Consider the following 288,358-nt stretch of genomic DNA (forward strand, 5'->3'; position numbering starts at 1 on the left):
AGTATATTCAAAGAAATCTGGCTTCTATCCCTTGATCATCCTGTTTCCTCCCTTTCCCATAGGAATCCTTTTTATAGTTTATAGTTTTTTAAAATTTATTTAAAAAATATACGTATTTTCCAAGCCCTTCCTTAGATAAGCAGAAGAATAGTATATTCAGTTTTCTCTGTCTTGCTTTTTTCTTTTCATAATCTGCCCTGGAGTTAATTCCATGATTGTATATAGAGATAGTCCTCATTTCTTGTTTTTTTTTTCTGAGGAAGATTAGCCCTGAGCTAACATCCACTGCCAATCCTCCTCTTTTTGCTGAGGAAGATTGACCCTGAGCTAGCATCCATGCCCATCTTCCTTTACTTTAATGTGGTACACCTGCCACAGCATGGCTTGATAAGTAGTTCATAGGTCCACACCTGGGATCCAAACCGGTAAGCCCTGGGCAATAACTTTGTGCTGTTTGTATTTTTACCAGTTTAGCATTGGAAGATTCCTAGAAGTGGGAGTGCTGGGTCAAAAGGTAAATGCATACGCAAGTTTGGAAGATATTGCCAATTTCCACTCCATTGACAAATAATGTATACCAGCAATGTATGAGAGTGCTAATAGAGAAAGCTGTCAAACATTTGGCTATTTGCCAGTCTCCTGGGTGAGAAATACATGTTAGTATACTTTCTGTTTGCTTTTCTCTAATGAGCAAGATGGAACATCTTTTCATACTGGTGGGAGGAATGGATCCAACTTTAATGATTTCTATGTGACTATCTAGGTGTAGTAACAACATTTATTAGAAAATCCATCTTTTCCCTACTTACTGAGATACTACCATTAATTGACACTACATTTCTATATAGTTTTTTCTTTCCCACTGGCCTGTCTTCTACTTATGCAACTGTATCAGACTTTTAATTAGAGAAGATTTGTATGTCTTGATGCCCAGCAAGACCAACTCCTCCTTATCACTCCTTTCCTTGACAATTTTTGTGGCTGTTTTCCCTTGTTTGTTCTTCCAGGTAAACTTTAAATAGTTCTTCTAGCTCCAATAAAATACCCAACAGTACTTTTTATTGGGATTGTGCTAAATTAATTAATTTACAGAGAACTAACATCTGTACGATGTATCTTCCTGTGCAAGAATGTGGTTTGCCTCTCCTGTTGTTCAAATCTACTTTTGTCTTTCAGAAATATTTTATGATTTTCATTTATATTGTCTATCTGGTTTTTGTATGTAAATGTGAAAGCTATTGATTTTGTATTAATTTTATAACTTACCACTTTACTAGTGTTTCTCTGTTTTTAGTAATTTTTTTCCCCAATGATTTCCATTGATTTACTATTGTTTTCCCAAATATACAACCATGCCATTTACAAATAGAGGTGTTTTCCATCTTCATTTCAGTTCTTAAACCTCAATTGCTTTCTCCTGTCCAGTTGTGTCGGTTAACACTTCCAGTCTTCAGAGAGCTTCTGGATTGGTGAACACCACAAGGTGCTGGGAGAGTGGCGCACCTGGAGAAGGTATGGAAGTTCTCCACCCCTTCCCATATACCTTGCCCTATGCACCTCTTCCATTTGGCTGTTCCTGAGTTACATCCATTATAATAAATGGGTAATGGTAAGTAAAGTGCTTTCCTGAGTTCTGTGAGCCGTTCTAGCAAATTATTGAACCTGAGGTGGGGGGGGGGGGTCGTGGGAACCCCCTATTTACAGCCAGTTAGTCAGAAGTATGACAGGCCCGGATTGAATCTGAAGTGGGGGCAGTCTTGCGTAAATAAGCTCTTAACTTGTGGGATCTGACATTAACTCCAGGTAGATAGCGTCAGAATTGAATTGAGTTGTAGGACTCCTAGCTGGTGTTAGAGAATTGGTTGGTGTAGGAAAAAAACCCCACGCATTTGCTGTCAGAAGTGAAGTATTGAGAGTAATGAGAAGAAAAAACAAAGTGTTGTAAGTAGTAGTAGAGTGGGAGGAAATGTGTATTTTTCTTCCTATTACTTAGTGTTGGCTGTTTTGGATTGATTTTCCCAGGTGTGTTTGGTGTGTGCCATTTGAATATATAGACTAAAGGTTTTTAAAAAATTTATAATTTTTAGTCTTTTCTCAATTCCATTTTTTCACCCCCTTCTTTAGTGACTCCCATTGTGTGTAGTTTTGATCTACTTTGTCTACCTTCTATAGCTATCACTTTCTTTCAAATTATTAATTTTTCATTTCCTTTTGAAGTAAGATTTCTTTTTCCTTTTCATGTCTTATTTCTCTTAAAGTATTATTGACTGTGTATATTCACTGTTGTGTTCCTTCTGGTTTAGTCTTTATTTCTGAAATGATAGGGCTTTTTTCTGTTAAATTATTTTCTAATTTTTTTCTTCTCTCTTGTCTAATCTCCAGTCTTCTCATTTGAGTTTTTCTAATTCTGGTTTAAGTTGTTCTTCAATCTTCTATCATCATCTTAATTTCTTTTAGCTTGTTTTGAAATGTGAGGTGATAATTCTCATCTGTTTGTGGACATGTCTCTCTGGCATGCTTTTATTATCTGTAGGGATGCTATTCTTATTCTGTTTTATATTTACTTTTTATAAGATCCCAGTCTTTTCTGTTGCTTTTTCTGATAAATAGATATTTTCTATTGTACTGTTTTAATTCCTTTGTCATTCCTTTTACTATATATTTTTGAGTTTTCTTCTTAGTCATTGCCCTGGAGATTACAATTAACATCATAATTTTTAACAATTTAGTTCAGATTAATACCAACTTAATTTCAATATTATACAAAACTTTTACTCCTATGCAGCTCTATTTCCCCCTCCTTTGTGCTATTATTGTCACACAAATTGAATCTTTATACATTGTGTGCTCATCAATGCAGATTTATAATTAATGTTTTATTCAATTTTTTAATCAGATAGGAGAAAAATAGAATTACAAACAAAAAATACATTTATACTGTCTTCTATATTTAACTATGTAGTTACCTTTACTAGTGCTCTTTATTGCTTTGTGTGGATTCATTTCAGCTGGAAGGATTTCTTTTAGTATTTCTTACAGGGCAAATCTCCTGGCAACAATTCCTCTCAGTTTTGGTTTATCTGGGAATGCCTTAATTTCTCCTTCGTTTTTGAAGGATAGTTTTGCTAGGTATAGAGTTTTTGGCTTATAGTTTTTTCTTCAGCAACTTGAATATGTCATCCCACTACCTTCTGGCTCCATGATTTCTTATGAGAAATCAGCTGTTAATATTATTGAGGATCCCTTTTATGTGATGAGTCCCTTCTCTGGCTGCTTTCAAGATTCGCTCTTTGTCTTCAGCTTTCAGCAGTTTGATTGTGATGTTTCCAGGTGTGGCTCTCTTTGAGTTTATCTGACTTGAATTTCATTGAGTTTCTTGGATGTGTAGATTAATGTTTTGTGCTAAATTGAGAAGGTTTGGGCCATTATTTCTTCGAATATTCTTTCTGTCCCTTTTTCTCTTTCTTCTCCTTCTGGGGCTCCCATTATGCATGTTATGGATTGAATTATGTCCCCTGCAAATTCACATGTTGGAGTTCTAACTCCCAGTACCTCAGAATGTGACCTTATTTGGAAATAGGGTTGTTGAAGATGCAATTAATTAAGGTGAGGTCACTAGCATGGGCCTTAATCCAATATGACTAGAGTCCTTATAAAAAGGGAACAGTAGGACATAGAGATAGACATAAAAGAGGGAAGACAATGAGAAGAGACACAGAGAGAACGCAGCCCTTTACAAGCCAAGCAGAGAGGCCTGGAACAGAGCTTTCTCTCACTGCCTTCAGAAGGAACAAATCCTACTTACACCTTGATCTCAGACTTCTAGCCTCCAGAACTGTAAGACAATAAATTTCTGTTGTCTAAGCCACTCAGTTTGTGGTACTTTGTTATAGCAGCAAACTAATACAACAAGGATGTTGGTATACTTAATGATGTCCCACATGTCTCTGAGGCTCAGTCCTTTTTTTTCCCAATCCTTTTTCTTTCTGTTCCTCAGGCTGGCCAATCTCAATTCACCTATTATTTTCTTTTTTTTCTTTGATTCTTTTTTCTGCCTGCTCCAATCAGCTCTTGAACCTTTCTAGTGATTTTTTCATTTCATTATTATGCTTTTCAACTTAGAATTTCTATTCAGCTCTTTTTTAGATTTCTTTCTCTTTAATGATATTGCTTATTTGGTGAGACATTGTTCTCATACTTTCCTTTAGTTTTTTAGCCATGGTTTCCTTTAATTCTTTGACCACATTTAAAATATTTATTTAAAGTCTTTATCTAATAAGTCCAACATCTGGGCTTCCTTAGGGACAGTTTCTATTGATTGCCTGTTTTTTTTTCTGTGTTAGGCCATAAAAACAGCATAACAGATCTTGGCAGGTCTCAATTTTTGTTGAAAACTAAACATTTAAATTATATAATGTGGTTCTGGAAATCAAATTCTCCCTTCTCTCCAGAGTTTGTTTTTGTTGCTGCTTGTTGTAATTGTTTCTGTTTTCTAGTGACTTTTCTAAACTAATTTTGTAAAGTCTGTATTCTTTATTTTATGTGGCCACTAAAGTGTCTGCTTGGTTAGCTTAGTGGTTAGCTAGTGATCGAAAAGAGATTTTTTGATCACCTGGAACCAATAAGCCTTCTAGTCTTTGCTGACAGGCTGTGTGAGCATATTGGGGCATACTTTCAAAACTCATCCATGTGGTGACAACTCTGCATTAGCCTTCACTTCCTGCTGCACAGAGCATCAGCTGCAGATGAAAGATTAGAACCTTTCAGGTCTTTCCTGAGCATGCACACAGCCATGAGCATGTGTACAACCTTATACATATGCATGGCTTTCTAGATTCCCAACAATATGTCAGAGCTTTTCAAAGTCTCTCTGGATGTGTCATTCCCCAGAATTTCCCTTTAAGCTTTTTGGTTAGTCTATTGTTTGCCCAACTTTTATCCACCATCTCAGGCAGTTTCAAAGTTAAACACTTGCTTGTAATTGTTTTTGACAAGCACCCTCTAATGCAAAGGCTTTTTACAGTGGGGGAGCCCTGAGTCAGGTCAAACACAGAGCCTTGCAAGTGAGGTCTTTCAGGGAACCATGGGATAGGTCAAACAATGACAATTCTTTGGAAGTAAGGCTTTGAAAGAGCTTCAATCTTATTCTGCTTCCCCTGGTTGTTGCCAGGCTGGTGGATTTCACCAGGAATGTGGGCTATTATTTCTCAGGGCTACTGCAGAGCTGGAGAGTGTGTGATGGGATTAGGGCAAGTCAAAAATGCCACAAAGCTCACTGTTCTTACTGAGATTCAGCCATTTTTCTTGAATAAATGTACCCCATGCTCCTACAAGCATTTTGCTAATCTTCAAAGTTTTAAAAAAGTTGATTCTGATTATTGTTGTCAGTTTTATCCTTGCTTTTATGGAGGAGAAAATTCCATACTCCCAGGAATAAAACTGATTCCTAACTAAAGAACTGGCAGCACATACCATATTCATAATAGTTATGGACCAGTGACTTCTGTGTGCCTCTGATTTTCCTTCTTTTAAACAGCAATGATCTTATCCCTTTTTAACTGTTGCATATTGGGTTTATGGGTGGCAGATAACTTGTCTCTTTAGTTTACAAGACTTCAGACCAAGAGGAGCTGAACTCAAGGAGTTGAACTTGAGGAATTGCATCTGAGGAACTTCATCTGTAATTGGGGCTGGTTTATATAATGAGATACTTGCCCTCAAGCCTGAGCTTATTGTCATAATTGACAAATGTTTGGGAGGGGCCTCAGAAGGAGAACAATATGATTTGCATGTGGGAGGAATGTAAATAATTTTTGGTCACAGAGTGAGCTCTAAGTTCTTTGACATTCCTCCCATCAAAAAGAGGAGTCTTGAATATGAATTGGCCTTAGTGTCTTTCTTCTAACTAACAGAATGTATTAGGAAGTGATAACAAGAGGCTAGGTTATAAGACAAGACAGCTTCTATGCTGTGCTTGCTTGCCTTTGCTTTTTCTCACTCTCTCTCTTTCCTCTCACCCTTGGAACCTTGCTGCCATATTGTGAGCAAGCCAAAGCCACATATAGAGGGCCACATGTAGGTGTTCTGGCCAACAGCTGTGGCAAAGTTTCATCCAACAGCCAAAATCAACCAATAGACATATGAGTTAACAAATCTTCACATGACCCCAACCTTCAACCTTTGAACTACTCCGTCAGACACCAAGTGGAATAGATTTGATCTATCCACACTAATCTCTACCCAAATTGCATATTTGTGAGCAAAATAAATGCTGTCATTTTAATCTGCTAAATTGGGGTGATTTTTGAAGCAACCATACCTAGCACCAAGTACCCATCACCCAATTCAACCCATAGTCAACATTGTTTCAGTACTACCCCTACCTATTTCCCTAACTAGTTTGAAGCAGATTCCAGACTTCATGCTTTTTCTTTCATTCTTATATACATATATACACAAACATTCCTTTTAAACAACATAAACACATACCTTTATCACATCTAACAATTCCTTAATATTGTTAAATATCTAGTCAATGTTCAACTCTCCCTCATTGTCTCACAAATTTTTTAATAACTTATTTGTTTGGATCAGGGTCCAGTTAAATTGCATATGTTGTAATCAGTTAATGTGTTTTTAAATTTCTCTTTTAGAATCTAAAGGCCTTCCCAAAATTTTAAAGGGCCTACTTTGTACAAGGCTTTAGGAAGTTTGTAGAGGAGATAGATAGCCTTTAATTACTTAGTAGGAAAGAGAAATGCATACACAAAGACTATGAAACAAAGTATAATATGATAAGAGTTGGATGAATAAAGTGTTGGGAGATTTGAGAAAAGAAACAGAATACTTTTATCATCTTCATGCTGTAGTGGCTGTGGTGTTCAGAGAGGTCTATGCAGAGCAGAAAACAGACAAAAATAAAGATTGGAAACATCCACCAATTTCCAAAGGACTTCACAGATGTCAAAATTAGCAAGCCAAAGGAGTAAAAATATCTGTTTTTTCATGATTTCCCTTAGAACAACTTCACTTGAGATTATTATTGATTCTTGCGGCCAATTTGAGTTTTCATTCTCACAGTCTTTAGTTCTTCATCTGCAAAAGCTCCTAAGACAATTTGCATCACAAACTCTCAGAATTACTGAGGAGTCAGTTAAAATTCAGATTATACTCTGGGGGAAGTGGATGTGAGAGCAGTTTTACCATAACAAGAGTAACCATAAATATTTTAAGTGTGATTCAGACAGAGAGGCGAAAACTTCAGCAGAAGGAATTTTTGCCCATTCAATACAGTGGTGCAGTTTGTTGGGCAATACCAGATCAGAATTAAGTTCTACTGTTCCTATTTGCAAAAATTGCAAATAATACTGTCTTGACAATCCTTTGACTCTCTCTCTAGAATATTTATAAATCTAAATGAGATGCTTTTAACTGGTTCAGAGGGCAGTTTATTCATACTGTCCTATTTTAATCCCCTAAAGACCCACTGTAAGAAATTGGGGATATTTATGACCTGTGACTAATACCCAGTAATCGTGATGGACAATGACTTTAGTCATTTAAGAGCTACTTGAGGAAGGAGAAAGACCTTCAATGATCAGTAGGGCATTTTTAAAATCTAATAAACTGCTATTACTGCTTCAGTAATAAAAATATAATGGCTTGTTAGACATAAAAATTGCATGAAATTTATTTAAAGACAATTTTGGGGTCAGAATGGGAGATTTACACATGTAATTATCCTGTTGATCAAGGTGAAAATGAATAAGTTGCTTTTAGTAAAAAATGCAAGAGGGCATGCTTACTTTATTCTTTTTATATACTATGAGCCTTGGGAAGACTTAGATATTGGTAGTGGCTGCAATTTCAGAGTAATTATTGTGTGGTGGTAGTTTTTCTTTTCATATCGCTCAAATAAGGGAGCTTTGGAGGGATTTGGAGGGGAAGAGGTGGGTGCAGAACTCTAGAAAACACTGGAATCAAATGACCATTTCTTGACAAGCCTAGGTAATAGCATGTCCAGGGGTGATTTGAATAGTCAGAACCTCTTTCTAGTATCTTTGAGGCCAAAAATGAATAGTCGCAGGATCTGGGGCAGCCCATACACTTGCTGGCTGGCACCTTAATTTCGTCTAAAGGACAGAATTTTGCTGACCCATTAATTTGTTCTCTTCACTTTTCTAATGTCATATCTACCATCCAAAAACAGTGAATTGCTAAGCTACCCCAAAGTTGCTATTTTCTTCTTCATATGTTATTCAGTATAAATAACTTTTCTATTTGTATTAGTTATTTATTGCTGCATCACAAATTACCACAAACTTACTGCCTTAAAACAATACACATTTTTTATCTCATAATTTCTGTGGGTCTGGAATCTGGGCACAGATTAGCTGGGTTCTTTGCTTCACTTTTCCTTTCCTTAATGCAACTCCTTTATGTGAGTTTGTTATCACGGTGTCAGCCAGGGCTAGGGTCTCATCTGATAGCTTGACTGGAGAAGGATCTGCTTCCAAGCTCATGGGATTGTTGGCAAGATTTAGTTCCTTGCAGCCTGTTGAACTGATGGCCTCAGTTTCTTGCTGGCTGTTGGCCAGAGAGCACTTTAAATCTTAGTTAGCTGTTGGCCAGAGATCACTTTAAATCTTAGTTAACTGTTGGCCAGAAGCCACACTCAGTTCCTTATCACATGGATCTCCATGGATCTCCCTAACATGGCTGTGTGCTTCATCAAAGTGTGCAAGGCAAGAAGGAAATAGAGAGAGTCTAGTAGCAAGACAGAAGTCACTGTTATGTAACTTAATAGTGAGTATGACAACCTTTGCCATCTTCTATTGGTTAGAAGCAAGTCACAGGTCATGTCCACATTAAATGGGAGGAAATTATACAAGACGTGAATACCAGGAGGTGAAGACAATTGGAGGCTATTTTAGAGTCTGTCTGCCGCAATATTATTTTATTAATATTAAAAGGCATGTTCTTTTAGAAAATGTAAGTGGTATGGATAAGTTTAAAAAAATCCTACGATCCCACTACCCAGAGATAAAAACCATTATTTCAGTACCTATCCTTCCAGTCTTTTTTTTTCTATTTTATATATTATTAAATTAATAAAAATGTGGTCATAACTTGATACACTCTTGTATCATCTGTCTATCTCATGTAATTCCTTAAACATTCTTGCAAGCTAGTAAATAATCTTGTATACCACTTTAAATGGCTGCATAAATTTATCCTATAATTAGACCATGCTTTATTTAACCCAGAGGTTGGCAAACTTTTTATGTAAAGGTAAAAGACAGTAAATATTTTAGGCTTTAGGGGTCATACAGTTTGTTGTAGCTACCCAACTCTGCTATTAGAGTGTGAAAGCAGCCATAGGCAATATGTCAATGAGTTTGGGTGTGTCTGTGTTCCGGTAAAACTTTATTTACGACACAAACTTGAATTTCATATAATTCTTGTGTGTCATGAAATATTATTATTCTTTTGATTTATTTCAATCATTTAAAAATATTGAAACTATTCTTAGGTTGCAGACCAGATGAAAAAAGTGGTGGGTTGGATTTGGTCTGTGGGTCATAGTTTAGTTTATCCTATTATTTCTAGATAGATATTCAGTAGTCCCATATTTTTAGTATTCTGATTAATGCTGAGATTAACATCTTGGTAACTAAGTCAATGTGGCTGTTTATGATTACTTACTAAGAGGACAAATTCTTAAAAGTAGAATTATTAGGACAAAGATTATGCACATAAAACTTAGTATATATTGGTAAATTATCCTCTGCAAAGGTGGTGTCAAGTTTATACTCAAAGGTGGTGTCAAGTTTATACTCCTACCAAAGTGTATGGGTGTGCTTATTTTTCTGTGTCCTCTCCAACAGTAGATATTATCTTTTTAGGAATCTTTGCCAATTTGATAGGTTAAAAAATGTCAAATATTTCCCTTTTCAAAAAGTTTATATTTTAAATTAACATTTTAAAAATGTGTTTCAAATCTGTGGTTTCTTGCTTTCTGACTTTGGATCTAGGTGTCCTAAGATAAGTTGCCCAGCTGAAATGACAGGCATAGTCAGGCTGAGAGCTACTTGACTATTAAGAATCAATAATATTGTGCTAATTCCTGTTACAGGAGATTATTGATTAGAAGACTGGTAAAGCCTCTGCCTATTTGAGCCATTGGCATTATATCACCAGAAAAAACAAGTTGGCAATATAGACATTTTGTAGTATTTAAGGTACAGAGTTGATTATACCCAAGAAGAAAATATGCTAATAACTTTGGGCCATTTTGAGAAATGGACAAAACGAAAATTAAAAAACTTTAATCTATTATCTATATCCATATCCATATTAATATTTATCTGTATCTATCACAATTTGATTTCTCTTTTCTTCCTAAAACTCAGATATCATCATGTCACTCCTCTTTTAAAATCTTTTCTGAAATTAGACTCCTTAGCATGGTGTTAAGATGCAATAAGATCTATCCTTAACTTATCTTATTAATCCCGTGTAATGCTGTCTTCGCATAAGACATAATAAAACGATAATAGCAAGTAGTGTTTATTAAGCCTTAAGCTATATACCAGATATGGTGGTAAGTGCTTGAGATAGATATTATTATTCTTACTGTTTTAAAGTTGGGAAAATAGGTTTAGAGAATGTAGGTAGCTTGCCCAAGATCAAACAGTAAGCAGTTCTTCCCCTTCTAGCCTCACTATCCTAAAAAATGTATTCTTTGTTAATGTGAAGTCCTCAGTTGACTGTTCTATCTGCCAGAGTCTGGCAGCATCTCAGAGGAAAGATGTTTTCTCCTCTCTGACTTGGAGGAGCTTTAAGAGTTCCAGTTGCTTCAGCTCTCTGTTTATTTCAGATAACAGTAATGGAGATGAACTTTGGAGCAACATGCTAATTCCCCTCTTCGGGACACTTGGAGCATATTGGAATGCCCAAGAAGGGAAACATAGCTCCCTATAGAATTTTCCATTGGATAATAAAATTCTTGAGCAGCTTGCTTTGAGTTGATGATCTTTGGCAGTGTATATATTTTATTTTTATATTCCATGTCAAAATATAGCAGTAATAATTCAGGGCATAAGGGATGATAATAGATTGTCAACTATTATTACCTTTAATGAAATGAAAGCCTCATTGGAAAATGATGGGGAATTAATGACTTAAGCAAGAAGCCAAAATCCCTACACCCTGCATAAAAGAAATGGCAGGAACATCTCCCTTCTCAACAACTTTTCTCCCTCTGGCTTAGAGAAAGTGATTTGGAAGCTGAAGAAATGCCCAAGTTTATTAGGGAGAATAATGTGGCTATACCAAATGCTGGGAATCCCTAGTCCCTGTGTTGTATGTGAAGTAACCGTGAGCTCCATTGAAGTGCCAGTGCAGCACAGTGTACGAGGTTGCCAGTGGCAATGCTTGGCATCTAAAGGACAATTCTATGCTCATTATTAGAAAGTCCTAACTTAAATAGCTAGTACAGCATCTCTGGTCTCTGAGTCCCCTTCCCACCAGGCAGAGGACATTCCCTTAAAAGGATCGCCAGAGGGGCCTTATCACTTTCAATCATTTTCTCACACTACATTTTACCCAGGATGTTCCTCAAGCAGCTCATATGTGAACAGTGTCTGAAATTCCACTTATGACCTAGTTCAGGAAAAGCTGGCAAAGGAACTATGATGGTGCTTATTTTTTTTCACCAACCAAACTATGCGGAAGTATATGATTCATTCATTATTCTTTGTCACTAAATGTACAGAAGCAAAAAAATATATCTCAAGTTTTGTCCTCCCTCCTCTTTTCATTCCGTTCGTTGAGAGAAGAGTACCCTTGCCAGATTGGTGAGTTTCTCAGCTCCCTCCATAGCTAAAGCTACTGGCACCTTCTAAAAAGAAAGGCACAGCAGCAGCCTTCTCACAAGCAGAGATTTTTGCAGATGTGTTCCTCTCCACTGGCCTCTAAGGACCCTGGATCTCATTTGGTTCTGTTGGCTCACTCTCAGATGCTTGGTCTTCACCCCTAGCCTCTTTGGATCATGACTCAGGTGGATGGTCTGCCTGGGTTTTGCTTTGACTCCTTCCCAAAATGCTGCCTCTCACTGTAGCCTATGGGTAAGTGACAGACCTCTCTGTGCCCAGGCTCCTGGGTTTACCCACAAGGCTCAGACCTCAGTCCCTTGGACCTCCACTTGCTTGGGAAAGAGGATACTGAGTTCAAAACAATATTGAAGGTTATTAGGGCAGGGGTGATTGAGGGGAGTTTCAAGAATTAGGAGGCAATGTTTCCTGCTCTCCAGAATTTACAGTCAGGAAAGGTAGATAAGAGGCACACTGGAAAGATAATTTATGATTCAGATAATATGATTCATAGGACATTATAGGATGGCTGTGAAGGTCATTCAATAAATATTTACTGTGCATTTACTTGCACAGTATGTTTTTCACTGACTGTATAGTACCATATAGTACCAATAAATTATTGTTGGGTATAGTTGGTCTTTTTTTTGCGAGGGGGGGGGAAGGTTAGCCCTGAGCTAACATCTGCTGCCAATCCTCCTCTTTTTGCTGAGGAAAACTGGCCCTGAGCTAACATCCATGCCCATCCTCCTCTACTTTATATGTAGGATGCCTACCACAGCATAGCTTTCCAAGTGGTGCCATGTCCACACCCGGATCCCAACCGAGAAACCCCGGGCCACTGAAGTGGAACGTGCGAACTTAACCACTCCACCACTGGGCTGGGCCCTGGGTGTAGTTGGGAGAGAATATGTTTTTTTATTCCAACATTGGGTTAGTATATGTCATAAGAGGTATATTTACATTAGTGAAATTGACTAGCATATGCTTAATTCTAAAGTTATACTTAATTTTTTATATTTAGTTTTGTAATATAATGTTTCAATATACCCTATATATACCCAGCATACCGAATAAAAAAGCTCAAATTAACCATTTGGGGTTTTTTGTTTTTTCGTTTCATTACTTAGACAATAAATTATGCAATACTGAATTTGCTTTAAACTTGAATGATTCAGAAGGCACATTGTAGGCTTGCATAGCCTCAGGGCAGATCGAATGAGGCTGTAGACACATTGGAATATGGATGCATTACCCAGATGTAAGTGGATTTGTGGTAAATATGGTATTGGACGGATAGGAAGTCAAAGTACCTGGTGACAGGGAATTGCAATGAACAGAATGCTGAGTTTATCCAAGGTTTAACTTTATGTAGGGCTGGAAAGCATATGATCCAGCACAACTAGGGAAAAATACAACTTGTATCGAATACTTGTATTCAGTACAAATGTCTTGAATGTAAGCTATATATAAAACACTTGGCCCTGCTGACAAGGTGCACAGTAGGCCCTTCAAAGGGCCTGGAGCATAGTAACTGTTCACCAAGTTTTCAATGTGCTGAAGAAATACGACAAGGACCCAAGTAGGCAGGAGAGGAAGAGGTGAAGTGTGAGGGTCGTGGGAGGATGCACCTCTTTTGGGAACTTGATAGCCTAAAGGAAGGAAAACTTCCAGAAGAAAGGGAAAAGTTGCAAATTAACTTGTTTTCTAGGATGTAATCCTATTCTGGTCCTCGTGAAGTAAACATGTCCACTTAGTGGTATAGAGGCTGAGATAGAATTATGTTCAGTGACTAAAGTGCACCATTTATTTCTCAGGTTCATAGCCGTTTTGGACAGCAGCATAGTGCTTGAGTGTTCTGGAGCCTTGTTTAAGTGTTTTGTGTAGAGTGTGGTGTGTTGAAAAGTTTGGGAACCCAAGATGAGGGGAGGAAGGTGGAAGCTTTCCATGGGTTTGTTCTTTCCTGCCCACACAGCAGGCCCAGACGTTAGAGTCAAAGGGGCCCAGATTCTCATCTTGCCTCTACCACTCACTTGCCATGGTTCCTTAGGAAGGTCATCTACTAGCTATAAACTGGTCTTAGTAAAAGCATCTGCCCAACCGCTGCTGTTTCACACCAAGGTTGCAGTTTGATTCCTACTGGATTCATGAACAGAAGCGGAAAAAGGTCATTTGATCTCCAGCAACCACATTTCTCTCCATTGTCATGGATAAGTGAGAGTTGAGTGTAGACCAAAGAACAAAGAAGACCAGTCCTGGGAGTTGATAGGTTTTCTTTCTTTGGGTGCTTTATCCAAGCTTCCATTGTTCTCCCTTGGCTCTGTCAGGAAAAGGGAAAGGGGACAGTTTCCTCATTCCATTTATTATATCATATTTGCCAACACCTAAGAGCCATTTCCCTACCCCTACCCACCTCCCAATGTAGTTAAAAGTTAACTGTGTCCAGTACCCCCACCTTACAAAAATACTGCAGCAAAAGATAGGATTTCACCTCTAATCTGTACTCTCAACAAAAGTAGCAACATTCAGGGCCACACAGCTGATCAAAACTGTCTGGATTATTCCACCAAAAATTTCAGTTTAAATATTTTGCTAGTACAACTTAACTATGTGCTAGTATTTGCTGATACCAATAAATTTCTTTTGGCTATTTTATACCTTTTTTTCCCCCAGAGTTAGTACTCTAGTATAAAATATACTGTATTTTCATGAAGAAAGTTATTTTTCCCTTGTAGAACCACTATAAAGTATTTTTAAATATAGGTATGTTGAAAGTACTTGAATGTTTTTCCCCAGAGAAATTTCTTTGTAAATGGGGTATATCTTTGTAATTTGTAAGTTGTAGCTTGCGTGTTTCTTCATAATTGGGTCTTTGTTATACATGTGTGCATCTGCTATGGAGGTAAATAGGGTACCAGGGTTGGCAAAGATCTGTGTTGGGAGAGGCAGTTTTGTACATGCAGTCTTTGGGCACCCACTTGGTTGCATAAGAAAGGACCTTGGGCTTAGAATACTTTCTCACCAAGAGATAAGGAGTCCACACAGCCTGTGCCAGCCTTCTCACCTTGTGTGGGACTTCTTTCCCTGTTTCATGCTCAAGGAATATCCTTTTGTCTCTGCTTAAAGAGTGTGCATCATATAGCACCTGGCCAACCCCACTGTTATATCTGTTCTCCATGGGGAGGGGACAGGGTCTTTTTTCTGCAGCCCAAGGGAACGTGTATAGGCAAATTTCCCTGCGTTGGCCTCTGGTAGAGACTTGCTGGCCATGGGGGACGGATGCCCACTATTGTAGCTGATCTTGTGCTGTCTCTTCTCTATGTAAGTAAAACATTGTTCTTTCCAGGACTTGAGTGCACTGTGTTTTTCTTGGCTCCTTTAATACTAAGATGAAGTGGGCGGAAGTGTTTAGAGTCCTGCTCTGGGATTGCACAGTAATCTGCTGGACAATCTGAGATTGAACTGGAAGAGCGCAGGAGATTTATCTGAGGTTAGCTTGCTGGTATGGACTGAATGTTTGTGTTGTCATCTCTCCCTCTCTCCTAACCCCCCAATTCGTATGTTGAAGTTCTAATCTCCAATGTGATGGTATTTGGAGGTTGGTACCTTAGGAGATAATTAGGTTTAGATAATGTCATAAGAGTGGGGTCCCCATGAGGAATTAGTGCCCTTATAAGAAAAGGAAGAGACCAGAGCCCTTGCTCTCTCTGCATGTGAAGATACAGCAAGGAGGCCAGGAAGAGAGTCCTCACCAAGAACTGAATCTGCTGGCACCTTGATCTTGAACTTCCCAGCCTCCAAAACTGTAAGAAATAGATGTTGTTTAAGTCACCCAGTCTATGATATTTTGTTATAGCAGCCTGAGCTGACTAAGACACACACTCTCTCTCTGTTCTGCTACCCTCTGCTCTGATGTCTGGTTATGTGTGTGGGTATATATGTAATTGACAAAAATAAAATCTTTTGTATGCCATTATTTTAAAATGATGGATTAGAGCCACTGATTTATTTAATTCAATCAGGCCTGAAGGAAAATGAGTGAGACAAAGAGACTTGAGGTTCTTCCTATGAACAAAGGAATGAAGGAATTTTCTGTGGTGTTTATAGACACCAGGTTGAATACAGTTTCCTATGATGACCAATTAGTATGTTTGAGATTAATGGTTACATTCCACAGGAGATAACATTATAGTTTTGAAGTCTTGATATCTTAAGGGGACATATTACAAATAATCTAGCAAGGACACATTTCTTTTGGTTACAAAATACTAAGTAGCATAGTTATAGATATGGAACAGGTATATAAATCTACCCCAGGGTGGTTTAGGATTCCTATCCTTGTGAATGTTCCCAGTCTTTGTCTTTCTCAAAGACGTTCTTCTAATGATTATACCACCAGAATCTTGTCTCTACACTACACAGGTAACAACTACCACTGATCTTAACAACTGTTTGTATAATGGACCAGGGATTGAACCAAGTTGCAGGAATTCAGAAAGTTCTTGTCCTCGCTATTTGTTTACATTGTTTTTGTAACCTTGAACATGTCACCTAATGCTTCATTCTTACTTGAAAAACCAGAAGTTGTGCTTCACAGGGGTTTTTCTGAAGACTTAATAATCATAAATTACTTTGAAAAATGAAGTGTTAAATGTTGAAGCACACATGTACGGATGTTTATTTTAGAACTCAATTCTATTTGGTCATTATTTCACAACATGATTTTACACTTTCCTCTGGGCCACGTCTTTCCTTTATTCTGAACAAAGCTTCATGCCAGCTTTCTACAATCCTTATTTTGCCAAATTAAAGATTTTGTAAAGAGTGTACACTAGTGTACTGTAGTTGTTTTGAAGGTTAAAAAGGTACAAATTTATTATGAGTACTGATTTAATAAGAGATAATCTTTTACTAAGTAAATGCAGGTTCTCAAATGCCCAGTTTCTCACCAAGGAAGCATTTATCTCCCAGTAATTTGTTCTTTTGCCAAAATCCTCTATAGTTCTTCAATATTGCGTCGCCAAAACATAGTAAGCTGCTGCCAGCTAAATCTGACTTTTTGCCCCAAAATATTCTTGAGCTTTTCCTGACTTATTTCTCTTCAGTTTTAACTATTCTCCAGTTGGGCTAGGCTACTCGCTCCTCTCCGTGCGTGTATGGCACCTGAGGTCACCCCATTTCCCTTCTTTGGAATGTTTCCCTGCTCTCCTCTCCTATCTGAGGGTGTCCTCTTCTGCATAGCACAACTCATGGCTGCCCTGACCTCAGTCCCTCCAGGCGGACTTGTCCTTTTGAGTCCCTTTTCTTTCCTTCATCCGTCCTCCTCCCATTTTTGTTTTTCTTAAGAATGGATTGGAGGATCCATTTGGGTGCAACTCTATTTTATAATTCTTTGCATCTCCTCAATTTCTAAATATTGTAAACCCATGTATGATTAGTTGGTGGGTGTTGTGGATAAACTACTTGATTCTATCTTCTAGTATTGGAAATAATGTTTAATATTTACCTAATGAGATGATTTCAGGCAAGTTGTATAAGAATATCAAACCATGACCAAAAGATAAGACAGATTAGCTTTTTAAATGGTTATCTCTGGTGAAATTAATGTGTGAATTTAAATTTTGAAATGCTCAATAGAAAAGAGGCCAAAAAATTGCATGTGTTTATTAGTGGCATAAATTTCTTCTTTAGTAGCATCTTTAAGCAGTTAAATGAAAAATCACTAACACAACGTAATTTTTAATGCAATTAAAAAGCAGGAATTGTAGCCCTGAAGAGGCTAGTTCTATTTTGGCAGACAATTGTAAACTTAAATATGAACTTCCCTTTAGCTGTTTGCTTATTTATGCAAGTATTTCTTCATGAATTTACCATTTCTTGAATATGTTATTTCATTCACTCAATAGTTTTGCATTCACTGAAGGCTAAAACAGATCACTAGTAAACAAATTAGTAAAATGATTATTCTACAGGAAATAAGTAGGGGACAGATATCATGAGTCAGGCAAAGAGCATTTTAGAGGAAAGGAATAGTAAGCAAAAGCCCGGAGTTAGAAGAGCTTCAGGGATGGAAAGGAGACCAGTGTGGTGGTCCACTGTGGGGGAGAGCAAGAAGGAAAAGAGGCGAAGTTGAGGTGGGGGCCAGAAGCCAGATTAAGCAAGGCCTGATAGGCTGCAAGAGGAGTTTGGGTTTTATTTTAAGGGCAATGGAAACCTTTGAAAGGTCTGAGGTGGAGTAGTAACATGATTGGATTACATTTTCAAAAGGATCCCAGTCAGCTGTGGAAAGAATGACAAGAGCAGAAGGAAAAGACCAGTCAAGAGGTTGGTGCCATGATGGCTTGGGCCAGGGTGTCGGCAGTGGAGATGGAGAGGTGTATGGTTTTGGATAAATTTGGAGGTGGGACCTACAGAAGGTGGTGATGGGTAGGATGTAGATTGTGAGGTAAGAATGAATCCCATGACTTTTCATTTATATTCACCCTTTCCCCCAAACGAAGTCTTTCAGATCTTAAAGAAACATAGCAAAAGGAATATGGACAGAAAGAATAACAAAGGAATATAGAAAAAATGCATTCGTGGCTTTAAAAAATATTGTGAAGTTTTTGTTTAGAATTCTGAACACTTGGTCTTACAGTGGCTTTTGGCCAAAGGGAACAAAATTATAACGTGCATACTGGTTGCATAAATGGCCAGATTGTGGGATCATTTGGAAAAGTATATTGAAAAATGTTTCTGTCTCTTGAACCGCTTCCGGTTGTGATATAAATTCTACCAGTCCAACTAATTTTATATGCACAGAAAGTGGTACAACTCCATGGGAAATATAAATTTTTCATTGACCAGCAGCTTGTAACTGCTTTAAGTGTAATTACACATTTTTCATTTAAGATCAATTTCACAAAATCGTTTTTATGACCTAAGGCTGCCTTCTTAATAATTGGGTGCAGCTAATTTATTAGGGTTTGCATGTGCTGGTATTGGTATCTTTCTTGCCTGGGTTTAATAGAAACAGGCTCCACATGGATCTGGAAAAGACACTCTGATTTCAAATTTATTTCCCTTGTGCCAATCCAGTGAACCTTCTTTTGTTTCTCAGCATATAGAGTTCTGTAGAAAGCCCACAATAGCCTGCTTTTAAAACAGCTCAGTAGACAAATGAGGATATTTTCCGTTTAATTCTAGGGAAGATGCCCCCTCAGAACATAATTAAATCTGATCCCTCTCACTTGAAGCAGCATGAATAATTCATTGAGTTTAGGCATAATCAGGTTCTAGGCTTTGGGAAATTTTTAGTTGATGTGCAAAGGTTAATTTTTTTTTTTTTATTAAAGGAAAAGATCCTATGGAGCTGTCTTCTATGCCAAGATGGAAGTGCGGAGATTCCAGTAAGAGAGTGCCGGGGTGGGGGTAGGGAGCCGTGTCACTTTATGCAGAAGGAAGTGTACTTGCTTACACACTTAATTCAGGGTGCTTATTTTAACCTGCATCTCTCTTATACAAATATGAGCAGGAGGCCTGACTTCACTGAGTGGGAGGAGTCTAGAATTAAGGGATGTTTCCTGAAGCTTGTGCTCTTTGCCTTGTGGACTATGAGGAGGAACTTGGCACTTGGGATCTTGTCTTCTGGCTCTGCTCTGACTCAGGAGTCCTAGAGAAGTAGCCAGCAAGGTTGCCCAAGGAAGGTCTGGGTGGCCTCCGACCACAATGTCTCTATTTCCCTTTAGTAGGGACAGCTTGGTGTTTTCAGCTTTATTTCTATGAGAAGTATAGGTCTTCCCCTTTTCTCAAGGAAGCCAATGGGACATCATTTTAGATGCTAAGTATAAAAATGGTAATAGATGGTTCCTGCATGCAAAAGGAGCTTGCAATTTAATTAAGAGATAAGACAGATACACATGAGAAGCTGACCAGCAGGACAGCAGTGTGTAATGAGTGGGACCAGTGGAAAAGCTGATGCTCCCAGCAGGAAGAGATAACTTTATATTGGTAGGAGTGTGTAGAGAAGGCCCCTTGGGAGTCATACTTTGGGTAGGTTTTAGTGATTTAGGAAATGTGGATGAATGGTGAGAAAAGAAGAGGGCATCTTAAAAGGCTCACGATGGGAATGGCTTATTAGACTTGTTAGGTAATAGTGGCAATACCAGCTTGACAAGCACAGGAGGTTTGTACCAGGGAGATGAGTTTGGGGCCAGGTTATGGAGCCTTGAGCTCTGGGCTGAAGGCAGTGGGGAGCCTTTGAAGGCTTCTAGAGAGAACACATGATCCAACTGGCATGTAGAAAGCAGGGTTAGTAGCACGGTTTGCAGTTAGTTGGGGAAGGAAGACTCCAGCTGATCTAAGATTGTAGCCACTGCACTTATCCATAGGATAAGTTAGATGACCAGCACATGTAGGGAAAGTCTTTGGTCTTCTCTCCTGAAGAATTCCAGTGATGTGCTGTGCCGCAATTCTCAACCTCTGAAATGAGGAGCCACGTACAGTAGCAGGTGGATGGTCCTTGCTGCATTTCTCCTGAGATATAACAGGCAAGTCAGCATCTGTGGCAGAAACTTGGACAATATCATTTTAGAATTGATTGTAATTGCCCTGTGGCTCTGTGCTCGTTGCTGTGGCACGATGGACCCTGCCTCCATCAATGGAGCTTGCAGTGCAGGGAGCCTTCCTCATCTTTGAGCAGCCCATGCACCCACAAGATGGCCTGGAGATCCCTAGACACTGGATATTTGGAGTTTTGTCCTGAAGCTCCCAGGGCACAAAGGAAAGCTGTGAAAACAGCACAAATGTTGAAATTTTAGGAAAGGGCTGCTAAAGAGAGGACTGTGAGCTTCCTGAGGGCATGAATTTATTCACTGTCTTCCTCCACAGTAGTGAATATTCGTCTTATACGCTCATTGGTACAGGGTCTAGCACATAGTAAGTGCTTTGAAGTGTTTGTTGAATGAATAAGTGAATGCTGTTGATTACCCTGCAGATGCTCTGGACCTCTCAGCTGCCTCACTGGATGAGATATCTATCCATCCGTATGTATGTGTGCATCTACCTGTCTATCTATCTAGAGACAGATGGCGTAGACTAACACCCAAACTCATCAGACTGTGTGCTCAAGGGAAGTCACCGGGAGCAGAGTGAGTGAATGAGGGTCCTGTCAGTCACAGCAGGGAGAGATGGTCACTTGAAGGACTGTGTGATCTAGCAGCAGCTGAGGCCAACACTGGGCTTGTTTCCTTGGTCTAGTCCACTGGGGCTTTTGGAAGATTGAATGAGAGTTGAGACCTTGAAAATGGCTTTAAACAGTCCCTTTACAACATTAGGCTCCCCCCAACGCTTTGTGGTTAGAATGCTAGCTGTGTGGCTTTGTGACCTGTCCAGGAGTCTGTATTTACCATGTTTGTGGACCAAGCAAAGAACAGTGTGACATCCATCTAGGGCAAAGGCCATACTTGAAATAATAGAGAAGAGGCTGGTGGCTTAGGTTTGAGTCTTACTGTGAAGAGCCTCGTTTGCTAAGGAGCTTGGACTGTCTCCATGGGTAACCAGGAGGGGGCTGTTGCAGAATTTTTAAGCAGGGGAACTGCAATTCTCTGGTGTATGTTTTAGAAACATTAACATGGTTGAAATGTGTGTGGAATTGGAGAAGAAAATGGAAAGCAGAGAAACCAGTAAGAATGCTGTTATCATGCCAAGTGAGCAGGGCTACCAGTGATTTTCCAGGATTTTTCTATTGTCTTATTTGTGGGGATGCAGTTTGACGGAGCTGACTATGCAAAATGGAAGATTTCCTCTGTATTTCCATCATAGTTTAGTGAGTTATAAGGTTAATTATGCCTGTTAATGAATCAACAAATTAAAATTCTGGGATTTTTGTCATCTGGCAGAATCGCATCTCTTTATATTTGGTTCTTGGCCAAAAGGCGTGTTTTTGGTTATCTTGCTTTTCTTCTTGTAGAATTTGAGTTAGGGTCACATAAGAATGTAGCAGAATGTGATTTACTGAGAAGCACTAATGAGATGGGTCCCCGGCGCCTTGAAGGAGTTGGTTTATCCATCAAAGCTCCTAACTTACCCCCAGGCAGGAAGTTAGAATTGGGCTCACCTTCATGGGGGGTGATGAACATGCAGGTTCTGGAGCTTTGGTCAGATGCAGTGTGAGAATTGTTATTTACTGAGCCTGTTAAAAAGAGATTCATTTTTCCTCCCCAGCACCTACCTCATCACAATTCCTGGGATTGCCTGGGTGTGGTCTGAGTTAGCTCAGGGCTAGGTGTGTGGGGTAGCTTCTTAAACATGAGTTTGGATGGAAGAATCTGAGAATTGTGCTCTTAGCTAAAAGGAAGGGGAAACCACTATGTCTCCCTGGTGTTTCTTTCCACTCCATGAATCTCTGGTTTCTGCGGTCCTGGAGTTACAGCTTCTGGATTAATCATGATGGAAAGGGAAAGAAATAGCCCAGTTTCAACACAAGCATGGTGATTAGGAAATGGAATTTTCTTGCTCTTGGCTGAGGGTCAGCTACCAGCCTTGGCTTACTGTTAAGTTGGAGATCCCACCTGTAAGAGAAGGCTCACATAGGGTGTTCAGCCTAGGCCAGGGGTCGGCAAACTTTTCCTGTAAGGGCCAGGTGGTAAATATTTTAGCCTTTGCAGGCCATATGGTCTCTGTCACGACTATTCAACTCTGCCGTTGTAGATAGGAAAGCAGCCACTGTCAATACTTAAACGAATTCGCATGGCTGTATACCAGTGACACTTTATTTACAAAATAGGTGGCGGCGAGATTTGGCCTGTGAGCTATATTTGCTGACTGCTGGTCTAGGCAATAACTAATATTAGAGAAGTGGCTTAAGGTGGAGAGGACTGCGTTATTAGACTATTCTACTGCATTTGTCCTCCTAGTTTTTCTTATATTTGCCTCTAGGTACCTTCCCACAAATATAACAGGAAATTATAGCACCCTCCAAACTCTGCAGCTTGTTTTATTTAAGAACTCAATGTCATGTCAAGGTGAATAAAGGAAGTGCCAAAAGTCGTTATGGGTATGCTGGCAAAAATTGTATTTCTTGATGGACTGGATCAATGCTAATCATGGGGCAGTGGCTGATCACATAAAAAGGGATATTTTACATGTATGTGAGGAATTTATATGTTTAATTCTTCTGGTTTACCCAAAAGAAGACTGGTTCTTGTCTGCATGGCTGTGAACACTTGAGTTTATCTGTTCAAGTCCATTGACTTTCCAGCTCTGGCTTTATCATGCCCAGACGTTATGATGCTGCACTGGGAACCATTAGGTGTTAGGCTCCCTTTCTATTTTTTTCCAAAGTTTAGAAAACTCATTGTATCAGACCCCTCTTATGCATTTCTTCATATTTTCTCAGTCTTGCTTGTCTCTTGCTCCAGCTCTGCAGGGCCCTGAGTAACTTCACCCAGGCACCATCTGACAGTGCCTTGCTCCCCACCTGGGGTTTTGTAGTTGAACTCTGCAGTGGACTCCCAGGCCCACTCCTTCACAACCCACGAGTAGTTCACAAGTAATAGTGAACTTTTACCAAAGGGGCATGGGAGCCAGTGGATATGTTCCTTACTTTTTTGTTCCATGTGGGATGATCCTGAAATGCTGCTTATACAACTCTCAGGGATGCAGTCCTACAAATCAAGGAATCAGACATACTTAGTGGTGGCCAGTTCAATGAGGCATCAATATATTGGCTTTTGGTCCTTCGGTGCTGCACTTGGCTTGTTGCCCGCTCTTGCTCCCTGATCATACTAATTAAATAGCCACAAGTTCTCTGGCTCAGGCTCTGCTTCCTGGGGAACCCAGGCTAGGTCTCTGCTCTAGGAAGAAATAGCTCACATGCCAAAAGAATTGTAGGACCTAAAGGAACACGTTCAGGAGGGGATCCTGTGGGTGTTTGGCTGGGGTATAATGTGCAGAATAATATAAGCCTGTGGGGAGCAACCCCTCAGCTGGATTACTTAGCAGTCTGGTGGCACTAAGGATCCTATTGTTTGTGGTAAGGGAGTTGGTGATCACTCCGGCATGCAGCAGTACTGCAACTATTTAGGCTTTCTTTCACCTGCGATTCACTGGGATGCGTGCAGGTGGAAGGTGAAGTTCCAGGTCGTGTGGTAACTATGTTGATTGAGCAGTATGGGGCATAACAGTTCCGAGGATGGTGGAGTGCTGTGGCTTCTCTTAACTGTATTCTAAGTCTTAAACACAAATGAAAAAAGGACAATAATAGGTTAGTACACTCAACTTCTAACTGATGACATGCTTTGAAAACAGAAGGCCTCTATGACAGCTCTAAAGGAGACTGTCATCTCCTGCAGCTTCAGGGGAGGCTGTGTTGAATTGTAAGGATCTGGTTGTACGGGTGGCAGAGCTGCAAATGAGGCTTAAAGAATAGCCCTGGCAAGTCTCCTGTGTCGGAGTTAAGGCCCTGATAGGAAACAAGTGGACCCCCTCAGATGGGGACATCTGAGTGGACCCTGAAGCTTGGGATGGGGGCATTTGGTGGATGTGCCAGGGAACAGTAAATTCTCCTGAAGGCCCCTGGGTAGCGGAAGCAGCCCTGGCAGACTGTGCAATGACCTCACCTGAGGCAGATCCTTGTAAGATGATGCTTATTCTCAAGAGCTGCCCTTTCCACTCCTTCTTAATTTCAAGCTGATAAAGTATGGTCTCAGCACAGCCTAAGTGGGGAAGAAATAGCTTAGATGCCAAAGATATTGCAGGGCCTGGAGGACCTGTGTAGGAGGGGAGCTTGTGGGTGCTTGATGGGGGAGAATTTCTTGACACGGGGACACTTACCTGTGACTCTGGGCTCAGTGTTCGGCAGTAGCTTCTGGAATTGGCACAGAAAGCCGGAGGGACTGCCTCTGCTTCACTTCCCTAGTGCCTGCTCCTCCCCATGTTACCGAGGATTCCACTGATGCCTGGAGGGCTGCTTTTACCGGATGGCCTCACATCTTAAGAGTTTGCCCAGAACGCAAAGTAACTGCTGGCTGATATTTGTTTTGCCTTATTTTTCTGAGTCCATAGGAGGGAAGGATGGTGTAGTCTGCCCTGCATTTTCTAACACATCCTCGTCTCAGCCTCGGCAAGGAGGCGTCCCTTCTCTGTGAACAGCCTTGGCCCGCAGCCTCGGGAGGCGTTGAGGACGTAACTCACAGCAAGCAGAATGTGGCACTGTCATGGAGGCTCAGGGTTTCCAGCTGGATGTGTGGCATCTTAGAGGTGGCAAAAATTCTGTTCCAAATCTCATCTCAGACTTGGAACCAGGTCCTAGAAATCCCTTATGACAAAGTTACAGGGTTGGTGGAAAAAATGAGGAACGTCATGGCAAAGCAGGATGCCCTCTCCTTGCTCTGGCCTAGTGCCTTAGCAGAGAGACGTGCTACCCACAGCTCACGCGTGTCCCAGCTAATGTTGGTGTAAATAATTATTACTTTTCCTCCAGTAATGGTCCTTCCAGCTCATTTACCCAGCAGTAAAGACTGATTCAGCGTCGTCTTTTTTTTTTAAACCAGCCTCTAGGATTTTTCTATTACTTTTCTTGATCGCGTTAGCTTCATGCTTCAGCTATTCATGCTTCTGTAACTGCATCTGCATTTTTGTCTCCAGTCCCAGGCTGGTTTCAAACAATACCATCAGTATTAGAACATTTGAAGATGAAAAAGAAAAGCTCCAAGTAGACCGAGTGGCAGAAAAAGAATGAGACATCTGGGCTGTCAATAGCTCCTACTGCTCAAACCTCCTGGTTCGCAAATGAATTTATGGTGTGTTTATTCACATATTTTCATTTGCCTTTGTCTCCTAGCCTCCTGCCTACTTTTGAGGTGATGATAAAAGATATTTTTCCCATCTTGGTTTTGGGATGAGCATTGCAAACATCACTGTGAGCATCCATCAAACAGCCCTCAGTTTCTTAGGACCTGTTGAAAAGGTGTGGACTTTGTTACTTTGAAACCTATTTGATGAAAACAAAGAAATTTGTGCTTAACCTCTCTTAGCAACTTTTCAGCTGCTTTCGTTCAAAGACTCAGTCCTGACATTGGCTCTCGTAGTGAGAAAATTTCACCAGAGAGGAAATACATGTGGGTCTGTTGTGCTACAAGTATACCCCAATCTCTGAGAACTATGACCACATAATTGTTTTCACCTCTATTTGGTGATAATCCCTGAGAAAAAGAAAGGATTGTGTAAGAGAAGAAGTCTATCTAAGGCATGAACAGGCCAATGCAGGGCAATGATCAAATCTTCATTCTACCGTTGTTAGCTGTGTTATACTGGGTATGTTGTTTTACCTCTCTGAGCTTCTTTCTGTCAGTTATAAAACCTTGTTGGGCTGGTGCAAGATTAAAATTAGTTAAGCAGCTCACATAAAGCACATAGCAGGTATACAGGAAATTGTTTTTATCAGGCAAGTAGACAATTTGTATAAATGTTGCTATTTGCTCACTTAGTGTCTGTTAACTTGCAGTCTTGGATTGGGTTTATCAGTCCATCAAAATGGAGTTTAAAAGACCAATAAGAATCTCATGGAGAGAAAGATTAAGCAGCAGTACCGTTTTTTACTATCAAAGAAATTTTTGGATGTGCTAAGAAGATCCCCCTCAAACAACATCATCAATTAGATGGGCAAATCTTTAGATTAGGAACTATATCGTTGGAACACAATCAACTCGTGTGCCCGTCACAGTCATTATACAATGAACGGAAGAGTAACAACTTAGTCTGTGCCAAGTGCTTACGGTCAGTCAGGCCTGTTTAACATGAAGCTCTTCCCCACCATGTCCTGATGCCTCCGTCCTCTGCACTTTACCACTGTGACCTTTCACACAAGGTGAGCACAAATGCTGCCCCAGCTGCAGCCCTATTGGGTCCCCCGCCAGCCACACTGGAGCCTGAGGCAAAAGGACAAGTGTATGCCCCTAGAAACACTGATCAAAACATCCTCCCGCATTGTGAAACAGGTGGAAAAAGTCAATAAAAAGCTCTACAATAATTTTAAAAAAAGACTATTTATAAAGCCCTGCATTCCCCAATCTGTTCTCACCCCATTCCTTGTCAATTCTCATAAACCCACAGGGTGGGAACACGATGGCCCCACTGCCTGGGAACCTTGGCTGATTGGAAAGACTATTCCCATTGCAAAATAACACAGAGTAGTAAGATAACAGCAGCCTGTCTTTATTTAAAATTTTGATATTTTGTTCATCATGGATTTTTTTTGGCATTCATTTTTTAAAAATACTGCCTTAAAATGTTAATTATCTTCATTACAGAGTTTTTGGATGCCTCTTCAAATTTTTGTGCTTGCGGTAAGAGCCCATGCACCTCACCCTAATCTTGGCCCTGCTTAGTTGGCGCTAAAATTCAAGGAGAGAATTGTCTTTGGTTTTTTGGGGTTCTTTTGGTGGGGAGGATTGGCCCTGAGCTAACATCTGTGCCAATCTTCCTCTCTTTTGTATATGGGATGCTACCACAGTATGTCTTGATGAGCGGCATGTAGGTCCATGCCTGGGATCCAAACCTGTCTTTGTTTTAAAAAATATCTGGCTGAGGTGAAGGTGAGGGAAGAAACTCTAAGGACAGGAATAACAAACAGTGACCATTAAACTGAACTGTAGGGCCAAAGAGAGGAATTTCTTTCATTTTGTTTTGTTTTCCTCTGAGAGGAAGAGGAAAAGGGAGAGAAAAGAGGAAGGATGGGGACACAGAGCCAGTGATGTTAAGAGCAGCTGGGCTGAGTGGGGAGCAGGGCCAAGAACACCCCCTGGGCTTATGACTGCAGATGGTTGCAAGAACAATGCTACTTATGGTTCCATTTGAAAAGGTGTGTATCTTTGTGGTATAAACCAAATTTGCCTCACTGAGATCTGCAGTAAATCATGTTAAAACCACACATGTTCTGAGTTGCAGAAATCCAAAAAGGGGCTGAGTTCATGCTTTGTGGGTGTGATGGGGAACAGATTGACTTCAGCAAGAGCCTGGAGGCAGAGGGCCCAGGAGAATCTGACCTGCTGGGAATTTGCAGAAATCATGAGGAAGTGTTTGGATCTCCACAGAGAGAGGAAGCGGTAGGGGGTTGAATCAGTCTTGTAGAAATCTTGAGGGCAGGAAATGCCCTAAGGCCTCAATTTTGTCCTGAAAAAATTCTGGGAGAAACTCAGTAGATAAGACTCTAGAAAGGGTTATGTCCTGAATCTAGCTGATGCTCACAGGATTTTGGATTTGCCAAATGTTTTCCTGTTTCTCTTTCTTGTCTTTAGGTCCAGGATCACTGTCTCACTCAATGCCTAACATGCATGTGGAGAATATAGTAAGTTTTCCTGCCCTTTCTGCTCCTCTTCCCTGATATTGCCTCCTCCTCACCTCGGATGTGTCCTGCGGGGGAGATAGCAATAAGAATATTGGATGCTAAAAAAAAAGAAAAAAAAAAGAATATTGGGTGTGCTGCCTTTGTGTTCACATATGACTCAAGGGTATCAGTGCCCTTTCTGTTATATCCCAAAGTGCATTCCTCCCTAACCTGGGTGAAGGGAGGCAATCAGGGGACACAGCATTCTCTAGCACCTGGCAGGGGTGCGGGGGGGGGGGGGGGGGCGCAGGGTCTTCTCTGCCTCTGGCCATTCCAGTTCGGGATCCGTGGAGAAGCAACGAAAGACTGCGCTGCAGCCTGTCTGCGGTGGAGATCTGCCGGAAGAGGGAAGTGGATGGATCCCTCCCCTTCTGGAGTCTCCCTGCTGCTGTGGGCTGTGCTCCATAAACCTCAGAGGACTGTTAGGCAGGTTTATGAAACTTTTATCGATGGGACATGGGAATCTCAGAAGAGCAGTTCCGTGAAAGCTTTATCTTACTTGAAACTGCCCAAAGTGGGGAGGCCTTTTCAGACTTAGAACTCTGCTAGGAAGGCGTTCTCCTGGTCGATCCGCCCTCCTCTCCAGTCTCCATTCATACAGGGCGCGCTCTCTTTAAGTCTCTGAGTTGGGCACACTCACAAACCACACTCTGCAGGGTTCGGACAGCAGCTTTGCCTGCAGGGGGCCTTCCTGAATTGCAACAACGACGCCGCCTCAGGCATTCTCCATAGGCTCTTCCAAGGCAGTGGGGTGGCCCCTGGTCATGTACGTGAACGTCAACATGGGTGCTCTGAATGCAGTTCTGTTTCTCTGCCCGGAAGTTTCCATGGCTGATTTTCTTACTCGGCTCCTTAAGAAGTAAGCCACCTTACCAGGGTTAAGCATTCATTTTTCTTAGAAACAACACAGTTCGGTCTTGTAGGAGGAGGAATAGTCCTCCATCCAGCATGGCTTTGGCCTGGCAGTTTTTAGAACAGTAAGTCCCATCATCACTGTGCTGAGAAACACTTGGCTTTTTCCTGCCTCCCCCGAGCCTGGCTTGTTTTAGAAAGAACTACGTCCGCTCTAAACGTTATTGTTACTGCCCGAGGTACGGCACCAATTCTAATCACACACCATTAATTCCTCTTACTCCTTTCCCAGTTTATAAAACCACACATAATTTGAGCAGCTATTGAAATTTGAAGACTATACAGCATATGAGAAAGTATCTATGCTGCTAAGAAGGAAAATCTGTAAAAGTTGAACAAATACAAGGATATTGACTATATCTTTAAATAACAAGTAAGAAATGAAATTAATAGTTAACTAGGGTGGTAAGATAATGGGAGAATCCTTCATTCTCCAAATTTTCTGTGGTCATAATGATAATAGCCCCCAGAATGTCTTGAGTATCTGCTTTTGTGCCGGGCACTGTACCAGCCACTTTGTACACATGATTCCTAATCTCCACAACAACCTACAGCAGTGCTTCTCAAGTTTCAGTGAGCATCAGAATCCTCTGGAAGGCTTGTTAAAATACAGATTGCTGGGCTTCATCTTCAGAGCTTCTGATTCAGTAGGTCTGGGGTTGGATTCAAGAACTTGCATTTCTAACAAGTTCCTAGAAATGAGGACGCTGCTGGTCCAGTGCTGTAGACCGAATGTTTGGGTTTCCCCCAAATTCATATGTTGAAATCCTGGTCCTCAATGTGATGGTATTAGGAGGTGGGGTCTTTGAGAGGTGATTAGGTTATGAGGGCAGTGCCCTCATGAATGTGATTTGTGCCCTTATAAGAGAGGCCCCGGAGAACTCCCTTGCTCCTTCTGTCTTATGAAGACACAGCAAAAAAATGGCCGTCTATGAACCAGAAGCAAATCCTCACCAGACACCAAATCTGTGGGCACCTTGATCTTGGGCTTCCCAGCCTCCAGAACTGTGAGAAATAAATTTCTGTTTGTTATAAGCCACCCAGTCTATGGTATTCTGTTATAGCAGCCTGAACAGACTAAGACATCCAGGGTCTACGCTTTTAGAAACACTGATTTCAAACATAGGCATTTCCCCCATTTTGTAAGTGAGAAAATTGAGAGTCAGAGGTTAAATAACAAAACTAGTAAGTTGTAGAGGCAGAATTTAACCACAAGTGTGTCTAACTCCAAAGTCTGTCTTTTTTGCTCTATGCTTCACTTGTCCTTTAAGTGTGATCTTATTGCTTATCCACAGTGTCTCAGTTCTCTTGTTGCAGTCATCTATACAGGGTGCTGCACAGTTGGGTGACTGATCACTAGGAAGCCTCATGAGATGGCATATGCCTGGGGGAAAAAGAACTGGCTCTTTGGGCTCCAAAATTCAGAAACTGAGATCTTGTGAGTATTCCTGAGTCGACTGGATTGAGAGGAGATTCCTCACATGAAGAAAGCTCTCGACAGGCTGACGTATAAAGTCAGGATGCCAGCTTAACAATTAACTCTGCGAAATATAATTGCCATGGGACCAGAAATTCCTGGTTGGCCTGACCAGGCATGCTCTCCCTGGAGACATGTTATGTGCATGAGAAACCAAATTATCAGAAGGCTGCTTGGTGACCATGGAAGCAAGGCTAGGGAACTTAATAAGACTCAAATATTTCATGTCATCAGCTCTTTTGGCATGCCCCAGTGCAGATGTTCACAGAAAAGAAACAACATACCAGGTAGATCGGTATTTGAATTGAACTGACCAAGTACTGCACTGGTCCCTGGCTGCTCCTCAAATGGGCCTGACACTATTGGCTGCTAGGAGTCCCCTCTCCCCTATCTTTCTAAGACCAATTTGCCTTCTTCCACTTCTTGTGTTTTAGGTGTCTAAATAGCTTCAATCTGTTGAAAATCAAGACTTGTAGGTCTGGGAGTGCTATGGTCCGACTGTTTGTGTCGTCTGCAAATTTCTACGTTGAATCCTAACCCCCAAGGTGATGGTGTTACGAGGGGGCCCTTTGGGGAAGTTAGGTCATGAGGGCAGAGCCCTCATGAGTGGAATTAGTGCCCTTATAAAAGAGATCCCAGAGAAGTCCCTTGCCCCTTCTGCCATATGCAGTCACAGTGAGAAGACAGCCGTCTATGAGGAAAAGGGCTCTTATCAGATGCTGATAAGGCTGGCACCTTGATCTTGGACTTCCCAACCTCCAGAACTGTGAGAAATAAATTTCTATTGTTTACAACCTATGTAGTTTATGATATTTTTGTTATGGCAGCCCCAAAGGACTAAGACAGGGAGCCATTTTTCTCTTTATGGTGACTTTACATATGTCTACTGTGATCTATTTTTTATTTATAATTATAGCTTAGCTCTTACAGGGCAATCTTATTTTTATCTGCAATGGCTTGATTCTTGGATTGTATGAGTAAATTCATGGAGATATTGGTTTTCTTGGCTTTATGGACGTGAGCCCCAAATTTCAGAGAAGGAGTAGAGAAAGGATGACAGTCAATATTTGGAGGCATCTGCAACACTCTGGATCTGACACAGCTGGTGAGAGTCTGAGAGAGGCCTTCTCTCGTCAGCACAGTATGGTTTAGAGTGAGAGGCATAGTGATGCTCATCAATGAAAACAGATTCAAATGAGCACATGCAATTTGTTGGCACATGTGGATGATTGCCCTCGTGGGGTTCCTAGCTGGGGCACGCCCTTCACATGTGCTTGTTGCATTCTCCAGGCCAGTGGTTCTCAAAGTTGATACTATTATGGGCTGAATTATGTCCTCCCAAAATTCATATATTGAAGTCCCGACTGCTAGTCCCCAGAATGTAACTGTATTTGGAGATAGGGTATTTAAAGAGGTAAGATTAAATGAAATCATATGGGTAGGCCCGACTCCACGGGATTGCATTTGGAGATGAGGCCTTCAAGGAGGTGATTGAATTAACCTTGGGGCCCTAGTGGGGACCTAATACAATGACTGGTATCCTTATAAGAAGAGGGAGAGATGCACGCACACAGATGTGGGAAAGGCCACGTGAGGACACAATGAGAAGGTAGCCATCTGCAAACCAGAGAGAGAGGTCTCAGGAGAAACCAAATGTGCCAACGTCTTGATCTTAAACTTACAACCTCCAGAACTGTGTGAAAAATAAATTTCTGTTGTTTAAGCCACCCAGTCTGTAGCATTCTGTTATGGCAGCCCTACCTAACCAATATGGGTCCCCCTTCAACAGCAGCACCTAGGATATTGTTAGAAACACACATTCTTGGGACCCACTCCAGTCCCACCAAATCAGAAACTCTGGGAGTGGGGCCCAGCAATTTGAGTTTTAGCAAGTCTTCCAAGTGATTCTGATTCGTGCTACAGTTTGAGAACCACTGTCCTAGGCCTTTGTGTATAAATTACTTGGAGAAGGGATTCTAATATATTCCATATGCTGACAACATGAATACTAGTGTTATATTGTCTGTATAATCCCTTATTGACAATATGTATACGAACATTTTACATTTGTAGTTGCTACGAGAGGTAACTAGAGCCTGTCCGTGATGATCATGAACAAAGAGGGTTACTGAGTTTTTCACACTTATGGAGAGTAGCATGGGCTCAAGAGCCTGAACCATGTGCATTCAAATCACTTATGAGCTGTATGACCTTAGGCAAGTTACTCTTTCTGTGCCCTGGATCTTTGTTTATGAAATAGGGACAATGAGAGTACCATCTAACAGGCTTGTTAAGAGGATTAAAGTACTTAGAGCCCTGTTTGACACATAAGAAGGACTATATAAGTGTCTATTAAACGAAATGACTAAATGACTTCATTAAGTCCAAGGAGTAATTTTGTAAATGGTTTAGAGAGTCACTGGGCAGGTTTGGGTAGGCTTTGGTGGTTTCTCTTGGAGCCAGTCCATGACGATGTTTTCATGCTTTCTACTTCATTACCTCCTAAGGCTGGCTTGCTAAGTGAGTGCTTGATAGTCAACATCTGCCTAGGAAGATGGCTTTCTCAGGTGCTCCTCGGAAGTGCCCGTGGAGGTGACAGAACCCACCAAGACCTTTGATATAAAGTTATTGCAGTGTTTCTATCAGTTGTCTCTGGTCAATGGTTAAGAGTTGCAGGCCTTCCTTCATAGAAGATAGTTTCTTAGTTAGGCGTGGATCAATGCAGGCGTCTGTCTCCAGGCTGTGTTTTTCTTTTTTCTTCTAGGAATACTTAAAAATTACCTCTTCCTTTGAGAAGACGCTGACTAGTATATATGGGACAGCTTCTCTAATGCTCTTGCAATCTGAGTTTATTTGGAAAGAAAGCTTCACCTTGTCAGCAGCTCCCACTTGGGAGAACGTTTAGAGCTTAAATTTCAGGACATTCCAGTTTAAAAGTTTCTGTAATTTGTTATGCTTCCCTTTATGCCTGGAACTGCATTTTTAGTATCTAGGCAGATGGTGTGTAAACACTCAGGAATTTTATACCCACGGTTTGTTTACTGTGCTGGTTGGGTGTTTCTTCAGAGGATAGATTTTCTTTATTCTGATTAGGGCATAATTGCAAGATTTTTGTCAAATTTGGAGGAATTTGAGTATATCCTACCTGTGTTTGCACCTCAAGCAGTAGTTTTCAGCTCTTATTTCTTACAATTATATATGTTTTTCTTTTTTTCTTTCAACCAAGTCTTGCAATATTTTCTATAGATATTTCATTACGGGGGAACAGACATTTAGGTTCTGAGCATGTGAAGAATGAACTTATGCCAAATTATGCTCAAGGTTTTTAGGTGATAATAAGTTCTGCAATGAAATAGAGGGGTTTTTTACAATAGAGCACGAGACTGCGTGGTTTTAGGTCAGGTCTTTTGGATATGAGGATTCGTCTCGGGACCTACGTCCAAACTGGTCAGCCTATCGATGAAACAGGTTAGAATTTCTGAGGTGTAGTTGTTTTTCACAAATGTGAACAGTTAACTTTGTACAATCCCTGCTCTTATTATGAATCCTTTTAAAGACAAATATTTATTAAATACTCATTATTTACCTAGCATTGTATTTGCTTCTGGGAAGGACATAAGACATGTAAAACATGGCTCTTGTCCTGAAGAAGCTTAAGGATTCAGATAAAGGTATAGAACTAATGCACATGGAAATATTTAATGTGAAACTACGTAGCTGGAGGAGAAGAAGTTTTTCCCATCTCTGGCTTTTTTTTTTTTTTTTTTTTTTGCTGAGGAAGAGTCTCCCTGAGCTAACATCTATTGCCAATCTTCCTCTTTTTTTTTTTTTTTGTTTGGGGAAGATTAGCCCTGAGCTAACATCTGTGCCAATCTCCCTCTATTTTGTATGTGGGTCACCATCACAGCATGGCTGATGAGTGGTATAGGTCCGTGCCTGGGATCTGAAGCCACAAACGCAGGTCACTGAAGTGGAGCACACCAAACTTAACCACTATGCCAAGAGGCTGGCCCCCACCTCTGGCTTTTTTAAGGAGGAATTTTCCTGAGCACAGTCCAGGCTGCTCTCTCCTTTTGGTTCACTCCACCCCCTTGGAGTAGGGCAGTGACCCATGTGATTGGTGAAACATGCGCTGGACAGTTTCATCCTTCTTCTTCCTCTTGGGAGCTAGCTTGTCAACACAGCATGGGCTCTCCTCAATTTTTCTCTTCCAAGGTGTACCTTTCACCTTGGTGTGTATCTATCCCTTGTCCTGGTCCAGGGCTGCCTGAGATTGGGTACACGTCTGCCTAAATAAATCTAGGGGTTAGTCTTAGCAAAACTACTTGGTAATAAAACTGTTATTTTGGTCTCCACATTGAGTCCTTGTTTTAATTCTCAGTATAGAATTATAGAAACCAGGTTAGGAAGAGACCTGAGCAACATATGACACTGAAGCTAGGATCCATGGTAAATCAACGTGGGCTGTGAATGGTTGGGGAAGACTTCATGAAGATTCATTGGGACTGGATCTTGAAGAAGGACCAGGACTTAGAAAATAGAAGGAAGGTAGGGAGTCTTTTTCAGCCTTATTTGCAATCTCTTTAACTTTTAGACCAGTATAGTGAGGAGAAATAGCAATGATTTTCCTATTGCAGATGACCTCAATGAGCCAGGAACAGGATGTTCATGAACATCACAATGGAAAGGAAATTGGAGAATTCCAGACTTTTGTAATTTCCCAAGTTTGTGGATAGAAGCACAATTATGTTCATGACTGGTCTAACTGCAGAATGGTCTCTGAAAAAGTGTTATTTGCCTAAACCCACTATCAAACTCGTCCAAGTTCTTGGAGAAATGGGTCAGTCTGCCAGAGGACTCCGATGCCTTCAATTCCTACTAGTGGAGACCAAGAGGAGAAAGGGGCCTCCTCCTAGAATCACTCGGCATCTTCAGTGCTCCCCACTTCTCCAGCGTCTTTAGGACAGACACTGAGAATGAGATGCCAAACATGGAGCACAGCCTTCTGAGGACATTGGAACGTGGCTCCTCTCCATGCTGTGTGATTGTAGGCAGATCAACTAAGTGCTCTGGATCTTACTCCTCATCAGTTAGACGTTGGAATAGGTGCCTGTTCTTGAAGGCCACTGCCAGCTCCCGGACAGAGCTTTTGTTAGAAAATTTATGTTAACCAACAAGTTTCTGGAGCTCTGTAAAACCTTGTGGATTTGAAGACAAACAAATGGAAAATGTCTGTTAACTCCAAATGAGCCCTCCTGCGGTGTATTCAAATAGATCTGAAATCCCCATTTGTGTGCTGTGAGGGTAAAAAGCCTCTCAAAGTTTATTTGAAGTCTGAGTTGATTGGAAAAGGATTGATTTCCAGGAAATGTGGCAAAATGACCAAGATAGATTCAGGACAGTGTCTTACACACTGTGATGGTCAATAAAAGGTCATTGACTTGAGGCGAGATGAAGGATTCCTTAGCACGTCATGAACATTCTTGTGCTTTACCGCTTCCTCCACTTTCTCCGTGCCCCGCGTCTCCCCTCATTCCATGCCCAAACAAATTACCAAAGGCTGGAAGTGGAAAGTTGGAATCCTGCTGTGTTTATTTTGCCTTATTTGTTCTGGATTTAGAGTTAAACCTTCCAGTAGATGAACTGTATCAAGGGCTTTTCATTTCATATTGTGAAATGTGTTGTTATGCACAGTTCATTCTATTAAAAAACGAAACGTATAAACCTAAATTAAAATGCATAATGTGGATCCCTCTGAGGGGGTTTCTGGAACACCCGGCCATGAAATATTGCATAGATTTCTTGTTAAGTAGAAAATTATTTTAGCAGCGACCCTTCCTGAGGCCTCAGGAAGGAGCTGGGGCATCCTGAGCCTCTGAAACTGTAAGGTAGGTGCTTGATATTATGCACATTTATCTCAGTTGCCAGGAACTCCACGTTGCCATCTGTCTCAAAGTCCGCCAGAAGCTACCTGTGGTTTAAAAGGCCGGAAAGGTCTGGACAATAAGGGGGCTTAGGGAAATAATGTGGAAATAAAATATTTGCAATTTTTTGGTTAACTCTCCTTTTGACACACTGTGTGGGGTGTTCTGCTTTCTTTCTTGGGTTTCATGCTGTGTAGACAACTTCGTGATGGTTTTTTAAAAAGACAAAACCAACTTCCTATGGCAGGCACAATCATAACATCGTGTCTAGAAATAGTTATCAGCCCTTATATTTGAGCTATTTGCTAGTCCTCTCGACTGAGAAGTGAACCTCTGGGTGAAGAGCCCTCCACAGAGGAGGCTGAAATATTTCGCTGGAACTCGGTTCCTCTACAGCCAAAGGGAATAAGAGAATTGAAAGATATCAGTAGAGGTCAGAAACATCCCCTTGTTAGGCTACATTTCCAATAATTGTCTCAATGCAGTGGTATTAATACTGACATCTGCCCGTTTTGTTTTCTGTAACTGCGTTCTAAAGAAACAGCTTCGGGAATCAGATTTAGAATTGTGGTTCCTCAATGAACTGTGGACCACTAAGGCCTTAACTAGGTATGTGAAGGGGAAATGGAAATTGCCTGGGGTAAATGAAAATGTCACAGTAAATATGTTGTGTTTTTATTTCAGCCTTAAAAATCAAAGTCTAACCCGTGCAGTATAATATGAAAAAATGAAGCAGCGAGTCTAAATGGTAATTGACCAGCAGTTCTAAAAGATCAAGTGTGGGCCAGCTACCTCATTACTTGCTCTGTGATCTTGGCCAGCTTAACTCGTATTTCCTGATTTCTAAAATGAATGATGTGGATCCTGTGACATTCCACGTGTAACTCACCAAGCCCAGTGCTTGGCACACTGGGAGGTTCAATATTTGTGCCTTTATATTTTCATCCCTTTTCCTATCCCTGTTTTATGGTGTTTTCAGTATGACAGGCTTAAACAGTAGAATCTGCAAAGGTGACATCAGAAATCATGCTTTCCTGTTTATTTAAAAACAAAAATCACAGTATTAAAGAGATTTTCCTTGAAGATACCAAGTAAATAAGTTGTCCAATTATGCAGAATCATCACTATTTTTTCTTTTTGCACAGTTGCATGATTTCAAGCTGCCCTCATCTGACCCACAGAACCTTGCCCATCCTTCTGCATTTCCTCCATGGCACTCCTTAGTAGTCTCTGCATCCGTCATAAGTAAATGCTTTAGATTATCCAGTTGGTTAGGATAGAGGTAGCTTTAGGATCTTCGGAAGAGCTGGGCACCAGGAGATGGGGAGACTAAGTCTCGGGGCTTCCTCTACCTCTGACTTGCTGTGGTTTTTTGTGAAGCCTCAAGTGAGAAAATTAGAATAAAAACATTTGTCAAGGATGAGTTCTCTTCCTCCTTTTTGCATTCTTCTTCTGGATGGAGACAATGTGAGCCTGTGTCCTTGAAGAGCGTCCAGCTTTTAGCCTGGTGATAGCAGGAGAGTAGTATTTCATGAGTCCTTGAAAGGAAGGGGTCCCAGAGCCGTCAGGGGTGGATACGTAAATGAATGAAGGTAGGAGCCCAAGAAGAGCAAGAATGGCAGGGACTGGTGAGTTGGAGAGCACAGCCCGTGTAAGCTTTGTTCTAAATTCTTCTAAACTTATTTGAATGCACACCTATAAAAATGGCATCTGCAGCTAGATTTGGCCTCAGGTTGCCAACTGACAGACTCTAGTGTGGACAATGGGATGGAAACTCAGGTGAACCTGAGACAGGTGCTCACTCGCCTCTTCTGGGTGGTGTTCTTTTTGGGAGGGGTGGACTACAGTCTGAGTTGTCATTTTTTTCCATTTCTAAAGGATTCAGCCTCATTAGAGCCTCTCATTCTGGAAAATCAGCAGAATTTTAACTGCCATAATACCCCCGAGTCAGCATGGGATGCTGACGTGCCCCAGTCACACCTTTGGTTTGTTTTGCAATTCAGAATTGGGTGTCCCCGCTGTGGCTGAGGCAGTTGGCTCTGGTTATAGTGCAATAAATTCAGATAAACATTTATGAGGGTAAGTAATCATATTTTATGCAAACAAATGATTCTTCCTTAAAAGTCACTTTTTAAAAATGCATGCTATTTCTTTTCTCACTCAGCATATCAAGCTAATCAAGATATTGTATCATCAAAATTCCCTTCATGACAGTTTATTGTTCCATTTATGTTAAATTTAGAAGGTTGTCCTCCATTTTGTTTCTCCCCTCTCCCCTCATTAAAATTTTATACTCTTACCACTGGTATAAGAAATCATGATTAGTTCATGTATTGCGTAGTTACGGCAAAAAAAAACTAGAAAAAGCTACTTCAGAGAGAGGACATTGTCCATTAAAAAGTGTATGTTGGTTAAATCCAACACAACACGTGAATTACTAGCTCACTTAAATTTAGAGTTCAATATTAAAACAAAAGCTTTGTGATGCAAAGTGTCTTCTTGGTCAAAAGATACAATACTTTTCTGGCCCATTTTAGGTATCCATTTTGCTTCCTTATCAACGAATGCCTGGTTGCTACTGAGGAATTTATGCACGATGTGATGGATGAGAGCCACCCTTAGCCACCTTCTCTCCCCAGTGAAGGAAGAACGTAATGAAACTCAGGTTTGTCACCTCAATGCACTTATATGAGCACAGGCATTTGAATGCTGGAGGTGCCTCTAGAGAAGAGAGTGTGAGATGCTTTCATTTCTCAGGGAGTCTGGAAAGGAGATGAGGAAGAGGAAATTATGGGAATGAAGGATTGGGGGAAGTGGAGTGAGTCATTGTAGGGCACAACCCTTCTGAAGTGTTTTGCTGCGAGGAACTCTAAGCAGCTAATCAGCATTTACTAAGTGTCCTCAGTGGGTGGCCCATTCTGCGATACATACAATGGTCTCTAAGGAGTGTGCAGTCTGCTGTAGGGAACATCCACAGCCATCTGAACCTGCAGGCTGAGCCAGGCTCCCCCGACATGGCAGTGGTGTAGCAGGCTCCTGCTGAGGACACTGCTCTTGGAAAGGAAACATCCTGAAACCCACATGAGTTTAGCTTGCATTCCACCTGACTGAGTATACAGTTTGGTTACTTCCTGGCGATAGGACATAACTCTCTAGACTTTGCTTCTTCTTCTCTGACAGGTTGTAAAGATGATAGCATTTGACTGGGCAAATAAGCACCTGCATGTCATCCTCCTAAACCTTGAGATGGAAGAGACAATGTACCCAGAATAAGCACCTGCATGTCATCCTCCTAAACCTTGAGATGGAAGAGACAATATCAGAATATGGAGCACATATAGACTTGTGCCAAATGATACAGGTCTCAATCCTGTTTAGCCACTTACTAGCTGTATGACCTTGGGCAGATTACTTAATCTTTCTGCACTTTGGTTTCCTCATCTACAAAACAGGGTTAATAGTGCCTACTTCTTGGGGTTATTGTGAGTATTAAATAAGAGAATGCGTATAAAATATTCATCACAGTACTTGGAATAAAATAGGTGCTCAAAAATAGTCGCTTTATTGCTTTTATTATGGTGATTTCCCATCATAGTAACTCTAACATAAAACAGTTAAAACTAATTTGCATGTACTCCTTAGATATGCAATTCACTCTGGTTATTTAAATCCATTTTTATTCCATATTTAGTTTGAAGTATAGTTCATGTCATGAATATTACTTTCAGTCTTTATGCTAGAAACACTCAGAAAATTATTGCCAGCAATGTATAATAATTATAATATTTTTGACTTCACATTTAAAAAAATAACCAGTCATACTTATAAATATCTAAGTGTAATATTTCCCTTTCTAGTGAAAGGAAAATATTTTTCATTTATTATAGCTCTGCTTCTGAAAATAAACCCAGTGTAAACACACCAGCGAGGCTGTCTTGAGCTTAAAAATCAGTGAAAATAGATTTAACTTCTTGGGAAGATAATGAATGTACATCTCAAACTCCTGTTTGAGATGATGTATGTCCATGGGGTGAATGTGCTGAAAAGCAGCTAGCCAAGATGGGATGCTGTTTCAAATTATGGCTAAAATTATTATGTCATCGTCGTCATCGTCATCATCATCATCATCAAGCTTGCTGGGCTTAATGTATCATAATTTGGCTTCCATAGAAATGAGGTTTTAGCCTGCAAAAAATGTCAGGGGCCTTCAAATTCACAAGTGGATTTTCTGGCTCAGGGAAGAGCTGCTGACTGGTTGAAAGGTGTGTTGACATCTGTAAGAAGCTGCATCCGTTGCCTGTAGGACCTACAGTTTCTGATTCTGGAAACGGGGTAAGTATCTCTTCCCTGTGCAGTTCACACCCCTTCCTGTCCAGCTGGTCTCTGTTCCTGGGGCCTTTCTTCCCTCTGTTCTTTTTGTCAACTACCTTTCCTCCTCTGTGTCAACACTGACTCCCCAGAGCTGCCCTGTTTGTGGTTGTGGTCTCATTATTCATTTTGTCTGGCTATATTCTCCCACCGTGCATGTCTATGTACTTCTTGGGCCACTGGATTCTTGCTTCTGACCCTAAAGGCCACTGCACTTGTATTCCGAGCAGCCTCTGATCTGGCCTTTGGCTTGCTCCACCTTTGGCTGAGCTTCAAGTCCCTCTGCCTTAAAGGAACTCCTTCACATGAACTGTCGCATGTGAATTGATGGTCTACCGTGAGCCTTGCCACAGTCAGGTGAGTCCATGCTGCTTATGAAACCTAGAAGGAAGTTGAGGCCATTTACCTTTTTTTCCCTCTCTCTCTTGAATTACTTCTCTGGCTCAGGAACCCACTCAGGAACCTGCTCTATGGGCCAGATGATGCCTCAGGTGGGCATGTGTCACTGTAAGATCCATCTTTCTACCATCTTTCTAGTGGGAAGAAAATTTTGTCATTTAAAATGCTGATTGCAGGGCTGGCCCAGTGATGCAGCGGTTAAGTTTGCATGTTCCACTTCGGTGGCCTGGGGTTCATCGGTTCGGATCCCGGGTGTGGACATGGCGCCGCTTGGCAAGCCATGCTGTGGCAGGTGTCCCACATATAAAGTAGAGGAAGGTGGGCATGGATGTTAGCTCACAGGCAGTCTTCCTCTGCAAAAAGAGGAGGATTGGCAGCAGATGTTAGCTCAGGGCTAGTCTTCCTCAAATAAACAAATAAATAAATAAATAAAATAAAATGCTGATTGCTTTGGGAGAGCGTTTGAACCAGTTTGAGATCCATTAGTGGGTCATGAAATGAATGTAACAGATTGTAGCCAATTAGAAGTTTTTCACTAAAAATGAAGTAGAACAAAAAAAGAAAATATCAGAGAGCATTTTAGTGAGGACATAATATCTCAACCTATCATCTATCGTGTTAATAGGTGTGTACACACTGGGTTGTGATGCAAATGTATTTCTTATTGAAGTTCTCACTCAAGAGAGTTTGAAAGCCACTGCTCTAGTAGAATTAGAGCAGAATTTCACCCAGGAAGAATATTTTTCTTTTGTTTTAAAAATTTAAATACCTCCTTGGGGTGGTTTCATAGAAATTGTCATTCCCTTGCTTACCCCTCCCCCCAACTCCATCTCAACTGCTCCATGGTCTGCTCAGGGTAGGGTGTTCAAGAGAGAAAAATGGTATGCATAATAGAGTTACCACCACCAGCACAAGAGAACCCTGAGTTTGGGGTCCTCGCAAATACACGAGAGGAATATGGGAGAGTTGCTAGAGACCAAGGTTTGGGGATTCAGAGGACAGAAGAACAGATGGATGCGACAGACAAATACATAAACAAAGCTGGTATCCTGGAGGTCGGGGAGCAAGGAGAATCCAGATAGAAACTCTCCAAGGGGTGGGAGGATGGACGAAGGTGGCGTGGGGAGGAGGTGTGAGGGCCTACTTGAGAAACTTTAGCCCGAGGATGTGCATAGTCAGTTTAAGTTGTGTGTTCTATGCTGTGTTCCAAATCCTCACGCAAATACTTATATTGCTCACAGCCTTGTGTTTGTGGTGTTCTTCAGGAAGAGGGCAAAGATGGTGGTCCCAGGACTCCTAAGGTGAAGCTGAGAGAGCCAATTAGGATCCAGAGAACGGCTAGGAAGCAGGATTGACCCAGATGTGGAAGCTAGATGAACCCCTTCCCCTCAAATACACCAAGGGAAGGTGACATTTGAAAAGGTAAGAAGGATAGATACTGGTATTTTGTGGTGTCAATGTCCTCTAGCCAAAGGCTACAGGAACACAAGTGCAGTTGAACAAGGTAAGTCTATTGCTTGTTGAACTGTGCGGCATCTCAGTGAAAGGCGTTCAGAAGGACTTACGGGATTTGGGCTTGTCTTGGTGATTTGGGGGAGGTTTTATGGAAGTGGGGCTTTGCTCTGATTGGATGCTGTCAGGAAGTAGGGCTAATTCTGTGATTAAGTATCTTAACTGGACTAGAGCAAGGCTAAAGGTAAAGAAGCAGCAGCTACACATATTACCTGGGAGCGGGGGATGTTTTGGTATTTTGTGGGTCGGACAATGTTTATATTTCATCTGTGTTCACACAGTTGGAATGGTCTTGTTTTTGTCTTGATCCATCATGGCCACAGAGTGGCCTTGTCTAATATTGATGCTCCATAAAATTATTTATGTTCGACAGAACCCCCAGGCCTAGCTGTGTGCATGTGCCAGGCCAGTTCTGGGATATCAGGGGCTGCTTTTCTCTTTCTCAATAGTATGGTTGTTTGAATCATTCTACTTGAATGTTAAGATGGGCTGTAAGATTGGGGACATCAAGGTGACAAACACATATTTGTATGCTCACATATGTGATGTATTTTTATATATGCATAAAGATTGCCTACGTATTGGTTGAATGTATGTTGACATGTATGTTAAGTACTAAGTTCCCTCCTTGAAAGGAAGGCAAATTCACATCCTCTTCATTAACTGAAGGAAATTCTACACTCTTTCTTGTGAATCCTGTTTACTACCCTCGAACTTGCAAATCAACAAATTAGGAAGACAGGCCCCTGACTTAAAATTTTCTAGCGTAATTCAAATGACAAGGTTAGACGTCTTTAATGATGGATGGAACTGATGACCTCCATAAATTATGATGGGACCTGGCAGACATGGAGTTGCAGCATGCTTTGCTAAAAGCCAGAAACCCTGTGGATGGTCTGAAACAGACAGCTTCCTCGAGGCAGCTCGCGGGGCGGGGAGTGGGGCTGGGGAATGGTGCTGGTAACATAACATGTCTGTGCGGCTAAATTCAGCTGAGCTCTAGTTGAAAGACAGCTGCCTGGGCTGCAAGGAAAACTATAATGAATCATTGCACACCAGAGTGGGTTAATACCATAATATCAGTGAGAAATCATTTGTAATGATGGTGAATTATACAGCGCAACAATATGCTGACTTTAATACCAGTGCCATATGGCTTTAGGTTTACTTTTATGCCTTTAGGGGGGTAGGATGGGATAGTTTAAGGCTTTTTGCATAGAGAAAATCGTAAAAGCATGATGTTATTTTATTAGGAGAATGAAAATCTCAGTAAAATATAGACCTAGGATAAAAAATGGAGATGGAAGGGGGTATAGCAAATGCAGAATGACTTTTATTATTTTGTAGTCAATGAGAGCTGTGGGATATTTATGGCTTCTTTTCATGGTTTCTGAGGCAGTGGGTGACTTCAGAATGCCCAGCCTCCACTGTGGCGCGGTAGCATTCAGTGCAAACTTGTCTCTAGGTAGTTGGATTAGGGGTGGCCATGGAATGCATGAGTCTGAGTCAAGAACTCTGCTGGGACAATGGCTGAATTGAGTGGTGATGATTCTAGTGATACCTACAAGTTTTAAAGTACCTATCATGTGTCGAGTACTGGGCTAAAAGTTTTCATACATAATCTGAATTAATTTTCACGACAAAGCTGTAAGGTAGATACCATTAATGCTCCCATTTTACAGGATGGGTACACTGAGGCTTTGAGAAGTTAAATCATTTGTCCAAAGTCACACAGCTAGTAAATACAGGCTTAAACTGATGTAGATAGAAGAGAAAATTAAATTATGTATTGTTCAGAATACTAAAGCGTTTCAGAAAGAGGAACGTCTGTCTAGATTTCTTAGTCCAATTAAGGCAGCAAGCGTTCATTGAGCATCCACCCTGCAGGGTGCTGGGACGGGCACTCGATCCCCACTGTTTTGTCAACAAGTCACCTCTGAGTGAGAGCACAGAGGAGCCTCGAGGAGGAGCTGAGGAGGCCCAGGACATGGAAGGACATGGGACACATGTCAGTAGTGATCATTCCCGGAAAGTGACGGGTTCCACTGGAGACACCTGTAGGCTGCATTCCATTCCTTTTGCATATGTCTAATGATTGAAAATGCTGCCTACACATCCCTGCAAAGCAGGTTATGGTCTCCCCATTTTTCAGAAAAGAACTTTGAGGTTGAGAGGCATCAACCAACTTGCTCAAAGTACACAGGACTGAAAGCTGTGCCTTCTAAGTGCCAAACTCATTTCAGGTCATGGCGGGTACAGGTCAGCTGGAACTGCACTCAGATAAGTGACTTTATCAGTTGCCCTTCTCTGCACCTCTGTTCCCCATTCTAGCCAAACACTCACCCTGGTGTTATCTGTGAACCCTGGGTCAGCCAGGTGTTGGGATTGGAGCCCCCAAATTCCTGTGATCGGAAGGACTACACGATCACTTGTGCATCAGCTGGTGCCTGGCTGGTGACTCTGTCTAGGTTCTTGGCCTGAGGTCCTGCTTCTCGCTGTCTGCCTTCCTGAGCTCTGGTCTCTGCTACCCTCTGACTTGGGACACCTGTGCATCCACTAAATCCTGGCTGCCTCCTGCCTCTGGTTCTCCATCCCGGGTACTCTGCTCATCCTGGACTTGCCCAGGTCCCCGGCCCTGTGCTTCATCTTCTCTTTTAGCTCTCCAGGTCTAAATCACACAATAATCCTTAATTTTTTTGGTAGCTTATAATATAAAATATAAGTTTTTATTTTTCAAATTTAAAGTTACGTTAAAATGTTGAATATTCTTTAGAAGAGACATGCATTTCCCTGCCACTAGAGCCTGAGACACCCCTGACATGCCGCAGATGTGCCTCTCTGAGATCTTACGTTGGCCTCATTACGATCGTCTTGCAGAGTGGTTCTGAAACCTGGCCCCCATTAGACGCCCCTGCGGAGCGTGAAAGTGTGTCTGGGTCTGACTCCAGAGACTGTGATTGCTGCTCGAAAGGGTGGGCTCAGGAAACCACCGATAATTCTAATGTGGAGCCAGGACTGGGCACTACTGAGCTGGCACCATCAGCATTTTTAACGTTAGGTGAAGCATTAGATTTGTCTTAGAAGGTAGGGTTGCCAGATTTAGCAAATAAAAATACAAGATGCCAAGTCAAATTTGAATTTCAGATAAATGACAAATGATTTTTTAGTATAAGTATGTCCCATGCAGGATTTGGGATATATTTTTACTGAAAATTATTTGTTCTTTGTCTGAACTTCAAATTTAACTGGGTATCCAGCATTTTATTTGGCAATCTTATTTTTAGGGAGAGTCCCTATGTTTTGGAGAATTTTTTTTCCTTTTCTCGGTTTAATTGGTACTCTAACTAATACTGTTCTTTGTGCTCATGTTCCACTGGAAAGGCACCTGGCATCAGGTTTGTGTGTTTAAACACTCCCGTGAATTCCTACAGAAGAAAGCCTCATATATCCAAAGTAGCAAACGTTTCAGCTAGCAATGGGTTTCTCACTGTCCAGCCCCCTCTTGTTTTTGCAGACTCTGGTTGGTGGCTTCTCAAGGCAACTTTAAAATAATATCATATGCCAGTTTCTTCTTTGAAATAAATCAGCCCATAGGTCAATCTTCTTGGCCTTGAACAAGAGAAGATTCCAAAGAACTCTTTTTGGAAGAACTATGGGAGGCCTAGGAACAAAGCGTTGCTGCTGAAGAGGAACGTGTGGTGGGATGTGGAGAAAGAATGTGCTGTGTTGGTTTTGTCAAATGGGAGCAAAGTGATTGTGAACCAAGGTTTCATCAATAATGCATTATTATTTTGAAGACATTAGAGGTAACTAAGTGTTTACAAGCTTTATGACAGTTCTGACATTTTAATGGGCCCTTAAATGAAGTGAATTATTAAAAAGCATACTTCGGATGAGGTCATGGACTCTTAAAGTTCAGGGATCAATAGAAATAGCCTGTGCATGCCAATATGGCTAAAGCTATGCCAGTAATTTGTGCTGTCAGGTTATTATATTATAATGGAACAGTGAGAACCTACCTTATTCCCCTTACTGCCTACCCCCGTCCAACAAACTTCAAGAAGACCAGACGCAGAGCAAGGATCCAATATTGAAAGCGTCATATTTTTCAGTTTCATATGAAAAATATACATAAATGTTGATCTTTCATTGTTATTATACTAAAAATGACAAGAAGGAAAAGAAACATAACAAGAAGATAGAGATAGTATCTTCTATCTTTCTTCCTGTCTTTCTCTTCATGATCTGATTGCTTATTTTGCCTGACTGCAAACATCTGGATGGCTCCAAACATCAAGAATGTTGAATAGTGTTTTGAAACTTTTTTTTAAAAAAAGCCTTATTCAAATGGAATTTTCTGTACAAGACCAATATATATGTAATATAGATACAAACAAAGCTTTTCATTTGAAGAGGGGGCCAGAACTGAGCTCTGTTTGCTGGACCCCTCCCACCTTCACCTGAGGTATGTCTATAGAACCTCTAGGGTTCCATGGAGCTCAGTTTGAAAACCAGTGGTGTAGACAAACCATCTGAATATTTGCAACCATTAAGATGGTTGTTAACAGGGCCAACCCTTGTTCTTCTGTGGCAGGATCTGTAGAACATGGCAACTTAGGGCTCATACTACCAAAATCTTATTAGCAGAGTGCTCAGTTTTCATTGTATTGTTGCAGATAAAGACGGGTCGAGAGATTTCCCTCTAATGGCAAAGGAAAATGGTGCTTGCCATTCACTGCAACTCATTCTCTTGAATTGGAGGCTGTAGGTACTTAGGGTTCTGTACTTGTAACTGAGAAAGAAGGTGAAGAGGCCTGAGCACCAAGGCATTGGGAACATGGGAGAGAAACAGTTCACAAGCTCTTGGCACAGTGAAGACTGCAGCTCCTGCCAACAGGGAGGTTCACAGAATGCCCTCTCCTAGCTGAGTGCTGGCTTTGACCTCTTTCCCAATCCAGGAATCAGCTTCTTAAACTTGTACTATCATTTCTAAATGGTATGAGAGAAATAAATGAGCAAGGGAAAATTATCAAAGAGGTTTTTAAATTTAGGATACCTTCAGCTGAAAATAACAGAAAAGATATCTGAAAGTGGCTTGAAAATAGTAATATACACTCTCTCCCAGAACATGTTCTTAGGAAGGGCAGTTCTTGAGTTGTTTAAGTCTGTGGCTTGACAACACCATCCAGGACCCAAGTCTTCCCCTTTGTCAGCTCCATCATCTCTAGTGTTTGTACTCTGACCTGTCTCTGGCCTGTCCTCACGGTTGCAAGGTGTCCCACATGTTCCAGGCATTCCATGCAGCTAGCGACTTTGATGGAAAGGTCTCTTTTTGTTCAGTGAGAAAAACCATTCCCAGAGGCCCCCGCAGATTTTCCCTCACATATCATTGGCCAACATGCTAAGACAAGCACAAGCCCAAAACAAGCACAGAAAAATGAGACATTAGGCTTGGGCCAATTACGATTCACCCCCTGGGGCTGGGGAGGCGCCCAGTCCCCCGGAAGTGCTTGTCTCTTCCGTCTTTAAGAAGAAAAAAGAAAAGAAATCTCAATCAGTAGCATCTACCACAGGTCCCAGGTTTGTCCCTCTTTGCCAGTTTTTGGGGGGACACTTCAGTGATCTCCAATGAGCCCTAGGAATATTGTAAAAATTTTAAAGCCAAGTTCCTGTGAACTATTTTTAATAAAAAATGAATAAGCTGAAGAAGAATTTTGAAAAAAAATCTGCATTTACACTACACACCAAAACAAACTCCAGATGGATTGGAGGTAAATACAAAAACAAACAAAACAAAACAAACCACTTCTTCATAAATTTTGGAGAAACCAGAAAAAAGTAGCAACTCATTTCAGAGGAAGATGTGAACTCTCTTAGTTTTGCAGGAATAGAAAGCAATAGAAGAAATAACATAAAAGTATTGATAGATTTGAATGTAAAAAATTATGGATTTTGTATAATGAGAAAGTAAACATAAAAATGGATAACTGGCTGGAAAAGCATTTTAATCAAAGATTACAAGAGTTTAATATTTCTAATCTATAATTTTAAATTTGAATTTATAAGAAAAACTAAACATTAATACTAGAATAAGCATAAAATACAGGAGGAGAAAATTCACAAGTGGGTAAAAAAATTGAAATTAAACAAGTAGAAAACCATTTAACCTAATTAGGAGTCAAAGAAATTCAAATGAAAGCAAACTTGAGATGCAATTTTGTACTTTCTAGCAAGACTTTAAAAGATTACAGTACATTTATGGTTGTAGGATAGCCGATAGACTTATTCATTGCTGCCAAATTGAATACCTTTTTGAAAGAGTAAATATGACAATGAGAGCCACATAGATGTTCATACTCTTTTTATCAGTAATTCAAATATAGAAAGTTGGCCTGACCAAATAAATCAAGAGAAGCAGGAAGCTATATATTCAAAGATATTCACTGCAGTAAAATCTCTAGAAGAAAAAACTGGAAAGCCCTGAAATGTGCAACAAGTGGAAACATTTAAAAAAATTGTGGTCAAATGTTATTCAAACATTTAAAATGTTAACTGTGAAGACGTTATAACAATAAGGGAAGTATTTATGACAAAACATGAGAAAAATGGCAGAAATCGGAATTGAATTTGCATTATGATAATGATATAAAGCATTTTCACGTTGAAGATAAACAAATATGGAAACCATATTAGGAGGGTGGGCTATTGGTGATATCTTAATTGTACAAAATATTTCTTTAATGTAGTGGTATTAGTCAATTACTCCTGTGTAATATACTATTCCCAAAATTAGTGGCTTAAAACAAACGTTTTTTCCCTCATAGTTTCCATGATCAGAAATTTGGAAGCAGCTTAGTTGGATGGCTCTGGCTCAAGGTCCCTCATGAGGCTGCAGTCATCTGAGACTTGACTGAGGCTGGAGGACCGGCTTCCAAGCTCACTTCCATGGCTGTTAGCAGGAGGCCTCAGTTCCTTGCTATGTGGGTCTCTCCATAGGGTTTCTTGAGCATCCTCATGGACACTTCTCTCACAGAGAGAGAGGAAAAAGAAGGAGGAGGAGGAGGAAGAGGAAGAGGAGAAAATTGCAGTACCTCTTATGACCTGGTCTCCTAGTCATCCACCATCATTTCCGCTGTATTCTATTTGTCAGAAGTGAGTCACTAAGTGTAGCCTGAATACAAAGGGAAGGGAATAGGCTCCATCTTTTGAAAGGAGGTGCATCAAAGCATTTGTGAACATATTTAAAATCACCACAGTGGTTAAGATTTCTTTTCATTAAAAAGATGCTGAAATGGAAAAGTGGATGACCCATTAACATGTATGAAGTATGAGTGTTGAGTGGGGGAAGTATGGAAAAAAGGAGAGGAAGTGACCTATTGTGACCAAATTAAAATGCCAAAGAAAACAGAGACTGTGCTCCCAGGCGAAAGTAGTTATTTCTGTCCCCGTGGTGGCCAGAGCAGTGCTATTGCTGGTTTGCCTCTCTTGTGAGTCCAGAGAGAGCTGGTGAAGGAATGACATCTTGCCAGCAGATGACAAGTAATTTCCTTTCTCTCTAACAGCACTGTGCAAGTTAAGCATAACATTTTCTCAGTCATCTCTGAAAAGCCTTGTCTGCTTGAAAGCTTGGTTTTCGGTGTTCTTTTTATTTGAATGAACAATTACCTCTGAGCCATCACAGTACATTTGGAACTCAATTTTTTTTTTTTTTAAATCACACAACATGAGCTATGGTCTGTAAATACTAAACACTTATGGAAAAATGAAAAGCAAATGTCAGTTAGTGCTAGAGCTACAAGTACGTAAATCAGAGCATCCTGCTTAAATTCTGCAATGTTTTCCTTAATTATATTCATCTCTCAATTTTCTTGAGGACTGGGGACTGGACACCCCATTTAACTATTTTTCAGGCTCTGTTTTCCTCCTGCTCATCTCTTGGTGACTAAATGTTTCTGGTCAGCCATTAAAGAGTGAATGAGAAATGTGATAATGGCGATGATGACGACAATAAAACTCCATGGTGTATCTGGGGGGAAATTTGGAGAGTTTTCAATGGATTTTTAAGAATGCTTTATTCCCAGGAGTCAGCAGTATATAGTGAATGGAGCATCGACTTTGGAATTGGAAAGACCTGAGCTTGATCCCTTGCTTTGTCCCTTCATTCATTCGATAAAGGCTTATTGTGCCAGACATTGTGGTAGACGCCAGGGACATAATGATGAAAAAGATGTGGCACCGCCTTCAAAGAGTTTGGTCTAGTGGAGAATACAGGCAAGAAAAAAGGCAGGTAAGTCCAAGGTGCTAATAGGAGGGCACTTACCCACTCTTGATGGTGGGAGGTGCCAAGTCAGGAAAGACATCAAAGAAGAGGAAACGTTTACATTGAGCTGAAGAGAGAAGAGAGAAGAACAGGTGCAAGGATCTGGAAATAAGAGTGAGCGCTGACATGTTGTGTATCTGAAAATAGCTCTGGATGGTTGAGTGGCAGACATTGCAGGTTAGCTAAACTGAGAGCCATTTCTGTCTTCTTTTTTCTTTTCCACTTCCATCCTAGAGCCTTCTCTTGCAACTAATGATGGCTATGTGATACATTTCTGCACAATGAAGTATTAGCATGGTTTATTGGAGGGATTCTTGGAAAATTTTTGTCTTCATGATTAAGGAGGAAAATCTGGCTGGCACAGACTTTCGCCCTTCCTCCTCCTTCTTGCTTTGAATGATGATAGTGTGCTTACAGGAGCAGCTGCCGTTTTGTGACCATGAAGTAACAACACAGCATACCAGAAGAGAGTGCAGAGGGAAAATAGAAAGAGCCTGGGTCCTTGCTGACATCATTGAGCCATGGTAGCAGCCCTGCATTTCCTTCCTACAGACTTCTTAGGTGAAAATAATTCTGTTTAAGCCACTATATACCATATTTCTAACTGATAGAGAATGCAGCATCAGATTGGAGTTTGAGCCGAGAAAGAAGATGAGGTTGGAGTTGTAAACCATATTAAGAAATTTAAGCCCTTCAAAGGCAATTGGAAATCTTTGGCAAATAATTTCTCTAAGCCTCAATTTCCTCATCTGTAAAGCAGGAATAATAATGTCTTCCCTGTGGCTTATGAAGATTAAATGAGATAATGCATGTAAAATGCCCAATAGTGTTGGCACTTAATAGGCAACTTAATAATCTACAGTTATTTTTATGATGATAACAATAATAAGGAAGAAAAAAACGTCAATGATCTGTGCAACCCTGAATTGGTAGACGTAGTATACAACTTCTCTGTTTTCTGTGGCTGCTTCGTTCATTCATTCATTCATTCATTCATCAAATATGTATTAAGCAACAATTGTGTGTCAGATACCATGTTAGGCCAGGTCAGATATGATCCATGCTCTCGTAGAATTTAACATTCTCATGGGAGGAGACAAAAACAAGCAAACTGGGAAACAAGATAATTTCAGCTCTGACCGACTTGTTCTCCAGGTTGTGTAGGAAGTTGGTGGCGGAGAGCTACTTCTTGGAAGTGGGTCTCTCATCGGCAGAGAGAAGAGTTCCTAATTAATCTAAAAATACCAAGGGAACACATGTGCTAAAGTGAATGTGCTTCCTTAGACAGCATTATTAGATAGTATGGAGTGTGGATTGGGAGAGAGGAAGGATACAGAGAGGGAAAAGGAGCAGGGACTCCCTGAGAAGCCCTGTCTTTGGACTGTTTCTCGGGCCCTTAGTGAGGATCCTTCTCCGTCCTGAACACAGACCGCAGCTCGGTGGCACCCCCCAGCCAGGGAGCCCCACTATACAGTAACCTGCAGGAATTGGCCTAGTTGTGCTCAAGCATTTTGTAGGAAAATACGGATACTTTTACTTTTCTTTTTTTTTTTGTGAGGAAGATTGGCCCTGTGCTAATTGCTGCCAGTCATCCTCTTTTTGCTGAGGAAGACTGGCCCTAAGCTAACATACGTGCCCATCTTCCTCTACTTTATATGTGGGATGCCTACCACAGCATGGCTTGCCAAGCCGTGCCACGTCTGCACCTGGGATCTGAACTGGCGAACCCTGGGCCGCCAAAGCCAAACGTGCGCACTTAACCATTGTGCCACCGGGCCGGCCCCTAGGGTACTTTTAAGGGAGCGTAGTGTGGGCTCTGGAATTAGACTGTCTGGGGTCGAACTGAACCCCACTCCTTAACAGCTGTGTGATCTTAAGGTCTTACGTTTCTTAACCTTGCTGAGTCTGAATTTCCTAACAGCACAATGAGGAACAGTAATAGTAATGACCACCTAAGGTCATTTTGAAGATTGAATGAACTAACCTATGCAAAGCGCCAATGCCTAGTAAGTATTCAATAAATACTCTTGTCAGTTTCCCCAGTGGTAGACTCTCACCTATTATCTGACCCGTTGAACTCAACCATCAGTTTTGGGGAATTCACAATCTCTCTTTCTTTTTAAAAGAATATGAATTATGTTTTAAAGAAACTTTCTATTTTAACATCAATGATTTTCTCCACTAGATCTTATGAGGAGTCTCTAAAGATTACTGGCAGTGGTTTTGATACCAAACCTGAAGTGAGTTCGCTCACCCATTGCTCAGCAAGCCAATCTCTGACACCGTGTGTGGTGGAAGGAAGCAGGAATTTTATTTTTGCGCAACGCTGAGCAAGGAGAGAGGGCAGCTAACGCTGAAATCCCAAACTCCCCAAAAGCTAAAAGGAAGGGTTTTTATTTGGGGTTCTAGGTAGGGGAGGGGAGCATATGGCCTTGCTGGTCAGGGCTTTCCCACCAGCCTGTCTTTGGCCTTGAGACACTTGCAGAGAGGAGGGAGCTCATGACCCTGCTGGTCAGCAGCTTTCCCACCAGCCCGTATCTCTTTGCGGGAGGAGATGGTCCAGGTGCTTGTCCTTGACGGTGTCTGTCTCCATGGAGGATAGAGGATTCTGGAGCCAGGAAGCCAGGGAGTAAGCAGGGAATGAGTGTTTGGGTTTTAACCCCATATATGCTGGGTTTAATGTGGGGAAACTGATATCAGGGTCGATATCAGTTCGGTGCTCTCAGAAGAAAGTTCTCTTAAGTATACTGGGATATGAGCCATTCAGCCCAGGAGACTAGGATGCACAAAGTAAGTGGGTTCCCCTTTAGTCCTCCAGTAGGGTGTTCAGAAACTAGGTCATCTCATCATGTCTGTGTGAACTGTCATTTCCACATGCTCATGTGTTTCTTCTATATGAGATAGGATGTGGCCAATGTCACTTTGCAGAAGCTAGGGGCTTTCTCTCCCTTCAAAGCTAGAAAATGTTCATTCATTGAACAGATGTTTACTGAGCACTTACTTTATGCTGGCAGTGTTTTTCAGAGCACACAGCATTTAACTCTTCTGGCACCTCTCTCAGAGAGGCCTGGAGTTTGGGTGGCTTCTTGATCGTTGTTTATGGTTGGTGCAAGACTGTGTATAACCAGATGAATAGCTTGTTTGCCTGTGAATGATCATCAGGTCCTGGGTGGTTGACCATCTTTCCTGAATTTCATCAATAGCTGAAAGACACCAGAATTTCATCTAGTTAGGCAAACTGTTCTTCCCTCTATGAAAGAATACTCCTGTATAAACTTTCCTGCTGTGATAGCATGATTTTTTTTTCTCTTGAGGAAGATTAGCTCTGAGCTAACTGGTGCCAATCCTCTTCTTTTTTGCTGAGGAAGACTGGCCTTGAGCTAACATCCATGCCCATCTTCCTCTACTTTATATGTGGGACGCCTACCACGGCATGACATGCCAAGCCGTGCCATGTCCGCACCCGGGATCTGAACCAGCGAACCCCGGGCAGCCGAAGTGGAACCTGCGAACTTAACTGCTGCACCACCGAGCCCGCCCCTGTGATACCATGATTTTAAGATCCACTTTCTCCTTATTGGCAGCTCTCTGAGTCTTCGTTTTTACTGAGAATACCTTTTTTCTTCTGTCTCTGAGCCGTCCGCCACACCATGGTGTTAACTGGCTGTGAAAACCATTTCTCTGCGTGTGGCCAGGGCAGACCAGGCAGATGAACCAACCGGATTTTCTTTGTCTTGACAAAGACAGTTTTGAGCTGTGAGGGTAAAACACTGGTGGCAGCTCTTTATGGGTTGGTCCTTCACTAGGGCAGGTTCTTGTGAACCTGACATAAATATGAACATTAACGCTGCATTATAAAGGGAATCCCAAATAAACATAAAGGCAATGTAAGCATTGGTGTTCCTCAAGAGAAACCTCCCCGTTTTGTACTCTTCTATCAAAGCAATAGAAGGTGAGTGGATATTTTGGCTCAGGAATGATTTCTACTGTGAACAACAGAAACTTGGACTGCAGGTTTATTTTTCCCACGTAACAAGCTGGCATTATTAGCTCAGTGGTTCAATGACATTAGAGCTAGTGTCTCTAAGATTCTCTTGGCCTTTTTTTTCCTGGTAGCAAAATGTTCTAAGTCCTGACACCACATCTGTGTTCAAGGCAGGAAGAAAAGGACAGTGCCAAACCTGTCTCTCTGTTTTATTAGGAAAGTTGAACTTTCCCCCAAAGTCCCTGCCTGACTTCCCTTGACAGTTCATTACCAGGACTGGGTCACATGGCTGCCCCCCAGTGCAAGAAGGACTGGGAAAGTGGGCAGTGGGTGGTCGTGATTGATTTACACCAATCAAAATTCATTCCCTGGGATAGGACATATTTTCACTCCAGTCAAAATTAAGGTTTTATTAGCAAGAAGGAGAAATAGATATGGTTTAGTCAGCTAACCATGTGTGCCGTATCGTTCATTTTCCCCATCATTTTTGCCATCAGGAGCCACATGGAACAGGCTGTTGGAAAGCACTTAAAAGGACCACTATTTTCCACTTTATTCTCAATGTGAGTCAGAGCACAGCAGGAACCAGGAACACCCACCTTGTAAGTGGGAAATGTTCTCATGTTGTAGTTCGTGTCTTTTCAGGGCCACTACCTCCTCCAATTCACTCCTACATGGAGACCAACAGGCCCACCTCATTCCCCAAGCTCCCTCTAAGCTTGGTTCCAAAACCTTTTGTTGGCTGCAGAGCAAACAGCAGAGCTCTTCTGCTGGTCACAGTCATGCATACCTTTTTGGGCTGATAATAGAGGGGAAAGTGGGATGTCGGTAATAGATGACTATTTCAGCCAACAGATGCTCTTTGTGTTTAAAATGAAAAGGAAAGCGAATCTCTAAGCCCTACACATTAGAGATCCAGAGATAATGCATGATGAAAGAATTTAAAGTTAGTATCACAGCTCTACCAGGAAAGAGGAGACACAGTTTTTATCACTGATGGCGTAAGTAGAGTGTCTACACATTGACTTTTTGTTTCAGCCTTATCTTATGTTAATGTTCTCTTGTTGTAGAATGTTTCCTCCTCTGGTAGCAATAGATTTGAATTACGACCTGTTGGTTTGTAGTCCTGTTTCTGGGGGGAGGTTGCAGGTAGTTGTGGGGAGGTGGGTGTAAGACAGACAGGGGATGTTGAAGATGCAGCTTGTCCACATGCTCTTCATCTTTACCAATACCACACTTGCATCAGTGCAGGCGAGGGCTGAGGTCTGCTGGGTGCTGCACAGTGCTGGCTGTTTGACACTTACACAAGCCTAAATTGACTTGGGGCTTGCATTACTTTCTAGAATGGAGGTTGGTCATGTAGTCTGTATGAAAAAAAGCCTTCTCGTGACCTAGAAAGGATTATTAATCTTGCCCCTTTCGTAGGTAATTTTCCACTCCTGGCTTTAGGGGCAACCATGATGGACTAAACCAAAGGAATTCTACGTAACAAGTCCTTTATTTTTCCATCTAGTGGATAAAGAATTTTACTGGCCTCTGATTAAAGTTTGCAATTATATTCCAAATGTCCAAAGTGGTCCCATTATTGATATTGTCCTGAGAGGGGGGTGGACAGTTTGGTTGTGCTGCTCTCTTAGAGTCAGTTGTGGGGCTGTTAGGGATTAGCCAGGAACAGTAGATGAAGCTGGAGCTGGACACACCTTCTCAGGACAGAAGCACATTCATCTAAATTGAAATCTAAGACGAGCTGTCAACCTTACTCTTGTTAGTCCCTACAAACATAGGTTCGCTATCTGCCACCTAAGAAGGGCCAAATAAAAACTGGAACGCCAGGCTTATGGCAGGGAAAGGGTTTTTATTTTGGATGACATCAGCTGGGAGATGAGAGTGAGCCCTCAAATTTGTCTTGTTTCATCTCGTCTTCCCAAAAGAGGGGCAGCAAGGGGTTTTAAAGGTTTGTGAGGAAAGTGGCTGCTTATGGGGGGCGGGGTGAGTCAGTGGCCTTGCTAGTCGGGGCTTTCCCTTCAGCCTGTATTTGGCCTTGCGACACTGCTTACTGAGAGGAGGAGGATAAGGGAATTTGCAGGTGAGCGACCTTGACTGTTTGTCTCCATGGCACATAGTGGATTCTGGAGCCAGGAAGCCAGGGAGTAAGCAGGGAAAGAGTGCTTTGGTTTTAACCCCATATATGCTGGGTTTAATGTAGGGGAACTGATATCAGGGCCAGCATCACACTCAATGACAAAGTCCCAGACCGTATACAGTTAAATTAGAAATGAGTGAAGGATTTGGAAGAATTCCTCAGGCAAGGGGGTCCATTCCTGTGTTTACAAGCATAGAGGAAGTTTTCTTTCAGCATTTATGCTTTAACTAACTGGCAAAGGAGTGAAAATGCAAACTCAGGATTTTTAGTAAAGAAATTCTGATTATTCTTATGTCTTTTATACATTTAATAGAAAACATTAAGAAACATGGAACTTATGCAGAGTTTTTGGCTTCTGGTGATTTTAAATGAAAAATGGAGTTGGTGCTATTTTCTTTCTTCCTTCATAATATTTTTATAGGTTTGAGAGGTTTTAACTTACTTTGAGGAAAATAATTGCAAAAAAGTGACTGAAAGGCAAAAAATCCAAAACGAAATCCTAAACAAACAAAAAGCCTAGTATCTTCTTGACTCTCGTTTCTCTCAATTTCTTCAGCTAAGTTTTCCCTTATCTGCCTTGCAGGTGAAAATCCTAGAATGGCAGAGGGAAGAAATCCTCTTTCTGTAATTCCAGAAGAAGTAAGTGTTTCTATCCTTGATGGAACTGACTTATTTCCCCCAGGAACCTTTGTGTCCCTGACTCAGCCTATACTCAGCTCCTTGTGGGGTGGGTTTATCAGCCCTGACCTGCTGCATGAACTGACGCCGGGAGTGCAGACCTGTTCAGCTTTCACAGGAAAGTCTGCCCCGAGGGCTTTGCGGGAAAGGATGTTGTGGGTGGAAATTGTCAGTTTTAACCTTTCTAGACTCGATTATCTTATTTCTATTGTATGTTATTTCCTGAAATGAGCTTTTACAAGTGTGGTTTCCAGAATCATTTTAACTTGACCTTTTCCTGGATAATCACTTTCACAGGAACCTTCTGTGAGGAAGTGCCTTCAGCTGCCATGTGGTTTTGTTGTTATGGCATCCCAGCTCACAGATGAAGAAAGTGAGGTGGTTCTTTTGGGGGGAATTTATCTACCATGAAAGGGTGAAGGTGTAGCAAGTGTGAGATGAGACTTGTGGTACATGTCTCTGGTGCTTTAGGTTGTTATCTTTACCCCTGATATGGCCACGAATAATACCATTTTCTTGGGGATCTTTTCTACCAAGCTGATTTAGGAAGAATTAAAACTTATTTTTTTCATCTTGCAAAGTAGGAACATTGCTACCATTGGGGAAATATAATTAAAAGCCAAATCTTCTCCCAACCCAGAAATCCTCTCCACAAAAGTAGTGGAGAAAAAGAGTTTTATTACTGAATAAGTGTTAAACCAGAATGAGGTGATGTCATAGGCAATCCGTTAAGAGATTGCAAAGACAGAAAGAAATCTCATTCCCTTATGTAGCAAAGCAGATACAACCCATTCCATGCGTGTTTCAAGATAAACAGTAACTAGTCCTCAAGTAAGAGGACTTGACGGAACCACTTGTCACACATAGTCCATCCTAATTTCACCTGGTAATTGGGGTGACCCTCTGTGTTGGCTTATTGGCTTTATCCAGAGGAAAACAAACGTCCTGTCTTTATGACAGGACGTAGTTTTGCAAATTGAAGCAGGGCACCCACCAAAGTTAGGCTCCTACCTTCCCACAGAAACTGGGAGGCAGGGGTGCTATCTCCCTAGATATCTACCTTTCAGAGAGATGGCTACCAGGTCCTTGGAGAAGACATTTCTGGGTCCTAGAGCTGACAAAAGGCCTAGTTAGTTTTCAAAAGGATTTATATACATCTCAGAGGAGAAAGTACTTACAATGGTAAGTTTTCTAAAGTAAATGCTCTAAGAAAAAGGAAGTGCGAGAAGTTTCTTCTATTATTTTCAACAGGGAGAATTAAGCCTCTTATTTTTAATTTTTATTTGTCCTTATACCACTACTGACTCCAGTGAAAAATGCTGGCAGGAGCTGACCACAGGAGAGCTAACCACAATAACCCCCACCTGAACCGCAGGAGAGCCTCTGAGAGGAGGGCCTGTGCCTTTAAGGCTGAGGAGGTCAGAGAGAGGACATGACCGGGGTTGGCCCTTGAGCCCTCCCCTGTTCTTGAACGTATGTTCTGCCCACAGTTCCACAGTGGGAGCCATTTTCAAGGATGCGGCCTTGAGTGAGCAATGTGTTGCTGAGACCATCTGGACTGAATATGTGAGTGAACCCAGGGAAGGCCTCTGCATAGACTGTTAAGATTCTGGCAGGCAGATGCAGAGATCCACTTGTCTTACGGCCGCCCAGGACAAGCCTCGTATGTAAGTTCCTTTGCTTGTTAAACCTGCTGCCTACCCATCTGGAGTGGCCTGCCGCTTTCTTCAGTCTCTCTTGGCTCTCTGTATACGGGGCCAGTTTCAGATCCCACCCAGGAAGCTCCCATGGTTTAGGACCAAAAGCATGGGGAAGAATTAACCAAGAAACTTGTTTCAACTGCAGAGTCCTGAACTCTAACCTATAGTCCCAACCCTAGACAGTATAATTTAGTCTGTTTGAAAAAGGACTCAGGAATCTGAACTTTTAGCAATATTCAAGGTGAATTTAACACAGGTGGCCCTCAGAACACACTGAAAAACCCTAGCAGAGTGGATTAAGCTGTGGAGTCAGGCCCAACTAGGTTCGGATCGTTACTAGCTGCGCAGTCTCAGGGAAGCTACTTCTCTGAGCAGCAATGTCCTTATGCACAAGGACATTTACTTGTCAGGACTGAGTGAGGATGACAAAAGGAACGTAAAATGCCCCAAACAGTGCCCAGAGTGTAGCATGTGCTCAATAATAGTATCTGCCATTCCTCTTATTATTGTGTAAGCCGTCAACCATAATTACATAAAGGTTTAGAAATGGGCCTCCAACTAAAGTTGAAAGGCCGCGTGAACTCGGAGGGAGGGAGCTGTATGATTTGACAGGTGAAACTGACCTCATGAGTGACCTCATGGACTTGTTTTTGCAAGTAAACATAAATGAACTTGAGCTAGTATAAACGTGACAAAGGAAAATGAAACATGTTTCTTATAAGGATACTGGGTGTTGTCAGGAATGTGTGCGTAGGGACGCAGCTGCTGAATCTTTGGGAGATCCAGGAGGCTGAGAACTTGGGCTGGAGGTGCCTCGTTTTGTCTCACTTGGTTTTGAGAAGCTGCTTCGGTCTCTCTCCTCTCTGTAGACTACCTCCCACCTTGGATGTGAACCTGAGGCCCGGGATGGGGTGGGGAGCCTGCCACTCTTGCCGGCAACCGTTAAGACAAGCATGAAGATAAAATCCAGGAAGCTAAGCATGGAAGAGGGAAAGCAGACAGAGCCAGGAGCCCTGGGGCATTGGTGAGCAGCCAGACTGCCCACGCTGGACCTCTGGTAACGTGAAGCCATTAAACCCCTCTCTGTTTAAGCCTCCCCAAAAGACGGCTCCTCTGCTACTCGTGGCTGAGTCCTCGCCTTACGGAAATGGGAGTCTGAGGGGGTAGAGTCACATAACAGTCATTCCCAAGTGACACTGGGACAGTTGCTCTGCTCTCCTTTGGCCACATGTTCTGGGGACATTGTGCCAGATTCTAAGCTGATGTACTCATAGTGTTTGACCAGAGTCTCCCCTCCCTCGGGGGACACATGCTGTCTGGGCTCTGTGACCGCGTCTCTGTGGTGGGGCAGTCTGCTCCTGAAGGGGGGCCCGCCTCTCCTCCCATCATGACGGAGAGGCAGCGGAGAATTCTGCCAACAGCAGTGTGCACTGCTTGTCCTTAAACTGTCCCCTGTCCAGGATCTCACCTCCCCCTGGGCTTCCCTGAGTCCTCTCCCACTTCTGGGTTCAGTAAAGAGCGATCCTTGCCCCGGGAACTGTCTTTGCCCTGCCCTGTTAATTTTTCTGTTTTATACTCTGGGGGCCCTCATGTCCAGCGGAGGCGACCCATACACGGTGTAGGAGGTGTACTGGGGAGACGGTACTAGGTTTAGGTACCCTGCTGTTCTATTTGTATCATTAGCTAAACAAATTATTTCCATCCCTCCTTGATGCTACAGGTGCCATTTCTTTCACAGACGTTGCATTTGCCTGCTCACTGATGTTCTTACCTCCTCCTTCCCCAGCCATCTTGTTTACACTATCACCAGGGTCCCTTTCTTAAGGGCTCTGGCAGAGGGCACTCAAATTCCCAGACATGGATTGGTCATGTCATGAATAGGTAGGACCATGGCCCGGGATATGTCTCCTCTGTCCTATGTTCTGTCCCAGGTAGTAAGCTGGGTCAGAGGCTTCCGTCCCGGTTCAGTGGTGGTCACCTTACTCTTTCTCTTCCTCTGAAGCTGTCATTATTGCTCAGGCCCTGCCTAGCTGGAAGAAGCTTGGATTTAAGCCTAAACCACGGGCTTTAGCCCAGTTTAATAAAAATCTCTGCAATGGAGTGAAGGGCACAAGTCCAGCCCATACTAATGAAATGGGTCATATTTTCCATTTTTCTTGTTTCATGGGCATTTAACTCCCTCAAGAATATCACAGGGAAGAGAATCCAAGATAGGGTTCAGGTATCCTGAGTCCTCTAGTCAAACAGCAGTTAATAATGCTCCAGAGCCCCTCAAAGCCCGATAACTCATTAGAAAAAGATATTTCATCTTGCCATCACCTTGATTCTCTCTGTCTAGAGAAGGGGTTACAAACTCAGGTTTGTACCCTTTGGAAACCAGGCAGTTAACATAAATGAACAAAGCAGTCTGGGAGTAATCATGTGCCCCTCATCATCTCTTATTTTCCCATCTATGGTAGAGATGTGGGTTCAGAGAAACATTTCTCTCTATTTCAAGGAAAACAAGGTCAAGCTCAATGATAAATGGCAGTTGACACTCGTCCTTAGTGTGGTAAATACAATAGAGAATGGTAGGGACTGTGGCAAACTGGAGAGTGAATGCCTTGTGTGAGTAAACCAGCTGCTACTCATATCCAGCTGGTTAAGTCAATGTGGGAATACAGGCCTACTGTTGCTAGAAGTTCTATATATATATATTTTTTAAAAAGCCAGATATCAGATTTTGGGGGGGTGTGTGTGTGTGGGGGGAATTCCTGAGTTTTAAATATTAGCTCAGTGTTTAAAAAAATGATCACTGTGTGGATCAATTAAAAATTTCTGGGAGCCACCAGGTTATGATCTTTGGCTCAGAAGATAAAGCTAAACCCACTTAGCTTGATGCATAAACTTCTTCATGATTCTACCTGCACTGCCTCTTGCCGCATTTCCTACTTCTCTTCGGACACTCCACGGCCACTCAATGCTACACTTTGTGGTTTTGCCTGGATCCCCCTGCCCCTTTCCTGACCCCATCCTTTAGCACATACTCTTCCTTGGAATGTCCTTCCCTGGCTGATTAATTTTGTAAATAATTCATTCTTAAAAATCGATACCAAAATCATCTCCTGTTTCAAGACTTTCACAACCTCCCTGTCATCTCCCAACCAGGCAGAGATATAGCGTCTCCTTTCTCTGGGCTTTTTTTTTTTTTTTTTTAAGATTTTATTTTTCCTTTTTCTCCCCAAAGCCCCCCGGTACATAGTTGTATATTCTTCGTTGTGGGTCCTTCTAGTTGTGGCATGTGGGATGCTGCCTCAGCATGGTCTGATGAGTAGTGCCATGTCCGCGCCCAGGATTCGAACCAATGAAACACTGGGCCGCCTGCAGCGGAGCGCGCGAACTTAACCACTCGGCCACGGGGCCAGCCCCTCTCTGGGCTTTTTGAGCAAAGTACACAGTCTTCTTACAGAACTTATCACAGTCTCTTGTAATTATCTGTTGCACGCCCATCTTCTCAGCTCGCCACTGAGGCTGTGCCTGTGCGTTCCCAGCACTCAGCCTGGTGTTTGGCCCTGGCTCAGTGCTCAGCGACCGTTGTTTGAATAGATGTATAAACAAATTCACTATGCACGATGCATATGTGAAATTTAATTTTCTTGCAAGACGGCTTCACGTTTGTTTTAATAAAATATTTGTGTAACGGTGGTATTAGTTATCACTTACGTGGTGCACATATTGAATGATCTAAAGCATAACTAACCTGTCTTAGAAGTATTTATCTGTTGCTGACCTCTCGGGTGAATACTACTCTTTTCCAACTAAAGGAGGCCATCTGAAGTGGCATCCTCACTCCTGAGCCAAAACATTAACATTTAATGCAATAGCTTCATGCTGTGTTAAGGGCTTATCTGATCAGGCAGGGATGAGAAAGGGCGGAGGGATGACATGGGGACTTGTTTTTCACACCACTCTTTTTCCAGGGCTATGGCAGGATTAACAGGGAGTTAAAACAAGGATGAATACATATGCTGTATCCATTGACAAAGTGGTAAAAAGTAGCTTGCTGTGAAATTCCATTTGCAGTTAAGTTTAGTACTCTAAGTACACTCGCATCCCCTCCCTCTAGCCACCCATGTCACTTGACATATTTCTCATCTGACTGCTTGAAGATAGGAATTTTGTAAATGTCTCTCTTGGAGTTAGTTTTCAAAGAAAAGAAAAGTATGCTAAGTGCAATGGCTAAATTATAAATTTAACCAAACCTGTAATTCAAATAGGCCCCACATAATAATAGGCTGAAAGCTTGTCTGGCTGTGTTGGGTCTGGTTTGTTGTACATGGATTATGACAATGGATCCACAAAGCACCATCCTTTAAGTGCTGCTACCCATTAGCTTCATCAAGTAATTGCAGGCTTGTAGGCATCAATAACACCTTGGGAAGGAGAAGTGAATCTTTCCCCTTACAGATCTGGCAGGAAAGAAAAGTGCCTTGATGAATGCATGGCGGGCGTGTGGATGTTCAGAGCCCAGAGAAAGGAAGGAAGATGAGTGTGCAATAGACTATCTTTGACTTGCTTAAATGAACACCTTGTTTTATTTCTACTTGATCCTCTTGGCTCATCCAGCACACAGTAGGATCTCAGTGAGCTCACTGCTGGTCATCTTCAGAAAATGCTATTTCTTGAAAATGTAAATTAAAAAAAAACTGTTAATGAGAATGGGAAAGCAAATAGCAAGAAATGTCTTCCTAACTCTAGTTTAAGCAGGAAGAAAAACCACAAAGCAGTGAGAAAGTAGAGAGAAAAACCCCATCTATATGAAACTAATTATTTTTCTCCCCAAATCAAAACTTTTGTGTTTTCGGTTGACACTCATCTTGGAAAGGGCCCAGTTTTCTCTGGTCTGAAATATTTATTAATATCTCTGGAATGAACAACATGGAAATCTTTTGCTTTAAGACAAGTTTCAGGTCAGTAAAAACAGTCAAATATATATCCAGATTAACTTTACATTAAAAAAATGTTGACTTTGAGAGATTCAATTGCCAGATACTTTTCCTCTTGGGTGAGATAATGTTGGGTGCTTTCTCAGTGTTATTAAAACATACATTTTTACTGTTAGTTCAGAATTTACTGAGGGACCCACAAGAGTTTGAGTTGTCTTAAAATTAGGTTAGGCTGGTTTGGAGGGGGCTCATTTTGGGGAAAGGAGGTCATACTTAAAGCCGTTCTTAGTAATTCTTCTTGTCTTTAGCTCCACATCTCATTCGTCAAGGTCGTGAAGGGTTATTGACATTGGATGCATATGAGAACTACCTGGGGAGCTTGAAAATGTACTGGTGCCCAGGCTTCCTCCAAATATTCAAATTTAATTTCTTGCTGTGGGGAGAATGGAAGGGGCATTTGTAGGTATGTGTGTGTGAGTGAGGGTTTCAACATTCCCCCAAATGATTCCAATGTGTGTTCAGAGTTGAGAACCACTGGAATTATGAAGAAAGGGGTGACTTGCTGTTATGGGTTGAATTATGTTCCTCAAAAAGATGTGTTGGAGTCCTAATCCCTAGTATTTGTGAATGTGATCTCATTTGGAAATAGGTTTTTGCGGATGTAATTAGTTAAGTTAAAATGAGGTCACACTGGATAATAGTGGGCCCTAAATCCAGTATAACTGGTATCCTGATAAGAAGAGGCGTGACACAGAGAGACACAGAAACAGAGGGAAGATGGCCGTGTGAAGAGAGAGGCAGAGATTGGAGTTTTGCTGCCTCGAACCAAGAAACACCAAGGATTGCTGGTCCCCATAAGAAGCTAGAAGAAACAACGAAGGATTATTGCCTAGAGCCTTCAGCAGGAACATGATCCTGCTGACACCTTGATTTTGAACTTCTGGCCTCCAGAACTCAGAGAGAATACATTTCTGTTGTTCTAAGCTACCCAGTTTGTGGTAATTTGTTACAGCAGCCCTAAGAAATGAATATACCTGCTGTTCCCCATCATTTAGAAGTAGCTATGAACTCACAGGAGAGATACTAAAAGGAAATCCCTCTTAGTAAGATTTGTTAGATCTTAGAAGAGTTTCAGGAAGAGATTTTGGACTGTTGGCTGTTAAAGTAGTGTCATCAACCATACCAGTTTCCCCAGGACTGAGGGAGTTTTGGGGATGAGCAACTTTCAGGGATTGTCCCAGGCAATCCAGGACAAATTGTTCACCCCAAACAGGATGGATGCTTGTCAAATCAGATTGTCAGAGTCCTGGATAACAGTAGCAAAACTGATGTGGTTCCCTAAATTCGTACAGAACTTAATTCAAAGCAAATAAAAACACACTGTTCTGAATTACTCTAGCTTTGGTGTTTTATTTCTAAGATTGAACTTGTATGTTCAAGGCCAGTGTGTTTTTTTTTTGAGACTTTTGAAACAAGAAGATCAGCAAGTAGCCAGATATCTTTCACCAAATGAACCTGTCAAAGGTGAGCAGTCCTTCTATTTCCAGTCTATAATGGAAATCAGGAATCAGATATGGATTCAGGAGAAGCCTGATGATCTGAGTTGCCCGGCTGAACTCCTTCCAAGAAACACAGTCATCTCAGAGAAGGCAGGATTTCTGTTTCATAAATGAGAAGTGTTGGAAGCCAGGACTCCGGGTGAGTGAGAACACCTCTCAGGAAATCATGGAGATGAGTCACTTCCTCTCAGGTCTCAGCCAAGAGTCACTTTTATGCCTTTTAGGTAAAATCGCCTTATGATGAAATCCTTAGGTCACAGGAGCCAGACCACTTTGGCTGAGCTCTAAGATCCACTCTCCCATGGTCAACTTGGTTATAGGGTGAGTCGTGCTGTACTTGAGTTTCCTAGTGTCTGTCAGTCATGACAATACTTGTACGAATGTGCTAAGTTTGAACTCTGATTCTTGAAAGAAAACAAATATCACTGAGGTTTCTGTGGAAGAAAGGATGCTACTTTCAAATAATAGGCCATTCATTCTCTTTGATGGAAGGCACAAACTTTTTTTAGTTAGAAAGTGTTTTCTAATAGCAAGTGACCTATGCGTTCAGGAAGAAATTCTAATTAAATATCTAGTCCAACTGGGTTATTGCCAAAAGGTAAAAGGTTTGCTCTCAAGGACACTCAAATTTCAAGTACTGCATTGGAGGAAATAGTGGTTCTATGTTGCATATGCAGGAGTACCTGTGGAGGCCAGAATAGGACAAAAGCCATCCTATTTTTAAAAATTTTTAATTAAAAAGATTTTTACATTAAAAAAATTTAAATATGTTTACCATATAACATTGTGTAAATTTAAGGTATATGACATGTTAATTTGATACTTTTATACATTGTAATATGATTGCCATTGTAGTGATAATTAGTGCTTCTTTCATGTTACATAATTATTCTTTCTTTTCAGTGACGGGAATTATTAAGTTCTAGTCTCTTAGCAGGTTTGATGATTATAATACAATATTGTCTGTGTTCACTGTGCATTAGATCCCTAGGTCTTATTTACTAGTTGTTGCAAGTTTGTACCCTTAAACAACATCTTTCTTGTCCCCCCCATCCCCTAGTGACCACCATTTACTTTCTGTTTTTATGAGTTTGTTTTTTTCAGATTGCACACATAAGTGATGTCATACTGTACTTGTCTCTGTCTGTCTCACTTATCTCACTTAGCATAATGTGCTCAAGGTCCATCCACATTGTCCCAATTAGCAGGATATCCTTCTTTCTCATGGCTGAGTAATATTCTATTCTCTCTCTATATATGCACCACATCTTCTTTATCCATTCATCCATTGATGGGCAATTAGATTGCTTCCAGATTTTGGCTATTGCGAATATGCTGCAACAAACACGAAAGGGCATATATTTCTTCGATATCCTGTTTTCACTTCACTTGGGCATATACCCAGAAGTAGAACTGCTGGATCAGGGGCTGGCCCGGTGGCACAGTGGTTAATTGTACGCATTCTGGTTCGGCAGCCCGGAGTTCGCTGGTGCCGATCCTGGGTGTGGACATGGCATTGCTTGGTAAGCCATGCTGTGGTGGGCATCCCACATATAAAGCAGAGGAAGATGGGCACGGATGTTAGCTCAGGGCCAGCCTTCCTTAGCAAAAAGAGGATTGGCAGCAGATGTTAGCTCAGGACTAATCTTCCTCAACAAAAACAAAAACAAAAACAAAGAATTGGTGGATCATATGGTAGTTGTATTTTTAATTTTTTGAGGAAACTCCATGTTTTCCATATTGGTTGAACTAGTTTACATTGCCATCAACAGTGCACAATGGTTCTCTTTACTCTACATCCTTGCCAACACTTGCTATCTCTTGTCTTCTTGATGATAGCCATTCTAAAGGTGTGAGGTGATATCTCATTATGATTTTGATTTGCATTTCCATGATGATTAGTGATGTTGAGCATCTTTTCGTGTACCTGTTGGCCATTTGTATGTCTTCTTTGGAAAAATGTCTACTTAGTTCCTCTGCCCATTTTTTAATCAGATTGGTTTTTACTTTTGTTATTGAATTGTTTGAATTCTTTATGTATTTTTGATATTAACCCCTTATACAATATATGGTTTGCAAAAGTTTTCTCCCATTCTGTTGGCTGCCTTTTCATTTATTAACTGCTTCTTTTGCTGTGCAGAAGTTTTTAAGTTTGATGTGGTCCCATTTATTGATTTTTACTTTTGTTGTTTGTGCTTTGGTGTTATATCCAAAAGATCATTGCCAAGACCAATGTCAAGGAGCTTTTGCCCTACCTTTTCTTCTAGGAGTTTTATGGTATCAAGTCTTATATCTAAGTCTTTGATCCATTTCTAGTTAATTTTTGTAAGTGGGTTAAGTTAGGGGTCCAATTTCATTGTTTTGTGTGTGTTTATCGAGTTTTCCCAACACCACTTGTTGAAGAGACTATCGTTTCCCCATTGGGTGTTCTTGGCTCCCTTGATGAATCTTAGTTGATGGTGTATGTGGAGGTTTAATTCCAAGCTCTCTCTGTGTCTATTTTTGTGTTAGTACCATACTGTTTTTATTACTATAGCTTTGTAGTATGGTTTGAAATCAGGAAATGTGATACCTCTGGTTTTATTCTTTTTCCTTAGGATTGCTTTAGCTATTCAAGGTCTTTTGTGGTTCCATACAAATTTTAGGAAAATCCACCCTGTTTTTAATGTTCCATATTTCTTTTTTGTTGTTGTTGTTCAGAATGGACACTCATTTGATAATATCCTATTGAAGAACTATCACAGAGCATTTCACAGACTCTGTAAAAACTCATATTTTTGACTAAAAGTACTAAATTTCTTTAGGACCGAGAGCAGGCATTCTTGAGGACCAATATTTGTCTTTATTTTCTGTGTGACTTTTCTGTACTTGGTCATCTTTCCCTTCTCAAATAGAAGAATGATAAGATTGGCTCAGCCTCTGAGGAATATTCTGAAGATTGACTAATAGCTGTAGAGCACTTTTCAATTAAAAAAACAAAAAGCATTATGAGTGCAGAATACTACTATTAACTGGCAGCATATAACTTCAAGGCACCAAGCCATAATTACCCCATTAAATAAATGAGACCACTCATCACGCCTTTGAGCTGGGCTGGAAGCTGCATTGATAGTCACAGTTTTGTCGGTTGTTCTCTTTTGTAAAATGTGAGTCCAGGTTATGAATCTCTTCCTCACATGACAGAGAAATCTCTTAGTTCTTTTTGGCCCCAGTGCTTTTGGCCACAGTGGCAAGTAGGGGTATACTGACTTCCAGCCTCAGTAGGCAGCATTCATTACTCTACACACCTTCATCAATCGTCCACTGACCTGTTTTTAAGAAAGGATAATTGATGCTATGTCAAAAGGCTACAGAATGTTCTTCAAAGCCTTTCCTTTTTCTGGGCAGGGGATGTGATGGGGATAGTATTTATATCTCTGATTTTCTGATTTCTATGTCATAGCCAGAGCTGCCAAAGTTACTGAGTTTTAGATTCTGTTTGATCTTGGCTTTGTGCAATGCAAAAATCCCCTCTATATTTAAAACCCACTGCCACAAAGTCATAAATAAGTCTGAGGCAGATAATCCTCCCCTAGCACACAACTTAATAAATAAGCCATGCAACTCTGCATACTCATACTGATTTTTCCTAAGAAATCCATTCTATTCAGTCTTTTAATTTCCCCAGTGTTCACAGCCATGCTGACATTTTCAAGAGATAAGCCCACACACTGTTTCCTTAGGAAAAAAAAAAAGGTTTGACTAAAGCAAAATGTGTTCTGTGGTAAATCACTATTTTCAAGCAGTGCCTTTTGTTTCCTTGTTTTTTAGATTATCAAAGGGATGAATCTCTATCCTGTGAAGAGCATAGCTGCTGATCATCCCAAAACTGGAGCCATCTTAATGTGAACAACAGCTTTCCTCCCCGTAATGCCCGTGCCAGCCATTGAGCCACCCAGGAGGATCTGGGGAGCCCCAAGTCTCCAAAGCAGAAACAAAAGGGAAGACTTGTCCGAGATTACCTTAGTAATAAGCAGCTAATTATAATATTAATTTGCATAATACCCTCCCTTTTAGCAGTGATTTCACTGCGAAAACCAAGTGGTATTAATGAAAAAAAAATTGTTTCCAGCTGCCTAAGCCCAGAGGCTAATCCAGGAATTGATGCCCTTGCAACAATGACCATAAGATCTCCTTGTGGGCAGAGCCTCTGAAGGCCTGTTTGGGCAGCTAACCCTTCTTTTGAGCGCTCTTTTTTACCTTCAGTGGTTGAGACTGAGGTCTTAAAACTGCTCCTGCCAATGACAACCAAAGTTACCTGCCAGAGCAGAAAGAAACAAAAGAAAAGGAAAATCTTAAATTATGCGTTCCCTTCTTTAGAATGGGCCTGTGGTTGGGGGCTGGCATATGGGCATCAGTGGATGAAACTGGAGAAGGTGGAAGTGTTCATGTGAAAAAAAATGGTTCAACAATTTCTTATAAAGTTAAACCCTATGACTCAGCAAATCTACTCCTGGGTATGTACCTATGAGAAATGAAGCATATGTTCACCAAAAGACTTGTAAAAGAATGTTTGGAGCACTTTATTTTTCATAGCCTCAAACTGAAAACAAACCGAATGTCCATTACCAGGAGGGTGGAAGAACATACTGTGGAATATTTACGTAATAAACTAATAAAATACAGACATACACAACTTGGATGAGCTTTGAAAACATTATATTGAGTGAAAGAATTCAGATGCAAAATAATTCATACTGTATGATTCCATTTGCGTGAAGCTCCAGAACGTTCAAGGCTAATCTATGGTCATAGAAATTAGAACAGTGGTTGCCTCTCGGCAGTGGTGGTAGGATTGACTGGAAGGGGCATGAGGGAAATTTCTGTGGTGCTGGAAAATTTTATATATCTTGACCAGTGTTATGGTTACATGGATATATACGTTTGTTGAAACTCAGCAAATAGACACTTAAAGCCTATGCATTTTATTGTATGTAAATTATCTCAAATTGGAAAGAGAAAAAAATTAAAATTTTTATATTGTTCATGTTCCTAACTGATTAATGTGGCAGCAGTTGGCTCATTAGCAGATTGTTGCAGTGTGGAAAAATTTTGTTCTCAACCCAATGGTTTGTTTAACTGTGCTCACTGGCAACTCTTAATCCATCAAAAGGATTTTAAGATCCTAATAATTAGTTTTAGCACTGCAAGAGGACAGACAGACACAATTCACCTTTTTGCCAGGATTGACAGATGCTATTTTGATAAGCACAGGAACCATCAGTTCAACTAACCAGCCGTTAGACCAAAGTTGAGTTTAGGTGAGTGGAACCTTCTAATTTGTTGAGAGTTGACAGGCTGACAGTAATACACAAACTTTTTCTTGACTCTTCTTCTGTACTATTTCTACATCTAAAATGATGGCAGACTTAAATGTGTCTCCACTACACTGTGTGTTTTGCTTCTGCAAGTCACGTCTGGTAGGAACTACCCAGGGCGTTTGGTCCCACCTTGAGCAGATATGGTCAGCTAGTCATCCTCTTAGAGGCATGAGAATTAAGGAAATCCAGGAATACAAAAGTAGAGGTGTCAGCAAGCTCCAGCTGTGTTTAAATTCCAGGTTTGTGAGTCTGTGAGTCTCTGGAACCTAAGAGGAGACCTGAAGATACACACTTATTCTGTGGACATGACTGTAACACGAGAGTGGTTTCTCTTTAACACTTAAAAATGTTTCCATTTCCTTATTTAATATTTGGCTACATTTGTCACAGAAATAAAGTTATATATTTGGAAACTGTATTGGGCTCTGTAAGATTTGCTAGGTTATTTTCTTTTCTGTTTATTTCATAAAACCATTCATTAGTCTGTTCAGGAGTTCCATTTGGAATTGCAGGTGTGAGTTGAAAGCCAGACATAAACTAAATTACAGCATATACAAAATGGATGCCTTACAAGTGGAAAATGCATATTTTCAGCTGACCTGCTCTTCAAGTAACAATATGTGAGAGCAAAATATTTAGTGTAGACTATGTAATAGCCATCTTCTTATTTTTATAAAGCTCCAAAATTGTAATCAAAGAGCATGGATGAGTTTGAGTAGCAGAGAAAGAGGAAAGGAAGGAAAATTTGATCTAGAAGGCAGTTCATTGAGAAATAGGTGGGAAGCTTGTGGCATCTCAGATGAGCTGTCCTTGCTGGGGTAGATGGGAGGGTGGGGAGGGAGGAAGTGAAGACATAGGAGGTGACACTAACCGGAACACACAGAAGAGCAGTGGATGGGGCGGGCAGAGGCCAGGCTGCAGCCTCAGAAACACAGCAGTGTCCTCATATTTATGAAACAGAACCATGGTGGTGATTGGGTGTGCAACCAACTCGCAATTTTGGGTCATTCAGTATTTTTAAACAATAATAACTTTAGCAGTAATTCTAGGAGACTAGAGGAATTAAAATTAGGAAAGCTATACTTTAAAACATTTGAATAAGTCACTCGTAAAATTTAAAAGCAATTGAAAACATGACATCTATACTCTAATTCACAATAGAGTTAAAAGGGAGTTTACCATTTTCCTGAGTGCAACTGGTTTGTGTTTGGTTTGCACACTGACACTTGTTTTTATTACGAGACCCGGTAAGAAATAATGAAATACCTGTTAGGAATTTTAACACTGTGAAAGCAAGGTAGATAACACAATTTAGTGAATTCAACAGATTAAAAAATGCGTAGTTTAGTTTATCAAGGTGCAAGTTGTCCAAGACTAACTCAGCATTCAACATTGTAACCAGTAGGTAGGTGGGGAATGAGTTTGAGTGTGTGTGTGTTTGTGTGTGTGTGTGTTAAACATTTTTTTAAGCATAATATTTAATGTGGTGGGAACGATTTACCAGACCTTTACAGAACAGATAGTTCCTATCTTACTAAAAAAAATTCCTTTGAAAATAAATTTAAAAAGATAATTTATACACAGGAAAATGCACTAATGTGAATTATATAGTTTGATGAACTTTTTGTATATGTAAACACTTATATATTCACCACCCCAGAGAGTTTCCTCATATACCTTTATTGTTAAAACCTCTTTCCAGTCCAGTCCAAAGTTATCACTATTTTGATTTCTATCACCGTAGGTTAATTTTGCCTTTACTTGAACTTCATAACAATGGAATCACTCAGTTTGCACCGTTTTGAGTCTGATTTTTCCTCAATTTGATGCTGTCAAGATTCACTCATTGCTGCGAGTATCAGTGATGTTCTTTTTTATTGCTGTGTGTTAATTCATTCTTTTGAAATTTATGTATCCATTCTCGTGCTGAAATGCTGGGCTGTCTTCAGTTTGGGGCTTTGAGGAATGGCGCTGTCATGAGCACAGTGGTACAAGTCTTTTGGGGACATATGCACCTGGTGCCCAGTTCTGCCCCTGGGAGGGGGATTCAGTAGTTCTTGAGCCTTTTTCCAAGCCTCCCCCACTCCTGACGCCCCCTTCCTCCTGTGCTTCTGCTTAACTTCCACCCAAGATGGCGGGTGCCAAACACAGAATACAATTCAGGAAACCAAATTATAATCCTGAAAATGAAAAGTCCGTAAAGTTTGATTCTGCTATCTGAGAAGCTTTATTTGATTTTAACGACCATTAGTGGATAGCTGTTTGGCCAGTTGTCCTGAGGTGGAATTCAGTTTGTCCTTTGCCCTGTGTTGCAGAGCCCTCCCCTGGGATCTGAAGGTTCAATCTGCTGTCAGCAGGAAGGGGGACTTTCCCTTCCTGCTGGGAATGGCAGTGCCCTGAGAGGAACACCTCGTTCGTCTTCTTCCTCATGCACGATCTCAGATGACTCTTCTGGCTGTTGTAATAGCCACTGACACCCCTTACTGAGGTAGCTATGGACTTGGGTAGCTTTTGTTCCCCTTGAGGCTGCAAACAGCTTTGTGTCATATTTATTTTCTCAAGAAGCGGCCTCCTAAGATGTCAATCCTCAAGGCCCTTGTTTCCTGTCATGTGGGTAAAACTTCAGGCTTTATCTTTGGAACCCTTCTAGGGTATTTTCTAATGCTGTGGCTCTGTGGTCACCAAAACTTCTGCCAGGCCTGGCTAGCCAGCGCTCAGCAAAGTGCAGGGCAGCCAAATGCTTGTCACCCCCAAATCAAGCCTGTTCTGTGAGGAACTCAGTGAGCACAGCACCTGGAGATACTTTCCAGTTGCCCTCACCTTTGGTAAACCCCAGATCTTTAAGTAACTTATTTATTTTCCCTCCTCAAACAACTACTTTGTGTCCCTCAGAATATATTTCATTGTCACCTGTACCTTTTGGGTTGTGGAAAACAATCGTCTGCCTCAATTAAGGAAATAAACTGAACTTTATAGGTTTTTCTAATTTTCTTTTATCTACTCCATATTCCGAGGGATTACAATTTTTCATTTTGATGAAACATTAAAATTTCTAAGATATTTTTCCTTCCAAGTACGATCTTCAAATAAATTCATGTATCCTATTTCCTCCTGTCCAGATGCACACATTCAAAACTGCAATGGCATTCCTCTTAGAGATAAAATAGAAAGTTCTCACAGGTAAAGTGGTTCTATCATATGAAGTGATCTTTTTCAATCAATTGAATCAGCCACCACAGCTTGAGGCTGGACCCTGGTAAAAATGTAAAGTGGCTGGCGTCTACTGCTTTTTGATTTAATGTGTATTTTTCCCTCTTGGAAAGGTAATTCATACCACAAAAAGATCTGATGCTTCTTAACATTAAGCTGCAAATGACTGTGAACTTTAACATACGGTCTTCATGGAGCATTTTGCATTTTAACATCTATCATACCAGAAGATCAGTAGCAGGATGTTCGTTACCAGCTAACACTTTTCTTAGGGCAATGAGAGCTCTATTCCCCAGCGTGCATAGCTATTAGAGCCGTGAGCCCTTTTGAGGTAGGCCTGCTTGGTTAGGATGCCACCGGATGTTCCAGGTGTTCTGGATTTTGAAGACTCTGAGGCAAGTATTCTATTAGTGCCCTTGGGGGAAGAGTCTATTTTGAGAGTCAGTTGTTTTCCTTGATATTCATTGTTCATCTCTTGTAGGTGACTGGAAGATGAAATATTTTTCCAGGCACAGAAGAAAATCCAGTTCTGAGCCTCTAATAGACCCCAGTACAGATAAATGAGAAGTGAGAGTGGGAGTCTTGCCAGACTTGGGTTTCAATCCTTGCTCCTTAGTAGGGGGAGCTGACAGTTGCAATGGATGGTAGCAGCACGAGGCAATATCAGAGGAGCCAATTCTGGTTTCATTTTGGGCTTCATTGCTCACCTCAATTCTGTGCTGCCAGAGTGAGGTGTCTCAATTTCCCTCCCACACGGGGATTACATTCTTTTTGTTATTTCTACAGAATCTATCCCTTCAAGGAGCTTGACGTCGCTCGTTTCATGTCTCAGATGAGTGCAATAGGAAAGTCATTAGTATCTCTAATGTGCAGATGGGGAAACCAAGATGTTCTATTTTGGGGTCCAGTATGTTTCCCTTCACTGTGTGTTCTTTCTCAAATTAGGGTACAAAATTGTTTATTATTATTGCTATTAGTGGTTAACATTGTATAGTACTTTAAACTTTCCAAATTATTTCCATATTGATTGTCTTCATTCCTCAAGACGGAGGAAGAGCAGAGTTGATATCCAGACCAACGTAACGCAGATCACATGGCAGGGTCATACTCAAGCATGGGACTCCTCTCTTGGCACCTGCCTCTGCCCTGTAGACCAGCATGTCTTATTTGTTGCAATCTAGGCCTTGTGAAAGTTCTTTGTGAGTTTGCATAAGGATCATAATATCAGAAGATGCTATCTGGGTGTTGAAGAAAATAAAACAAGGAAAGGAGAGAGAGAGAGGTTGATTGTTTCAAGAGGCAGCTGAGTATAACGAAATGAACACTGGGTTGGGGTTAAATATTAGCAATAAGAGCTGTTGTATAGTGGGTGGTTTCTGTGTGCTAGGCATAGTGTGAAGCTCGTGTAGGCTCTTTCCATTAATCTTAACAACAACCCTATGATGAAAATTTTGTCATCATCCCTGTTGTAGAGATGAGGAACTAAGGCTTAGAGAAGTTAAAGAAGTTGCCCAACGTTACACAGTTAATAAGGGCTGGAGACAGGATTAAAAGCCCAAGTTCTTTTTTTTTTATTGAGGTAGCATTGGTTTATAACAGTATATAAATTTCAGATGTACATCACTGTATTTCAACTTCTGTATAGACTACATTGTGTTCACCACCAAAAGTCTAGTTTCATCCATCACTGTACAAATGTGCCCCTTTACCCTTTTTGCCCTCCTCCATCCCCTTTCCTCTCTGATAACCACCAATCTGTTCTCTGTATCTACGTGGCTTTTTTCTACATATGAGTGAAATCATAAGGTATTTTTCTATCTCTCTTTGACTTATTTCACTTAGCATAATACCCTCAAGGTCCATCCCTGTTGTCGCAAATGGCACAATTTCATCTTTCTCATGACTGTGTAATATTCCACTGTGTGTGTATATACATCTTCTTTATCCATTCATCCGTTGATGTAAAGCCCAAGTTCTTCACCATAATGCTCTACTGCTTCTCGTTATTTGAATCCTGTAACAAAGTTGCTTGGTCTTGGTCCATGTTTACCAAGCAGAGACAAAGCTAGCTAGATTTTATGAATATAATTTCCTTGGGGCACTTATGTTTATCGTTATAAATTAATAAATTACTCTTATGATTTACTTTAAAAAATGACAGCTAGTCTTTATTGAGTGCTTACTATGTGCTGGGCTTTGTTTCAAGCATTTTGCATGCATTAGCTTATTTAATCATCACAACAATCTTTGAGAATGTTACTACTAATATCTCCATTTTACCAAGAAGGTAAAATAGCCCTGAGAGGTTCAGTACTTGGCCCAAGTTTGCACAGTCAGCAAGTGATGGAGTTGGAGTCTGAATCCAGGCAGTTTGGCCTTGGTATCTAAGCTCATAACCACTCTTCTGTACTGGCTCCAAGCGAGTGGGTCTTACGAGCCTGGGTCATGTAAGTCCTTCCTAGGAAACAGTCTATTCGTGGTGTGATGGTGCATTTGGCAGTTGAGCCTGCAAGTCTAGGAAATAAATCTTGGACCAGGAAATATTCATTAAGCTAAATGATGTTACCCTGTGAGGCTTCTGAGGAGACAGGCTGCTGGTTTTCCTGGAGATAACCCTGGGCCCACAGTTCCATGTTTTAAAACACTTCACACATGCTCCATGGAATGTAATGAGTGCAAATTGTCTGCAGATATGGTGCTACATGTCCCAGAAGGAGGTCAGTGTCAGGAAGGCTATTGATAGCTTTGCTTGGGTGGAGGTGTTTGAAGGGAAAGGGAAGAGATGAGGCATGAGCAGAAGATGAAGCAAAGGTGGGAGTGGGTGGGGGAGATGGGCGTGGAGAGAGAGGTCACCTCAAAGCAAAGATCTCTGCTTGGGGGCAGTGAGAACAGGTGAACAGGTGAGGAGAGGCTGGACCATGGAGAGATCAAAGAGTTCACAATTAAGGTTGGAGATCATAAGGCACTAATGTCCAGATGAAAGAGAAGTTCAAGGGAGATCCTTCTGGAAGGAGGGTCTTGTGGTGTGTTTTGGGAGGGCAAGTCATTTTCCTGAAGGGATGTTCAATAGAGTAAGTTTAGAAACTTGAGAATAGAAATGCATAGGTTGAAATGCTGGAACTGTCTTCATTTCATTTCATTTTCTCTTTGTCACACGGTTATGAATTTTCTGAGGTTAAGCCAGAGCAAAAGAGAAAGTCCAGAATAGAAATAGAGGTGTCCTGAAGGCCAAGACAGAGAAGAGCAACTTTGTCCACCTCCTTTTCAGAATATCACGCTGGCTCTGAGTGCCCAGTGGGTACATCAAACCTTGCATTTATATGACAAATGAGTATTCGCAGTTGTGTACTAATTTAGTTCTTATGGGCGACAGGCCCTCACTTCTAACTCTTCTGCACCGTTCCCAGGGGTGCACTGGTTGCTGCTCATATTGGAGGGTGCATTGTCTGCCTCTGAAGGGAGACCCATAGGAAGGATCTGCTCACCAACAGTTTGTACTTGTGCTGGGGAGGAGGGGACAATGTCAGAACAGACAGTGTGCTTACCTCCCCTCCTCTCAGTGTCTGTTGCTGGAATGCTGAGATAGGGAGCCAGGGCCTGCTTCTCTCTCCCACTCTTCCATGTTCCTTGGGGCTCATAGTTAGAGAATCAGAATCTTTCTGTAGAGATTGTGTAGACTCGTTAGAACAGCCATCTTCTAATGTGATGGTGTCCTTTCACCTGTCTGATTGCCCCTTTGCAGTCATTTTTTTTTTTTTTCCTGGCACCTCTAGGTCTATGCATTCTTTAAATGCTGGCATTTGTCTATTCAGGGTTCTAGCCTCAGCCGTCTCCTGCCCCACTTCCCACTCACGCTCTTAGCATGAGCTCCTTTAGAACCAGGCCTTCACGTGCCATCCATGTGTCCATGACTTCCGTGCCTGTGTTTCCAGTCCAGACTGCTCTCCCAAACCATTGAAGAGTAGGACCAGTGGTCAGGAAAGCTGGTCCCAAAGCACCACAGGGACAAGTCACCTTTCACCTTTTCAGGGACAAAGACTGCAGCCCATCTTTGCCTGAGCACTATAAAATAAATGGCTGTGATTATTGGTGAGTGGGTGGTGAGTGTTGCAGATGAGAAAATAGAGATAAATCAGTGTGAATCCATTTCCAACACTGGAAAGACAACAGTGAATTCCAGCTCTGCTGTTTGCAGAGGAGACACATTGATTGTGTTTGGGGGAACATATCTGAGAGTTGCCATCAATATGTCCCCCATAGAAAGTAGGCAGTAGGCCATCTGGCTGATTCTGCCTCCTCCTGAAGAAGGGCAACTGTGACACAGACCAACCAATCAACAAAATGTTAGCTCTAGAAATTCTTTAATAGACATTTAATCTGCTTTCTTATAGCATTTTCCAAAGCAAGCATTGTTTATAAATTATCCACACATATACATATATACATACAGATATGTATGTATGTTGTATATATTGGCTTGATGAATTTTTACCACATAAACATACCCTTGTTACCATCACTCAGGTAAAAAAATACATTACTATCACCCATAAGCTTCCCTCTTGCTCTCTCCCAGTCATTACCCTTTCCCAAAAGATAACTTGTTCTGTCCTTATGTAAGTTTTTATATCAATGGGTTCATGCAGCAAGTACCCTTCTTGTGTCTGGATTTTTTCTTTTAACTTTATGTTTTAAAGATTTATACATGTTGTTTAGAATAGCTGTAGTTAATTCATTTTCATTCTGAATATACCCCAATTAGTTATCCTGTTTGCTGTAGGCGACATTTGTACTGTTTTAAGCTTCTATTTCAAATAATGTGCCATGAACATTCTTGCAAGAGTCTGGTGCTCATAAGCATGTATTTCTGTTAGCTATATAACTCGAAGTAGAAATGCTGGGTCAGAGGATATGCATGTCTTCAGATTCCGTGGATAAGGATAAGCTGTTTTCCAAATTGGTTGCACAATTTGCATCCATACCAGCAATGTCAGAGAGTTTCTATATCCCCATCAACACTTGGTATAGTCTGTTTCGAACCAAAAAAACCCCAGCCAATCTGGTGGTGTGCAATGACATTCCATTGTGATTTTAAAGTAGATTTTCCTAATTGCTAATGATATTGAAAAGTGTTTCATAAGTTTGTCAGTTATTTGGATGTCCTCTCTTATAAATCTCTTGCCCATTCTTTAAATTTGGTTGCTGGTTTTTTTTTTTTATTGATTTTGAGTGTTTCTCGTTATATTTGCAGTATAAATCTTTTGTCGCATATATGTTATGCAGGTATCTTCTACTTTTCACTCTCCTAAAGTTATCTTTTGATAAACAGAATAACGTGGTCTTTATTTATGATTGTTTCCTCTGTGCTTAGTGCTTTCTGCGTTCTAAGACAGGTCGCAAAGACATTTTCTTATGTTATCATCCAGGTGCTTTATTGTTTAATCTTCCTCATTTGGATCTAATCTATCTGGAATTGATCTGTGTGTGTGTGTGCGTGTGTGTGTGTGTGCGTGCTATGTGATAGAGATTAAGATTCATTTAAAAAACTATGCATATTTCCTTTACTTAAAAGTCGTTTAATGTAAAGATCATCCTTTTCCCACCACACTGCCAATGTTGGTGGTCTTCAAGATGGCTGTAGCTATTGTAGGCCCCTTGAATTTTCATATCAGTTTTAGAATCACCTTGTCATTTTCTGTTAAAAAATTCCAGCAAGCACTTTTGATTGGGATTGCAGGGAACCGACAGATCAATATAGAGGCACATTGGTCTCTTTGCAGTGTGGTCTTCCATCACTCAGTTAGGAATTCTTTCTCTACGTCTGTCTTCTTTATTTTCTCTCAGAAATATCTCGTTTCTGTGTTGAGTTTCGAACATCTTTCTTTAGAATTATTTCTTCAAATTCATTTTTGAGTAAAAATATCATTTTAAGATAATGTCATAAAAAAGTTTTATTTTCAAATTCTTTTTGGCTGGTATGTAAAAACGCAATTTGTTTTTGGACCTATATTTGCTAAATTCACATTAATTCTAATAGCTCATACGCATTCTTTTAGATTTCTCTATAATTATGTCATCTGTGCATACTGACAGTTTTATTTCTTCCTTTCCACTTCTTATACAATTTCTTTCTTTTCTTGTTTTGTTTCATGGGCTAACTCAAGGTTGAATCAAAGCAGTGATGGCTGGTATTCTTGTTACATTCCAGATCTTAGGGATAAAGCTTTCAATATTTCACCCAGTGTGGTGTTTGTGGTAGATTTTAAAAATATGCCCTTCATTAAATGAAGAAACTTCCTTTCTATTCCTAATTTTGGTAATTTTTTTTTTTACTATGAATGCATGTCGAATCTTATCAGATGTTTTTGCTGCATCTATTGAGATGAAAATATGAGTTTTTTCCCTTGATTCTGTGAATGTGGTGAAATTCACAGATTAATTGAATTAATTTTCAAATGTTAATCCAATCTTAAATTTTTGAAGTAAACTCAATTTGATTGTGATGAACTACTATTTTTATATATTGCTGAACTCCATTTGTTTAGAATTTTTGTATCTATATTCATAAAAGAGATTGGCATGTGTTCTTTTCTTTTAACATCCTTCTTGGGTTTTGATATCAAGGTTATGCTGGCCATGTAAAAGGATTCAGAAGGGGGCTGGCCCCGTGGCCGAGTGGTTAAGTTCGCGCGCTCCGCTGCAGGCGGCCCAGTGTTTCGTTGGCTCGAATCCTGGGCGCGGACATGGCACTGCTCATCAGACCACGCTGAGGCAGCGTCCCACATGCCACAACTAGAAGAACCCACAACAAAGAATACACAACTATGTACCGGGGGGCTTTGGGGAGAAAAAGGAAAAAATAAAATCTTTAAAAAAAAAAAAAAAGGATTCAGAAGAATTCCCTCTCTTTCTATTCTCTATAGGAGCTTGTGTAATGTTGGCATTATTTCTTTCATAAATATTTGGAAGAATTCACCAATGAAGGTCTCTGGGCCTGGAATTTTCTTTGTGGGAAGGTTTTAAATTATGGATGCTTTTTCATAGATTTCGGTTCTCTGGTGAAATTTTCCACTTCTCAATCTATTTTCATGAACATATTTAACAATTATTTCAATATCTAGATTGCTGGTGGATCTGTTTGTATTGTATTTTCACGTTTTATGCTTATTTGGTCCTTCCTCTTGACATACGTGCTAAGTTCCCATTCAGTGCCAGACTTTGCATATCCAAATTTACATGTGATCTGGGTGATGTGCTATTCCTTGCTGGAGGAGGTCATCGGATGACGTGACCACTACTTGATCTGAGACCTGGACTGGGCACTTGGAGGCTCCTCACCCCCGCCCCTGGCCTTGGAATGTGCATTCCACTCTCCATTGCCATAGCTGGAGCCATTTCAAGGACGCAGCCTTGAGAGAGCAGTGTGTTGTAGAGACCATCTGGACTGTACACATGATGGAACCCAGTTAAGGCCTCTATATATAAACTGTTACGATTCTGGTGGGCGGATGTGGAGATCTACTCGTCCTGCGCCACTCGAGACAAGCCTGTAAGTAAGTTCCCTCGCTTATTAAAACTGCCACCTACCAATCTGGAGTGGCCTTCCTCTTTCCTCGGTCTCTCCTTGCCCTCCGTGTACAGGGGCCAATTTCAAATTTTGCTTGGGGAACCCTTGAGGTTGTGGACCAACATTCCTCCGGAGAAGATGTAATTTCCCTCAGGCAGCAGTTAGACCCCGTTAGAGTAGGGGCAGATCCCCTTGATCCAGTTAGTGAGGAGCACAATTTAAGGCTGGATTTCAGTCCTTGTGAGAGTTGGTTTATTCATCTCAGCTTGAGTATGACCTTTCATTTTACTTCAGGGATTTCAACCAAAAATCTGGGATATTTACTAAGGCCATTCATCCTTGAGGGTCCTGAACTCCAAATTCTGTCTGCTATGAGCAATCCTTGGATTTATAGTTTCTTAGCTCCAGCTTCCTGCCCTGCTTCTGAGCTTGTTGTCCTGTACAACTTAGAACTTGGCAGATGCCTCAAGGGAGAAGCTTTGCAACTTGTTGGCGGTCTTTTTGTTGTGATTTCCTTATCTCTGGTACCTTGGCTTCTCAAATCATAGCTGAAAGCTATACATTACTATCCTCTGCTCGAAGATCTACCTGCACTGAAAATTGGAAGAAGCCACAAGGGAAAAGCAGTGGAGAATGTCAGGATGTTTACCTTCTTCCAGGGATCTTGGTTTGATACGAGTAACATTGACATAGCTGGAAGTAATAGCACCCCCCTCCTCCAGTATGTTGTTTTTTCTCTCAATTAACATACTCCAATTTTATTTAAAACATTATCTGTATCTTCTTGGACTATGAACTTCCGGAAGGCAGGTGACTGCTCATTTCCTTTTTAAACAACCAGATTTATTGAGATAAATTCATTCTACAAATGCACTTATTGTAAGTGTACAGTTCAGTGGTTTTTACTGAATTTATTGACTTGGTAACCATCACCACTGTCAAGTTTTAGAACATCTTTTATCATCTCCAAAAGTTCCTTCATGCCTTTTGCAGTTAATCCCTGCTCTCATCCCCAGCTGCAGGCAGTCAATGATCTGCTTTCTATCTCTGTAAATTTACCTTTTGCCCATATTTGAGATAAATGGAATCAAACTATGTGTGACCTTTTGCATCTGGCTTCTTTGCCTTAGTATAATGTTTTCAAAGTTCATCTATGTAGTAACAGACTTTAGTTTTTATCTTTTTATGCTGAATAGTATTCCATTGCATGGCTATACTACATTTTGTTTATCCACCCACCGGCTGATTTGGATTGTTTTTAGTTTTTGGCTATTATGAATAATGCTGCCATGAACATTCACTTATGTTTTGTTTTTTTTTTAAGATTGGCACCTGAGCTAACAACTGTTGCCAATCTTTTTTTGTGTGTGTGCTTTTTCTCCCTGAATCCCCCCAGTATACAGATGTATATTTTAGTTGTAGGTCCTTCTAGTTGTGGCATGTGGGACACCGCCTCAACATGGCCTGATGAGTGGTGCCATGTCCGTGCCCAGGATCCAAACCAGCAAAACCCTGGGCCACCGAATCGGAGCGCACAAACCTAACCACTCAGGCACGGGGTCGGCCCCCACATAATGTCTTTGTGTGAACATGTTTTTCATTCCTTTTGGGTAAATTCCTGGGAGGGAAATTTTGGGTTATATGGAAGTTGATGCTTAACTTTAAAGAAAACTACCAAGTTGTTTCACAAATTGGTGACACCAGTTTACATTCCATTACCAGTGTATGAGGGTTTTGGTTTTTCCACAGTCTCACCAGCATTTGCTTTTGTCAGGGTTTTTGATTAATGCCATCCTAGTGGGTGTGAAGTAATACCTCATCGTGATTGTAATTTGAATATCTCTAATGAATAATGATGCTAGCCCTCTTTTCATGTGCTTATTGGCCATTTGTATATATTCTTTGGTGAAATGTCTATTCAAATCTTTTGTCACTTTTTCAATTGGATTGTTTATCTTATTAATCAGTTATAAGAGTTCTTTATATATTCTGGATACGAGTTCTTTATCAGATATATGATTTACAAATATTTTCTTGTAGAATTTGACTTGTCTTTCCATTTTCTTAATGGTGTCCTTTGATGTGCAGAAATTTTTAATATTGATAAAGTCCAATGTATTAGTTTTTTTTCTTTATGGATAGGTGCTTTTGGTACTATGTCTGGAACTGTTTGCTTAATTCAATGTCATGAACATTCTCTCCTGATTTCTTCTGAAAGTTTTATAGGCTTATATGATTGGTATATTTAGGTTTATAGTCCATTTTTAGTTAGTTTTTGTATATGAGTGAGGTAAGCCTCTAAGCTTATTTTTTAATTTTTTGCATGTGCATATCCAATGATCTCAGCACCATTTGTTGAGAAGACTATCCTTTCCACGTTGGATTGTGTTGGCATCTTTGTCAAAATAAAAGAGCTGATTTCTAGAATCTTTCATTCTATTCCATTGATCTGTATTTCTATCCTTATGTTAGTACCACAGTCTTGCTTACTATGGCTTTAGAGAATGTTCTGAAATTGGTGATGTAAATCAACCAACTTCGTTCTTCTTTTTCAAAATTGTTTTGGCTGTTCTAAGTCCTTTACTTTTCCATACAATTTTTGGGACCAACAACCAGCAGGACCTACAACTAGAGTGTATGACTGTGTACTGGGGGGTGCTTTGAGGAGAAGAAGAAGAAAAAGAATTTGGGGACTAGCTTGTAAATTTCTACAAAAAATTCCTGCTGGGATTTTGATAAGGATTCAATTGAATTTATAGATCAATTTGACAATGTTGAGTCTTCCAGCCATGACCATGGGAAATCTTTCCATTTATTTAGATCTTCTTTGTTTTCTTTCAGCAATTATAGATTTTTGGGGGGGCTTAATTATAGTTTAATTGTATAAGTTTTACATTTCTTTTATTAAAGTAGTTCCTAAGTATTTTATTCGTTTTTTTGATGTCCGTGTGAATAGAATTGTTTTGTTAATTTCATTTTCAGATTGTTTGAGGTCATATATAGAAATAAAATTCATTTTTATGTATCAATTTTATATCCCGTGACCTTGTTTATTAGTTCTAATAGAGGTTTGGTGGATTCCTTAGGATTTTCTACTTGTATGATCATATCATTTGCAAATAAAGACAGTTTTACTTCTCTCTTTTTAATCTAGATGCCTTTAATTTCTCTTAATTTGTCTTATTGCAGTGACTAAAATTTGTAGTACATTGTCTAAGAAAAGTGGTGAGAGTAGGCAGCCTTCCTTTTTACCAGTCTTAGGAGGAAACAATTCAGCCTTTCATCTTTAAGTATGCTGTTAGGTATGGGGTGTTTTGTAGATGCTTTTGTTGGGTTGGAAGTTCCTTTTCATTCTTAGTTTGTTAGGAGTTTTTTTTAAATCAAGACTGGTGTTGGATTTTGTCCAGTTTGTCCATGCTTTATCTGCATCTGTTGAGATGATCATGTGGATTTCTCCTTGACTCCATTGATATGGTGTATTACACTAATTGATTTTCAAATATTACACCAACTTTGCATTCCTGGTGCAAATCCAACTTGATCATGGTTTATAATCTATTTTTATATGTCACTGGATTCAGTTTGCTAATCTTTTGTTAAGGATTTTTGTATCCATGTTTCTGAGAAATGTGGTAATATATTTGTTTTCTTGTAATGTTTTGCCTGGATTTGTTCTCAGGATAATACCGCTCACATAGAAAGAGATGAGAAGGGTTCCCTCTGTCTCTATTTTGTGAGAGAATGTATAAAGGACTGCTATTTTTTCTTTGTAAAATATTTGGTAGACTCTACCAGTGAAACCATTAGGGCTTAGGCTTTTCTTTGTGAGAAGATTTTCAAATATTAACTTATTTTCTTGTTATAACTCTATTCAGATTTTCTATTTCTTATTGAGTCAGTTTTGGTAATTTGTGTCTTTCTAGGAATTTGTATGATTCATTTAAGCTTTCTAATTTTGTGGCGTAAAGTTATGTATAATATTTTCTATGTAGTGTTTTTAATTTCTGCAAGGTCAGTTGCGATGCTCACCCTTCATTCTTGATTTTGGTCGTTTGTACCTTTTTTTTCTTGGTCAGTGTATTAGTGTTCTGTGGCCCCTGTAACAAATTATCACAACCTGGATGGCTAAATAATATTTTATATTGATTGCTTGTTGAAGTGATAATTTGGGTTTGGAGAATATATCATTGAAATTTTTATTTCACTTTTTAAAGGTGGCTTCTTCAAAATTTAACATGAAATATGTGGCTCACATTATGTTTTTATTGGACAGTATTGTGTTAGAAGGTCTGTTTCTTTCCTGAAAGTCTCAGAGGAGTCTGTGACCAGATAAGGTCAAGAGCCACTATAGGTGCTGTAAGTCTGACCTTGGATCAAGCCACATTTCTAGACATCTGCATAATCGACCAAATTATCTTGTCCAGTGGAATTACTTCACTATGGGAAACTGTTGCATGTTATAATAATATTGTTGAAAATTTGTCTATTTACTTATTCATTCAATATCACCGACGTGGGGTGAGGGGAGGAGCTTTCCAGACAGCAGATCCGTGACTCCAGAGGCCCAGGAGAAGTAGGCCTGGCATGTTTGCATAACAGCAGGACAGGGCACTGCCTCTATAAAACGGCACGTGCACATTTTGTTTTAATGCTGATGCTAACTTAGAACTCAGCTTCTTCTGAGTAATTAGGATGTTTTATCCTTTCTGGTAACACAAATTTATGTGTTGCTGAGAAAAGTGAAAACTTTACTTTTCTCTTTCCTTTGACTCTTAGGATGTTTACAGGCAACTTGACAGACCCTTAGCAACCCTGCAGAATGCATTCGCATTTTTGTCTTCAGTGCGTTTTGTCTTTCTGCTTTGGTTCATATTTCCCTTGATTTTCAGGCTTTGTCCTCTTATTTATATTGTACTATGATTATTTTTTTGGTGTGTGTGTTTGTAGGAAGCCACCTCAACTGATTGATAGGAGGCAGTGAACCCTTAAGGAAGCAAGAGAGACCAGTAGCAAGGTCCACAATTTACCAGTAAGTCACCCATTCATTCAAAGCATTTAACAAATATCTACTATGTGCCACTCACTATGGAATGAAAGAAGCCACCACACGTGAAAACAAATCAACGTTTAGATAATTGTAACTTAAAAAATGTGTTCAATTGCTGACTGACTCACCTATAAATTTGTGTGTTTATATTGTAACGTTATCATGGGTCTGTGAAAGATCCTCATCTGGTTGTAAATCACGATGTGAAAATCCTCTGCAGTGTCAGTTTCCCCCTTTCTGCTTTTTGTAGGGGCAGTGTGTCAAGTTTGTAGGAGTTGCCTCCAGCTTTAGAGTTTGGGGCTGACCATCCCTTCAGATGACGATCAAATTAATACCATCCAAATTTCTCTCTCTCAAGATGTTTGGAAACCTTTCTGTAGACACTGGGGCCTCCTTATCACATACTGACACCTGAAAACTTGCCTTTGGTGGTTTTCTTTGATGAGTAGAGCAGATGGGTTACTAAGGAGTGAGGCAATTGTGACTGGGTGGATATTTTCCGTATGGACATTCTGTATCTCTTGGAGATTAATTTGTTTCTTTTACTGTTGTCATCCATGCATTCTCTTCTCCTCCTCAGTGGCTCGGCATATTTTTTTGTGGACGAAAGGAGAAAAAATAATGACAGTTTTGGCTTTGCGGAATCTCTGAGGTCACTCGTACCCAGAGAGATAAGAAAGTTTATTAAGTGTGCACCTGCTGAGGTACTAAAGAGAGGCAGAAAGTGTTTGTCCTTCATCTTTATTCATGAAGCCCTTGAGGGTGACGGGAAAGGAGGCTGGCGATTAGGAGAGCAGGCACACTCGCAGACAGTCAGCCTGTGCAGACACATTCGGGCTGGCGAGTCCCGGCTGCCTCTGTTGATGTGTGTTCAGGGCCGTGCCAAGCTGTCTACCTTGGTGTGCCCTGATTATTAATGCTTTCAGAAGGGCACTCATTTGTATGCCGGGGGGGGGGAACGCCAGGTTGGCACAGTCGCATCTCCACCGAACCCTGCCTATTCACTGCTGTGACACCAGGGCTCCCAGAATGATGCAGAATTGAGCAAGCACAGCTGGAAGACAGCAGATTGTCTGGAACTGGGAAAAACATGCATTTAGTCAATTTTAAATTAAGAGGCTTTGTTTACGTTTTCTCAGCTGCACTTAGAGAGTTAGTCAAATTTTAGATTCCCTCCAAAATTAAACAAGTGTCAGGAACAGATGGTGGGTTTATTTTACTTTATTCAACCTGTTCAAAGAGTGTGAACTCAGGGACCAATCAGTGAGACACAACTTTTCATGTTAAATTGTCAAAAGAAAGCTTGATGCATGGCTCCCTCAAAGAGAGCAATTTATATGCGTGTGAGGCAGGGGCCTGGGGTTAGACTGGTCTCCTGTCCGGAGCCGGCTGTGTCATCTTGTCCTAGGAAGCCAGGCTGGTGGGCAGACTGCTCAGTAGGGAGGTAGAAAGACAGGTCTGGGGGCTTGTATTGCTGGCTTACATTCCATCAGGTTTCATCTCGGGGTGGGGGGGTGAGTGGGGGAGATTTAGTAAATCTGAACAGCATGGCTAAGATAAAATGCTTTGAAGGTGTCAATGATCTCCGCTTTAGTGATCCCAATTTTACTTCCACTTTGAGACCAATTCAGGTCATCTTATTGCCTGAAATTTTTGTGTCTTCTCCACCCACCGTGATCTCCTTGGAGAAGGCACGAGAGGAGAGCTCCTTCAAAGGCATTTCAAACATGTCAGAGACCTTGTTTTGTTGGTTCTCATTTAAGCTTGCATTTGGGCGTGGCTGACTTTGTGGGAAAACTTAGATAATTTAGATAAAGTTTCACTTGTGACTCTATAGGCAGAGTTCTCCTCTTTTTATAGCTGTGAAAATTGTTTTTCAAATGCTTTGAAAAACAACTAGATGCAATCACATTGAAATATTTCCTTTGCTTTGGAGATTCTTGTCTCCTAAATGAGGCATTTCATTTGGAAACTAATAGTGGCTAAAAGAGAGACAATGATTTTTTAATGGATAATTTAAATCTCCGTTCCCTACTTTCCACCTTTTCCCTTAATAGCGTATCATGAGTTTTTTAATTATCCAGATAATTACTTCAGTGCTCCACTTAATATTGCATTTGTAGAAATAGCATATAATATCAGATTTTTAGGTAAATGTCGGAATACCCCAAAGCTCCCCACTTGTTTTAATCTGTTGTTAATGTGAAATAACTGCGGAAGTCAATTTCTAATTAAAAATAGAAAAACAGCCAGATCAATAGATGTTCAGCTGGTTGGTGTTCAGCTCGGACTTTTCTCACTTTCCTGTTTCTTATTGAATCTGAAATGGTTGATGTTCTTAGCTACTCTTCAAGACTTCAGTCATAATTTAATTTAATAAATTGCCAGATAATTCTTATGTGAGGTAAGCTATTGTCTAGACAGCTCAAAGCTTTTCTTAATCTCGTTAGTGTTTATAAGCCTGTGACAAGCATCAAAAATGTGATAGCCAATGTTAAGGAAATTTTTTCATTAATAATAATAAAAAGAAAATACTAACTGATGTTTTTTAAAGCATATGCCCAGGGAGATATTCTCATTGGTCATTCTTGTGGATTTGTGGGGAAATGTATGCCTGATAAAGTAAAACCATGTAAGACAAATGGCTGGTGAGGGATACTGAAATTATCTATGGAGAGACTCATCCAAAAATATTAATAGAGTAATTTGTCACAGAACGATTATGGTGGTGTGTGTTCCTGGTTACAACCAGTTGTGTATGGCTTGCCTTAAGCCTGATACTTATTAGGATGAAAAAAAGTGAATACCTGAATTCATTTAAGAAAGAAAACACAAAAAGGTTCAGAAATAATTAGTTTGTACTTAACCTTTGGGAGAGCCCAAGACATGGTCTATAGAAGGTGTAAAAGGAAGTAGACGTTCCTAATTATTGGCTTACCTAATCGTGGAGTCCATCACCATTAAATAGCTTTGTGTTCAATTCATGAAAGTAAATATACTACACCGTATATGTTTGTAATTGACATTTCATGTATTTTAAGAATTTACCCTAAACAATAGAGTTAACAATAATAGATACTGCTTTCTGAGTTACTTACTCTGCACCAGATACTACTGTTGTAAGCGTCTATTGGATCCTCATGGACACCCTAGAAATAGACATTTTATGGGTGAGGTAATCAGGGATCAGAGCAGTGAAGACCCTTGTCCCAGGTCATACTGCTGGTCAGCACATTTGAACTCAGATCTGTCTGATTCGATTACGCTGCCTTGATGGGAATCTAATCCGTGGTTGAAAACTTAAAGAGTTTTACTTTTCTTATAGCTAGAAATATTTAGAGTCTTATTTTTGAGATTTGCCTGTCCCTATTTAAATTTTTCTGAAGATATCATCCTGTTTTGTCTAAGCCACTAAAATACCCAGTGAGTCTTCTCAGTTGAGGAAGAAGCTAAAACTTCTAACAGGAGATTGAAAAAATCTAATTCATTATCTCAAATATGTAAAAATCCTTAGAAAAAGTGGCAAACTGAGTTATAAATTTAAAATATTCCAACAATGTTAATTGAAATATGAGGAATTAATAAATAGTATGTTAAAACAAAATTATTTGTATACAATTATCAGTTTAAAGTGTGACCCATTCTTCTGGCAAATTAAAATCCAAGCACTTAAAAGTGGTTTTTAAAATGGTGATTTATAAAAGCTACCTCACACATTTAAAAATCTCACCTTCCTTCTGTAGCTGGGCAGACCTCATATGACAATGTGCAAATAAGCTTAGATTTTTTTCCCTAGGGGTATTACCATACATTTGTAGCATGTTTTTTAGAGAAAGAAGAGTACAGAATATTATACAGGCAAATAACTTCACATTGTTATTGCGTAGGGATCATTTTCTTTACTTTAAAATTATCCTTCAAAGTTTTGGAAAAGTAGGAGGTGAAAGATAAATAGAGAAATTAAGCAAACATATTTAGAACTTTTGGAGGAAGTTTAGTTTTACTAAAAATAGTCATTCATCATTATTATTATTCTGTTAAAATTATGAGCAACGAGAGATATTTGTATATTCTCACTGATGAGGTCCAAAGCTGAGAGAGATGGATTGTGCCCAGCATTTCAGTGGTAGCCATGAGGAAAGCAATGATGATTTAGGCAACAGAAAAATATGTTAATTAATTCAAGGGAAATATGGGCAGTGCTTTCAACAAAGGTTAACGTAAGGAAGGAAGCAGTCACCTTCGTTTGGCTCCAGATTATGGAAGGCCCTGGAGGTCAGACTGAATTCTATTTTGGTTCTTAAAGGCTATTTGAACATCTGCCATGTGAATTGGTTTTATTTTAGGGGATATTGGGATAAAACAATAAGGATAAAGTGCAAGTTGCATCCTCAAGGATATTTTAATCCAAAAGGATATGTGGAGAGAAATGGGAAACTGGTGCATATATGCACTTTCCTCATATGCATAAAAATGAAGAACAGAAATATGTGGAAAGCCACACATACAGGCAGAGAGAAAGGGAGAAACCAAATGGCCTATCCAGACACTAGGCTTCTGTGTGGACTCTATGCCTTCAGCTCTTTTTGCAGATGGCGTCAATTGACGAAAACTGCTTCACTCAAAGTCATGTCCCTTCCAGAGGCAGCTCATGTCTAGTAACTTATTGACAAAGGGTATAAACACCTGGCTCCCTTGTTCCAACTTAGGACAATTCAGAAGGGCCCTCCTGCCTCCAGAGTTCCTCGTGGGGTGGGTGGAACCCCTCGTTGGTCTGCATTGCAGCCTAGCTCCTCCCTCTGCCCAGTCCTGTCTCCTTCCCCATGCTTCCACGGTGTTGGTCTCAAGAGCCCTCCCTATTAAACACCCTGCATGCCGGTCTCCATCTCACCATCCTCCTTCTGGGAAACTCAACCTATGATAGCTTTTCAGGTCTCTTTATGGCACGGCCCTTCTTTCCCGTGACTCTGCTTCTCTCTGACTTTCTTTCCGTCTGCCATTCTCTTTGTTTATCTGTCCTTTTCCTGTCCATTCACTCTTCTCTTTTTGTCATGCCCCTTTCTTTCACCAAAGTGTAGATCTAAAGTTTATTTTATTATACTTATTGAGTAGTGTTTCTTACACTCTATTCTCAAAGAGATTCATGTTTTCTATTTCTATTTGTTTCATATTGTGTTCTGCTTTCATTCCTTCTCATTTCTCTTAAAAAAAAATCTCTAATCTTGTAAACTCCCCCATCAAAAATAAACAAAAATTAGCCCAAACAGTTGCATTTCATTTTTGAAGTTGCCTATATGGCCCTTAATGAGAGCGATCGTATGTTTTAGTTTACATTGTTGTCTCGGTATAATTATTGATAGTGCTGCCTTTTACTCTCAAAGGTGTCTTGTTTTACATGAAATATTATTTAGTCACTTTATCCTTAATACAGTTTTGTGGGTTTCCTTTGATTTGCAATTGGAAAAATATTTTCCTCTTCTAGTTTAGGTGGATATTTATCTAATAGAAGTTTAATTTAAAAATGAAATCAAGGTTTATGTATCATCTCAAAACAAAGCAAAAAAAACTAGCTTTGGACTGATTCAGAAATAAGCCCTTTTAGAATTAAATTAAGTACACTAAGTGGTTGGGGAGAAATTTGATTTAAAACAGTAACCCAAGTAAGGACTGACAGTAGCCTTTATGAAAGTTTGCTGCCTTTTCTGAATATTCATATGTGTTAACTCACAGGGGGTTCCTCGAAGAACTGCCTCACACATTAAACCTGAGGACAAAATTCATTCGTTCAGCAAAAATTCACTGAGTGAGCACTACTTCCAGGCCCTGTGCTGGACACTGGGGGAGTATACTGGTACCCTTGCTCAAGCAAGTAAATTGACAAGAGAATTTCAGCTTATGAAGAGAACAAAGGAGAAAAGAAAATGATGTTAGAGATAACTGGTTGGTGGAAATGATAGTCAGGGAAGGCCTTACTGAGGAGGGAGTATTTGAATTGTGACCTAAATGACAAAGATCTGAGTGTAGAATGTTCTAGGGAGAGGGAACAGTGAGTGCAAAGGTCCAGGGGTAGAGATGAACTTTTGTATGGAGGAACAGAAAGGAGACCTTGGTGGTTGGAGCGCAGTGACTAGGTGGGAGAGTAGGACAGGTTGGGTGTAATGCGGGGCCTTGTAGGATTTTATTCCAAGCAGATTAGAAAGCCATTGGAGTGTTTTAAGCAGAGTGTGACATAATTTGACTTACACTTTTAGAAAATTGTTCTGGCTGTTGAGAGGAAGATGGAATGTAGTGGGGCAAGAGTGGAAGCTGAGAGACCAGTTCCATGCTGCTGGTGGAGGACATGGAGTCAACAAGACTTGCCAGTGGGTTGGAAGTAGGGGAGAAGAGAAATTGAGACTGTAGAAAGCTAGACTGTAGGTCTAGCTTGACAGCTGGTAGGTTGGATAGTAGCATCATATAATGAACTGAGAAAGACTGGAACAAGACTAGGTTTTTGGTGATAAGGGGCCAGTTAAAAAAAAAAAACTCTCTTTGGGTTGCATAAAATTTAAGATATATCTAACAAGATGTTAAATGGGACTTTTCCTGTTGTCTTGGATTTTTAGCTGAACTCAAAGCTGAGAACAATAGGTGACCATTGCCCTCATTTTCTAAAGAGATGTTAGACCCACTTTCACATGACATCTTAAGAGGTGGCCAGAACTAGGTCTGCAGCCTGCCTCTAGTACCTGACGGAGAGAAGGATGCTTTAAATGTGGTTCATGGAAGCAGAATGCTGTGGCATGCCCCTTCTTTTGTGGAGGAGAGAGGTAAGCATTTTCCACTCCACAAACTAAGAAAGGGACCCCACACCCCTCAGCGAGATTGAAGGTGCTCGCCAAAAGGGGTGAACCAGTAGGCTTCTTGATCACCAGTAAGTCAACTTTCATTGCCCAAGTCTCCTCGGCTGTAAGGATGAGAGAAGAATGTTGCTTGTGCTTGTTGTGTATTATGTTTATTTTCCTAGGTTTGTGTATATGTGCATTGTGAGAAATAGCTTCTACCAACCCTAACAGAAATTTCAGATTGCGTAGGTAAGACGGAAATTCAAATGGGTAGGTTTTCTTACATAAAATCAATATTGGAATCTTAGCACTGGTAACTGAATCCAATGTCCTCATCTTTTAAATATGCTAACTGAGGTCCCCAAAACCTTAATTGACGTACCCTAGGTTACAGTCAGCGAAAGATGTAGGGACTGGAACCCAGATCTCCGGCCTCTTGGTGATGGTTCTTGCCTTAACTACGTGTTGTCACACCAGAGGGGAGAAAACAAAGCAAATTCTCCCTATTTTGGGGGGCTATTTATATGAATTCTTTTAGAAGCTGGCCAGTAATGGGGTGTAAGAACAGATCTTTTTGTCTTCTCTCCGTTCCTCAGGGATGCCTACTCTCCACTTCTCTGAAATCTTTAAGTGTTGAAATTCTTCGAGATTTTGGTTTAAGTAGAAAAGAATAATTAAAATACTGCTGAGCACTTATTGCATCTTCTCTTTCCTCCTTATATTTCTCTTCTATGTTCTCCCCTTCTCCTCCAACCTCACTTTTTTTTTTTTTTTTTTGTCTTGCTGGCAAACTGCTGAACCTCACTGTGTTAAATGCCTTCTTCCTAAACGGTGCCTTTGCTGCCCCTTGCACGGAAAGGAGAAGGAAATAACATGTGTGTTTCACCTTCACAGTGACATATTTCCCTTGGCATTGTATTTAATTAGATTATAGTGAATGTCATGCTGTGTGGTGCTGTGTTTTCTTAAGACCAAAATGCGGTTCCATGATAAAACACGCTGTAAGTCCTGCAGTGCGGTGCAACACGAAATTTGTAGCAACACCTGTGTCTGCTACACTGTAGATGGTAAATACTAACCAAAATGTCTATGTAAGGGAGAAAAAGGCCGGAGGAGATGCTCTTATCCAAGTAAAAACACTCTCAGCTTGAAGCACGAAAGTTAAATTTATAGTAGAAAATTTCAACTTTTATAATAGAATGGAATAGTTCATTGTGGCTATAGCTTCGTGGTCTAGTGCAGGCATTGCTGTAGGGCTGAGGTCGCCAAAGGACTGAGTGCTCATGTGTTCACTTGTCTGTTTGTTCCATTAATATTTATTGCTCACCTGCCTTTACATGGCGTTGAGGGGATGCATGGCGTGGTTCCTTCCTCTGTGAGCTTGCTCTGCTGATCCACTTGTGAACCTTATTTTCCTTGTTATTGAAGTGGATCCCGGCTACAATGATACAGCTTTCAAGAGAGACTCCAGTCCAACCAATGTTTGTTGAACACTGACTGACCACCTGGAAATAATTAGACTGGGTTCTTTCTATGTTCTATTCAGAGTCTTGGCTGTTTTTTAAAATTAGTATTTGCTTTTTTCCCCTTATTTTTGCATTTTCCTGTTTTGCAAAATAAATGGACCTATTTATTTTTATTTTTTGGCCATGATTTGTGTTAAAGGATATGTGGATGTTTTCTACCTGATGTTACCTTATACTTTGGCTCTGCTTTATCTCCTTCTTCCATGGCCTAATTGGGTGCTCATATGGAAATATGCCAAGAGACAGCAAAACAGCCTGGGAAGAAGCCACATGTTGGAAATGTGTCATGCCCTAGTCCAAGGACATCCTGTTGGTTCTGCTATCCATGGAGCTTGCTCTGATCTTACGTAGCCTGTGTTTGGGCCTGGGCGGAGCCAGCCACTTACAAGCCCGATTTGTTTTGAGTCTGACGCTATTAAGAAGTCAGAGTGAATGCTGATTGTTGGTATGTATGAGTTTTTGCTTCAGGAGCCAAGCCCGGTTAATCCAGAAGACAGACTTTTCAGGAGATTTAAAAAATAGCACGGAAATGAACATAATGAAGCCACTATTTTAGGCCTTCCTCTATATTGAAACCTTGAAACACCACGAAATGGCTAGCTAGCACCTGCCCTACCATGTCCTCTGAAAAGAAAATCTTTCACGGGCTGAAGATTTTCCTAAAAGAGACAGAATCCAGTTTCCTTAAAGGGCTGTGAGTCTGCTCTCCTAGAATCTTTCTGGGAAGGCGGTTGGTAGCTCTCTTCAGTGGGAATTACAGACACTGGATGGTTATCCCAAGCCCATTTAGTGATGAAGCGCCATTGCTGGCAAACAACAGAATTTGATGTATGCAAGCGGTGAGCCCCATCGAGGTTAGCACTGGGAGCTAAAGAGTAGCAGTTCAGGTATTCATGAGAAGTTCAACCCAGAAAATGATCTATTGCTGTGAAGCGGGTACCACTAGAAAGAGGAGCTACTGACAGAATATGATAAATAACACAGCTAGATTATACATGAGAAGAGGCTTAAATCTTTCGAAAGCTAATGAATAGATGACAATGATAGCTCAGTCAATGCTGATAAATAATGACAAGTTGCCGGGCAGTGGAATACGGGACTAATTTGTGCACCATTCAGCATAGGAGATTAAAAAAAAGTCAAGGAGTCAAGTATGAGTAACATTAAATATGAATGATTGGAATGAAGATGGGATGAAGTAAAAGTCAAACCTCTATGTGCCATGAAATGTGAGCTGGCAGCACCTAAAGGCATTTTTTCACTCTTCTGGAGGATCAAGGTATCTGCTCCTTAAAGTAAATGTGTATGTATTTTTTAAATGTGAAAAAGAGTCAGTGCAAATAAAAAAACTTTAAAAATGGACGGCATATTCAGAAAGAATTGCTAATGTGACTTTTGATTCTGAACCTTTGGAACAGTGTGAGCAGGATTGATATTTGGTTCTGAGAATGAAAGGCAAAGAACCAAAGAACAGAGAACAGCCCGAGTTGGTGATGGACGAGAATGGGCTAGTGGATAATGAGGAGAGGCGTACAGTCAGACACACGGGGCCTTAGATCTCTGGGACAGCAGATGAGAAAGAGCACAGTCAGGGCAGAGAATTGGAATCACGACATCTTTGATGAAGCGTCTTCATATCCGTCCAGGTATGCTATAAAGCAGGCTGGAAGAAATAAAAAGCACCGTCCAAAGGCCCATCTTTGAGTTCCGCTAACGATGACGTGACAGAAGACAAAACATCTACATCCATATGCAGACTCTTGAAGACACTGATGAGTGAGATGTCACTGAATCTTTTCTGTGTTTATTAAATCATATGGAATAAAGAGTTTTTGTTAGAGGCAAAGATGTAAGTTTGGCTAGTTAAAAAATAGAGACAAACTAATTCATATTAATCCAGGGAAAATTAGTTGTCTGCAACTGAATGACATAGTTGGAATGAATCTTCCTATTTGGTCAAATAACCAGCATTGCTTGTGCCTGGATACCCTAGACTCCCTCCAGATGTGCAACTGCTGTCACCTAAAGACAGATTTTGATGAATTTTGTCATACAGGGGTGACCAGAGAAGACCCTCAGGATGCAAAATGTTTAAGTGTAGGGAGATGTGGTCCTGTCTCTGTGATGCTGTGACTGCTGCTGCTTAAAAGGTAAATTTAGAGGCCAGCCCTGTGGTCTAGTGGTTAATTTCACATGCTCTGCTTTGGTGGCCTGGGTTTGCTGGTTTGGATCCTAGGTGCAGGCTTATACCATTCACCAGCCATGTTATGGCAGCGACCCACATACAAAATAGAGGAAGATTGGCACAGATTTTAGCTCAGGGCAAAACTTCCTAAGCAAAAAAAAAAAAAAAAAAGAAAAGAAAAAAGGTAAAATTTTAATGGATTGCTTTGTTTCTTGGTTTATAATTAACTAAATAATTAGTTTGGAGGAATAGGATAGTTAGAAGTAATGACTATTTCTACATACAGGATACCAAAGCATCCAGCTGACAAATGAATGATTTACTCATTCTGCCTCGTTTTTCTCTTTTTCCACTTCTCACCTTCTGAGAAGGGACCTCTGAGTTCAGAATGCTGCCTTCCTCGCCCTAGTAATCTTTCAATAATTAGCATCTCCCTTTTCTCACAGGCAAAGATCTAGAATGGTGGGAAGGTGCAAGAGATCCCAGGTCAGAGCATGCTAGTGCCTCTTTCACTACTCATAACAAATCTTAACCACCTGGGCTCATTAAACAAAACAAAACCAACACAAGAACCAAATAAGCTATAGTCATCATTTGTGCAGGCAGGGGAACCTTTCTCTTTGAAGGAGTGTGATGGCTTGCATCACCGAGGTTTGCTTCCCCTGACCTCCTTGGAGAAGCTCGAAGGTTAGATTCTTAGGAATGGCAAGGATGACAAAAGGTCATCTAGTTACTGAGAGAATATATTAAAACCATCAAATTCAGAAACTTAAATTGTCCCCTCATGCATTTGTTTATTCATTCAATTATTTATTCTTTAAGGTCCTGGGACTATAGTGTTGTGCAGAAACAGATGTGACTCATGCCCTCATAGAATTCATTCTAGTTGGAGATGTAACTAGCTGTATATGTAGCTAGTCACACACATGAGGGTATATGATTACCATAATAATGAAAGTGCTCTGAAGCTGGGCGCCAAGTTCTGAAAGTATATATGACAAAGTGGCTGAACCTAGACTCGTGGGTTAGGAAAGCTTCCACTTGAGAGATGAAGGGCAAATAGAAGTTAATTAGATGAGGTGGCATCGGGGAAAATGTTCAGCAGGAGCCCCTCAGGAACACCACCTTATGGAACGAGCAAGATTTTCTGAAAATTCTCCAGATACGCAACTTAATAGACTAGGTTGTGGGGCTCCTTGGTCCGTGAAATTTTGATTCCATTTATTTACTAAGTGAACATGGGTATTTAACTTCTCTGAGTCTCAGTTCCTGAGGGGAAGATAAAAATAGCGTGGGATAAATGATAGCACCAAGATCCAAGCGTTGTTTGAATTAAATGAGCTAATGAGGTAAAGCATTTAGAACAGTGCACAGCACGTTCTAAATCATTGTCAGTTATTTTTATTAGGTGATAGCATTTAAAATTCTTAAAATATTTAGTGTCGGGAAATTGTGTGTGTGTGTAGTTTTAAATTTTATCGAAGTAATGCATACACATGGTTTGAAGAGTCCAAGTTCTGCAGGCTTGTCATGAGAAACAGCCGACTTAGCATCTCCATGCCCCTGCACTTTGCACTCCTGGAAAGCAATCGTTCTTACCTCCATATTTCTAAATAACATGCTCCTATTACTACTTCTTGAATTTTCAGTTGTAGTCGTTAGCTGTTGACTTTCTTCTAAGACAAAAATTTAACTCTTTCATACTCTGCTTCTAACCCCACCACATGTTAGAAGTAATGACTATTTCTACATACATGATATGTGGAAAGCCCCTCCTCCCATTGCATTTACAGTCTTATAGCTAAGTGAATGTGAGTATAGCTGAGCCAGGTAGTATACTATACTTAGTTTTGCTTTCCTCCACAATATTTTGTCTGTCTTAAAATTAATAATAATTGCCTTTTTTGTTTATATGTTTGCTTATTTTCCTATGTGTTGATCACTAATTCAGTCCCAAACCCTCCTCAGTTGTGCATATATTATTTCAAAACATTTAAACACTTTAGGCTATATACCAATTTTATTTTGTTGGAGAAAATCTCTCTTGGAGCTTTGGAGTCTGCTCTGATCTGTACTCCTTGCTCCTTAGGCCTGATACCCAGTTGTCATCTTGTATCTCCCTTCGCCATCATTTTAGGGCTCCTCTATGCTTCTCTATTCTCTGGATTTCCTTTTCCCTTGATTATGTTCTTTACTCATTCTTGATTTTGCCCTCTCGTTTTGGTGGAGCACATCTTCCAGTAGTTTCCTGAGAAAAGGTATGTGGGATTAAAAGTCTTTGAAATGTTGAATATCTGAACGTGTCTTTATTCCACCCTCATCCCAGATTAATAATTTGTTGGTATAGAATTTTAGGTGGAAAACCTTTTTTCCTCAGTATTTTAAAGGCATTGCTTCATTTTCTTTTAGTTTGTGGAGATGCTGTTAAGAAGTCACTGCTGTACTGGTTCTTTATCCTGTGTGTGAAAACTGCTTTTTCCCCTCCTGGAACCTTGTAGTACATTCTTTTTGTCTTCCATAATTTTCATGATGATATGTAACTGGATGTGTCATTATTTTCATCCCTTGTACTGGACACTTTAAATCTGGAAAAGCATGTCTTTTATTCATGAGGAATTTTCTTTAATTATGTTTTGATTTCCTCTCTTCTCTCCTTCTGAAATTCTTATTTTAAAGTTCAACATCCTGGATGAATGTATCAAATTTCATTTATTTTTCCTCCCATTTTCCATTTGTTTTATTTCTCTCTTTTTGTAACATTTCCTCAAAATTATTTTATGTCCTTTCTGTTGAATTTTTCATTTCTGTTGTTATACTTTTAATTTTTAAGAGCTCTTTTTTTGTTTTTTAAAAGTTCCTTTTTAAAAATAGAACACCTTTCTTGTTTTATGGATGCAATGTATTCTTTTATCTTTCTGATGAACACTAATTATAAGATTTTTGAAGTTTTCTTCTTCCACCTAGCCCCAAGTTGCCTTTTTGTTTGTTTTATTGTAGTCCCTCACTTTCCTAGAGATGCGTTCCTCAAATGTGTAGTGATTCTTGACTGTCTGAGTATATTTCAGCGTGCGGCACTACGGCAGATTGGAGCTTCCTTTGAGCTTGTCTCTGTGGTCTTCACTACAGGGAGATCTGGCTGGGATATTTCCTTGGGAAGCCTCTGACACCAGTTATCAGTGTTACTAGGTCTGGTCTCTTGGACTAGTCAGATTTCCAGAGAGGATCTTGTGTCCTTTATGTTGTGTGTGTACGTGTTTGTGTGTGTATTTAAGTTTGTGTATGTGCCTGGCTGTCAGCATTCTGGGCACCAAACAGGGGAATAAGTCTGGAAGTCTCAACATCAGTATGTATATTTACTTACTTTCCCTTACTTCAGTGCAATGGCCTTTTCCTCAACTAGGTATAGTGTCTCCCAGTCCAGGAACCCTCAAACAGAGTAAAACTTTAGTCTTCTATCAGGGCTGGTGAAGGGGAAGTTACCTGGTTGCATTGAGTGAAGGAGAGAAATCCTGGGTGTCATCTTATTGGCTCTTAAACAGATTTTTAGTCATTCATTCCGCTTTTATTCTCACCTTCACCCTTATATGCAAAGGCACTGGGCCTTCTTGGGCCTTTGGGAAGTTTGTGGTATAAATCAGGTTTATTCTTTGGTCTTTTCCTGATGACTCAGAAATTGGCTTACTTAGGGCCTGCTAAGCCAGGTAACTTGAATGTACTTACTTTTCTGACTTCCACTTTATAAAATATGTTATCTTTTTTCCCATTGTTCTTTTGAGTTTGTATCTTAAAATTATCTTTTATGGTGATTTTAGAGAGATTAAGGGAAATATAGGAGTTAAATTTATTTGTTCAGTCTACCATCTTTAGCTGAAAGTGGAGAAATTTCTTGAACCTAAATATTTTCTTATGTAGAGAGCAGTTAACACATTTGAAGTTATTTTTTTCTGCTCCTCCTCACTTTACGTATATTTTCATCTAAAAAACCCCCAAACAGTGTTTAGTATCAGTATAACTTATTTTTATTACCACCAACTCCGGTAGTATATTTTCTAATGTATGGATTCAATATGTTCAGACTTTATGCAAAGGCAAGTTCAAATCACATTCTGTATGTTCTTCCTCAATAATGATTGTTGGTTTTAATAAAGCTGTAATTATAGTTGAAAGAATGATAGTTAATTCTCTATTATTCAGGGACTCATTGCCCAGTCTGGGGATTATTTAGATTCCTTAATTTCTGTTTCCTTTCTTTAGTGCTGCTTTATTTCTGAACTTTTCAGTTCTCTTTAAGGTCTTCCTCCATTAAATTAAAAAAAAATAGGAAGTAGAATAAAGTTGTCCAATTACCATCTTTGGTTCAGTTCAACAAACATTTCTAAAATGTTTATTGTATTGTGCTGGGTGCTGGGGATATAAAAATAGAGTATCCAGCCTAGCTCTTTATTTATTAATAAGTTAGATATTGAGGAAGTTGAAACTAAAATGGACAAGAATTAGTTCTTGATTATTCGTGTATTTCATTTGATCTACCCTTCCTAGTCATTTAAAAATTTAATTGTAATTTTTTGGTTTAGTCTTTTTAAGCAATGTCCAAATGTGTGAAGAAAAAACCAATACTGCCTCCCTTCAAACACTTTCCCCTTTCAATAACGAATGACTGAAATCCATCATTAATATTCATGCCTTTCATTTAAGGGTCTGAACCCTGTTAAAACATGAAAAACACACAATCCACACCTCAGTACACTCAGATTCTTTCCTGTCAGTAGGTTTGGTAGGCTTGGACATGGAAAGAGCATGGAGCTCTTGTTCATCTATAGGAGACGGTAAGTGATGTGTTGGAGGGGATTAAGAGAGAACAGTGCACCTGAAAAGGAAGTCTGGTGGTGCCAAAGGTAGATCAGCAATTTCTCAATGTTCTTATTCATGTTGGGAGTTTTAGAAAAAATATGTGATCTATTTCGTTTTATTCTAATTCTAGGAAATTAACAATCCTGAAATGGTCTATGTAGCAATTCTCAACTACTAGCATATTTGATTGACCAGAACATCTTTGTTGCCAACTATTGTGGATCGTTGAGCTTTTGTGGTGGATCATTAGTTCCTGGAGGGAGGAGACCATGAGCGTCTCTTATTTCTCTTATATCCCTTCTCAACACCAATACCTGTCCTCTCAGGAGGAGTGGTGGGGCCTCCGTTAAGGTTGTTGATTGACTGAAGACTTTCTGCCATCCTGCTTCATTCCATCCGGCATGTTTCCTCTTGGCCTGAATGTTTTTGAGGCTGTCTTTTCCTATTGAGCTCTCAAATCTGCCCTCTTTCCCATTCTAGCATATTGGCGAGGCCCTTATTATCTCTTGCAGTTGGAATTGATCCCTAGAAGCTGAAAACAGCTTGAGTTAATGGTTCACAGATCACTGGATAATCAGGCCCTGAAACCTGCATTTACTAACATTATGGGAGCCTGGATGTCAAAGGGGCTGGGGAGGCCTCTAAGTGTCATGTTTTGGCAGGTGAAGAGGTTATAGTGCCCCTCATCTTTGCAGAGAATCAGAACACCTGGGGAGAATTTTCAGGACTTGATCCTTTAGGCTAGTTTTGTTGAGAGACGATAGAGGGCTTCAGACAAGATACCCTTTCAAATGACCGATTCTTCCACTGTTCTCTCATCCATTAAAAAAAAAATTATTGCACCAGAGTGGTTAGTGCTCAGGCTCCAGAGTCATTCTGCTCGGGTTCAAATTCAAGCTTCAATATTTGCTAACTGTGGTATTTAGCAAAGTTACTTAACCTTTCTGTATCTCAGTTTTCTCATTTGCAAAATAGGGGATAATAATAATATCAACCTCAAATGTCACTGGATGGGGATTGAATGAGTTAATGTGGGTTAAATGCTTAGCATATGTGTCCAATGATGCTAGTCATCATCATTATTATCCAGATGATCAGATCAAAGGTGTCTGGGAGAATCCGGGGGGATTTGGAGAACCCTTGACCTCCAGGTCCTTCCGAATTGCTCCCCGCTAGGAAGAAAGTAATGATCTGCTCTGTGTACACCCTCATTGTCACTGGCTCTCTAATTAGGTTTCTAACTTATCATAGCCTAGAGGGTGACAGACAAAATTGGAGTGTGGAAAAAAGGAGTTGTGCCTAAAAATAATGAGAAATTTGCTAAAATGTATCATTGCTGTGGAGGCAGCAGTGTGTGTAGAAGCAGCAATGGACGTGGTGACAGATGACCTCTGCCCCTGGGCAAACCATTTAACCTCTCTGACCCTCTGATTCCTTGTCTGTAAAATGAGAATAAGAATATCTGCCTCCAGAGCATTTTGAAGATTAATTACAGACAAACGAGTGTGCGTGTGCATGCATCAGCATGAGCGCGCACGCACACACACACACACACACACACACACCAGCTGGTACTCATTACGCAATTAGTACAGTGCCTGGCATATAATAAGCATTCAGTAAATATTAGCTGTCTTTCTTATTATGTCACCTTATGAATAGATGTATGGCTTTCTCCCTGAGTCAGCCTGGCCTAATAATCCCTTATAAGAAAGCTCAGTGTATCTGTGCTCCTGAGATCATGAGAATTCAAGGAACAAATAAGGCAAAACAACGAAAAATGCACCAGAATTGTTTGGCTGTGGCCTCTGAGGATAAGGAGGTGTGGACGGCTTGGTCTGGAATATTAACCTGGCAAGAAAGGCCCCTTTGACAAGGTAGAATCTATCTAACTATTGAGTTTAGGGCACTCCTGAGAACCTGGGCAGAGTGTGATGGAAGAAATAGTCCCTGAAGTTTTGTTTTCTAGAGATCTATTTCCTTCAGACGATTGAGTTCTCTCTAATGAACATGTTTTATGGCCCTATCTTACCCTATCAATCATTCCCTTAGTGTGAAAAAATCCTCCCCTTGCCTTTCTTGATGCCATTCTCTCCAGGATTTCTTCTGTCTCTGTGATGGCTTCTTCTGAGTCTCCTCTTTGGGTTGCTCATCCTTTGCTGATCTCTCAAATTTTGATGATTCTCAAGGATCTTTGGTCATCACTCTTCTCTTCTCAATTTATACATCTGTGGCAGAAAGAGCTAGTTGTTTACCTCCATATCCAGTCTTCCCTTTGTTCTTAGCAACAGACCCTTCATCTTAGATGGGCACATGCCCACCTGGGATAAAGACAATATTGCCCAGCCTCCCTTGCAGCTATGTGATGAAGAAAGGGTTATTTTGTGTGGAAGAGGACTTTTTTTCTCTTCTGCCTGTCATCCTTCTAACCTGCAGTGAGGATGTGATGTTGGATCTCTAGTAACTCTCTTGGACCATGAGGTGACCTTGAGGATAGAAGCCATGTTCTAGGGTGGTGGGGCAGAAAGACAAGGCCCTGTTGTGGAGCTTCCAGACCAGCCCTAGGTTGCCTACCTCTGGATTTCTTTTATATGAGAGAGCAATATTCCTATCTCTTTTAAGCTCTTGCTATTTTAGATTTTCCTGCAGTCACGGAACATGCAGGCATGGACAATGATGTGTTTGGAGGGGAGGGTGATGGACTGAAGAATAGAGGCCATATTTTGTTTTGTGGGCACCAACTAAGGTTCTGAGATTCTTGTGCAGCTGTAGGAATCTGATGTAGGATGCCCTGCTATTGACTGAGATGGAACTTTCTGCTAGATTGGAGTCTCAAAGTTAGATCCAAGTTGGCATGAAGAAATGAAATGTTTCTTGACACATAAGTCAGCAGATTAGGATTCATCTTGATACATACATAGATGATCTTTTGTATGAGACATTCTTTAACCTCCTTTTTTTCTTCATACTATATTGAAGTTACTTTCCATGTCCATAAATGCACATGTATATCAATATTTTTAATGAGCACATCATAGTCTGCTGATCAGATGTGCTGCAATATACTTAACCTATCTTCTTTCTTCTCTACCAGTACTTACCAGCTAGTATCTCAGATGATGTATTGGACTCTGGTGCTTGCTGTCACTTGTGCATGTATTGGGTGACTTGTCCCTGAAATTGGCCCCTCTTGGTGGCTTTCAGTCTAATTTGGTGACTTTTCTGTGACCCTTGACCAGCCTGTGGTAGGTGTTCTCCTGATCCTCATTTAAGCTTTGCTGGTCCCATGCTGGTACAGGTCCTCTGAAAGGGCCCTACCCTCTTTGTGGTGGAAGGTATTAATGCCCAGGCAAGTTCCCATCTTATCCATCTAAACCCCAACTCAAATACCATCAACTGGTCCAAGTCTCCTGTCCACTTTCCCAAATGGAAGTCCTCTCTCCCCATCCTAAGAGAATAGACACTTACCTGTGCTTCCTGTGTGACCTCACCAGTTCCTGTCTATCTCTTCAGGTTCCACAGCCCACCTCATCACCCACCCTCTAGGCCTTGAGTTCCTTAATGAAAGGATTGATGTTTGACTCATCTCCCAACCCCAGTGATCACAGTATTTTTTTCACAGCCAGGGCTTAGGAGATGTTTGTGGGGTGAATGGCATTTATGCTGATTTTCCTCATAATAAATTCCTGTTCTTGGTACCCTTGACTCTCAGTATCATTTAGAGGTTTGTCAATGTGGTAAAATCTCAAGCTCTCGAAGTTAATTTTTTTTCCCTGAGGAAGATTCTCCCTGAGATAACATCTGTGCCAGTCTTCCTTTATTTTGTATGTGGGTCACCACCACAGCATGCCTGACGAGTGGTATGTCTGTGCCCAGGAACTGAACCCACAAACCCTGGGCCACTGAAGCTCAGTGTGCTAACCACTACACCACAGGGCCAACCTCAAAGTTAATTTTGAGTGTCTGAAAACATACCTACCATACTGCAGAAGCAGGTGTCAGGGAATCAGAGTTTTATAAATGGCATAGATGGATTGTCCTGTGTTGTTTTGACCCCTCAAGAGTCATGATTAAGGCAGGAGGAGTGGCTTTCCCACTGCCTCAGCAGCTGGAGACTGTCTCATGTTGCTCTTGGCCTGAACCAATCTACCTATGGAAATCTTTAGTCCTAAAATATTCAATTAAAAATGTAATGTTTTTAAATAACCGAGCAGCCACACTGACCCAGGCCAAATCCTTTCAACTGACTGACATACTAGGAGTCTAGGCACTGAGTTCAGATGAGGTTCATTTCCCTGCCATGTGGGGATTCAAAGAGATAGAGGAGAAGTGGATTGCATCTTTGCTGGGTGGGGATGTCTAGGAAGCTTAACGAAGCTGGCTCTGGGCTTTGCAGCCTGCTGATGGGAGGCCTGGTGTGGCCAGCAGTTAATGTTTAAGGACAATGAACTGTCTTGCTGTGTGATCACGGCAAGATGGTCTTTTATGGTCTCATTGATGAGTCATCCTCTCTGGGCAATCAATTTTTAGCTGGCTATCCTTGCTCTGCTTTCCCTATGAATAAGTTTATTTATAATCTTCCAATCCTCTATTCCTGCGTGGTCTCTGGTTTTGAACTTTGCTCAGCACTGGCTGGGAAACTTCAGGCTGTTCAGGTTTGGGGTATGTATTTCAAAGTCAAATTGTCTAGACATCTGTTACAGAAGTTGGTGCAGCTCGCCTGAGTGTGTCACTTGGGAGATGAATTTCTTTATGGCTGGCCTGGCATCGTTAATTTTAGTAAAAAGTTTTTGCCTTGTAGTTTTATACACTAATAGTCTGGAAGTGCTGTGCATTACTAATCCCATAGGAGCAGGGGAATGAAAGCCTCTGACAGGGTCTATGACAGGAAAATATCACAAAACCTGATTACTCATTGAAGTTTCCCCTGAATCTGCCTGTGCTAAGCCATCTGCTCCACCTAGATGTTTTCCTCCCACTTAATGTGAGAATGTAAATATGCCAGTAATGCTGAAGAGCATAACAACAACAGTGATGAGGATGATAATGGTGATGGCCACCATTTATCAAGCCTCAAGTACTGACTAGGCTCTGGGCTCTGTGTATATTGGTGGTTCCTGTCCCTGATTTCATATGAGAACAGCCCGGGGAGTTAAGAAAACAGAAATATGCTGAGATCCCACCCCATATCAATTAAATCAGAATTTTCTTCTCCAATCTTATTCCCAGGGCTCTCTTTATAAACTCTTTTTATAAATTAACATTAATTTTCCATGGTTATTAAAGCAATGTATAATCCTTGTATGATATTTGGACAATAAAAAGTAAAATTAAAATCGTATATGATTCCACCACCCAGAAATCCTCTATTAACATGTTTAAACAACCTCATTGACGTATAATTGAGATGCAATAAACTGCATGTATTTGAAGCATACAAATTGAAGTTTTGACACCCTATTAACATTTTGATATATTTCCTTCTGAACTCTTCTTGCTCTCTCCCTCCCTCCCTCCCTTCCTCTTCCCACTACGCACATAATTGGTATTATACAGCATACACATTTTGTATCCTATTGTTTTTTCATTAACATTTATCATGAGCATTTTCCTGAGTTATTTTATTTTCTTCAATATATGAATTTAATAGCTCTAGTATATTCTATCATATGGTTCCCTTATAATGAATTTAGCATTCCTTTGTTATTGTATGGTTATATAATTTCTACATTTTTACTATTAGAAATAAAGCTGTAAGGAACTGTTATAAACTATCCTTGTTGGATTAGACTATTGTACTATAGGTCTTTGGTCAAGTTAAAAAAAATCTTTCTGCCTCAGTTTTCTCGTCTGTCAATGGGGCTAATGTTAATACCTACCATAGAAGGATGTTGTGAGGAGTAAATAAAATTTTGCTTCACCATAGCAATATTTAGCACAGCACTGAGCTCTTTATGTGTGTTCAGTTTATATTATCTGTTGTCATTATCATCACTGGCATTTAGATATATGTGTGTATGCCCTTTCTCTCATACTAAGTGGAGCCTCTTTGGACACTGAAAACATGTATTATGCTTCTTGTCTCCTTCGGAAGTGATCCCACAGTGGTAAGCATGCGACAAAGTCCATACACATTTTTGAATGAAGTTACTGAATTGACCCATCAGTCAATCAACCAATTCAACCTTTTAAAATGTGTTTCAACATCGTTAAGCTCTTACAGCTCCCCTCTAGCCTGAGAAATTGGCATGGGCCCTGCTCCTATTTGCTACTTGCCTCCTCTTCTGCCATGTTCATCCCCTCTTAATGCATTCTCGTTCCGGGAGACTGAGTCACAGGTGACTTGCGGTAGGAGTACTCAGGAGGATGCTGTGGCCTCTCCCAATGAGCACCTCAGGTTGTTGCCCTAGAAAGGACTGAGGGGCCTGGAGAATGGAAGAAAAAAAGAGAAGAATAGATGCTTTTGTTTGGGTAAATCTCAGGAGAGATGCAGGAAGATAAGGCAAGAGAAGAGCCAAAATGGAGGTGGGGGTCAGGTCATAGTGCACTCTGTTCTTATAGAGCGAAGTAAAGTTATCCTGGTGGTGGGGGACTAGGTTGGGGACAACTGCTGGGTGCATACGTTCTCTTCGTCATGTGGCTAATCTATGTAAGTTAAAGAAGGTTTCCCACTGGGTTTCAGGATCTACTGATGGAGAGGAGGCAGCCATGAGAAGCAGGCAGCTCCCAACATTTGCCACTGCATTTGAGGGGTGTATGACCAGACTGGGATTGGAGGTGGAGCCCAGGGTGATGGCTGTTACCTTTTGCTGCATTTGGTTTCTTCGTGTCTCGGGCAGGATAATAAATCTGACTGCTAATTAGTATTTGTTCTCTCTTTATTTTTCCTTCTTACTTTTTTAAGCAGGTTGCTAAGCCCTTACTGAGCTTTGGAATCAAGGATTCAGACATTTTTGGCTGTGTGAAAAATAGAAGCTGCTGGAAGTCAATGTCTCTTTCTCCTTTTGGAATAGCTAAACTGAAAAACAAGATTATATGTGGTGTTCTCAACAGGGAAGGGAGAGAGGAGAGAGTTTTCCAGAAATTGGGATGGTTCACCTTCATCATGAACCCACACTTGGCTTCATAACAGCACCCTAAAAAGTTATGTAGCTCAGTGTGGACAGCCATGTAACGAGCCTGGGGAGGTGGCACTCTAGGCACCAGGAGTCCCAGCCTCAGCAAAGATTCTTGGCCCCCATACGTGGCATGGAAGCAGAGGGCCACCATATGTCAAGGGGTTGCATGAACTCAATCAATGAGGATAGCATTGATAGTCATCATGGGCTAAATGTTAGGCCTTGCCACCATTTTCCTAGTACTACATACTGCCATTGACGTCTGACTGAATTTCCCTCTGGCCTGGCAAGATGGAGGTTTGGAGTTGGAGTTAAATTGATTATAACAAATTAAAGGAATGTATATTTCTTGTAAGCCCAAGTTTTCATACCCACTGAGATTTCATTCTCTCAGCATCTCAAAATTGAAGATATTTCCCCTTGTTACATGGAGGAGGTATAGTCAGGATGAAGGTGAAAGTGGAGATGATAAGAGCTGTACATTCCACGAGGGCAGGTATATATCCAGCACCTACACTATAAGTCTTCAATAGGTGTGTGTTGAATAAATGATAAGTGAATAAATCAAATATAAATGGGTATTTTTGCTTGACGGGTTCAGGAAGAAAAAACGCTGGCTGCCTTACATGAGGTGACATCACTCTCTACTTCTGTGGCTCCTCTAGTCCTAATGATTACTCTCAGCTCATACACCTGACAGAGGGCTAGCTCAGTGGACCAGAGGCCAGTGAATGTCCTCTGAGGTCCCCATAATAACAGGCTTCCCCGACACTGGATAGTCAGAGTCAGAATAGGCAGACACATTCAATTACATTTCTTTATGCTCACTGACTTGTCATTAGGCCTATTGCCTAATTTCCTTTAGGCTGCTCCACGTTCTTTCTAGGCACATGATCTGGGAGATGTACCTGTCTGATAAATATCCCCAGGTGGCAGAAAAGGTCACATCCGTGTCCCGAGCCTGTCAACAGTGACATGACTTGTCTTGGACTCAGCCCTCTGTGGTTGGCACAGAAGCAGCCTTCTTTTTCATATTGACCCCTCCCATTTTCCAAACTTCATGGTGCATAAAGCCCTGATTCAAGTCATTTTCCCCATTAGCACTGCCTGTGCATGAATGCCTCATTGCATTCCAAATGTCAAACTCTAATGGAATAATAGGCTTTAGCCTGGAGCCGACGGTGAGGCTGATCAGGTGTTAAAGAAGGATTAATAATGAAAATGAGAAAAACGGTGTATTTAAGAGAGTGTCAAATGAGGAGAACATTGGGCCAGGAGGATGGTTTCCTGCTGCTCTTGGGAGGCAGCTGCAAAGGCACAGCGTCCGCTGTCACAACAGACATGGGGACACTCTGTCTCAGGGAGTAATGAAGACCGCACCTTTCATCACAGGAGGGCAGCAAATTTCCTGAACATTAGCTCTTTGCTTCTCGCTGAGTCCCTGAGACAGATGTCACAGAGGGTAGGGAGAGACTCTGGCAGGAGGTTGCATTCTAGAACTGCCAAGAGTGTGGGGTTGGAAGGCAAAGTGGAAAGTCAGGGTGATGCAAGTTGCTTTGGAACCAGAAAAGGCCCAGACAGACAGACAACCATGAGAGCAGAGATGAGCAGAAAAAGCCCCATGAGGGCTGAAAGCAAGGATAAGTGAGTTCTGTTTATCTGCCGCAAACTTCCAGGGGATCTTTCTGGTCCTAGCCTTACAGGAGCAATACTATCTGTTCTGTCTCCCTCGGGTGGTGATTGTGACATGGTAAAACACGTGAAAGTGCTCTTAGACTGAAAAGTAGATTTTATTCAGTAAGCATTTATTTAACAATTTATTTAGCAGTTTTGCATCCGTAATGTGGGAGACACTATGTTACATGTAAAGCTGTGTAAAACACAGCTTTTGAATCTAAATGCTTACAAGGTAGGGCACACAACGATAAATCCCCAAAGTGCGATTTATTTATTTATTTTATTGAGGTCATATTGGCTTATAACATTGTGTAAATTTCAGGTGCACGTGATCATATTTCAGTTTCTCTATAGACTGCATTGTGTTCACCACTGATAGTCTGGTTTTTATCCATTACTGTACATATGGGCCCCTTTATCCCTTTTGGTCTCCCCTCGCCCCTCAAAGTACAATTTAAATTAAGAGCTATGAGACTTGAGAGGAAGAAGAGCTCATTTCTGGCTTAAGGCCTAATGAGAAGCTGCCTAAGTAAACAGGTGGCAGGAAAGCTAAGACTGAAAGCCTGGGCAGATAGGGTGGAGGTAGCATTGCGGGTTCAGGGACTAGAATGAGAAAGACATGGAATGGAAAAGGCCTAGAGGTGTTCAAGGAGGGGAAAGTAATCCGGTTGTCTGGAATGAAGGGTGCAAGGGGGCAGAATGAAAGATGAAGCTGGAATATGAAGAAGTGTGACAATAGGGGTCATGGCAGCCAGGCTGAGAAGTGGGAGGTGTACTCGTAGCTAATGAGACTCTTGTCAAAGGAGTCTTTTAAGTAAGTTGATTTGATTGGACAGTACAGTGTGGATTAGAGCAAAGAAAAATGGGAAACCTCTGTTATGAGATTCCAGAATAGTCCAGATGTGATATACTAAGGGTTAGAGTAGGATGATGACAAGGGAATGAAAAAGGAAAAACGGCAGGAAATGAGAAGAAGGAAAGATCATCAGGTGCCCATTGGATATGAGGATACAGGGAGAGAGGAAAGTTAAGAATAGGAAGGAGAGGGGATAGGAATGAGCCTGAAGGTAAGGTAGAGTGGGACTCTGAGGGGCTTTTTGGGCCCATCCTGTGGTGTTGGCTTCATTTGATACGTATGTGGAACTTGTGAACTTCCAAAGGAGGCAATTTGTCTTTTAGGAGTTTCCCTGTCTAAGCTGAGCTCAGAAAAACTGGTGGCAGAGAGAACTGTTAGAAAACTTTATAATCTATTGTCCAGATAAAAAATAGTGGGATGTGATCAAGGGCATTGGAGAGGGAGTTATTTTTGAGTTAGAATGTGGAGGAGAAGAGTGAAGAGTTGAAGATGATTCTGTTTTCTGCCTGTGGAAAATAGGTGGACAGTGACCTCTATTACTGGAACCCAGGAAGATAGGCAAGGAATGGCGTTGTGGGGACTGGTGATTAGTTCAGCTGTGGACATGCTGAGCATGAAGTGATTTTAGGACATCCAGGGGACGGTGTTCAGGAGGTACCTGGAAATAAAGACCAAGAACTCGCTGGAGACATAGGGAATGAAAATAGATGTGTGAATGAGTAGCACAGACATATAAATAGAGCAGATCTTGTAGGATGATCACAGGGCCAAGGATGGGCTCCTGGGTAACCTCAACATTTATGGGGCATTTTATAGTCTATACAGAGCTTTAATAGCCCATTATATCTTTTGATCATCTGAACCCTGTGGGGTAGATGGTGAAGGTTTCATTATAGTCTGGGAATCTTGGCAAGACAAATGTATGAAGATGAGGAGATAGAGTGGCCTGACATGATAGTGATATCCTAACATGTTTTGTGGAGGAAATTGGTCCATTTTTCTTTATCATCTCTTTATTGCTTATGGGTCTTTAGAGGAAACATTTTCCTCTCTACTTTTTGAGCTGAACTCTTTATCTGAACAGATCACTGGGAGAGAAATTTCTAATAGAAGACACAGGGCTGTGACATACATAGGCTTTATGTTGTATCAATCAGAAATGCTTTCAGCTGCAGGTAAGTAACAGAGGGTTTTCTTTTTCTTATATAATGAGAAATCTGGAGACAGGGAATGTAAGGTGTTGGTTCAGCACTTCAGCGAGGTTAGCTCGACTGTGTCTAACTCTCTGGGCTTTACCTAATGGTCGTTAGAAGCTCCAAGCATCATGTCCACCTTCAGTGCAGGAAAAAGGGAGGATGCTGTCCACATTGATTTTTTTTTTTTTTTTTAATTGGGGAAGCAGAATCCTAGCAATAAATGCCACAGAGGACTTCCTTTTACTTCTTATTGGTCAGAACTGTGTCGTATGTTCACTCCTTGTTGTCTGAATGTTTAGGAAAGTGAGTGTGTAGTTTTTCCAGCCTTTATAATGGCTCTATTCAAAGGAGAAGGGACTGGGAATGGATGTCTGGTTGACCAGCCAGCAAAATCTACCACTCATATCACCCACTCATGCCACCTTGTCACAATCAAAAAATTTCTTGTTAAAAATTGCAACCATAAAAATAATAGAGCAATGGAAGGAATCCCTGGTCATTGCACAGCATTATTTTATTTTTAAAACGTTTTTTTCACATTTACAAAAATTTGCATTCTTTCCTTACTGCAATTCTGGGGCTGATATTTTTTTTTTTTTAAAGATTTTATTTTTCCTTTTTTTCCCCAAAGGCCCCCAGAACATAGTTGTGTATTTTCAGTTGTGGGTCCTCCTAGTTGTGGCATGTGGGATGCTGCCTCAACATGGTTTGATGAGCAGTGCCATGTCCGTGCCCAGGATTCGAACTGGCGAAGTCCCCGGCTGCTGAAGCCGCTGAAGCGGCTGAAGCGGAGGGCACGAACTTAACCACTCGGCCACGGGGCGGCTCCTGGGGCTGATATTTTTTGACAGAGGGGGAAATTGAGTCTAGGAGTGGCTGAGTGACCTGCCTAAAGTCATAAAGTTGGTTGGTAGAGGAGCTGGAATGATCTGTTTCTGGTAACCTGCCCATATGACCGGGGCATAAATGAGTCATGACAAAGACCTCAAGTCTCCTGCCCCCAGCCCAGAGCACTTTCCATTGGACCACAAAGCCTTTGTCCAAATGCTACAACGGTTATCATTCCAAGTTCTGAGGGCTTCACAGTTTTACAGATGGGTTAAAATTTGTTATCTGAGGGTCAGGATATCCTTCAGGGCTTCCCACACTGTCCTTGGTCATAGATGAATGGGGACAGTAAGAGGTTGGAGAAACTCTGTGCCACCACTGAGGTCCTCATTATTATTATTATTATTATTATTTTTAAAGATTTTATTTTATCCTTTTTCCCCCTAAAGCTCCCTGGTACATAATTGTGTATTTTTAGTTGTGGGTCCTTCCAGTTGTGGCATGTGGGATGCCACCTCAGTGTGGCTTGACTAGCAGTGCCATGTCTGTGCCCAGGACTTGAAGTGGCGAAACACCGGGCCGCCGAAGCTGAGTGTGCTAACTTAACCACTCAGCCACGGGCCGGCCCCCAAAACTTGTGGGGTCAGACTCTTGACATATATGACTCAGCAAAGCCATGGCTGCGCAGTGGCTTTTTTTTTGAGGAAGATTAGCCCTGAGCTAACATCTGCTGCCAATCCTCCTCTTTTTTGCTTAGGAATACTGGCCCTGAGCTAACATCCGTGCCCATCTTCCTCTACTTTATATGTGGGATGCCTGCCACAGCATGGCTTGATAAGCAGTGCCATGTCTGCACCTGGGATCCTAACTGGTGAACCCCGGGCTGCCGGAGTGGAACACACGCACTTAACTGCTATGCCACCAGACAGGCCCCTTCCTCATTATTTTTTAATTCTCCACCCCACCTCCCCTTACAGCTGAATAGATGATGTAGACTGAGAAACTAAAACAACTTTATTGATCATAAACATGTAATAAGTCATCCAGGAAACTTGATAAATAGGAGATATTCAGCTGTAGAAAAACAACAGAACCACACATGTAACTATAGCCTAACTGCTGGTCACTTGGGTGTCCTGAGATTCACCAGGTGGCCAGGACTGCTCTGTTAATTACATTTGTCTGCAAACCCCAGACCATGAGTAGTGGGACACCCAGTGTCCCTTTTCATACCTCTTGAAATTCCTGGGGGAGGGACATATATTTTTCTAGTGACCTCTCATTCTGGTTTTTCTCCTCTTGCTTAATTATTTCAGTTTAAGATTTACTTCACCAAAATAAATATGTATGTACCAAGCAGTATGTAAGCCTATTATGAACCTTATCATTTTGTGCCGGTTACTGTTCTCACTCTTTTATTTTTTCAAAATATTGCCTGTGCGAGGCTGTGTATGTTTATTGAGCTTTATCGAGGCTTCTGTGTCCCACAGCCGGTGACCAGGGTTGGGACTGGGGAAGGCAAGTGCTCCACGACCCTGAGAGTGAGCGCCTTCTGAAATTTTGCACCCTGGGTGTCTCTCTTAGCTCACTCTAGTCTGGCTCTAGAGATGACATCCCGTAATAGAAAAGCAAACAACTTAAGACAGAATAATAATCATTCCTGGTCTTTAAATTTCCATCCGTTCTCAACCCCAGAGCGATTATTGACCACCTCCTGTCTGGGCTGTCTCTCTCTCTCAGCTCTTCTCTTTTGCGGCTCATTTCTTGTTATCCTTTAGGGTACAACCCATCTCCTCCATTCCCCTCCTCTTATTTCCCTTTAGCTCTTCTAGGCCATGCCCCCAGGGATTTCATCCTTCATTTGTGAGAGGCTATCACAGTTTTTGGCCAAACAAAGACCTTGTTCTACCTAAGAAGAGCTCTGGTGCAGTCCCATAATTGCAGATGGTCACTCTACAGATAAATGACAGATCGATGTATCTGGACCATGTCTCTGAAGAAGCTGAGTCTGGAGTCAGCTGACCATACTTTGAAGGTGACCTTCTCGCAGGGAAGCAGTATGTGAGATGGACAGAGTCCTGATTCTGTCAGGAGCTAGGTACATGCTTGCAACTGACACGTTCTGTGAATTTGAGCCAGTCTCTTAACTGTCTTGAGTTTCAGTTTACTCATCTGTAAAATGGTGTCGAGATTATACGAGGTAATATCTATGAAGTTGTTTTTTAAGCTATACAGTGCTTGAAAATGCCATTATTATTAGAACAAAAATGAAAATGGAGACGGGCTCGAGAACGTTTGTTAAAGCAAGTTTCTTATTGTCTAGGTGCAGCTCATGCGGCTGTGGTGCTAGGACCTGGTCTAAGGTGAGGGGCCCTGACATGTGGCGGGCAGGAAAAGCCTTCCTCCTGAGGGAAGGATGCCATGTTTTCTGCTGAAAGACTCACTGCGGGAAGTCGTCTCTCACGACTCCTCTCTCAGGAGTATCAATTAGGAAGGGGCTGAAGTGGCAAGTCCAATTAATGACTAATTGCCAAAAGTGCTAGAAGAATTTCAACCAGACTCCTGATGATCACTTAAGAGCCATTTGGTGCATGTATGAGACGCTGGAGCAGCCTAAATAAAACACACAAAAACCTCTTCTCTCTTGTGGGGGGTCTCTCATTCAAGGGCATTTTGAAAGCATCCCTTGATCAGGAGTCTGTTGAGACATGGCCATGGGAATAATGCTCAGGAGTGCCTCTGTCTTTGTCCCGTGTATGGATTGAATTTTCAGTATGAGCCAAAGAACAGGGTAGACTTCTCTGTAGTATTCAGTTCAAGTTTAGTACTGGGAAAATGGTTTTTACTTGGCTCTATTTTCCATTTATTTATGAGTGGATATCAATATACTTTAAAACAAATGCTCTGCCTACTGTGGTATCTCTTCTTTATGGGCTGATTGAAAACATGGAATATTCCAGTTAAAAAAATTCTCTCCCTAGTATTTCCAATCAGAAGAGCTGTATTACAGGAAATTAATCCTAATGATTAATTAAGGTTAATTAATTCTTAATGAAGCAAATACATTTGCTGGGAGTTAGGGTGGGAACACAGCTTCTTGAGTGATGGGGGCACACTCTTCAGAGCTGCACTTTCCAGGAACACTGGGAACCATCTGCATTTTCCTCTGAGATGCGCAGGAGAGTCTCAGCGAGCAGTGGCTTTTCCATTGTTCTAGTTTTATTTCAGAAGCTTCTAATTAGAAATGACCAGGTACATTGTTCCTGGAATAATAAAAAAAAAGGCACACATCTGAATTAAGAGAGTGACACAAAGTATTAACCTTCAACAATGCTTAACAGTAACAGTTAAATACTAACTTCTTTATTTTGTTTTTCTTAACGCAGAATAATTCTTTTTCTCTGTTTGGGAAAACCTATGGGCTTTTTTGCAAAGAAGAGTGCTGATGTTTGCTCTAAATATTCTGAGGTCCAAAGGCAGGAGGGAGGCATGTTCCCCTTTGTGGTTCAGGACTTAAGGAGTGGGGCAAAATTCCTTTATCATCCACGGGGAATTGAAGTGTAAATTTTTTAAATCACAGTAGCAAAAGAGTCAAATGCATTTTCCATGGTCAGCCCTGCTTTATAATTAGGATGCTATACTTCAGTTATATTACATTTTCAATAAGTGGGACTGAATCTTAGAGAATTAGTACAATCTATCAGAAGGTGCTTGAAGCTGTGATTCAGCAACATGCCTGCACGTGGAAAAATTGCAAATGCTGCTAGAACCAAGTCCTGGGGACTTGAGAATCTTGCATCATGTTTTACTCTCAATGTTGATGTCAGTGTGTTATGATGTCTGTAATTCACTTTAAATACTTCCTCATAGATTGGATAACATTAAGAATGTGTGTGAGTTAATTGAAGACACATTTCAGGGGTAACCAGTTGACTTAATCAGAAGTTCATGTTCCAGGAGTCTCCACTTAGCAATTCGTCAGAAAGGCCATACTCCAGATGGGGCTACTGGGTACTGCTGTTATAGTAGTTTTTGATTGACTCCAGAGACTTTGCTGATTAACATAATAGGTATCAGGAATGAATTTTAACAGGTGAAATTAGTGGCTTAGCATAATGGATGTTTGAAAAGGGCTCACAATGGTGAAATTAGTGTTATTCAAAAGTATGGGTCAATTATAATATTTTCAACACCCTCCACTTTTGTACAAACAAGACATAAAAGTCTAGCAAGCCCCCTAGTCTATACCTTTAGGGATGTCTCCTTGCCAGGTGTCTCTAGTATAGGGATCGGCAGTTTTTTCCGATAAGTGACCAGGTGGTAAATATTTTATGCCATATCTGTCATATGGTCTCTGTCCCAACTACTCAATTCTGCCTTTGTCCCATGAAAGCAACCATAGAAAATATGTAAAAGAATGGACATGGCTGTGTTCCAACTGAATTTTATTTACAAAACCAGGCAGGGCCAGATCTGGCCTAGAGACAGAAGTTTGCTGACCCCTGCTTTGGACTATTGTTTCATCTGCCCCAGGTGAATCTTTCAGGCCAAATTGGATCACCTAAAATGACGGAGTCCTGAGATGTCAGTGAGTGGACAAAGCAAATTATTTCATGACTACTTGCTAATAAATGTTAGTATGTGTGGTCAAATTTGGTTATAGACTTGCTTCCATATATGCTCCTAGTAGGGAATGAGATAGCCCTCATACATCTGAAAAGTGATGGCTGCACTAACCTACCAACTTAATGGTTGTGTATACAGAATTGGCCTAGGCCATGACCTTGAACACCTTGGGCAAGATCAAGATGCTTCTCTTAGATGGTGGCCCCACTACCACAGCGGTTCATGATTGTGCTGGCACATGGTAGGGGCTCAGTGCAGATTTATTGAATTAGTGAATGGATTTGTCACCAGCTAGTTGCCCTGAGGAACTCAAGGGTGGGTTTGGAAGCATTTACTGTTTTTCCATATTGTTTTTTCCTTTTTGTTATGTTAAGGAGAGGCAATCACCAACTACCCTGAAACAGACCAAGCCTCACCACCAGAGCTATGCCTGTGACCTTTGCCTTACTTTTAACAGTAAGATCTCTCCAGGAGGAGCTTAAGCCTTGTTACCATAACCTGCCGTGTATGTGGAAGCGTGTTTCCAACTGAGCCTGTGCAAGAGAACACCCACCTCTCCCTTTTGAATATTCATTCCCCATCCAAAATAAAAGGTCCCTGTTCCCCTTTGTTTGGGGATGCCATGACTTTAGAAATGATTCCTCATGGTCTATTTACTGCAAATATACCTTACTTTGTGAGACAACTACTTCTGGTAGAAAGTCTGATTTAACTTGCCAGGAGGGAACCCAGGTTGGTTTTGGTAACATGACTTTTGCTTGGCAATTTAGATTGAGGTGGGCTATTTCTTGGGGTCCTGATGTGCTTAGTATTTAACTATCAATGTGAACACAGGGATTAGGTAGACACATGGATTAAATATTGTGCAAATTTTCAGTATTGACTTTAGAGATGTTACGTCATAAATTTAGCACTGATGTCCAGTTAAAGTCCACTTCACATCAGGTTGCAGGGAGTAGGAAAATAAAACAAAAGACTATGAGCACTGTACACAAATTATTTTTATGCCCCACATTGCTTAATTTAGTCAGTGTGACTTGGAGATGAAATTTTAATTTTTGTGGTGAGCTAACCCGCATTGTAAACAACCCACTAAAGATAATTGAGACAATCAATTACTGACTGTAAGTGGGAGAATGGCAGTGACTCTCTATTTATCATTCAGCTTTCCTTCTCCTTGCCTTCCTCTATAGCCCTTCCCATTACAATGAGAGCTTTCTTGTTTTAATGTCTGTATTATCATCTGCAAATTAAGCAAATACTTTTTTTTGACTTTTTCTTGAGATTATGATAGTTTACAAACTTGTGAAATTTCAGTTGTACATTATTATTAGTCATGTTGTAGGTACACCACTTCACCCTTTGTGCCCACCCCCCACCCTGCCTTTCCCCTGGTAACCACTAATCAGTTCTCTTTGTCTACATGTTTCACTTTCATATACAAGTGGAGTCATACAGAAATTGTCTTTCTCTATCTGGCTTATTTCACTTAACATAGTACCCTCAAGGTCCGTCCATGTTGTTGTGAATGGGATGATTTTATCCTTTTTTATGGCTGAGGAGTATTCCATTATATATATACCATATCTTCTTTATCCAATCATCAGTTGATGGGCTCTTAGGTTGCTTCCACATCTTGGCTATTGTAAATAATGCTGCAATGAACACAGGGACTTTTGGAATTGCTGATTTCAAGTTCTTTGGATAAATACCCAGTAGTGGGATGGCTGAGTCATATGGTTATTCTATTTTTAATTTTTTGAGAAATCTCCACACTGTTTTTTATAGTGGTTGCACCAGTTTGCATTAAGCAAATACTTTTTAAGCCACTCTTCTGTGCATAGCACTGTGCTAGTTGCCTTGAAGGCACAGAGATGAAGAAGGCATAGTCCTTAATCTTAAGGTCAGATGGAGGAAAGAGGGAAGGCTTTTTCCTTTGGGGAAAATCATGGAACACTTCATTTGATCTGCACCTTCCAGACAGGTAGGATTTTCATGGATGGTAAGGGCTTGCTGGTAGAGAGAACTGGATGAATTGGGATGTAGAACTGGGAAAGTTCTGGATATGTTTGCATAAAGGTAAATAGTCTAAGGTCAGGTCTTGAGGGGGGTCATTTTCGTGTATGCCTTGGTGCCTGGGGGTTGTGAGGGATGATGATAAGGAAACCCTGGGGTTTGGATCGCCACAACTCCGTGATGAACTCTTTTGGAGGGTAGGGGAGAATGCCATTGTACTAAGTGAAATACTTGACAGGTGATGCAGCTTGAATTTTGACACCTGCTGGTCTGTTCTGAGAGGACAAGAGCCAGGGTTATGCATGATGCTGAGTGGTTACCAGGAGTGAAGAGAAAGCCCCTATAGGGAAGCAGAACTTCCCACCCCAAAATGTGTCTCTTTGGCTTGATTATTATTATTATTATTATTATTTTTAAAGAGTGGCACCTGAGCTAACAACTGTTGCCAATCTTCTTCTTCTTTTTTCAATTGCTTTTTCTCCCCAAAACCCCCCAGTACATAGTTGTATATTTTTTAGTTGTGGGTCCTTCTAGCTGTGGCATGTGGGATGCTGCCTCAACATGGCCTGATGAGTGGTGCCATGTCTGCCGCCAGGATCTGAACCGGCGCAACCCTGGGCCCCTGAAGTGGAGCACGCAAACTTAACCACTCGGCCATGGGGCCGGCCCCATGGCTTGATTATTTTTAAGAACAGAAGACTCAGGAAGAACTTTGACTTTCCCCCTAACTGCCTAAAAGAATTTAAGATAGAAGTCCTGACATAAAAAGATGTTCAACATCATTAATTATTAGGGAAGTGCAAATCAAAACTACAACAAGATATCAGCTTACACCCATCAGAATGGCTATAATTAACAAGACAAGAAATAACAAATGTTGGAGAGGTTGTGGAGAAAAGGGAACCCTCAAACACTACTGATAGGAGTGCAAACTGGTGCAGCCACTATGGAAAACAGTATGGAGATTTCTAAAAAAATTAAAAATAGAATTACCATGTGACAGCTATCCCACTACTGAGTATTTATCCAAAGAACATGAAATCAACAATTCAAAGAGATTTATGCACCCCTATGTTCCTTGCAACTTTATTCACAATAGCCAAGACACAAAAGCAATCCAAGTGCCCATCAATGGATGAATGTATAAAGAAGATGTAGTATATATATTGTATATATATATACACAATGGAATACTACTCAGCCACAAAGAAAGACAAAATTGTGCTATTTGTGACAATGTGGATGGACCTTGAGGGTATCATGCTAAGTGAAATAAACGAGACAGAGAAAGACAAACACCCTGTGATTTCACTCATATGTAGAAGAGAAACACACACATGGATAAGGAGAACAGATTAGTGGTTACCAGAGGGGAAGGGGTAGGGGGAGAGCAAAAGGGATAAAGGGGCACATATGTATGGTGATGGATAAAAACTAGACTATTGGTGGTGAACACGATGCAGTCTATACAGAAACTGATACAAAATAATGCACACTCGAAATTTACACAATGTTGTAAGCCAACATGACTTCAATAAAATAATTGAAATAAAAGAAAAAGATGGAAGGCCTGTTTCAGGAAGGTGATAAAGTCCTCTCCATGTCCCATTGTCTCTGCCAGGCATGGCAAACATCTGTTTACCAAACATTTGCTTTTCCATCTCCGTGTGAATTATTGCACTTCCTTTTGAAGTCCCAAATCACAACCCCCAACATCCTTTCTGTCTTTAGCTGAAGATGATATTTAAGGTGGTGGCTTTGGCCATTTTGGTGAGTTACTCAGTTTTCTTGGGTTTCTCCCATGTGCACATGTTATTAAACTTGTTAGATTTTCTCCTGTTATTATGTCTCATATCAATTTAATTCTTAGACCAGCCAGAAGAACCTCGAAGGATAGAGGAAAGTTTCTTCCTCCCCTATACCTCACCTCTAGAACTGAAGGGCTAGTGTGAGAAAGCCTTGAGAGAGAATGAGCAGAGAGGCTGGTCGATTGCTGAGACTCAGCCTCTGTTCCCCTGCCTCCTTCCTGTCCCTCATTAGCTGAGGCTGATGAGGTGTAGCCAACTGTCTTGACAGTGTTTCTTACTTGCATGAGAATCATCTAGGGTTCTTTTAAAGATGCAGACATTTCAGATCCACTCTAAATCTATTCATGCAGAGTTTGAGTGTTGGATCCAGGAATGCTCATTTAACAAATTTATCAGTTGATTCTTATGTACCCTAAAATATTAAAACCACTTCTAGGTAGAAGGAGATTTAAGGTGAAGAGTTTGTCGATATTTCCATCAGTTCCACTAAATTCACTGATGATGTTTTAGGTACTATTCTAGGAGCTGAGAATATAAAAGCAAGACTTGGCTCCCCTTTTCAAGGAGCCTGTGGTTTCATGAAGAAGGTAGATGTGTCAATATGTGATTGAAATATGGTAGTCAAGGTATATGCAAGGGAAGGAAGAACTAAGAAGGGAGAATTTAAATCTGTGTGGGAAAGTCAGGGAAGGCTTTCCAGAAGTGATGATTTCTGAACTGGGCAGGTTTTGAAGGATGAATAGGAGTTTGTCAAGAGGACCAGGGAGAAGGACACAGAAGCTTGAAACTGCATGATGCATCCAGAGAACTGATGGAGCAGAAAGCACAAGAAGTAGAATGCCAGTGTTAACTGAATGACTTTATTAAGGAGGAAGAAATTATTCTATGATTGAAGAAAAGCACAGAGATAATGATGAATGTGGTACACTAATAGACGTGAATTGACACTAATACACCACAATCTCACATGTGTTATAGATGCTCATTCGGATGTTTCCATCTGTGGTCTGCATGCGTGACTGGCCAGACCTGTGTATGCAGAGATGAAGGGAGTTTTACCGGTGCTTTTCTTCCTTTACCTTCCTCCTCCCCATCTTCTCTCTTAGCAGGAAACCTATGAATAAAACCTAAGCAGAGGATCGTGGTTTGGGTAGTTCTCATGACGTGGTCACAGTCAACTTTGGTCTCGTTGCTGCTTTTGGTGTCCATGTTCACCCCACAGTTAAATTTTCTTCTTCCAGTTTTATTCTGGTGGTAGTCACCAAGGGCTGAAAACAGACTCCGAAAATGGTAGAAGATGAGCCAGTTGAGATGAGCCGTGGTGAAGGAAGACCTTCCGTGCTATCCTGAGGAGTTTGAGTCTTAATCTGCAGGTGAAAGGGAGCCAGTGAAGAGTTCTGCTTGTGAGGTGGTGGGTGCACCGGTGGAGGGTGCAGCAGGAGCTTGGAAGTCAGACTGCTTGGCTTTGAATCTTGGCTTTACCGTTTACCATGCTGTGACCTTGGCAAGTCATTTAACTTTTCTCTGCCTTTGTAAAATAGTGATAATAATAGTACCCCTCCCTTGGGTTTGCTGTGAAGATTAAATAAGATAATACATGGAATGAGCTGGAATCTTGCCCAGCTCATGAGTGTTCAGTAAATATTAGTATCAATATACTTTATACACACATGCATATTCTTCAATGGTGTACACACACACACACACACACACACACAGCCATTTATGTACACAGTTTAATCTTTGCAATGATATCGGGGCAGGGCTATGTTGCATAACTCCAGGGGCCTCAAAATAAGTAGATGATCTGAGCAAGGGGCAAAGCCAGGCCTAGCACTAAGGCCACTTGGCTCCCAGTCCCTGGCTTTTTCAATGACCCACTGCATCCTTGGCAACAAGAAGATCTGCTCTCCTCAAAGCCAGCTCTAAAAATTTCTGAATCATAGCATGTTCTGGCATTCTTTTGGATGAATGCATAAGTAGCCTCTGGGGATTGTATCAAAGCAAAGCCTTCTTTTCAGCACGTGTGGATGGGCACTTATTCAAAATTTTCAAGAGAGAGGAGAGGGTATATATATCAAGTATTCCTGGCTCCTGTTAAAATTACATTGGGTTTTGGAAGATTATGTTCACGTTTCAAAACTCCTTTTCCTGAGGTGCTATTCTGGATGGTCAAGTGATGAGCAGGAGGTTTCAAAGAAAGAATGATATGTTTCAGGTTTGCTGTTTAATGATGTTCCAAAGAAGCTATTGTAGGTGATTGGCGTGTGAACTTGTGGGCAGAGTGCTTCCTAATTTCCATTTAAAGTGGGGAGTGAGCCCAGGGGGAGCCAGCCTGACCTCATTTAGCCAGCAAAAGGCAGGTATGTGCATAGCTAATAATGAAAGTATCGTACATTTATAAAGGATTTTATGCTTTAAAATTTCTTTGACACACTTTATTGTATTTTGCTCCTTTCAACAGTTCCAAGAGGAGGCCAGAAGTGTTATTCCCTTTTTGGATACATGGAAAATGAGACTCAGAAAAATGCACTGATGTGCCCCATGTCACCCGTAAACCCACAATCACATTGGCACGACTACAGCTCTAGAGATCACGTCTGGTGCTGTTTCTGTTACAGTGAAACCACCCACGAGATATGGTGGACCCCTCCTTTTAAAGTCCAAATTAAGTCATATTATACTAGATATGACTTCTGACTGCACAGGATTCATGGTTCAATCAGGCAAAACACTTCATCTCTCTGTTTAAAATCCTCTTTTGAAGGATCTCTAAGGAGCCTACATTTCCTCCACGTCTTAACCTTGTGTAATTCCCTTAGCTGTTTATTTTCAATGGAATGTTATACTACCTGGTTCCTTCCTCAACTTCCATGGACAGTGAAGTACGTTTTAATGTGTTTCCTAGGAATGCAATTTTGGATTTTGTAAGCATGTCTAAAAACCTTTAAGACTAGTTTCTCTTATCCCAAGGATCAAGGGACAGATATTAACTCAACCAAAGAGGTCTATCATTTCCCTTAATAACGTGAGTGAACTAAAGTATAACTATGCTACTGTGTCATTAAAAATGCTTTCAAATGGTTTGGCAGAGATGTTTGTAGGCATCAAGAAGGAAAGGAAAAATGTAAAGATGGAAGGAAGGAAGAAGAAGACAACAGACTTCTGATAGAGGTTGTAAAATGCAAAACATATGTATTAGAAAAGAAAAAGGCATCAGCAAGGTGCAGAAGCAGGGTGCATTCGAGTTGACAGGCCTTTAGAATCCATGATTCTAGCCTCCTCATTCATAGGCATAGACCCACACTCAGAGAGGTTAAATAATTTACCCAAAGTTATATGGCAGGCAATGGCAGTGCCTGGACTGGGAGAAACCAAGAGCCAAGTTTTTTTTTTTTTTGAGGAAGATCAGCCCTGAGCTAACATCTGCTGCCAATCCTCCTCTTTTTGCCGAGGAAGACTGGCCCTGAGCTAACATCATGCCCATCTTCCTCTACTTTATAGGTGGGACGCCTACCACAGCATGGCTTGCCAAATGGTGCCATGTCCACACCCAGCATCTGAACCAGTGAACCGCTGGCTGCCAAAGCGAAACTTGTGCACCCAACCGCTGCACCACCAGGCGGGCCCCAAGAGCCAAGTTTTGAATACCTATTATGTGAAGGGCTTTAAAAATGTTCTCTCCCAATGTTATGGGATGAATTATACCCCCCCCCCCCACACCGCCCATCCATATGTTGAAGCCATAACCCCAGGACCTCAGAATAAGACCTTATTTGAAGACAAGGTCTTTACAGAGGTAATCAAGGTCAAGTTAGGATTAGGCTAGGCTTTAATCCAATATGACTGATGTCCTTATAAACAGGGGGTCTCTGGACACAGGCACACATACAGAAAGAATGCCATGTGAACACAAAGATGGCCGTCTATGGGCCAGGGAGAGTGGCCTGGAACCGACCCTTCCCTCGCAGCTCTCAGAAGGAACCAACATCTGGATGTTGATCTCATACAGCTGACACCTTGATCGCAGACTTTTAGTCTCCAAAACTGTGAGACGATAAATTCTTGTCGTCTGAGGCACCCAGTTTGTGATATTTTGTCAGGACAGCCCTAGCAAACTATCACACCCAACGATCCTGTTAGGCAGGTATCGTTTTCCCTGGCCTGTAGGTGAGGGGACTGAGCGGGGTTATACTGGGGAGTTGGGATTACAAACCGGGGGGGTCAGATTCCAAGGTCCACTCCTCTTCTGCTGCATGACGTGGCTCTACACGAGGAAGAGAGCTACAGAGCAAGTGGGCCTCCCCCTTGCTCCTTTGCTCCCCAGCATTATGGCATGAAACTGCCTGTTTAAGGCCTCACAGCATCTAGTGGCCACCAGCCTTCTTCTCAATTGAATCATATAGTCTTTGTTTTTAAACAGGCGGTTTTTTCCTCAAGTGTTTTCAACTGTGAGAATAAGTAGGCCCTGGATAAAGATTGATAAGCCCTTAGCTTTAGCAGTTGGAGAATTTAAACACTTCAATGTATCAAGTGGTTTATTTCACTTTGAACCCAAATACTTACAGCTGCAACTAGAAATAGTATAATCAGTCAAGCGGCAGGTCTTGGTTGTGCAGAAGTTAAGACACAGCGTTTCTTTTCAACACCAGGAAGCCCACTGTGAATGGGGCTAAACTGTGGTTAGGAGGCCCACTGGAGTGATATTAAGCTGTGATACAAGCAGCTTCGGTGGAAAACATGTATCTATACTAGGTAGTTCCTCTTCTTTAAACAGAGTTCCAAAAAGTAGTTTCTCTCAATGGTGGTGCATAAACTCTGGTGGTTTATTTTCCAAATCAGGGTAACTACTTTGTAGAAAAATTATGTTTTGAAAAATCATATTTTGTAGAAAAAATACATTTAAGTACTCAAAAAAATTTAATTTGTGTTTGAAAATCTCTAAACTTCAACTTCCTCGCTGTGAAATGTGGTAGAATCTGCCTTATGTGTTGTTGAGAGGATGGAATGAGATGTGTTTTGGGAGCTTGTGGAAAGCAGAAAGCCCTACACCAAAGAGACGTTTTTAACCAGTCTATATGTTTACCCGTATAGTTATTAAAATAGCTCTAGAATCCATTATTTAGAAGTTATAGCCAAGGCTCCTTCTTCCTGTTTCCGAGTCTGGGGTGAGTGTATTTGTATATGGCATACCTTAACCCTGTGGGGAGAAAGGACTAAGTGAATTCATGGTCTTGATGTTGTTAACTGGTATGTTCCTCCTCCCACATTTGATAAATGACTTACAGCTACATTTAAAGGTTTTCACTCTATTTGTTTTTGTGTTTGTGGCTCTACAGAGTCAGACATGACTTGCACTGGACACAGTCCAAGGTTTGAGTTTTAAAAAAAGTTAAGAAGACAAGTAGCTGTGTCATACCCAGAGTGCCAGACCCAACCACATACCATAATCTCTCACAGTTCTCTCTTCTAGCCACCTGGATGGGTTTCTGGGAGTCAGGGGGAAAGAAAAGAGAAAAGTCTTATGAGATTTAGGGGGACTTGAAGGGAGAAGGTGGCAGAAGGTTTCTGCAAAAGTAGGGAGGGTGGGATTGAAGTAGACTTCAATGTTGGTTGGGATTGTGGTGTTGGTTGAGATTGTGGCTCTGGAGAAAGACTTCCTGGGTTTGAGTTCCAGTTCCCCTTTTATGCCTTGGTTTCCTCATCTATAAAATGGGAATGATGAGAGTGTGAAGATGAAATGAGTTACAAATGTAAGCCACTGAGGCCAGTGCCTGGCACATAGCAGTCTCACTGCTGCCATTCTTCCTCGCTTCTTGGGACGATCTGTTTGCGTGTCCTCTGCCTGTTAGATGGTGAGCTCCTGGAGGAGCCTCCAGGATGCCCTATTCATCTTTCTGTCTTCCGACATGAATACTGTTGAAGGAATGAGTCTTAAGAACTAGAGGAGCTTAGCTTCACCCTCTCCCTCAGCCCCATCTGACATTACCACCACTGAGGATAACGTGCAAGTAAGCTGGAGCGGTTTACTTTGTCAGAAATTAGTAGAGGGTATGGTGGGTAACAGTTTCCTTTGTGAAACTATTTGATTCTAGATGTAGAGAAGACATACAAATATACTGGATCACAGATAGTACCTGAGTGTCAGCAGCAACAGTTTTAAAAGCTAATCGTCAAAAGAGGTGTTGGAGGTTTGCTGCTATTTAGAATGTGTAGCAAGTGTTTGCCTAGAACAAAGCAGCTGAATATTAAATTTGCCTTGAAGGAGCAACATCAAGGGTAAAGTCATCATTTATGGACAGCGAGTGGCTCATTTGTTAGCACAGTCCTACGTTGCCTGCCTGTACCTTTCTTTCCGGCCTCAGGTGGTCCCACCTTTGCCTTCCTCCCATCTTTTCTCTCCTCCCGTGTCAGGGTTGTTGGTGTCATGCCAGTCCCTATCCTAAGGCAGGGATCATTTGCCCTTACACTTCCAAGCTGTCACTCCTTCCTTCTCCCACATTGATCAAGACAAAGTGAGCACTCAATAAATGTTGGCCGAATTTAGTTCCTCTCTCCCTTGCTTCTGCCCTCTCTTTCTCCCAAAGCCAAACAGGCCAAACCTGGATACACACAGCATTGAGGCTCATACGATTCAATACATTTTCTAGGGTCACAAATGAATTATTAGATCAGCTCACATGCTATGAGGAATAGTAAATAAGCATATAATTCAGCGGTTTTTATACCCACAGTGGATTTACATTTTCCGACCTCTCAGGTTGAAGCCTTATTGATCTGTAACAGGAAACATAAGGCTGATATCATAAATTCAGTAGAATACAAGGGTCCTACAAATAGATTCAGCGGCACGGTCTTGTACACTGTAGACACCTGCACAGTCGTGGGGGACTTGGGCTTGGACACTGAGGCTGGGCTGTCTAGTGGGACGGTCTCCTCCTCTGCTGTCACTGTTGGATCTATCAGGAGGCAGTGAAGTTCATGTTCTGTGGATTTCTGTGTCTCTCCCCTCACTCCTTGATCATATAGGAGTTTATGAAAATGGTTTATTGGAGGGTAGAGTCTGGTTGTCCTTATTACATTTTTAAAATGGCTGATTGCAAGACTTGGAGTTTTGTAGAAAAACTCATAAAATTAAAATATTAACTGGGGTGTGTGTGTGGGGGTGTGTGTGTGTTGGGTTGTGTGCCAGGGAGGGCTCAGGAAAGGTTTAGAACCAGCTGGGCCAGTTCTATGTTCAAGACAAAAAAATAAAAGAATCCTTTACCCTGGCATCCTGGAGGGGCAGGTGGGGAAACTGCATTCGACACCTTCGGCCCTTTTCGGGGGCAGGACATAGCCCGTCCTTTGGCACACCATGTCGAGTGCATTATGGTGTGGGCATTTGCTTATGGGGCCTTGTGGAAGAGATTCCTCAGAGGCAGAGCTGTGCTAAATAGTTCTTTGTCAGCTGTGGGCATTCTTGCACAAAGCAGAGGACCATGGGTGTCACCAGAGATGTGAATGGACATGACGATGATGAACAGTATAACTCCATGTAAGTCAGCAATCAGAGTTTTTAACTAAGCGGAGGGAACATTTATTATAAGATATAGAAAGTATTCATAAAGCAGTATTTCCCAATGTGAGTTCCGTGGAAGACTGATCTCCCAAAATGCTCCACAAAAAGGGAGGTTAGAGCTCTGTGGTTTATATGTTTAGGAAATGGCTGTGAATCACATGCTCCTCTTGGAAATTCATACTGTAGACTAACGTTAAAAGCTCTGAGAAGTCCCGCAGGAAAGATATCCAACCAATTTTGTTTAGTTCAGTGTTTCCCAAACATATTTTACTCTGGAATGCTTCTTTTTCATGGAATACTTTTTGTTTTTTCAATTAACATCCCGCATAACGGTGTTTCTTGTAAAATGCTTTTGAAAATGCTATGGTAGGGTACAAGCCTTTGGACTACTGGGGAGGGAATTATCTTAAATTGTACTGATTCTGGAAAAATTATTTTCTTCCTGTTGTAACCTAGAGAAGCCTACAAAATGCCTTGTACTCAGTAATGCACAGAGGGCAACATTTTATAGCAGGTTTTTTGGCAGAATGAGCATTTAGGGAAGAAATGCATCTCAGGGTTTCTGCAGTGCTGCTGAATCTGTATAGAAGCAAGTAGAACAAGAACTACTTTGAGCTGCAGAACTATCATGCAGACTGAACTCCGAGCTGCTGCATAAGCAGAATCTGAGGCTTCTCTAGAGCCACTCAACCAGTATGTACTAATTACCCACTAGCTTCTAACACCATGCCAAGCTCTGAGGGTGCAACTCTGACAAAGACACAGCCCCTGCTTTGAAGGGCAAGGGAGGGAGATCTGAAAGTACACAGCAACTTCCCCACAAGGCACGCCATGATCAGGGAAGCACAGTGCTGGGGAACCACAAAGGAGAAGCACCCGATCAAGACTTGTCGGGACAGCAAAGTTTGTCAAAAGGTGGTGGCAGCCAAGTAGAGGTGTGAAGGATGGAGGCACATTGGGAAGGATGTCCTGGGCAGAGGCAGTGGCCTGTGCAAAGCCTGGGAAAAGAGCAAGTCCGGCACTTTTGGAGAACTTAAAGTAGATGAGTGGGGCGAGAATGCTGTGTTTGGGGTGCAGGAGTAACTGGAGAGAAGGGGTGCTTTGCAGGTGGTTGCTGGATCATGAAGGGCCCTGACTGCCACATTGAAGGGTGTCTTGTATCTCTGTGATTAGCACCAGGGACTCGTACAAAAAGGTGAGTAGCCCGAAGGGGACATTCTGGCATGTGGATAGGTGAGAGACAAGGATTGAATCAGTGGATGACTTAGGACCAGATGATAAAAGAAGAGAAAGTTCTGGGTAAAAGTATCTTCTCAAGCCCACCAGTCTACGGATTTCACCAACACTCTAGTGAAGAGACATGAGCAATTAGGCCAGGAGCACCCCAGAGTCATGCTGTTGGATGATTGGTGGTTTAGGTGAGTGTACACCTCTTTATGTACATCTCTTTACGTGTCCATATTATTTGTTAGCAGACCGGGTGTTATTTATTACAGAGTTTGTAATCTGTTTGTAATCAGAGTTTGAGTCTCAGCTAATCCTTCTTGTTTATCTACTCATTTATTCTACAAGTATTTATTGAGTGTCTGGCAGTGCCAGGTGCTGAGGATATAATACATGACAAAACAATTACAGTCTGCCTACAGTCTAGAGTGGGAGACTGACATTACTCCACTAATCATACTAATAAACATAAAATTACAACTGTGATAAGTACCATGAAGGAGAAGTACATGGTGTTATGAGATCATAGTCTTGAGGGCCAGCAAAGGCTTACCTGACAAAGTGGGCTTTAGGCTGACAGCAGAAGAATGAACAAGAGTTAACTAGGTATACAGCTGGGGAGAGCAAATGACACCTACAGCTGGTGGGAGCATGGTGCATTTAAAGATCTGAAAAGAGCCAGTGTGGCTAGAGCCCATGGAAAGGGGGAGTGGTGGTGCAGAAGAGACTACGAGTTAGAAGATTCCAGACACTGGAATCTAGTTATAGTTGTGTTAAGGAATTTGCTTTTGTTCCAAGAGCAATGCAAAACCTTTGGGGAGTTTTAAATAAGAGGCTACATCATCAGATTTGTGTTTTGAAAAGATTATGTTGGTTACATTGTGGAGAATGTATTGGAGGGAACAAGAGTGGGTGCGGGTGTGTAAACCTGGCTGCTGTGGGAATCCAGGCTAAAGATGGTGGTGCCTTAGACTAGGGTGGTGCCAGTGGAGATGGAGAGAAATAAAAGAATTCAAGAGCCATTTAGGAAGTAAGCTTTATAGATATGGTGATGCGTTGTGTATGGAGCAGGGAGAGAGAAGCAGCTCTCCTAGACGCCGTGCAGCCAAGGCAGAGAATATTGGAGCAGAGTTTAGGGGCAGGATCATAGACTCAGCTTTGGTCATATAGATGTGAAGCTGCAAGAAGGCTTCTGGGCTGAGATATAATTTGGGAGCATTGCTATTTTGGAAGTTGTTGATGCTATGGGATACATGGAGAGTCTTAGGGAGAGGGTGAAGACTGAGGAAGAATCAAGCTGAGGAAAGCCTTGAGGTGCTCCATGTCTTCAGAGGAGCTTGAGAAGGAACAGCCAGAGAAGTAGGAGAAAAATCAGAAACATGAGGTGTGAAAGGCAATGGAAGAGATTATTCCAAGAGGAAAGATGTGGTCATCAGTGTTGATTTGCCATGGAAACATCAAATATGATGAGGAATGAAAATGAAAATTGGATTTAGTAACATAGAGGCGATTGTTGGCCTTAGTGAGAATTGTTTTGTTAGAGAGGAGGGGCAGGTGCCTGAAAAGAATACCTTTTACAAAGTCAGTAGTCAGGACTCCTTCAGGTACTGCAATGCAGAGGCAGGTAAACTGGACGGATTCATCAGCTGTGTGTTCAGCAGCATCACTCAGATGCTCAGAGTGAGAGACTAGGTAAACAGTATCCCACATAGAATAGTGTGGAAATAAGCCCTTTCCTGTGGGTCACATGTTACATACATACTCATGCACACCCACACACACAGACACACACTAAATGTACTGTATTTTAAGTACCCTGACAGAAGGGCCATGTCTACTTTGTGTCTACCTCATCTTTGACTACAGAGTATTCAATGAACAGTTGTTGAATTAGTATGTTTAAAAGTCTTTTAAAAATCCACTAAAAATGCTGAAAGTGCTTCATTAAAATTTTTTCATGTTGAAGTGAAATAGAATTATAGACTTTACGTTGTTAAAAAACAAAACAAAACCCCCTACTTTTACAGTCATTCCATAGAGAACCTGAAAAAGAAACAGAAGTGCCCCAATTTTTTTCCCAGAGGGCCGTAGCTGATTCGCTTTGGTGGATATTGAATGCCTTCAACGCTCCTGCTAAGGTCGAACTCCTTGAATGTAATTTATCCTTTGTTTATCCTCTTGGGCAGTAAGAATAAGAATTTGTCTCCAATTTATATTACCCCCACTTTATCGAACCACTCTGCAAAAAGTGAAGCGTGATTTACTGTAATATTTCATAACAGCCAGTATTAATAAAATGGGTAAAGGTTTTGCTGGCTCTTCAAAGACAAGGCTCTAAATTTTGGAGAAAAATGATATTATGGATTGCAATTTACAAAAGAGCTGGGTTAAATTCAGTTCTCAGACACAAAGCCTACGTGTTTGCTTATATTTCTGCCAGTTATATAAAAAAAAAAGCATTACATTCTTCATGTTTATTTAAGGGCCATTTTAGTCTTATGTGACCCTTGATAGGTTGCTTTGTAGAATGCTTTACAACTGGAGAAGTGTCTATATTGTCTCATTGTCTGGGTTAGTAGTTTTCCCAGTGTGGTCCTGGGACCGGCAGCAGCCCTATCACCTAGGAACTGTTAGGATGTAAATTCTGTGGCCACACCCAGACTCACAGAATCAGAAACTCGGGGGTCGGGGTCCAACAATCTGTGTTTCAGCAAGCCCAACAATTGGTGCTGATGCACATGAAAGTTTGAGGGTAACTGCTCTTGGGGTAGCAATGTCTTGGTGTGTGTGTGAGTAGGTGTGTGTGGATGTGCTGACACTGTAATATTGCACCCCAAAATAAACATCAAAAACTGTCTCAAAGGTACAAGCAAAATCAGAATATTTTGCCCTCTCTGTCAATGTATGCCCAGCTCACTTCTGGCTCTTCATGGCTCCAGTGGCTTGAGTTCTCCCTAAAGCACTGGCCTGGACTGTCCCTAGGATTTGTCATTCAAGGATCCCAACAACAGTGTTGTGATGATTCAGTCTTTGCTACACTAACCAGGGAACATGGAGAACACGTCTTTTAACGTTCCTTCTCAAGAACACTTACCATAAGCCAGGCACTGTGCTAAGTACTTTATATGCAGTATCTTTTTAACCCTCAAAACAAACCTGTGAGTAGGTATTTCAGTCTCCATATCACAGATGAGACACTGAAGCTCAGAGAGGCTTAAAGATGTACGTAAGGTCATTCAGAAGGTCAGCAGCAGACTTGGAATTTAATAAGCCCATGTGTTGAGCTATTCTATCCTGCCTATGGGGGATGGTCACCATCAGCAAAAGGGCTTTCCCGTTAGCTATTCCTGTCAACTCATGCCTTGGAAGCCCAGAGCTCCAGGTTTCTGTCCCCAACTGTGGTTGCTTTAGAGCTTTTGATGTGATAATTCCATGTACTCAGGGAAAGAAGCGTTAGGATACACAAAGGTGTTTTTGAGAATTTTGAAGAAGCAAAAAAGGATGAACATGAGCACGAGGAACACGTTATTAGGAACTGGAGGGCAGGAGATCCTTGCTAGTAGAGGCAGAAAGCTCAGCAGAATTGTTTCCTGCAGTTATGCGGAAAGCAGACTCTGGAAGTGATGAAATTGTACATTTAGCTGAGGAGCTTGCCAAGCAAAGTGTTGAACACGTAGCCTAGTTTCTTCTTGCTGCTTGTAGTAAAATGTGAGAGGAAAAAGATAAATTGAGGCAAGAAATTTTAAACAACAAGGAATCAGGACTTGATGATTTGGGAAATTCTCAGCCTATCTGAATTGTAAAAGATGCTAAAATTAAGAGATTAGTGGACAGAAAATTGTGTTTAGAGAAAAAGCTGAGACTGGCTGGACAGACTTTTGCTGATGTCTCAGACAGAGCCAAAGGTTGGAATATTCAGTCACATAAGTCTCTTTGAAGAGATTAAATCTCTTCAGAGAATGATCTGGACTGTCTTATTTTCCTGGGGCCACCAATTATACTTGTAAACCAGGTATGAGAAGTTTGGGTGGTTTTCTAGTGCTTTTTTTTTAAGGACCCTCCTCCATTGCGACACTGCAGTCCATTCTCTTTAATCAACAGTGCCTTTTTTCTGGTGGAGTGAGTTGGTGTGTCCGGATTGTGATTTTCTTTGTTGCTGTGAGGCCTTTCATTTCCACGTGGTACCTCAGTACGCCCCACCCCACTCCCAGAGTGGTGCCTCCTGGTCCTGTCCACACTGAAGCCCTTTCCTTTCCCTTTGCCAGATGCCAGTTTTAAACCAAGTGAGACCTGTTTTCAGTATGTTTCCACTTAGGGTGCACTTTCTCCTTCTGGGGTTTATTTTGTCTAGTACCCCACACTCGGGGACATCTCTCCCCTTCCTCCCCTCCTCTCCTCCCCCTCCCCCTCCTCTCTTCCCTTTCCTCTCTGGTATAGTCTGCCCTGGCTCTCCACTCTGGGTTTGGCCATTTATTTCCTTATTTACAAGCAATTAGAAGTTCATAGTACTTTTTTGGACTCCTATTTATGCTGTTGGTGTGGATTGTGAGCAGTTTTATTTATTTCCCTTGTTGAGTTGTATGTTTTTGTAGGAGACGGAGAGACTCATGTTTAGGTGGCTGCATTAGTTTCTGGCAGGGTTCCTCAGCCTTGGTATGCTGGCGGAGAGAGAGAACTTGAGAGAATTTTTTGTTTGGGGTGAATGCCTGTGCATTCTAGGATTTTTAGCAGTCCCTCTGGCCTCTACTCACTGAGTGACAGTAGCAGCCATCTTCCCAGCTGTGAAAACCCAACATATCTCCAGACATTGTTAAATGTCCCCTAAGAGGCAAAAGCACTCCCAATTGATCACCGCTGTCTTATAGGAACATTTTCCATCTCTTTTTGCTCTAATTCTATACTTTCTTAGAGATTTCTCAGCTTTATTTTTCATTTGTGTCATCATAATTTAATATTTGTTGTTCTCAAAGTATTCCTTTTTAAAAAAATTAACATAACATTCTATTCTTTTTCCATGAATGCAGTATCTTTTTTTCTTTTAAAAACATAATTTATTAGTCATTAATTTATTGTTCTGATTGTTGCCTCTATTGGCTTTGTTTCCTCTAAGTTCTTTTGTCTCATTGGTTTGTTTTGTCCTTCGTCTTTGTGTTAGGTGAGTTTTCCTGATGTCTGATCGACCTTGGGTAACAATTCATACATAAGAGAGAGGCACTGCAATACTGATTAGAACCTGTTTGTGTGTGCTTGAGGCATATTTGGTGGTCTTCAATGTAGAGTAATTGGACAGTGATGCCATTTCATTGGGGAATCCCTAAGATCAGTATCTATGGGTCGTTTCTCTTGGTCTGATTAGTTTCACGAGAGAGGAAATCATGAATTTTCTGCTTACCAGTTAACATTTGGGGCAGGGCTCAAGGGAAGGGGCCAGGGGTGGAGGGTGGGGCAGTAGGGTCTATGGGCTCACCTTTCTGGGTGTAGATTTGCCTTTATGTTTCTGGCTTTTTAGCAAAGCACTCCCTAAACTTTGCCAGTTTCCTCTGACACCAAATTCTTCATGGTTTAATCTCTTCAGATGGCAAACCTGCAGTCTTCTGCTGGGATATAGAAGAAGATCTGGGGCTTAGTTGCTCCTTTTAAAGAATTAGAATCAATTCTCCTATTTTCAGTCCTACCTCTTACCCTTTTCTTAAAGATATCTCATGCCTGCAGTTCTTGAGCATTGTGTACTTCTGTTTGATACTCCTGTTCCCAAATGGCACTTGGCTTTTGGCTTTCTCTGGTCTTCTAGGCAAATTGCCTCTTATCTATCTGTTTTCCAGCTCTTAAAGCTTGTTTTTAATGTGAGAGAGTGGAGATAATGCAAATACTCAGCAACATTTTGTGCAAATAAATGAATATATTCAGTCCATTGTGTTCAACTGGAACTCCAACATCTTTGTCATAGAATATTGGTTCACAAAGCATTCTTAGGCCAGCAGCATTAGCATCACCTTGAAATTCATTACAAATGCAAACACTTGAGCTTCATCTGAGACCTCAAGAATCAGAAAATCTGGAGGTGGGGCCCAGCAACTTGTTATTGCCAGCCTTCCAGGTGATTCTGATGCACACTAAAGTTTGAGAATCACATCATAGAAGAAGAAAAGAAGAACTTTCTAAAAATCAAGACATCTGTCTAAATAATCTATTACAAGATCTGGTAGTCTTTCAGTCTTTTTCTTTTTTCCCATTTCTGGAGAGAAAGTATAGTTTTTCAGACTAACTCCTATGAGCTCGTTTCTAAGATATCTGAGAATTGAAAGGGCATTTTAATTTGAAATATATTTGACTTTGCACATTTACTGTTTTTGTAATGTCTGCTTATTTTTTAAGCAAATATTTCAGTATTTTCTAAAAGACTGCTTGTATTTTTAGAATCAGTTTTTATTTCTCTGTTTTTCTTTCATAACCTATTTAACTACATTGCCCTCTATGGTGCCTTAAATTGAATTCAAATGCATTTCAATTATTTCTGTTTCAATGTTTTTTGAATACTTTTCACTTTTTAAGTTATTTCCTGAATATGTTATAGAACTCTAATTAAAATTCCTTCCTTACTCCTTCAATTCATTTTCTAATGTCAACGTTTTCAGCTTTTCTTTCCTCATTTTAAACTACCTAACAAAAGTAAATATTGAGATGATTTTTTCCTTTCTAACCTGGAAACCTTATTATTTTCAGAGTCACAGAAAATGGGATGGGATAGAGAACCTTTTCTCTTACTCACACTTAAAGCTTACCTGTTTTTGTCCTCAACTGTCAACGACTTGAGCCAGCGAGCACAAACAAATCAGGGTCTCAGGAATCCGCAACTTGCAGTGTAGCAGCTGGTGACCTCTGACTCTTAGTGATGACAGTGGCTGTATCAGTGCCTCCTGATGCCACAGCTAGCTTCAAACACAGGAGAGGGAGAGCACCAGGGAGATACTTCTCATAGTAAACTATCTTAGTGCTTACATTTGTACAGCCCTATTGGCAGTTTAAAAAAAATATTGTAATTTACCTTAACAATTCTGTGTAGGTAGGGTCAGGTGTATCCATGTCTGTTTTATAGATGAGGGAAAAAAATGAATTAGGTAACTGGGACGTGGTTATCGTGTTAGTTTGCTGGGCTGCCATAACAGTATCACAGAGTGGGGGGCTTAAACAACAGGAATTTATTTTCTTACAGTTCTGGAGGCCAGAAGCCCAAGACCAATGTGTCAGCAGATTTAGTTTCTTCTGAGGCCTCTTTTCTCGGCTTGCAGTTGGTTGCCTTCTTGCTGTATCCTTGATGGTCTTTTCTCTCTGTACAGGCATCCCTGGTGTGTCCTGTGTGTCTATATTTCCTCTTATAGAGACACCAGTCACATTGGCTTAGGGCCCACCCTAATGGCCTCCTTTCACCTTCATCACCTCTCTGAGGCCCTATCCAAGTATGATCAGATTCTGAGGTTCTGGAGGTTAGAGCTTCAGTATATGAACTTTGGGGGACACAAATCAGACCATAACAGTAATAGTCATCGGTTGTTCTTCTGATCTCAAGTCTAGCTCTTTCTAGGTAACCATAATAGAGAAGAAAGCACAAGATGAAGACAGACAGAATGGAGAAGTTGGAAAATTAACGAAAGAGGTCCATATTAGGACAAATGCCCATCAAGATGGATTCAGGCCACTCTCCAGAGAAACTTCCCCTCATCTCAGTCTTTGTGGATTTCTATTTTTTTTTTTTCCTTTTCTTCTTTTAAAAAGCTTGTTCTCACCTAGGAGATATTTTTACTTCCTTTTTTAGCTCTATTGAAATCTTCTAATACTACCCAGCCGTTATAAGTGTAAGCACAACGTTACTCTTTCAAACTCAAGCAAATCCTCGTATATCTGTTTTTAGGATGTCTGTTTCCTAAAAGCAAGACAGAATTTGAGGAAATCTGTGATGATTATGGCTTTCAGGTGCTGGAAAGTCTTGAGTTCCATGAAGAACGCTCATCTCCCTGAGCTACTCCCTGCCCTTGTCTTGTACCGCTATCAGTTTCAAGGCTTATGAATTAACATAGCATCAGATTCACCCTCACTGCAAATTCCCAGCCAGTTTTCTTCCTAACCGTTTTAGGATTTTAATAAAATTAACTCCTTCTCTCACTGGGGACAGTGAGAAGTTGCCCTCCTTTACCCCAAAGTACATAATAAAATTTAAGAATGACTGAGATTCACTAAGCCTTTGCACAAATGCACTTCTGAGTCAAATTTTCAGAAAGGAATATTTTGAACTCTGTGTGTTTTACTTAAGAAGCACAGATGTGCCAAGAGGTTAGGGTTTATTCTTCGGGAATCTGAACATTTTCAGAAACTTTTTTTCTCCTTAGATCTCTTTCCCCTTCCTTAAACCATGCACATGAATCGTTTGAGGATCAAATTTAATGTGTGATACATTAGAGGCTAGGTTTTAAATCAGAATTTCCAGAAGGGTGGATCTAACCACATCAGAACCCCTTGGTGCTTGCATGAAAGTCACTTGGAGTGTTTGTTAAAAATGCTTATAATTGGGGCCCACCCTAGGTCTCCTCATTCAGACTCTGGGAATCTGCATGTCACAAGCACCCAGCAACTCTTCTACACACCAAGTATTAAGAACACTGCTTTCACTGAGAACCTGTTAAAATGAATCTTTTACTTGCCTTTTGTCTTGTCCCAAATGAAAATCTACTTTCAGTTTTGACACATGGACATAGTAGAGTCAATGCAGTCTGTTAGGTATCTAAAGTTTACACTACTGGGGAATGAGATTCATGTCTGCTAGACATTTGGTAAGTGCTAGGTGTGTGCTTGGATGTGTATACACACGTGTGCAAAAGGAGTGCAGCAGTTTAGTTTACTAGAAGAGACAAACGGCACATATGAGTGAGGCCTTCCGCCCTCTGGGCTTTGTCCTGTCCTACCTAGACTTTTTCTTTTGGGAACTTAATTTTGCCTTGGTAAGCCCTCTGTGCGTAAATAACGCTATAGTCTAATGGCTCTTGCAGTTTGTAGATGATTTCCTCAATGGGCGACTCTACTTGAGGATCTGCTGACTCCATAACGGGAATGGAAACATGTCTCCTTCCTCTTGTTCTGAGGCAGCTCGAACCCCACAATACATATGGGCATGTACTGGCAATTATATTAGCATATAATTCAACTAAACTCTCTAAAATTATAGGCTGTGACTACTAACAAAATACTCCTGACTCGTGTTCCTGAGATTTCATTGTTTTTACGATTTCTGCTCATGCGGGAAAGAGCTGAAACCTTGTATTCTTTCCTACTCCATAAGAGTATAAATGGTCTCAGAAATTTCTGCATTTCAGGGATCCTTTTAGCAAATGATGAGGGAGCCTTTGGGAAAGATTTGGGTGAGGAGCCTTGTTTAAACTGATCATTCATTGGACTGATCATCGCAAGAACAGTGAAAGGTGAATCTAAAGTCTCAGCCTATGTGGTTGGGTCATGCCATGAGCCTCAAAGGGTAGGTGAGTTTTGTGGGGGAAACATCCAGGAGGAGAGATCCGACAGGCTGTCAGGAGAGGAGGACACTGGCATAGGTATTTGGTGAGGTTAGGCCTTCAGAGATAGAAAAGGTTTGTAACACCTGTTGAAAGGAAAAGAACACAATGACTAAAGAATTGTCAGCCCTAATGTGGACTTCACTGGTTTTAGATAACTTGGTTGTGGAGTGCAGTCAATAGAGTAATTATAGAACTCTGTCTTGTGATGCTCCAGGGCCAGAACATGTGAAATGTGATTCTCAAGACTTTTACCTCTTGGTTATTCCTCTAACTGAAGCTATTAATTCTAGTCATCGAGGTTCTAGGTTTTCAATGTGTTATGAATTCCAAAGGCTGTTGGAATACCAATAAACAGGAAATGCATGGGCGTTGGATACATTTAATTGATACTGAAAATTACTATAAATTTTTATAATAAATCACTACAGGGACTCAAGTGAGACTAAACAATAAAAGAAAACCAAAGAAAAAACAAAAGTGGAAAGACTAAATCCTTGCACTTCCCAGCCCACTCAAAGACATCAATTATCTAAGTTTGGTCCTTCCCACAGTGAAAAAACAGCAAAGAATGTGTAGTTTTTTTCTTTCCTTTCTAAGACAAAAAGAAGATGTTGATCAATTGACAGATCTTTATTATCTAGAAATATCTGATTACTCTGAGTTAATACACAGAGTTCAGTCTTATATTATCCAGACCAGTGCTGTCTATAAAATATAATGTGAGCCATAAGTGCAATTTAAAATTTTTTAGTAGCCTCATTTAAAAAGTAAAAAGAAATAGGTAAAATTAATTTTAGATTTAAATATCCAATATATCCCAAACATTATCATTTTAACATGTAATTAATATAAAACAATTATTGAGGTATCTTGCATTCTTTTTGTTCATACTAAGTCTTTGGAATCTGATATGTGTGATACATTCACAGCATATCTCAATTTGGACTTTGCACATTTGAAGTACTCAAGAGCCACCTGTGTCTATTGGCTGTTGTATTGGAGATCTCAGATCTAGAAGAATCAAGTATTTCATATTAACGTAAAATATTACTATGTGTTTACAAGGCTTCTTTCTCCAGTTTGCTAATATACTTTGGGATTTTCCCAGCTAATATCCCTTTGAAGTTTGCCTAATTAGAAGCTTCTAAGCTACAATGTTTTTACCTTGAGGGCTTTTAGGGATCAAGTCTATTTTCTGACTAAAATGATGTTCCTCTGTGGAAGAGAGGAGAATCACAAGTGTTTGAACAAATGAGTTTGTTTTCCTTTCTGTTTGACTTCAGAGATGGTACATTTGAATTTGAATTTAACATTTGCATGGTGTTTTTTTCTTGTGAAACAGAAAAACATTGGTATTCTTTGAAGACCTGGGGAATTTCAGCTGGAATAGCAGCTCCATGTTGGATGTGTTTATGTAATTATAACACTTGCTTTAGTGTATGGGGCGGGAGTACAGCCTCCCAGGGATTTTCGACATCCCTGTTTGACATGGAAGTACTGGATGATTTCCTTGCTCTCAAGAACGAGTAGCAGCAGAGAAATTCACTGGACTGATGAGGCTATTTGGGTAAAAACAAGGGACATCTCATGCTTGGATGGCAGACTGAGGGTCACAGTCAGATAGGCGTTTCAGTAGATGCTTTTATCTAGGTGGTATTTATTTATTATTCACTGAAATACTTATATAATGCTTACCAAGCACCAAAGGCTGTCCAAGTGCTTAATCAATGTTAACTCACTTAATCCACATGACAACCCTATGACATAGGTACTCTTATTATCCCCAGTTTACAGATGAGAAAACTGAGGCGCAGAAGGGTTAAGTTTCTCACAGGGGGCTCATAGCTGGTAAGTGGCAGAGCTGGAATTCAAACCTAGGCTGTCTGGCTCTACGTCCGCACCCTGAACCACTCTGCTCCTGTCAGCTGCTCCAATCAGTTGTTACTGAGGGCTTCCCTCTGGACCCCTTGGCAGATGTACGTGCTCCGCTTTCCTGAAATCACATGGCGCCCTGGGAAAGAGGTCGCTGAGATTGTACTTTCACCACCCCCTCAGAAAGGGGGATTGAGACAGGAATTTTAAGTTATCAAAAATAAAAATGCCACATTTTTTCATGCCTGCTACACAAATATAATTTAACGTCAATAATTGGCTTCTGGAATCTGCTTTGTTTACATGTGGACTCGTCAGTTCTCGGGAATTCTGAAGAAAAATGTGTCACCATGATGCTACAAGGTGGGGCTGAGAGAATCTTCGGGGTTCAGGGCAGAGAGGAAGCTCGTCTTCCATCACCCCACATGTTGCCTAAACTTGGGTGGCAGCTCTCCTTTGCTTTTCCTGTCAAAGGGTAAAGACAAGTCAGACAGTGTCTGAAGGGGAAGCTCCTTCTGTTGAACATATTTTTGGAAGAGCTAAATCTGTAGTTCAGTGTGAGTTCAAATGTCTGATATGGGCCAGCTCAAGAGAGTAAGGATAAAAGGTTTAGAAACTTCTGCCTCAATGTCAGAAGATGCAGACACAATTCAAAAAATTTTCCTCTTGTATAACTTTAAAACAGAAACTCATGCCAAATCACTCCAGCATTATTTTCAACTGTGGACACGGAGCTGGGTGGGTTCTGTAGTTGCCTAATTGAGAGCATGATTATTTATTTAGCCCTTATTTTGTGTAAGGAGCTTGTTGTCCTCATGCTGAATTATTTCACACGAAGATCCTAAGGCAATGGAGTTTTCACATCTGTTAGGAAGGGCTGCCAGTCACCTTGACCAAGCTGCCCAATAGTGTAGTATTTTTTTCTCTGAAATCTTTCTTAGAATACAGTCTTATTGGTAGTTTTATGCTTGTTATTAGGGAAATAGGTGAAAGGACTGTATTGATGGGAACGCTTGTTTTTAGATACATGAGGAATATTTTCTCTCTCGTGTGGACTGTAGGACCAGGGATGGCTAAATTTAGGGGAGCCTGGACCAAGAAGTGCACTAACATGAATAGATTTGATTAATAGTAACTAATCTTTGGGTAATTCCACATGCTAGGCACTGTCCTACTTTCTTTACACTTCTTATGCTATTAAAACTTCGCAAAACCCCTATCAATTAGGTACTATTATCATTCCCTTTTAAAGACTAGGAAATTGCTAAGAGAAGTTAACAACTTGCTTAAGGTCACACAGCAAATAATGTCAGAGCTGGGATTTGAACCCAGACTGTCTAACTTCAGCCTTCTAACAATTGCACTCTACTGACAGAATGTGGAATTAACCTCCGTGTAGGAGAATATTGTGGGAGGTGTGTGTGTGTGTGTGTGTATTGGGAGAGGGTTGTTCTAGACAGGGTTTGGCAAGCTTTTTCAGTGAAGAACCAGAGAGTAAATATTTTAGGCTTTGTGAGTCATGTATGGTCTCTATTACATAATCTTTGTTTTCTTTACGATCCTTTAAAAATGTAAAATCCATTATTTTCATTCTCGTCTGTACAAAAACAGGTCACAACTGGATTTGGCCTGTGGGCTATAGCTTGCTGATCCTTGTTCTAAAACATCTTATATTGATGTGTGCTAATTATAAGTGTAAGTTTTGAAAGGAAGTTTGAAAAACAGAAATTCCTATTTTTATCTATGGTATCTTCTAACTTCAAGTTCTGTGTTAGCAGGGCAATATTGCTGCCTTCTTAGAAAGTAGGAATATTTCAATAAACTTGATAAAGCATAAATAATTCAGATGATTACAGATATATTTTCATATATTTAATGTATATGTGTATATATATGTGTATATATGCATATAGACACATATGTGCATACATACAAATTGATATATATGAATTGATTTCCTAATCTAGTACCCAATTTCTTGTCCTATAGATTATATGTTGAAAAAAGCCAAACAGCTATGGCATAGAAATTTGGTATGTATTATTGGGTTTCAAAGTGGGAAGCACTAATGAGTAACATCCTTATCTCCCCTTCCAAGTTTTAACCCAATCAAGATGAAAGAATCTGATGAAGATCAAAATGTTGGCTTTGCTACTGATAGGGCTCTTTGAAAGAACGTAGTTTAGGTGTGGGTTCCTAATTATTGAACTCTGGGATTAGAGAGAGTTACTCACCCAGGCTTAGGCTGCCCTGGACCACTGCAGTCCTCCCTACATGGGGCAGAGTCCTTCCTGCCATGTACCAATGTCTCATTGGGGCGGACCAAGGCAGTGTCTTTGCAGGGATGCAGATCTGCAAGAGCGGGGGATGAGCTCTGCACATCTGGAGCCCACTTGCCCCAAACTCACCCATGACCCCCAGAGAGTCAGAAGCAAGAGGCTCGACTTAAGATTTCCGATTAGGATACTAGTTTCATTATCCAAAGAGGAGACCTTAAATGAGGAATCAGTGCTCAACTGTGAAAGGCACACTTTCACATCAATGTATGGTCATCATTATACGGAAAACTAGATGAAAAATATAGATACCATTTCAGCTTTTTTCAGCTTGAAAAGGTAAGTCCAGTTTGGCCCTTTGTGTGTTGTGTCCTGTTCAGTGATATTAATATCAACATACGAAATGGTTTATTGTGCTGCCGAAATGCTGGAGTGGGCCGTGTCACTCACTCTGGTGGCAGCTTGTCACCAGGGACAAGGATGCCTGCCACCCAGCCCAGCATACCTGAGCGATCCAATGATAAAGCCACAGTCATTGCGTTTCAATGTGTTCAATTCTGGTAATAGAGATCGGTCAACTGACTGGTAGGAGAGAGGCTCATTTCAGTTACCTAAATCAAAGTGACAGAAGCAGAAAAGGGTTAAATTGCCCCCATATTCTCTCTTCCTAACATCAACCATCCCATGACACAAAGAAACCACTGATTTTTCTCTCTTACCATTCCCAGCTCCTTGCATGCACAATTGGAGTGTGGGGTACCGGAGGGGTGGTGCCATTTCTCAAGGTCATGTGGTTCTCTTTATTCTTTCCCTTCCCCTCCCCCAACCGGCCCCTGTTTTCCCTTGACGTTCCTTCCTCACTCTTTCCCTCTCTTCCTCCTTCCCTCCCTCCCTTCCTTCCATCCTCCCACATACCAAATATTTGGTAAGTACTTACTCCGAGCTACTGTGCTTGTGCTGGGCGTACAGCAGCAACCAATTCAGGTGTTTCAACCCTCACGGAGCCTGCAAACCACAGAGTAGCCCCCACATTGAAGGGGCTGGACCCTCCATTGTAGCTCTTGTCTACTTGAAGTTCTTTGAGGTTCTTGGATGTTTAGATTTAAATGTTTTTCGTCAAATTTTGTCTGGTAATCCCATATAGTATTTTGTCTGATTTGTGAATTTGTTTATATAGAATGCATTTAAAAGACTTAAAGTTGTGTTTATTTTACACAATGAATTGTATTTGTTCACTTGCATTAAATTTTTTTTTAAAAAGAAGATGAAACAGCAATGTAGGGAACTGGGCAGGGCCGGGGTGGCCAGTGTGGTTGCTAGACACTGAGCGAACATCCTTATGCCGCATAGCAGCCTCAGTGCTCCCTGAAACGGGGTAGAGGCTGCCTTCCTGTCAATTTCCTATTAGCCCTGTGTCTATTTTTAGCCTACAAAAATGTAATGTTTTTGGTTTTTCTTTGTAAATGTGGTCAGTAAGGAGGAGAACATTTATTTTGAATGCAGGAAGGCCAGAGAGCCAGAGACGAGATTTTTCTTATGTCATTAGGTAAATCACAAGAAATGCTGGTGAATAGCAGCTGAGCATCAGAAGGAATAAGAGCAGTTTGGGTTTGGTGTCATCTTAGGTCTCATACTTGGCAAAGTCACAGAACTGATCATCAACCCCACATCTGTCATAGGAACATAATACAAGAGCTTTAGGGAGCTTGAAATTAGTTTTTGCTCCAGGAGTATGATTTCAGAAATTCACTTTTGCCTATTTGGTTATGAATTACAATAATTACACTTGAAATCACTACTAGCCAAAGAGTCCCTGCCCAGTCCCCTGAGAGTGGCTTCTTCAGCTCTCGGCACATCCTTTTGCATCTTTGAAGAATCATTCATATACGACAGCTTGCATATTAGTAACGAGGTAGCCTGGGATCTTCACCTCTTTCTTTTTTTCTCTGATACACCATTGGAATTGATTTACCTTAATTAACAACTTCTGATTTCATCTCAGGGCATAAATGACTCATGGTTGATCATGCTCCCATCAGTGGATTTTTCACCTTTCTTTGCTTAATACATTTATGAAAAGGGTCAGAGACACTTCATTCAAAAATCAGTAGGGGGCCTCATGGCTTCTGGGAGTGAAAGATTCTTTCTTGCCTTTTAATTTAAGAAAGTTTAAGACAAGTCAGCAGTAGAAGTGGGGCTAGAGACAGAGCAAGCTGGGATTTGGTGGTATTACTTGGCTAGCCAGCAGGCCTGAAACGATTTAATAGAGTGCAGATGACGTAAAGTAACAGGTCGAAAGATCGATTGGTAGGTTACATGCATCAGGCATGCAGCCCTCCTGGAAAGGGTTATCCTCTCCTCTCCATCCTAACAGAGAGGCTGAGAGGTCATCCAGTTGTCACATCGAAATAGGCCTCTTGGTGACGACTGCAGAATGGTGGGATATTTAAATGCTTTGTGTGACAACATCTTACTCCTTTCTTCTTAGGACAGTTATTGGGAACGAAGGATGAGTTATAAGCAATGACAAAGATAAAGAAATGACCCCTCCCCCATCACTTGTACCCTTCATGCAGGCTCAGAAAGTGGTGCAGCTATTTCACAAAGTAGAATTAATCCCATTAGCCCCAGAAGTGAAAATATTATGCATGTTGCTGAGTCTGAGTAGTTGCTAAAGCACTAGTCAGTCTATGGAAATTTCTCTTTAAACTATTGTATATCCAGTAATACAATATAGCACATTTATATTTATTGTCTATGAGATTTTATAATGTATGTGTTAAGAGAAAAAAATTATCAAATAGAATGTATTTTGTGATTCTACTTTGGAAAAAGCATACACTGATTTAAAGTTTGGAAATATATACGTCAAAATATTAATAGATATTAACAGTACTTAATGAGTGGTGAGATCATGAGACGTTTTGTTTCTTTGTTTTCTAATTTTTCTGCGTAGGAGATGTCTTGTTCATGTGATAAGAATTATTAAATTAAAAATAAAATTCCTGGTAAGTTGAGTAAGCCTGTTAATGTTCGATAAATCCGAGGTTACTGTATGAATTCCACCTGAGGCATAGAATCTTTGCACCCAGCTTCCCTGAGGCTTTGTAAGACTCACCATTTCTGATGCTGCTGCCTCCTTAACAGCTTGCAGGCAGAGAGACTGAATGGTGGACAGCTTCTTAGAGGTTTCCCAGGGCCCTGGTCAGCGCTCTTACTCAACTGCTTATCATTCTTGTGACAACGTCATATTCAATAGAAAGAAGACATAAGCTTAGGAATTATTCCTGGTGAAGACCTTTCCATCTCCACCTGTTCAAATGTGATGGAGTTCCAGTTTCTCCACCTCTACAAAGCTTTCTTTCATGTCTCTAGAAAAGAGAGAAGTAGTTTTTGTGACATGGATATTTTCATTAAAAAGAAAATTATGTGTATAGTGTAGGAGGACCAGCTCAGAAATGAGGCTATACTTGCCTATTTAAACGCATTCACATCTCTTCACATTGTCTAATCACTTGCTGGAGCAGCTGCCCTATAGAGCAGGAAGTCCGTTACCTTTTACTTGAAAGTGTCCCCCCACCCCCTGCCCCCTGCCAACCTTCAAGAGTCTCTACCAAGAGCCATGGAGAGGGGACTGGAGTCCTTCATGGCTGTTGTCTCTTGGAGCTGCGAAGTGCCACTGTCGAAGGTATTTCCTGAGGACTGTGGTGCCTGGTCTCTGTATAGGACACAGTGTGCCCAAGCTGGGACTCCAGGATGACTGTTCTCTTAGTGCCCTCTCATAGGCTTGGCCATTGCTCCCCAAAGCACAGGGCATAGCCATATATTCTTCCCAACCAGACTTCCCTGTCCCAAACCCTTGGTTTTTGTCTTGAGCCTGAGTCACCAGCCTACATTCTCTAGGGAATTTTATTTCATGGGGCTTTTTATCTTTCCATGCCCCTGTGTCTTGTCCAGACACTCCTTGGTCCACTCCACCAGGTAAACCTAGCTTTGACTCTTGGACAGCAGGGATGACATGTGGGTACTTCCTGTCTGCTTCCTCCCGATACTTTGGGATCCTCACGTGAAAGAATGCAGTGGGACTTTGGTCAATGTGACTAGGCCATCTGTGTTTGCTAATTTTTTAAAAAAATTATTTTATTGAGGTCATATTGGCTTATAACATGTACATTTCAGGTGTATATTATTTTGTATCAGTTTCTGTATAGACTGCATCGTATTCACCACCAATAGTCTAGTTTTTATCCATCACCATACATATGTGCCCCTTTTGCCCTGCCCCCACCCCTTTCCCCTCTGGTAACCACTAATCTGTTCTCCTTATCCATGTGTTTGTTTCTCTTCTACATATGAGTGAAATCATACAGTGTTTGTCTTTCTCTGTCTTGCTCATTTCGCTTAGCGTAATACCCTCAAGGTCCATCCATGTTGTCATAAATGGCACCATTTTGTCTTTTTTATGGCTGAGTAGTATTGCATTGTCCATATATATGACATCTTTGTCCATTCATCAGTTGATGGACACTTGGGTTGCTTCTACGTCTTGTCTATTGTGAATAATGCTGTGATGAACATAGAGGTGCATAAATCTCTTTGAATTGTGGATTTCATGTTCTTTGGATAAATACCAAGTAGTGGGACAGCTGGATCATATGATATTTCTATTTTTAATTTTTTGAGAAGTCTCCATACTGTTTTCCATAGTGGCTAATTTTTGATGATCAAAGTTAGGCTTCTACCTTCCAGTAGAGACTGGAAGACAGGGGCCCTATCTTTCTTGATGATTACATTTCAAATGGATCACTCCCAGGTCCTTGAGAAAGACATTCCCAGTTGTAGAGGATTTATGTTTCAAAGGGGTAGAGAAAGAATTTACAATTACAAGTTTCTAAAGTAAATGCTCTAAGAAAAGGGAGCTCAGGGGCCTGTAGTCAGGAAGAAGCTTGTCTAAAATTTAGTCAAGCTGAGGGGAATGTTAAGGTTCGTTTCGTCTTGGTGAGTAGCATCCTTGATGCAGCCTTGACATAATGACAAAAGGTTCTAATTTATCCCTCCTCTCACTCCCATCCTCCAAAGGGGGACAGCTTTCCCAGTACCTACACAGCTCAGGGAGACTATGAGAGTGAGTTTTTTTATAGCAGGGGCCAACAGAGTTCTTACAGCAAATGGTGTCATATAGTTGACCACGGCACAGGATGCTGTTCCAAATTTGATGGTAATCCTCTTTGTGGGGAGTGGATACTACATATAATGCTTTGTGTACAAAGAGAGTTAAGAAATTACACCTCCTTTAGGGGATGCTAAACTGAAAGTTGGGGAGTCTCTATTTTTCTTTTCAGAGACTACTTTGTAGGTTTTCTGCTGCAAGTTTATAAACAAACTGGCACCAATGTTCCCTCTACACCACCAGGTCAGCAACTCGAAGAGAATTTACTTCCTAAGAAGTCACCATGACGCCATTTCCTATTATACATGAGTTTAAACTGTATTGCAATGTGTTTTCATTTATTCTTATTCAATGGTTAAAGGAACAGATAAGGCAGTTGGTAAAATTTATTAGGCTGACAGATTTTTAGAGAATGTTCTACATTCTATATAACCATCTTAACATTCACATGAGGAATTATGACCAGAATTATTAGCTCTGTTCAGATCAAGACATAATACAGAAACTTCTATCTAACTAGGAACGCAGTCTGTTATCTCTCTGCCTGTCAAGGCGGGTTCTACAAACATGAATGTTTCCCGAGCACCTTCATAAGGGACACGCCATGTTGTTTGTTCTCCTCATCACCAGTGAGAAATAACTTGACATTTTCATTGCTAATGGCTCCTTCACAAAGTGTATTGACACTTCAGTCATTTTGAACCAAATCAACAAATAATGAGAACCTGTTCCGTGAAACCCACGCGCACAGTTCTTGCTCACAAATGACTCATGCTGTTGAGGATCCAAGATATGGATGTGTGGATTATGAAATAATGATAGGCTACTTAAATGTTCAAAATATCAACAGAGATTTCATCATGTGGTATGTGAGTAATTACAAAATGAACTCTGCAGACATTAATTGCTACTGGTGGTGAGAGGACGAGAAGAACACCTAGAAAATGAACCTTGCGTTTCTCCCCAAGCCTGCTTTGTCTTTCCCTCAATCTCTTTTTCATGGGACATACATCCTTAGAAGCTTTCCCATGCACATTCCTCTTTTCTTGTACCTGCTTTCCTATGCCCACCCTTTACTGCATGTAAAAAGATCCTTTCTTCATTTCCTAAATTCACCACCATATGTTGAAATGCTCCTGCCTCCACACCAGCGCTTCCCTCTGCTGGGAGGCCTTTGTTTCAACTCTTTCCCTCTTTTGCTCCCTCAACCTTGCTAACTTCTTTTCATTAAACTAAGTAATGAAGCTTCCTCTACCTTCTGCTCTATTCAGGCCCTCAGTGAATTGTATCATGGCCACTCACATTGAGAAGGGCCATCAGCTTTACTCCGTCCACCAATTCAAATGCCAATCTCTTTTGGAAACACTCTTACAGACACACCCAGAAAGAATGTTTAACCAGAAATCTGGCCATCTCACAGCTCAGTCAAGTTCACACATAAAATTAAGCATCGCAGGCAGCATCAGCGTCTTATGGACATTGTTAGAAATACAAATTCTTGGGCTCTACCTCAGACCTATTGAAGCCTCATCTCTGTGAGAGGGGCCCAGGAATCTGTGTTGTAATGTGCTCTCCAGGTGGTGCTCACATACATAAGTGTTTGAGAAACACTGCTTTAGAGGTCCCTGCTCTGTCCTCTTTCTGTGATGCCCCTCTTGATGGAGTATTCCCATACTTGAACATGCTTCATACTGAAGCTCTAAAACTCTCTGCCTTGTGTCTTGTGTTTCCAGAACCTGAGTAAGTCTCTTCCCTAGGTCCATCCAGGGACAGTTGTTTGTGGAGGCTGTGAAGGGAGCTTGGACTTGTGAAGGTGTCCACATGCATGTGTGCCAGGCCCTTTGCTGGGCAGCCTGGAGCTCAGGGGTAGGAAGAGAAGCACGGTGAACCACAGGCTGGAGGCTGGTTTTTTCTGTTCTGCTAGTTTTAAATTTGAACCTGCCTCCTGAGTAATTTTGAAGTTGTCTTTATTAAGTTTGTAGTAGAGGACATATTTTATTTAACTGTTTGATAGCTTGATTGATACCATTTAGACATTCAGATGTTCGGTATGAGGGCCTCTGTTCGTACTCTCTGCCCAGGTCTGTGAATGTTAATGTGGAGCCTGCTCTGAGTTTTAATGTTGATTTCCTTTCTGTGTCCTCCATTGGGCTGGAAGTCCTTGGGGACAGGACAGGGTTTTATTTGACTCTAACCCCATTGCCTCGTGCAGTGCCTGGCATAAGTGACTTAGCAAATGTGTGCTGAGTAAATGAATGAATACTTTTGTGAAGGTTGGGGCTGTCAGGGCAAACCTTGTGGAGGAGATGCTGGGCCCATGTGGTTGTTTCTCAGGCAGGATTAGTAAGACCACTCCAGACAGATGGGGTGTCCTCTTCTAGCATCACCTAAATTGTTGGAATTAGGGAAAATAAAGGGGGTATAACACTGACATGATGTCATCTGGTGGAATGGATGCCTCAGACCAAACAAAAGTGAGCTTTGAGGTCCAAGCATGGTGGGAAAGAGAGATGAATGCCATAGATTAATTAGAAGTAATGAAAACAGCTGTCAAAGTAGTCTGAAACCTTGACTTGCTACAATTAATTGTTCAATACTGACTAATTATATTAGCAGGTCCCAGGTGTTGGCTTTACAGACAGTATAAATTATGCATTGAGGCAGGAAGCTCTGTCTATACCAAGGCCTTCTTTTGGTAGTTCTTGTCATTTTATGGTTTTCTGTGTGGCGTTTGTTTCTGGCTTTATTGTAATGCCTCATGTCAGACATATCACAAAGCAGCAGTATAACTGAACGATGGCACGTGGATGCTGAATATTTAAATAGGTTCACATTTTGATTTTTTTCCCTCTCTTTGAAATTCTTCTTTTACTAACAAAGGCCGGATCCTACAGCTATTCTCAAATCTTTTTGGCTCAATACATATCAGGGAATACTGGAAAACAAAAGCTTTATAAATACAAGATGTCTTATTAATGCTTGCTGTGAAATGTTGATAACAAATAGGAGCTGATCACATCCACTGCAATTTCTCACTCTGTTTTGAAGGTTGGGGAAGAGCATAGATTTCCAAGCAAAGTGAAAACAGGTTGTCTTGGTTTTTGGTTTTTTTTGTTCATGCCTGGTTGAGGCTCCATTCTTGTCTCTTGCTAGTGGTGGCATAGTGCATTTCTTTGGATTGGTGTTCAATTGTCATTTTCACAGGGACATCTGGTATTTGGACTGTTCTTGAAGGGTCATTGATTATTTTTCCCTAAACTTGATTCTCTTAAGTTGATAGTTTGTAAGATTCAGCCAACCAACCAATAATCATTAAGAACCTACTTTGCATGTCAGACCCTGGTCCAGGCTGGGAGGAAACTGTGAAGTGGAACGAAGCCTGTGACCTGTCTGGGTCCACAGAGCCTAGAGTCCGATTGAGAAGTTAGCACATGTGAAATCACACTGAATCCCATGGGCCTTGTGTACCAATTACGCTGTGCAAAGGAGGCAATCATTTCAGGATGGAATCACTTCCAGCCGAGGAGATAAGGATGGTCCATGAGAAGCGCCCCGCGTCATTCCATCATCTCTTTGAGCAGTGTTTTTCAAACTGTATTCACTCTGAGTTACAGTAAGAAAAGTACTTTATATCACAGCCATACACATTTATGGGTATGAATCACTGAACCTAAAGTTTCACTAAGCAATACTTAACGCTTTCTATGGTATTTTCTCTTAATGTTTTTTACACCATATTTCATACACCTTCATACTCTATTTTATGAAAAACAATGCAGGTTGTAGTCTTAATAAATTGTTAAATGCCCCACTAATTAGTTACCATCCACAACCTGAAAAATATTTCTTTCGAGGCCTGACTTAAAATCCTGCAGGTACTTCCCATTGTGCCATCCCCCTACTCTCCTCTCTGCACCCTCCTATAACAAGAAGCTCGTGAAGTCGTCAGGGTCTCCATGGTGGAATAGCTAGGGGCCGTTCCTGGTGTCTGTGTAGGATGGGTGTTCCTTCCATAGCAATTTGAGGACCCAACTTCTCCCGTTTCCCTCCCCACCCCACCAGGCCAGGTTAGGGCTGCCTGTGTGGAGTATGCAAGTAAGGGAGGACCGTGGAACCCCTTTGCCAAGCCGACCCTATCCAGTTGGTTAATTCATGCCTTTTAGGTTGGCTTTCAGATTGTTATTTGGGAGGAAGTAGTAGGATACATGAAGAAATAGGTTTGGGATGTGGGAGGAGGATTTTAATTATATTTTCACGTCCTTGAGGGATTTGTTCTCATTGAAGGTGGAGGTGACTATTCCTAGAATCACTTGAATATTAATCTATCTTTGGGAAACATTTTCTGGGAAAATTTATTTGATGGTAGTTGCTTTTAGGATATCAACAGGTATTTGGCTGGAATAATGTATCATTGAATGTTACCATTTTTTTCATACACTTAAAAATTCACAGAGAGTCTCCTATGTTCCAGGCCTTCTGCTTTGTTCTGGGTTATCACATCCTGACATGTGAAAGCTTCACAGTCTGGGGAGACAGACAGACATGTAAAATCATTCCCATGAAAGTGCTATGCAGAGGTTTATACAAGGGACTCTAGGCCACAGAAGATGCAACACTCAACTTCCTGTGAAGGTCAGGGCAGCTTCTTGGAGGAGATAATGTTATAAAGGAGGAGGTGGAACTTGCCAGGCCAACAGGTTGAACTTTCCAGGGGGAGGGAACAGGATGTGTGAAGCATCAAAGACATGAAAGAGCCCAGAGCTGCAAGAAGCTACGTGAGGGTCGGGGAGAGACGCGAGATGAGGCTGGAGAAACATGCAGAGGTGAGACGATAAAGGAAACTTTATGCCATGCTGAGGAGTGTAGACTTTATCCATAGGGAACTGGGGAGAGATGCATTTAAGGATTGTTAGTAGAGGAGTCATATAGTTAGAATTTACATTTTGGAAAGATTTCTCTGGTAAATAGTGCATTTCTGAGGAATTTAATTGTTGTGGTACCCAAAGGCCTCATATACCAACTACACACTTGTAGAGTGGAGAAAGAGGATATGAAATGGAGATCAGTGTTTCTCAAACTTGAATGTGCATCACTTGGAGGGCTTGTTAAAACACAGGTAGCTGTGACCCACCCACTGAGCTTCTGGACCAGTAGGTCTGGGACAGGTCCTCAGAATTTGCATCTCTAACAGGTTCCCAGGTGATGCTGATGCTGCTGGTCCATGGACCACACCTTGCTTATTGAATGCTGGGGGAGGAAGAATAATGGTCTCCAAAGATGTCTGTATACTAATCCCTGGAACCTGTGAATATATTATGCTAGATGGCAAAGGGGAATAAAAGTTTGGGATGGAATTAATTTATAATTAATAAGTCAGTAAATGAAGGTTGTTAAAGAGCTGCTTTTAAAACAGGGAGATTATCCAGGATTATCCAAGGGGCTCCCAGTGTAATCACAGGTGCTTAAAATCAGAAGAGAGAGACAGACAAGGAGAGTCAAGAGGGAGATGCGACTACTGAGTAGTGGTCCAAAAGAGGTAACGTTGCTGGCTTTGAAGATGGAGGAAGGGGGCTGTGAATCAAGGAATGTGAGCGGCCTCTAGAAGCTGGAAAAGGTAAGAAAACGGATTCTCTCCTAGGGTCTCCAGAAGAAACATGAGCCTAACACCGTGACTGCAGCTAAAACAGGAGTCAGATTTTTAACCCACAAAACTGTTAGATGATATAGTTGTATTGTTTTAAGTCACTAAATTTGTGGTAATTTGTTAAGGCAGCAAAGGGAAACTAATACAGATGCCTCCAGGTACTGTGGTCGGTACTGGGAGCCCAATGCCGAAAAAGCTTGGTCAATGACCACCACCTTCCCTATTTTTTGCCTTTGCTTCCAACTAAGGACCAACAGAGAAAGTCAAGTATGCTTCCCAAACTAGATACGATGCCTTGCCTCCCGCTTCCCCATGCCAACAATCTCCAACCAGAGCACACCTGAAGCCTTCCCTTTGTTTTCACTATAAAGCCCTTCCACTCCCCTGCCTGCCTTTGAGTCTCTGCTAATGACAAGTGATGGTGGCTGACTCCCTTGCTGTAGCAAGCTCTCAGTAAATAGCCTTCACTTGCTCTCATTTGGGAGGTCTTCCTCGATTTGCACAAGATTTCCAGTCTTTTTTCTTTTCTTACTCACTGATTATTCTAATGCAGCGCTTCCAAGGGGCGGGGGGTGTTGTGGGGAGGATTTTGTTCCTCATCCTCTTCCCCCAAACCCAGGGACATTTGGCAATGTCTGGAGACAATTTTGGTTGTCACAACTGGGGGATGCTACTGGCATCTAGTGGGTAGAGGCCATTGTAAGAATCTGCTAAACATCATAGAGTGCACAGAATGCCTCCAACGACGAGGAATTATCTGGACCAAAACGTAAATAGTGCTGAAGTTGAACAACCCTGATCTAATGATGGGAATTTCTAGCCCCCGTGCAGTAGAGAGGTGTGTGTGTGTTGGTGTCTTTTTATGTGAGTGGGACAGTGATACTAAAATAAGACAGAGGTGGCCAGCAATCTGTCTATATTCACTTTGATTAGGCTTAGTCTTATATCAAAGATAGTCCTTACTTCTGCTTTCAAAAAAGAATATGACCTCCTCCCTGAAAGAGCAAGAAAGTCTAGCATTTCATTTTGTTCCTCTGCCTAGTAACTCCTGGAGACTTAGAGTGTATGTAAAAATATGGTAATATATTTACATCTATTTATCTTTACATATACATATGAGATATGACTATCACATGAAATTTCCATGTATGAATTGTGGCAATGATCTCTTTACTTCACACCGTATCATACACACAGACACATGTGCAAATTTATTTGTTTCTGGCTGGTTCAGTTTGCAAAATGACTTCCCCCACTTCTCTGCTTCCACTGGGGCCCCAGTCAAACAGAGCTGTGCTTCGTTTGAGCTTTATGTATCTGAGGCATTTCCATCTCTGGATCTTCAGAGCTGATTTGGAATGCATGCTGTCGAAACTTCCACATTCCTCATGCATATAAACAGAACTATAGTTGGAGATTTCTTCTGCAGATCCACCTCTAGTGTTGCCATTGACAAGCTCAGGAAGAGCGAGGTGAGGTAAGGCGTTAGCTGTGGAGAGAGGCCCTCTCAGTCCTTCGCTCTGACATTTTGCAAGCCCACAGGCTAATGAATCAATTTCCTTACAAAAGAGAATATTGCCATGGTATCATGTGGCATGTTTATATTGCCACATTAAGATTTCAGGGTATTTTTAATCTTTAATTATCTACTTCCATTTTTTTTTTGAATTGACAAAAGCCTTAGAATTATTTTTTCGGATTATGTGGTTTCCTGCCAGTGTTTTCTGAGATTGTGGTGCTAATTGAAACAGAGCTGCCTCTCTTCTTTGAGAAGAAATAGGATCACCCTGGAGCCCTGGTTCTGTGCAAGATTTGATTAAAACTTCCCTGAGGGTCCTTGTACCAGCCTGCCTTCAGTGTACACACTTACGCACAAGAAGCCACTGGTTTATTGCCAGAGACATGACCCAGGAGTTTTACCTATAATATATGTAACGTATGCTTGCAAAGATTAAAATATTTCCAAAAACATATTTAATTCTAGCTTTTTCTTTCCCTTATAGCATCACAGAAAATGTTTAGTGTTAATAACAAAACAGGTGACTTTTTGCCCTGGACGATAGTTTTCTGGGAGTGTCAAGAGAATTAAAAATGCCCAGTTTCATCTACAGAACCTGTTAATGACTTCAAGCGACAAGTAACACCCTGGTTATTTAAAGAACCCCTTTCTGGCATGTTTTCTGACTCCTTGTCATTAAAGGGACAAGCAAAGATAGGGAAAGAGAAGGTGCAATGTAGCTTTGGAATTAGATCAGACTGAAATCTTTCTTATTAAAGTAGACCAAGAATAACATAATAAAAACAAATCAGACAGAAACACTCTTGCATCTTATGAAGGATGTGAAAATGTGTGCAATAATTCTTTTCTTTCTTCCGACTTACTATAAAGTATCCATGCTTAGGGGGATTTGGAATCTTATTTAAACAGAAAAAATGAATATGTGGAAAATATAAATGTGCCTGTCTTTTATAAGGCGCAGTCTAGCTAGTGTGTCCTCCTCTGGGTCTCATTTCTGCATTGTTATTAATGTTTAATCTGTGGCTTAAATTGTAATGTTCGTTTATGAGATGCTCCCATTTACAAGATGTATATTACTGAAACTGGCACCTTAGGTTTTTCCTGTTGCTCAGCACTGTTAAGTGGTGCTCCTGGAAAAACCCACTTCTTCAAGGACAGAGCCAGTGACTCTGCAATGCTGTCTATAAAGAACTTCTCAGAAATAGAGTGCATTTCAACACGGAAACCTTATACACCACCACTAGAAATTCTCATTTCCATTTGCAGACTGGCTTGAAAGCTGCTCTGTGACCTGGGCTGGCCACTCTCAAGCTTGTGATGCTTCTGTCCTCTTAGGTTCCACACGAGAATAACAATTAGAATTGCCTGACACCATGACTGGACAGCCAGTCTAGGCAACTGAAAATCCAGCTCTGTGGTGTAAAGTGCTCTATTTTCAGCTAGGTCGTGTATTCAAAAAAAAATCACACGGTACAAAAAGTACTGAAAAGTTGTCAACACGTTTCTTGGTGGAATATTTTAAGTATGATTGCTTTTAGCCTTTGCAATAAGGTAAAAGTATTATTGCAGATTGGACTTTTGGCAGGGATGATCAAGCTAGGTGAAATCTACATTGTCTAGCATTGCATTTTGGTCGTATAGCATGTGACCTTCAGCTGCAGTTGCACAAAGATAATACAAACTCTGATCCTCTGCAATCTAACAATGTTAAACTAGTATTGAGTGTTTCTTAAATGTCAGGGCTCCTGTGAGGGGCTGGAGATATTACTAAAAATAAGACGCAGTTCCTGCTTTCAAAGAGCTTACACTCCTTGATAGATAGGATGGAAGAACACAGACAAGAGAAGTTATTAAGGTAGAGCATTCACATAAATTAGCTTATTTTGACTTTGGTTTGGAGTCAGGGTTTGCTGCAAATCTATTCTAATTTGCAATATGTAATAGGAAGTTCTCCTAGAAAATGAATCTGTAGTCCCTCCCCCAGTTGTTTTAGGAGCACATTGGAGGGATGATCTAGTGCAGTCTTGGGGAATCCACTTTCTAGATAAGTTGGTATCTCCACGATCTCCTGAAGGGCAGGTTGGTGTTAGTGATTGGGGCTTGAGGGAGAAGGGGTGCAGGGACAAAGTCTGAGGAAGGAGACAGTCTGGGGGATCTGCGGCTGGCTTGTGGGGAGCTGTGCTCAGGTTGTGCATTTGTCGTAATGGGAAAGTGACATGGGGCTAAGAGTCATCTGTTTATTGATTTACACAGGCAGAGACTCTCCCTGAAGTGTCTCAGATGCATGCGATGTGCATGACTGCTGGATTTGGATCAGTGAGCTGAAAGATGCAGAGCATCACACTTGGCTGGATGAGTCCCTGTGGATTGTGGACGAGGAGAAACCGTGAGCGCTGTTCATTCTAGAAGGTAGGAGGCATGGTGGGTGTTTGGCGAGGTTGGCTGGCTGGCTCTGAAGCCAGGCTTAGCTATGACTAAATGACCTTCTGTGGAAGTCACGCACGGTCATTTTTTTCATCTCCCAACAGGAGGTCTGTGTCTGTAAAACATAGCCACATAATCCCAGTTCTATTGCTCGCTTTCAAAGCGATTAGAAGTCTTAAGCTGAAGTTGTACTAGGTGAGCCGTAAATACACCAGAAGGTCAGCTTTCCTCCTACTTTGGAGGAAGAGGTTATGAGAATGTGTGACAAGGACTCAAGAAGTGAGGCAAACTGACGAAATGGTTTACCCTCATTTCATAGTTCACAAGAAGTCTATTCAGAGAAGGCAGTGATTTTTTTTTCCTTGACAATTACATTTTGCCTCCCTGTAAAGAAGAATGCTGCTGAGCCTGGGTGTGGGGACGTCTCTGTGCTGAAGTTTTGTGTGGGAGGTAGGCCCTGGGCACCGTAGCAGGAGTTAGTATGCTGGCCTCTGGCTGCAGTCAGCATTTTCTGGGTACAGAGTCCTGTAGTTGGAGTGATGATGGGGACAGAGGGGACAGGGGACATTCTCCCTGGGAGAGGCCGCAACACTGAATCAGACAGGACTGGCTGGCTAGGAGCCAGAAACTAGGGGGGTCCATCTCAACCCAGGAGCAGTTGCTTAATGGCTTCTCATTTAATCTCCATGCCTCAGTTCTCTTCTCCTCTTATCATTAAAGTCAAGCCAGTAATATCTGACCCACCCCATTACAGAACTATCATAAGTTCCAACGGGATGATGATTTAAAGTCCGGTAAAAAATGTAAGTAGAATGAGCATATGTAAACACTGACACCTCAGTAGTATTATATTGTGGCATCAGGGGCTCTATCAATTATTTTTACAGATAATTGAATATTATAGCTTTAATTCAAGCATTGAAAAATTACCATCCTTTAATAAAAAACCGTTCAAAATGCGTGACACTTTTCAGGGTCGTTAAAATTCAGGTGACTCTGAACATGATAATCTAAATGAGGAGTTGGTAAATAAGAGGACAAGAGAACTGAGGCATGGAGATTAAATGAGAAGCCATCAAATAACTGCTCCTGGGCCGAGACGAAACCCTTAGTTTCTGGCTCCTAGCCAGCCAGTCCTGTCTGATTCAGTGTTGCGGCCTCTCCCAGGGAGAATGTCCCCTGTCCCCTCCGTCACCATCATCACTCCCACTACAGGTCTCTGTACCCAGAAAGTGCTGACTCCAGCCAGAGGTCAGCATACCAACTCCTGCTACACTGCCCAGAGCCAGATAGCAAATATTTTAGGCTTTGCGGGATATATGGTCTCTGTCACAGCTACTTAGCTCTGTTGTCATAGCATAAACGTAGCCATAGACACTTTGTTAACTAATGAGTGTGTCCAATAAAACTTTATTTATACAAACAAGCATTGAGTTGAATTTGGCTCATCAGGGCTATGGTTTGCTAATCCCTGGTCTAGCCTAACTTCAAGGGGGTGGGGAAATATAATTAAACCATTTGCTCAGGAGAAGGAGACCTGGAGTTTTTGTGAGGAACATGTTTAGCTGTTTGCATGCAAGCATGAGATAGGCTGCTGGTTGAGTTTAGCCAGGTTTGGAGTTTTTGCAGGTGATTATGATGGGGTATAATGGATGGGGGAATGGGATTGATGGTGTTTTAAATGGGTGATTATTTAGACCCTAAGTAGGTAACCAAAAGAGTGAGGAGCTTAAGGCTAAGAGTGGTGAACCTTCTTGAGGTCAATGGATTGGAGGTTTGGATGAAGTCAAGAAGTCTTGAAATGGGAATCATAGTGTGAGTGCACTAGAAGGATAGAAGATGGTGATCAGCAAGTAGGAACTTGAAACTTTTGCAAGTGGTTCAGCTGTTATTATGCGACTGGGGAGTAGAGGTGAGATAGAAAGAAAAGCTTACTAGAGGTTAGGACGTCAAGGAAGACAGACACAAAATATTGAATGGTTCACCCATGGAGATATTAAAGGCATGAAGAATTGTATAGAAGTAGAGAAAGATAGTGAACTTGGTGCTAAGTTCATTAGTAAATGAAGGGGAGTTCCTGAGAAGTCAGTAGGGATAGTGAGAAGTCTGAAGCTAAGGACTTCAAGTGTTGGAGTGAGGGAAAAAGGATGACAAATGGTCTGGAAGGGGATCTACTGCGGCAAACGCTGCCTAGATATGCACCGATCCCATTAGTGCTTCTTCCGGGGTGCATGGACTGCACTTCTTCCCCCCCGCCCCATTAAGTGTGGTCATGTGATGCAGTTCTAGTCAAAAGAATGAGGACAGAAGGGATGCTCAGCACTCCAAAGCCTGTCCCATGAAAACCTTCCCTGTGCAATGCTCCCTTCTTTCTCTTCTCTTGTCTGCTCCATGGCTGCAGAGGATCCCTGGAGGACTCCCAGGGCCTGGGGGGTGATGAGTCATTAAACGGAAGGCTACTGGGTTCTTGAATATTTGCTGCTCTTGATCAGTAGATTGGACTTCACATGAGCAAGAAAGAAACTTCTATTGTTTTAAGTCCCTAACATTACCTACTCCAATACACATACCCTAACTCTAGGCTCTGAAGTACATGGAATGTGGGAGAAAAGAAATTCGAAAAACAAACCAAAACCTTGAGAAGGCTGTAAGGGAAGCGTTAATATCTGGGGACAACCAGACATCTGATCATGATGATAATATTATCGATACTAACAACAACAGCAGCAGTAATAACAATACCACCACCACCACCTCTCTGGTCCCAAAGGCTGTAGGGTGTGAGACCCTTGTCCTAGGTACTGGGAATGCGGTTGGGAATCACTGTGGCTCTTTGGGTGTTGAATCTATCCAGCTCATTGCCTGTGAAAACCCAGGCATTTTCACATGGACTGCTGTTTAATCTCCTTAAGCCTCAAATATGAATAATATTGTCAAATATGAATAATAACAAACAATACCTCAAAGGGCTGGTGTGGGGATTCAATAAAATGACTCCTGTGAGTTAGTCACTTAGCACTTACTGTCTAGCACATAGTAAGCCCTCAGTAAATGTTAACTATTATTATTGGTGGTGGTTGTTCAAGAATCTCATTTATCCAAGCCAAGGAAAGGAAGTTATTTAGAGCAGTCATTCTCAAAGTGTGGTCCCCAGACCCGCAGCATCAGTACAGAAATTCTTGGGCCCCACCCTAGTCCTACTAAATTAGAAACTGTGGAGGTGGGCCCAGCAATCTGTGTTTTAAAAAGCCCTCCAGGTGGTTTTAGTGCGCGCTAAAGTGTGAGAACCATTTCTTTACTCATTTTAGCAATGTTTATTCTTTTTGTTCTGAAAAAAATTCTTCCGAGTCAATTAAATTTCTTCAAAATTAAGAATAAAAGCAGAGACAAATCCTCCACCCCATTAAACATGACTGTCTTCAACTGCCAGCAGGTAAGTGGCAGAGTGTCAGAGAGAGTGTGACCCTGGGATCTGACCCAGGTCCTTCAACTACACACCGTCCCCCGTGGCCTGCCTTGTTTTCACTGAGACTACAGAATGTATTTAACAGGCCGGTGACCTTGCAGTCCAAATGACAGTAATGCCAGGCTGCTGGCGGGTTTAAGCTATCGCCCTTCACTACAAAGGGAATGGTCAGTTGGAATTATTTTGCAGTTTGTAGTGGAGGTTTAAAAGCAGCTCTGCTCCTGGAGCCATCCTCTTAAATTTCTTGCTGTATGGCTCCGAGTGACTCAGGCAAATGGCTTGTCTGGGGCTTTTTGGATTGATGCCCCATTTGTGCTTTCTAAGCCGGCTGTCCTCTGCCTTTGGGCTTGATTATATCTTGAAGTAGCTTTTTTTTAAAAAAAAAATAAGAGAAGTCCTAAGTATTTGCTGGTCATTCTGAATCTTATCGGTCCTCTCATCCTTTTGCCTTCTGCTTTCCTGCCTCTCCTTGAGCCTCGTTGAGTACTGGAGCTGGGAAGGAAGGAGGGGCCTTCTAGCCTGACACTGTTGCACCACAGAAGGGGAAACTGGCATCCTGAGATGTGACATGACTTGTCCAAGGCCACACTCTCATTTTGAAGCTTGCAAGGTTGTCCTCTCCTGCCACCTCTCTCCATCCTTTCTGAACTGACTTTTCCTTCATGCACCTTATTTTGGCATAGATATTCCTCTTTGGGAGTGGGGTTGTTTTGGTGTGTAACGATTTTTCTTCTATAAGAGTCAAATTGACAATTTTCAGTCCATTGGTTTTAGTGGTGGCAAGAATTTCTGTGTTTGCAGAACTGTGTCTGTACCCCTGAGTGAACTTGTTAGGATTCAGACATTTAGGTTTCCTGATAAACATTTTCTTTAGAGTTGGCTTACTTCCCTCTGTGAAATTATAATCAGTCCAGGAGAGGTGACTTCATAGCTGGAGAGGAACTGGGAGCTCCAGTGGATTTTCTGACATCCAGAGGCATTGGTGTTGTTATTGGGGGCAGACCTGGTCCCCGGGGCCATCCAGCTGTAGAGATTCCCGATGAGCAGATTTGAATGCCAGCACTAGTGTTTCAAAGACGGCTGCTAGAGCGAGAACTGGAGCCAAGTTAGGCAGGAGTCTCTAAATTCCATTAGCAGAGTCTCCTTATCTCTAATGTGCTCTTCTCCCAGTTGTCTTTTCGTGATTGTCTCATCCCACTTATAACCAATTGACTGAAAAGTTCAAGACAGAGTTGCTATAGACTGAATGTTTGTGTCCCCCTAAATTCATGTGTTGAAACCTCATCCCCAGTGTGATGGTATTTGGAGGTGGGGTCTCTGGGAAGTGGAGTCTTTGGCAGAGACCCCGTGAAGGGGAGTAGTGCCCTTATGAAAGAGACGTGAGAGAGATCCAGCCATGTGAGAACACAGTGAGAAGACAGCTGTCTGTGAACCAGGAAGGGGGCCCTCACCAGAAAGTGAATGTTCTAGCACGTTGATCTTTAGATTTCCTAGATTCCAGACCCGTGAGAAATAAATTTATATTGTTTATAAGCCACCCAGTCTATGGTATTCCTTTATAGTAGCCCAAAGAGACTAAGACAGAGTAATCTCAAATCTATCTGTGTTTTTAGTTATTGGGCTCTTTAAGGTCCAAAGGAATGATTTCTAATGGTAAAATGACAGGTACCATGTGTGAATTTTTCCAAGATGGACTCAGGTAGGTGTGCTAAATAGGTAGTCTCCAGCATTAAGGGTATATACCCCTGTTATTCATCTCCTGCAATAACATACTCTGCTGGTATAACCAGGGACCACTATGATTCCTGTGTGAGGAAGAGGACTTCAAATAGTCTGAGACAGGTGACGCATTTGTATTTGCCCTATGAGGACATCAAAGCAGTTATAATCCACGGGCTGTATAAAGTTCTGGTATGTGTGAATGGGTTAAAAATACTTTTGTATTGGCTGATGAATGTTAGAAGTAAAAACTGTTTAAAGATGGAGAAAAAGGAAGAGAAAGATGGAGCAAGGTGGAGCAAAAGAGAGTAGTTGTGAGAGGAGCTATTACAACTTGATGGCAAAAACAACTGATTAAACAATGGGCTAAGGACTTAGACATCTCTCCAGAGAAGACATACAAATGGCCAACAGGTATATGAAAAAATGCTCAATGTCACTAATCATCAGGAACTTACAAACCAAAACCACAATGAGATATTGCCTCATACCTGTCAGCTGTTATAAAGAAACAAAATACGTGTGTCAGTGAGGATATGGAGAAATTGAAACCCTTGCACACTGCTGGTGGGAATGTAAAGTGGTGCAGTGGAAAACAGTATGCAGGTTCATCAAAAATTGGAAAGAGGGCCAGTCCTGGTGGCCTAGTTATTAAGTTCGGCATGCTCTGCTTCGGCAGCCTGGGTTTGGTTTCCAGGCGTGGACCTACACAACTTGTCAGCAGCTGTGCTGTGGCGGCAGCTCACGTACAAAATAGAGGAAGATTGGCAACAGATGTTAGCTCAGGGTGAATCTTCCTCATAAAAAAAATTAAAAATAGAGCTAACTTATGATCCAGCAATCCCACTTCTGGGTATTTATCCAAAAAGATTGAAATCAAGATCTCAAAGAGATATTAGTCCTCCCAAGTTTATTGCAGCAATATTCACAATAACCAAGAAGTGGAAACAACCTAAATGTCCATTGACAGATAAATGGACAAAGAAAATGTGGTATATACATACAATGGAATATTATTCGGTCTTTAAAAAGGAGATTTTGCAATATATGACAACATGGATGAACCTTGAGGACATTATGCTAAGTGAAATAGGCCAGTCACAGAAAGACAAATACTGCATGATTCCATTTATGAGCTGTCTAAAATAGTCAAATTCATGGAGTCAAATAGTAGAATGTTGGTTGCCAGGGCCTGGGGGAGGGGGAAATGGGGAGTTACTAATCAATGAGTGTTCAGTTTCCGTTAAGCAAGAAGAACACGTTCTAGAGTTCTGCTGTACAACATTGTACCTAGAGCCAACAATACTGTATTGTACACTTAACATGAGATCTACCCTCTTAACAGTCTTAAGTCTTCTTACCACCATAAAATAAAATTTAAACTGAACAAGTTGCAAATATAATTAAAAAAAAATAAGCATGCTACCCTCAAAGCCCCCCCCAAAAGAGTACATACACTTTCATTTATATAAATTCTAGAAAATGCAAACTCGTCTCTGGTGACTGGAAGCAGATCGTGTTTGCCTGGAAGGGGGCAGGGAGGGAAGGCAGGATTACAATAGGGCCTGAGGACACTTTTTGGGGTGATGAATATGTTCATTATCTTGATTGCAGTGATGGCTTCATGGTCTGTACGTATATCGAAAATATCAAATTGTGCATTTTATCTATGTGCATTTTATAAAATGTCTGTTATATCTTAAAGTTCTATAAAGAAAGTCTATGCTATCTTCCTTCTGTGACTGAATCTAGTAGAGAACATTCATTCAAATGACAGCCGCATTCCTACATGCAGGACGTTCCCTTGTTCTCTAGGCACCACTTGTGTGTGATAGAGACAGAAAAGTGAGACAAAAGTCTAGTAGGTTTTGTATCTTTGCGCTCCCATCCCTCTCTTTCCTTCTGCTTTCCATCCCTTCGCCTCCCTTCTCTTTCCTCTTCCCACCCCCTCCCCAAAGTCACCAGAATGTGAAAGGCTACATCTGTTCCTGCACAAGCTATTTTGCAGTGCAGTTAAGCATTCCTCACCTTAGCTCCCCAGGAAGCTGGAGGCTTGTGTGATCACTGGCATAATGGATGGTGCCCACAGCTCTGGCCCAGGTGTGCGGAGGCTGGTACCCATCCGTGTGGGCGGAAGACGCTGCTTCCTGGCTCACAACATGAGGCTGCCGCTCCCCGACTTGGGCCTCTTCAGAACTCAGAGCAGCTGCTACCCTCTAGGTGACCGGCAAGTCCTGCCATCGTTCACCTGCTCAGGCCAGCTGACAAATGGAGTCGGAGCATTGCAGACTGAATAAACTGTTCTGTAGCCATTTTTGGCTTCAGGCTAAGGGAGGAGACATACAAGCTCTGTGACCTGATGGTATTCATAGAGGCCTGAGAGAAACACTGTTTAGAATTCATATCCACGCTCTTTTCAGCTCCTTTCAGCAAGCTTGAATGGCTCCTAGACATTTTCTGATACATGATATCCGTTTCCCAGTATGGATGTAACAATTAACTAGAGCATCCAAAGCCTTTGCTGAAAATTATCTAGTTTCTGTCATTTTAGTTATTAAAAAAAATGTATACGTGTTTGTAATCTATAGGAATACTTAAGTATAACATCAGCAGTAATAAGTGGTAGTTAAAAAGTGATGCATTAATTAGTTCGGTTTGACCATTCCGTAGCTTTTTAGAATGAATTGTTAATAAAATAGGGACACTATTAAAATTTTGGACGTTGAGTCCACATGGAACATTTTGAAACTACTGTGTTCTCTTCTGACTGGTTTGTCTCAACATTATTCCATCTGAGACCTCAATTTGTTCTCTAATGAATACCTCTATAAGAGGAAAAATTATATAGACTAACTTTCTTTGTACCCTTCCAGCTTAATTGTACAACTATATTGTTACAAATTGACTGAAACAGCCTATTTCGGGTTTTTTTTTTTCTCCATAACCAGCTCTGAATAGATGAACAGAAATAGCTCTCTTTATGTCAGAAACTTTAATTAAACCATTCTGAAAATAAGCATGTGGAAGTACTGACAGGACCTTAATTTAATCACACTGCCTGCTCTCCTGCTCCTGATGCTTCCTTGAAGGCGTGGAGGTGAGGCTTAACTGTGCCCCTGCTTTTGGAGGCACAGACAGGGAACGTCCTGGGGATTCAGAAGATTGTGACCTTCGATCTTTTAGACTTCCACACTAAATTAAAATCAGGGCCAGAAGAAGGTGTAAGGCTTATGGAATGTATTAGGAGGTATTCATGTGAACGGGTCACATAAAGCTAATAATGATCCCTATTTACATACACATCTCATAAATCTATTTTATTTCATTTCATTTTATTATTTAATAAAAATTTACAGAGTCATATATTTGCCAGAGACTGCTCTAAGCATTTACAAATATTTATTCCTTTAATCCTTAACAACAATCCTATGGGGTAGATGCTCTCATTATTCCCATTTCATGTGTGAGGAGACTTAAGTAACTTTCTCAAGATATTTGCAGCTGGGTTTGAACCCAAAAATACAGGCCCTAGAATCTGGGTTGGTCAACGCCATTTCTTTCTTTTTTTTTTTCTTTTTGAGGAAGATCAGCCCTGAGCTAACATCTGCTGCTAATCCTCCTCTTCTTGCTGAGGAAGACTGGCCCTGAGCTAACATCCGAGCCCATCTCCCTCTGCTTTCTATGTGGGATGCCTACCATAGCATGGCTTTTGCCAAGTGGTGCCATGTCCGCACCCGGGATCCGAAACGACGAACCCCAGGCCTCTGAAGTGGAACGTGCGAACTTAACCACTGCGCCACGGGGCCGGCCCCAACACCATTTCTTTCATCAAAGCATAGGAATGTCTGGCAGGAACCAGATTCTTCTTCATGTCTTTTGTGTGCACTCTTGTCACCCCAGCATCCAGCCTTCCAAATAAATCTGTCCACTGTTGTTGTCCCAGCTCCACAGACTGGCTGCTCACGTGCAGATCTCCAAAGTACGTGCACCATTCGGCTTTTCTGTGTGTTTCATCCAAATTATCAGAAGATCCTAACTTTCTTAGCTGTTTTTTCTTTTTTAAGTTGTTCTTTCTGCTTCTTGAATATTAACTCTTGGACTTGTCTGCCCTTTTCTTCCCCACTCACCAGCAATCGTTTCTTGTAGAATGATGTACTACTTGGGCCCTTTCACAGTCATTGAGGTAGGAGAATAAAAGTAGAACTGAAATAGAAAAACACATTACTACTATATTAAAAGATCATTTTGTTTTTAATCCTTTACTGTCCCCCCCACCCCCATAAATAGCTTTCTAACAAGAGACACTACATTCCCATCCACGTATACATTGAGTGTTAGGCGACATGTAGCTCTGAGATTTCACATTTTTCAGTTGGGGAAAAATAATGACACCTATGTGATGGGATCAATACTTCCATTACAAAAATAATCAATATTAAAGAATTTGTAATACAATTTTAAAATCAAATGCATTGAAAAGCCAGGGAGAAAAAGTTTTCCAATATAACTGAATTTAATTAGCTTATAAACTGTCCTACTGGTGCCCAAAACCTTGTTCACAGAGTGATTCTAAAATGGAATTATTTTCATTGTCAGATATACATTTACAGAGACCAGAACGCTCGCTCACAAGCTTTACTGAATTACAGAAGACCCCTAGCTCTTCTATTCCCTGTGCAAATGTGAAGTTAGCACAAATCGAAATGAGGGTTATGAAACCATCTAATCCACTTTTTAAGATAGTTTGCTGGCTTTTTCTGAAAAAGCACCTTTTCTTACTAGCGATTCATTTAGATGGCTCTGCAAGTCTGGGCCATTCATCTTCTTTTTTCTTAACCACCTGTGGTTATTTCACAAGAGTTCAGCTGAGCCACTTCCTTAAACATCTTTAAAACAAAGGGTGTGATGAGTTGCTTACAAGGAATCTAAATTTCTGTAAGAGGGCTTGGCTATTAAAAGCCCTACCTTTAAATAACTGTTGATCAATACATCTTAAAAAAAAAAGGTTAGAGGAAGTTTGGCAGCATTGAATTAATTTGCTCCCTCATCTTTACTTAGAAAAATGGGGGAAAAGTCCAAACCAGAAATGGCATCCACCTGTGTACTGTGGTTGAATTTTGTCATCATAAACTTTCGCTAATTTGGCTAGAAGAGATATGTGTGTCAGTGAGGTGGTGTCAAATGTATTCTCTGCGCTCCTCAGGACTCCAGGCTGCCCCAGAACCCTCCCACCTTCCCTGTTTCCAGCTTTGCAAACTTCTAGGCCAGAGTCTCTCCCCACTCCCAGGGCTCTGCCCTGCTTTTTAGTGTCTACTGGCTGTGTCTTCAACTAATAGGCACCAATGTGGTAATAGGTCCTAATACTTTGAGGAGTTTCTCTCTTAGGTAATTTTTGCATTTAAAAAGAGATTTCAAGACTCATAATTCTGCCTTTACAACTATCTTTTAATGTTGGGAATTTTAGGCAGCTTCTTACATACTGGGCTCTCCCATTTCTCTGATTTTTCCATCCATTTTGGGTACATAATTGGAAGGAGGCACTGGTGTGGCCTTACTGGTTGTTAAGATATGGAAATTAGTCCTTATTTGTTGGTAAATAGCCACTGTCTTGAGCTTCCTGAGTGATGCCCATCACCCAGTGGTCATCCTGACCTTCCCCCTGCTCACTTGCAGAGCTAAACAGCTGGAGGCAGAGCAGGGTAGTTTCCAGAACCCAGCTTGGGTGCTGGGGTCAACGTTTCCTCTGACTGGTTGCTGCCCTGTGCTTTACTGGGTGTTAACTATTTTGACTCTTAATCCTTCCTACAGGAAACTAACTCCAGATGGGATGGGCTTTGGGCCAGGCCAATCAGTGATCGGTGCAGAGAGACACAAATATTTTGAAGGCCAGACCATAGTGAAAGTTATATGACTTAGAAATATACTAAGAAGCAGTATGAGAGTAACATCAAACTTCATAGCAGTCTTCTGGAAAGAGGTATTAATCATGAGATGTTTGTTTAAAAGAGACTAGGCTGCCAAAAACAGGCTGTTCTCAATTGAAAGGTCTGTTTTTATTCTCTCTTACTCTCTGAAAGTAGGGAAGCTTATGTCCTGAATATAGAATATGATGAAGCATTAGCAGTTTATGCCTTAATAAAGCAATTCTTACTGATGTGAAGGTAGCTGGTGATTCAGAATCAGTCCTTGTCTTGGTCACAAAATGGTAGGTCAAATTCATGGCGGGTCAGAAGTTTTCAAAGACGATTTCTATACTTCAGAAATCCAGAGATGGCCTAAGATGATGTTATAGATACATCTGTGAAAGCCTGAGTATAGTGTAAAACACTCATATTTATACCTTTAATGTAGGGCAGACAAATTTTGATTTGGATACAATGTTGAGGGAGGATTTTTTAATTAGTTTGCCGGTTAAATGAGGAAAGCTTGAGGTTCAAGTCAGGGATTCAAACATCCCACATAATAGACCAGCTGCTGTTGTAGACATTTTCACATTCTCTTATTTGGTCTTTCCAACAGCATTGTGAAGTGGGTATTATTGACTTAATTTTAGAGAGGCTCAGAGAGGCTAAGTGCTTAGACATTCAAAAGTCCTTTACACAGCAAACATCTTGGAGCATCTTCTATGTATGGCTCTCTACATGCTTCTGTGTTGTGAAGACCAAGAAGTCACATCTACTGCTCTTAGGAAACTTCCATTTTAACTCCTAGTATACCTTTTGTCTTTCTTTAATATTAAATGGATGTCTCAGCTCTACAAAAAAACAGAAATGTTTGCTAAAGTGATCTGTGACGATGTATATTGTTTGTAATTAGGAAGAAATGAGGAGCAGGTGTGGCCTTAGGTGTGAAGGGTATTGAGGTCATGAGGCTGCCCCTCTGGGTCAGCCTTCTACCTGTTCTTGCAGATTGAAAAGTCAAGAGCAGAAAGATTTAGATTTAAGAATCTTTATCGACTGAGTGCTCATTATTGTTCGGTTCCTTTACGTGCCATTTCCTATGCAATTCTTGAAACAACTCTATGAGAAAGGTGTTAGCCTTGTTTTTCTGATGAGGTATCTGAAGATGGGTGATGTTATATAAATTGCGTGGCTAGAATTGGAGGAGATTTGAGTCCAGTTTCAAAACTGCAGCCTCCTGTAGCATTTCTATGGAGCAAAGCTTGTAACTCTCACTTTTATGAATATGAAAAACTGAGGGGCCAGTTTTAACTGGAAACTGTTTCTCCTTTCTAGTTTCCAATTTAGTTTAGTTTAGTAATGAGAGAGGAATATTGGATTTCTAAATATTAACAGTTCATTTCACTTAAGTTAATAAGCAACTATAGTGCTATGGGGGTTCAGAATTGGCTACCCCAAAATGTGTCTCCTTGCCTTGATTATTTTTAAGAATAAAAGACTCTGAAAGACACTTTGACCTTCCCCCAGCTGCCTACAAGAATTTAAGATGAAAGGCCTGTCCCCAGGACAGGCCAATACCATAGATAACTCTGGGTATCCATAGACCTCGAGAGTCCTTGGTAAGCCCATTCTTATCAAATTTCGATCTGCCAAACATTTGCTTTTTGATTTCCAGGTGAATCACCTTCCTCCCCTTTGAAGCCCCAAATCACTACCCCAACATCTTCCTTTGTCTTTACCTAAAAATGGTATTTAAGGTGACAGCTTCAGCCATTCTGGTGAGTTACCTGGTTTTCCTGAGTCTCTCCCATGTATGCGTGTTATAAAGCTTTGTTTGGTTTTCTCCTATTATTCTGTCTCACGTCAACTTAATTCTTAGTCCAGCCAGAAGGACTCAGAGAGGGTGGAGGAATTCTCTTCCTCCCCTACAGTGCTGAGGTGCTTATTATATCATATTTTAAAGGTCTCTTATATTATGAATACATTGCCCAAATCTCTTATGCTGGAGAGAAGTGCTTTCAGATAAAGCAATGGAAAGATAATTGAAGTCGTTAGTAAGCACAAAGCCATATGTCTATGAGACAATATGTTGAGAACAAATACTCTATAACTTAAAATCTTCATTTATGAATAAACTACAAATTTACAAGTTTAATAGTTAGACAAGTAATTTTTTAAAAACTCATTCTAGTCCAAGTTCCTAGTTAGCATAGCTTATTGCATTGACTGCATATAAACAGCTGCTTTTTGCAAACCACTGACTCTGACAGGAAGTATCAAGCCGTCCTAATTCAGAGGTCAGCTACTGCAAGGTGATTCATTAGCTCCTTAATCATACATATATGGCCAAAGACACAGCCCCTTGATACAGATAATGGATAGGGCAAACAAGCTGTGCATGCACCACTGTAGCTACCTTTGAAAGAAACCTTCTCTCCTTGTAGGGTGAGGCTCCCTCTTTCTTTTTTTCTGAACTGATGACTTGAACCCCAAATACAACAGCTATGCTAACTACTGCTTTTATTCTAGTTGCTTAGTGTCAGGTTGCAGGCATTAGAAACAATCAGATGAGTCTTGCAAATTATTTGAATAAGATGTGAAAACGTGATTCAGCCTTGCCCACACTTCTACTTACTCGGCTCTCCCTGACAGTCATCTCTCTCATTGGCTAGAGAAGCAGCAAATTCTCGCTTTCTCTCTTTTAAAAGAATTACAGACCCACTATGAGTAGGACCCATGAGCCTAATGCATCCTCTTGCACGTGGCCATTGAGATACATGCATACTTGAGTTTGGCAGCGAAGAACAAGTTAAGAGGGGCTCCATTCCTGCTCTAACTTGTCAAAGGGAAATGCTTCTGTATTACTAAAAACACTTGAAATTGAGGAATTGTTCATACTTCTACTGAGTATTCTCTCAGTGGTTTTCTGCACTAATAACACCTGTCCATCTGCAATCTCCTTTCCTATTTTCTGTGAATTTTCTTTGGCTACTGTCTCTTCTTTTGCTGGATATAGAATTATTGAGAACAGTTGGAAAAAGTTACCAGAGTTTCAGTGTTAAGAGGAGTAACCAAACAGCAGCACAGCTGTCCCTCCTCCAAATAAATTGTCTGCTACATTGACACGTCTTCTGTATGACTGTGGCTGAGCATACCGTTATGGTGAGAAAACAGTGAGATATGAGTATTGTAAGGTGGCATTAGTCTGTTTAGCAACAGGCCATGAAAGACAACTTAAGAAGCCTGAACACAGAGGTTCTGGATTTCTTCTTCACCCGAGTTTTCAGAATTATAAGCCAAACTCCCTGTATAAAAGAGGAGAGGCTGCATGTTTCCGATTTCTCTGAGGTCTGCTACCAGAGTTTAGCAGCTCTGTCTGCTGAGGGTTGTTGTATTTCTAGAACATGGAAGCACGGAACTTGTCATTTGAAGGCAATGTCTATCCAGAAGAAGTTATGCATTCCTTACTATAAAAGAAAAAGGCAAAAGTCAAAAGCATTCATTTTTGAATGGGGCAAGCAAACAGTCCTGTTTTCGTGCAAAAACCAAGGGAGTCAACATTGATTTTGTTTTGCTTAGGATAATCTTGGATGGTTTAATGAGCCTTCATGAAGTTTCAGGGGCATTCCCAATCCTCAGCTTTGCCCGCAACTGCATATTTTAATTACTCTGGAGCATAGAGGGAGATTTTGTTAATCCTTAGCTATAACATGCTTGAGTGATTTGAATACCTCAGCCCCTCGGCCAGTAGCATGCATATTCTATACTGAGGCCATATTAACTATGCAAGGAGCCAAATGAGGACCTGTGAGAATGGTTCTCAGAATATGGCCTCTGCATAAGGGATGTACAGTTGTTAAGTCAAAACAACTCCACAAACTCTCAACAAAACCCAAAGCCTACTATAATCTCAACCCAAATATTCACAGGGAAGTCTCTTAGGATGTAACCATGGCTACTAATAAATTTTGGGGGTATATTTGTTATTAAGTTTATTTTATTAAAATTTTTTTAAAAGACTGATATAAATTTACTATAGAATAGAGATGTCATTCACTGGGGTATTTTATCTGGGAAAGGTCAACTTTTATGTCATGAATCCAATTAGAAACTATTTCTTGGAATTCTAATCTCCTGCAATGTTTTGGTGATCCTTTTTCTGTCCCCACTATAATTTTTGCTTGAGTTTGAAAACCTATTCATATTAGTAGGGGTTGAAGGTAAGAGTGATTAGAAAGGGAGCTTAGAAATTAACATGCTGGTGCTGGCCCGGTGACATAGTGGTTAAGTTCTTGCTCCGCTTTGGTGGCCTGGGGTTCGCAGGTTCGGATCCTGGGAGCGGACATAGCACCACTCATCAAGCCACACTGTGGTGGCATCCCACATAAAATAGAGGAAGCTTAGCACAGATGTTAGCTCAGCAACAATCTTCCTCACACAAAAAAAGAAGAAGTTAACATGCTAAACTTGTTAGCAAAGCAGGGGCTGGTCCCACGGCTGAGTGGTTGGGTTCCCGCACTCTGCTTTGGCAGCCCAGGGTTTCACCGGTTCGAATCCTGGGTGCGGACGTGGCACTGCTCAGGTCAGGCCATGCTGGGGCGGCGTCCCACATGCCACAACTAGAGGGACCCACAACTAAAAATACACAACTATGTACTGGGGAGCTTTGGGGAGAAAAAAGAAAAAATAAAATCTTAAAAAAAACAAAACAAAACAAATGCTTGTTAACAAAGCAATCCTATGCATGCCGTCCTGTACAAGACTTAGCTTGGGAACCTACACTCCAATTCCAGCATTGCTGCTGCTGAGACTCACACACTCTTGGAAGTCTCTTTGGGAAATGGCTATAAAGGTCAGTTTATAAAGCACACAAGACTTCCTCACTTATTTATTTATAGTACCTTCTTTTTGAAAATAAATTCTCTTATTTACCAAATTTTATTTCAAATGATGTATGGCTATTTAAAAAAGACAAACTTGGAAGAGAAAAACAATATCAAGGAGAAACTGAGGAAATCTAAATAAACTATGAACTTTAGTTAATATATTGGTTCATTAATTGTAACAAATGTATCATATTAATGTAAGAGGTTAATAATAAGGGAAGCTGGGTGTGGAGTATATGGAAATTCTCCGTATTAACTTTGTAATAATTCTGTAAATGTAAAACTATTCAAAAATAAAAAGATTTTAAAAAAGGACAAACCTCATACCCAAGATATGTTGCTTTTTTCTGATGTCTCTCATTGACTGAGAAAAGAAGAGGAAATGAGGAATAAAAGAAAAAAGAGACTAATCTTTTCTGAGTATCTATTATGTTCTAGAATCCTGTGTATATACTCTCATTTAATTCTCACAATAGTCTCATGGCAATAGTTTTTTTTTAAATTTAAGTATAATTGACATGCAATATTATATTGGCAGTAGTTTTTATTTCAGTCTTAAAGAGGAAAGGAAAAGGAATGCTCAGAAAGGTTAAATAATTTGGTCAAGAACAAATAGCTAATATGTGGTAAACATTAGAATTTATAACTGAGCCTTAAATTCTCTTTACCACATAATCATATTTCTTCCTTAAAACTGTGTCATAGACTTTGAAATTACTTCCTAAAGAGCAGTTTCTAAAACAATATCAAGTACAAATTTCTAACACTGACCACCTTGAATAGGATAACGTTGATCTGGATATAAAATTTCTGGTATATGTATTCTTCACATTAGTCACATTATTTTATAATTATAGTTACTAATTTTCTGATAGAGTCCATAAGAGTGACAAATAGTTCATGTTTGGAAGAAATGAGTTTTCAGAACAGTGGCTCTCTTGGACCAAGGCCCTTTCTGAACTTGTCATCAGGCCAAAACATCCATTTGGTAGAAAGGCATAAAGTGTGAAAATGAGATTGGCTCTAGGAGACGTAGGGCCCAAATGAACGCTTCTGTGTTAATGGAAGATCTAGGACTTTTGCCAACATTATGGCTTATCCAGCTGCCAAGGTTACCATGGAGAAACAGAGAGACCTGTTGATGAGGCCAAAGCATGACCCATTGGCAGTGGGTTTTCACACTTGTTTGGGGGTGAGGGGGCACTGTGGGACACTGCCTCATCCTTCTGTCTCCATGGAACCACTCACTCTCCCAGCTGTCTGGAGTGTTGACTGCTGGCTTACAGTGGGTGCCTCCTCAGAAATTGCCCTCCGATGGAGGAATCTGCTTCATCCAAATTTCACCTCTTCCCTTGGGCTGCCAGCATCTAATGGCTGATAGATGTTGTGGTTACAAAGGCCTAACCCCCTTGCCTCAATACAAGGCATCTCTAAAGTTCCTTCCCAACTTCAGAGAGCTCCCTCTGGGACCAGCTGAGGAGGCCTCTCTTGCAACTGCACACATTTCCAACCTCGCCCTCTGCTCAGTTCTGCTTCCCTCACTCGCTTACAGGTCCAGTAGCGTTCCTCAGTAAAACATCTATGTGCAAATCTCAGAGCCACTTTCCTGGGGAGAGCAATCTGTGACAATATCTCAATGTGTTACTGTCCTCTCTCCTTCTTGGAAGAATCCGGTACTTTTAAAATGCTCTCTTTACTTAAATGTGTAGACATCACTCTTTCCAGGAAGCCTTCTCTGACTAGGTTAATGCCCTCTTAGGAGCTTCTTCAGCCTAAGTTAGGTAGCTGCCCCAAATTTGTCACCAAACTGTAGTTGAATTGTAGTTAAATATGCCTACTTAGTCAAGCCTCTTTAAAGATCTTTTATTTATATTGGTTTTGTCCAAAGTTAATTTTTTGTATAACCATAAGCATTGATGGGATTATCCTAGAAACTTTATTTCTTGCTTTTCAATGCCAGTTGATTTTAAAAAATGGGCAAAAAACTGAAAGGAATGAAATCCTAAAGAAATGCAGAAAGAAATCCTGAAAACAGAGATTTGCCTAAAGATAAATTTTTTTCCTTTATTATGTTTGATTCTGAAATAGAGTATACATACTACAGAATATTGATTCAGAAATTATGATGTTTCCTTCAAACCAAGCCATGACTTTTTAGAACTGGAGGAAATCTTACAGTGCTCCAAATAACGTAACTTTATTTTTACAGATAATCGAATTGTCACATACCATTTAGTGCTCGCAGTAGACATGGCATCTTCTTAGTTTCCTCCAGCTCATAGTGCCGTCCCTCTTTCCTGACTCTGGATTGCTTGTTTTGTTTGTGCCACCTATTGAGTCGATCACGGATGGGCCTTGAGTCCCTTTGTAGACAGGCTACTAGGGAGTCTCTGGCCAGTCATCTTGAACAAAGGACTGACCCAAGATAGAACCAAGAGACTCTCTAACCCGGAAAACATCTCTGGTTTCCTATATAGGGCCAAAGACTTAGTGAAGATGTGGACATCATAGGCTCATAGGGCCTCCATTTATGGGCTGTCTAGTTGCTTCCTAGCTGGTCAATGAGCTTGGAGTCAATCCCTTATATTTGTGTTGTTTCTCCCTCCCGAGGCCTGTGATAGGTATTTTATCTTGCCTCCTCCCTCTGGGACCACTCTTGTATTCCACATTTATTTAATGTCCCAATTTTGCTTATTGCTTCGTTTATTGATCTATCTTTTGTTCTAGTTTTCTCGTTATGATAACCTTATAATTCAACTAGAAGGGGAGAACTTACTTTGTAATGATGGAATGTATCTACATAATCAATTTCTCTTGAAACTTTCAACTAGTTTGAGAGCTAGGTAGATCTAGTTCAAGTTGTGGGCCTGCTTTAACCCTGGCGGGGGCTTAAATCCCAACTCGATCCTCTTGTACTAGCAATACTCTCTTTATTACTGAAATAATTTAGGAACTAACAAAGAGGAGCAAGTATTTATGTCTTACCTAACACAAAGCCAATTTTCTTACTGCTTATCCTACTCATGAACCTTTATATTCAGTCCCATGACCACTCTTCTGTTGTGTTGAATACCAATAACTCTCTTTTATTGATGTTTACCTCTTCACATACGTCTTTGTCTTCTTGGTTAGAATAGATGCTCGCTGAGGGAAAGGTCTCTGCCTTGTATATTTTTTAATCTTTCCAGATGCTTAGAATACTGCTTTGCATGTAATATGCTGGGCTAAACTTTCTTTATTACACTCAGCATTCACTTCCACTTCCTTTTCATCTCTCCAACCAATTCATATAAAAGGTGCTGGGAGACTAAAAATGACATTTCTTAGGTTCCTTTTTAGCTTGTATGATGGATGTGATTTACATTTAACCAATGAGATGCACATGCATGAGACTGGAAGGGGGTGGAGGATGTCTTTTTACAGAGATGTCAGCTGACAAGGAACTCCTAAGGATGGAGGTATTTTCAGCATCCAGATGCCATGTTCCATTCTCTAGACACCAGCTTCTGAGTGTGGGGCACACAGGTGGCCACAGCAATAATTCAGTAACCTCTGAGTCACAGCTGAGGGGATGTGACTTTGAAGCAGAAGAAATCTAGTCAGTGACAGCTCCCGGACTTTCACTTCTCCAGCTCTTTCAATGATTTTGAAAATACCTAATTCCCTATTAAATCCCCTTCTTACTGAAATACTTAAGAGTCTTTTCTGATCACTTACATTCAACTCCAACTGACACAATTGCTCAACATCATTTGTTGATGTGGCAAAAATATCTCATGCCCATCCTGGATTATTTAAAAAAAAAGATTTTGCATTATAGTTCTATTTGCTTTTATGTTTCAATTTCTGATGGACCAGGAAGGTTTTAAAAAGCCTAAGGACTCACTCACCCATATTCCTTTAGTCACTTTACGGGTGGCCAAGTGAGCCCCTGGATTCTTCAAAACAAGTACAAACATATTCAGTTAGAATTACAGCAAATAAGATATTAAAGGTAGTAGAAGTTTGAGTTTTAAAAAACCTGAATACTTATTGGTAAGTGAACCTTTTCAAGAGAATCTGAAATTGTCACTGACTAGTGGCCCTGAGAATTCCAGGGTGGGTTTGGAAGCATTCAACTGTTTTTCCAAATTGTTTTATTTTCCTTTTGTTATGTTAAGGAGAGGCAATTGCCAACCATCCTGAACCAGACCAAGCCTCACCAGGAGAGTTATGCCTATGACCTTTGCCTTATTTTCAATGCCAAGATCTCTCCAGGAGGAGTTTAGGCCTTATTACCGTAACCTGCAGTGTATGTGGAAGCGTGTTTCCAACTCAGCCTGTGCAAGCAAATACCCACCTCTCCCTTTTGAATATTCATTCCCCATCCGAAATAAAACGTCCCCGCTTCTCTTTGTTCGGGGATGCCATGACTCTGGAAATGCTTCCTCATGGTCTCCTATTTGTTGCAAATATACCTTATTTTGTGAGACAACTTACTTCTGGTGTAGACTCTGATTTAACTCACCAGGAGGGAACCCACTTTGGTTTCGGTAACAAAATTGCTTACCGAACACCCCAGTTTAACAGTGAACAGCTCATTTCATTGGTTAGTCGGTTTTTAAGCCCACTAAATCTCATAAGTGCTTTTGATTGTGTGGCACAAATCCACATTCTGAGGTTGAATACTGCGGACTAATTAATTTTCTGAATGTAATTTTAGGGCAATGGTGTCTTTTCCATTTAGCAGGCTTAACTTGGGAAGAGCTCAAAACACATGGAACGATAAGGATTAATGAGGCACAAATCATAACTCATTTTGCTGTCCCCAATTGCACTTCTGGTTGTGGAGGTAGGACAGCATTCCAGTTGTCTGGATTCTGGTCCATGGCACTGCCTTTTACCCTGGGCCTTTTGAGTCTGTGATTAACTGAATCCTTTAACTTGAGCTTCCTGCCGTTCTTTCTCATGCATGTCTTCCCTGTGGGTCTGTAGATGAGAACTACATCCACTGGCTTGGCAACCTTGGCTCCTTGTGAGTATAATCATGGCTGCTAACATTAACATGGCACTTACTATTTACAAATAACTTTCACAAATTTTAATTATTGGAGCCTCTCAAAACCTTATAAAGTAAGGCAGACAGGTTTTATGTTGTCTTACTTTACAGACAAGGAGAGAAATATCTGAGACAGACACAAATATTTTTAATATTTTTAAATGAAGGATGGAATCAGTTAAGATTAAAGAAAACGACTTCTGGGGCCGGCCCGGTGGCGCAGTGGTTAAGGGCACACGTTCTGCTTCAGCGGCCCGGGGTTCTCCAGTTGGGATCCTGGGTGTGGACATGGCACCACTTGGCAAGGCATGCTGTGGTAGGCGTCCCACATATAAAGTGGAGGAAGATGGGCACGGATGTTAACTCAGGGCCAGTCTTCCTCAGCAAAAAGAGGAGGATTGGCAGCAGACATTAGCTCAGGGCTCATCTTCCTCAAAACAAACAAACAAACACAACTTCCGTATTGTTGTTTGTTTCCTTTAAAAATATTTGCTTGAACCATTGTGTTCAAAAATTAAAAGTCAATAGTATTAAAATGCCTAAACCTCAAGCCAGTCTGTGGTAATGAGTGATATGATAGATACGTTTATCCATAGGAGGGTATCTCATTAACTGACGTCTTCAAGTTAGCATAATTTATAATCAGGAGAGAAGGTAAGAAAGACACTTTGCAGGAGAATTTGTGAGCTTTCGCTAATTTTGGCAATCTAAATTTTGATCCTAAGGCAAAGCGATTATTCTTGTTCACTAGCTCTGAATGATTCAAGGGCAAAGAGGTCGTGCCTTATTCATTTGTAAACTAAGTGCCTGGATGGTGCAGAGAACATAGGCAAATGTTCACTAAACTAAGCTTGTGGTTCTTATCCCAAAGTTCCTCTGAATTAATTCATTATCTTTTGAGGTATTGTGTTGAATGTTTAACCTCAAATGCTAATGTGAATCTCCAGCTCTTCATTTGGTATTCTTTCCCGGTATAAAAGCAATCAATTTTTCTTGGCGTGATGGCTCTTTGTAAATGCTTGCTATTTATTGTGTCTGTTCCCATTATTCTCTCTCCTTACACATTTAATTCAGTCTTATACTTTATTTTCCTTGGGTTAGATGCTATTGGTAAATCACAAAGTGCAGAGAGAAGATGAGTGGGACATTTTCCCCCTCTGTTCTAAAAACATGCTCTTTAACCAGAACATTTTTAACATCAAATTGAGAGGAATAGATGGAACACTGAGTCTTTTGCCAGGGCTTTGAGAAAACCTGGTGCTGTGGCAAGGGCTCCACATTCCCCTCCACACTTGTCACACCTGTGTTCCCATTGGCGTATGACAGCAGAGGGAGGAGTCAGGGTATTGCTACAGTGGCTCTTCCCATGAGCTAGAATGGCTGCCAACTGGTTAATGATTCTTCTGTGAGAATTTTCACGGGACAAGGGTGTCTGAGGCTGGCTCTGTTATCCTCCCATTGGCATTCCATTTTCATACACTCCCGTTTTCAGAGAAAAAAATACCTTGTATTTTTGAGAAGTTCACCCAGAATAGAATTTCTTTTTGGTACCTAAGTTATGAGTACTTAAAAAAAAAATCTCCTACTGCCCATCTCCTCCCAAAGTCTAAGAGGAACTGACTTGGCAGTAAGTATAGCATCTATTTGCTTCTCCCTCTCCTGAGAGGTTCCCAGAGGATCCTTTCCTCAGAAATACAAGCTTAAATTGTGCCCACTCCTTGTTACTAATGCTCACTGAGAGAGATGGCAGCACTTTAAAGCGAGCAGCTATTAGCAATGGCATTTGGGCCTTGAGTGGTTTGCAGATACTGAGAGTGCAACATTTCAAAATGGGACTGAGTGGAAGAGCCAAATTCAAATTGATAAGGGGGCTGTACATGTGCTTCATTTAACTTCAGATAGATTTTTGACTACTTGTGTCATATGCAAATGTGTACAACAATGCTTGAAATTGGATTTCCATTTTACTTAATTAGATTAGTGCAAGACCTGCATAATAATCAACGGTTAGTAGTCCTGCTACTACTGGGGTTCAGAATCTCAAAATGATTGCTGGCTTTGAAGTTTGGTCCATCCCGTGGAATGAGGTCAGTTTGTTGATTTTAGGTGTAGCTATGGTTGGCTTTACTGGTATTTGTGTAGTCCAACTAAAAGACCTCAATTTTCTTTGACTCAAGTAGGTAGACATAAAAATAGAATGTGTTTTAAAAATTCTGAAGAAGTAATTAAGGATTTTTTTTAAATTAAAGACTGCCTGCTCTAACAAAAATAAGTTCAAGTACTATTTTTTTCTGACTATTAAAGAAAATGAGTAATGAAACCTCACTGCATGTTTTCTCTCCAACATGAATAATAGGAATTTGAAATCAATTATAATTACAATTAGGGTGTTTTCGCTCCAGGTTTTAGATATCTACAGTGTGTGGCCCACAAAGAGAACAGCTTTACATAATTACAAAAGACAAGGAAGATTGGTTTCAGAAAAGCCAATGGTGGAACAGACGATTACACATAAAATTCTGGGCAAAAAGACAATGACAATACCGAGAGAGAGAGAGAGAGAGAGAGAGAGAAGAGAGAGCTCAAGAGAGCGATACTAAGAACCCATTCAGAAATCAAGAAACCCCAAATAGCATTTATGCAAGCAGAGAGCAGCTCTGCAGTGTTCTATTAAGCAAAAGGAAGGCAGATGTTCCGTTTTGTCCCTGTTGGGAAGATTTTCATTTGTAGCTGGGTGATGTTTTTAAATAAGACTTTCCTAAGTGCTGCTTTGTAGAAGGAAATCGAGTTTCATGACAGACTAGAGGAGTTCCAGGCCACTCTGGTAGCTCTCAGATGTGCAGTTCAAACTTTGTCTTAAAAGGAACATGTAGGAATGGAAAAAGTTCAAGACTTAGAGTTAAGGATCCTGTGCCTGCCTTTGCCTATCTACCTTTTCATGCTTCAGTTTCTTCATTTGCCGAGCAGGATTATAATAATACACTGTGACTGTGTGAAATTGGGTGGTATACCTCTTAACTTCCCCAGGTCTCAGTAATTTTATCTGTAAAGTGAGACCATTTTATGACTTTAGAGAATATCTAAGTAGGGGAACTTCATTTTATTGTATGCTGATTCTCAATTACCTTCCTATTTCTTACATTCTGCGGCATTGCTATTTGCCTTTCATGTTTGATGGAGTGTTTATGAAGATTAAATAAGACCATGTATAGGTCAGTGCTTTAAAGGATGAAGAGCTCCCTAAAAATCAAAATGAGACTCTTCTTGTTAATATAACATCAGATCGTGAAAATATTCCAGTTTTTGGTCAAAATGTCTATAAATTATATATCCAAGCTGGGTAGGATCCTTGGGGGAAATTTCTTACCCCCAAATTAGTAAGCAGTTGAGATAGAATTTGGACCCAGGTCAGTCTGATCAGGGTCTATGCTCCTGATGACTGTCAATACTGGTAGATGGATAACTACTGTGAAAAGATGAACTCAGGCATATGAAATATTTTAAGAGTTTATCTGAGCAAAAATCAATTTGAATTGGGCAGCATTCATTCCAGCAGGTAGAAAGGAGCTCCAAAGAGTTGTACAAAATGAAAGACTTTTACAGCTAGAAGGGAGCAGAAACAAGGAAGTCACACTAGGCAAAAAAGCGGGTTGATAACTGCAGGTTACTTCCCTTTAGGGGATGGCAGGGATGTATCAAGCAGATTACCCAACTAGTGCTCATTGGTTGACTCCTGATTGGCTGGTTTAAGATTCCATTTCTGGGAGAGCCAAAACTGTAATTAAGTCATTTTGGTGGCATGGAACTTAGTATAAGCAGTTTCATTTGGGATCTGTTGTCTTGTTGTTTTAACAATTCTCCCCTTTGATCATATTCTCAGCCTAATTGGGACTTGGTCAAAAATTTAAGGCACTACTGCTTCTCCCAGCTACCACTCTGGAGTTTTTGCAGTATTTGCTGAATCTCTATGTAGCAATCACAGGTCATGACTTTGGGTTCACATTCTTTAAGCTGGTCATTCTCTTTGTTCCTTTTCCAACGTTCTATTCTTAGGGAGATCATTTGCTTGGTGGTTAGTGGCTGTGAACGTGCATTGAAAGGTTTTGAGAGAATACAGCACACCAGGGAGACTACTGTGATTATTATAACCAGGATAATTTCCAATGTCTGGAGTACACTTTGGAGTCATGGTCCCCAAGACCCAAACCAATCATAATCAGGATCCATAAGTACCACATATATAAAAGGAGGAATGTCTTGATGCTGCATAACAGACTGGATGTGGAATGGAAGGAAGTGGAAGGAGCCTTACATGTATCAAAGGGTTTCCAACTTGGGTGACTGGGATGGTGAGGATAGGAAGAGAAACAGGCTTGACAAGAAAGATGATGAGTTCAGATTTGGACATATTGTTTGTGACGTGGCTGTGAGATATCCAGCTAAAGATGACAACAGGTTCTCAGAAGTATAGATGTGTACCTCAAAAGAGGTATCTGTACTTGCTACGTAGAATTGAGATTCATCAGCTTTGAGAGGAGGGGGTCACCTATGAGAAGAGATGGACATTGGAATTGGATTCTTTTATCAGAGCTTGTTTTAAACAGAGGCATGCACAAAACGCAGAGGAGAAAATGACATTAGCAAATAAATTGGGGTGAAACGTAAGCTAGCCAACATAACCACAAACTCCTACTTCAGAGCTTTAGCACATTTGGCACTCCCTGTCTGAAGAATTCATTCCACGTATAACTCTCTGGGTCATTGCCTCATCCTTTCTAGAACTTTGCTGAAATGTCACCTTCTCAGTGAAGCCTTCATGACTGCCTCATTTAAAACTGCAATCTCCCCCACACTCTGCATTCCCCACCCTGCTGTCCTGCATTATTTTTTTCCGAAGCCCTTATCACTGTCTGACAGACTTGAAGTTTAACTCAATGATTTGTTTAATGTTAGTCTTCATCTGCTAGATTTGCACGCTCCCTGAAGGTGGGAATTTTTGCATACTTTGTGTCTCTGGAATTGCTGAAATTGCTTGACACTTAGTAGGAGCTCCAAAAATGCTTGTTGAAAGAATAAATAGGCTCATAGAGACCGAAAGGCATAGATCTCATGTGATCATTATCCTTGAAAATGCGGGAGGACCCAGTTTTGATGGGAGACTGAAAAAAAGATGATATACTAAAACTTGATAGCAAGAAACTTGAGGCCACATTTTGTGACTAGAAAATGATTAAGGAAGACAAATAGGAAAGCAATTTGTCTTCCAGAGAGGATAATTTAGAATATTAATGGGGCTGCTGATAAGTTAGTAGAGAAAATTAAGGCTGTGCTCGCAGTGTTTGTGCAGGTGGAGACTGATGACTAAGGGCTGGTTTGGAGGGATGTCAGCATGTCTGAAAAGCAGGCAGGCTGTGACTCGGTTTAGCTGGGCATAAGGATCTCATTGTATTCTCAAGGTGGTTGTAAGTGGTAGGTCAGGTCTGATTTCTTAAAGTGCTTTGTTGAAATGTCGCTATAACTCAGAGAAATGAAGGATTAGAACAGAGAAATTACCTGAGTCGATAAAATGAAGAGAATGAATATTTTGGATTCCCTAGAATTTGAAATTAAGTGGTTTTAGAGAAAAATATGATTTTTCAGAATCATATGACTAAAAGTTAAAAAAATGATTTAAGGATACATTGAAATATACGGAAAACTCAGTTTAATTTACAAATTTTTACTGTAGAGTTTTAAAAGGGTGCAAACCAGTTGTGGCGAAGACCTTACAAGTTTTCCTCTTGGAACCTCAGAAGGTCCAGCGGGCTCACGGACTTCCTAGAAGTGCAGCTTTCCACACCAGGAAGTCATCTGGGTTGTCAGGACCCCATCCGAAGTGGCCATTGCATGGTCGTAGGAAAAGCCTACAACATGGTGTGAAGGCCCAGAGGCAAATGCTTGATTTACTTCTGTTCAAATGATGAGCTGACCAGCATAACCTGTATTTAAAAGCTTATTTTCTAAAATACTAATGACTGCATACTGCTTCAATATATTCATCAATTTCTTTTTCTTGAAAGAGAATTTGGATAACTGTACCGTCTCAAGAGGAGTAATATTTATCTTATCTTTCCATGGGCTGCCCATTTCCAATGATGCTTTCATTTTTGGATCCAGTCAGTAAACACAAATCTGTCAGTGAAATTGACACAGGTCTGCTCTTTTCTTAGCTAGAATTGCTCTTCCACTCCTCTCTCCTCCCTATTTTCTCCTCTAAATGCCTCAAAGCTCTTTTCCTGTTTACCGTTGATATCGACCCTGATATCAGTTTCCCCACATTAAACCCAGCATATATGGGGTTAAAACCAAAACACTCATTCCCTGCTTACTCTCTGGCTTCCTGGCTCCAGAATCCGCTATCCTCCATGGAGACAGACACCATCAAGGACAAGCACCTGGATTATCTCCTCCCCGCAAAGAGATACAGGCTAGTGGGAAAGCTGCTGACCAGCAAGGTCACAGGCTTCCTCCTCTCTGCAAGTGTCTCAAGGTCAAAGACAGGCTGGTGGGAAGGCTCCGACCATCAAGGCCATATGCTCGCCCCCCCCCCCCCACCTAAAACCCCAAATAAAAATCCTTCCTTTTAGCTTTTTGGTGAGTTTGGGATTTCAGTGTTAGCTGCCCTCTCTCCTTGCTCAGTGCTGTGGAAAAATAAAATTCCTACTTTCTTCCACCACATCCACTGTCAGAGATTGGCTTGCTGAGCAATGGGTGAGCGAACTCACTTCAAGTTTGTTATTACCTCTGGTGCCACTCAGGGCTCTTTGGTTGCAAGCAACAGATACCAGTTCTAACTGACTTACAATAAAAAGGAATTTCTTGAAAGGTGAGAGTGAGCCCACAGGACTGCAGGGTAGATCATCATCAAGCTTGAAGCAGACAAGAACTGGGCAGCTCCGGGTGGTCTTAGTGGCAGAAAGGTCCGTATGGTCTTGCCCAGGCTGAGCTCTCAAATTAGTTTTCTCCAGTTATTTTCAGTGTTTGCATCACACAGCTCACGATTCACATTCCAGGAAAGGAATGTCTGGTTTGTCTAACTTGGTTAAAGGAAGATAAGACCTCTGATCCAGTGGGGGAGAAATAATTCTCCCAAAAGAAACCAAAGAACGTGAAATAGATGATGGGCAATGAAAAAGCAGCTGACATCCCAAACCCTGTGGATTTAGAGAGCACTAAAAGTGAAGCAAATGGCTATGTTCCTGCATGTGGCCATAGCAGTTTAATTTCTGTGTCTGACATTTTATCTTTGACACTGCTAGCCCCTTACACTTTCTTCCATAGTTTACCAGAGTGCTGGTAGAAAATTAGCTGACTTTTTTTGATGCGTCATATGGTGAAACTGTGGGCCCTGTAAAGCTCCTCTCTGCCAATCTGTATCCTATAAATGAATGAAAATAGGATTTAGAGTAAAACAATTTAGGCAGGGAGTTATTAAACAGTGATTTAGAGCTACCACTTCTAGTAGTTTTAATGTTGTAGCTTTATTAGAATCTTTTCATCATGATACTTCCCAGTGGGAGATCTGTTTTTAGCTTGATCCATATTCAAGAAGAGACTTCCTGGGGCCTGCCCGGTGGCGCAGCAGTTAAGTTCGCACGTTCCTGCTTTGGCAGCCCGGGGTTCACCAGTTCAGATCCTGGGTGGGGAGATGGCACAGCTCAGCAAACCATGCTGTGGCAGGCGTCCCACATATAAAGTAGTGGAAGATGGGCATGGATATTAGCTCAGGGCCAGTCTTCCTCAGCAAAAAGAGGAGGATTGGCAGCAGATGTTATCTCAGGGCTAATCTTCCTCAAAAAAAAGAGAGACTTCCTACAATAAGGGATTTGTTTTTGACAGAATTTGCTCTAATGATGCTGTGTAACAAATAACTCCCCAAATCTCAATGGCTTGCAGAAACATTTATTTCTGATTCATTGGTCTGAAGATCCAGTGGCTTTGATGGGCTCTGCTGTGCTTGGTTAAGCTTAGCTGGGATTGGCTGAGTTTAGCTCCAGGCTCCAGGTTGGGTTTAGATATGGCCTGAAAGTGTTCTTATTCTGGAATCAGTGGCCTCCCAAGATATGCTCTTCTCATAGTGGTTGTAGGAGTGCAATGGGCTGTTGAAACTTGCTGGGACTCTTAAACCCTCAGGTTCTAATTGGCAAATGTCACTTCTGCCCATGTTCTATTGGCCAAAGCAAGTCAGGTGACCAAGCTCAGTGTCAGGGAAATAATGGCAAGGGTGGTGAGGAAAGGACAAATTGTAAACAAATGATACTGTCTCCCACAGGGTTTAAAAATCCTCTGCTGTCTTCTCTGCAGGGGCATATGGATTGCTGCAGAGGGCAGACAGATGAATGTTCTGGTTAGAATGGGAGTTGAAAGCTGCAGTACCACACAGGCAGCATTTACTGTGGTGTAGGAAGGAAGAAAAGCTTTATAGAGGAATCAGTCAATCGAAAATTTTGTATGTAAACACACCAAGTAAGTGTCTAAGTAAAGATCTGGTACACAACAATATGAGAACAGAAGCAGAAAGGGAACACAATCTAGATGGCAGAGGACCTGAGCAGCATGGGGTGAAGATAAGAGAGACTCAGACCAGACTCAAAGGAAACAGAGGCTATTCTTTTGGCCATATGGTTGGATTTTAATCACATCCAGTGAGAAGGAATTACAGATTTGTTTCAGGACCAACCATTTATATTGTATATAAATGTATATACACCTATATAGTAAACTATTTGATTTAGAGAAGACTGCAAAAATCTTTGACACAAAACAGTGTCCATATGACAATGTCTACGCCACAATCTTCCAAATTCAGTATTTATTTTTTCAGAGTGGCTCATCAGTGATTTGCAGTGAAAGTCTTGGTTCCCTTCATGAAGACCTTGGTCGTAGATGCCAAAGCTGGGTAGGCACTGCTTAATTATTAAGGTCCAAATGCTGATGCTTAGAGTGTGCAAAACCAGAGAAGCAAGATTTTTGTATAACAACGTGTGTGTATGTCTATAACTAAGTAATATTTTATTATTTTCTATTCCCAAGAATTAAAGTGTAGATACTCCAAATAAAATCAATTTATTTCAAATATAAAGTTATCAAACAATACATATAGATATAGAACTAAATATTCAAGCATGAATGATGTAAAGGCAATTCCCAAGTAATGTCATAAATAACAAAAGCTTATAATTAGCCGTGCGATGTCTCTTCGTGATGTCTAACTTGTCTAGCACTGCAAGCCTGTAGGCAGAATCTGAGATCAGAGTTGCCAGGGTAATTCAAGCAAATATATTTTCTGAACACATTCTACATACCATCCTCAGGCTAGGCTCACAACGTCATCTCAGTCTCGGCACACAGAATGCTGTCTTAGGTTTATTTCTCTCTTGGGTGGTATGTTACCTTGCCTCTTCCTCTTACCGCTTGTGTTTATCTCAACCTGTAAAATGGAAATAACAACAACAACAATAGTAATAGTAACAACTACAACCATAGTACAAGATAATAAAAACACCGTTACATGGTATTTTTCTAAAGATAAAAGATTTTGTCAGAGAAAAGTTCTTTGCAAATGGTAACGTTGTTACTGACTTAAAAAGAAATAACTTGGGCATCATACAGTTATAGGGTGAACAAAACTGGGGCACACTGGGCGCTTCAGCAGTTGAATACACATTGGAATGTGGAACAATATTTTATGATGTATTAGTTTCCTTATAGCAGTAAGGCTGCTGTAACAAATGACCACAAACTTGACAGCTCAAAACACGGAAATGTATTTCTGCATGGTTCTGGAGGTCCATCGGCTGAAACCAAGGTGTTGACGGGCCGTGCTCCCTCTGAAGGCTCTAGGGAAGAATTCTCCTTTGCTTCTTCCAAGCTTTTGGCGGCTCCTGGCAGTTCTTGGTGTTCCTTGGCTTATAGATCCATTCTTTGCCTCCATTGTCACACTGACTTCTTCCCTGTGTGAGTCTGTGTCTTCCCAACCTCCCTTTCCTTATAAGGACATCAGTCATTAGACTTAGGCTTCACTCTAATCCAATAAGACTTCATCTTGATTACATTTGCAAAGACCTTCTTTCCAAATAAGGGCACATTCATAGGGGTTAGCACTTAAACATATCTTTTTGGAAGACATGATTCAATCCACTGTTGATGTATATCAGAATGAAGTGATAAGAAAGACATGATTCAATCCACTGTTGATGTATATCAGAATGAAGTGATAAGATGACAATCTCCTCCGTGGACAAGACATTATCGATAGATCAGCAATAAACTGAAGTTTATCACTGTTCACTCTTTTTGAATAGAGAGCCAGAAGGATAAGTTCCTAAACATTTTCAAAACAGTGAAAGATGCTGCAGACCAGGTTTGGAAAAACAGGGCAAACTGGTCATGAGAGGTCATACTTTCTCCATCGTTTTCAGATAGTAATGGAAAATTTCAACCTGATGCAGATAAACATAAAACAGTAAGTGTAGGGTCAATAAGCCAGTTGAAAGAAAAAATCAAGTCATCAGACAGCATACTAATCAGGAGTGGGATCAGTACAAAAACCCTTGAAATTATCAGGCTAAAATATTCCACCATTTAAAAGAAGATATTGATTAGGACACAGAGATATTCCAGCAAGAGAGGAGAATATAAATAAGAAATAATGTTGATACTATATAAGCAATCTGAACTGACAAGTTTGCAAAGTGTGTGGCATTTGGACTATAGATATAAGGAAATAGAGACATTTCAGACTGTAGCTTCTGCAGGCTGAAATGCTATCCTGGTTTGACTTAGCTCAGTAAAAAATGCAGAAATGCTTTTTAAAGGTTCATAAATTTCTTACTAGTTTATCAGGTGGTTCCATTCTCCACCCTAATTAACAATAAAATATTTTAAGTAAACTTCAAGGGAGATTATTTCAGAGCTTCCCATTAATCTGCAGAACTATTACAATTTTACCATTTATAATCTTGACCCATGTGAAGACAGTGTTTTAGAATACGAACTTTTGTAAAATGGCAGACATTTTTGTAAAGCCTCATTTACATGAACTACATATTCACAGAATTATGGACTCTTGATGGAGTTAATATTGCGTTAGTACAATGAGTTGTTATGGATTTCATGGTGGGTGTCAGCCTCGCAGCTCCACCCTCTAGGGGTTTACTTTGGTTGCTGTGATGGTTACATTTTATGTGTCAATTTGACTAGTCTCTAGTACCCCGCTGTATGGTCAATCACTAGTCCAGATGTTGTTGTGAAAGTATGTTGTAAATGGGACTGACATGTACAATCAGCTAACTTTGAGTAAAAGAGATTACCCTCCATAATGTGTGTAGGCCTCATTCCATCCCTTGAGACCCTTAAGAGCAAAAATAAGGTTTCCTGGAGGAGGAGAGATTCTGCCTGAAGACTGTAACAGAGAAATCCTGCCTGTGTTTCCAGCCTCCTGGCCTGCCCTATAGATTTTAGACTTGCCAAATATATCTGATTGGTCACGTTTCTCTGGAGAATCCTGACTGGTACAGTTGCTTTAGACTGCACTGGAGCATCTTCAGCTTTGAAGTTCAGAGAGATTTTTTTTAACATGGTAGTGAGTGCTGAAAATGTTGCAACAGCTATTCTGACCCCCGTGTCCGCTGTAGGACAGGATAGGGAGTGCTCAGTCCCAGGCAGGAACAAGTTATTTAAGCACTCTTTTAAAGCAGCACCAGAATCTTGAAGGCTGCTGTCAGCCCTATTCTCTTGGCTCAGCTGTCTTCTCTTCAGTGATATTTAAGGGGCTCTTGATATTTAAGGGTACTTTAATTTAGGGCTTTATAATGCCAACAAAAGAATAAATTGAGAATGACAACCCATTCTCTGGAATATGATTATATGTAAAATACATACATATATATTATTCATATATAAAATAAACATGAGCACATATATAATAAACTACAAAAATGCGACTTTCTGGTTCTAATTTCTACCTTCCAACCTTGTAATGCAATGAACTGATGAAGCCCCAACAGGTGGGAGTTGTCTCAGTTCTGGTCCTGTCCCTTTCATCATCCTGGTTCTGTATGTAGACTGATCATGATTCTTAGGACCTTCTACAACATTCGTTGTCTGCATTAGCAGGGTTGCCTCCTTATGTGTTAAGGTTTTTATACTAAATGTAGATAATTCTTAATATCTGTCTGTAATTTCTTAAGGAAATAGAGTTTACATCAGCTATATTCTTTCTCTTTCTCTCTTGCTATCCCTTTTGTTTGTTTGTTTTTTGCATTTGTTTACTCAGAAATATTTCTCCAATGCCTATTTTGGATACTGTGCAAGACGGTGGATGCATGAAATATATGTGGTCCTTGCCCTTGTCATGTTCACAAATCCTGCATAAATAAAGACCCTGCTGAAACGGAAGTCGTGTTGGTCTTCTTTAATATGCTGCCTTCTAAATGCCTGTGAATCACTTGAGAAAAGATCTGTCTATGCGTTGTGTGTCTTCTCTGCTTTGTTGGGGGGTGGTGATGGGAAAATAGTCTTCCCTTCCTAAGATGGTTTCTGTGGGATGTTAACAAGATTCCTTTTGTGGGTTCGGGATAGGTGGTTGTTTACAGTGTAAATATTTCACGCCTGCCTGTGTAGAATAGAATTCCTCTTTTCTCTGAACTAAAATACTCTTACTAAGTGGACTCTTTAGAAACCTTATAAACCCTTATATTGAAAGGAAGACAGTGTTTAAAAATACCATGTCATAGGTTGTCAGTTATATTTTGGCATTCTCCTCTGTGCTGGAATCCTGATTACCAGATGGAGGAAGGGAAAAGTAGTTCATTGAAATTCTCTCTTTTAAAAGAAAATAAAATTCCATATGCAACCACTAGAATATTAAATTTTGTTTTTATAAGGAAAGTGTTTGAATGAGAATTTAACTGAATTTTTTTTAAAGCAAAATTACAGAAATTGAAGGTAAAATGGAAGAGTGCCTTTAAAAATGTTCTGGAAGTTTCTACATATATTGCTCCAAATTGGTGATGTTAATATTTTAAAATAATAATACTTTCATGGTTTATTATTCTCCAAGGATGCTCTGGCCCTTGGAGTTGTGCTATTTATTGATTAGACAGTGCTGGAAGTGGGAGACACTGAGAACAAAAATCCAAGAGTTGTGAAATTTTCCCTGAGGGTTCCACGTTTATGCACAACACAATGGTCTTAATCACTTATTCTCTTTTCTTCCCACCTTGCTGCCAGTGTCTACTTTGTACAAATTTTTGTTTCTCTAGAGAAACCCTATTTCCAAACAGTATCTTGTTTTTATACCTCCAAACTTCTTTTGAAGCTTTTTCTCTTCATTTCCAGTATGCAAATGTCTTGGCTGGAATTTTTATACTCACTCTCTCAGGATTACCTTGTGATCTTAATAATTGTCATGCTAAAGTATTTACCCGGAAGTAGTTGAGAAGGTGTCTATTTCGGAGAAGGTACTCAGGGGAGCAATCGCACAATCCGTTGCCTTCAGCTACAGTTCTGAGCAACAGGAACTGAAAGACCAGTGTAGCCCGACCTCAGAGAGTGGGTGGGACCCTGAGAGTAAATGGGTTTGTCGGGGTAGAAGGGATCAGATCACACAGGGAATTATATGCCAGGTTAAGGGATTTATCCCAGCGGAAATCCTAGGATCATTTTAAACTGAGGAGTTACAGGATCAGATGAGCATTTTGAAAGCATATCTTTGGCTACTATGCGGAGGCAGAGGACTTCCAGAATCACGTTTTGTTACTTGATTTTGTGCGAACAGGTTGTTATTATATAAATAATGTTTATTTTAATCTACTTCACATTGTAATATTATCCCCCATTCAACTATATGCAACATTAATTAGGATTTGATTTGCTATTAGTAACAGAAGTATCCCAAGTAGCAGTTTAAACAAATAGAAGTTTGTTTTTCTCTCACACAAAGGAACTGGGCATTCTGGGATTAGTATGAAGGCTTGAGTCGTGGGGGAGTGGTGATCTTCTTTCTTGCTGCTTTACCAGCTTAGTGTACACTGCCTCATGGTCCAAGTGGTCCACTTGAAGTCCAGACATCACATTGGTTTCCAGTCAGTAAGAAGGAGAAGGGATCAATGAAGGGCATGTCTTCTCCCTTTAAGGACACTTACTGGAAATTACACACGATATTTCCATGTTCTGGAACCTGATTATATGTCAACACTCAGATCCAGTGAACGCTGGGGTATATAGTCAGTTTTCTGTGGGGATATGTACCTAGCAAAAACAGAAGGATTCCGTTCTTATGGAAGAAGGGGAACACGAATATTGGGGACAAATTCGGATCTCAAATTTTTTGGCCACACTCTTTACTTTCTCAGAGAGGCATACCTGAATCCCATTAAGTTATTAATTCCAGTTCAAAGTCCAGGATCTCTGGGAGATAGGCAAACCTCTCCATCAGGTCTAGATATGACTCCTTATGTTCTGGTGGCCCATAAACTAAAAGACAAGTTGTCTGCCATAAACATATCCAACATACAATAGTGAAGAAGGAACAGACTAATTTCAATGAAAACTCCCATTCGGAAGTGGGGAGAATGGGAAATACCCGTCAGTCACTGGTCCCTAGAAATTAAAAGTTCCCTACGGGCAGGAGCAGTGTTGGGTAAGTTCCTTGATTAGCCACCTGGACCCCTAGTTCTTTGGGGGGAACTCCCTTGTCCATTATCCTCTATGGTTCTGACTTTCCTCCGGGGAAGGTTTTTCATTTCCATTTTCCTCCAAAGACAACAATGGGTAGTAAGCCCTTCTTGAGGGCATTGGAACTTTTGGAGACTGCTTACTGTTTCTGCTATTTTGGGGGGTCCAGGAATTATATTTTGAAGACTTGATAGTTATAAATTTGTATTTTCCAAAGATGTCTATAATAATATCTCCCATCCCACCAGTTCTTCTTACAATGCGACCTTGCTATTTCCCCATCAAGAAACAGAGTCTTTGCCCCCTCTCCTTGAACCTTGGAACTTTGACTGCCTCAACCAACAGAGTATGGCAGAATGGCACCATGTGACTTTCAAGGCAAGGTCATGAAAGATGATATAGCTACTACCTGACCCTCTGGGGTGCTTGCTCTTTGGAAACCAGCTACCATGTTATAAAGAAGGCCTGGCCACCATAGAGAGGTCACATGGAGTTCTTGCTCACAGACACACACAGACTGAGGTCATAGCCAATAGCTATATCATCAACCTCAAGAAAATGTGAGTGAGGAAACTGTTAAGATGGCTCCAGCACCAGGCCTTGTCTGATTGCAATTATGTGAGAGACTGTTACCACCCAAGTGGGGTCTTCTGCTTGCTGCAAGACATGCCAATAGTCAGGAGGCAAGGTGGTAGAAGAGAAAGGACTTTATTACAGCTTGCTAGCAAGAGGGAAGATGGCCGACTCATGTCTGAAAGAACCATCTCATGGAACAAAGACTATAGGCCACTTATATAAAGGGCTATTCTTTAGGTGGGGGAGGCGGCTGGTTTCTGGGTGGGGGCAGACATCTGGTCCCAGTTCCTGATAGTCCTTTGTTTTACTGGCTATGCATCAGAGAATGGAGCAATGCCCTATACCCTGATCTTTCAGTTGTCATTGATGATGGCTATGAGCATAGGCTCTCTGCCCAGGGGTCATCACATTCCTAAGGCACTCAAAAGAACAAAGTTATCATCTTAAAGCAGCTTGGAGGGGCCACAAAATCTACAGAGCATGTCTGGGTGAGTTAGTCAGAGATCATTTCAAGTTACAATATGGTTTCTTTTCTACAATATGGCTTCCCTTATGTCAACCTTCTGTTGTGCCGGTATCAAGACCCTAAGTGTGAACCACTTAATTGAGCAGAGTCATTTCCCAGAATTGTTATGGAAGACAATATTAACAACAAAGCATTGTTATAGTTTCACACGCCTAAGTTAGGGGTGGCTTATTATGCAGCAAAAGATAATTGATATAAGACTTTCGCAGGCTGGACATGAAGGTTTTGCCAATACAATTCTCTAAAACAAAACAAAACCAAAAAATGGGCTTTTAATTTATTCATTTCTGGTCAGTTCCATGTAGAAGTAACCACAGTCAAAGTTCTTAAATAAACATGATTTTTAAGACTGGGATCTTTTATTTATTGTTTTCTTTACTCTTTCCACCCCCCTCTCTTTCATGCTAATGATGACTATCTTGTGACTGTCTGAAATAATGGATTTGGGAGTGAAGAAATCATCCTTAATACCATCTTCACTGGTATGCTCCCAGCCTTCATATGGTTGGCATGGATGTAGTCTGCTAGAGCCTTTACTTCTCAGCCACCCCGCCCCCTGATGCTTCAGAATGAGATACTGAAGCTGTAAACCTTTTGAATCTAGCCATGTTCTGAGTCATTGGACTCTCATTAAACTTAGATTTTAGGCTGTAGGCAGAGAGTGCCTCCCTTAGCAAAGTTGAATTCCCTTCCATCTCTGCTTGCAGACTGGGTAGCTCTGGCCTGAGTTTAACTTTTTCTTTTGGATCTGTGCTGAAAGTGGGAAGAAGCAGTCAACAATCACCAGCATTCTGAATCTTTTCTATCATTCCCTCTAGAGTTACAGCCTTGTTGGACGTGTGGTCTGTCATACAAGGTGAGCAAGTTTCAGTTTGATCAAGAATTTTGACTGCCTAAGACCTGTGCAATCATGAAACAAGAGTCATTAGATTTTTTACTCTGTAATAACTAGATCCTTGTCACCTGGTGCTCACCACATCCACTAAATCAATGCGTTTTCTTTTTTTAATTCTGTCATTTGCAGCACCTACTTCCAGGTATCTACATTCTGAATCACTTTGGATTAGGTTCAGCTATGAGTAATAGATAAATCAAAGTAATAATGGCTGTTATAGGTAGAAGTATATTTCTGTCTAACGTGGAGGACTCTAGAGGTAGGCAATCCAGGATCTGTATGGTAGTTCCATGATTATCAAGATTCACCTCCTCCTATCTTGACGCTTTCATATTCTTAATGTGCTGCCTCATAATCTAAGATAGCTGCTTGAGCTCTAGTCAGCATACCCACTTTCTAGCCAACAGTAAGGAAAAAGGGAGCAAAGAAGAGCATGCCTTCTTTCTTTAAGCATACTTATTAGAAGTTGCACACAGCTTCCATTTATATCAGATTTGCCAGCAAGTAGTCACCCCTGGCTACACTTAACTGGGAGGGAAGATGGGAAATGTCTTTATTGTGGATGGTCATGTGCCCAGAATAGCCAGTATTTACATCCTTTGTAAAATCACTTAGTTCTGTTTTATATTTTCTTTACATAGTTTGCTCATGAATTTAAACTTTTATATGAACTGTGCTATGTGAGGAAAGCATTCCTGGGACTTAATCAGAAACGAGGCATTTGGGGATGATAAGGCTGAGAAGATCAAGCCTTGTGTGTGTCCTTTGGATCTGGACTCCCAGGACCTCACTCACCCCTAATAACTAAATCCTCTTCACCGACCCTCATTAACCGTTCTCACAGAAAGCGCTGGTCCTCCCAGAAGGATTTATTATATGAATTTTGGGAGAGGCAATTAGAAGTATATAGTAAGATTGAAATTTGATAAGAACCCCAGTGGCCTTTTCTGTATTTCATCTCAATAACCTGACCAAGGATTTTTTTCCCCCTAGTTTAACAAACTTTGTCAAGTCTGACACTAGAAGAATAAGCTCTGTTTGCTCAAATGAGAGCTTCTTTTTGTTCATCAACAATAAGTAGATAGGAGATAACAGCTTTTCTCTCATTATATCTAAGTGGAAGAAGATTAATGAGGTGTTCAGGTGATAACTTGCCAAATTCATTCATTCAAAAATGTTAGCTGAGAACATATTATGTAAAAGGCACAGCACTAATTGTTGGCGATAAAGTGATGAACAAAACAGTCACAGAGTGGACTGTGGTGTACTGAATAATGACCCACAAAGATAGCCAGGACTCAGTCCATGGAACCTGTGAATATCTTACTTTATATGGCAGATGGGCTGAAGTTAAGGATCTTGAGCTGCAGGGATTATCCTGGATTATCTGCGTGGGCTCTAAAGGCAATCACAAGTGTTCTTATAAGAGGAAGGCAGAGGTGCATCTGAGAGAAGAGGAAGGCAATGTGATGATGGAGGCAGGGGTAGAAAAGGCGATGCAGTGCAGAGCTGTGAGCCAAGGAAGGAGGACAGCCTCCAGAAGAGGAGGAAAGCAATGAAAGGGTGCTCCCCTAGGGCCTCCAGAGGGAGCACGTCCCACCGACACCTTGAGTTCAGCCTAGTGAAACTGACTGCTGACCTCTGGTCTCCAGAACTGTGAGAGAATAAAGTTCTGTTATTGTAAGCCACTAAGTATGTGGTAATTTGTCACAGCCACAGGAAATGAACCCACTGCCTTTCACAGAGTTTATAATCTAGTGAGTTAAAAGGCAGTTAGAATGAAGTATGAAATGTCCTCTAATTGGAAACTTGAAAGAGCAATATGGGTTAGTTTGGGTAAGACGGTGGGGAAGGGTGAAATCAGAGACAGCTGGAAGTACTGGGTTTTTCAAAGTCTTTCAGTTTCTTTGAAGTGGCGAATGCTTTTATGGAGGTGAGGGAGTGGTGGGAGGGTTGTGGCGAGAAATGAGGCTGAATGAACCATTTAGGAGGTGCTATATAATGAAGGTTCAAGTCATGCTAAGGAGTTTGGGCTTCATACTTAGGACCTGGGGAGCCATTCAAGAGTTTTGAGCAGAGTTGTGATGTAATTAGGTCAGCATTTTACTTTATTTTATTTTATTTATTATTTTGATTTCTGTGTAGACTATATCCTATTCACCATGTAAGTTTAATTGCCATCCATCACTGTACATTTGCCCTTTTACCCCGTCCCCCTTCCCCTCTGGTAAGCACCAATCTAGTCTCTGTGTCTCTCTCTATTTTTCATCTTCCACATACGAGTGAAATCATAAAGTATTTGGCTTTCTCTAAATTATTTTGCTTAGCATAATGTCCTCAAGGTCCATCCACGGTGTTGCAAATGGCAAAATTTCACCTTTTTTATGGCTGAGTAGTATTTCATTGTATAGGTATACATACATATGTGTATATATATATACCACATCTTCTTTAACAACTCATCTGTTGATGGGCGTTTAAGTTGTTTCCAAGTCTTGGCTATTGTGAATAATGCTGCAATGACCATAGAGGTGCATATATCTTTTTGAATTAGTGTTTTCGCGTTCTTTGGATAAATACACAGAAGTGGAATAGCTGGATCATATGGTAGTTCTATTCTTAATTTTTTGAGGAGTCTCCATACAGTTTTCTGTAGTGGCTGTACCAGTTTACATTCTTACCTTCAATATATGAGGGTTCTCTTTTTTCCATCCTCTCTAACACTTGTTATTTCTTATGTTTAGTTTAGAAAAACTTCTCAGGCTGTAGGGTGGGTTATGGTAATTCCATATTGCTCTCTTTGGGATCCATTTTTGGATCTTTGGGATTCATATACATCAGACATTTTGTATTATTATTTTCTTTCTTTTCCTATCAATTAACTTTCAATTGCAAGATTCTCTTGGTTTCACACATACACACTGCTACAGATCTCTTTTTGCTTCCTCTCCTCCTGGACTCCAGACATATATATCTGTATGCTCACTCAACATTTCTGGTTGGATAATAATAAGTTTCTCAAATTTAGCATTCTAAAACTGATCTCCGGATGAGTTCCACAAACCTGTTCCACATCTCAATAAATAACAACTCCTTTTTATTTACTTAATGACAATTTTTTTAGAGCCGTTTTAGGTTTACAACAAAATTGAGAGGAAGGCACAGAGATTTCTCATCTACCTCATGCCCCCAAACAGACATAGTCTCCCCCATTATCAACATCACTCACCAGAATGGTACACTTTTTACTAAAGATGAAGCTACGTCAACACATCATAATTGCCCAAAATCCATAGTTTGCCTAAGAGTTCACCCTTGGTGTTGTACATTCAGTGGGTTTGGACAAATGTATAATGGCGTTTCCATCATTATACTCTCACACAGGTATTGTAATGCCCTAAACATCCTCTGTGCTCTGGCTATTCATCTCTTCCCTACTCTCCTCCCCACCCCCTAGCAACCACTGATCTTTTTATTATTTCTATAGTTTTGCCTTTTCCAGAATGTCATACAGTTGGAATTATACAATATGCAGTCTTTTCAGATTGGCTTATTTCACTTAGTAACATGTATTTAAGGCTTCTCCATGTCTTTTCATGGCTTGATATCTCATTTCTTTGGAGCACTGAATAATAATAATAAGTTTGTTTATCCATTCACCTATTGGAGGACATCTTGGTTGTTCCCAAGTTTTCGCAATTATGAATAAAGCTGCTACAAACATCCTTGTGCAGGTTTTTGTGTGGATGTAAGTTTTAACTCCTTTGAGTAAGTGGTAAGGAGCACAATTGCTGGATCATATGGTCAGAGTATGTTTAATTTTGTGAGAAATCACCAAACTGTCTTCCAAAGTGGCTGTACCATTTTGCATCCCCACCAGCGATGTATGAGTTTTTGTTGCTCCATATCCTTGCCAGCATCTGGCATTGTCAGTGTTCCAGATTTTAGCCCTTCTAATAGGCGTGTAGTGGTATCTCATTGTTGTTTTAATTTGAAATTCCCTGATGACATATGACGTTGAGCAGCTTTTTGTAAGCTTATTTGCTATCTGTATATCTTCTTTAGTGAGGTGTCTGTTAAGGCCTGGGGCCCATTTTTTAATCAGATTGTTTGTTTTCTTATCGCTTAGTTTTAAGAATTCTTTGTATATTTTGAGTAGCAGTCCTTTATCAGATGTGTCTTTTGCAAATATTTTCTCCCAGCCTGGAGCTTGTCTTCTAATTCTCTTGATTTTGTCTTTTGTAGAGCAGAATTTTTTGATTTTAATGAATTCCAGTTTATAAACTATTTCTTTCGTGAATCATGTCTTTGGTGTTGTATCTAAAAAGTCATCACCATATGCAAGGTCATCTAGAGTTTCTCCTGTTATCTTCTAGACTTTTACAGTTTTATGTTTTACATTTAGGTTTATGACCCATTTTGAGTTAATTTTTGTGAAGGATGCCTGTGTCTAGATTTTTTTTTCCTTGTGGATGTCCTGTATTACCAGCATTTGTTGAAGAGACTATCTTTGCTCCATTGTATTGCCTTTACTCCTTTGTCAAAGATTAGTTGACTGTATTTATGGGGGTCTATTTCTGGGCCCTCTATTCTGTTCCATTGGTTTATTTGCCTATTCTTTCACCAATATTACACTGTCTTGTTTACTGTAGCTTTATAGTAAGTCTTGAAGTTGGGTAGCATCTGTCCTTCAACTTTGTTCTTCTTCAGTAGGTAGCTCCTTTTTCAATTGTTCGAGTCAAATGCCTTGAAGTTGCCCTTGGCTCCTGTCTTTCTTTCGTACCCTATATCCAATCTAATAGGAAATTTTGGATAGGAAACAGATCCAGAATCTGATCACTGCTTGCCATCTACACTGCTACTTCGATGGTCCAAGCTATCATTACTTCTCAGCTATAATATTGCAGCTGCCTCTAAATTGAATAGCCTCTCTGATGCTACCCTGCCTCTTTATGGTTTATTCTTAACATAACAAGCAGAATAATCTTGTTAAAGCTTAACTCATCCCTCTCCTACCCTTAACATACTCCAGTGAATCCCCTTCCAGAGCAGAAGCCAGTGGCCTATCGGGCTCTAATGATTTACTCTCCACACCCTACTCATAGATGTAACTTCATCCTCTACAGCTTCAGTCCAGTCACACTGGCCTCCTGGCTGTTTGTCAGAAATGCCAGGCATGCTCTCACACAGGGCCGTTATGTTCCTCTCTCTGTAGTGATCTCCTCCCTGATATTCACGTGGCTGCCTTCCTTGTGCCCTTCAAGTCTTTGCTCATCACCTTCTCATCTCCTCATCACCTGCTCGTCATCATCACCTTCTCAGCGAGGCTGTTTCTGACCACTATATTTAAAATCCAAACTCCCTCAACTTTCCTCCACTCCAGTACTCTATATCCCTCTTTCTGTTTCATTTTTCTCCTGTCTTCATTTTCTCTCTGTTTCATTGCATACATCATATCCTAATACTGTATACTTTCTTTATTATTATTTAAAAAATATATTTTTCTCTCCTGTAGAAAGTAAGTTCTATGAGGGAAGAAAGTTGGTCTGTTTTGTTCAATCCTTTACTCCTAGTGCCCAGAACATTTCCTGGTACATAGTAGGTACTTAATAAGTGGTACTTGAATGCATGAGTGAGGAAGGTTGTGTTGATGACAGTTTTATTTGGAGACCTTTCTGTGTTTTTCATTCAGGTTTGGAAGCTCATTTGACATTCACAGCAGGCAACTAAGAACCAGGGAGGTCTGCTGGCCTGTTCCATTTTAGACAGAAGAATTATGAGACACTGAAAGGCTAGTGTATAAGCAATGAACATCAGTACATCTAAATATTTGCTGAAAGAATAAACTTATGTGACATACCTATTTGAAATGATTGTGTTTACTCCCTATCCTACAGCTTCCTCCCGGGTTTGCCATGCATGCTGGGATGCTGGTTCCCTCATCCCTTAGGAAGTCCAGGGTGACTGGTACTCCCAGGCAGCTGTCTCTAGAGGAAACGGTCTTGTCTGGGGCTTCTCAGAGGGTGGCCAAGAGCAGAGAGGCTGGCAGCACATTCCCCATATGTGCAGGGGATGGTGAAGGACGTCAGGGACTCATCTGGCCTGGCTGCTATAGTGGGGCATGCTTACCTCCTCATCATCTCCTCCAGTACTTGCTGCAGAGCACTCTGCTGCCTATCATGCATAAGAAGTCTGTGCACCACTGCATGATCTTATGCTGCAGCTTCACTGGCCAAGGCTGCAGGTTAGGGTGATGCCACTCATGGGTGGAGAGGGTGAATGGGGTTGTTTTCATGCTTGCACTTCCAGCCAGGAACCTAGAAATGCATTCTTGTCAAATATCAGGTGATCCACGGATAGGTCCTGTTAGTTATGCCTAAACTAGCTGCAGGGTTCTGTTCTACTAATATGTGTGTTCTATAAATCAGGGCTTCATCATAATTTTGAAATACTTGATAGTGAAAAGTTCAACTGGATTTAAAATCTCTTCATGTTATTGTAAGAAATTGCACAGTTACATTTGTCAGTGGAAGAGCTCTTAAATTCTTTAAATATAATTTCAACTGTTGTAAATTTTTGAAGGGCTGCATAAAAGGATTTACACTTTAAAAAATCATCTGCTAGTAAGAATGAAATTTCTCACTGATGGTGTCCATCAAAAATTTATAGAGATCATCATTAAAATGTCTTGAACAGGAATTAAATAAAACTATTCAAACTATAGCCATGCAAATAACTTAATTCAAGTTTTTCTTATGGTTGAAATGGCCTCATTAAAAATGTTGAAAGGTTTTAATTGGAAATTTTATAAAAATTCTATCTTTAATGCCTTCCCTAACTTTGCATTTTATTTTTCTTATCTTAATTATATAGGGAAAAGATAACGGCTTTTTAACCAGGCCCCATATAGAGGCCCGTCAGTTCCTTCTAATTTATCTCAGGGTGCTATACAAATATTGTCATTTTCTCATGCATTTTTTTTTGGCATGAAAAATGTTGGGGAGTACTACCACATGCTATCTGTTCTTTCTTTTCTCGACCAGGTAGACTTCTCTGATGTTAACAAGGAACAGCTTAATTCAACCTGTGAAAAGTGCCAGGAGAGTTGGCTCTTCCATTTCAGGCCACAGATGCTGCCAAGCAGGATAGATAAAGCCATTTTGACTCATGAACTCTTGGTTTATTCATACTATTAACAGCCTGGCTAATGGGATGCAGACACCACGCCTCCCTAAATTCTCAAAATTCGCTCGTACATCCCATCATTTTAAAATTTCTAATCTACAATGTAAATCTTTCTCTATATGATCTTGGTAATTCTCCTGTTTTAACTTATCCCCAGTGATTCCTTTTTACTAGTGATTACAAAGATGTCCAAGCTGAACACGTGCTTCCTTTTTCTCATGCCTAATTCTCAAGTGTCTTATTGACCAAGGCATATTCTTCTTGAGAGCTGAATCATGCTTATCTAGTTCTACTGATGTAACACATTGTAATTTGGTAAGAGAAACATGCAAACGATTCCCAAATATGCATTATCTTGTAACTATACCTTTTCTTTTTAAAAATCTCTAACCAAATACATTTTATACATTCATTACTTAACCCAACACATTTCTCTTCCCTTCATCAGTACATTTACCTTGATTAGTGCTGCCAGTCAGACTCTATCCTTAGGCCTGGAGAGGAAGAAACCTGGTTCCTGCTAATATTCAGAAGTCTAGTCTATTACTCATCATTTTTGATCTAAAATTGTGTTCTGAACTTGGTAATTCCAGCCAAAAGAGAACCCAAAGCAGAAGATAGGCAAACAGCTTAGGCAATGTGTGGGCACTAAATGGTTTTTGAAATCCGAAGATAAGCTCAGTGATGCTCTTCTGAGTCTTGTTTTTTCTAACTACTATATTGCTCTATATAGACCTTGTTCTTCTGGATCAGACTGACATTCGGTTTCATAAATTAGGCTCCCTCTAGTTATACCTAAAGGCTTGCCAAGGTTAGAACACATTCTCTCTTCTCATTATCCATGTCTGAAAGGGAGATTCACTTTGTGAAAGGTGTAATTTTATTTTTCCTTTTGAGGAGCAAGTGAAGATTCATTGAAATGTGCGAAGTGGCAACATCATTTTCTGTTATGTTATCCATATAGCATTTGCAGCTAAATTATTTTCTGGATAAACTTTTTTCATAAAGGAGACCATAGCTTGCTGCTCACATGTTCATAACCTAATAAGCCACAGGTGTTCCCCAATGCATTGTTAGGGGAATGCCTATGAGATCCAATTCCTTTAGCCAGAACCCCACACTAAGGACAGTGGAGGAGGCCCTTTGTCATGTGGTGTGGACCTTGGAAAGTGGCTGATTGGTGACAGAGCAGAGCCTGGACGCAGTGATTCTGATTCTTAGTAGTTTGGCTTTCTTCCAAATAGAAGGAACAGAGCTGACTTACAGGAAGTAATTTGATTAGACACGTATTCTGTCAAATCTGAGTGTGACTTCCTGGCCCACTGTTCCTCTCACTACGGTCTAGGGACCATGCTATCAGAATCACTGGGGAGTGAGATGTCTGAATCCCATTCCAGACTGAATGAGACTAGAGGTAGGAATGGGGAATTTGAACTTTTAAAACCACCGTAGGGGATTCTTTCCTTTTTTTAAAAATTAACTTTTTTAAAATTTTGAGATAATTTTAGATTGACATGCAGTTGTAAGAAATAATATAGAGATACCCACTGAATCCTTTCCCAGTTTCCCTCAGTGGTAACATCACGCAAAACAGTACAATATGACAACCAGAATATTGACACTGATACAGTCAAGACACAGAACTTTTCTATTACCACAAGGATCCCTCAAGCTGCCCTTTTCTAGCCACACCCACTTCTCTCCCACCCCCACCCTTTCCTTAACCTCTGGGATCCACTAATCTGTTATCCTTTCCTGTAATTTTATCATTTCAAGAATATCATATAAAAGAAATCATTTACTATGTGCTATGTGTCCTTTTGGGATTGGTTTTTTAACTCAGGATAATCCTCTGTAAATCATTCAGCTTGTAACAATAGTTTGTTCCTTTTTATTACTAAGAAATAGTCTGTGGTATGGATGTACCACTGTTTGTTCAATCATTCAACCACTGAAAGGCATCTGGATCATTTCCAGGGTTTAGCTATTATGAATAAGGCTGCTGTAAACATTTGTGTATGGTTTTTGTGTGAACATAAGTCCCTATTTCTCTGGAATGAATGCCCAGGCATGCAACTGCTGTGTAGCATGGTAGTTGCAAATTTAGATTTTTTAAAAGAAACTATCAAACTTTTCCAGAGTGGCTGTACCATTTTTATATTCCCGTCAGCAATGTATGAGTGGTTTGGTTTATTTGCATCCTCGCCAGCATAATGTATTATCACTGTATTTTATTTTAGCCATTCTGATCGGTGTCTAGTGACATTTCACTGTGGTTTTAGTTTGCATTTCCCCAATTGCTAGATGTTGAACCTCTTTTCATGTGTTGGTCATCATTATATCCTCTTTGGTGAAATGTCTCTTGGTATCTTCTGCCCATTTTCTAATGATTTTTTTAAGCCTATTTTTTTTCTAGAGCTGTTTAAGGTTCATAGCAAAATTGAGGGGAAGGTACAGAGACTTCCTATGTATCCTCTGCCGCTACACAGGCATGGCCGCCCCCATTATTAACCTCCCCTACCAGGGTGGTACATTTGTATACTTGATGTACCTACACTGAAAATCATAATCATTCAAAGTCTATACTTTACACTGTGGTTCACTCTTGATATTGTATATTCTGTGAGTTCGGACAATGTGCAATGACATATGTCCATCATTATAATATCACACAGGGTATTTTCACTGCCCTAAAACTCCTCTGTGCTCCACCTATTCATTCCTGTCCTCACCCCCCAGCCCCTGGCAACCACTGATTTTTTTACTGTCCATAGTTTTACCTTTTCCAGAATGTCATATAGTTAGAATCATACAGTCTGTAGCCTTTTCAGATTGGCTTCTTTCACTAAGGAATGTGAATTTAAGTTTCCTCCATATCTTTTCATGGCTTGATAGCTCATTTATTTTTAGTACCAAGTAGTATTCCATTGTTTGGATGTACCCAAGTTTATTTATCCATTCACCTGCTGAAGGACATCTTGTTTGCTTCCAAGTTTTGGCAGTTATGAACAAAACTGTTATAAATATCTGTGTGTATGTTTTTGTGTGGACATAAGTTTTCAACTCCTTTGGGTAAATGCTAAGGGGTGCTGATGCTGGATCATATGGTAAGAGTATGGTTAGTTTTATAAGAAACTGCCAAACTGTCTTCCAAAGTGGCTGTACCATTTTGCATCCCCACCAGCAGTGAATGCTGTTGGTCCACAGCCTCACCAGTCTTTGGTGTGGTCCATGTTCTGGATCTTGGCTATGTGTAGTGCTGCATCATTGTTGTTTTAATTTGCATTTCCCTGATGACATATGATGTAGAGCATGTTTTCATATGCTTATTTGCCATCTGCGTACGCGTATCTTCTGTAATGAGGTGTCTTTGGATTGTTTTCTCCTGTTGAGACTTGAAAATTCTTTATGTATTGTATACAGTAGTCTTTTGTAGCATATGTGGTTTGCACATATTTTCTCCCAGGCTGTACCTTGTCTTTTCATCTTCTTTCCAGAGCAAATGTTTCTAATCTTGATGAAGTCAAGCTGGTCGGCTTTTTTGTTTATAGAACATGCTTCAGGTGTTAAGTTTAAGAACTCTTTCTGGTGTTAGATCGCAAACATTTTCTCCTATGTTTTTTTCTAAACATTTTACAGTCTTACTTTTTACATTTAAGTCTGTGATCCATTTTGAGCTAATTTTTGTATAAGGAACAAGACTTAGGTGAAGATTTTTTTTTGACTATGGATGTATCATTTGTTGAAAAGGCTATCTTTTCACCATTGAATTGCTTTTGCACCTTTGTCAACAATCAGTTGGTTATCTTTGCGTGAGTCTATTTCTGGGTTTTCTATTTTGTTCCATTGATCTATGTCTACCCCTCTGACAATGCTACACAGTCTGGATTACTGTAGTTATATAATAAGTCTTGAAATTAGTTAGACAGATTCCTTGCACTTTATTCTTTTTCAGAATCAGTTTAGTAATTCTAGTTCCTTTGTCTTTCCATATGATTTTTACAATAAACTTGTGTATATCTACAAAAAACCCTGCTGGAATTTAGGTAGGACTTGTCTTAAACCTATATATTAATTTGGGGAAAATTTTCACCTTTACTATTTTGGGTTTTCCAATCTATGAACACATTCTGTCTATTTATTTATTTATTTTTTGAGTTGTTTCATCAGTGTTGGCAGTTTTCAGCATACAAGTCTGTACATGTTTGGTTAGACTTATATATATATTTTTTTCAGTGATTGTAAGTGGTATTGTATTCTTAATTTCATGGTCCATGTGTTTAATGCTGCTATATAGACATACTATTGATTTTCGTATCTTTATCTTGTATCCTGTTATCTTACTCAACTCACTTATTTGTTCTAGGGGTGGGTTTCTTTTTTTTTTGTAGATTCCTTGGAATTTTCTATATAGACAATCATAGCATCTGCAATAGGGACAGTTTTAATCCTTCCTTTCCAATCTGTATGCCTTTTATTTTCTTAATACAATGACTAAAACTTCCAGTACTATGGTGAAGAAGAGTGGTGAGAGTGGGCATCCTTATATTGTAACCGATCTTAGGGGAAAAGCATTTCAGTCTGGCACCATTAAGTACATATAATGTTTATTGTAGGCTTTTTTTAAAAAAATTTTTTTCTTTTTGAGGAAGATTAGCCCTGAGCTAACATCTGCTGCCAATCCTCCTCTTTTTGCTGAGGAAGATTGTCCCTGAGCTAACATCCATGCCCATCTTCCTCTACTTTATACGTGGGAGGCCTGCCACAGCATGGCTTAATGAGCGGTGCCATGTCCACAGCGACCCGGCAAACTTCAGGCCACCGAGGCAGGACGTGCAAACTTAATCGCTGCACCACTGGGCCAGCCCCAATTGTAGGCTTTTTGCAGGTGCTCTTTACCAAGTTGAGGAAGTTCCCCTCTATTCTTATTTTTCTGAGAGTTTTTATTAATGGGTGTTGAATTTTTCAAATGTTTTCTCTTTTCTTTCTTTTTTTTCCAATTGGGATGTAATTGAATTATATCTCATGCTTTTTCTTCATTGATGGATATGATCATTCTAATTATTCTTCTTTAGCCTGTTTATATGGTAGATTACATTGATTAGGTTTTAAGTATTGAATTGGTCTTCATCCCTCTATAACCCTCACTTGGTCTTGGTGGTTATTTCTCTTTACATTTTGTTACATTCTAATTGCTAATATTATGTGGAGGGGATTTGCATCAATATCCGTGAAGGTTACTCGTCTATAGTTTTCTTTTTTTGGTATTGTCTTTCCCTTGTATTGGTATAACAGCAATACTAGCTTCTTAAAACAAATTGTGAAGTGTTGTCTTCTTTTTATTTTTCTGGAAGAGATCGTGTAGAATTGGTGTTATTCTCCTTTAAGCATTTGGTAGAGTTCTCCAGTGAAACCATCTAGGCCTGGAGATTTCTTTTTTGTCAGTATTTGAATTATCAACTTAATTTCCCTAATAGTTTATAGGGCTGGTCAAATGATTTCTTTCACATTGGGTATGTTGTGGGAGTTTGTGTTTTTGAAGAAATTGGTCCATTTCATCTAAGTTGTCAAATTTGTGTGTGTGGAGTTGCTCGTAGTATTTCCTTAGGCATCCTTTTTGATATCTGCATGGTCTGTAGTATTCCCTGTTTCATTCCTCATGTTGGTAATTCATATCTTCACTTTTTAAAATTTGTCAGTCTTGCTAGAGGTTTATTAATTTTTTTTTTTTAGGAAGATTAGCCCTGAGCTAACATCTGCTGCCAATCCTCCTCTTTTTTCTGAAGAAGACTGGCCCTGAGCTAACATCCGTGCCCACCTTCCTCTACTTTATATGTGGGACCCCCTGCCCCAGCATGGCTTGACAATCAGTACGTAGGTCTGCACCTGGGATCCGGGCTGGGGAAGCTGGGGGCTGCCGAAGCAGAGCGTGTGAACTTCAGTGCTACACCACCAGGCTGGCCCTGAGGTTTATTAATTTTAATGATCTTTTCGAGGAACCAGATCTTTGTTTCATTAATTTTTCTTTATTTTTTTTTCCCTACTTTCAATTTCATCGATTTCTGCTCTTTACCGTTTCCTTTTCCTACTTGCTTTGGGTTTATTTTGCTCTTCTTTTTCTTGGTTCTTGAGGTGGGAATTTAGATTTTTGATGTGAGACATTTTCTAATCTAGGCATTTTGTTTATAAATTTTGCTTTCAGTACTGCTTATCAGTGCCCCACAAACTTTGATATGCTATATTTTTATTTTCACTCATTTCAATGTATTTGTTTAGTTCCCTTGAGACTTCCTCTTTACTCATGAATTATTTATACGTGTTCACTAGTTTCCAAGTGTTTCAAGATTTTCCTGTCATCTTTCTGTTATTGATTTCTGATTTTATTTCATTGTGGTCAGAGAGCACACTTTGTATGATTTCAAGTCTTTTGAATTTGCTGAAGGTTGTTTTATGGCTGGGTATATGGTCGATTGTGGGCATCGTCACTGGAAAACAATGTGCATTCTGCTTTTGTTGGGTGGAGTATTCTGTAAGTGTTGATTAGATACTGTTGGTCGATGGTGTTGTTGAGGTCTTCTATATCCTTGCTTACTTTATGTCTAGTTTGTTCTTTCAGTTGTTGAGAGAGGGGTGTTGATATCTCCAACTATAACTGTGGATTAGTCTATTTTTCCTTTTAGTTTTACTAGTTTTTGCTTCACATAGTTTGAAGCTCTCTTGTTTGATGCGTACACATTAAGGATTGCCATGTTTTCTTGGTGGCTTGACACTTTCATCATTAAATAATATCCTTTACTGTTTTTGGTAATTTTCTTTGCTCTGAAGTCTACTTGATTTGATATTAATATAGCCACTTATGCTTTTGTTGTTGTTGTTGTTGAGGAAGATTCACCGTAAGCTAATATCCACTGCCAGTCTTACTTTTTGTTTTTTTTTCTTTTTGCTTGAGGAAGATTAGCCCTGAGCTAACATCTGTGCCAATCCTCCTCCATTTTTTTGTATGTGGGACACCTCCACAGTGTGGCTGGAAAATGGAGCATGTCTGCACCAGGAATCCAAACCCGTGAACCCCAGGCTGCCAAAGTGGAGTGCATGGAACTTTAACCACTTGGTTGCAGGGCCAGGCCCCACTTATGCTTTCTTTTGATTAATGTTTTCATGGTACCTCTTTTTCCGTTGTTTTACTTTCAATCTGCCAATAATTATCTCTGACGTGAATTTCCTCAGAAATTGACAGCAATTCACAGCATATAGTTGGGTCATAGTTTTTAATCCACTCTGTCAATTTCTATTTTTTAATTGGTATATTTAGGCCATCTACACTTACTACAATTATTGATATGTTAGAGTTCAAGTGTCCTATCTTAATTTTTCTTTTCTTTTCTTTTTTTTGCAGGGGAAGTTTCACCCTATGCTAACATCCATTGCCCATCTTCCTCCTTTTTCCTCATTCCCCCTACAAAGCCCCAGCACACAGCTGTGCAGTTGCAAGTTGCCCCAGTCCTTCCACGTGAGCCGCTGCCACAGCATGGCTACTGATAGATAATTGTTGTGGTTCCATGACCAGGAAGTGAACCCAGGTTGCTGAAGCTGAGTGCGCTGAGCTCAAACTGCTAGGCCGTCAGGTCTGGCTCTAATTTTTGTTCTCTGTTTGTTCTTTGTTTTGGTTTCTTTCTTTTATTTTTCATGCCTTCATGTGGTTACTTGAACATTTTTTACAATTCCATTTTGATTTATCTATAGTGTTTTTTTTTTTTGAGGAAGATTAGCCCTGAACTAACTGCTGCCAATCCTCCTTTTTTTGCTGAGCAAGGCCGGCCCTGAGCTAACATCTGTGCCCATCTTCTTCACTTTATATGTGGGACGCCTACCACAGCATGGCATGCGAAGTGGTGCCGTGTCTGCACCTGGGATCCGAACTGGTGAACCCTAGGCCGCCAAAGCGGAACATGCACACTTAACCCCTGTGCCACTGGGCCAGCCCCGCTATGGTGTTTTTGAGCTGTCTCTTTCTGTTGCTCTTTCAGTGGTTACTCTAGGTATAACATTACATGTACAAAGAGTCTATTGGTGTCATCATTTTACCAGTTTGAATGCAGTATTGAAAACTTACCTCCCTTTACATTCTTTGCTCCCCCTTGTTTATAACATGATTGTTTATAAAATATATTATATTATAGTTATTATAATATATATTATATAAAATATAGTTATACATAGTTATATATTCATAGGTAATATTTTAAATGCATATAACATATGTCATATATACTATATAAAAACATTAAATATTAAAAATATTAAAAAATAATAAATAAATAAAAAATAAAATAAAAAATTAAATAATTATCTTATGACTTTTTATAATATAATTACCCTAAATATTTCCTTTGCATACATTTAGTACCACATCAGACAGTTGTAATTTTTGTTTCAGTCATCGAACATAATTTAGAACTTCAGAAGGGAAGGAAAATTTATTATATTTACTCACATTTTTGCTTACAATGTTCTTTATTTCTTCCTGATTGTTTTAGTTTCCAATTGCTGTTATAATAAATCAGCACGAATTTACTGGAATAAAACAGCACAAATTTATTATCTTATGATTCTGGAGGTCAAAAGTTTTAGATAAACTTGACTGGGTTAAAAGCTAAGGCTTTGGTAGAACTGCGTGTTTTCTGGTGGCCCTTGGGGAGAATTTGTCTCCTTGGCTTTTCTGGCTTTTAGAAGCCACTTGCATTTCTTGGCTTGTTTTGTCTTTCTAATCCAGTAAGATTCAACTCGAAGATTTTGTTGTTTTCCCCAACCCAAGGTAGGATCTGTAGTGCTGGCCAGTAAATCCCCCTATAGATATCTATGGATCTTATTTTGTTTTCACTTTACCTGGAATTTAGTCCCTCTAGTTATGATCAGTCATACTTCCATCACTTCCTCCTGAATTACAGTTTATCTCCATGTGTTCTAGTTCCTAAAACAAGATTTTTTTTAGTGCCATTACCCAGTTTTTCTCTAGCCACAACACTGACAGAACATGTGGATACATTTCCTGGATGACACCTGTCTTCGCCTGGACTCCTGATTACGTCTTGCCCTGGAGGCCACGTCTGTGTCCTGCTTCCACCTTCTGCGCCCCCAGCTTTTCCTTGGAAACACTGCAGGCTTTAACATTCTTGACCATGACTGAGCTTTGCAAACCCTTTGAACATTTCCTTACTCTCACTGCCCAGGCACCATTTTGCTGTCATAGTTGAGTTTCATCTAACATAGAATTTTAAATTTCAGTGAAAATGGAAAAAATCTTGCAAAGAAACCCAACCCAAGGATGGCCACTTCAGCTCCATCAATTTTCTGTAAACCAGGCTTTCCCTTTTTAAGTTCATAGTGGCCTAACCATGACACGTTCTTGTGGTACAGTGGCTCTGGTATCCTGTGCGATCTTGTACCTACGTTCATCTCATAAGTGGTTTTACATTTTGGGTTTAGAGTTTGTGGTTATAATTGTTACTGCTGATAGTCACAGTGCCGTTTACTCAGGAGCCACAGTGTGTGACACGTTGGAGCTCCGACTCTGGAGTCAGACTGCCCGGTTGAAGCTGCCTCCATCACTTACCGGCAGTGTGAACTTGGGCAAATGATTTAGTCCTCAAGTACTTTTATTATTATAAACTGGGAATGACAATAATAACTGAATTTGTAGACTAGATTTTTCATGAAGATTAAATGAAATATTGTATATAAAGGAAAATATTTAGCACAGTTCCTATCATATAATAACTTCTCAATAAGTGCTATGATTTTTTTAATAATATATTTATAGCCAAAATTCAAACTTAGAATTCTGGCTAAGCTTAACACACTAACAGTTAATCTTACCAGCCATTAAGGTTTGATTAGTTTTACTTTTAGCAAGTAACTAAGAAGGTCTGTTTGTTAACTGTCCACCACACACCTGAAGGATAGTCCTCCATAAACAATGAGGCTAGGTATTTGTTACAAGTGGCACATGGACCATCATTCTAAAACCAGGCATAGATGTGGTTCTCAGAGTGCATCACCAGGGAGGGGAATAGAAATGCAGGTTCTTGCGTCCCACCCCTGACCTACTGATTCAGAAGCTCTGGGGGTGAGGACCAGTACTTGTGCTTTCACAAGCCCTGCAGAGAATTCTGATGCACATGCAAGACTGAGAACCACGGCTAGATGAAGGTTTGAGTCGCTGCATGCTTTTGCCGCCTCGTTGTTCTTGCAGCAGCCTTCATTGTTCTTCCTGCTGTCATGCTCATCGTGTGCCTTTAGCTGGTTAAGAACCTAAAAGGCTCAACATAGAATTAAATGTTTATCTTAGATTTAGGGGGAAAGTTTTTTTTTCTGGTTTTCTTTACAGGAAGAAAGGTCTAAGGTGGAGAAAAGCTAATGGCTGAACCAGTCACATCTCCTGGGAATAATCACTAGAATTGTCTTGATTATTTACTTCTCTGTTCAATAGCTGTTCAATAACCAAGGCCTCAGGATCTTCATTTTCCTTCCTTGGAATTATCTTCGAGAAGCTGGGATTTGTTAGTGTCTATGACTGCCTGGTGGATTGTTATTTTAAGGAGCCTCTTAATTCAATCTTTGTATAATCCTTTTTTTGTTAGTGTTCCAATGCTTATTTCAACACATGAATAAACTTAGAGTGACTGCTTAAAAGCATTTTGGGTGCAGCCTGGGTCGCTGTAAATATAATTTCATTTATTCTGAACAGATAATTTCTGGATAAACAGTAATTCGGTTGCTAAAAGCTATCATTTCCATGTTTTCACATTTTTCTAAGCACACAAAGTGAAGCATAAACATTATATAGAATTGAGAAAGGAGCTATTGAATCTTATGTAAATTTAGTATACGAATTCTCTAGAAATAGCGTGTTCTTTCCATTTACTTATATGGGAATCCTAATGTATCAGAAAACCCAAGGAGAGCATTAGCTTCAGGGCAGACAGACCTGCAACACATCAGTGCTGCCACCTTCTTACCATGGAGTTTGGGTAAGTTTTTTAATATACCAAACCTCTGATTCCTCATGTTTAAAATGAAGGCAAGAAGTCCAGTTTCAGAGGTTGTTGAGGATTAAATGAGATAATATAGGTAAAGTATCTGGCATAAAGTAAGAGCTCAAGAAATATTGTTAGTATGTCTGAGGCATTTTTTTTTTTTTTGAGGAAGATTAGCCGTCAGCTAACATCTGCTGCCAATCCTCTTCTTTTTGCTGAGGAAGACTGGCCCTGAGCTCACATCAGTGCCCATCTTCCTCTACTTTATATGTGGGACGCCTACCACAGAATGGCTTGCCAAGTGGTGCCATGTCCGCATCCGGGATCCCAACCGGTGTACCCCGGGCTGAAGCGGAACGTGTGCACTTAACCAGTACGCCACTGGGCAGGCCCCATGAGGCATTTTACCATTACATAGTTTTGATTTGTATTTAGTGATCCTTCTAATTGATAAGACAGTTTGTTTACATTTTCACTTATGGTTCCTTATTTGTCTTTCAATTTTTCTGTGAGGTATACAGAATGGATCTCATAATTGCTTGTTTTTGTTTTTCTTTTAAGAGATAAGTTTTTAAGTGACACTTACTGCCAGCTTTGACACTACTTCATAAAACTTTAGAATTAAGTCTAGGAGTGACTGATCTTGGAGGCTGTCTAGTTCAAGCTCCTCCTTTAACAAATAAAGACTCTGAGGCCCTGAGAGTGGAGATGACACATCCAAGGCCTCAGAGCTGGTAGTTGGCATGATGTCACCTGTTCCCTATGAGCTGGTAACCTGTTAGATGGCAGGGAGAAATATATCATCTCAAATGTCCAAAGCTTGTTAGGTAGCCCATGAGGCCCTGCACAATGTGGCCTCTTCTTACCTCCAGCTTCGTCTTTCCCACTTCCCACTCACACTTCATGGTTCTGCAATATGCATAATACTGAGGGTTTTCTTTATTCCGGCTCTGCTGATGTTATTTTCTTTGCCTGAAAGACCCTTTCACTCTTCCCCATTTTTAAATTTTTTTTATTTTTATTTTTTTTATTTTTCCTTCTCCCCAAAGCCCCCCCCCCCCCCCCCCCCGCCCCGAGTACATAGTTGTATATTTCAGTTGTGGTTCCTTCTAGTTGTGCTATGTAGGATGCCGCCTCAGCATGGCTTGATGAGCGGTGTCATGTCTGTGCCTAGGCTCCGAACTGGTGAAACCCTGGGCCGCCGAAGCGGAGTGAGTGAACTTAACAACTCAGCCATGGGACCGGGCCCACTTCCCCATTTTAAACTCATTAATTCTAATTGTGAATCACAGAATAAGAGTCCTTGAAACCCTCACAATGCCACCTCCCACATCCGCCTCCCACCCCCACACCCCTCAAAACCTTCCAAACTATGCTTCTACGTCATCCTTCTGTCATAATTCTGACCACACTGTGTTACAATGATATATTGATATGTCTTTCTCACTCTATTATAAAACTCTTGAGTGCTGGGAACATGTCTTATTTATCTCTGTACTTTCAGTATCTAGTATAGGGTCTGGCACATTTTATATGTTCAGCCAATGCTTATTGAACCGGGCTGTTGTTTGGCTTCTGTGAATCGTATTTTGAATTATTTTTACTTACATGTCATTATGGTCTTCTCCAGTCGAATACTTTCAGAGCCTAATGCCCAGGACTCAAGGTTTATTTCTACAAGTAGCTATAAAAATGGGACTTATGGTCCAGAGACCTGAGTTCTCCAGCCTTGCCACCTAAAAGTTGTGTGAATACAGAAAACTTATAATGTCTCAGTGCTTGAGTTTCTTTCTTTCTAAATTATTTTTTGTTGTGGTAAAAAATAACACACACACAGAAGAATGCATAACACATAGATTTACCCTTAACAAATTGATATAATGCAACTACTCCTGTCTCCACCACAAAGGCTGGGAAGGAGAGCATTGACAGGTTGCCAGAAGCCACTGTCTATCCTTTCTTGATCACAACCCTTCTTTCCACACTAAAGGTAACTTCAATTCTGACCGTATTGGTCACTTCTATACTTTTCTTTATTCTTTTACTATCTAAATATAGATTCTTATACATTTTAGATCAGTTTTGCCTCTCTTTGTACTTTATGTAGATAGAAACATACAATGGGCATTATTTTGTGTATGGCTGGTATATAGAAATATAATTGATTTTTTTTTATTGTGGTAAAAAACATTTACAATTTATCATCTCAATCATTTTTAGGTGTACAGTTCAGGAGTGTTAACTGTACTCACCCTGTTGTGAAATGGATCTCAAGAACTTTTTCATCTTGTATATCTGAAACTTTACATCCGCTAAATAACTTCCCTTTTCCTCCTACCCCCAGCCCTTGGTAGTCACTATTCTACTTACTGTTTCTATGAGTTTGACTACTTTAGATGTCTCATGTAAGTGGAATCATATAGCATCTGTCTTTTTGTGTCTGGCTTATTTCACTCCACTTACTGTCTTCAAGGTTCATCCATGTGGTAGCATGTGACAGGATTTCCTTTCTTTTAAAGGCTGAGTAATATTCCGTTGTATGTATATAGCACATTCTGTTTCTCCATTCTTCTGTGGATGGGCATTTGGGTTGCTTCCACCTCCCGGCTGTTGTGAATAGTGCTGCTGTGAACATGACTGTGCAAATATTTCTTCAAGATTTTGCTTTCAATTCTTTTGGATGTACACCCAGAAGTGGAAACATTAATCATTTTCTTGGTATAGTTTAGTTTTGTAGTTTCTGCGAAGTAGGTGTTACGGATCCAAATAGCCCTGACCACTAATTGATCGGTCAGTCTGATGATGATCTACTTTCTAGCAATTCAAGTGGGGTGAAGTCCACTATTAGCTGAATTTCTGGCAGCAGAGAAAGCTATGATTGGCTGCTACCATTTTCAACCTGATGAGCTTTATAAATTGGAGAGATATTGGAGAAAACTAGGCGAGATTTGAGGTCACATGGATCATTTGAAGAAGAGAAGGACTAGGACAGCTGCTCCTAAATTGTAGTCTGCAGGATCTCTGAGACCCTTTCAAAGGGTTTGTGAGGTTAAGACTACTTTCATAATAATATTAAGATGTTATTTGCCATTTTCATGGTGCTAGTATTTGTGCTGAGGGTGCAAAAGGAATGACAAAGCTGCTGATACCTTCGCATAAATCAAGGCAGCGGCATCAAAATATATTCCACCATTCACGTGATATTAAAAGGAAAAGTGACTGTCCTCAAAGAAGCAGGAAAAAATATTAATTTTATTAAATATTGATCCCTGAGTACTTGTTTTGAAAGATGGAATTGTGCATTAAGCACTTCTGTTGCATTCTGAAGCGTGATGGCTGTCTTGAGAAACAGCACTTGTGTGACTCTTTGAATTGCAAGCTGAACTAGTCACTTATTCATGGATCACCATTTTTACTCGAAAGAACTACAGACGGGCAAAGTATGGTTATTCAGATTGTGCATCTGGTGGACAGCTTTTTTATGAAAATGAATTAAGTGAGCCTGTTTCCTCAATAAACAACTCACAGCAATTGTTACCAGTGATGAAATTTGAGATTTCATGTGAAAATTGGAATTTTGGAAAACTTGTATTTGTCACTGTGAGCTTGATAGTTTCCCAAAGCTTGAAGACTTCTTTGATAAGCTTGGTGATATATTAATGAATTTGGTTTTTTGATATTATATGACAAAAGGTACCAACATTTGGAAGATCTGCATAATTCATGAACAAATGTTTTCCAAATGACCAAAGTATGATATTACAAAATTGTGCCTGGGTAAAAGTTCTGTTCAAAGCATAAGATAGATCAATGATTTTAATGTAACAGAGTATGAAAAGTGCATTGACATGGTTCCAAATTTCACATTGCAACTAAATGTAAGAAACTACAATTTATTGAACTTGGATGTAGTACAAAAAAAGCAATGTCCACAACTATCTGAAAAGGCTATTAAAATATTCTTCCCTTTTCTAACTAAATATCTATATAAGTTTTTCTTCATATCTTTCAATCAAAAGAGCATAGTGCAATAGATTGAATGAGAATCCAGTAGTCTGCTATTAAGCCTATTCTTTTTTTTTGGTGAGGAAGATTGGCCCTGAGGAAGATCCGTTGCCAATCTTCCTCTTTTTGCTTGAAGGCAAAGAGTGTGTGGACGTACAATCTTGGGCATTTAGAATGGTAAATACCAAGCTTCTTTTTGTGAGTGTAGTAAACATGCAAAACAGAGATTACCGGCCGTTATAGAGCTTTTATTAACTGTGTATTACCCAGAACCCACATGGAAATAAGATCCTGCTCTCTGGCAGGGGACACAGTGAAGAGAAACAGGCTCACTTGGATTTTCCAAGTGACTTGATACATAGCAGGGATTTTGTACATTTACATAAACACACAACTTCTGTTTTCAAGCTGGTTTTTTGGGGCGGGGGCGTGTGGACTTCTTTACAGCCTGCTAAAGTGGTTCTAGGTAGCATCATCTCAAATATGCATGAAAATTCACCTGCTTCCTCTTTCTTCTTGGCTTTCAGATTTCAGAGCACCTGGACAGACATTTGACCTTTTATTCTCTTCCCTCAGGAGTACTGATTTTGTGTTTAACCATCTTCCAAGCAAGGTTTATTTTTATTTATGGCTTGAAGATTTTTTCAGATGCATCACAAGAATTCCTGGAATATTTCATGAGTGTTAGACAGGGGGGTCATGCTTTTATTTCTTGATTAGGTAAAAATGTGATAAAATCAAATGTGATCTAGTCCTGCCCTAGATTTGAAGTATTGATAAGATGATAACTAGCACATAGAGAATGAATCTCACAGTTCTACTCACAAACTCACAGTTCCTTAAATGGTCTATATCTGGATGATTATTTAAGATCTATGTTAAGTTTGAATTCTTCTTATGGCCATTTTTGACAGGTTTCCTGATATATCAAGCTATATATTTCTGTAGTTAACACTCATAATCCCATAGAAAGAAACTTGGAAAAATAAATGGGGAATACAGTTAGTGTATGAATGAAATATTGCTGTAATTTCATAAACACAGGGAATGTCTATTGTCCACAATTTTCTTTTCTGAGATTTAAAAAAGAAGCCTTGGGGTAATACAAAAAATACTAAAATTCAAAGTTAGTCATTTAGGTTTTACTGTTGCAGAAAATTGAAACTACTAATCTAATCATGTGCTTATCAGTGCAAGCTATTGAAATTATTACCTACCTGCAACTTTAAAACAAAAATTTAAAAAATTCCTACATTTAAAACCTACAGTTCTTGGTGTAACTCCTACGTCTAACACCTACATTTTTTTTTTTGATTGCGGTAACGTTGGTTTATAACATTATATAAATTTCAGGTGTACATCATTATATTTTGAATTCTGTATAGACTACATAGTGTTCACCATCAAAAGTTTAGTTTCCATCCATCACTCTACAAATGTCCTCCTTTACCCCTTTCATCCTGCCCCGACTCCCTTTTCCCTCTAGTAACTATCCGTCTAGTCTCTGTATCTGTTCTTTTGTCTTCTACACATGAATGAAATCCTAAGGTTTTGTCTTTCTCCATCTGATTTATTTCACTTAGCATAATACCCTCAAGGTCCATCTATGTTGTCCCAAATGGCAAGATTTCATCTATTTTTATGACTGAGTAGTATTACATTGTATATATATATACACACACCCCATCTTCTTTATCTATTCATCTGTTGGCGGGCACTTAAGGTGTTTCCAAGTCTTGGCTATTGTAAATAATGCTACGATGAACATAGGAGCACATACATCTTTTTGAATTAGTTCTTTCATGTTCTTTGGATAAATACACAGAAGTGGAATAGCTGGATCATATGGTATTTTTATTTTTAACTTTTTGAGAAATCCCCACACTGTTTTCCATAGTGGCTGGACCAAGTTACATTCTCATCAGCAGTACACCTACATTTCTTGCACCTATAAGACCTCTCACGGGAACTCAGATAAATATTTTCCACCTCTTAAATCTCTCAATTATTTTAAATGCCCAAAACAATGTTCTATAAAGCCTTTATGAAATGGCCTTGTCCATTCCTGCAGCCCATCTTTTTTCCCATTCCCACAGTTGTGCCCAATATTCCAGCCATGTGGAACTCTTTGAAATTTCCTAAACACACCATTCTTTTTCTTTTTATAAAAACCCACTTTATACATGTTGCTCCCTCTGCCCAAAATGCCTCTCATATTTTTCTTCCTAGCCAATGTCTAATCATTTTTCAAAATAACAGTAATATCACCTAATACTTGTGTGCTTAGTGTGAACAAGGTACTGTTCTAAGCACTAGTGCATATTTTGATTTATTTAATCCTCACAACTACTCTATGAGATAAGTACTATTATTGTCCTCATTTTAAAAAAGAGGAAACTGAGGCACAGAGAGGTTAAATGACTAGTCCAACGTCACCCAGCTCATAAACAGTGGAGCCGTGATTTGAACTCAGTCTGTCTGGCTCCAGAGTCCACACATTTAATCATGATATAATACTATCACCTTTTCTAGAAAGCCTTCCATGTTGTCTCAGGGAGAAAAGCTTTCATCTCTGTTCCTGGTTCACATCTTGGTTATAGCACTTATCATATTGCTGCCATGATTTGTTTTCACTTCTGTTTCCTTTGTAGTAGACAGTACCTGTGAAGACCAGGATGTGTGTTTTATTCCACTTTCTATCCTCAATAGATTACCTGGGGGAGCGCTTGTTGAAAAATGGAGTGGCCATTGAAAAAACCCCCCCAACATTAAATATGTCTTTCCTACTTTGAAATTTGCCCCTGAAGGTCTAAATACCTTTTATGGACTGACTGCTTTTTATCAAAACTTCACCCATTTGGTCTTGGTGGATTTATAACCAGAGCTGGAGACAACTGGACATCCATCACAATTTATGATATTAGAATGATAGGGCCAGAAGCAACTGTGGAGAGCAGAATATCTGCCTCTCCTTTTTTTTGGTAAAGAAACTGAGCCAGCCCAATGAAGAGACTTGCCTGATGTCAGAGATTTTTTTTTTTTTTTTAACAGCGTACGGATCAGAATCTGGTCCTTCTGACCCCCGGAGTGAATTTTCCAGCAGAAAATGTGAAACTTCTTCCCCAAACTCTACAATTGTAAATTAGATTAGCATTCTCAGTTTCTGTGCTCAGGGCAAGCTTGAGCTCTACAGTGAATGCAGTCCGAGCATTTTTAGAAAATAGTTCTGAAGGATTGGATGTTTCTTTATAGGTCAAATCTGCTTTGTTAAAATTTTCCTGTCTGTCAAACAAGTTCCAAATTTACAAATGAATTCCTTTTTGATTACACACAAGGGCTTCCATGCTATCTCATTAAAGATGAATATTTCTCTCTTTAAATTTTAAATGTAACTGGAGGATCAGCTGCCAAAAATCTGAAACACTGTTACAGAAGCAGATTCTTTAAATTCAGGGTAAAATAGAAAATGCTACCTTTTTCTTTTTTTAAAAAAAGTCTTTTATTCAAGCCACCATTTATAATTAATTTTATTAAAGTCTTCACTAATGGGGATACTTTTGACAGCTAAAATATTTCAATAAGAATGTGTAAAGAGTAGAAAGAAAACTGAGGGTAGTAAGAGAGAAAAGCCTGGGAGAGTTTTCTGTCAATGCTAAATGGAAAAGTATTGGAATGAATTGTAAATTTAATAAGAGCACAGATTAGAAGGTATTATTTGAAAAGCTACAGTTACTTTTCTGTCTTTGAAGGACATGGTCAAGGCAGTGGCTACAGTAGTTCACAGTAACTTGATTAGAATTGGCAAAGGTGTGATTTAAAAGAGTTAAAATATTAAAGTGCTGTTCAACTATAGATGAGGGTTTGCTCATGGTACAGCTCCTCCTCTCTACCACTTTAAATAATCCAAAAGACTTAAATTAATCTTAACAGTCCTATAGGTTTTGGTGCAATGGGAGGATTGCTTCTCTAAGTCTAAGAGTGTTCAAGTTCCTTACAAAAATCTGTGAATATTAAATCAAAGAAGAGAATAAAGTAAATTTCATTGTAAATCCCCAATTTTTATGCACATATGCATATTTTCTAGTTTCAGTGATGTGTGACCCGCCTCAGCTCTCCTAAACTAAATATTTCCAGCTCTTGGATGTAAGAGGAGGTGAAAACACTATGGGGGATCAGAATTGGCCACCCCAAAATGTGTCTCTTTGCTTCACCTTGATTATTTTTAAGAACAAAAGACTCTGAAAGAAACATTGACCTCCCATCAGCCCCCAACTGCCTAAAAAAATTTAAGACATTTAGGCCATCACCATAGATAACTCTGGGTATCCATAGACTGTGAGGGTCCTTGTTAAGCCCATTCTTATCTACCAAACATTTGCTTTTCCATTTCCTTGTGAATTGCCTCCAACACCCTCCTCTGTCTTTAGCTGGAGATCGTATTTAAGGGAACAGCCTACACAATTTTGGCGAGTTGCTCAATTTTCCTGACTTGTACATTTTGTGAAGCTTTGTTGGATTTTCTCCTGTTTTTCTGTCTCATGTCAATTTAGTTTGTAGCCCAGACAGAAGGACCTAGAGTGGGTAGAGGATTTGTGTCTTCCTCCCCTACAAGACGTTCCTTTTGTGTTCATTAAAATAGTCCCTGTGTTTGAAGACACAATCATTCCAAGTGGACATCCACTCCTTTTATTGGGACTTGCAATAGATAAAATCTTATCTCTTTCACTTCAGTTTTTCAATCTTGTGGATTTTTAAAAGCTGTTTTTTCTCTCTTTCTCTCTCTTTCCTTCTCTTTAATTTCCATTTTCCACGGTAGATAGAATTAGAGTTCATTTTGGGACAAAATGTGGTCTATATTTCAGTGGAGAGTCTGTTATGGAAATTCTTACCCCAAACTGGTTGGAAAAGTCAAGAGTGTATTTTCAGTGCAATCCCATTGCCTGAGGACAAAGACAATATTTTCAAAAATGTTTTTGAAAGATACTGTTTGAAGGATGGAATGGGATTTTTCAGGGTGCTGTATTCTGTATAAAGGCATGCCTTCTTGCTGTTTCAGATGGATACTCTTACAGTAGGCAGAAATAAAGAACAGTTAGAGATATTCTTGTAGAGACACACAGACAATAAGCAAAAGTGAATGAATCTTGCTGATTGTTTAAATAATCAATTAAAACTCATCTCTATGTATTAAGTGCTTTCTATTGAAGCACTGAATTAGGCAATTTAACCTTAATTGGTCTGCACTGAGCAAAAGAAATATGGGAACCCAAATGAGGAATAGCAATATGGGAACCAAGAAAAGAAAAGAAAAGAAAAGAACCAACATAGGCATAGACACATGGGAACCAAAGAAAGAAAAAAAAAATAATGAAGAGTGTGAGGGATCAGAATTGGCCACCCCAAACTGTGTCTCTGGCATAAGGATTATGTTGGTCTTGTTACATTTAAAACCTGCAGACACGGGAAAAGCTCTGAAAAACAACTAGAAGTTACCCTTTGTAAAAGACATTTACATTTATAAGGGAAATCTCCATTTGCAGAGATATCTTCCCCCCTGACCCCCCAGCTCTGTACCAGGAAGAGGGGGATGACTTTATCTCTAGAAACTCTTATCAATAAGGAAGGGGCAAGGACTTAAATCTGCACCATAACCTTACTCTTGTTTACTGTGCTTTTCTGGTACTCTCCCATAACTGATTCCCTCTACCTCCAACATCCTGCTTCCTCTTTAGCTGAAGATGATATTTAAGGTGGCAGCTTTGGCCATTCTGGTGAGTTACTCAGTTTTCCTGGGTTTCTGCCATGTATATGTGTCATAAAGCTTTGTTTGATTTTCTCCTGTTATTCTGTCTCATGTCAATTTAATTCGTAGACCAGCCAGAAGGACTTAGAATGGGTAGAGGAATTCTCTTCCTCCCCTGCGAGAGGAAAAGAAGTAAGGAACCTGGAGTTTTAGTTACCTCTTCTTTCACCATCCATGTGACCTTAGAACTGTCTGTCCTAGTCTACTAATGTCATGGGATTGTAGTAATGATACTGAATTTCTTAATCTCAAGTTTGTGTGCCCAATGCGCAGCAAGCCACACACTGAGACATTTGGTGCTTGGAGATGGAGAGAGGCCCCATTCAAGCTGGCCAAGATGAGAAGGTGGGAACATGGGTTCTCTCAAATCTGCCTTAATCAGAGAAAAAGCAGGAGGGTTTTATAGAGCTAAGGGTCTGGGAAGGAGGAGCTTCAGAGGAACAAAGGGGTCACTCCTGATAAGCCCCTGGGCAATCTGCAATGGCTGCTGTGGCTTGCTGTCTGGTGATTGACCCTCCCTGAAGGCATTCTCTTTCTTCTGCAAAACAAGCTCACGAATCCTCGAGACCCGAGTCAGCCCTCAAATTAAACAATAAAACAGCCAATTGACAAGATTCACAACAAGGTCAAAAGGCAATCATGTTCTTACGAATATTTATAGTAACCCTCAGGTACCTGGCGTTAGTAGGGATAGTAAATATAGACATATCTTGAAAAATGAATGATGATGTGTGAATATAATACCCTTAATTATTATTTGGTAGCTATACTTTTTCCTTTAAGTTTTAGTGATTTGAAGAACATAAAGGTCAGGTCCCATTTCAATAAACTCTTTGTATAACTACAGATTTCCAACGCCCAGATAATGATCACTACAACATAATTCTAAAGAAACTTTATTCTGATAGAATTTGAGCTATAAAAGCAAAAGTAAACAGTGCTCAAGAGCAGGCAAGTTTCACTAAATTCAGTTCTGAAGTGGAGATGGACACATCTCCTAAGCTTTATCTGCAGTAGGCTGATCTATTTCAGGACACGATGAATGTGCTCAAGATTTCAGCAGCTTCAGACTCTCAAGCCTTATGTCATAGTTTCTAACTGCCCTTGTTTAATCAAAGCCACAGATTAAAGTCACTTCTGTAATATAGGCGCATGAGGCAGTAAAAATTGAGATCATCATTCTTCAGGGACTCGAAGCTGTTATAAGAAAAGGGTAGAAAAGTAACCCGATGTGCTTTTTTTATAGCTCAAATCTAGATGATTTCTCATTGATCTGATGTAAAATGGAATCTGTTTTCTGCCTTTGAATCTCTTAAGAGGTTAAAGCATTTAAACAATGTAGAATTAGCCAGAAAAGATTGAAATATATATATATATATATATAAAAGAACTTGAAAAAAGAGAAATGGAAATAATCAAAATATGCTTGAGGGATTTCTGTGTATATCCTCACAGCAGCAAACCAAACCAGCCCTTTCTGATGGGGCAGCATAAAGTCAAAGTATCTAGACAAGCAGATCATTTCCAAGAACCAAAGACAGAAAGTTATGAGAGGGGGGAAACGCATTACGCTCCTAGATGAAAGGCGAGTTAATGTTAGTCTTTGTACTAGTCTGTTCTTAATCATTTTATAGATTTCTTTTAAAAGAGAAATACACACAAAAGACAAGGGCTCAGGATGCATTACATGAACCCTAGGTCCAGGGATTTGAGAAGACTAGAAAGGAAAACTTCTGGCTGTCGTAATTAATTCAAATAGAATGAACTGCATGTCTGTCCCTATGTGCTAGCTCGTTACTAACTCATTCTATTAATGCTTTCATGAACTAAAGCAGTACAGCTCAAGCACATTAGTGCCATAGAGTGAATTTTGAAAGAGAATACATGTAGAGTGGAAGAACTGACGCTCTTATAGAAAGATCAGGTTTTCAGTCTACTTTTTCCATATAATTTCTTCAAACTCGTTCCTTCATCTGTGAAATGGGAATGAAAACATTTCCTTTTTCTTAATACAGGAGGCTGCTTCAGATGATGTCTTTAGATAGTAACTTATATCTCTATGATCTACTCCATGTTCAAATCTGAATAAAAGGCTATTTTCATTAAGCTAAAATTAAATCAAATATATTAAGAACTTTCCACTGACCATAGTCTGAGTTGAAGTCAAGTTAATAGTCCTAACTGGAATGAAACTGTAGATTTTCTGCGAGTTTACAGGCCTCTCTGGCTGGTGCAGGAGTCTTCATTACACGCTTGTGGAATATAATTCTTTAAGTCATCAATCCCCAGACATTTTGTGGTTAAGACACATCATAGTTTGACATTGTTCTAAAAACTGCCAATTACAGATTTGTGCACTTGTTTATAATTCTTTGATACACTTTGAGCTATTTGAAACTTGAGAAAATCACACAGAAGATTGCTATTCTGATTTGATGTGCGCCCCGCTCCGCTCCAACAGCATAGTTAGCTTGTTCATTATTAAGTAAATTATGCACAAAATATTCAAAAGTCTTATTCACGCTCAGCAATTAACACAAACAATTGTATATCTTTTTACTGCAGTGGTTTCTTCTGGTAGTCTAGTGTTTCAGTATCATCTCTAACTGGTAATAAGTGCTGCTTTTTAATTGACGCAGGATTCTCACCTTCATTTCCCCATTAAATGATACATTCTGCTTCATTTTGGTCTTCTCTTGGTTCATGATTTTTTTTTGCCAGAGAATCAAATAAAATTTTTAAAGAAGAATGATGAATTCAAAAGAATAACCATTTCTTTTGATGAATTTAAATAGGAGGAATTCATTTTTGAAAGACCTAACCCTTTACATTTTCAACTTTTGATCTAGGATGTAGGAAGCAGTAAGGTGGCAAACTCTTAACCCAGCTAAGTAGTGCTGGCATGGAGATGGAGTGGTGTGGTCCTGTGGTTGGCTTGGTTTATTTCATTTATTTTGTAGAATGGCTTTATTATCAGTCTATATTTACAAAGAATAGATTTTATCTTTTACTTATTATGCAAAAATGTAATGAATTCATTCTTGTTAAAAATTATGATCCTCTCTGATGCTTTCCTTACTGATCTAGAATAACCCTGGTTTGGGCTATATCATTCCAGTTTATATATATATATATATATTCACGCATCTTTAAACACAAAAAGTAAATGCATGATGACTTGGTCTTTTTTTTTTTTGGTAAGGAAGATTAGCCTTGAGCTAACATCCTCCTCCAATCCTCCTCTTTTTGCTGAGGAAGATCGGCCCTGAGCTGACATCTGTGCCCATCTTCCTCTATTTTATATGTGGGACACCTGCCACAGCATGGCTTGAGAAATGGTGCATAGGTCCATGTCCAGGATCCGAACCTGTGAACGCCAGGCTGCTGAAGCAGAGCACATGAACTTAACCACTATGCCCCTGGGCCAGGCCCCGACTTACATTCTTTTAAATGATGAATAGGGATTGGAAACATTTCCATGTTAGAACATGCATATACACATTAGTTCAGTTTTTTAAAAAGAAAAAGCAGTCATATTATACACATTGCACTGTTACTTGTTTTTGTTTAAGTAATATATCAGGAATATCTTCTCAGGTTAATGAATGCCCCATAATTCATATAGCATTCTCTTGTTAAGGGATAGTTAAGTTGTTTTCAATTTTTACTGTCAGAAAATATGCAATGACAATCTTTTTACAAGCCTATTTGTTACCAGATGGAGTAACATTTTAGTATGGATTACTACATGTAGATATGAAGGGCCAAAGGTATGGACATTATTCTTCTGAGGACTTTCCTACTTTACACGTCCACCCATAGTGCATGGGAGTGCTCATTCATTAATCATCTTAATTTTTGTCAACCTTACAGGACAGAAACGATATCTTATTATTGTTTTAATTTGCCTTTCCATAATTACCAATGAGTCTGAGGATCTTTCTCTTTTTTCTCTCTTCTGTATATTGCCTTTTCATAACCCTTGCCCATCTTTTCTATTCAATTATCAATCTTCTTTTTGATTTAGAGAAGTTCTTAATACAGTTCACATCAGTTTGCCACTTGGTTTTAATTTTACAAATGGTGTCTTTTAAATCTCAAATAGACAACTCTTCTTTTTCTGGTTTGTTTTCGTGTGTGGCATTAGAGGTCCAGGTATAGATATTATTTTCAGTTATGATTATTATTAAGTCTGCTCTGCTTTGCCCACAGGTTGATTCTAAAAAGTAAAATCCAATAACAGGTTTGACAGTATTAAGAGTATCTAAGTGTCGGTCACTGTAAAGCCAAGTAGTATGTTTGGGCCCTTAGAAAAAGAAATGTAATCTATTGACACTCACCTCTGCTTCTCAAAGGAACATGATAGCAAGGACAAATGGATTCTCTCTTTTGCTCTCTCTGTTTTTAATGCTCCAACATTTGCTCAAAAATCTTACCACATTATAGCTTGCTTCATATATAAATCATTAATTTTTTGTATATTTTTCTTTTCTTGGTGTTTTTGATCACTTCTCTTTGAAAACATTACTCTGGTTACCAGTGAGCTAGAAAGGAAGGTTAGTAGTCAAAACTAAAACAAACTTCCCCTGAGACACCTGACTTTAATTTTTATATGCCTAGCAATAGGACTCAATTGGTAGACAGATACGAAGTATCTCACTGTCTAGGATGCGGAAGATTTCGGATCTGGAGGTAACTAGCCTGGTTAAAAGCAGGCCAAGATGCTCAGTTCTTCTCGGCCTCATCTCAGGGACTTCTCTTTACTTCTGGGTCTTATACATGTGAGCACATCGTCAGTAAGTGCTTCTGATATCTGGGGTTCAGGTAGAAACCAAGTCAGTCTGGCATTCCTATTAAAAGGTGAGCTCTAAGTTGAGTGGGATCCCACAGAAGCTATTTGTTTCATGGCAGGGCATGGGGAAAAGGCATTGGGAAATGTACATTCTCCCCAGGTGGCTCAGACAAATGAGGAGGAAGTTTCTGAAAAGGCCATTAAGTCTCTGAAAAGGCTTGTTATCAATACAGCAACATGACTATTATGTGACACAGAATAATGTACAGTAAGACCTTTCAAAATCAGGTAATTGCCACAGATAGAGTTATTTTAAGATACTGGAGACTTCCTTAGGTTTTCTCAATGCAGCATTATTTTTAAAATGATAAATTACATGTTTAGAGTAAGGGCAGGTGGGGAGAGAAATGGGAATGCCAGTTTTAGAGCACATACTTTGTGGAAAAATATTTCTGAAAGTTCTGCCCTGACAGAGGAAATGAACTAACATGCTGGTTGGGCTCATTTGCTGGAATTTTCTCCTCTGGTTTCCTGTTACTGAATGGTCTGCTAACCCTCTTTACCACCTGTGGATGGGAGATCTTTGCCAATATTCCAACGCAAGGATCAATGCTCATCTCATTTATACTTCTTTCTTGCTTAAAACAAACAAACGAAAAACAAACCCTGAAATGAAATACATTCTCTTTTGAATGGGTTGGGAATCCTATGCTATGTGTCCACGCCAGAAACCTACACACCTAGCCTGGGCACTAATGTCTACTAGGAATAAAGCATGGATGCTGAGCTTAATAGTTGGGATGTTATAACTCAGCACGATCGTTATCATCCTCTGTGAAGTAAATCTACAAGCCAAGCTGAGGGCTGGGTGCACTTAAATAGCAGTTATAAAAATTATATTCTATGAAGCTGGAGTGATTGTCAAGGTTGTCTAAGTTTATGTGCTTATTAAGTCCTGGACAAGCCACCAATAACTACATGCCTCTGTCTTTTGAAGTAACGCATCAAATTAGTAATCTAGGGGAAGCGTGAATAGGTTTGATAATATACTCTAGTTAATAAATAGCTCATTTCATCATGTCCTTTGAGTTTAAATACTTTGAGTTGGCTGTGATTGAAATTACATAACAGCAGGAATGAAAATATTTTCTGTAAAAAATGAATGGCTGACACCATTAAATTAGTTTTTATGAGACAAAATGTGTATTCTTTCGCAGAGACCACTGCTGATCACTTTAGGAACAACCTGAATAATGGAGTGACTTTCATGAGTTGACATTTAGGAGTATTTTTGATTTAAGGGTGACAATTGAAAGGTGGTTTAATGCCATGTTAGGAAAAATGGAGCCTCTAATCTTATGCTATACAGAATTATGGTTATAGAAAAGAAAATTACTTTAAATTATAGAACAAATTTTGTTTACTTTCAGACATCCTTTGGAAAAAAAGTAAGCACTGTAATTGTTGAGTTTGAAAAACTGAGAACCAATGTGTGAAAATTAAAATAACCAATTATGTATTTGTACCCACAACCTTCATACGTGATTTTTACTCCTTTAAAAAGATTGAAAGGACCCTTAGGCTTAACATTGTATCAGAATTTATTTAGCCTCAGATAAATAAGTATTATTGTAACTGTTCACAATATGATAGCTGTTTACAAAAGATGGTTGTAAGGCATACTCATTACGATTTATGTGACTGCCTCTCTGTGGCTGTGGGGTGCAAGCTGTGCAGTCATACACAGCGGCTCTGGTTCTCCCTCCCTGATAGGTCCTTGTGTGAAGTAACTCACCTTCTGGACTTTGGATGTGGTTGTTTGTGGGGCTGATGGCTGCAGTGATGGCAGCCATCTTGTGATCTTGATGTGACAAACTTGCAGATGAAAGCAAAACTCTGAGGATGACAGAGTGGAGAGACAGCGCTCAGGTCCTTGATTATGTCATTTTGGCTTTAAATTAATCAACTCTGGACCAATCTCTCTCCAGGTTCCTGTTATGTGACATAATACATGCCCTTATCCTTTAAGACTGATATAGTTATATGTTTTGTTGCTTGTCACTAAAGACGTTCTAACTGACACAGTAAGCATTTTCTTTGTCTTTGGACTTTTCCCCCTAGCTAGGCTTATTTTTCCTGTACATAATTATAGCACAGTGTTCTTTGCTACCAGTCCCTGGCATGCCTTGAAATGTTGTTGATTTGGAATTGGTTTCACGCATTTGAGGCGAGAGGGTAGTAGCACTGGCAGCACTTGAAAATATTGCAGCATGAATTTCAGGTCTTGTGCAACGTGTGTTCTAGTTTGTTTTTACCGAAGGCAGCTTTGGTCCAAATGCCAGACTGCAGGATCCTCTTTTCTTCCCTGAGGTGCATCCCATGCCATGAGAGCTGATGACAAAGATACATTTGGCATTTTGAAATCGTCCTTGCTACTCCCACATGAAGTGACTCCAGCTCTACGAGGTCAAGAGCTTCTTTCACCTCTTCTCCCAACTGGGTGATGTCTTCGTTAACCGGAACAGCTCAGACTGTGTGTGACGGGAGGTCAAAACCAAACTGATTTTCTTATTTTTCTTCCGCCCACATTATTTTTCAAATAAAATCAGACTTAATCCTTTTCAAGGAGTTTAATATGTTTTCATTTAATTTTTGACTTCTCAGAAATAAATAGGGACTCATACACTTACAGACTCTAAAGCTGACTCTGACTATACAGCATAATTAAATAGCCAGCCATCGCCTCCTAATTGTTATGAAACTCTTAGGTTTATGTAATAATGATAAAATTATCTTTATTTCCTTCAGTTATCTAAAGTTTTTCTTACCAGTGATTAAAATCCAGGTCAAGTAGAGATTTAGTTATTCAGTTTTTTAAAAAAATGTTTATCCCTCATTGTGTTGAGTTGGGTTACACTAACTAGGCAGGAATCATCAGGCCTTCAACAATAATGCCTTGTTGAATATGATCTTTCATTTTCTGAAGTCCATGTTCTTTCCACCAAGGAGTATTCTCCTGCACTGGGTCCAATTGGAAATGTCCTACTCACCCTTTATGACTCAACTTAAGGTATTTGCCTTTTAGTTGAGGAGTCTATCAAGTTTTTCTTTTCCGACTGTCTAAGATAGTGCTATGACTTATGGCAGTGGCAAATAGTACATGCTCAACAACAGCTAGTTCCTTTATTCCAACGAGAATTTACCCTTGTTGAGGGTAGGAATATGGTCTTATTAATTGGTATTTAGTAAATACTTTATAAATATTTGTGGAATGAGTTAAGAAAAATGGCCCTGTCCAGATCCACTCTGAATTCCTGTAGTGTGCAAAGTCATTGAACTGAATCAAAACCGCTATCATGAATCCAGTTGTAACACATTATCCTCTTAAGTCAGACAATGGTACACAGGTGAGGGTCAACTTCTGGATTGGTGGAGAGTGAATCAATTGGTGACCTTAGTGAACTCAGTTTCCCACAAAAACGAAGAAAATATGGCAAAAACCCAAAAACAAACATTTCAGAACTCTGGAAATTAACCAAAGACACAGAAACTGTAAGGTATCTATTCAAGAAAAACTATTGAATTCAGGTAAGACAGGAGGGTCTTTGGTGTTTTAACTTGGGGCTATTCCCATCCCCTCTCTTTTCCCAACTCAGTGGCATGGTAGTTGTTGGTAGTCTTGTAACCAATGAGGTCTGATATCTTTTGGAGCTCCATTAAACGTTCTGTCCCCAGAGCAGAGTAAATGTATTTTTTTCCAAATTTTCAGCTTCCTGGGAAGTCTCTGTTTCTAGGGTATTATGGCTATTTGATTCAACTTGGAGCTCAGTTTGGTGGAAACACCATATCCCCAGGATATTACTGAAAACAGTAGCAGTCTGTCAGCAACAACACTGCTGCCTAAAGCTGTGGTTTCAGTTTGGGTGAACAAGATCCTGAGGGGGATTTTAAAAGGATTATACACCATGATTAAGTGGGATTTATCCCAATAACGCAAGGTTGGTTTAACATAAGAAAATCAACATACAAATAGAAAAAAGGACAGGAAACTATATGATCATCTCAATAGGTGGAGAAAAAGCATTTGATAAAACATAACAGCATTTCATGATAAAAACACTCAAAAGAAGGTAACTTCCTCAATCTGATAAAGGAAATCTCCAGTAAGGCCACAATTAATATCATACTTCATGGTGAAAGCCTAAATATTTTACCCCTAAGATCAGGAACAAGACAAGCGTATTTGCTGGCAAGACTCCTATTCAACATTGTACCGTGGGTTCTAGCCAGGGCAATTTGGCAACAGAGGAATTAAAAGCCATCCAATTGGAAAGGAAGAAGTAAAACTATTTCTGTTTGCAAATTACATAGCTTGTATATGGAAAATCCTAAAAAGTGTTTGGAAAATATCCTGTCAGTCCTTGAAAATTTTAAATGTAGGGTTACCCTATGTACCAGCAATTCTACTCCTAAGTACATTCTCATTAGGAATGAAGACATATGTGTACACAAAAATTTGTACAGAAATGTCCACAGCAGTATTATTCATAGACATTAAAAAGTGAAATCAACTCAATTGTCCATCAACTGATGAATGGATAAACAAGATACAATAAAGCCATACAATGGAGTATTATTCAGCCATAACAAGGAAGAACATTACTTCCTTGATACTTGCTACAAAATGGATGAATCTTGAAAACATTGTGTTCAGTAAAAGAATTCTGTCTCAGAAGACTACATATTGTATGATTCCATGTCTAGGAAATGCCCAGAGTATGCAAATCTACAGAGATAAAAGTAAATTTGTGGTTGTTTGGGGCTGTGGGGGATGGGATGGGATGGAATGGAATATGGGGAATGACGGCAAATGGGCATGGGTTATCTTTCGAGGTGATGAAAATGTTCTAAATTTAGGTTATGGTCATGGTTGCCTAACTCTGGGTATATAATTAAAAAAAACCCCATTGATCCATATACTTTATATAGGTGATTTTTTTAGTATGTGAATTGTATCTCAATAAAACTGTTAAAAAAATGATATACCATTCTCTCTGTATTGTGCTAGAGGGTTGTTCCATTTCAGCAGTGGCAATCAGGGGACAGTAATTTCTGTCTTCACTTTGAGACTCTGGTGAGTCTCAAAGCAATGTAGTTGAAAATTATTTCTGCGTAGTTCTAGAATATTTATCCCTCATGGTTTGAAAACTAGTTCATAGAGGGAGGAATACCAGTCTTCTCAACTTACAAACCTGTCTTCACTCTGGACCTTGATTGGTAATCATACAGCCTCTTGGACTTTAGAAAAGGCTAAATTGTGCAGAAAAAGTAATACAATACGAGTGAAAGAACTAGGAAAGATAAATCCCCTTGTTTTTCTACATGAATTTTTAAGATTTTAAGTATGTGTTTTTTGTTTTAATGAAATATTTCTAGGTTTTTGATTTCTTTCCAGTGTATGAATGGAGATGATAAAAGGAAGAAAGGAAGTCTTCCATTCACTCATCGTTTGTATTTATTCAAGAAATATTTATGAGATACCTCCCAGGCATTGTGCTAGATTTCGAGGAAGCAGAGAACACTATCTGAACCAAGACGTCAAGTATTTCTTAATCTCATGTTATCACTCTGTTTGTAATTCTGCAAGACAAACTTCTCTTGATGAGTACTCATTGCCAGGTTAAACAATAAGAAACTCGGTGAACCTTGTTGATCACTGTCCTTAAACCACGTGTTTCCCAGCATTCTTAGCAGTTTATACTATCTTTTGTAGTTGTGTCTTGATGAGACACAGTGAAATTATCTTTGTTAAGGACACTTTAAAAAACTCTTCAAATTCCCCAGGATGTAAATGTGGAACAACTATCAAAGATGATGTTATCTGTTGAACTAGAAACTGAAAACAACTAGTCCAGATCTTTGGAACTAGAGACCAGGTTGCTACTACAAGCCAGAGATTCTTCCTCCATCACAGTACTGTGAAATCAACAAGGGTTCTTGACTTGTGCTTCTGTGTCATTTTCCATGGAAGGAGCAGGTGTGCTAGCAGATTGTGATCACTACCAGACATGTACTCTGTTCCTTCACAATTTCTCAATCTCAAAAAGTCATCAGAGGTAGTTTCTTTTTTAATTGAAATATTGAGTAGATACAAAGTAATATATACAAAACATGGGTAAGAGATAAAGAATGGGAACCCCTATGCATATATCACCCATTTCAAGAAGAACATTATCATTACCTTTAAAGCCCTGTGCACTCTCCTTGAACTCTGTCATCTTCCCAGAGGAAGCCTCAATCCCGAATTTGTATTTTATCATGCTTACTTTTCTTATAGATTTATTTTATTCCACCCCAAACAATAGAATTTAGTTTTCCAAGTTTTGAACTTTATAAAATTGGAATCACTGTTTGTATTCTTTTACATTTCCTTTTTTTAAAGACAAATTTACATTTGTCAGAATGATCTGTATGATTGTGATAGATCTAGTTAATTTTGATTGTGCTGCAACATTCTTTTATGTGAATATGACAGAAAATTTGTCTGTTCTACTGATAACTGTTATTTACATTGTTTACAAGATTGGGTTATTTTGGATGATGTTGCACTGAACTTCTTATATATGACTTCTGGGCTCAGAAATAATATATAGTTCTGTGTCCTGTGAATAAAACAACTGGTAGACATATCTTTAATAGATAGTAACACTATTTTGCTATGTAGTTGTACCAACTTACAATTCCACCGGCAGTGTATAGAGTTTCTGGACCTCTACATTCTTTCCAATAAATGCTTTTTTTTCCAGATTGAAACTTTTTCCCATCCAATGGATGTGTAGTGGCAACTCACTGGGGTTTTAATTGCATTTCACTGATCATTAATGAGGTCCAGTACATTTTCATATGCTTGTTGGACATTTGCATTTATTTTTTTGTGAAGGGCATGCCCAAGACTTTTGTCTATATTTTTTAATTGGATTGTTTTCCTTTTTCTCAATGATTTCTAGAACTCCTTTATGTATTCTGTATATGAACCCCTTCTTGGTGTGAGTACAAATATCTTTTCCTGTTCTGTGGCTTTTCACTCTTTATGACTTTTTTAATTATAAGAAGTTCTTAAATTTAATGTCAAAGTTATCAATCTTTGAATTTATAATGAGACCTCCTTGTGTTTAAGAATACCTTCTTTATCTTGAGGCCATAAAGATATTCTCCTATATTATTTTATAGACTCTTTACAATTTTGCCTTTCACATTTAGGTATTTAATCCAGCTGGAATTGATTTTTTTGATGGTAGTGTAAAGCAGAAGACAGGTTTCATTTTTTTTTTCCATACGTATACCCAATTGTTCCACCACCAATTTTTTTTTTTTTTGGAAAAATCTGTTCTTCCCCACTGCTTTGCAGTGTCTTTTTTTCATATACTAAATGTCCATATATGTGTGATCTCTCTATTCCATGTATTTTGAGTGTTCTATTCTGTTCTTATTTATTTTTTTAATCCTGTGATACTATTTCACTATGTTGATCACTGTAGCTTTACAATAAGTATTGCTATCATTGAAGGAAGTCATAGAGTGAATTTCAACTCTTTGTCATTTCGAGAAGTTCTCTTAAAGTTTTTTCTGAAATTAGCTAGTCATTATTTTAGTCTTGATATTTATTCATATTTTCCATCATTCTAAAGAACTTACTAATTATATTTATATGACATTCTGCATTTGATAATCATACCATTAGGTGACTTTTGGGTCTAATTCTGCTGTTCTTTCTCTTGGCTTTCACTCATGGTGCCTCGTTCCTTGCATGTTTTGTGATTTTGACTTTGATCTCATGTTTCTTAGAACTTTGAGGAAATCTCTTGAGGTTCGTTTTGGAGGTTGATTCCTTTAAAGAAGATTTGCACCATTTCTCTCATTTCTCTAGTCTGTGACCACTTTGAATTAAGGTATCATGAATTTGGGCTGAAAACCCATGGAGAGACCACTTTGAGGTAAAAAATATTCATTACCGAGGTTTTTTAAAAGGTTTTCCTTACACTCCCCTGGTGGAGAAGTTCATTTCCACTCCATACTCAGTGGTAGCCCCAGCTTGTGGGGTGGTCTCATTTCCTTACATTTTCCATTTGTGCGGGCCCTGGGCTTCATAGCCTGCCCTTTGTTTTCTGTGAGATTTTGAGAATCCAGGCTCACCTAGTTTGGCTAGTGCCCTCAAGGCAAAGACTAAATTTTGTGAAGGAAGACTTTAAAACTTTTTGTATCTGGCTTTTTTTTTTTCCCAAGTAGATCATGGTGTCTGGTCAGCTTTGCTACATGGAACAGAATTCTTACGTAGAGCTTTACCAACACCATTGTGAAATTAATTTCTACTGGGCTACACCTGGTTATTGACACATAAAAAAATAGCCCTTATGAGTAGGGAGACCAATAACTTTGTTACCCTAACTGGGACACCTCTGGAAGTGAAAAAAGGTAAAATTAATAATTACAGAGAGTCCACAGGCATAATATGGGACTATCTTAGGCAACCAGGACATAGTGTCATTCCACTTACGGGTAGAGGACAAATCATGGGATCACGGGTGAACTGATTTCCTTGACTGTTTAATTTAATGCAGAATCTGTGGATTTGAATTGCTTGAAGGGATGGGAGACTGATTATCCAATGGAGGTGATAGAAGATTATTCATCTAGAATTATACTTGGTTTGAATCTTGATTTTGCCATTTACTTCTTGTTTGTCCTTGGGTGAATTATTTAATTTTTCTGAGGTTTAATTTTCATGTACATCGTGTATATAATATGGGAGTAATAAGCTATCTCACAATATTGGTGTAAGGATTATGTAACACGCCTAATAGAGTGTTTCACACACTCTCAATAATAGTGCTATTATTATTACAGGCATGCATCTTTTCCAAGAGGCAGCTTAGGGACGCAATATTGTACTTTCAGCCCTTGCAGGTAATGCAGAGCAAAAGACTCAGGAACTTGAATGTGACATAATTAAGAAGGAAGATGTAACATTTAAGGTGAGGCTTATGATCAGTACCATTAGTTAAAGTACATATGTAGCAGTAATTATAAAACTTTTTGATTCCTGTAATAAAAGCTGCCCATTTATAAGAAGTCATTCCTTTCTGTAGTTCATTGCTTTATAAGCTACTGCTGGGCCCCAGAAGGAATATTATAGTCTTGAGGCAGCAGAAATTTGCAGTGTAAAAAATGGTGCCCTCATCAAGCTGTTAATCTAATTTGTAAAATTTACATATCTCTTCGCTGAATCCTGAATATTCATCACTTTTCCTAGACTTAGATGAAGCAAGTGCTTCGAGAAACTTATGGTAGCACATATTCAGGTTCCTTGGATTTTCGAGGGTCCTCTATCTGCTTCAGGAGAGAATAAAAGCGTATGAATTTCACGAAGAGGCTAACACCACGCCTTTCACTATGCCTCAAAGCAATAATCTGATACATTAAGTCGGAGTCTGCAACAAAGTGTTTAAGTATTTGAAAGGGTTTGTACTGCTGTTATTGTTTCGTGTCTTTTTAAAAAATTTTTTGAAGGAAATACGTATTGTACCAACACTATCAGAAACACAGTAATAAGGATTTTAAAATGAATTTATTCACTAGTAGATTAGCATATTTATATTTTTAATAACATTTGCCGCCATTGTACACTACCTTATGTAATCTTCAGAAGATGTAATTATAGGGTAGACACAATTTTGCATTTCATACTGTGACACAGTATAATTTTCAATTACTATGTGGTCACTTCTCTATTGTGAAAGGAACTTTATCGTTAAAATATCTCATCTTCACCACCAGACATCTGGTGCCATTTCAGGGAGCAGCTAGACTTTCAACTACAGCCCTGCATTGAAAGGGAAATGGCTCTGGCTAATCCCATAAATCTCTGTAAAATAAAACTACTAGATCTCTCTCACACACACAAATCACAAAACAAAACAATGCTAAATGGCTCTCCCAAGGAACAAAAATACTTACTTTGCAACACAGGGTATTTTGCATACATAATATACTTCTAGGCATCACTGTTGCAGATATCAGAAAAAAACCAAACCACTTTATTTATTTATTTTTTAACAATCAGCTAGTTCCTAGGATCTTGATTGAATAGTAATATGTTTCAGGGTGACAATACGGGGTGGGGGGGGGAAAGGCTTGCCTTTCCCATCTAGTTCCCTATCCCTGCGGGCAGGGTTTGATGCCACCTGCATCTAGGAAAGGCTTAACATCCTATCAGTACATCCAGTTGTCTAATCCTTCACAACAGTCATAGCTGTTGTATGTAGTGCTAATAATAAAAATAAAAAAGCAAGCTAGGAATCTCCGCAGGAAACCTGGGGCTGAGAAGCAGCGCTCTTCTCAGTAACAACCCTTTGAATCAGGAGCAGCTGAGGGCAAACCCTGTGCACGTGGTTGCCACATCCCCCTCTTCATCACCTCCTGTTTCCATGTCTGAGCATTTTTACCCTTATAATTTTATCTTCTCTGGACCTCTCAAATACATTGTTCAAATTTGTACTGAAAAGTTGTTCAGTATTTCTGGGATTCTTGCTAAACTATTCGACTCAGTAACACGCAGTGGGTAAAGCCCTCACATTAATTACTATGCTTTGCATATAAAGAAAGGGTCCCTTTTATCGGCTTTAATTTTAATGTCATCTCTTACTCTTCTCTTATGGAGACAACTAACTGGGAAAATGCTTAGTAAATTTCTTTTTTTTTTTTTAATTAAAGATTTTATTTTTCCTTTTTCTCCCCAAAGCCCTCCAGTACATAGTTATATATTTTCAGTTGTGGGTCCTTCTAGTTGTGGCATGTGGGACACCCTTCAGCCTGGTTTGATGAGTGGTGCCATGTCGGTGCCCAGGATCTGAACCAGCGAAATCCTGGGCTGCCCAAGCGGAGCACGCGAACTTAACCACTAAGCCACCGGGCCATCCCCTGCTTAGTAGATTTCTTGTCCATCATTTTGAGATGAATTTTTTCACGTCACTAACTATTTAGCTTTCACTATTAATTGCTTATTTTATTAAACCACTTATTGCTTTTCCCAAAAATAATACATTTCTCTGTTAGGTATCTATGATTGCATAGCAAATCATCCCAAAACTTAGTAGCTTGAAACAGTGATGATTCTGTGGGTTGGCAGTTTAGGCTGGGTTCAGCTAGTAGTTCTTGTTTGGCTGTGCTCAGCTGGTCTGTCTCATGAGTCTGAGCTCAGCTGTCACAGCAGGTGGGGCTGGTTTGCGATGCCTCGGCTTGGATGGGGCATGAGTGGGGCTCTCCATTTGGTGTCCTTCTATGGCAAGCTAGCCCAGGCTTGTCCCCATGGTGACCAGCTTGCAAGAGTGAGAAAGTAGGAATGGGAGAGCAGAAGCTACATAGCCTCTTGAGGATGAAGGGACCCAAATCCACCAGAATGGTGTAATAATTGCTTTACACCTGAAGACATTTGAGATACAGCAGGTACAGAAACTTTCTTGAGTTATTTCCTTAATAAGTTCTTTCCCTGTTTTTTCTATTCTCTCTTTCTATAACTCCTATTATTCAAAGATTGGACCGCCTTGCAAGATTCTCTTATATTCATATCTTTTTGCTATAATTTCCTAACAATCTGTTATCATATTGTACTTTATTGGAGATTTTCTGTTAATTTCTTAATTTTGTTTTGTAATTACCTGCTATCATATTTTTTGATTTCTCAGAGCTCACTTTGCATCTTTGACCTCCCCCCTCTTAGTCTTTCTCTCATTTAGCAGTATTTTGTTCTTCTCTTCCTGGCTATAATAATAGGTTTGTCTTTTAAGTTCTCTCCTCCTGCCTGCATTGTCTCTTCATGGCCACATTCCTTTCTGGGGTTTGTGTTAGCCTCTGCCTTATGTGAGAGGTGTGTCTCGAATGTCTCGTGACCCTTTTCTCCATTTATATTTAAGGATGGAAAGCTCACTGTTTGGTCAGGGGTCGATGACAGATGCATCTCTCACAGGAAGAGTAGAGTGGGGCAGGGTAACCACCAGGGAAAAACACTCTAGTGGACTCTAGACTAGACCTCCAGAATCCCAAATCCCCAATTTTTAACCTCAAGATCTTTTCCTTTAGGTTAGTCATTTCCCCAGAGAAGTCCCCTCAAGCCCCTTTCTGGAATAGAATAAACCTTAGAGACAGTTTTCTAGGATTCAAAGGAGTCAGGTAACTAGGGGGCTCAGTGTCCTGAATGCAAACTTGTGATTATTTATCCTCTTTTCAGTAAGAGGCCTCATTCCAATACCCAGCTGTACTCATTGTACCCCAATCCAGAGACTCTAAGTTTCAATATCTCTGGAACACGGCACTGATGCTTTCATATTATTGTTTTTTAAACTGGAGATACCCTTTTGGTACGAGGATTGCAAAGAGCTGTTGCATGCATAAACTTTTCATGCAAAATATTGATGTCAGCCATTAAAGGAAGTATATCTATCTATCTATCTATATATTTTTTTTTTTTTTTGAGGAAGATTAGCCCTGAGCTAACATCTGCCACCAATCCTCCTCTTTTTGCTGAGGAAGACTGGCCCTGAGCTAACATCTGTGCCCATTTTCCTCTACTTTATATATGGGATGCCTACCTCAGCATGGCTTGTCAAGCGGTGCCATGTCTACACCTGGGATCCGAACCGGAGAACCCTGGGCCGCCAAAGCAGAACGTGTGCACTTCAACTGCTGCGCCACTGGGCCGGCCCCAGGAAGTATATTTTTAAAGGTACATTCCCAACCATCAGCACTCAATTTTATGATTTTGATGTTTAGATAGTGACAGATTTTCTAAATTTAGATTATGTAAATTCTGTTAGCTTTGAATCTGGCTATATACAAATATATTAGTGCATAAACTGCTGTACTTTATATAAGGGCTCATTTACATGTAAAGTAGAAATCAAAGCAAGAGGTAAATTTCCACATCAGTTTCCCTCTTTTTGTTCCGTTTAAATCAAGCTCAATTATTCTATCAACATATTTATAACTGTACTGCTATTATCAGATTCTTATTTAGTGGAGCTCATTACAAGCAGGAGTACTAGTTTGAACATCTGAATGGGAGATTTATTTTGAAATAACATATTTAAGTAATCCAGATGACTTTGGACCAAGATGGGCCATCTGACTGGGACACTGAGGAGATGCATGCCTCGATCTCCATAGGCTGGGCTGTGCACACAGAGGCATCCGTTTTCTGAGAGGGTAGGGATCTGGGTCAGATTGAAGAAGCTGTTACATTTCTGTTCTCTTTCAATTGTGAGCAGAATTAAGAAGAACATGCTTGGAAGTTTCGTGATATAGTTCCGATTATTTAACTTTATTATGTTAAGATCTATTATGTTTTGATCAAGATTGACAATAATTCAGGACTAATCGAAATTTAGATCTGTGGATTGCTATTTATTTATCTGTTTATTTTTTAAACGAAAGCTGGGTCCCAGGTTTGTGAGAAGCTTGCTTTGCTGCAGATCTACTCTGGACCATTTTGGGGAGCATAGTCAAGCTGATAACAGGATATTAATCAGGTTGACTAATGGTGGGCAAGACAGCACTTTGGGTCATATTCAAACCTGGAAATACAATATTCATTCTGGATCAGCTTAATCCACTATGTTTGGGAATCTGGGCTGTTTGTAGTCAGGACAGTCCCACTTGGCTGGGACATATCAGGAGAGATGTTATAAAACAAAGTAACAGGGAAAGATAATGATCTAAGCTATCGCAGGATAATAGATATAAATACGATGAAGTACATTAAACATTTAACCAACAAGATTAACTCAGCACTGTTTGGTCCATCCTACACACAGTATGTTTGGCTTGTACCCATATGCTGTTTTTCATGGTTCTGTTGTCGAGTTTTCATTCAATTGTAAATACCATCTTAATCCTAAAGGACCAGTGTAGTATGAAAAGATATCAATCATTTACCAAAGGTGAAGTTCACAGTGTACCTCTTTCAAGTACCTGGCTTCCAAGAAGAGATAAGATTCCCATCTAAGCAAGTTGGAGAGGAGCTTTGTCAAGTGTTTTGTTGTCAGTATTACTATGTTTACTTCATGATGAAAAGAAAATGTCTGTCCACTGGGTTATAGGCTTTTATGGGGACTTCCTCTGCAGCAGGCTGTCAGTGTCCACGTTCCTCTAACGCAGCAATTTATTGCAGTTGTGAGTTGTCAAGAACGCTTGGAACGATCTGATTCAGAAAGGGTCAAGTGAGACTTTTCATACATGTTGCTTGATTTGGGCTCAATATCTAGGTTAGATTTTTGGACTTTAATGGGTGTTACTCTTTGCAAAGGCAGATTTTAGCCTGTGAATAATAAAACTAAGCAATATTTATAAGAACTTGACAATATAAAATGATATTATTATCAGATAACTGTAGTAGAAGGTTTTCCAGGTGGTTACAGGAAACCTCTTGGGCCTGCCCTAATTATTTTAAGAGTACAATTCAGTTTTCCAATTTGATGTGGCTCTTTAGGTCATTAAATTCATAAATCAAATCTTCAGACCAAGTTAAATTTGTCAGCAATTTGAGATAATTTTCTCATTAAAATATTATTTTTTTTTCTCTCAACTGCTCCCTCAATGTAAGGATGATGTGGATCATGCAGGAATTTTTATAAATTAAAGAATTGACTCATTTGTTTTCTAACCAGATCTGCGAGACAGTTCAGAATAATAGAAATAGAAACAGGCAATCCTTTTATCTTTGCAACAAAATCAACTCTTCTTTGAGGATGGGGCTTCTATAAATATAGAAATTAAACATACCATCACTAGATAATAGTCATACCAATTTACCTTGGAATATTAAATTAAACCTATTTGTAAATTTAGGAAAGGTCTCAGCTGCTAAGACTTGTCATAATTCTTCCAACCTTTTTTTCTATATCATGAACTTGACAGATCAGACTTATGAAATGATAGTCTTAAGCAATTTTCATAAAATTTGTGGTAAATCAATATTTCTTACCTAAGTGATTATCTCCTTTGCCTATCTGAGACATAGAGCACATGAGCAAGATGTGGAAGAAATTATCTAAGGAGATATTGGGCTGTCATCTGGTGCTTGCCACAGATTATCAACATTTAAAAAACACTCTGGTGAACTCTAAACTAGCTTTCCAGAAGAAATTCCCAGAAGAGTACTTAAAGCTACTGAGGCAAATTTTACTTCTTTCACTATCAGGAAACTGGGGAAATCAGAAAACTGCTGACTTAGCTTCTGGTTCCAGAATCACACCAATTTAATTTCAATCTAGAAATCAGAAAGTGATAGCCAAACTATTGGCTACATGAATACCTCGGTTTAGGTACAATCTAGAAATCAGCCACTACCATTTTCATCAAGAAAACTCCTATGTTATCTCTCTCCTCTTATGTCTTAGTTCTGAATGCAATTCTCATAAAAGTATGTCGGGCTGATGGAATCTAACTCACATCTAGAACCCAAGTTTCAAGGGCATATTTAAATGTAGGCTTACATTTTCCATCCTCTGTGGTTTGGAAGGTTGGCACCCATGCTGAAAAAGCTGGTCTATTGGATTTGACACTTATAATTGAAAAATTTTAGACTATGAGATTGAATTAGTTATTTAAAAATTTAAAAAGTAAAAAAAAACCATTCTGATGAATTTCTACTACAGGCCATGGTAAAGCAACTAATACTAGACCAATTCCACCACAATAAACAACTGTGAAATTGGACAAAATATATGAAATAACTGTTTTCAGATGTTGGTCAACAGGCAGTGCAGGACTTTGATCCCTGAGAGAATGTAATCACATCAGATGAGCCCAACTTTTGCCTGGAGTCACTTTCCAGACTGTGGCACAGGGAAGTGGGGTCCAAACAGAGGCAAGTGGTCTCAATAAGCTGAAGAGAAAAAAATCAGAGTCAGAGATGCAGAAGCATCTGAAATTTATGGACAGAATACTTGAGAGGAGGGGACATCTTACTAAGAGAACTGGAAATCTACATTGAATCTCCTTGGGTCTTTAGGAAAGAAATCATATTAATATTATACAAATACCTTCAGAGAATAGAACAGCAGGGAATACGTCCCACCGCATTTTAAGAGGCCAACTTAACTCTGATACTAATAATAGAAAAGAGCGTTACAAGAAAAGAAAATTATAGACTCATACCCTTATTAACATAGAGGCAAAAATCCTTAAAAAAATGTTAGCCTATTGAACGGATAGTACATGCTGACCAAGAGGATTTAGTCTGGGGAAGCAAGGTTGCTTTGATATTCAAAATTAATAAATAAAATTCACCACACTGAAAGAATATAGGAATAAAATCATACGATCATCCCAATATAGCCACAAAAAAGCATTTGGCAAAATTCAGTGACAATTCATGATAAAAAACACAGAAAGTAGGAATAGAGGGAACTTAACTTAATAAAGAGCATCTATGAAAATCCTACAGATAACATCATATCTAATGGTGAAGATTGAATGCTTTCCCCCTAAGTTGGGGAAGAAAGGAAGGATGTTTGCTCTCACCATTTCTATTCCACATTTCTAGCCAGGGCCAATATGGAAAGCAAAATGAAGGAAAATCTTCCAGATTGAAAAGAAAGAAGTCAAATTGTCTCTATTCACAGACAAAGGGAGCTGAGAGGCAAGGAAGAAAACAGCATTCAATTATATTTATATACTATGGTTATTTTATTCATCACCTCACTAGAATGTAAGTTTCATAAAGGAAAAAGAAGTAAAAGCAAATTCCATTTGTAGGAACAATAAAAATATAATATTTATGGACAAATTTAATGAAAGGTGTGTGAGACTTTTACACTGAAAACTACAAAAGATTGCTGAGATAAATTAAAGAAGGTCCAAACAAATGGAAAGGTATACAATATTGAAGGCGTGGAGAAATCAATATTAAGATGTCAATTATCTACAAATTGATTTATAGATTTAATACAATCTCCATCAAAATCTGAGCACTTTTTTTTTGCTAAAATGGACAAATCAATTCTAAAATGTAGTTGGAAATGCATAAAACCAAGAATATCTAAAACTATCTAAAAAACCCCTCAAGTTGGAGTATTTTCCACTACCTTATTTTAGATTAACAATTTACAGCGATCAAGACAGTATTGATATGAAAACTGTGAAACAGATAATTGAAAATGAAGTAGGGAGTCCGGAATTTATGCCAAAATGACTTCTGACAAAGGTACCAAATAAATCCAATGGGTAAAAGGACAGTTTTTTCAACTAATAGTGAGGGAACAACTGAATATCGATATGCAAAAAAATAAACCACAATCCCAATCTCATGCCATTTCCAAGAATTAATTTGATGTGAATCATAAACCAAAATATGAAGTGCAAAACTATAAAGCTTATGAAATAAAACAGGAGAATATCTTAGTGACCTTAAAAATTTCTTGAACGGGATTCAGAAAGTACTAACCTTAAGAGATAAAAGTGATAAATTGGACTTTTATCAATATTAAAAAATTCCGCTCATCCAAAGTCATCATTAAGAAAATGAACATGAAAGCCAAAAATTAGGAGAAAGTATCCACAATATATAAATACGACAAAGAACATGTATCATGAATATATAATAAACTCCTGTAATTCAATAATAAAAATATTGACACCCCACCTCTTCAATAAAAACCACACACACAAGAAAGGGTTAGGAACCCAGCAGGACTGAGCATGAGAATCTCATGCATGAGAGGCTTCAGAGATCTCATAGGTCAAGAAGCGTTAAAGTTCAGATTGCTTAAACCCTCATCAGACAGCTTTTAAAAATAGACAAAAGACTTGAACAGACACCTCACAAAGGATGCGATACAAATGGCCAATGAATCCATTAAAAAAGTTCAACATTATTGATCATCAGGGAAATTCAAATTAAAACCGCAATGAGACATCACTGCACAGAGCTGTTGGAATGACGAACAGCAGCAAAAAAGACAACACCAAATGTTAGTGAGTATGTGGAGCAACTAGAACTCTCATACATTTCAGGAATAAAATGAAAAAGAAAAAAGACATTTTGGAAACTAATTTGGCAGTATCTTATAACCACGCTCACCCTATAAACCAGCTTTTAAGTATTTATCCAAGAGAAATGAAAGCATGTGCCCACAAACGGCACACATATGTGCCTAGTATCCAAATTGCAAAGAAAGAAGCATGGTGCTAAGACCATTTGATGGAGAAAGAATAATCTTTACAACAAATGATGCTGGAATAACTGGCTACTCACATGTAACAGAATGTAATTGGCTTCCTCCTCATGCTATACACAAAATTTACTCAAAATGTATCACTGGCCTAAATGTAAGAGTTTTAACAATGAAACTTCTAGAAAAAAAGCTAGGAGTAAAGATTTGTGACCCTTAGCTAGGAAATGATTTCTTAGATATGACACCAAAAGTACAAACAACAAAAGAAAAATAGATAATTTTGATTTTATCATTTTATATTTTGTGCTCAAATGATACTAAGAAAGGAAAAAGACAGCCCATAGAATAGGAGAAAATATTTTCAAGTTATATATCTGATCAGGGACCTTTATAAAGAATGTATAAAGAACTCTTACAACGTGATAATGAAGAATGAGCAGCGCAGCTGAAAATGGGCAAAGGAGCTGAATAGACGCTTCCTCAAAGACCGCATCCAACGACTGACAAACTCGTTAACAGAGGCTTAATATGATTAATCATGAGGGAAGTAAATATTAAAACCATAACGAGATATAATTTCATACACACTATGATGGCTGCAATAAAAAAGACAGACAGGGCTGGCCCGGTGGCGCAGCAATTAAGGTCACACGTTCCGCTTTGGCGGCCCGGGGTTTGCTGGTTCAGATCCCAGGTGCGGACATGGCACCACTTACAAAGCCATGATGTAGCAGGCATCCCACATATAAAGTAGAGGAAGATGGGCATGGATGTTAGCTCAGGGCCAGTCTTCCTCAGCAAAAGGAGGAGGATTGACAGCAGTTAGCTCAGGGCTAATCTTCCTCAAAAAAAAAAGGACAGACAAAAACAAGATTATGGTAAAATTGAAACCATTATACATTGCTGGTGGGAGTGTAAAATGGTGCAGCTGCTTTGGAAAACAGGCTGATAGTTCCTCAAAATGCTAAACATAGAGTTATCATATGGCACAGTAATTCTACGCTTATGAATATTCTCTAGAGAAATGAAAAGATAAGTCCACACAAAAACTTGTAAACAAATGTTTATAGCAGCATTATTCATAATAGCCAAAAATTGAAACCAAAAATATTCATCAATTGTTGTATAGAGAAATAAAATGTGGTATGTACATACAATGGAATATTATTTGACTGTTAAAAAGGAATGAAGTTCTGATATATGCTATAATGTAGATGAACTTGAAAACATTATCTAAGGGAAAGAAGTCTATCACAAAAGATCACATGTTATATGATTACATTTATAAGAAATGTCCAGATTAGGTAAAGCTATAGAAACAAAGTAAATTAGTGATTTCCTAGGGCTGGGGCAGCGGCAGTGGGGTAGAGGAGCGAGTTGAGGAGAAATGAAAAGTGGCTGCTAAGGGCATGGGGTTTCTTTCTGGAATGATGAAATGTTCTAAAATTGACCGTGTGATGAATGCACAATTGAATATACGGAGAACCATTGAATTGCACATTGGGAGCAAATTCCCCATTAAATGGGTGAATTGTACAGTATGTGACTTACATCTCAATAAAGTTGTTAAAAAAGAAAGAGTGCACAAATAGTCAAAATAGCCAAAAACTAGAAACAAAATCTATTAACAGGAAAATAGGTAAAGCAATTGTGGAACACTCATACAGTGAATTCTACTGACTAATAAAAACAAACGTACTACTGATACCTGCAACAAGGTGGATGGATTTAAGAAACATACTGAGTGACAGAATGCAAATACAAAGTAGTACAAACCGATGATTCTGCTTAAATGAGGCTTAGGACAGGCAAAGTTAACCATTGGCGAATGAAATCAGAACAAGGACAGGGACGGAGTGGGAGAGTAGACTAGGGAGATTTCTGGGAGGGTTGAACCGTTCTATATTTTGATAGGAATTTGGGTTACACAGATATTTGCAGGTTTCAAAACTGCCTGAACTCTTCAGTTAAAACCTGTGCATTTCACTGTTTGTAAATATAAACTCATTAAATATTCTACAACATTAAAAAAATCCCTGCCTTTTCCCACAGGTTTTTCTTTCGTATATTTGGTAACTTGTGAATTTTCCATATCCCTAAAGGAAGTATTGGGAAAGGGATATTCATTTTTATAAAGAAAATAGACTGAGCTGAAAGGGAGGAAACAGAGTAGAAAGATGCCACCTAAGAGAAGTCAGAAGATGCATTTTCTTTGAGACCTTGGTAATAATTTTTACTTTCAAATTTTTTGACCAAACATCTTGGAATTTAACTCTTATTGTAGAGATACAAATGATGTTTCCTGTTAAAATAGAAGGGTAGGGTGCTGGCCCCGTGGCCAAGTGGTTAAGCTCACGCACTCCACTGCAGGTGGCCCAGTGTTTCGTTGGTTCGAATCCTGGGCTCTGACATGGCACTGCTCGTCAAACCACGCTGAGGCGGCATCCCACATGCCACAACTATAAGGACCCACAACGAAGAATATACAACTATGTACCGGGGGGCTTTGGGGAGAAAAAGGGAAAAAAAATCTAAAAAAAAAACAATAGAAGGGTAGTATTACTTTTCTTCTAAAGAGGAAAAAAAAGATTTAATTCCACCAAGGGGAACTCTATATGATACTAAATTTTAGAACACTTAACGTCTTAGGTAGTTTTTCCTCCCACTAATAAGAAAAAGAAACAAAAAGGAATATATAGATCAATAACATCTTTGAGGTTTGTCTAGAAAAATTCTTCATTTTTTAAAGTATTTTCATCTATTTTTTGTGACAGATAGGTTTAGAGTCGAACCCAATTTTTAAAGGCCTTAAAATCAATACAGGTATTTATTATTTCAGCATTTTATTAGCCCGACTTTTGGGATGTACTTCAGATGTCAGTAATGTATCCAAATGAATAGCGAGGATTTTCAAAGATTTTAAAAAGTTTAGGTAAAAAAAAAAGGGGCTGGCCCCATGGTTAAGTTCACGGGCTCCACTTCAGCGGCCCATGGTTTCACTGGCTCCGATCCTGGGCAGGGACATGGCACCGCTCATCAGGCTATGCTGAGACAGTGTCCCACATAGCACAACCAGAAGGACCTGCAACTAGAATATACAACTATGTACTGGGGTGCTTTGCAGAGTAAAAGCAGGAAAAAAAGTTTAGGTGAAAAATTTTTGTAGGTGATCAGAGGCATCTTTGTCTTGCTCATTTACTCATTTTACAAATGTTTATTGTGTGCCTGTTATGAGCTAGATATAGTTTTAGCGACTGAACGTATACCTCCAGACAAAAGAGAAAAAATACCTTCCTTTATGAAACTTACCTACCAGTGGGTGAGGAATAAAATAACCATAGTATACAAATTCATTTTACAGTGTTTTAGAAAGCAATCGGTGCTTGGACAAAAATAGAACAGAGTATTGGAGACCTGGAGTGCTGAGATTGGTTGAAATCATAAATGCAGAGGTGGGGATAGGACTGACTTAGACGACATGTGAGCAAACATTTGAGGAATCACACATTTCAATATCTAGAGAAAGCACGACCCAGACAGAAAACTAGCACTGAAAAGTCCCAAGATGGAAGCACACCGGGCCTACTTATTAAAGGAGCAGTGAGGAGGCTAATGTGGTCGGACCAGAGTGAACAAGTGGAGAGAGTGGTAGGGGTGGATGGAGGTGTAATGGAGTGGCATATTGTGCAGAGTCAAGTGAGGTAAAATTTCCTTTGGCTTTTAGTCTGAATGAGATGGGAGCCTGGAGATGTGGTCCGGCTAACATTTCACTAAGATCACTTTGTCTGCTTCGTTACTGTCAGGGGGCAATAGGGAGGCAGCGGGACCAGTTAGGAGGCTATCACAATAGAGATAAGAGAGGTTGTTGGTTTTTCATTAAATAAGAAAATAAAGGTAATTTACATTTATTGATATGACTGCTATTTTGAGACAACTCATACTAGTCTATGTAATATTTAATGTGTTTTTCAAAATATTTTTATTCTTTTTGGTATGGTTTCAATATTTAGAAGGTAGCTGGTTTTTATACACTGCTTTTCTTTACTCATGTTTTTCTGTTGCCTTTAGTACCTTTTTTCCTCTTTAGGATTCTACTAATTGGTTTGCTTCCTTAAATCATTTCCTTCTTCTTCCTCCAATCACTCATTTGGCAACCAATTAGCTCATTCTACTCTTATCTTTTACTGTTAGATTTTATATTTCTCCTTTTTCTGAACCTATATAATTTATATGGTATTCTGCTACAGTTACAATTAAATATTATAAACGTCCTTCATCAGTTGTTTTACAAAAGTGTCCCCAATAATATTATTACTAGGTGAAGGTTGATCCAAGAAGTTTCCTCAGGAAGGGCTTGTGAATACAATTTTCTTTGAGTTATTGTTATGTTTAATGAGCTGTATGTAATTTTGACTGTTGAAGATGATATACGTCTTAAAATTGGCCATTCTTTTTAATTTTCCCAGGTATATGTTGAACTCTTTCACTATACTGATTCAGCTCTTCTTTTATTTCTGGAAAGATTTCTTAGATGATAGGTTTAGAAATTAATTCTCTTCTATTGCTCCCCCTCACCCCAAAATTGGGGACCGTAATTATGTGTATGTTGGATCATCTTGTCTGTCTTCCATATTTCTCTCTCTCATATATATTTTTTGCTTCTATCTTTATGTAATTTTTTATTCTGGGATTCCTTTTATTTTTGTCCTCTGTATTTCTTACCATACCTTCAATTTTTGTCTATTCTCTTTTGGGAATTTTGTAATTTAGTTTTCATTTTTGAGCTGATTTTGTGTTTTTCATAAATTTATTTCTGGGATTTGATCAGCTCTTTTTAAATATCTTTCTATTTTTTGTCTATTTTTATTCTGAATTTTTAAATTTGGGATTTGTGATTTTTTTCATATATGCCATGGTCGGTTTATTCTTCATATTGAAGAAAGTTTTCCTGTGTTTTGCATGTGTGTATTTGTGTGTGTGTGTGTGTTAATGGATTAACAATAGTTTTGGAACATTTTTCCCCCAGAATGCCTCAGAAGATGAACTTAGGTTAACGTCTTATGACATGGTTCTTGGAATTGTATTGAGTTAATATAAATTTAAAATGCTAACAGTATCAGGACCTGGTTATTACTTTTGCTTAATGTAAAACACCTGATTTATGGATCTCACCTGGACTGGCAGGTCTGTGAACTGACACACAGACCTTGCTAGGCTATATGACTAGGGTTGTATGAAAAACAGTTGGGAACCAAGTTGGCAGATTTTCTTTGTGGAGCTGGTCCACCATGTCAACCTTATCACTTGCAACTGTAGGGGAGGAAGACATTTCCTCTTCCCAAATGTGGGTTCGTCTGGCCGGAGAACGAATTAAATTCACATGAGACAGAATAGCAAGAGAAAATTAAACAAAGCTTTATGAGGAACCATGGCCCAGGGCCTTTCTTCCCGAAGGAAGAAAGGGCACCGAAGAAGTGGGGTGTACATAGTGGTTATATACCCCCAAACAGGGTGTTTCACATGTGATTGAAATGTCCCTCCCACAATAGTCACAAGATTGCCCTATCAGCACAGTGCTTGATGGACACAGCAGGTAATGGTCTGCTATCTCAGTGGGCGTAGCCGGAGACGTGTATTGTCTTGAGCGGGTGGTCACAGGTGAGCTCAGCAATCAGTTCCTAGCCTAAGGAAAGGTGCTTAATCCTTAAAGAAATGCCAACGTTGGGGGGGGAGGGAAGTCAGTTACAGGAGGTTACCAGACAAGCAGAATAAAATGCAGATTTAAGTCTTTGCCTTTGGTATTGATTAAGAGTTTCTAGAGAGAATGGTCATCGCCTTTCTTCTTCCTGATACAGAGAGGGAGGCACCTTTTACAGATAGAGATTTACTTTGCAAATGTAAACGTGTCCTAACAAAGGGCAAGTTCCATTCCTCAGAGCCTCCTTCCCTGTCCCAGTTCATCAAAAGCAATCAGCCTCAAATAATCCTGATGCCAAAGAGACATATCTTGGGGTGGCCAATTTCAGGTCCCCACACAACCAACTGTGCCCATCCGGGGGTGGAGTCAAAGACTTCTGCAGGAAAATGCCAATGATTTACGTGATAAACTCAGTACTTGGCTAAACCTATTTTATCTTGTGAATTTTATTTTCATATCAAATCTAAGATCAGTGTTGATCATCATGCATGGAATATTATATTACCTTAAAAGTTTTGATTCTTATTTCTTGTTTTTTTCTTATATTAACCATGCATGGATGTTATATGTCTTTTTCTGCTTATTATGCAGGGGATTGTGTTTCCCAGGACCGGTAATTACAGTTAGTTACATGGTAGGTTGTTAAGGGTTTGGGCTTACTCAGTTTCTTAGTTCAAGTTACCTCTTGGTTTGTTCCAAATACTGTGGCTGCATAACTAACCACCCTCAAATTTAGTGACTTAAAACAATGACAACATTTGTTTTGCTCATGAGATTGCAATTTATGCCAAGCTTAGTGGGGATAGCTTATTTCTACTTCACTTTATGTTAGTTGGGGCAGCTCAAAAGCTGGGGGCTGAAATCATCTAAAGGCTTATTGAGTGTTTGATGTAACTGTTGCCTGAGGTCTCAGATCCTCCCCATGTGGGTCTCTTTGTGTGGTCTCTCTGCATGAGCTAGTTTGGACTTCCTCAGAGAATGGTGGATAGGTTCTAAAATCAAGCATCCCAAAATAAAGAGACATGTAGAAACCAAATAATCTTTTATGACCAAGCTTTGGAAGTCATGCAGCATTATTTATGACACATTTTATTCAATGAGACAGTAATAAAATCCTAGCCAGTTTTAAGAAGAGGAGAAATAGGCTATATCTCTTGATGGGGAGTGGCAAGGTTCTAGAAAAGCATGTGGGACTGGAAATAGTGCAGTGGCTGTTTTGGGAAAATACAGCAAAGGAGGACCATCTGGAATTCAGAGAACAAAGACAAAGGTAAGGAGTTGGACAGGTAACCAACTAGTGCTTCAAATGAGTAAGTTATGGAACTAATATCTCAGTGAGAATGTATGGTAGGAGACCACAAAACAGTAAGGAAAAGATGAGGGAAATGGGAGATTCTGGAATATATTTTATAAACATCCAGTGTTCTCCAGGTGTTCATTTTTTGAGCCGTCATTTTTCGGTGCTGAAAATTATCCTGCTGGTAATTCCTTCTAAAAGGAATTAATCAGTTTGGACAGAATTACAAAACTGGCTTAGAATCTAGAACAATATTTCTTAGACTTCTGCCACTCACAGACTATATGATGGTCATAATGCATGTTTTAATATACAACCAAATCACCAACTTTAGATAAATTAAAAAACAAGTTTATAGCAATAAAAATATAAGCAGAATATTTATAAAATTAAAATTTGATTTATTTGGTTACTGGGATGAGATAATTTTAGTGTTTGAATAACGTATATATTATTAAATTATAGCTATCTGAAGCCGTAGATCACATCTTACATCCAGATGCTGTCTCCTGTTACTCCTTTTATGCTTCTACATCAGAAAACACCGACTATTATAGATCTTTGAGAAAGGCGACTGTCATATGGTCGCACTGTCAGATGGTTTGACTTTTTGGATGGAATATAAATCTAGAAATTATGGGGAGATCTTTCAGCAAAGACTTCAGCTTTTGGTTAAATGCTCAAATGAGCATACTACCTTGAAAACAGAAAGACTGAATGTTTCTTAGAATAAATGGTGAATGATATTTGGCTTTGGTTTCATTTACTTTTGGAAAATTTCACATTCTTTTGAAATAATTGGTTTTACTTAAAAAAAATCCAATAATTCATTGTCATCTACTTTTCCCAATGGGTGAAGAAAATCTAGTGTTAGAAAAGAATAAAATTATCTTAGATTGAGCCATTCATATCACAGTTTGGTCTTTTTAAGAAAGTCTGATATCTTACAATCGATATAAAAAATCGTAATATTTTAGAACTCTTACATTCAAGCTACTAAATATTCTGAATATATTACCAAAATGTGCTACTTAATGGGGCTGGCCCCGTGGCCGAGTGGTTAAGTTTGTGCACTCCGCTGCAGGCGGCCCAGGGTTTCGTTGGTTCGAATCCTGGGCACGGACATGGCACTGCTCATCAAACCCCCCTGAGGCAGCGTCCCACATGCCACAACTAGAAGGACCCACAGCGAAGAATATACAACTATGTACCGGGGCGGCTTTGGGGAGAAAAAGAAAAAAATAAATAAATAAAAAATTAAAAAAAAATGTGCTACTTAATGCAGTCACATAAAATAGAATTATTCTTTGTCTAGTTATCAATGTCATGAATTTAAAAAACTCATATAAGTACCTTTCTACTCAAGAGTCAACATAACTCAGTGTTGATCAGCAGAGTCATATATTCATACTCATTTTTTTCCCAGAGCCCACTGAAATGTCATATGCTTGGTGGCTTCGATTTGGTGGTATTTACATCTGTGCTATTTCCTTTAACACTGAATTAAGAACAATTTTGGACCAAAACCTGTTCTTTAAAAAAACTGTGTGTGGAATGACATTGAGGAGAAATGATTAATTCCCTTAGTAATGCTCTTCCTTGTCGTGTGCATGGCTGATGCTGATCAGTACTGGTCCTGGTATCTTTCCTCAGTCTACATTCCAGCTCATGGATTTTTAGCACTAAAGCAAAAAGTTACTTGGCACATCTCCCTTGTATATGAATTACATCTATATCAACAGCAGATTCACACTCTGAATATTGGTGATTTTGTTCAACTCTAAATTGAAATGTCTAATGGTACACCTATGTGATAGTAATTTTGGTCTCACATTTTATACATGTTGTATGAATTTCCTATGCCTACTGTAACATATTACCACAAACTTGGTGGATGAAAACAACATTTATTTATTCTCTTACAGAGGTCAGAAATCCAAAATCATCTTCACTGGGTTGAAATCAAGGTGTTGGCAAGGAGTTTGCTCCCTCCAGAGGCTCTCTGGGAAAATCCATTTCCTTGCCTTTCTAGCTTCTAGAACTACATTCCTTAGCTTGTGGCCCCTTCCTCCGTTTTCAAAGCCAGTAGTCTAGCATTTTGCTTTAACATCACATTGCCTTTTTCTTTGTCAAATCTCCCTCACTCTCTTTCTTATAAGAATACTTGTGATTACATTTAGGGCCTACCCAGATAATCTAGGGTAATCTCCCCATCTTGAGATCCTTAATTAATCATATCTGCAAATTCTGTTTTGTCTATAAGGTTACATTCACAGATTCCAGGGATTGGGACCTAGATTATGTTTGAGGGGCATTGTTCAGCCTGCTAAGTGTGTTTATATTATGGGATATTTTACTAGATCATTTGATAACACTGACATTCTACTTTTTTCCCATGCATAATACTTATCATAAACTTTAGGACTGCTTTTAAAAGCTTCTTGGAAATTATGTAATTAGTACTCATTTTTGCTCCAAGGAGCACATCTTTGGATAATATCTCCAGAGTTTTGATATACTCTCTGATTTTACTACCCCATTAATCAATTTCTTATTGCAGCACATTTTTGTAGTAACCGTCTGTTGCTTTTAGCTACAGCATTCCACACTTGCTGGTCTTCCTTTTGGAGATTCTTCCATTTTATATAGACTTTATCAAAGATAGTGTCCCACCTTCCTCCAAGAAAGTGAAAGGGATCAGATATTCTTACACACCACCCTACATACCCAGTGCCAGGCACCATGACTCAGGTCAACCAATCAGGTGCCATTTCTTGGGACTTTGCATTTTTAGTGAACCATATTTTCTCCATCCATCCAAAAACATTTAGAACTATTCTAGGCTTTGGGGGTACAGCAATAAACAAAACAAAGTCCTTGTTCTCCTGATGTTTACATTCCAGTAGGAGGACACAGATAATAAAAAGTAAGTGAACATGTTATATGTCAGATGGTGATAAATGCTATAAAGAAAAATAAAGAAGTTAGAGTGACTGATGGAAGATAATTTTCCAGACAAGGTGAACAGGAAAGGCCTCTCTTATAAGTGATATTTAGCAGAGATCTACAACAAGTGTAGGACAAAGACATTCACATATCTCGAGGAAGGGCAGAGGAAATAATTAGAACAAAGAGTCTAAATAGGTATATGATTGACTTGTTCACGGGACAGATACAAGGTCAGAGTAGATGGAGGGGCAATGGTAGGAGATGAGGTCAGAGAGGTAATGGGGGCCAGATTATGTGGGTTTTTTTGGACTGTAGTAAGGAGATTATATTTTATTCTAAGTGTGAAGGAAAACCTATTGGGGGGATTTGAAGAGGAGTCATATAATCTATCTTGAATTTTCAAAAGATCACGCTAGCTGTTGTGCGGAGAGTAGTCTATAGGAGGCGTGAGTGGAAGCAATGTGGTGCCTTAGATGTCTATTGGGCATAGTCTGGATTAAAGTTGATGTGGCTCAGTCTAGGGCAGTTGTTCTCAAACTTTAGCTTCAGAATCATCTAGAGGGCTTGTTAAAACACGTTACTCGGCTCTATCCTCAGAGTTTTGATTCAGTGAGTCTGGTGGGGCTTAAGAATTTAAATTTCTGATAAATTCCTAGGTAATGCTGATAGTGTTGGTCTGGGGACCACACCTTGAGAACTATTCACTGGTGGTTAGTGGAGGAAGTGTTGAATCACAGCATCCAGGTTTGGATATGTTAAGGTTTGAGACTCTTACTGGACTTCCAAACTCAGACATTAGATAAGGACTTGGAAAATATGTTTGATATTCAGTTGAGAGGTTAGGATACAAGGAGTCTGTAGCAGCTGAACAGCATTTAAAGCCATGTGACTGCATGAGGTCATTGAAGGACTGAGTTAAGAAGAGAGTGAAGAGGAGAATCTTGCAGACTGAGACCTGGGTCATGCTTATATCTGGAGATCAGGAAGATGAGGGAGATCTAGCAAAGAAAACAGTAAGGAGAGGCTGGTGAGGCAGAATGAAAACCAAAAGACTGGTATCCTGGAAGCCAAGAGGTGAAAGTAGGAAGAGAGAGTGGAGCAAGAAGTAAGATATCATCAGTTGTGTCAAATCCTGTTGCTAGGTCAAATAAGATGAAAATCTAGAAATGACCAGTGGATCAGGCAAGATGGAGGTCATTGATGGCTTTCATAGGTGTAACTATTTTGGAGTGAAGAAACAAAAGCCTATTTGGGGTAGGTTTAAGAGAGAATGAGGTGAGTGAAAACAGCAAATGTAGGTGTTACTTTTGAGTTTTGCTGTAAAGGGAGAAAGAGAAATAAGGAGGGGGTTGGAGAAGGATATGGGTCAAGGGAGGGTTTCCTTTTTTTTTTTTATATGAGGGATACTCTACCACATTTTACTGATGAATGGATCATCCTTTGTAATAGAAAGAATGACAAGAATATATGTCTGATTCAAATAGGATGACATTTTTTGTCATTAGAACCTAGACAATTTTGCTTTTAATTCTACTTTTCTTATTGGAGACACAAGGTTATCAGTAGAGGGAAGGGAGCATTAGAGTTGAAAGTGGGAGCAGAGATGGGAAAGAAAAATGACCAGGAAAATACAGCAGACTGTCAGTCAGCACAGAGGCTTATTAGTTTGTGGTGATAAATTCAGAGTGAGTCCAGTGAACATAGTTGTATATTATTCTGAAGTCACATGCAACTCATTGGGCGGGGGTGAAGAGTACAGAGAGCTGGATTCAACCAGATTTTGGATTTGCCAGTTTTGTAGGGTGAAAGCAAAGAAGGTGTGGGCATCGAGGGTATACACACAGAGTGATTATAATGATAGGCCATGGAATCTAAGCCAATTTAGGAGAAAATTGGAGACTTTTAGGGGTGATGAACAGTGAAAAGACTGTAGAATCAATGGACTTTCATTCTCAGTATGAATAACTTGGGCCCTTGAGAGAGTGGAATAGATTGATAGGAGAAGCTGGCTGCACTATGGGATTTTGAAATTGAAGTTGTGGAGGGTGTTTGGTTTTGAGTATAACAAGTTTCCAGATATAATCCCAGAGTAGATGACTGAGGTGGAGTAGAGGACAAGATTACTGGAACAAGGAGGTCAGTGAACTTAGAAGACAGGGTATTGTGGAGTTATATGGAGGTGAGAGTCCAGGAGTGGAGGCATAGCCTTGGAATCCAGGGCTTCTTGTGGTGGCCAAGTAAATAGGGACACAAGGCATGATGTTAGGTGGGATGGTAAGATTCATGGCCGTGGCTGTGGCAGCATCAGCAAGAGCCCAGACTCTTCTGTAGTGTGACCTTTGTAACAGGGAATACTCAGTCCTACCTCTCATGGTTCCATGTGGAGAAATCTTCCTGGCCTTTCTCATTACACTCTGCTTACTCCCACTCCTGTTGGGAAGAAGACCATATGATTTGTGAGTTTGGAAAAAGGAAGTGGGTGTGCTTAGCTCAGCCCTATCTTTTCTTCTTCTTCTTGTCTACCTGTCTGCAGGAGGGCTGCACTCTGCTCTGTTCCTGCCTCTCAGGAATGGCCTTGTCTCTGTCCAAGGAGACCTCTGACTGTCCAGTTGTAGAATAAGAGGGGTGATAAGTCTGACTTGGGTTTCTAAAGCTAACATCTCCAACACAGCTTTTTCAATAATATCTTTGATAATTTGCTTCCCAGATCTCTGACTCAGGTGGGGAAGGAGAGTGTTGTTCCAGCCTTAGGGTCCAATGTAGAACCCTCAGAGATGGTTTTGTGTTCACTCATTTTCAAGTCTGGTTCCTCAGCTTTGCACTGATTCTGTAGTAAGCTCTTAATTGTCCTTCAAATAAATCCCCATTTGCTTATTATAGATAAAGTCAGTTTCAGTTGCTTTAAACCAAGCACTGTAACCAATATAGTCATTTAGTCCTTGTTCTGGACAAACTTCATTGGTTTGCCAGAAAGGTCATCGTGCTTTGCTTGAAAATGGCTAAAATGGCTGCATGTTACTCTTTGAGATTTCATTACAATGCACAGGGGAATGAATCACCAGTCCAGGAAAATCCAATTTTCAGATAATTATCATTATACTTTGTATTCCCACTCTGCTGTTTCAACTGTTTATGCTAAATCCTCATACTCACAGATGCACTTGACTGAGCATGTACAGATACACTTTCTGTGGTCTTTCTGGAGTCAAGTTCAACTATACTATGACATTTTTATGGGTTGTACTTTTTACACTATAGTCTTCAAACTTATATTGATTCATCCATGCATAATATTAGAGCCATTGTTCCATTTTGGGGAATTGGTAGCATAATGATAGACTATAGTACGCAAAAAAGTATACATTTAACAACTGTAAACAATTACATAGAGATGTGAATACATTGGCTCAGACTGACTGCATGCTGTCAACAAATATCAGCCAAAATAAACAGACCAATGTCTTCTGTGAAGCACTTCTGTGATCTTTACAGACTTAACGATTAGTAAGAATCTCACAGGGATTCTGTAAGAATCATTGTTAATCTTGTTCTAGTTACCTAGTGCTGTGTAACAATCTACTCCAAACTCAGGCCCTGAAAACAACACCACCAAACTATAGCTCATAGTTATGTGGGTTGGAATTTGGCCAGTGCTTGACTGGTTGATTTTTCTGCTTCACATGGCATTGACTGGGATCACTCACTGGCTTTCAGTGGTGATGCCTGGGCTGGGCTGGGAGCTCCAAGATGCTTTACTGACATGCCTGGTGCTTTAGTGGGAATGATCGGAAGGCTGGGATTGGCTGGGGCTCCCTCTGTCTCCAGGTAGTCATAGGGTCTCTCCTTGTGGTATGTAAAACAGGGTAGACGGATTTCTAACATAGTGGTTTAGGGATCCGAGAGTGGCTGTCCCAAGAGATGCAGGTGGAAGCTTTAAGCGTTTTGTAACACAGACTTGAAGGTCCCAGAAAGTAACTTTTACATCTTATTGTCGACGTAAGTCGACCAGGCTGGCTTCAAGGGTGGAGGAATTATAGTATCTCTCAATGGCAGAAATGTCAAACACGTTATAACCATCTTTTATCCACATTGTAAATTTATTAAATGAATGTGAACAGGATTGTTCCATTGCTTTTGTCTCTGAAACAAATTGCCTGACAGCTGCTTTACTTCTGGAACCCCTAGTACTCTATGGACCACATTTTGAGATAAGATTTGAGAAAAAATGAAGGTGGCTCTAAAAAAACCTTCTAAAACTCCTGAGTACAAGTGTTAATTAAAAATGTATAATGTGATCTGCAGCCCTGTTAGAGAGGCAGTGTAGCATAATGGTTAGTATAGTCTCTGGAGGTAAACTGCCTGGAGTTCAAAGCCAAATGCTAAGACTTATTACCTATGTTATATGGGCAAATGTCTTGATTTGTCTATTTTCTATTTGTCATTTTCTTTCTTTTTGTCTGGAGATAATATCTCCCATTTCATTAGATCGTTTTGAGAATTAAATGAGAAAATAGAAGTAAAGAATTTATAAAATATATGTTAATTACAATGATTAATATTGATAAATCTATTTAGGCTCCTGAGTCTCACTTGAGAGTTCCTTAAGAACAATGAATATTTGGAGATGAACTACTGAAAATGTGTGGATCTGTGCTTTTCAATGATTCCTTTATGCTGCTAGTTAGATTTTGTTTTCTTGACTTCTGTAGCAGAAAATTGAAGACCAAGAGACAGTTGGGCTGTAGGGACTCTGGGGCTGATAGGATACAATGGAGAGATGGAAATAATGGGTCAATGTATTAAGAAACGAAACCCAAACCACATCAAAATAAAATAAAAACAAAGCATACTCTACTGTTTCAGGCAGATTCCATGTATGCCCCCTTTTCTACTTCTAGCATGAATTTAGTCATGGACTTTTATCCATGCTACATACTTTGGGCACAGCATGGTTGTTGGTGCTACTCACGTAAACAGTAATCTTTACTACACATATTAAAGATTTTGTTCTTATTGTCTTTAAACTAAATCAGGGTATAAAACATTGCTCCAGTCTCTGATGCATATCCAATAAAGCAAAAGATTATCAGGAACTAAGACCAGATGTCTGCCCCACCCAGAGACCGGCCCCCATATAACTGGCCTGTAGTCTCCGTGCTATAAGATGGTTCTTTTGGACGTTAGTCCCCCCATCTTCCGATTTGCCAACTTACCGCTTAATAAATACCCTTTCTCTCCTACCACCTTGCCTCTTGACTGTTGGCTTGTCTTTCAGTGAATAGAAAATCCCCCCGTTTTTGGTAGTAACAAGTTTGGTACCCCAGGTGGGACTTTAAGTCCTACTTGTGGCTGGTCACCCTTGGACAGGCCACCTGTTGGGTAAGTCCCTAGCAGCTGCCGAGGCTCTCTTTGTCTTGGGGATCTGCCTTTCTTGCCTTCCTGTGCTGATGCCAGCTACTTCCTAACACTGACTATGGTAGAAAGAGAAACAGCTACATCTGGCAAGTCCACAGGCTCAATGTGGAATAGGGTAAGTTGCCTTGGGGATGCCCGTGAACTCACTTTGCCTCCATCTGGGGTCCTTCAGTTTATGGCAGGGCCATCTGGGGTCCAATAGGACCATCTGGGCATGCATTTGGAGTGGGAACAGTTATAAGGCTTTTTACCCCAAATCTGGGAACTAGTTCACTGGTGTCTGGTTTGTCTGTGTCTGAGTCTGTGTCTGTAAACACCTCCAGGATCAGACATCTTTTGGATGAATGACCTCGTTAAAATGCCCTTGTGTCTAAAGTTGTCTAATAAAAGGGTTACAGCTGCTGGGGCACTCAAAAGGATTGGGTTAGAGTTCTGAGCTCTGGTTTAGAGTCCCAGGGTATTAGATTTGGGTGCTTGTTCATGTGTGTCTATGTCTGACTGTTTTATTTGTTAAACTTGGCTGTTCAAGGACTGAGTTTCTCCTTGATTGTAACATACTCTGTTTGGAAATTACCTTGTTTGTTGCAGCCACCTTGGGGAAAGCCCCCTAAAATGGGGATAGCTATAAACAGCTGGCAAGATAACCTTGGGTAATTTAAAATTACAGTGGCCATTTTGGGCTCCTTTTGAGGTTTTGAACCAAGAAACAAATCTTTAAAGAGTCAAGGGTTCCACCTTTTGACCGAAATGTTCCAGAAGCTGTAAATGCTTACAAAGAACTGCAGAACATTGTGTCCTGAGGGCTTGGCTTGATAATCCTCAGGCTGGGGGTCCCAAAACTACGGTGAGGCAAAAAAATGTGGTTGCATTCCATTTTGCAGCCAGAGATGGTTGGACAGAAATGTAAGTTGCACTCTCGTTTGTGGCTAAGTGTCCTACCAAACTGCTATCAGCCTCAGGGGCATTACATTGGTCATTAGAAGGAATCCTTGGCTTGGCCTTCATTGTGAGGGTGTTGATTTGGAAGATGCCTGAAATTTTCACGATCTGGTTCTAGCTGCAGTGTAAATATGCTTTTGACCAGCCATGTCTAAATCCTGAAACAATGACAAATGCTAATTTGATTCCCACCTGTGACCCCTTAGGCTGCATTTTCCCAAACTGGGCAACTTTTAGCTATGAGTATGTAGTACTAATTGGTTCATTGATCTTCTCCTCCCAGAGGTGGTCACTATTTTCCTTTGTCTCTGTTTTTTGGTGTAATTTGTCATAAAAAGGAAAAACCATAGGGCAAGATGCAGGTATCTCTATAAGCCTGTGGTCTGGGAGTATGTGCATAAGGTGAAAGCTGTTGCTAGGGCATCTTGGAAGCCAAAGAGGCTGCAAATTTGATGGGTGTGGGTTGAGCAGTTAAGAGCCATTAGGGTGCTCAACACCTCAGGAAGACTCCCATGATAGGATAAGTTGGTCATAGAAAGGGTTAGATGACACAGGTCCCCTGCCAGTGTCAAGAAAATTTCCGTGCAACGAGGTACTCTGTAAAAGCATACAGTACCCCCAACCCTGTAGCACCTTCCTCCTAGGTATTAATCTGGCTCCTAGAGAACCAAAGCTTAGGCAAAGCTGTTAATTTGCATATAAGATGAGATTTTTTTTTTCTTTTGTCTTGTTCTATGTCTTGAGACCTTGGCTTTGTGATCTTTTTGGTCTCTGCCATCTGGAGGATGCGTGTACAAGGATGTATCTTGGCAGACAGTCAAATAGACTGGGGTTCTGAGAAGTCCTCTCTTTATCTGGCTATGTCAGCTCTCAGGGGAGTCTGTCATAAGGAGTCTCAGTTGCTTTCATCAGGGACCTGTTGTCTCAACTTTCATTGCTTGTTCACTAAATGCCTGTGCAATGAATGCCTTTGCCTTAGACTATTTTTGGGAGTGAAATTTCTGGATCTTGTGAAGGCTTCTTATTTTGCACTCTTTTGAGGATGCCTCTTGCATCCATGGTTAAGCTGTAAAAGGCTTGTTGGTTTGAGTCACCCTTAAGATCCTACTCATCCCTGTGGCCAGATGATGGATCATTTCAATTGGAAAAACTTCTAAATTGGAAAAATTTTTTAGAGAGCTCTCATCATAAGTGTTCTATTGGTACCTATGAAAAGACCAAATTTGAAAAGAAATACAAAATATAATGACTAGCTTTAGGACCCTGACTCAGGCTACAGGTAGATTGAGAAAATGGAAAAGTGTACATGTTGATAAAATTATAAGGGTTAGAATATTTGAGCTAATTTTATATAAAGAGGTTATATCAACTTTGCCTGAATGTGTTTTAAAAATGCACATTATATCTGGCTGGAAAAGCTTCCCCCTCAAGGTAAGTTGGTCTAGGGTTAAATTGTACCGTTAGAAAAAAGGGCCTTTGTTAAATGCTTTGTGCAGAATTTTAAAGGTGCAATACATTGTCCTGAAGTTTTAGAACATAAAAATCTTTTGATTCATCTGAAGTTAAAAATTTCCCTGATATAAAGAAGCAATTTGAGAAATGTAGCTGGAAGGGTGAATCAACCTCTTTTGTTATTCAGATTGTAATCCAGTTCTTTGGGGAACTGGAAGCAACCATCTTTGTCTTGCAAATCTCTGCAAAGCCAGAGGTATGGCTCTAGAAAGCAGTTCAAAGTTCACTTGTCCTTTTGCCAGTCCCAAAGCCTCCCCTGTTCCTCTCAAAATGCTCCTGGATATTGAGACAATAGAAACTGGTAAGGCAAATATACCCCAGAAACTCCACCTTGAAGAAAACTCAACTGCTTTCCCTGTGCCTTTATGATGTAAATTTTCTGCTCCCATCTTCTCTAAGACCTGAGAGCCATTCTTTGAAATGCAAATGTTTCTCGTGAACTAGTAAGTTTTGTATTGCGCTTGATTCATAAAAATTTAATGGAAGCTATAAAGTCTATGTCTACCTGTGTGCTCTTGTATGTCTATATGTATATGTTGTAGATGTGAGATATTTTCTACCTCTGGAGGGTATGGCCAAAATTAAGAGCTATTTAATTGGCTTAAAGTAAGTGCTTATATAAATTATTTCTAAATGTAATAGAAACTAACCCAAATGTCTTTCAAGTTAATGTAATATAAAATGATCTTTGGTAAATAAAAGCTTATTTGTTGGTTTGCTTGATTGAAACAAGCATGTCCTCAAAATTGTCAGTATTTGGATATGATGCAGACATGCAGCCTAGGTTTGCTAACCAAATAAGCTCGTGTTATCCCTGTTACAAATTCATCAGCAAGATAATAGCTTTAAATGATAACTAATTTTGTCTAATGTCTCATGAAGTTCTTGTTGGAAACAAATGATTTATATAGATGAAAATGAGTAAGACTTTTGGGGTACAATAATTATGTTTTATACTTGAAAAAACAGCTTCCAAATTCTTTTTGGTAACTTAAAACTTTAGAGTTTTGCTAAATTAAGTTAAATGATAAAAATTTGTTGAGTATCTAGGTCATTTCCATTTAAGATAAAATATTAGAAGTTGATTATTAAGCATAGATTTGTCTGTCTTTGGTTTCTTATCTCAGAGAAATTAAAAAATGCTTAGGTTTGTTGATAGACATGTTTTGTACATGCTGAAGAATTTTCTATGAGAAAGCACATATTTCTAGAAAGTTTGAAATGCATATTACTCTAGAAAGAGTAAGATGTATATTTTCAGTAAAGAAGGTATAAAGAATAGAGATATTTTTGTTTGTTTTGTTATGAAAGATAAACTTGTCCTAAAGTACTAGGAAAGAAAAAAGGGAAAGACTTGGGACAAATTTTGAATATAAAAAGTAAGTGACAGAAAGTTTGTGAAAGCAAAACCTTGAGGAGTTTTATGCATGGTCAAGTTGGCTAAGATTAAAGTAAATCCAATTAAGTAAATAAGTTTTAATGTCAAAAGTAAGCTGGTGTAAAATTAGAATTTGGTCTTCTTTCCCTTAAAGTGATAACTTTCTTGCACTTTTAGTCTGTTCTTGATAAAGAGATTATGAAAGGATGTTTCTTTGAATAGTCTACCAGAAGGGTAGTGATTTTATGTTTTATCAAAATAAATTTCCTGTAGTTTTATTAGGTCTTTAATAATAGGTGATAATGTTTTTCTTAGAGCTATTTAATTTTCTGCATTCGCCTGAACATCTTTAATTGTCACTATGGTTAAATGGATAACTAAGCATTGTTTCATAGGGACCTATGATACTATGTTGGTAAATGTTATTGATATGTTTTAAAATTATATAATATTCCTAAAATTCTGATCAGTCCTGGTTATCAGTCCTAATTCTGGTTATTATTTTAAAGTGTTGTATGCCACAAAATTAACCAAATTTCTTTGTCAATTGCCATTTTAACATCTTTTGTCATTTACAGACAGTTACTGTTTTACTCTGATACTTTTGCAAAATCTGTTTCATCTTCAGAGAAATTCATAGAAAGGACTCTGACACTTACTCTTGAATACAGGTTTCTGATAAAGTTTCAGATCCTAAAACTGAACTGGGTAAAAGAAATTACAGAACTCTAATGGAAAAACTGATGACTTCAAGAAACTGCTAACAGAAGATCAAGATCAAAAGTTGGTTACATGGGACTAAATGAACTGTTGAGGATAGTTATATTTTTTATGACTTTTTGTTTGAATTATTGCTGAATTTTAGTATTTTGTTTTTCCAGATTTAAGGAACCCTTTTTCTCTTAAGCTAGCTATAACAATTTAGTAAATTATATTCTTGTAAACAGAAATGAAACATTTATCTTTTTCTCCCCACTTGATCCCTCCAGAATCTGAAAACTCTTACTGGGTGAATATTCTTATTTTCATGGCAAAGTAATTGTTTGCATAAGTTCAATAAGAATCTTTTCTTATACCAGGACACAATTGGAAACATTGGTTATATTACAAAAGCTTTGACTGGAGTGTCATATTTGAGAGAAACATGCTTGGCCTGGCCTCAAGAAGCCTTTAAGCTCGATCCGAGGTTCCTTATAAAAAGTTCCAGCAAAGCAAATTTAAAAGAGCCTATATGAACAATCACATTCTTGCTGCACTTACATAAATAATTGGACCAAGTTTTACTGAAACTAGACTTATTTTGCAAACCAGTTAGTTGTAATTTGGCTATCTTTTGTAAAACATGAGGGTTATTTCAAAAAGAAAAATTATGTTTCAGTAGAAACCATAGTACACATTCATGGATATTTAGATTCTAGTTCTATTGATTGTCTTTGAGATTTTTGTTTTATATCTGTTAACTGGACTGGATCTTGAGTTCTTCTGGTCTCCTGAAATATCTGGATACAAATCTCCAAATTAATATTTTCAATTTTTCCCATCATTTTCATTTGGAATCATTGAGAACTGAACCTGCCCTTTTTCTAAAGCCTTGCAAATTGAAGCTGGACAACTTGATATAAACTTAGAGAGATTCACATCCGTTGCTGTGTAAGCCACTCAGAAAGATACCTGAACACCTGATGACATCATCAGAGACATTTAAAACTGCAAAAGATGCTTTGGCTCTGACATCTAGAAATCTTTCTGACTTGCCACCCCATGGGCTCATAAACTAGTTTATAATTTGCTCCCACCATTAACCTTGATTTTTTTTTTCTCTTTAAAAATGTTTCTTATTAAATACCTGGTTACTTGCTCACAAAATATAAGCCTAACTTTGGGAGCCCACCTGCATCACAATCTTACTAAGAGACTGGTTCAATGAGATGGAGTAACCTATGCCCCTCATCATCAGGATATCCCTTAAGATTGAGGAATGAACAACAAAAGGGGGAAATTGATACTGGATGAACAAAAGGTTGACATAAGGGAAACCATATTGTAGAAAAGAAACCATATTGTAACTTTGAATGATCTCTGATTAACTAACCCTGGTGCATATGCACCCCCCAGGAGATAAACATGCTCTGTAGATTTTATGGCCTGTCCCAGCTGTGATAAGTCAATAACTTTTTTCTTTTGAGTTCCTTATTAATGTGATGACCCCTGAGCAGAGACTCTATGCTGAGAGCCACCATCAATGACAACTGAAAGATCTGGTGTGATGACTCTGGGTATTCCTTATAATTAAACTGAGGATCAAATGTGTTTTCTAAACTAATCTCTAAACTGTCCACATCAGTGACTCAACCACTCCCTCTCCACAGTAATGGTGTCAAAACACAAGTGACTGTTTCATTTGATGGGCCCCCTATACCAACCACTTTCAGCAGAAAGTAGCCAGACAGGCAATGACAACCCTGCTCCTGTTACTAGCACATGATTATGCTTGGTTACAACTGATGGTGGGGAGTTTTTGGCACCACTTATGTGAACAGTAATCTTTACTACACATATTAAAGATTTTTTCTTATCTTCAAACTAAATCGGGGTATAGGGAATTGCTCCCATCTCTGATACATATCCAGTAAAACAAAAGATTATCAGGAATTAAGACAAGATGTCTGCCCCACCTGGAGACCAGCCCCTATATAACTGGGCTGTGGTCCTTGTTCTGTAAGATGGTTCTTTTGGACATTTGTGCCCCCATCTTCTGATTTGCTAGTTTATCACTTAATAAATGCCCTTTCTTTCCTACCACCTTGCCTCTTGACTGCTGGCTTGTCTTCCAGCTAGTAGAAGGGCCCTCTTTTTTTGATGGTAACATGGGTGGTAAAAAAGAAATCCCATATCAAGATCTCAAAGCTTTCATTCTAGAGTTTCTTGTATTATTTGGCTTTAGATTTGGCTCTGTGTGTGACAGATCTATACAAATGCTGGCTTAAGCAAGATCAAAAGTTCTTCCCATCTCACACAGAGTGTGGGAATAGGCTATCCAGAGCTGATATGGCAGCTGGCAGTTTATGGACCCAGGTTACTTTCATCTTGTGAGTCTGTCATGTGTAACTTCCATTCCTAAGGACAGGGTCCAGGATGACTTCTGGAGCTCCAAGCCTTACATTTGCTTTCCTGTCATCAAGAAAGAGGAAAAGAGGAGAGAAAGGTATGCCTCCCCACTTTAAGGATTCTTTCTGGAGGATTCAAATGATGCTTTTCTCTTTATAGCCCTCTGAGGTTCTTTCCAACACCAAATATGTGGTGTCTTTCCACACCAACTCTCCAAATCTTGGAAATTGAGTATCCTAAATTTTAATTCAATTCTGAATATCTACCTAGGGTTAGCATCAGATCCCACAAGACTGCCCCTACTTCAGATGCCAGCTGCAAATGGTGTGCCTAGGCTACCTACACTTCTGTTTGCTTGACTACAAATTCAAGGATTCCCATAATGCCCCCTCAGATTTGATAATTAGCTACAATGAGCCACAGAACACAGGATAACACTTTACTTATGTCACTGGTTTATTATAAAGGATACAAATGAACAGCCAGAAGAAGAGGTACATAGGGTTAGCTTTGGAAGAGGCTTGAATGCCTCTGTCCCCAAGGAGTAGGGGTACACTATCTTCCCATCATATGTATGTGTTCACCAACCTGGAAGCTCCCTAATCACATTGTTCAAGAGTTTTTATAGAGCTCAACCTTTACCTCCCTTTCTGAGGTCTCAGTGATGCTGGAAGTTCCAACACTCTAACCACATATTTGTTTTTTTGGTGATTAACCCCACCCAGAGGCTATCTAGGGGCCCCACCCTAAGTCATTTCATTAGCATAAATCAAGTGTGGTGAAAAAATGGCTCATTATGAATAACAAAAGATACTCCTCTCATTCAGAAAATCCCAAGGGTTTTAGGAACTCTGTGTCAGGAACTGGGGACAAGAACAATTTTTTTTTATTGTACAACAAGCCCATTGGCCATAGTTTAATCATATGGCTATGAGAGAGTCTTAGAAAGGTGGTCAATGGGGATTTTATTACCAAAGAAGAAGGGAAGAATGGACAATGCGAAACAACTCCTCAGCTCCCTCATGAATGCATTTTCCATTCATTGATGAAAGCCTCTGGTGATCAGCCTTTAAGCTTTAGTATAGGCCTGGGTCCTATTGGACCAGTTTTCCCAATGTTGGCATTAGCCTCACTGTTGCTATAGTTCTGAACGTTGCTAATCAGTCTAGATTCTTACCTGGGGTGTTAGTCGGTGACCCTGCTTTTCCTTGAGTCAATTGTGATCTCATTCCCTTTGGTTTTTCAGGCAGTAAGTCCTACAGATAGGGACCATGTGGAGTTCTAAGGGTTGTGTCTACTTCCTCAACATTTTTATTGAATGTACACTTGTCTAAACATCTGTCTAACTGTTCAACATAATTTGTAATAAAATAACTCATCTTGATCACCTACTTCTAATTAACTGAAATGAATTTGTTAATTTTGGAGAACCATCTTTCAACTTCCAACACCTTTGCCTTGTCTTTGAATTTCACTTTTTATCTCTGTTACTTGTTAATTTACTTTTGATATGCTTTTTTTATCTCTTAAAGCAATGCTTAATTTGTTATAGAAATTCAGAAATTTCTGTATTTCTGTGACATACCAATTTATTTAATTGTTTCATCTGAAGGACTCTCTCAAAAGCCCACTGAGAGCCTAACTTCATTTAAACTACGCGTTCTCATTAGTTGCTCTGCAATCTCCTCATCTCTTAGATTTTCCTGGAAAGCTGTGACAGGTCATCTGCCTTAAGATCCTCTCAAAAGCTTCTCATTTCAAGCTTATTTAAAAATATTTTGTTGGATTTTGTATTTTAGTCTATTTGTTCTTCAAATGGTTTATCACCTTCTTTGCTCTCAATTTTACCAGTGATAGATAGATGCATCTTCTGTTAAAAAAGAAATAACATGGCTGGCCCCGTGGCTGAGTGGTTAAGTTCGCATGCTCTGCTACAGGTGGCCCCGTGTTTCGTTGGTTCAAATCCTGGGTGCGGACATGGCACTGCTCATCACATCACGCTGAGGCAGCATCCCACATACCACAACTAGAAGGACCCACAACTAAGAATATACAACTATGTACCGTGAGGGGCTTTGGGGAGAAAAAAGGAAAAAATAAAATCTTTAAAAAAAAAAAAAGAAATAGCAGACCCAAAATGGAGGCATTTGCCCCCAGGAGAGCAAACCAAGTCTTAATTGCAGTTTTAACCCATCCCAGGAATGTGACCTTTTTAATAGTCAATCTGAAATTTCCTGATTGGCACTAGTGAGATAATCTGCATGATAAAACCCCTACTGTTCCCTTCCACCCAAAAGAAGATGTCCTGGGCTGAAATAATCTTTTATTTTCCTTTACTAATAACTTCCTTACCCCACCCTTCTTATGCCTATAAAAACCTTCCATTTTGCACAACTCCACAGAGCCCATTCTATTTGCTAGATGAGATGGAGCCCAATTCATGAATTGCTCAATAAAGCCAATTAGATCTTCAAGTTTACTTGGTTGAATTTTGTTTTTTTAACACTTTTTATACGAGACTGAAAAGTTCTGAACTCTTTCATTTATTATGGAACCTTATCACTATTTTCTTATTGTTGACCTAGGTCAGTGTTTTTATGTTAAAAACATACAGAAACACAGGAGTATCATTTGTGATGTGTTTCAGAAAGATTTATCTATTCCACAATGTTGAGATGTATTTTGGTGGAAGTTCTTTTGTGATGTGACAAGTAGTAGCAATAAGACTCACAAAGCCCATTAGAAGGACAGCTGAGGTCCAGTGAAGTCAGCACAAATTTTATATCTGAACACGTGGATTATTGAAAGAATTTAATTTGGTATTGTGTATAAAGATGTTTTGAGGAGTTTCAAAATGTCGTAAAATAAACTCCAAATGTTTTCTGGGAACGCACGATGACTTGGTGTTTTGCTAGTGCTTCCAAGGAGAACTCAGCCTAATGTGGAAGATCAGTTCACAGGCATCAATAGCTATTGGGTAGTCAAATTCTGTGGAGTGCTAGGATAGAAGATCTAAACAAAGGTATTCACTAACACATGTCATAGCTCTCAGGAATACCAGTCCTGATCTTTTCCTTGGCAATTGTTCATCTATTTCAGTTCTCCTGTTCAGGATTTCAGTGCTTCACTTTCTTTGTATCAATTAAACGAACCTCTTTGATTCCTTGGATTAGAAGGAACCCTTGGGGTTTATTCCCTTCTTAGTATAACTAGTGGTCTCTTCTCCCATAATAACTCACCAAGTCCGCAAGATCAGCTTAATTCACAACCCTTTATCAGTCACTTTAGACAATTTAACCAACTTAACTAATTCTCCAGAGAGTATAATGTTGAATTATATATGAAGTATGGTATCCTTTAAGAATTAAGGATAAGTCATAAAAAATAATTTTCCTTATAATACTAAAATGTGACAACTGACCAACGTTTTTGAACATTATAATTTTTTTGCGTAATTGTTTCTTATGTATTAACAGCAATACAATTCTGTATTTATCATGACTGTCTTTCTGTGGCTTCAGATCTCTTAATTGGCTATATCTCATTTATGCTTATGAGTTCCTTGAATCTTACTGTAGCAAGGGTTCCAGCTTGAGCTGAGGCCAAGTTTAATTATGTCTTGGCATATCTGAGAAACTGGTAGATTGGTTCATTCGTTCGTTCATTCATTCATTCCATCAATATTATCCACATACCTATTATGTACCAGACATTGTTCTAGACATTTGGAATAAAGCAGTGAACAAAACAGAAAAATCCCTACACTAAAGAGCTTGTACTCTTCTTATTTTTTGGAATGTGGAGTATAGAAGAGACAATGATTTCTAATACTATATTTGTATTAGGCTCTATATAGTCTGCAAATAGACAACTCTTACAAGAGGACTGAGGAACCATTTACCAGCTAGACATTTGACATAGTCAGAAAGCTTAGCCATTAGAGAGGAGGGGCTGTCTTTAAATTCTCCTCAAGACTGGCCTACATTGAACACGTAAGTCAGTATGTGGTGAATGGCAGCGGTTGTGTGTGAATGTGTGTTAGAGAAAGAGAAAGGGGGAAAGAGAAGAGAAGGATAAAGGGAGAGGGAAAGAGAAAGAGAAAAGTAGATCTGTGAGTCTGAAAGTAAAAAGGTAAGAGTTCCTTCCACCAACTGCGAGGGAACGGACTCCATTTTGTTTATGAACACAAGTAAGAGAATATGCTCAGAAATAGGCAGGGCGGGGAGAACTTTGCAGAAGTTCTGTGTGAGAAAATGGGGAGAAGCACCATTACTGCTCACTGGACTCAAAGGATGACGAGAATGCCTTTTCCTAGAGATTTCTTCCTGACCTACATTTGCACTAACAGCCATAACTCCTTCATGTCCCCGCAGAAGCAGTATCTTTTCTAAGAAATTGCCCATGACACCTCAAAGATGGAGTTACATGCCCCTTTTGCTCCCATTGTACTCGTGACCTGTCATGGCATCTATTATCCTGTGTGGTAACTGCAGGTTGTTTTCACCTACACTGTAAGTTCTTTGAAGGCAAGACCCACATTTTCTGTCTTCTGTTCTCTTGTGCACAGCAGGGTGCTTGCCATATGGTAAGAACTTCATAAATACTTACTGAATAATCTTTTATTCTTAATCTATACTCTTCTGCTACTCTATTTACTTGTCATTTTTATGTGATGGTAGAAGACGAAAAGTAGTTTTTAGGAAATTTGCTCAACATATGGTACATGACTATCAAAGAAATAATTACTAACTACCATATTCAGAATTTTTTTTGTTCTTAATGAAATGTTTTTCATATATTATTTTCTTTAATTCTCATAAAAAACCTCTGAGGTAATATTGTTCTTGATATCTTCTGAGTGAGTTGGAGGAATTAAGGATTCAGTCTTGTCTTTGTTTTTGAGGAAGATTAGTCCTGAGCTAACATCTGCCACCAATCCTCCTCTTTTTGCTGAGAAACATTGGCCCTGAGCTAACATCTGTGCCCATCTTCCTCTACTTTATATGTGGGACGCCCGACACAGCATGGCTTGCCAAGCAATGCATAGGTCTGCACATGGTATCCGAACTGGTAAACACTGGGCCACCGAAGTGGAATGTGCAAACTTAACCGCTGCTCCATCGGGCTGGCTCCAAGGAGTCTGTCTTTTTATAGTGTATTTCTCTCTTTTGCTCCTGTCATTACCATGAAGTGTTTATTCTTTACTGGTCCATTTCTTCTCAGTGTTGGTACATAAAAAATTGGATTACTTCTCCTTGGCTTGTTTCCTATTATATTAAAGTTCTTAACTAATGCCTGTAACTCAAACCAACATCACCACTATTTTAAGCCAAAAATTATTAATAATAGTAGTGAGTCTCATGAAATCCAAGGAATATTTGAATAAGACATCTCCAGAAATGAAAACAGCTCCAGGAATTTATTCCAGATTCGTGCCATTTTGGTGACTCTGCTACCAACAATTCTTAATGATCTCAGTTCAAAAGTTCAAATATCAAGGAGTTTGAATTAGATTGTTCCCGACTGGGTCAGGCATCTTCCCTTGAACCAAACCACTATGGGCAGTGGAAGGTCATAGAGTAGAAATACGTCTATGGAGAATCTCCTGTTTTGAAAGGTGTGATAACTTTCAGAGAAATGAGACTAGGCAGATAACCCAGTAGTGTCTACTAAAACTCTTAAAAAGACCAACCCATTGATGACAAAGGAAGATAAATTTTGATAATACTCATCAAACTGTCTTTATTTTTTGATAATAATACTTTAATTTCATAAGCTAACAAGGTAAGATATTTGCAACAAAAATGAAAGAACTTCCAAATGAAGAATCATTAAGCCCATTTTACAGATATCAAAATTGAGGCTCAGAGAGTTTAAGTAAATTTTTCATATACAAAGAGTAAATGATATAACCAGAATTTAGACTTTAAACCACAAACTTCATTCTCTTTCCACCTATGTTATTTTATTTAATCCTCACAATGGCTCTGTGTGTATTATCTTCATTTTATGTTACTTGGGGCAGTAAGACTTAGCAGAGAAAACATGTCTGTACTTCAAGATATTTCAGGATGAGATATGTTATTATTGGTTAATTGCAGGAAATCCCACATCCCTAATACCAACTCAACTGGCTCACCTACAAGATGGTATCATCTCATTTTGTAGTATTGAAGCTCAAGTGGAATATAAAGAAATAATATTCAGAAAGAAGAGACCATATGCTCTTTAGATCTTGGTTTTGACAATACGTAAGAAATGAATTTACTTAACATATTACCATAGAATTTATTAATGAACAATAGTTCACTGAGTCTAAGCCTTACTTCCCCCTCTCCCTTAATTTTAATGTCACTGAAACTGGGCTTACTTCTCTCAAACAATGTCATACTGTAAGTTAATTAACAACATGTTTTATTTCTCAATGATCCATAGAATAATGGTGCACCTTACACTCAATGGATGTTTAGATTTAAAAATATAATATACATGCACACACATATTTGTGCATGTATGTATGCACAAATGTAACAGCAAGGTAACTGAAGACAATTCCAGCTGCCTAGGTTCCTGTATTGCAAATTTCATGCCCAAATAACACAGAAAAGTAAGAAAAAAATAAAACCACACAAAAATCACTCAAAATAACATGGAGACAGAGAATGCCCAAATTTCAAAATAACTGTAAGTAAAAAGAAAAAACGAAGCATCAGATCCCAGTGAGTGATCTCTCATGTTCCTACCCCCTGCGAGGCTCTGTGGCAAATGAAGACAGGCTTTAAAACACTGTAGGGAAGAGAAGAGAGGAGCCAACAACAGGCCTAGGTTTGGTCTAAAATCATCTGTAGAAAGAGTAAGTCCATGCTAAATCTGAAAATGAAAAAAATATTTTGGGCATATCAGGGCACGATCTACATGTAAATGACTAAAAAATATGTGTGATTTCTTTCCCTGTTTCCTTTTTCTGCTTTATTCTTGGTCATTGAAAATGATAACTATTTCTTATATACAAATTGAGAAATGCCTTGAAAGTCAGGTATCTTGCCTTTTGTGAAAACCCCTTAATTGATAAAGACAACTTCAAGTACATGCTTTCCTTTGTATTAAATGGCTCCAGAACATAGACTAAGGGCGTAACTCTCCCACAGAGGGTTGATGAACTCAAGTACTTAAAATCCAGTCTTGTGAGAAAGAAGTAGTTGCAAAAAGGAATGTGGTGTGTGTCTTTTGGCAAATTGAGCCACCTGGAATCAAATAGTTAAAACAGCTGACTGATTTGCTAGAATATATATAGCCAAAAAAAAAAAAAGTCCTCTATCTTGTATTAAAAGGGACTGTGACTAGACTAGACTTAAAATAACCATTGAGCCTCCAACATTACACAAGCAAGAAGCCTCTCAATGCCCTTTACAGATGTAGTGAAGGAAAAAAATGGTACTGGAAGGACAGACCAGAGTGCAGAGCTGAGAGCCATGGAGAACAATAGATTGTTGTAGCAAAATCAGGCCAATTGGGGAACATTTCTTACACCCAGAGAAAGCCCCCTGCTGACAAAAAAATCTTCTCATTAAAATTTCAAAACTGCTTTGGACCAGGAACTACTGTATGCTTTGCATTCTTTTCTTTTTTAAAAAATTTGTTATTTTAAAATTTTTCTTCCTGGATTTATTGAGATATAATTGACATATAACATTGTTTAAGTTTAAGATATACAACAAGATGATTCACTGTATGTATATATTGCAAAATGATTACTACAATAAAGTTAGTTAACACATTTATTATCTGACATAGTTATCTTTTTTTTTTGTGGTGAGAATTTTTAAGATCTAGTCTCTTAGCAACTTTCAAGTGTACAATACAGTATTATTAACTATAGTCACCATGCTGCACTTTGGATCTCCAGAACTTATCCATTTTATAACTGGAATTTTGTACCCTTTGACCTCCTTCACCCATTTCTCTCACTCTCCGGCTCCTGGCAACCACCAGTCTACTCTCCGTTTCTGTGAGTTCTGTTTTTTTAGATTCCGCATATAAGTGAGATCATACAATATTTGTCTTTCTCTGTCTGACTTACTTCACTTAGTATAATGCCCTCAAGTTTTATCCATATTGTTGCAAATGGCAGTATTTCCTTATTTTTTTATGGCTGAATGATACTCCATTTTTGTGTGTGTGTGTGTGTGTGTGTGTATAGATAGATACTTTTTTTCTTCATCCATTCATTTGTGAGCAGACACTTAGGTTATTTCCATTTCTTGGCTATCGTAAATAATGCTCCAATGAACAAGGGAGTACAGATATTTCTTTGAGATAGTGATTTCATTTCCCTCAAATATATATCCAGAAGTGGAATTGCTGGATCATACGGTAGTTCTATTTTTTAGCATTATTCTCTTTTCTGATGAAGAATATTTGTTTCCCTTATACTGTCCTTGTCCCACCATTGTATTTTAGTTACGTGGTCAACAAATAACTTGTCCATTCTCTGGATCAAGAGGAGTTACATTTGTATTTGATGTTGAGATTATCATGAGATCCTTAACTTTGTGCCTCAGATCTTACTGCTTAAGACTTTGTATATTTGACTTAGAGCCTGGGTCTTTTAGATGCTGAAGAGAAATCACCAGGTATTTGTGAGTAAGATGACAGATTGAGGTAGATTGTATTATTGACTCTAGTTATTTGCTGACTTCCTTGAAAAAGAATTATAATAGCCACCATTTGCAATGAAATCTGTAGTGCCTCAACTTTGTAGTGCCTTCTATGGGAGGTGTACACTTTCACATCCCATTGATGTAGAGTTCTTTTCAATGAGACTATCTTTAGTTGTGGAGTATAAGTGCAGGAGAGTTAAAAATAAAAAAAGACACGGGGATCAGAGAAGCAGCTTACTTGCAGCTGACATATAACATGAGTGTTGCAAGCCACTGAAATTTTGGGTTGTTTGTTACTACAGCATAACATAGCAAAAGCTGACCAACACATATGATCAGATTTATGTTTTTGAAAGAACACTCTAGTTGCCCCATGGTAAATTAATTAAATGGGATAAAAGAGTGAAGTTGGAAAGAGGTTAGAAAAGCATTTTAATATTCTGAGAGAGATGATGCTGACTTGGATTTGAGTAGTTGCGATGGAATCAGAGAGTGAGAATAAGCAGGACTGCATGATTGATTATATGTGATGATATGAGAAATGCATCCGAAATTAATTTTAGGTTATTGGTAGGAATAACTGGATGAATGGTGGTAAGATGGGAAACTGAAAGAAAAATAGATATAGAGCAGATGAAGCAGTTACAAAGACATAGATTTAGTTCTAGATGTCTATGGGATATCTTAATGCAGAAGTTGAGTAGGAAGTTGGACACATAAGATGAATACAGAAAAGAGGTCTTAAATAAAGATATATAATTGGAATTTATCAACATTTAGATGGAGGCCATGGGAGTGGTTGAGACATCTAAGGAAGAGAATGTAGAATAAGAAGTTAAGATAGCCTATGAAAAGGTCCCCCAAAACTCTAACATGTAAAGGTAAGTGGGTAAGTGTCTCCTAAAAGTGAAGAGAATGAAAGGAATGAGGGTTCCTTGGAGAAGTGGCTAATTTTAGGAAATGTAGCAAATGTGCAAGGCAAGCCTGGAGTATTTTGTGATGTTATAAAGTGAGGACGTGCTCAAAGAAACACCCAAATGATGGGAATATGTAAAATGTACACAGGAGCCAATTGAAAGAGCTCCCAATGGCCAAAGCTGGAAATTTGAGCAACAAAGTAAATACAGTAGTATTGGATTATAACCCAAAGTGTAAAATAAATGTCCTTGAGTTCATACTAATATAGATAAATGATTGAATAAGTAAATGGAGGAGAATTCCAAGAAATTTAAGTAGGTACTCTGCCATCAAAGGTGTAGAACATAATTCCCCACCCTATAAGTGTGGGCTGTGCATAATATTTTCTTTCCAAAGAATACAGATTGGAAAGGGGGAAACAAGAGTAACTTTACAGTGGAGAAACTTGACAAACACTACTTTAGCCAGGTGATCAAGGTCAACGTCAATAGTGATATCACGTGGACAGCATGTACATTTGAAATGATGTGATGAAAATGGCACTTTACCTCTGTGATATTCTTCCCCCAAACACATAACCCCAGTCTAATCATGAGAAAAACATCAAACAAATTACCATAGAGGGACATTTTCAAAATATTCACCAGTATTCCTCAAAAATGTCAAGGTCATCAAAAACAAGGGAAAAGTCTGATAAAGTGTCTCAGTCTAGGGGCTGGCCCCGTGGCCGAGTGGTTAAGTTCATGCGCTCCGCTGCAGGCGGCCCAGTGTTTCGTTGGTTCGAATCCTGGGCGCGGACATGACACTGCTGATCAAACCACGCTAAGGCAGTGTCCCACATACCACAACTAGAAGGACCCACAACGAAGAATATACAACTATGTACCGGGGGGGCTTTGGGGAGAAAAAGGAAAAAATAAAATCTTTAAAAAAAAAAAAAAAAAGTGTCTCAGTGTAGAGGAGCCTGAGGAGAGATGATGTCTAAATGTATGTGGTATCCTGGACGGGATCTTGAGCAGAAGAAGAACACTAGATAAAAACTAAGGAAATCTGAATAAAGTATGGACATTAGTTAATAATAATGTACCAATATTGGTTCATTAATTGTAACGAATGTACCCTGTCAATGGTAAGGGAAACTGGGTATGTCACATGTGGGAAATCTCTGTACTGTTGTTAAAACTTTTCTGTAAATCTAAAACTGTTATAAAAATAAACTTTATTTTAAAGAAGCTGCAAAGATTAAAACCAAGATATAGAAGCCAAGTGAAGCGAGTGGTCCTGAAAATTGCAAGTGAGAAATTTTCTGCCTAATGACTATGAGTGATCAAGTAAATTGATAGAAAATTGTTCTTTGGATTCAGTAGCATGATCACCCTGGCTTGAATTAGAGTAGTTTTAGTGGAGAGATAGGAATGGAACCCAGGTTGGAGTAGGATGAAGAATAAATGTGATTTGAAGGCAAAAAGGCATTGTGTGGAGACATTGTCAAGAAAGGTGGTGGAGAACTGGAAGAGAGAGACAGTAGGAAGGCTGTGGGATTCAGGAAGGATGGGCGTTTTCTTTTTGTAAGCTCAAGATGGATGGGAATGTGGATAAGTAGCCAATATACAGGCAAATATTGAAAATATAAGAGAGTGGATTTAATCAATAGATGGATGAGGGATGGGATCAAGAGCACACCTCGATGGATTGGGCTTTGATAGGAAGCTGGGCATATACTCCATGAAACAGAAGGTGAGGAGAAAGGATAAATGCTGAAAGAGGGATTCTAGTGGAGATGATAACTCTAGGTTAAGGGAGTGCTTATTTGTTATGGGTTGAATTGTATTCTCTAACCGCCCCCCCGCCCCCCAAATGTTAAGTCCTAACCCCCGGTACCTGTGAATGTGACTTTATTTGGACATAGGATCTTTGCATATGATTAAGATGAGATCATCAGAGTGGGCCCTAATCCGATATGACTGTGCCCTAATAAAAAGGGGGCATGTGGACACAGAGACATACGCACAAGAAGAATCCCATGTGAAGATGAAGGCAGAGATTGGGTGATGCATCCACAAGCCACAGAACACTAAAGATTTCCAGCAAACCACCAGAAACTAGAAGAGAAACATGGAACAGATTCTTTCTCACAGTATTCAGAAAGAACCAACCCTTCTAACACCCTGATCTCAGACTGCTGGCCTCCAGCACTGTGGGACAATACAGTTCTGTTGTGAAGTCACCCAGCTTGTGGTACTTTGTTATGGCAATCCTAGCAAACTAATACACTGTCTGATGATTTTCATTTTTTCTGTGAAATATTTGGCAAGAGCATCTTCTGAAAGTAGAGGGGATGGGGTGGGAGTGGAGTTGCAGGTTAACAGAGAGAGGAGAGAGAATGTTGGAAACTCAGTTTTATGTTTTTTTTTGATAAAATATTTGAGTAAGTCTTTTCACTAAGTCAAACTGGCTTACCTCCTAAGGATTGATGGGACTGTGTGAAATTTTAAATGAATATTTTTATATCCCTCCAACATTTATATCCCATTGTAACAATGTAAAATTTAAACCAATGTGATGGTTAAATTCTATGTGTCAGCTTGACTGGACTATGGTGCCCAGATATTTGGTCAAACATTATTTTGAATGTTTTTGTGAAGGTGTTTTTAAAAAGAGATTAACATTTAAATTGGTGGCTTTGAGTAAAGCCAATTACTCTCCATAACATAGGTGGGCCTCAACCAATCAGTTGTAAGCCTCAGTAGAATAAAGATTGATCTTCCCTGAGCAAGAAGGAATTCTGCCAGCAGATTGCCTTTGGCCTTGACCTGCAAATCTTTCCTGGGTCTCCAGCCTGCTGGTCTACCCTGCAGACTTTGGACTTACCAAGCCTCCAGAATCACGTGAGCCAGTTCCCTTAAAATATGTCTCAGTCAATGTCTCTCTCTTTCCACCTCCTGTTGGTTCATCCTATTTTCTGGAGTACCCTACCTAATAGAACCAAAAAGCATGTGTTCCAATCTTTGTTATTTGTAAACACAGTATTATAATTTTTGAAGAAAATAACTTATACTAGATATAAAAATTCAAATAATACAGAGAAGTAAAAGCAAAGTGTAAAACCCACACCAAATACAATGACCCTGTGTTAACGGCTGTTACTATTTTGATGAACATCTTTTTGGAACTTTCTCTCTCTCTTTCCATACTCTTTTATGGCCTACTTTTTTTCCCATCAACAATATGTCATGAGCTCCTTTCTATGACAATACATGTAGGAAATCTTAAATGAAGCATAGAAATTCATGGACATGTAAGTCCCAGTTTTTGATAGTGTATGCACGCAGAGCTACTATGAAATCCTATACCCTAAAATCACCTTTTCCTCTTACGTGGTTTCTTCTTAAGCTGAAGTCTCTTAAGGGGGATTTCTGGATAAGGTTATTTTTGAAATGAGAAAGCTCAGGGTCAGAAAGATTTTTCAGGTGTCACAAAAAGAGTGTAAGTTTGGTTAAAACTCATAGCCAAGGTTGCTCAAGTTTTCTGTCTAGACTACTGAGTAGTTTTTTCTTACTGTGTGTCTCATTGGCAAAGTTCCATTCACCGTAGCAAATTTATATAGTCTACTGAGGCCACAGCTTTGGCAGAGCCTTGAATGTTCTTTAGTCTAATCACCTACTAGCAGAGAGAGATAGATCTGTCGCTGGAGTGGTTTCCTATAACATTTTGTATTTATATTTCAAAAGATGATAGAAACCCAGAAGCGTTGCTTATGAACCTCTTTTAGACAGAGTACATGTGGAGCTACTGGCTGGCTGCCTTTTGATCATTTTAATGGCAACCTACACGCAGAAACATAGATCTAATCACTGCTGCTTGCTGTTAAGAAGTAAAATTTTGTGGAACGGTAACATTCATATGGAGAAAGGCCACAGAGTCTGTAAAGAGAACAATTGACATATGTGGAACGATTGAGCGAGTTTCCTGTCTTTGTCAGGATTTTGACGGTATTGAATAGAATATCTTGCATTTCATTCAACCATATAATCAACATGTTTTTAAAAATTTACTCTTTCTAAGTACTTTTACTCCTCTAAATAAAATAATACAGGTACTCTGCTATGAACATACATAGTAGGTGCTCAATAAATGTTTACTGAAGGGAGAAATGAATGAATCTGGTAAGGCTGAGTTATTTATGTTCATCTATATTATTACCAAAAAGTTATAGGTCTCTCTTGTAATTGAGAGTTTAGTAGTAAATATATGTTTATCTTTCCCTTAGGAGATAAAACTAGAGTTAGTTTATAGGTCTGCACTATTCAATATGGTAGCCAATAGCCACATGTAGCTATTCAGTTTCTCAGTCACAATAGCTACATTTCAAAGGCTCAGTAGCTGCATATGGTAGTGGCTACCATATTGGGCAGTGCAGATATTGGGCATTTCCATCATTGCAGAAAGTTCTGTTGGACAGGGCTATTCTAGGCTATGCTCAAACATGAAAAATTTATTTAAATAGCAAATTAAAAGGCATCTTAATGAAGTTATGTCAACATAGTTTCTCACTGACAATGAGCTATTTGTTTTTTAAAATTAAAAAAAAAATTTAAGCTGCTGTTGCTGAGGCTGTAGATCTTTACACATGTGATTAATCATCTGGGAAATTTTCGTTTAATTTCTCCAATTTATAGCATGTCTAACTATGCTTGTTACCATTTTTCTCTTTTATCTTACCTAGCCAGTCTCTTCCCTTAAGTGTCGGTCTACAGTGGACATTCTTTAAATTCTGCCAACACCCATTCTCCTCCAAGAATCCAGTACAATCACAGAAGAGGCTGAGCTCCTTAAATATCATGGGAATCCAGAATCTGAGTTCCTGGGGCCCCTTCTAATCATCCGTTATAGAGTTCTTCTCATGTGGCTTTCTTTGATTGACATATATATATATATATATATATATATATATATATTTTTTAGTGAGGAAGATTGGCCCTGAGCTAACATCTGTTGCCAATTTTCCTCTTTTTGCCTGAGGAAGATGAAGGCAGAGATTGGGTGATGCATCCAACATCTGTGCCAGTCCTCTTCTAGTTTGTATGTGGCATGCCACCACAGCAGGCTTGATGAGCGTTGTGTAGGTCTGTGCCTGGGATCTGAACCAGTGAACCCTGGGCTGCTGAAGCAGAGCATGCGAAATTAACCACTACGCTTTGTGTGGCTTTTTATAATTATCCAATTTGAAATGTGGCTTGTTTATGCAGATATAAAAAATATATTTTCTTCACCCTGGGTTAGACATTTTAAATGGAAGATTTAAGTCATAATTGGCACAGTCAAAAACAGGTCCAAAAGTGTAAGTTTATTTGGCAGAGACTTTCTTCCTAATTATAGATATGAGCAAGCAGTGGGCTTTCAACCAGATCCTGGCACCCTCACTACATCCAGGTAGACAGATACTGTCTTCATTGTCCAAGATTGCATCTCCTTTATTTTTCTTTCTCATATCAAGAAAAAGATGCAGTTGTATAGTAAAGCCAATTTATGGTTAAATTCTCTCTTCGTAAAAGAAAACAAAATTCAAAAAGCCTTCTGCATTAATTTGGAGAAGAGTTCATGTTTTATAGCTCACGTTTTTGTTCTTCCTCTTCCCAAATTTTCAGCACAATGAGGTCATTCCTACTAAATGGATGAGGAGAAACAATTTTAATTCATTTATATACTTTACTTTTTGTTTTGGCCTAAACAAAATGCAGCCATTTGTCAAGGGATAAAAAAGCAAGGAAATTAAAATTAGCTTGCACTGTAAACACGTACTAATTAAAAAACTTCTTTGCCTGAATTATTTGTATTTTTTTTTTAATGTTGAAATCATCTTTCAGCTATTCACATTCCCTCATGGAGTTTTTCAGAAAGCAACACTAAGAAAAGTGGTAATGAGTTTAAGAACGCTCTACCTTTAGTGGGAACCATTTTATTGTGTTGCCAGATTTATTTTCTGGTTTGAACTAGAAACAACCAAAATGAATATTGTTATGGATACCGATTTTGTCAAAGTCATTTGTTAGAATTACTTTCCTTTTGGGACCTGGGCTTATTCCCTGCACAAGGTCCCAAGTGTAATTCAGGAAGGAATGAATGCATCATTTTTTTCATTCTAAATTTATCTCTTTGCTTCTACCAACAGGAGGTGGGGATGCACGCACGGACATTGATTTCCCAGGATACTCTTTGCAACGCTTCATCTGCCATGTTGGAAAGAGTGTAGCCTTTGAAATCAGAGGCTTGTTTTACTTTTTACTGGCTGTTCAACCTTGGATAAATTATTTAATTTCTCTGAGGTTCATTTCTGTCATCTCTACAATATGGATGGTATATTTACCTTGGAGCCCTGGGGAGACTTTTTACATAATAAATATAATGCGTCTGAACAGCATCTGGCCAATAGTATGTGCTCAGTAAAGGAATGTTGCTATTTTTAAAGAGATTAACTTAATTCAGTGGCTCTGAGCCTATTATAGTAGTGCAAAAGATTAAATTTTTTCCCAAAGGTTTAAAAAAAAATTGAAATGCTTTCATTATGGCGGCAGGAAAATGTTTGAGGCACACAGAAACACCACTTTGCCGTGTCCTTTTCCAAGTATCTGAAGCTAATATTTTAAGCTGGAAGGAATAATTAGTGACTTGATGCATTAGGATGCTGTCTACACATCTATTCTGGGAAATGCCGATTTGTGCATTTAAATGAGATCCTGTGCAGTGATTGCAATCATTCCTACAGGAAAATATTGACTGATTCTAGGCCCTGGCTTACAAATGAAATCGGGATGTGTGAGTACAATTTGACGACCACTGAGGATTGAATAAACACTATAGGAGTGTTACTTAAATGATTAAAGTTGATGAGCAAAGTGTAAGTAGGATACTAATTAGTGTATTTATTGGTCATTTAAACTTTTAGCTATTAGCTTTATGTTATAGCTATCTGAAAAAATACATTTTGGGTACAGGTTAACAATTTTGAAACAACTATACACACATAGGGGAAGTGAACAATTAAGTAAGTGGCTGGTGGATGATTTCTCTCTATTGGAGTGGGAAACTACAGACAAGCAATGGGGAAAAGGCTAGAATGATCTAGGTGGTAATGGATTAGAGTTGGAGACATTAGAATGAACTCTTGTTTTATTTGCTGTAGATACACATGGACAGATATTTATAGATATGTGTACCTATATATCTAGTTTAGTATAAGCACTATTTCCTTGTCTGTTTCCTTGTCTGTCAGCTAAGAGGCCCTAAAAGCAATGACACCTCAAGAGTAATGAGCACACTCAGTGCCCAGATCTTGGTTTCAAATACCATTCTCTAATAAAAGGAATCAGGGCTCCTTGGAGAAATGGCTCATTCTAGGGCTGGAAAAGGGATATACAAGGTGAGCCTGGAGTAACTTGTAGTGTCAGGAAGTAAGAAATGCTCAAAAAACAAAGCAAAACAAATAAACAAAAAACCAAAACTACACTGATGGAGGCATTTCAAAGGGTCACAGAAGCAGACTGAAAGAGCTCCCAATGGCCAAAGCTGAAAAAATTGAGCAAGAAAATAAATACAGTAGGATTGGATTATATCCCAAAGTAT

General features: G+C 39.8%; 2 long non-coding RNA genes across 4 annotated transcripts; both read left to right on the top strand.

The window, feature by feature from the left end:
- Nucleotides 1-469: 469 nt before the first annotated feature.
- Nucleotides 470-40,105, top strand: LOC139075764 (uncharacterized). Of its 2 annotated transcripts, XR_011526539.1 has the most exons (4): nt 1,426-1,512; nt 28,151-28,200; nt 39,090-39,217; nt 39,733-40,105. It is a non-coding gene; the product is annotated as an uncharacterized lncRNA (long non-coding RNA). The 2 variants fall into 2 exon arrangements; XR_011526538.1 differs by lacking the exons at nt 39,090-39,217; nt 39,733-40,105 and adding an exon at nt 470-514 and having other exon boundaries at nt 28,151-28,323.
- Nucleotides 40,106-59,447: 19,342 nt separating this feature from the next.
- LOC103559798 (uncharacterized) lies at nt 59,448-233,259 on the top strand. Of its 2 annotated transcripts, XR_011526537.1 has the most exons (4): nt 59,455-59,624; nt 60,527-60,714; nt 159,919-160,074; nt 232,955-233,259. It is a non-coding gene; the product is annotated as an uncharacterized lncRNA (long non-coding RNA). The 2 variants fall into 2 exon arrangements; XR_547056.2 differs by lacking the exons at nt 159,919-160,074; nt 232,955-233,259 and adding an exon at nt 69,952-74,487 and having other exon boundaries at nt 59,448-59,624.
- The last annotated feature ends 55,099 nt before the right edge of the window (nt 233,260-288,358 follow it).

This window comes from Equus przewalskii, chromosome 14 (genome assembly GCF_037783145.1).
Source record: "Equus przewalskii isolate Varuska chromosome 14, EquPr2, whole genome shotgun sequence".
NCBI classification, from domain to species: domain Eukaryota; kingdom Metazoa; phylum Chordata; class Mammalia; order Perissodactyla; family Equidae; genus Equus; species Equus przewalskii.